The sequence below is a fragment of the Canis lupus genome, chromosome 3 (genome assembly GCF_011100685.1).
Source record: "Canis lupus familiaris isolate Mischka breed German Shepherd chromosome 3, alternate assembly UU_Cfam_GSD_1.0, whole genome shotgun sequence".
NCBI classification, from domain to species: Eukaryota; Metazoa; Chordata; class Mammalia; order Carnivora; family Canidae; genus Canis; species Canis lupus.
Genome location: NC_049224.1, coordinates 85,450,675 through 85,739,032, shown reverse-complemented (window position 1 = coordinate 85,739,032; position 288,358 = coordinate 85,450,675). Strand labels below are relative to the sequence as shown.

General features: G+C 43.1%; 5 protein-coding genes and 2 long non-coding RNA genes across 9 annotated transcripts; 4 read left to right on the top strand and 3 right to left on the bottom strand.

Annotated features, from left to right (window-relative positions):
• Positions 1–36,200: 36,200 nt before the first annotated feature.
• Positions 36,201–72,797, bottom strand: SEPSECS (Sep (O-phosphoserine) tRNA:Sec (selenocysteine) tRNA synthase). Of its 2 annotated transcripts, none has more exons than XM_038533559.1 (11): positions 72,634–72,797; positions 71,305–71,459; positions 68,866–68,984; positions 68,501–68,545; positions 65,713–65,866; positions 62,305–62,407; positions 55,128–55,257; positions 54,907–54,998; positions 43,502–43,595; positions 41,553–41,643; positions 36,201–40,435 (listed from the first exon to the last, which is right to left on the bottom strand). In XM_038533559.1, the coding sequence occupies exons 1-11, from the start codon at positions 72,745–72,747 to the stop codon at positions 40,132–40,134; spliced, it is 1,401 nt and encodes a 466-aa protein (XP_038389487.1). In that variant the 5' UTR covers positions 72,748–72,797; the 3' UTR covers positions 36,201–40,131. The 2 variants fall into 2 exon arrangements, with proteins under 2 accessions (XP_038389487.1, XP_038389486.1); XM_038533558.1 differs by having other exon boundaries at positions 68,387–68,545; positions 72,634–72,794.
• A 60,969-nt stretch (positions 72,798–133,766) lies between these two features.
• PI4K2B (phosphatidylinositol 4-kinase type 2 beta) lies at positions 133,767–159,630 on the top strand. 2 transcript variants are annotated; one of them, XM_038533556.1, is made up of 10 exons: positions 133,767–134,061; positions 142,423–142,559; positions 144,676–144,876; positions 145,514–145,645; positions 146,260–146,413; positions 147,723–147,784; positions 149,778–149,877; positions 152,803–152,936; positions 153,502–153,561; positions 157,456–159,630. In XM_038533556.1, exons 1-10 carry the CDS (start codon positions 133,782–133,784, stop codon positions 157,627–157,629), a joined length of 1,434 nt encoding a protein of 477 aa, XP_038389484.1. In that variant the 5' UTR covers positions 133,767–133,781; the 3' UTR covers positions 157,630–159,630. The 2 variants fall into 2 exon arrangements, with proteins under 2 accessions (XP_038389484.1, XP_038389485.1); XM_038533557.1 differs by lacking the exon at positions 157,456–159,630 and having other exon boundaries at positions 153,381–153,518.
• Positions 159,631–162,152: 2,522 nt separating this feature from the next.
• LOC119871268 lies at positions 162,153–172,797 on the top strand. Its single transcript, XR_005357372.1, has 3 exons — positions 162,153–162,408; positions 168,223–168,831; positions 171,703–172,797. It is a non-coding gene; the product is annotated as an uncharacterized LOC119871268 (long non-coding RNA).
• Positions 172,798–174,801: 2,004 nt separating this feature from the next.
• ZCCHC4 (zinc finger CCHC-type containing 4) lies at positions 174,802–219,881 on the top strand. Its single transcript, XM_038533710.1, is given in 14 exon segments — positions 174,802–174,922; positions 176,445–176,563; positions 177,318–177,400; positions 188,923–189,198; positions 189,638–189,718; positions 198,929–199,001; positions 202,728–202,878; positions 204,403–204,503; positions 212,092–212,213; positions 212,442–212,517; positions 214,191–214,242; positions 214,763–214,809; positions 214,811–214,908; positions 218,894–219,881. Coding segments are annotated over 14 exon segments (1,536 nt in total). The 3' UTR covers positions 219,030–219,881.
• Positions 219,882–222,812: 2,931 nt separating this feature from the next.
• LOC111095316 lies at positions 222,813–225,517 on the bottom strand. The gene is made up of 3 exons (XR_005356452.1): positions 225,443–225,517; positions 224,637–224,893; positions 222,813–223,601 (listed from the first exon to the last, which is right to left on the bottom strand). It is a non-coding gene; the product is annotated as an uncharacterized LOC111095316 (long non-coding RNA).
• Positions 225,518–225,853: 336 nt separating this feature from the next.
• Positions 225,854–262,129, top strand: ANAPC4 (anaphase promoting complex subunit 4). Its single transcript, XM_038533555.1, has 28 exons — positions 225,854–226,165; positions 229,265–229,370; positions 231,282–231,414; positions 232,832–232,906; positions 233,045–233,071; positions 233,163–233,207; positions 233,898–233,982; positions 234,846–234,950; positions 236,614–236,697; positions 238,257–238,343; positions 238,766–238,830; positions 239,574–239,616; positions 239,748–239,824; positions 241,243–241,343; positions 241,424–241,475; positions 247,368–247,423; positions 249,682–249,728; positions 250,950–251,006; positions 251,542–251,598; positions 253,476–253,569; positions 257,409–257,506; positions 258,077–258,138; positions 258,224–258,262; positions 258,363–258,464; positions 259,250–259,324; positions 260,181–260,354; positions 261,027–261,150; positions 261,770–262,129. The coding sequence occupies exons 1-28, from the start codon at positions 226,037–226,039 to the stop codon at positions 261,995–261,997; spliced, it is 2,427 nt and encodes an 808-aa protein (XP_038389483.1). The 5' UTR covers positions 225,854–226,036; the 3' UTR covers positions 261,998–262,129.
• A 12,753-nt stretch (positions 262,130–274,882) lies between these two features.
• Positions 274,883–275,407, bottom strand: LOC611750 (60S ribosomal protein L17-like). The gene has a single exon (XM_038532117.1). The coding sequence runs from the start codon at positions 275,405–275,407 to the stop codon at positions 274,883–274,885; it is 525 nt and encodes a 174-aa protein (XP_038388045.1).
• Between the last annotated feature and the right edge of the window lie 12,951 nt (positions 275,408–288,358).

Below are 288,358 nucleotides of genomic sequence, written 5' to 3'. Positions count from 1 at the left end.
TTGACTCATCCCTTCCCTCATCCCTGGGTCTGAGGAAGTCCAAGTCCTAGTAGGTCTCTGTGGTGAAGAGAGTTCAGATACGGCCCCAGGAAGTCTTCTTCCCCTTGTGCTTTTGTGCCACCCTTCACATTAAGAGGTAGGGCCTGTATTCCCTCCCCTGGGATCTGGACTGGCCTGTGATTTGTTTTGATCGATAGAAGGTTGTAGAATTAACAACTGCCACGCCCAGGCCTGAAGAGAGTTGGCAGGGGCTATATTGTCTCTCCAGAGTCTAGACACCATGCTAGTAGGAGATGGAGGTTGGCCGACTGCAGGATCAGAGGTTGTGCGTGAAGAGAGGCCTTGGAGAATGCTCTGGACTGAATTGCATCCCCCCAAAATTCATGTTGAAGCTCTAATCCCCAGTGTGACTCTATTTGGAGATAGGCCATTTCCGGAAGTAACTAACATCAAGTGAGATCATTAGGGTAGAGCCCTGCTGAGATAATATTAGTGTCCTTCAAAGAAGGAGAAGGAGGAGGAGGAGGAGGAGGAGGAGGAGGAGGAGGAGGAGGAGGAGGGAGACCAAGGCTCTCTCTCCACCCACATACACCAAGAGACCATGCGAGCGCCCAGCAAGAAGGTCTCTGTCTACACACCAGGAAGAGAGCCTTCACAAGAAATCAAACCCCGCCAGAAACCTCTTGAATTGCCGGACTGGGAGGAAGGAAATTTCTGTTGTTTAAGCCACTCAGTCTGCGGTGTTTTGTTACGGCAACCTGAGCAGAAATACATAAGATGTGAGGCCAGCTTGGAAGTTCCAGGTCTAGCCAAGCTCCCAAGTGAATGGAAACACATGAGAAAACCCAACTGAGACCAGCAGAAAATTGCCCACCTGAGCTCTGGCCAACTACGTGACCCACACAATCATGAGGAGATTAATAAATCATTGTTCTAAGCCACTAAGTTTCAGAGCCTTTTGTTATACAGTAATAGTAACTGAAAAATAAAATCCCCCTGTGGCATCTTTTCTTTCCATTGCGTGTAGCACAGTGATCTAACCAAGCTCGTTTCGTTGCGCCCAGTTATTAGTTGGGCAGCTGTTAGCAGCCTCCCTGTGAAGGTTTTTAAACTGTGGGTCATGGAATTCAAGGAAGTCCCCAAATTTGGATAAGGAAAAATGGAACCTTTTGGAACCATGATCCTGCAATGGTATCATAGGCTTCACGACTGCTAAAGGGGTCCAGGCCCTACAGAGGAATAAGAACCCCTGAACCAGATGTGGGTATGGGCCAAAATCCCCTACAAATTTCCCATGACCCATGAGATTTCACTGAAGGCAAGTCTCAGACTAAGCCCTGCCACCTCCAAGACATTTATCCATAAGTTGGCACGAAAGCAGTTCCCACAATGTATTCTGGAAGCAAGATCAAGTTCTGGCTCCCTCTGTCTTTTTAGGAGTTCCTGTAGCATCTCATCCGAAAGGTTCATTCAAGGCAAATATTCTAGTTGCTTGTGTCAGCCGGCTCGCAGCTGGACACTATAATCACGCCTTAGAAACTTGTCCAAAAATCACAATGAAAATAGTGTGAATGAGAAGAATAATCCAATAATAATAATAATCTAGTAACAGCTAACACTTAATTGAGAACTACTCCTTATGCTGTTTTAAGTACTCAACATAAATTAACTCAGTTAAGTCCTCACTACCACCAGATGAGGGAGGCATATTATTAGACCCATGTTACAGGTGAGTAAACCGAGCTCACAGAGGTGGTTAGTATTGTGCTCAAGGTCACACAGCTCATAAAGTAAGGGAGCTAAATGAGAAGCACACCAAGGGAGTCAAGCTCCGCAGGTAGAACTCAGGTATCAGATTATTTTTATTTATTTTTATGTTTTTATTTTTTTAAAGATTTATTTATTTATTTATCATAGACATGGAGGGGAGGGCAGAGACACAGGAGGAGGGAGAAGCAGGCTCCGTGCAGGGAGCCCAATGTGGGACTCGATTCCGGGTCTCCAGGATCGCGCTCTGGGCCAAAGGCAGGCTCCAAACTGCTGAGCCATCCAAGGATCCCCCTCAGATTATTTTTAAAGCATCCTGCCCGGCGATCACAATGTGCAGCCAGGTTTGAGAACTCATGCGTTGTGGATCTCCCTGCTCGTGGAAGAGTCGGAGTCCCCATATGACATTCAAGCCCATCCACGCGTCTTGAATACTACATAGTTCACCAATGAGAAATAATTTCTAGCATCCATTATGTTAATTAACAAAGCCTCTGACATTGACCGGAGATGAAGGTAGCTGAAAACGTGTGGCGGCCACCTCAAGGGGTTAGACTGATTTGCAAAGCTAACCAACCACCCCTGGAGCACTCTGATTAGAATGTTCTAAAGGCTGTCTATAGACCCTGAATCGAAACCCACTCATATATGCTTACACATCATGCTATCTCTGTCAAAATTATTTATTTATTCATTCATTCGCTCATTTATTTTGAGAGAGAGAGAGAGCGCGCACACATGGAGAAGGAGGCAGAGGGAGAGGGAGAGGAAGAGAATCCCAAGCAGACTCTGCGGCTGAGCACAAGCCTGATGCATGACCTCAGGTTGATCTCACAACCCTGAGATCATGACCCGAGCCAAAATCAAGAGTCCAACACTTAACCAACTGGGCCACCCAGGTGACCCTCCATTAAAATATTTTAGCTTAATTTATAGACAACATAATATATCGCCATTACCTCCATTCCCCTCTCGTGTTGAAAAACCTAACAAATCTTCCCACCTGCCCTGGAGTTTTCTAGACCACCTAATCAATAACATTAGTAGGTCTTCTGAACCACCAAACCTTCAACATGGAACTTCAAGATCAGTTGGTATCTCTCCATCCCTTGAGATCAAAATGCCTCAAGCTACCCCATCCCCCCCACCTTTATATTTTTTAACACCACTAATCAGTCAGGATCTGAGATATTATCCTCCTCGCCGACTATTATTAAGTCAGCCTGACACAGTTTCATGGATGTTGGCAGAAGACATGAGACTCCTGGGTCCGAGACAAAGGGATTTATTACTCACAGCCTGGCAAGCAGTAGAACACGATGCTGGCACTGGTTTTCCTGTCTCCCAAGTCCTGGCGGGATGACACAGAGGGGGGCGAGCTAGATGCCACACACCCAGTGCATTTGCATCCCAGCAGAAGAGCATCACGCTTGGGGAATTTATAGCTTTCACAGTGAGCGGTAAGCAAACCTGCTCTATGTGTGATGGCAAACAGGATTGCTCACCACAAACACAACCATGAGGGAGGCCCAGTAGAGAGGAGCGAGGGCCATGCATTCCGGACGTACTCAGCAGCGATGAGCTGGGACACTCAGCACCCATGTTGGGTTGCCTCTCCCAAGACCCTTTGCTTGGTTTTATTTTCATCTCAGCACCTAACTTCCTGACATTTTCTCATTAGGGTTCCTATTCATGTCCTCTAATGCCGTGGCAGCTCCGGGAGGGCAAGGACCTGTCTGTCTGTCCTGATTTCCCAACACCAAGGACGACGCCTGGCCCACAGAAGATGCTCAGTGAACGTCTGTTAAACGAATGAGTAAGACTGGCTCCAACTTCCAACCTGGGCCACAAATTCTCCATGCCAGTCAGAGTTTTTAGTTGTCGCCATACATGTCTGCCTAAGGAAACCTGTGCTGCTTGGCTTACCTCCACCCGCCCCCATACACACGCTCACTCACCCCCAAGCCCAGTTCGGTTTCCCTCTCTCAAATTCCTTCCACCTATACATCCTCCTCGATTTTCCCAAAAACCTCCCTTTTGGCCTCAGGCATGATTATTATTGCTATCATCATCCCCTTCCTCCCTACCGCTATTATTTAGTTGCAATGGCTTAAGGGTCTTGTTAACATGTAAACATCCCGAGTGGGAAGCGGAAGGAGAGGTGAGGCCAGGGAAGTAGTAACAGACCCCAGACATCTGCCTTGCTGCTTGGCAGCTGCATGCCCTTAGGCAAGCAGTTTAACCTCTCTGTACCTCAGTCGTACCATCTGCAAAATGGGAATATGACCATACCTACCCCGGAGGGTTATTCCGAGGATCCAGTGGGCTATTTTACAGCAGGCACGCAGAAGAGTGCTTTTTGGGTCATTTGCGTCACACCTCCCACAAGCCCTCCTGAGGTTTCCGAGGAATTCGTGGAGGCCCCCCGTGGGAATGCCTCCCTTGAAAGGGCAGGGGCAGGGACTTCGGTTGGCCTGCTTGCCAAGCAGTTCCCCACGCTGGCCCAGAGCTCCTGACTCCTGGGGGAGGGAGGGCGCAAAAAGCATGTTGAGCAGATACTCCCAGACGAAGTCCGATCTTTCACAGAATCGGGGGTGGGTGTTCACGCATGACTTTAATGGTCAAAAAGAAGAGGCTTGTTGAGCCAGATGGCTGAGGACCGGTTACCCCAGATTTCAAGTCTGGTCATAGTAGCAAAAGTTACAGTGGGTACCCCTATGTGGAGCTGGTTTTCTGAGCTGAGGGAGGCCCTGGACTGGCCTGCACCAGTTTTTCTCTCCAGGTGCAATTTAATTGATCGCAAGAAGCTACCTGTTTGTAGAACTTCACAAAGCACCTTACCATATACCATCGCCTTTAGCCTTTCCAGGCCGAGGAGGGAGGTATTTCCACCAGCCTCATCATTACCCCGCTTTATGGGAGAGGAACCTGAGGCCCAGAAGGCTGCAATTTAAGGGCTGGGATTTAAGCCCTGCTCCACCCCTTATGGTAAATAGAATAACAGGTTCCCAGAGATGTCCTTGCCCCAATCCCTGCGACCTGTTGATATGTTTCCTTGTGCAACCAAAGGAACCTTGAAGCTGTGAATAAATTAAGGATCCCGAGATGGGAAGATCAAGCTGGATGACCTGGGTGGGCCCTGTCACGCGGGCCCTTACAAAGAAGAGAGTAGAGTCACAGATGGGAAGACGCCGCTGCCTTTGAGGGTGAAGGGGCCACAAGCTAAGGAACGCAGAACCCTCTAGAAGCTGGAAATGGCAAAGAAGGGCATTGGCCCCTGGAGTCTCCAGAAGGAAGGCAGCTCCATCAGCATCTCGATTTGAGCCTAGTTAGACCCACTGAGGACTTAGGGCCATCAGAACTATAAAATAGTAAGTCGGTGTTGTTTTAAGCCACTTTAGATTGGGATAATGTGTTACAGCAGCAACAGGAAGCTCATACAGCCCCCACGGGGCTGCCAGGGCATCATGATGTTGTCAGCATGTGATTTTCCCAACGAATCTGTGCTCGATGGGAATAGCGCGGAGGCACGTGGGACCCAGAGAGGGCCCCCACCTACCCTGTCCCGTCAGCTCCTCGAATTCCCTGCGAGGAATTGGGAGAGGCAGGACATGTGGTGGGAGGACTGCGCTCCTGGGCTGCAGCCTGGAAGGCTGCAAACAAAGGACTCCGCCTCCTTGTGCCTATTTCCTCATCCGAGGACACACATGAAGGCAGCGCGGACTCCAGGACCCGGGGAACTTGCCACTTGGCAATCACTTGTCAGCGATCACTCTTAATGACCTTCAGTCCTTCAAAAGCTGGTTAAAATTTAAACATGGTAGGAGGGCAGGTGAGGGGAGAGATCGCTTCCTGAGCCTCCTGGGGCGGGGGGCGGGGGGGGTTCCAGACACTGTCTGGGGAACCCCGGGCCCACATCTGATGTATCCTCCTGATGGCCAAGCGGGGAAGCTCAGAGGAGTCAACGCCCAAAGTCACCCAGCAAAGGAGGGGCTGAATTCAAACCCAGATCTCTCCGATTCCAAAGCCCTGTCCGAATCGCCTCTCCCACCTCAGCAAGGGCAGAGCGAAATTGGGAAGAAACAGACAAGCCCATGTTTCTGAATCTCCATTTTCTCACCCACATAATGAAGAATAACCAGAAGCATGGGAGCAATCAGAAGAGATGAGACCCACGAGCTTCCTTTACTCGCCAAAAATGCACCATTCACGTGGAAGGGGCTCGGAGGATTGCCCCTCAGCTGGGGCAGCCGGGGTGAGACTGAGGTGAGGGAGGGCAGGGGGGCCAAATGTGCACAGGGCGGCTGGGGATGGAGAGCCAAGATCGGCCCGAGGCCCTTTACTCAAGAGCCACTATTTCGAAAGGTGGCTCTGGGCCGGGCACTGTGCCAAGTGCTGGCCACTCCGTCCTCGCCAGCCCCACCTCCACTCGAGTGGCAGATTCTTCTTCCTTCCAGATAGAAGGAGAGGTTGGGGGCGGGGGGGGGGAGTGTGCAAGTCACCGATTCATTTTCAGCAACCACAACCCAGGTGCTGAGTGGAGAATGTTCCAGCCCGGAGTGTACTGGCCGATGGATTCTCCAGCAGGCAGTGGCCAGGCCATTTGGGGTCAGTCAGCAACCAAGTCTAAAAGCAGATGTTTTGGGGTGGAAGAGAGGTGTCTGTGCCCCATGATTTCAAGCCCTCAAGTCTGGGTTTCTTGGCCTGGAACAGACATTGCCAGTGTCTCCAAGCCAACAGCAAACAGTGTCCGTTTGTGGGGTGCTTTACAGTTTGCAAAGTGCTTTCACGTATGTGTTTCGTCTTTAACATGATTTCAAGGCTGAGGAAAATAAAGGATGGCCGTGTGAGGAATGCTTTAGGCCATAAGGGGCAGCAAACATAACTAGAGTGGTTTAAGCAAATAGATTGGGCTGTTTCTCAACACAGGAAGTCCCGGGGTCGGCAGCTGCTGGCTTTGATTCAGTAGCACAGTGATGTCAAGACGGTTGCCTCCAAGTCTCCTGGTCTCCCCTCATGGCTGCAAGTCGGCTGCCACTGCTCCGGGCATCTAGTTGCATTCTAGGCAGGAAGGAAAAGAGAGAAGGAACAATGCCAGCAGATTCTGGTTCTGTTCCTTTGCCAGAACAGCGTCACACAGCCCTCTTAGCTGCACTGGCTGTTAGGGAAATCGAGTACTTAGCTTTCTAACGTCCACAGTGGAGGAAGGAAACAGATAAAAGGCTTGGGAATGGGGCTGAACGAGTCACCCACAGGGTCTGCTGTAGTAGGAGTAGAGGCTACAGGCTAGAAGAGACTAGAATGACTTAGGATATTATGGGGCCCAGGGGCTCTCAACACGTGGCTGTACATGAGAATCGCCCGAAGATCTTTTAAAATAGTGATGCCAGGCCCTACGCCAGGCCACCTAAACAGAATCTCGGGGAATACATCCTGGCATTGTTGCCTTTAAAAGCTCCCCGATGGATTAAAACCTGTGGGGCCGGTTTTCCAGAGCTGTTCTGTCCAATATGGGCAGCCCCGAACCCCTCCTGTGGCTATTGACACTGAGTTGAAATTAATTAAGATTAAATAAAATTTAAAATTTAGTTGCTCCATCTCAACGGCCACATTTCGGAGTCAGCAGCCCCACGGGGCCAGTGGCTATGGTACAGCGCGGCCCATATAGAACAGTCCCATCCTGTGGACGGCTCCTGTGGGCGGATGGCGCTGTTCCAGAGGAACCCAAGAGCAAGAGCCTGTTGGGAATATCAAGGCTCCTTAAGTCTGGCCTGATTTGGGCAGACGGGCTTGACCTGGATGGAGGCAGTGCAGGAGAGCGGTTAAGGGCAGGAACCAGGGGGGCCATACAGCCCGGGTTTTGAATCCCAGATCCCCGACTTCCTAAAGAGGTGACCAGACAAGTTATTTCCCTTCTCTTTCTCCGTCTGCAAAATGGGAATGCCACCTCCCGGGGTTGCAGTGAGAACTCCAAGCCGATTCGTGGCACATGCTACCTGCAGCCCTGCTGTCTAGGAGGGTTGACAGCTGGCCCCATCCCCGAGGCGCCCCCGCTGGACAGCCTTGTCATGGTCCTCCTCAACTCCATCTGGGACTGCGTCTAGGCTGCGGTGCTGTCCCCGATGGGCTCTGACGCTGGCACTTCCCTGCCATGCCCTGCTTTGAGTCTGACCTCCTGGTGCTCAGTTGGACGGCCCACCTGGCCCGTGTCTATAGGGCGGCGGAGAGTGAACGAATGGCTGGATAAACACTGGCCCCATCCCCGTTTTCATCCACAGAGCTTAAGCAGGGGTTTTTGACCTGTAACGAGGTCCTGGGTCGGTGGCTGCAGAGGGTGTGGGGGCAGGAGAGGCAGGCTGTGTGATCCTGAGCAGGTCACCTGCCTCCCCGAGCCGGTAGCCGCTGATGTAGAGAGCCAAGGGTTGGAGAGAGTACGGAGGACAGGCTCTGAAGGGCATGACGCCTCCGCAACACGGGTTTTTCCCTTCTTGGGGACAATCACAGCTTCTAACCAGGGTGGCTGTACATTGGTCCTCGTCCAGGGTTTCTGATCTCCGCAAGGTGACCCGCGGCTCCGATCTCGGCTCCCAGGGCTGCGCCCCCAGCCTTCCCCGCCCCTTCCCTGTCTCCAGGCAGGCTCAGCAGTGTCGGGGAGTAGGGCCCCGGGTTCGGAGGGTGTCATTCACGCCACCAGGAATGAGCAAGATGCCCCCTCCCTGCCACAGGAGGGTTCTCGGGAGGTGGGGGGGGGGGCTCCTCCACCAGCCCGCCTCCCAGGGAAGGAAGGGCATTTTCAGATGCAACAACCTTGAGCCTCAGCACATCTGCTCCTGGCGGGCGCTCCACAGCGCGGCAGACACACCACGATGGGTCCCAGTCATTAACTGGCTGTCAGGTTCTTCAGATGATGGAGCTAAAAATAGCGCGCTATAGATAGAAGCTTCTCCCATGCAGGCGGCACCGGCTGCAAATGCAAGTGGGGAGAAGGAGCCCCCGCTCCCTCTCCCCTCCAGGAGGCCCATGCGCATCCACAGCCCCCCTGCCCTCGGGGGGGGGGGGGGGGCCCTGCTTACTTCAGCCGCACCCCCCTGGCCCCCCAGCTGTGCCCCAGCTTCCCGGGGCGCGGGGTTCAGCTGTGTGTTACACCCTGGGTACCAGCCATAAGGCCCCAAACCCCAAGGAGACGGCGCAGATGAACCCCCATGCAGCCGCTCCGGAGGCGAGCTATTTATAGAATCCAAATATCAGCATTTTCCACCCATTTACACAAAGCAATTTCAGCCTTTTCAGATGAGAAAAGAGTGGCCCGGGCCGTCATTCATTCCGGTGCCGGAATCACATTTGGGGCCAGGAAGCCCTGATTTTATAGGAAACCTCGAGGCCGGCTCGGATTAAAGATCAATGGCCACATAAAATGTAGGCTGTCATATTCTCGCTGCGAACTTGTCCCGGTAATAAAAAATGTTGTTTTAGTAAATAAACTCGGGGAGATGCATTGCCGGGGGCTGTTTATTCCCCGCCCCCCACCCAGGCCCCCCACCCCGGGCTTCGTCCTGAGTGCTCCCAGCAAAGGACCTGGAGACGGAGAGCAAAGGAGCCCAGGGTGGGGGCCCCCGTGGAGCCCGCCGGCCATGGACCGGCCACCCAGGCACCCGGCCACCAGACCCTGGCCTCCCCAGGCACCTGCCCACCCGGCCCCCCCAGGCACCTGCCCACCCAGCCCCCCAGCCCCCCGGCCACCAGACCCTGGCCTCCCCAGGCACCTGCCCACCCGGCCCCCCCAGGCACCCGGCCACCTGCCCACCCGGCCCCCCAGCTACCTGGCCACCTGCCCACCCAGCCCCCGGCCACCGGACCCACCCGGCCCTCCAGCCACCTGGTCCCCCAGTCACACAGCCACCTGCTCACCCAGTCACCCAGCCACCCAGTCACCCAGCCACCCGGGGACCCTGACACGCTCGCCACCCACAAAGCCCATGCCACCCTGGCTGAGTCTCCGCACACACGCTTACCCTGCGGCTGCTTTAAAAAAAAGGTGAAATATGTTTGTAAATAATGATGAGGCCGCAGTGGAGCAGGGCTAGCAGGACAGACAGACCTGGGGCCAAGGCCGGCCCTGCACATCCTAGCCGCCCGAGTCTGGGAAGAGCCTGATGGCCCTGAAGTTCAGTTTCTCATCTGTTGTTAGGTGGGGGCCTGTGACCCCTCCCTCCTTCTCTCTCTCTCTCTCATTGGGCAGAGTCCTGTGCAGGCCATCCGCTCCGAACATCCCCCTCCCCAACACCACACCCTGATTTGGCAAACCCACCAGAGAAGGGAGCCGGCCAGGGGCTGGCTCTTTGCCAGGCGCCATCTGATCATTGCTTGCTTCCTCCCAGCTCACCTGTCTGCCCACTGTCTGGACCAGCGGTGCTCCCACCTCAGCGTGTCCTCAAAACCATCAGGACAGCTGGCCGACCAACACCCCTGCCCCGCCACCCCGCCACCCTCACCGAGTGCCGAGCTCCGGCCCCAGGCGCTGATGGGGTGAGTGGGGTAGAGTCTGAGGATTTACATTCCTAGTAAGTTCCCAGGAGGTGCCCGATGACACCGATCCCACCATGCAGGGAGGCCCACGCTTGGAGAACGGATCTCCTGGAGAAACCAATAGGAAAGCTGAGGCTCCAGAAAGTTCTGCTACTCCTAACCGCGGCTCGTGGCGTTGCAGTGATTAAGCGCTTCAGGTTTTGCTGAGTCTGGGCCGTTGAAACACCGAGATAGGTGTTTGCACACTGAGAGGAACACTGAGAGGAACGCCATGTAGGAAGACTCGGCGTGCCTGGGGAGCCTACGGGGCCCTGGGTTAGGATCGGGCCTGCTCCGAGGCTCCCCTGAGCCACGAGCACCCGTGCAAAAGCTCCAGCCCCCAGGTGCCCTAGCGCACCCCTGCCCATCTGGGTCTTTCTAACGCTACTTGCCCCGCCAGCGGCCAGCAGGGGACAGAGAAGCAAAGCCCCAGGTAGGCGAGCTTTCCAGTCTCCTGTGGTTCCACTGTTCACCATGACCTCTAGGGATCCGAAGGGTAAGAAAGGGGTCTCCACCTCCCTGGTGTTATACCCTCCTTCTTCCTAACCCCAGCTCAGCTTTTGTGACCCACAGTGTCGCTGCTCTCTCCCCAGGGCCTAGCACAGAGCTTGGCCCACCGGGGGCGCTCACTCAGTGTCCCCGGGATGGGTGAGTGCCTGCGGTCCCCTCTCTGGCCTGTTCCTGGGACGGCCACAGCCCAAGCACCCCCCGCCAAACCCACCCCCCCGCCCCAGGCCCCCGGCCCTGGCTCTTCCTGGCGAATCCGGCTTATCCTTCAGTGTCCAGCACACACTCGAATTTTCCAGGGACCCCTCCCATCCTCCGCAGCTGCTACAATGACCCGGAGCGTTTCTTCTTTCTTCCCTCGGCCTCTCCCTCCTCGAGCCTCAGTCCCACCCCCTCTGCTTGGAAAGGATCCTTTTCTTTTCTGTGACTCTGTGTTAGATCAAGTTGCAGGCTGCTTGTTCCTTTGCTGAGGAGAACAAGAGACATTTTATTTTGCTTTGTATTTGTTTCTCCTGCCTTTCACTCCCATTTCCAGTAGTGGTCACCACGCTTGGTACGCAGCGGTGAATATTTGTTGAACTACCCCTAATTACTATTATATGGTAAATATGTGTATCATATTGTATACAACATGATGTCCCATGATACCACCAGTTAGATGCATGTGGTTTTGCATGTACCACCTCCTGTGTGCTACATACACTAGCTCTACTGAGGGCTCCTCTACATTCCTAGGGCGTTACGGACTCATGCCGTCCTCCCAGCAGCCCCGAAGGTTGCCCAAGCCCACACACTCAGTAGTGGGGAGACCTGGGAATCTAGTCCTCGGGGGGGTGCCTGGTTTTAAAAGTGGCGTTCTTCGAGGGCGCCTGGGTGCCTCAGTCGGTGAAGCGTCTGCCTTCGGCTCAGGTCATGATCTCGGGGTCCTGGGATCGAGCCCCACATCGGGCTCCCTGCTCAGCGAGGAGCCTGCTTCTCCTCCTCCCTCTGCCTGGCTCCACCTGCTTGTGCGCTCTCTCTGTCAGATAAATAAATAACATCTTAAAAAGTTAAATTATAAAAGCGCATTCCTTTTTATTAGGATGTTATTTATTTTAGGGTGAGCATGCTCGTAAGTGGGAGAGGGAGGAGCAGAGGGGCGGGAAGAGGGAGGGGGGCTGAGTGCAGGGCCCGACGTGGGGCTCGGGCTCAGGACCCTGGGATCACGACCGGGGCCGAAACCGAGAGTCAGATGCCCAACCGACTGAGCCACCCAGGCGCCCCTGAAAGTGCCTTTTAAGCAAAGGGCCTTGGCCTTGGGGCTCGGCAAACCCCGGGAGGCTTCTCGAAGGCAGGGGTAGAGTCCATGGTCATTTAGAGAAGAGCAGGCGTGGCTCCGGGCAGGAGGAGGCCAGAGAAAGCGGGCAGGGTGGAGGCCCGGGGGAGGCTGCTGGCCTCTCTGCGCCTCGCTCATCCCCCTGAGGTCAGTGAACTTGGAAGAGCCGCTGCCTCCTTTGGTTGCAGGGGGAGACGATCCAAGAGGCATGATGCAGGTGTGCGGGCGTCATCGCCGCTGCAAGAGGCCTGTCGGGCCTTTGCTGGGAGCTCACGCCAGGGGTCGAGGTGCATCACCCCGGGGCAGCCCGCGGGAGGCAGACGTGCCACCCGCCACGGCCCGAGGGCTCCGTGTCCCCCGCATGATTCCCGGGGTGGCAGGCGGGGTGACACGGGTCGCCCGGCCACCTGGTGGCCTCCCTGAGGTCACGGCGCATCAGGGCCGGGGTGCCCAGCCCAGCCCATGGGTGCAGCAAGGTCAGGACGGATGGACGCCTGGGCGATGACAGCCACCCTTCCACTGCGTCCCTTGCCTTCTGACACGCCCATTGCTCTTGGCGGCCACAAGCTCGGGAGGCAACAGCAGAAACTGCATTTCCCGCGGGTGCTCATCTGGGAGGCTCATTCCCCAGTGCCTGTGGGCAGCTACCTGGGAAGGTTCCAGCAGCTGCTCTGTCCCGCTCTGTCCTCAGCAAGTCCCCTGAGGGGACCTGCCCCCCACCCAGGAAGGGAAACTGAGGACAGGGCCGGAGGTAGGAGTGTGCCCTTCTCTGGGGCCACTGAACAGGGGTAGGGGGGCCCTCCGCGGAGTCTCCCGAGAAAAGCCCAGAGCCTTCCCCACTACACAAAGGCTCCCAAGGGTGTCACCGTGAGTGTGCTTCGGGGGGGTGGGGGACGTCAGCACCCACCTCGCCAGCATCAGCAGCCACACTTGGCTCGGTCTCTAAACCCCTCAGACGAAAGAATGTTCGCCCGCAGCGAGGTTGCACAAGAATCAGCGAGAGGGATTTTCTTTGCGGTCGGCTTGACACCAGGACAATGGGCTGATGCGAGGGTGTGCGAGCCGAGTGAGGGTGCCAGACAAGCTGGTTATTTGCTTTTGTCTGAACCCTAAATCCTCTTTCTCTGGCTGAGCATGTCTGTCACTCGCGCACCTATTAGGTGGGTGTCGCCCTAAGTGGTGGCTCCTCAGTTCTGGCGTGTAGAGGAATTTCCCGGTGGGTGTGTCAGGACCGGTCCAATCCCCGGGGGTTCTGACTCCGTGAACCCAGGAAAATCCATGTTATTACACCAGAGCAACGCAGGCTTCTCTTGGAGGGGCCTCTCAGCTGGAGTTTAAGAAACGTGGTTGCCCCACGGTCCCTTCCTTCTGCATTGACTCTCTCCTCGAGGGCTAGGCCGAGGGTGCCAACCTGGGCGATGTCCTGCGCTTCCTCTTTTCCACCCCCCAGACATTGTGTCCACTCCCAGGACACATCCTCTACCTTTCATGGCTTGGGATGACCCTCACGTTCCTGTGCTCTCCCTCCTGTTTCTGTCCAAAGGTCACGCGCTGGGTCTCCACGTGGACAGCAGCAGAAGCCGTGCCTAGTGTGGTGATGAACTTTATAAATATTTTTGAGCTACTGCATTTCATATATATTAAGTATTAAACTCGCTTCAGGCCCAAAGCAGCTGCTAATGAGAAGAAAGAAAATAGATGAATTCTAACCAAAATTGATACACAGTGCTGAGGGTCAAGTATAAAGCCTCAAACCTATTGGATTGACTAAAGTTGCAAAAAAAGGAAAACACCCAGCTTTGGCAGAGGCGAGGAGACGCTCTGGCGGTGTGTGTAGGATTGTGAATTGCTAGGACCATTCTGGACAGCAATCTGGCAATATAGGACTCAAATTTAAATGTCTATTCCCTTTGACCCTAAAATTCTAGTTCTAGGAACTTTTTCTAAGGCGATAACAGAACAGGGACGCCTGGGTGGCTCAGTGGTTGAGCGTCTTCCTTCGGCTCAGGTTGTGATCTTGAGGTCCTGGGATCGAGTCCCGCATTGGGCTCCCTGCAGGGAGCTGCTTCTCCCTCTGCCTGTGTCTCTCATGAATAAATAAGTAAAATCTTTTTTTTTAAAGGGCGTAACAGAACAAGGACACAAAGCTGTTCACTTGAGTCGTTACCCAAACATTTACTGAGCACCTACTATACACTGGGCAGAGTGTGATCAAGCAGGCAGGAGGATATGAGAGTGTAGATGGCGTATGTGTGCGTTTGGGGTGGGGGTGGTGGTTATCAGAGCAAGAGCCTGACAGCAACCTGAAAGTCCATCCGCAGATGGCCCACACCACATTTTGACAGAATACAAAGCAGCCATTTAAAATGTTGCTGTGTAGTCATTGTTGGAGGAAGCTCCCTGTGACACTGTTGAATAAAAAAAAATGCAAATTGGGAAGCAGGAAATGTCTCATTATGTCAAGTGACACATAAATGTCTACATGAGTATATACATAGAGGAAGGTGTCGAAAACTTCACTGTCAAATGTCAGAATGTTCAAAGGATTTGTTTCTGGTTCGTCGGGTGTTTTGTATTCGTCTTTCTACCTTTCTGTATTTAATTTTTTTTCAAGAGGAGGTACACAGAATGCGAATAACATCTTTGTAAACAATGAATGGGTGGATGAATGAATGAAAGAACAAACAAGGGAAAAAGCAAGATAACATCCGAGCTCAACCAACCTGGGAAGGCAAAACAGCCTTCGTGGAAGCCCTGGTGCTCCCTCACAGGCCGCCCTGGGAGGAGCTGAGCTCCTAGAGGGTACGGACTAGGCTGGCAAGTGGTAAGTGTGCATCTGTGTGGCTGCTGCCCTTCTGCGGTGTCCTAAGGTGACACACTCTCACCCCAGAAAGCCTCACAAGTCTTCTCTCATCCAACAACTGTTGGACCCCGTGATTTTCCTGGGCCTCTTCCACCTGGGAGGCTCAGAGAGGCTGAGACTCAGACAGCAAGTGAAATCAATCCGGGCCCCACTGGGCTGGAGTTGGCTGGCTGGCCCTGGGTTGTTGTTTCTTATCTGCCGAGGCTCCGTTGAACTGGCTGAGTGACGAGGCACAGCTGGGGTTGTTAAATCTTCCCCCGCAACGCATGTGCTGCTAGGATTATTCACAGTGGCTTCGGTCCCCTGCCCAAAACCCCTTTTCCCCAAAGATACCCTTCCAAGCCCGATGCACGGCTAATAAACCCAAACCCAAATTGATCTCCCAGCTGTTCTTCAGATGTGCTGCCAGCCCCCTTATCTGAGCCAAGCTGTTTGGACTTACAATAAATAGGGGCAATTTTTCATCCGGGGATTTTCATTGGTTTCAGAAACTGTTCTCATTCAGCAAAGGCTTTGTTTTTTGTTTTTAAGATAGTATTTTTTAGAGCAGTTCTAGGCTTACAATAAAATTGAGAGGAAGATGTAGAGACTTCCCATATATCCCCCTTTCCCTCCTCCATTATCAACAACACTTATCAGAATGGCACATTTTTTTTTATTATTATTAAGGATGAACCGACATTGACACATCATAATCACCAAAGTGCATAGTTTATCTAAGGGTTCACTCCTGGTGTTAAACATTCAGTGGTTTTGGACAAATGTATAAGGACACGTATCCATCATTATAATATAATACAGGGCATTCTCACTGCCCTAAAAATCCTCTGTGCTCTGCCTCTTTATCCCCTCTGCCCCCACCTCCACCCCTGGCAACCATTGATCTTTTTCTTGTCTCCATAGTTTCAGCAAAGGCATTTCAGTGGAGGCAGTAACACATCTTGGCAATGTCATAGGTTTGGAAAACTGGCTTTCTCTTACTACCAGATATACTGGCAAAAAAAAAAGAAAAAAGAAAAAAGAAAAGAAAAGAAAACCTCTGTTAACATAGCTTGGTTCCTCCATGGCTGCAAGGTTTGCTCATGAGAAAGAAAAAGGCACAGTGAATGCCCCGTCCCCACAGCTTCCTTCCATCCAATTGGGACAGAACTTCAAACAACTGGCCCAGGTGTAAAAGGAAGGCTGGGAATTCAACACTATTGATCAGCTCAGTACTAGGCAGTTGGGGAAAGAGGAGAGGTGTGGTTCTTTGGAACGACGTGTCTGGAGGTTCACGAGGACAAGAGCTGCAGACCGCTCTAAGCCTTGGACTCTGTAGCCACGGCGGTGGGAGAAATAACAATTTCAACAACAAATATTTAGGGTGGAGCTTGGCCTTTCATAGAGTGTGTGCCCATGTATAATCCCATTAGCTTCAGTTGCAAACCAGATTCTCCCTCAGATGCATAGCACCCAGGGGCCATGCAGGATCCATTTATTCATTCGTTCATTCCTTTATGGGCAAACACTTACCAGGCACTCTGCTAGGTAATTGTACTACCCAGGGTATGCCAGAGAAGCAAAGCTGATATGATATTTATATACAAAGGAAGAAGTTTAAGGAATCTATGTATGATTATGGAGGCTGACAAGTCCAAAATCTGCAGGGTGGACCAGCAGGCTGGACAGCCAGGAGGAGCTGATGTTGCAGTTCAAGTCCCAAGACCATGTGCTGATAGAATTCCCTCTGGCTCAGCGGAAGTGGGGCTTTTGTTCTAGTCAACTGGTTGGATGAGGCCTTCAACTGATGGGGCAAGGCTCACCCATATTATGGAGGGCAATCTGCTTTACTCACTGTCAAGTGACTTAAACGTTAATCTTATCCAAAAACACCTGGCAGAAACATCCAAAATAACATTTGGACCACATATCCAGGCACCATGGCCCACCCGAGTGGACACAAAATTAAGTATCACACGAATGAAGGCACCGAGATGAGTCAACTCAGCCCCCAAGAAGATTGAAGACTAGCAGTAGGAGCAATAGCATGTCCTAGAAGGGCAGTGCCACAGGAAGTGATACATGCTGTACGAGAGACACACATAGTGCAGGAAATCTGAACGGCATTTCGTTTGGCCACGGGTAAGAGGTGAAGGAGCACGGGGTCCACAGAAGGCTTTGTGAAGCAGGAGAATTTGAGTGGGCTCCTGAAGGATGGGTGGACTTGAGGTGGGGGCACACAGAGGGAGGAACATGGCACTAGGCAGGTGGAAGAGCCTGAGCAAAGAAAGATTTGAACCTGTTCACGGAGCCGCCAGGAATGGATTACAGGTGTGTAGAGAAGTAACACGCAATATTGCAATCCACAGAGCAGACCAAGGCGTTGCACCCTGGCTTGAAAGTGCTCCTGCTTGTCCCTTTCCAGCTCCCTGCTCCCTGTGCTTTAACCTCTCTCTCTGCCCCATTACAGTTAACAGCCCAGGTTCCAGGGAGGCTGAGCCTGAAGGCCGCGCCCTGCTGGGCAGCGCAGGGAAGGGCGGGAAGATGGGTCCTGGGGCCTCGGAACACGGCCTCGGGGCACGGAGGAGGCTTCCGTGGGACAGATGCTGGAGGTCCACAAGCCTCTGGCGATGCCTGAAAACCCTGATGGGAATATGAGCAATGGGGACGCCTGGGGGGCTCAGTGGTTGAGCATCTGCCTTAGGCTCAGGGCGTGACCCCAGGGTCCTGAGATCCAGTCCCTCATCAGGCTCCCTGCATGGAGCCTGCTTCTCCCTCTGCCTGTGTCTCTGCCTCTCTCTCTCTCTCTCTCTCCTCTCTCTCTGTCTCTCATGGATAAGTTTAAAAAAAAAAAAAAGAAGAAGAAGTACGAGCAACAACTGTGTATTGAACACTTGGTGCCCGCCAAACATGGACAGATTCCACCGTATGGTCGTTGCTGTCACCCCCCATTTTATCCCTGAGGAAACAGCCTCCAGAATTTAAGGAACCTCCTCAAGGATCCCCCCATCAAAACAGAACAGGAACATCCAGTCTCAAACCCAGATCTCCCTGGTGTAAACCCCAAGCTCTTGCCACCTCAGTGGTTCAGAAACACCTGGGGAGAGTCTGAGAAAGTGGGGGAATCCAGGCCCCCGACCCCCTAGACATATGCATCACTTGGCCTGGGGGGGCCACTTGGGGGGGCGGTCCTGGCATCCTTCACTGGCAGCCACTGCCCCAGATCATGGGGGAAGGAGCGACTCCTGCTGGCTGCTCTCACAGAAGCATGTGACCCCCTTGGCCCCCCAAACTCCCAGCAGCCCAGGGCGACCCTAACTTGGACAAAACACCGCCCTTTGGATTATGTGACTCCTGCACTCCCCACCCCCCCGGCCCCGACTCAGAGAAGTGCCCTGTCATCTAGAGAGTGCAAGTGAGGGGACGGGGGGTAGCCTAGGCCAAAACAGGAGACTGCTCCTTCTCTTTTTACATTTGTCCTGTCAGTAGAAAACACGCTGTACAGTCAAAAGCAGCTGCAGCGGGAAACTCAGGGATGTGGGCTCCTGGCTTGTCACAGCTACGATCCACGTTCTGTTCCACTCCACTTACGAGCACAAATGTCCCTGCAATATTCCGGGAACGGTGTACACAGCTGGTCCCACCACACACACACCTCCTCCAGAGCCAGGAAAGGGGCTGTTCGAGGCAAGGCATGGGCCTGACTCCACGTCTGGGGTCGATTTGGATTTTTAATTGTTGGGCTGTAGGGATGGGGTGGGGGGCGGTCATATGCGGGAAAGGTTGGGTTATTTGTTTGTTTCCTGGAGTTGGCCAAATGTAATCATTCAGGATTTCTTTTCTGAACATTCTTCTTGCTTTAAAAAAAAAAAAAATGCCTGGGCTGCATTTTTGCTTTTATGGCCTCTCCCACGAGATCAGCTTTTATTTCAAAAGTAAAACCCCAGCACAAAGGGTAAGGAAGCTTGCAAACCTTTTGAGGATGGCTGTATAGCATGAGCTCTCATTAAAATGCTTCCATAACTTCTGTGTTATCAGGAAAAGACCTTTGTACTTAGTCTAGAAACTCAGGTTCCTTCTGATTTTTTTACCCTGTGATTCTCTTGTGCCCAGCACAGTGCCTGTCACATGGTACTAAGCAATTTTTTTTTTTTTCAAAGAACAACAGCAGAAAAGAAGGCTTATTGACCAACTAGCTTTGGTCTTCATCAGCAAGTTGCCTCAGGGACTTCAGTATTACATGAAATGCGAAATTATTACCAAACTGAATTTTAATGAAACATTTCACCATTGGGGGAAATTTTAAGAAAAAAAAAAAAGCAAAATTTATCCTATGTTTGTGGTTACCATTTTAACATGATTCTATGAACAAACAAACAAAACTTTAAAACGATGTTCAGGGGCCATGGAGCCTGCCGCTCCCTCTGCCTGTGTCTCTGCCTCTCTTTCTCTCTAGGTCTCTCATGAATAAACAAATAAAAAAATAAAATCTTAAAAAAATAATAATAAATAAATAAATAAATAAATAAAATAATGTTCAGAGGGGGGAAAAAGAAACAGAAAAATAGGAGTGGAGCTGGAGAGCATGGTATCTATTTCTAAAATGCAATAGAAAGATGTTTGGATCTAAGACTTAAGACCTTCCTCTCAAACTGGTCATTATTCAACATTCTTTGTCTACAACCGAAGATGAATCAACCTATCTGGGCTATACAGTCAGACCACATTTCTCCTTCGTGCCCAAAAGGCTGTTGTTAGGGTCTCTGATAAACATCTGACAAGATCAAGGCTTACCAAGTCTTCAGCATTTCCCAGATCCACATTAACCCCATCCCCAAAAGACATATAGTGGGTTTGGCATGACTTGTTTATAGTGAACCCACAAGAGTACCAGGTGATCACTTCTTTCTTCCAACCCACGTATGCTCAAGCTATCTAATATTTTTACAGGGGATTGTTATCACCCCAGTCTGGAGTCTCTACAATTTATCCTTTTCTCCTTAAAAAAAAAACAAAACAAGACAAAAACAACAACAACAACAAAACCTAGGAGAACCCTTTCCATCCCTGGCTCTCTCCCACCAATCCCCTATCTCTTGACTCCTCACTGGACGCAGGCAGCAAGCTGTATGGCCACTTCAGCAAGTTTTCCAGTGTTCCTGGGGTACAGCTGAGCTGAGCCTTGGGAATGGCCCTAAAGTAGCTCCATATGCTTTCACTCTCTTCCTGGTCTTAAGAATCTGTTCACTCGTTCCCTGAACGGTCATTTAAAGGTCAGCCTCTCTGAGGAAGCTAGGAGCAAACTAAGTGCCGTCATGGTCTGTTCTGGGCTTCCACACACGCTCACATTCTGTGTCATGACACCGACATCTGCCGAGGAACATACAGTGTGTTGGACAGTGTCCCCGGGGCTTTATTTACAGGCTCACAAGTGATTCTTCCAACAACTCAGGGAAGAAGGAACAGCTATTAACCTGGTCATGCAGATGAAGGAACTGAAGCCCAGAGCCGGTGAGTAATTTCGCCAAGGTCACACAGCTCAGTGGCAGAGCTGGTGTCCAAACCCATGTCCTGACCACTGCGCTACACTGATCTGTCCCTTCTCTGTCATCTTTTCTGAACTTAGCTTTATGGTAGGATGGGATCGTGGGAGATGATTCTCTTTTCTGTTAATTTTTTTTTTTTAATCTGGTGAGTAGTTTACAAAGCCCGTTCAGGTGGCCCTAGGAGCACTGAATGGGAAGCCTTGCCAATGAGGCTCCTCTTCTGCCTCCTGCCTCATTCCCCATCAGTCTCTTCAGGAGCCACAGCCCCAGACGAAGATGGTGGCAGGGACCGAAGTGTCCTCTCTGGAAACATCGGCCACAAGGAAAGACTTGATGTTACGGGTTAAATTGCGTCCCTCTACAATGCATACGTTGAAGTCCCAACCCCAGTATTTCACAAGGTGACCCACCTTGTTTGGAAACAGGGTCATTGCAGAGGTGATTAGTTAAGACAAGGCCATGCTGGAGGGGGGCAGACACTCATCCAACATGACCTGTGTGCTTCTAAGGAGAGGAAGTTTGGACACAGACGTACACAGGGCAAACACCATGAGGAGGCATAAAGGTGAAGACAGGGGTCAGGGTGACGTGTCAGAGGCCAAGGAGTGTGAACGGTTGCCAGCAAAGCACCGGAAGCTGGGAGTGGGGCACGGAACAGGTTCTCCCTCACGGCCTCAGAAGGAACCAACCCAGCCGACACCTTGGTCTTGGACTTCCAGCCTCCAGTCGGGAGACGGCACATTTCTGTTGTGTAAAGGGCCCCCTTTGTGGCACCTGGTTACAGGAGCCCTAGCAAACTACTACACTGAATGTCAAACAGTAAAGAGGGACAAAGGCCATCCCAGCCAACAGGATCCTCTGACCCCCCACCTAGGTGCCCCCTTTCTCAGGAAGCCTTCCCCAAGGCCCCGACGATGGTCTACAGAAGAGTCAGGCTGGCGGGGGGGGCGGGGGGGGCTGGAGCTTCCTGGCAGAAGAGGAGGCCAGGGGCTGGTGCGGAGTCGGGGCTGCAAAGAGTATCACGCTATCGTGCGTATTCATGGTGAGCTCGGGTGCAAGGTGGGGGTGAGGTGGGTAGTGGTAGCTGAATAAAGAGCCAGTCCTCTTATTGCACGGATACTTTCTCTCTTTTATTTAAATTATTTTTTTTAGGGCTGCCAAGTGATTTTTTTTGTCTGAGAATTTGTTTTTTCTGTGAAGATAGGGGTGGGGAATGAAGCACCTACGAGCCTCCCACGTGGGCTCCATCCCCCGCCCCCCAGACTGGGGGAGGTACTCCTCCCCCACACTCCCATGCACCCCCTGCATGACCATGCCTGACCCAGTGCGGGCCTCTTGGGTGGGTGGGTGGGTGCTGGTGTGCATGGGAGGGGAGGAGAGGGCCAAAGAACCAGGAAGATGGAAAAGTAGAAAGGGGAGGGAAAGAAGCAGCAGGATATTTTGTAAAGGTGGCGGGGAGGGTGGTAAAAAGGAAGGACAAAGAGGGAAGGAGAGAAGGGTCAGAAGAGCGGTGGTCAGCCACTTTCCTGGTGGGGATCCACAATTCCATTTCTGATCCTCTTGGGACCAGATGTTTTCCATACTCAGATTTTCGGGGTTTTGAGGAAGATACAATGGCCCTCTCTGCCTTTGGGCCATCTTCTCGGAAACCATGCGAGCCCAGGGGAGGAAGGAGTGGATGCCCAGGCTTGGCGGGGAAGAAGCAAGGGGACGCAGAGTTCCAAGTAAACCGCTGGCCTGTGTGGCCGTGGAAGCCACAGGTGCGGAAATAAGGAAGGCCAGAGGCCAGGGGCTGCGCGCCTACTTTCTAGAACGTTGATGCAATGGATTGAGGACATCCATCACCATCCGACCGCAATGACCACCTTGGAGCAACCCGCCTTGCACGTACCAGAGCAGTAGGTCCCTTTGGGTCCTTTTCCCTGGACCTGTGACTTTCAGGAGTAGTTCTGTTTTCATCTGCGGCGACCTGCCACACCTGTATAATAAATCATGGATTCTGCTGTGTTAGCTGAAGAAAAAAAATATATAAAACAAGATACCAGGGGGCATAGTTCATATGGGGTAGCAGCATCCTGTATGCAAACACATGGATTTCTCCGGAACGAAAATGGATGAATATTCACATAAAGTGGAATAAATGAAGGCTAAAAAGAGCCCTGCATTCAAGTCAGATTTAAAATATATATAATTTTTTATTTGAGAGAAAGAGAGAGCACAAACAAGGGGAGGGGCCAAAGGAGAGGGAGAAGCAGGCTCCCCGCTGAGCAGGGAACCCGACGTGGGGCCAATCCCAAGACCCAGGGATCATGACCTGAGCCAAAGGCACACGCGTAACCCACCGAGCCACCCAGGCGCCCCAAGTCAGATTTTCTTAAACTTCAGATTTTCTTTTTTTTTTTTTCTCAGATTTTCTTAAACTTCAGATTTTCTTAAATTTCAGATTTTCACAGGATTCGGCCCTGGGATGATGTTCACGGAGTGCGGCTCTGTAAAGGAACAAAAGCCAAGCCGAGATACAAATCTCCGCTCACGCTTCTCATTTCCAAGAAGCGGGGAGTCCTCGGGCAGAGAGAGCCCTCCAAGGTCACGGGCTACGTGTGCTTGGGGCGGGCTTTCCGAGGAACCTATCGAACAAACCATTTGTTCAAAGTATATAAAAAGACAGAGCTTTGTTCTCAATCCAAGGAAAAGAGGCAGGGACAGAAGTCTTCTCAATGAAACTCAAATCTTTCCTTTAGTTCCAGATCCTCCCCCGTCCTCCCCTCCCTAATAAACCATATTTCCCTGGGAAAACATCCTACAGACGTCTTCCCAGGGCCCAGCTGTCCCAAGCTGGATGGTCTACAGCGTCTGAGCCCCCAGGGCAACTCCGAGGACCTACTAAGCGTTGAGAAGGCCCCCTTCCTATAGGATTTGCCCTTGAGCCTGGCTGGGCTCATTCTCGCCTGGTTGAGGCAGCTGCCCACATGCCTCTGCTGTCGCTCAAGGCTCGCAAAGCCGATCCAGGCTCATCCCTCCACCTCCTCAAGGGGTGAGGGTTAGGATGGGGCAAGAGGGAGGAGAATAAAGTTCAGGGCCAGGCAGGTTTGGCTTTCAGTCTTGTCCTTGCCACCTGCTTTGCGACCTTAGGCTTTGTGACTTAATCTTTCTGGATTTCAGTATCCCCCTGCGTAGAAAAGGGAATAAGGATTTCTCTTGTAGGATTGCGGCAGAGATGAAGCCAGATGGCGTATGATCATACATGAAAAGCCGAGGTCCTCAGTATATAGCAACCACTCCTGCGTCTGCTGCTCCGTGAACCACCCAGTGATATTCTTGGAGCCGGGGGCCCACTGTTGCCTAGGCGGTACGTCGGAGGTGGGGTGATGGGGGGTGGCGGGCTTGGAAGACGTCTGGAGCAAGGCCCCAAGCTTCTCCCGCACGGGTCCACACTCCCCACATCTCGGGCGATTCCGCAGTTTGGGGGGGACCCTCCAGGGACTGTCCTTAGAAGGTTATCCTGGGTCTAGGGCTGGTCCCTGTAGAGGTAGGTTGATCTCAGAACCACTTCCTCCAAGATGTCAGTGTTTGGGAGCATCCTCGGCCTTCCCACCAGCCCATCCGTGAGTGATCTCGCCTCCCTGGGGCTGGTAGACCGCGACAGCTGGCCCTGCCTGGGGCGGACACCCCACGACCGGGGCACATCTGTGCAGGCCGCAGCCCATCCGTTCTTATCAAGCTAGCCGGTGTGATGATTGGCAGTTCCCAGGTCCATCAGGGAGGGGACCCAGCCAACACAGGGTGCGGGGATTGATGCCCAGCGTGGCACCAAGGCCTCCTCAGCTTCTAGTCCACGTCAGGTCAGGTTCTGGAAAGACTGGCTACACACATCCCTATAGTCTGTGCTGTGATCTTCGCTCCTGGTGTCTCCCTGTGGAGCCCTCACGGTCCAAGTTGGTTGCGTGAGCTCCAGCCATCACATCTGCGCTCTGCTTGCTTCCCAGGGCTCCACCTCCCCCCCGCCCCCCGCCCACACCAGCCGGTGTGACCATTCCTGGTGTTCACCTTACTGACCCGTGGGGTGGTTTCAAGCACGTCTACATGTTCCCTGACACTCCCACGGAGAAAGGCGGAGGTCCGTGCCCCCTCCCTGCATCTGGGCCAGCATCTGTGACTCACTTGCCACCCCTAGAGTGCAATGGGAGACAGACAGGTAGTGCAGATTAGAAAGGACGTGCCGACTCCACCTGGGGCTCTGGGGGTGCTGGCCCGGGGTTCGGGGAGCCTCCCCTTCAGAAGTCTCGTGCCCCAGAACCAGCAGGCTGAAAAGGCCGCACCTGACGAGGGACAACACTGGTATCAGGACCAGCTGAGCGGCAGTTCCCAAGCCACACGTTCTCCCAAGAGCCTGTTAGGGGACAGCAGGGTGCAGCGTTGGGGTGCAGCCTCGGGAGGCCGAGCGCCAGGGTCCGCGTGCCACTTTATCCACTCGCTGGCCGTGTGTCTTATGCAGGCAATTTTATCTTATCGTGCCTCTGTTTCCCCCACTCTTAGATGGGGATTATAATGGTCCCTTCTTCACAGAATTGACATGAAAATTAAATCGGTGACCACATGGGACTGGCTGAGAACCGGGTCACACTCAATATTACCTTGTCCTCTTTGCTTCGTGGCACCCGTTATTTCCTGGGATTACTGTGTTTCCTCATTTACAGGCCTCTCTGCGCTAGGATGTGAGGGCACAGGGCGTGTGCCACGTGTACGATCCTTGCTGCTGGGTCACCCCCACCCACCGGAAAAGGGTCTGGCATTGGGGGAGCACTCGTGTCCGTTTAGATCGGGTTTGGCTAGGTAGCAAGTGAATCATGACCGTAGTCGTTTCCGAAGGGAGCCGTTTATCCGCCTCTTACAAAAAATGCCTGGAAGGGTGTGGCCCAGGGAGAGTTTTGTGACGCTGTTGTCGCTGTCAGAGGCCCAGACTCCTACCCAGCTACTCCACCAGGCTTGTCCACTTCGTGGCTCAGGATGGTTGCTTGAGCTCCAGCCATCACATCTGAATTCTGTGTTAGGAATAAGGAAGCACAAAAATGGGAATTGCTTCCCTTTTAAGGAAACCTGCCAGCAGTCCCACGCGATAACTCCGCTGACCGCTCACTGGCCTGACCTTTCTGTGTGTGGTTGCACCTCCTGACACCAAAGCAGGCTGGGAACTCAATTCATTGGAAGGGTGCCACTCTTCCCAGGTAAAGCTGGGGTTCTAAGGGAGAGGGGGAAAGAAGCTAGCAGCCCCCAGCCAGTGCTCAATCTTAGACAGATAGATACGGGGGTGGGGGCTCTTGCATCCATGCCCGGCGGAACCCCTGGGGTTGGAGGCCAGTGGACCCATAATTTGTGAAGACCGGGCTATGAGCAGTGACTAAGTCAGAGTCAGAAGGGAGGACGCAGGCTCGAGGAGAGGGCTGAGCAGGGCAGAGGCAGCCAGCATTCGGGCTGTGGCATCCCCCCTCCTTCCCATAAGTGAGGTCCCCCCAAATCACCGCCAGGGCAATCCCTGGGCACAGGAGAGGTGACACTGAGGCTGTGGGGTGGTGTGGGCATGGCCGCGAACCAACCTTCCCCACTGGCCCTTCAGCCCAGCCCTCATCTACTTGGTGACCGAGGGCTCTCCCCGACCGCTGGCACGGAGGCAAAGCTGGCACCTGCAGCATGGTTGGCGGGAGTGCCAGGGGGCCTGTGGGCACGGGCGGGTGGACATCCTGCTGACGAACGGGGAGCCCCGGGGCCAGGAGTGCACACACTCCACTTGGTCTCCTGGGTCCCCAGAGCTCTGCTCTCACCCCTGGGCCTGCATCATCCCTGGGTCACCTGACAAGGCTGGTCTCTAGAGGATTCCAGAAACAGGTGCTGAGCCACAAGCATCTGCTTCCAAAAGGGGAAGGCGGGGAGCCACACTAGGGCCATCCCAGGCCATCTTGGGCCATCCTGGACCATCCTGGACCATCCCAGACTTATCCCGGGCCATCCCAGGCCATCCTGAGCCATCCTAGGCCATCCCAGACTCATCCTGGGCCATCCCAGCTCATCCCGAGCCATCCCAGACTCATCCCGGGCTGTCTCTGGCCATCCTTTGGCAACCCAGACAACCTCAGACTCATCTCAGTCCATCCCTGGCCATCCTGGGCCATCCCAGGCTCATCCCAGCCCACTCTGGGCCATCCCAGGCTCATCCCAGGCCATCCCAGTCTCATTCCAGGCCATCCCAGACTCATCCTGGGCAGCCTGGGCCATTCCAGGCCATTCTGGGCTCATCCCGGCTCATTCCAGGCTATCCTGGGCCATCTCAGGCTCATATAGGACCATCCCGGGCCATCACAGGCTCATCCTAGCCCCCGGGCCATCCTGGGCTCATCCTGGCTCATCCTGGGCCATCCCAGGCCATCTCGGGCCATCCCAGGCTCATCTTGGGCTATCCTGGGGGTATCCTGGGCCATCCTAGACTCATTCCGGGCCATCCCCAGCCATCCTGGGCCATCCCGGGCCATCTCAGACTCATCTCGGGCCATCCCCAGCCATCCCAGGCTCATCCTAGGCCATCCCAAGCCATCCCAGACTCATCCCAGGCCATCCCGGGCCATTCTAGGCTGAGCACACAGGCCCAGGGCCTTTTCCCGGACTCAGCCTCTCAGTAGCTCACTGAGCTCCCAGGCGCCTTCTGGCCTCCACCCCAGTCTCATCGGTGACACCAGAGCCCTGGGGACGTGCCCCCTGGCCTGGGTCTGAATTCTCCGGGTGACAGGCTCAGAGGGCTGTTTCCAAAGTTCTGGCCATCTCTGTCCTCAGGGACCAGGGGTGCATATTTGGCTAACAGACGACCCCCCCCCCCCACCTCCACCACCCAACCACCGTCCACACCAACACTGGCCTCTTCAGAGCCTGGCTTGGAGGTGGGCACTGACGAGGGACGGGGCAGGGAGTTCATCTGCTCTGGAAGAGCGCTCACCCCAAGCAGAGCACCAGCCTGTGCCCCGCACACCTATTATCCTATTTGATCTCCATCCTACGAGGTGGAGACTATTGCTATTACCCCCATTTTACAGATGAGGAAATTAAGGCCAGAACACAGAAACTGCTTATCCTGATTTCGGGGCGGGACACCCAATGGGCAGCCTGTACTCATTTCATTTGAGCCTTTTTTTTTTTTTCATCAGTGATGAGATTATTTTTAAGGGCATATCTGTGGTTTAAAAAAAAAAAGTATTTCTGCCCTGTGGGCATGTCTGGATTTGTCTTCGATGCACAATTTTTCATCAGCACCAGGTGCAGAAAAGGCTGAGGTGGTTTGAAAGAGCCCAGAACATTCGGGCAGGATGAACTACTCCCCGGAACGTAGCAGCACCGTGGAGAGCACCCGCCTCCCGTCTACCAGGGGCGGACTCCTAGGAAGTCTTACGCCGAATGCTTCACGGTCCTTAGATCTCGTCGCTCCGTCCCTGCGGGGAGGTGTCGTCACCTTCCCCACCTTGTAGTTGATGCTGAGGCTTGTCGAGATCGCCTGCCCCAAATGACACACGTCACGCGAACCGGCTCTCGACGCGCATTGGCCCACCACGGCCCAGAGCGAGATCCGAGCGGCCCCCTTGGGTTTTGTACAGCTCACAAGCTAAGAATAGGTCTTACACTTTTAAGTGATTGGGGGGGGGGGGGGACATCCAAGAAGACCGATATTTCACAACTCGTGAAAATTATCTGAAATTCAAATTTCAGTGTCCATAAATAAAGTGTTATTGGAACACAGCCAGGCCCGTCATTTACATATTGTCTGTGGCTGCTTTCGAGTAATTACGGCAGGGGCCGTATGGCCTGCAAAGCCTAAAATATTTACTACCCGGTTCTCGACAGGAGAAGAGCGCCGGCCCCTGTCGCGTGATTCTGTCTGAAACCCTTATTGCCAAGTTTCCAGGAAAGCTCTGAGGCCGGGCCCACAGCCCTGAGTTTCGAAGGCCCTACCCTCGGAATGAGGCCAGACGAGACACCTGAGTCGTCAAACTTCTCTTGGGCTTCACGGAAAAATAAGGGTCATCCCGGTGCCCCGGGGTGGGTGGCTCAGTCGGTTAGGCGTCCACCTCTCGATTTCGGCTCAGGTCATGATCTCAGGGTGGTGAGATCGAATCCTGGTCGGGCTCTGAGCTGGGCGAGGAGTCTGCTCGATTCTTTTCCCTCTCCCCCTGCCCCTCTTCTCACCCTCTCTCTCTCAAAAAATAAAAATAAAAAATAACTAAGGATCATCACCACGCCCTGCCTGGCTCTGAAGACCGTCAGAAGATGAAAATACAATAACGGATGTGAAAGCATCCCTGTAGTCTGGAAAGCACTCTGTAGAAATGAGAGGGATCACTGCAGTATTTGATTCAGAGGAAGGAGGTTGGTAGGAGGGAAATAAGCCGGTGGGGCGGAGGGGCAGGGGCTGGAGGGAAATTCGACTTTGCTTCTGCACACGATTCATCAATAATTAAATCCAAGCCTGCACGAAATGGCCTTTGTCATCAACCCCGTGCCCCTGGCTCACGTCCTGGTTTGTGTGGCCTGGCACTCGAATCCACCGGGCAGCGTTCACGTCGGAGGCCGGTGCCCCTGCCCCGAAGCGGCCGAGGGGGCCTGCCCCGGCCTGGCCGTCGTCCCAAGGCGTGGGCTTCCTGCCCAGGGCAGCTCCACCCCAAACTCGCCCTGTTCTTTCTGCTCCCTGGCTCGCCATGTGGCGCAGGAATCCACGTGGGTCTTTATTCCAAACTCGTTAAAGCGAGTATCCCTAGAGGAGCCCAACAGTAAACCGTGTTCCCGAATTCTACAGCGCGAGCAAGTTCGTGGGTCATTGGTTCACCCCGTACCGGCCGAGGCCCCCCCACGTGCCGAGGGCACGGAGGGAAGTTTGATGCATCAAGGCCCCCCCACCTCCGGCAGAAAGGAGGCGATCCGAGGGGCCGGCAGGGAGAAATGGGATCTGATGCCACCAGCCCTGGGGTATTCGGAGCCGCTGCCGGCTAACTCCGGGGTGGGGTCCGGGGCAGCCCCGGGGTGGGGTCCGCGGCTGCCGTGAGCCCCCCCTTTACAGGAACAAAGGCCAGGCTGGAGCCCAACAGCAGCCCTGCTCGGCCGGCCTCCCCCGCGCCCCCCGGCCCCATGCCCAGCCCCCAGGTCCCCCCAACCGCTGGCACTGTGCACGCCTGACACTCGGCTGATCTTTTAAAACCGAGAGGCAAACAAAACCGTGCGCAGAATTGGATGTTTATTTCCACCATCTGCGCGGCAATCCAAGTTCAAGTTATAATGGCATCCGCTCTCCATCGGTATTAGGGGCCGTTCAAACAGCCACAGCCATTTACTGATTATAAACACACGCTGGGGGAAAAAAAAAAGGGCGGCAAGTGGCATGTGGCCCCGCACCTGCTGCCTTTCCGTGCGTCAGTCAATTTCACGCCTAGGAAGCGCGGGCTCCTTGGGGACGGCTATAGAAGCAGTCTGGTGGGTTGTCAGTTTTCCTTTTTTTTTCCCCCCTCCTTTTTTTTTTCCTGGGGAACAGCGTAAACCAAGTATTGGCCCCGATATACTCTTATGGCAAATAGATGGGAATAAATGGGAAATAGCAATCATAAATGCAACCTCCACCACCCCCCCCAAAAAAACCCCACCAAAACCCAAAATGCTGAATTTCCTAATGTTAAAAGGTCCGTGTGCTTGTAAGTGGTAGATTGAAATCAGAGAGTATTTTTACTGGTCTTCAGAAAGTTCCGGGGTTGCTGTGCCAAAGGCTCCTGCCCCCCCTACCCTCCTGTCCCCCCTACCCGGGAAGGTTGGAGTCACTGGCGAACGGGACATACATTGGACACGGTGGGAGCAGCCAGGGAAGCTGAAGAAACAGACCTCCATGCATTTTACAAGGAAATGAAAGTTTACCCGAAAGCTGCGAAAATGTTCTCCGAATCCACTTTTTACCTTGCAAAGGGTTTGCTCTCCCCGTGCTTCAGCCCTGGCCCTGCCCCGGGGGCGGCTGTCCGCCGGCGATCCGCGGGCCAGTGCGACTGTCTGCTCAGTGGGGGTGCGGCGGGGCTCGGGGGGCTCCATCACGTTTCCAGGTTAACAGGGGCTCGGGGGGCTTGGTTCCGTTGTTTGGGGCTCCCCGCCCGGCTTCCTAGCTGAAAGTCCTCTCTGCCTGTGTGGTGTGAGGGACCCGTTTGGGGTCGGGGAGAGCAGAAGTGCCCCTCTCAGCGTCTCGTCCACTCCAGCCCTCCAAGGCCCCCCCAGGCCCGTGTGTGTCTCTCAGGAATGAATAAATAAAATCTTTTTAAGAAAAGAAAAGCTGTTAGAAAACACCGTCTCGAGCGTTTCGCATCTCCTCTCTGCACTGACTGCACTTTCACTGGCATCTCGAGCTGCTTCTCACCTCTTCGCCTTTTTCCACTAAAATCTATCCTTAGGAAATCTTTTTTTTTAAGATTTTTATTTATTCATAGAGAGAGAGGCAGAGACAGAAGCAGAAGGAGGAGCAGGCTCCCTGCAGGGAGCCCAATGTGGGACTCGATCCCAGGACCCCGGGATCACGCCCTGAGCCAAAGGCAGACATCCAAATGCTGAGCCACCCAGGCGCCCCTACCCCTAGGAAACCTTATTTGGATCCTGACTCAAGTGTAAAAAGAAAGGTAATTAGAAAAATGGACACCGACAGCATATTTGATGATATCAAGATATTACAAGTTTTTAAAAACTGTGATAATGGTGTATCGTGACTTTTTTTTTTTTAAGAGTCCTTTACTTTGGAGATACATATTGAAAGGAGATGTCCATGAAGTGATGCCTGAGATTTGATTAAAATAAGGTGGTGTTGGGGACACAAAATGAGATGCAAGTTGTTAAGCGTCAAAGCTCAGTGATGGATACAGGCTTCATTTTGTGGTTCTCTCTGCTTTTATACATGCTTGAAATTTTCTATAAAACTTTTTTTCTTTTTTTTTTTTTTTTTTTGTCTTTGTTTTAAATAATCTGCTCCTGGGGTTTCTGGGTGGCTCAGTCTGTCAAGAGTCTGTCTTTGGCTCAGGCATGATCTCAGGGTCCTGAGATCGAGCCCCACATGGGCCTCCCTGCTCAGCGGGGAGCCTGCTTCTCCCTTTCCCTCTGCCTGCCGCTCCCTCTGCTTGTGCTCTCTCTCTTTCCCAAGTAAATAAATAAAATCTTTAAAAAATAAATTAACTAACCCACTCCTAGGGAAACAAGTGATAAACTCATCTACACCAAGATGCTGCTGACAAGGATACATAGCAGCTCTCAACTTCTTAATGTACCTGTATTTTACTTTAAGATTTTATTTATTTTGAGAGCCCGCACGCACATGCAGCGGGAGGAGCAGAGGGAGAGGGGGAGAGAATCTCAAGCAGGCTCCATGCTTAGTGCAGAGCTGATGCGGGGCTCCCCCCCCAAGATCATGACCTAAGCGGAATCAAGAGTCAGATGCCTAACTGACGGAGCCACCCAGGCACCCTGATGTATCTGCATTTTATTTTAAGATTTTTATTTATTCATGAGAGAGAGGCAGAGACACAGGCAGAGGGAGAAGCAGGCTCCATGCAGGGATCCCGGTGTGGGACTCGATCCCGGGTCCCCAGGATCAGGCCCTGGGCTGAAGGCGGCGCTAAACCGCTGAGACCCCCGCCCCGGGCTGCCCTGTATCTGCATTTTAACAGGAGAAAACAGACGTAAGAGCCACGACTCCAACAGCAGCAAGTCGGGCGGAAGCAAAAAGCAAGGAAGGAAGTGGGCAAAGCACAACAAAGAGGCCGCTTGAACCAAGACTCTGAGTGCAGTTCTGGTCTCAGTGTTCTTTTTCTTCATCTGACCTAATAGGGTTTAATAAACATTGGGCCGATAAACACAGCTGTATTTTACGATGACTGGTTTTGGTGCTACTTTATGGGAGATACTTAGCATTTTTTTTGAGAACCACCATGTAAAAATAGCTACTATCAGAGCACTTGCTGTTCGTCAGACTCTTGGCTAGGTGATTTATATCCATGATTTAATGCAATCTTTATTAACCCCTTTCGATATTTTTGTCCCCATTTCACAGATGGGTCAAAAGTGACTTGTGCGAGGCTGCGAGGCCCAGGTGAAGTCTGCCTTTTACTTACTCCAGAGCCACAACACGCCTCGAATGAAACTCTTCCTGAAAGTTGGCTGGTGGGTGATTTAGGTCTCTCGCAGAATATGGACCACTCATCAAAGCTCTGCCAAATCTGATGTCTTGCCACACACTCAAAAACATTAAATCAGTATTTTAAGTTATGACACAGCTAACAGATGATGCCAGACTAAGACAACGTAAGAATCTGTGATGGCCAACAAATGAAAGAGCAATTAGCCTAACGAGGAACTATACTATGCATCGGTATTATTTAAATAGTAGTAAGTAGATGCCTTTGGGATTTGGCCGGTGTCTTTCGAGCAAGGGAGAAGGCGCACGGAAGAGGCAGCAGGTGGGAAAGGTTGGGAAGCAGACACGTGCCTCCCTTTGTGCCTAAGAGTACCGGAGGCTTACGGGAGGAACGCCTGTAAAGACGAGCGGGGAGGCAGGCTGGGGCAGGGGGAGCCGTCGGACTGCGGTGCCGACCCCACCAAGTTGAGCCAGCCCCGTGAGGGGCTCTGAAGCAGAGACAGCCCGTTCGAGGGATCCTTCAGGCCCTGGTACCAGGCCTGGCACCACGCTGCCTTGCTCGGAAATTGACCAAGGGGGTGACTTTGGCTCAAAAACTGAGGTTTGAGCTAAACTTGAGGCAGGGAGGCGGTCAGCAAAGCACATGCTCCCTGCAGCTGGGTAGCAAGTCCTCTCTGGAAGGGGGGTCCGAGCAGTACCTCTGTGTCTGCCATAACTAATAGGAATTTGGGAGCTCCGTTCCAAAACCGGTGGAAAACTGCAGAATAGCTCCAATCAGACATGATGGGATTTCATATATATATATATAAATATTTAGCAGTGCCCACGGAATCATTCCTACAACAAATATTTGAGCGTCTGTCACGTGCCAGGGGCTCTCGAGGTGCTTGGGATACATGAGTGGACAAAACAAAGATCCTGCTCTAGTGGAGCCCACGCTCTAGCCAGAGGGAGAGACAAACAGGAGGACACAATAATGTGAACTTCGTAGTGTGCCGGACCTCTGCTCCTTGTGTGTGGCCCGAGGGATCAGTATCACGTCAGGGTTTGCTAGAAATGCTGGCTTCACCCCAGACCTACTGATTTCAAATCTGCATTTTAACAAGAACCTCAGGAGATTCTTAAGTACGGTAAAACTGAGGCTTTGTTCTTGGTTTTAAGATGATATTTAGATGCCGTTACAGTGGCAGAGATAACCAGGGTCTTAAAAAGGAATAGTGTGGGGACATCTGCCTTTGGCTTAGGTCATGATCTCGGGGTCCTGGGATCGAGCCCCAGGTTGGGCTCCCTGCTCAGGGAGGAGTCTGCTTCTCCCTCTCCCTCCGCCCCACCCCCTGCTGCTCATGTGTGTGCTCTCTACTCAAAGTCTTTTTAAAAAATAAATAAAAATTTTAAAAAATTAAAAGGATAATCTAAGTAGACATCACTGAAAAGGAAAATTTTGATTAAAAACACGAAGCCGGGGAGGCATTTAGCCAAGGATCTGGGCTGGGGTGTTCCCGGGCGGGTGGACGGGGCATAGATGTCTGGAACCAAGGCTCTGAGGCAACGCGCACCCATAGCGTTTGAGGAACAGCAAGATGGCCAGTTAGGCCGGAGCAGAGGGAGGAGACAAAGGTAAAGAGTAGGAAGAAGGGCCAGAAAAGTAAGGGAGGCAGGGGTCGGATGGCCACATGCTGTTGAACTTTGGGCACAGCAAGGACTTTGGCTTATGCCCAGTAGCATGAGTATACTGGGTGTACTCACACCGCAAGAGTCTGAGCAGACAGCTGATAGGATCCATGCCTTAAAAAGATCCCCCTGGATATTATATTCCCAATAGATTACAAAGGGGCATGGATGGAAGACAGGCGGCATACTGCCTCCCTCTTTGATGGCAGGAGGACAGAGAGGGGGGCGTACTGCAATAATCCAGACGGGAAACACTGACAGTTCAGGTGGGGCTGCTAGCAGAGGAGAAGGTGAGTAGTGGTTTGATTCTGGATAATTTTTTAAAGGTAGATTCGATATGATTTTTTGATGGGTAAGACACAGAATGTTAGAAAGAGAGGAACAGAAGATAACTCCACAGTTTTTGGACTAAGTAATTGAAAGAACAGAAACATATTCGACTGAGAAGGGGAAGGCTGCGGGTAGCCTCAGACCTGTACATATTCACGTTTTCTGGGGAAAAGACATATTCACAGGTTTTCTGGGGAAAAGATCAAGGGATCGCCCTCGGCATGAGGAAGATGATGGTTCAACAGACGGACACCCAAGAAGTGATTGACAGTTTCTTACAATTGCAGAGTTGAGGAAAGAGGTCTACTAAAAGATGTAAATTTGGGAGTCATTAGTCATTCTACTGAATGTGTAGAGTCATCTAAGAATAGGGCTGAATATGATGAACTGCTCTGCTCACTGGTCTGCTGGCTACACCAAAAACTTTGGTCCGATAATACAACCGATATGAAGTCACTGTGCCAGGAACTATTTCTGTACGACTCTCCTGAGCTGCGATCTGAGTTCGGGTGCATAAAATAGCAAATGCATCTTTACTGTTTCTTAAAAACAATTCTCAAGTGTAAAACAAAAAGGAACTCATAGAAACCAAAATAGAAAAATTCTGAAAGTAAAAAAAAAGATCTAAAATCAACTACACACTTGACGGGATGAGCACTGGGTGTTATTCTGTATGTTGGCAAATTGAACACCAATAAAAAATAAATTTATTATTAAAAAAAGATTAAAAACCAAAAAAATAAATAAATAAAAAATAAATAAATAAAATTATATCAACTACATACTTTTTAATTTCCACTGGAGAATGGACAAAATTCATTGATGATTCTCCTTCAAAAAAGTTCTACTAAACTAACTAGAAAATGAGTATCTTTCCATTTAAATCTAGTACAAATGAGCTTTATGTACAGCATCATAGCAGTTATTAACAGGAAGTTCTATACCAGGCACTGATTAAATCTTTACATATATTATCATCTCATTCAATCCTCAATCCTGTAAGATTGTACCCATTTCACATATGACGGGGCCGATAGAGGTTAAATATGTGAGCTCACATGGTTATTAATAAGTTCCCGTGCAGAGATCCAGTTCCAAATCAAATGAGAACTACCTGCAAAATTCAAACAGCACAATTTAAAAATAAAATCTGAAGAAGGCAGTAATACTATTTTATTTTCAAATAAAGTGTTTTAGAAAAGATTAAATAATTCTATGCATCCAACTTTCTATAGTCAATAGATGCCTTGCAAAAGGTTGTTGGAATGTCATCTCCTTCCTTTTTTAAAAAAAAAAAAACAGCAACAAACTAGCCCCCAACCCCATGACTCATGATTCCCATTGTAAATAGGACTTCTCTTGCTGATTGGTACTGATGACTGAATCAAAAAATGAGCAATAATTTGACGTTCATTATCTGTACTTTCAGATTTTTATCTGCAGCAATGATTAGGTAAAATAATGTAATGCACTGTCAATGATTTATTGAAAATTTATTTCATGTAATAAATTATATAATTCACTTTTATTTTTAAACAGTCTACACCAAAAAATATTTTTTTGAAACATCTTTTTCTTTTGGTAAACGTACAGGGTAGCAGGCTGACATGAGCTTCAATTCTAGTAGGTAAAGTCCCCTCACAATTGTTACGGTGAAACATAGCTTGTCTTCACGTTTCTCTAAAAGTTCCAAGTTGACATCACTTGATGAAAATAAGACGGTATAAACACTTTGAGATTTTGCCTCAGGCCTTAGATTGAACTGAGTATTAGGTGGGATGTTATAAAGATCTATTCATTAGCCCTGAACTCATCACCTGACATGTGTACACACCATATGGCTGAAAGGAGAAGGAAAGCAAGAAGAAAGGCACAAGACTCAGTGGGGAGGTCTCAGACCTGTACATTAAGAGTGGCCATAAGGAACATATCATCAACATGATGTGACAGACAAGGCAAAGCTGCTTACAGGAATTTCTTTCTTAAGTGCTAATAGCATATTCACAGTTTTTACCAAATTATTCAGAGGGCACCACACTTCTGAAATGACCAAGTTTCTATGTACACAAGCTGGATTTTTTCCTAGTTCCAAAATAAAGTCAACCTCATGAATGCAAGACATAACACAACCATCTAAGGGCTTGGGAGAAATTAGCACATCTTAGGAAATGGGAAGAAAAAACTCAAGTTTTAGGTGTACCAAACGTACATGCGTGCAAAATCTTTCTCTGAGTGCTACACGAATGAGACTCACCAGTTTGCTGCTATTACTGTCAACTGTCGGCTGTTCTCCTCTTTGAAGGGACACAAGAATTTTACTCTCGCGATGAGCTACTTCAAGATTTTTTTTTTTGAGCTATTTCAAGATTGAAGTAATCTCACCGGTTTAAAAAAAAAAAAAAACTGTCTTTATTTCATTTAAATTTTCCTAAAGCCTCTCTAAGCACATAGTCTACAAATGAAAACACAGCCTATAGCTTCGGCCTCGACAGAGTCATGATGGCATGATGGGGTGCTTACAGAAACAGAACCACAGGACAGTTATGTGCTGGGGAGAAATATCAGTAGAAACTTAATTTATATTTAAATTTACCATCCTGTGTATCAAGTGCCTATTGGATGAACAGAACTGTATTCAACAATTCATATTCTATAACTTCAACTAATACTTAAAGCTAAATAGAAGGATTTATAGTTGAACACTGGGCTCTTAAGGCTGGTATCACATATCATTCCCTGATAGAGAATTCATCAGCAGAGGGACATAAGAGCCAAATTGAGAGCTGGATTTTAAAACACCTTTCCCTGCTGAGCGAATAAGTAACACATTGTGTAGTGACCTAAAGAATATTTTGTGTTATTCAATTTTCTTTTCTGGGAAGACTACCACAGTCCAATGACTTTAAAAACCAAACTCCCAAACTCTGCCTGAGAACCTTAATAAGGGCAGTCAGATCATAAAGACAGGTCATCTTAGTCCTGATCAGAAAAGGCATCAGGCCGTTGCTCCCCAGCCACTGTCGAAGGTAACGAAGGCCAATTATGAGGTTTACTGGTTGGTACTAACAATTTAAAATAAATAATTGTACATACTTATTTATAGTTACATGTGGAAATGGACAAGAGTGAGCAAAAATGAGACTGGGGTAGGAGCGAAGGCAAGCCTGAGTATACAGGACCTATGGCACCTCTTCAAAAGCTCTTGTGAATTCTAGGACCTCAAGGTCAAATATAAACCAGCAGGAATAGAGCTGTTATTCCAAAACCTCTGAAAAGAAAGAACTAATAATAAAAACTGCAGCTGATTTTATGCACCAGGAATGAAATGTTACAACACATCTATCATTCACATGTGGGTTCATGTAATTTATCTTCAATTAGAATTATTATCTATTCAGCAGCTGAAGCCCAAGAACTGCTGATACACTGCAGATGAGAAAACATTTGCTGGTCTCTCGGCTCCGGCCTTCTCAAGCTAAATGATGATCACACAGTATAGATCACTTGTTCTAGAAAACCATCTTGGCTCATGTGTACAGTAAGCTGTGCCACCAGCACTTAACATTTCCAACATCGCTTCATTTCCTCTCGTAGACTCCAGAGGTATGGCTGGGACTCTTCGGCTTTATTGGTTCTACAACTCAGTCCCAAATTCATATAAAAAAACCTCACACAACCTTTTTATCCAGGATTTACACCTCTGAAATGTGTTACTATAGCTATTAAAAAAAAAGATATCTAAAATATCGGAGCCCCAAAGATATAATAATTTCAGAGTAACCTTTACAATATTTATAATTAAGTACTTTATCTGAACAGTCTTGACTTCCAAGGTTGTCAGGTTAGTGTCAGTATTTTAACTTACACACTGATAGGAGTGGTATCTGTCGGAGCTCATGTTTAAGATGGTTTACATTACTAAATCAACAAAGAAAAACACAACCCAGAAACTGAGGTGGCATTCTCAACTGCAACGTTTTCAAAAGCATGTTCAGCGGGATGTCAGTAAGTATTTAATTGGAAAAAAAGGGTTCCACCTTTGGTTAAGGCCATATTTAAGCTGGCTTCCAAGGTATCTCAGAGCCTTTAACATGCTGATAGGCAGGTTTACAAAGGCCCAAAATTATCTGCCTATGAAACACTTTATCCCCGTGAGCATCTCATAGGAATACTGCTCCACCAAGGAGGTATAGAGAAATAGGACTTTGGCATTTTGGTGTACTCAAAAGCTTCACTAATTCCTCAAGCTTTGAGACATTAGTCTATTTCTCAAAAATAAACAATAAAAATTGTTATAGCCAGTAAGTCTGGAATATCAGACTAAGAAGAATGTGAGCATGGGGATGGGGGAAGGGGTGGGCAGAGGGAAATACATCTGTTTATCCTACTACATCATTTTCATCTCCCTAGCAAAAATATGTTCAAAAATACCCAGGTTAACCACTCTTGATAATGGCTATGTACAACAGCTGAACAAAATGTCCAATATGCAAAGCCTGCTTCAGGCAAAAACAGTGGAATAAAGCTTTCACCTGCCCAAAGGGAAAAACGCACAAATGCCCTAAGATCTCATGTTTAGAACTGGTAATCCTGGTTATCACTTAAGAATCTAACGCTATATAATTTGATAACATTTGTAGAGCTTTCTTCTTTGAAGCGCTACTGAACAACTAAAGTTGCCGTGGAAAACTTTACTTGGGAAGTTTGTTTAGAGTAGTATTCCTCGACCTCAGTATTACTGAGATTTGGGGCTCTGCTCTGGGAAGTTTTCTGGTCCACTGCAGGATGTTGAGCAGTAGTACCCCTGGCCTCCACCCCTAGATGTCAACAGCATTCCACAGGTTGTGACAACTAAAAATGTCCCTCCACGTTGCTTAGATATAAGCAAATCATCCCCAGTTGAGAACCACTGCTACTGAGTGAAAACTGAAGCTTACGCCTGGACTCTGCTTCCCCGGGGAAGTGTCCATTTCACAGGCAGACCATGACTTACACATATCAACATCTTGTAAATAGTAGCATTGGATCATTCTAAATTCTCTGTGACCAGAAACATAAGTAATTTGTGAATGGTATTGTTAGGAGAAAGCATTTCAAAAAGAATTAGAAGTAATTTGACTGTCACATTAGTAAGAATTATCTGAATCATGTTTAATTGACAAATATTCTAACAATTAGAAAAAATCTTAATTGTATTTTATCTGTTAAGGGTCATAATGATTGAGGCAGTCTAAGAGTAAAAGAACCTAACAGTCCTCAATGGCTCGCTCAGCCACATTCTATCCCTTGACCAAATATTCTCCGTGAAATTCTCAATTCCGAAACCTCAAGTCTTATCTTTAAACTGCTTATTTGCACTGCAGCCTCATCGCTTTTTTCAAATGATAAAAAAGAAACCTTTCAAATGTCAGGAAGAATTCTGGTACGTGTCAAAAAGCACATTATCTAGTTTTAAAGCCATTTCTTCAATATCCACATCTTCAGTTTTGTCATAATTGTCAACTCCAGATACATTACTCTCCTTATTTTGTTCTTTTCTTACTGTCTTTAAACACTTGTCAAGTCTCTTGATGAACAAGTCCACATCCTGCATCTTCATTCCAATGGCTGATGCAGCATTGAGGTAAGCGCAAGGGTAATTATTTGTATGTGACATAAAGCCTCGGAAAGTGTGGCCACTCACGGTTTGCACAGACCCAAGAGGCACAACCCTGAAAGGGAAAAGATTATTTCTGTTTTTGTACTAAGTATGGAATCTGACCTTCACATATACATACTTTAATGGAATACTGAAATTTCTAAGTCAAACCACCACCTTGACTAATTGCCGTGTATCACCTCAAATAACCAACAAACTGGAATTACACTTATCTGATCAGTGTGGTACAATGGAGGGTGTTAGAGCAAGGACCCAGGAAAAAATCCCGTAACTGCTTACAGCAGGGTGGTGGTTAGCAATCAGTGATATTCGGCAGTGGTACATGCATTTTTTAAGTTTGATTTCATTGGCATACTTGATCATAAGCAGATTTCTAACAGTACTTTAAAAAAAAAAGTCAATTAAGATCAACCTTAACAAAAAGACAAATAGTAGCAACGCTACAAGCAAGGCCAAGAAAACCATTTTTGGAGCATCAAAACTATGCTGTATATGGATACAGTTCATCAAGGTAAAAGCTGAACTAATCTAAGCTTTTTTCTTTTAAAAAGTTGTCCTTTGATGTAAAATCTCTAATCTCTGGTAGTCAGAGAGAAAGTCTTTAATAAAGGCATGTAAAGAAGAGTACTTAGAGCAGGATATTTCTTTTCAAGTCATTTTTCTCTGACCTCATCAAATATAAAATGAAAAATGAAATTCATTTTTAAGCCATGTACATATAGGAGCAAAGAGTACATTTTTCAAAGGCAGTACTTAGACAATAATTGCATAACCTTTTTGGTTCAGGAAATGGGCTTTTCCTTAGAAATGTTTTCATCCAAATTTAGTAATGAAGATGACTTATTTCCAACACCACAATGTGACACCACTAAAGATTATCTAACAAAGGAAAATAAGGATAAGAATGCATATGGAGGTGCTGAAACTCTGTCTGCAGGTCCTGTAACAACAGACAGGAGTCCCACCCTCCTGAGATGGTTTCCAGTGCAGGCCTTGCACAGGTGGGCCAGCACGGCCTTACAAACTCTCCACCTCACCCCTTCTTCACCCGTGACCGATTTTCACATGGAGCTCAGCAGATATTTGGGGGACAACTGTTTGGGAAAAGTACTTTATTACAGTTACCTTGGAAAAGCCCCGTAAATCCAACCTCTTTTAGACAGACTTACCTGGCTCCAGAAACCTGTCTGGTAAAAAGCATCGAGCCGAGCTGAGTGATAGCTTTGTCTTGGTGTTCACCTTGTGTCTTAAGTGTCATAGCTGAAAAAGAAAAAAAGGATCCCACTGTACCTTGGTTCACCAGCACAAAATCACTCAAAAAACAAACAAACAAACAAACAAACAAAAAAAACCACCAAACACTTACTGATGGAGACTCTACTTTTGTGTGTGTTAAAATACACATGACATAAAATTTTACCATCTTAACCACTTTTAGGTGTACAGTCCATGATTAAACACATTCACACTGTTGTGCAACCATCGCCACTGTCCATCCCCATAACTCTTTCCATCTCACAAGATAAAAAGACTGTACCTATTCAACAATACCTCTCCATTCTTGCCCCTGTGCCCGGGCTCCTCACAGTCACCATTCTCTGTCTCTGTGGTTCTCACTACACTAAGTACCCCACACAAAAGGAATCATATATTTTTTGTAACTGGCTGGGGAAGTTACTTTTTATTCATTGTCAAATGGCATGATTTCATTTTAATGCACTTAATAAATTATAGTAAGCATCTGTTTGCATATCAGACAAAAATAAGTTAATACAAACGAACATACTAAGAGTCAGAACAGACTTTCCATTTCACCCTTATGGAGAGTGAACTTTCCAATAAAATAGAACAATGACACGATCAATACGGTAGTTTATTCAAATTCAGTATTTGAATATTGCAAATACTCAATATTTCAAATATTCAGGAATATTTTCAGTATATATGTAAGACTAAGTAAGATCACCTTCTGCATATGCAAACAAAAATCTTACTGAGGTTATGTTGGTAAGCCATGTTCTCCTCACCACTATTAGCTACCATTTCCTGAGGACTGATTTACCATACTAGATACTTTATAATCTTAACCATTCTTTTTTTTTTTTAAGATTTTATTTATTGAGAGGGGAGCAGGAACAGAGGGAGAGAGGGACAAGCAGACTCTCTGTGTGGAGAGGAGCTCAGAGTCCAATGTGGGGCTTGAACCTGAGATCATGACCTGAGCCAAAATCAAGAGTCAAATGCTTAACCGACTGAGCCACTCAGGTGCCCCTCAACCATTCTTTAACAATTGTGTATGAGGAATCATTCTATTTTACAGATAGGGGAATGGGGGTCAGAGGTTAGTACATTGCAGAATTGGGATTTAAATCATACCATATCATTTTCTACAACATCTACATAGTTTATATACCAGCAAAGGACTAAGTGGGATGGGTTTTATTATACATCGGTGGCAAATGGTTTTCCATGGAAGCCTATTCCTGAAAAAGGCTTCAGTTACAAATGATTGATTCTTTAGTTTCCTCAGATATACATAACAAATGAAACATGTTATTCTATGACTAGTCACAAAAGGGATAATTATGAAACCTAAAAGTTAAATGTATAAAAGTCAACATTCGTATTATCTTGTTTAGTAGTCCTTATACTACATGACAAAAATATATAGTCCTTATACAAAGGAAATTATCATAAATACAGATTTCTCTAGTATAAAGACGCTCAGGAAAATAATCATAGCATTAAAAATAATAGAGATTTAATTTCTAACCTTATGATGTTGTGTTAACTGGTAGAAATTTTAAAAAATTTTTATAGAGCTCTTCCTAGTGACTAAATGATTTTGGTTAGAAAGAATTAAAGTATCATTTTCTGTATATGCATTATAAAAACTTAAGAGTGATTTAGATTCTTTTCGGTGTATACTTTTTATCTCAGAAATACACTAAAGCATTTCTAAAAGCTAGGCTTTTTCAATTTTCAAATTAATACTGTATTCAACTTAGAAATATCATTTTAACCAGAAAGAATTCATACTCTTTCTAGAAATACCAAGTCCCTGCTGGGAAAGGTTAAGCAGCACTGATTTTTATTTTTCTTAAGAAAAATATATTACCTAAAGATATGGGATTGTGAGGTGTATGCAACAGTCTTTCATTGTAGCTTTCTGACAGCTTCTTCAGTTGGCTGGACAAATATGAAAACATTTCCTGCAACAACAAAATGTTACATTTAAAGAAAATCAAATAAATGCTTATTGCAACTTACCAGATTAAATGAGACAAAATCTGTTTAGTGCGATGTCTATGCTATAAATTAACTCATCTATGTGCCCTAGGAGCAGTTCTTTCCTTTGACACAATATAGTGAGATTCAAAGCCACCACAATTATTAGAAACCACAGGCTTTAGGTAAAGAAGGCAAAGGACCAGCATATTTCCTTCTTTGGGACTATTATGTATCTATCACAAATCTATCCTCTTTTTAGAACCTCCAGGGCCTCCACTCTAATCCAAGTGGCCATCAATCTGTTCCCTGGACCACAGCAATAGAAACTAAATGACTTCTCTGCCAACTTTCCTTGCCCCTCTATAGTCTGTTCTACATGCAGAGGCCATGAGTAGTCTTTGAAAAGCATAAATCAGATCATGTCCCTCCCAACGACGAACTCTTCTGTAAGTATTACAAAACCAAACTCTTACCTATAAGGCCCAAATGAACTAGCCCAGCCAAAGCCAACTGCGCAATAGTCATTCCCCCCACTTAGTATAGTGCCGGCCACATCAGCCTCCTTTCCAACCACTGAACATGTCAAGCTCCTTCCAGTGTCAGAACCTTCATGCCTGCTTCCCCAAACTCAGTTCTCCCAGAATATTCCATGGGACCTACCATTATGACTTCCCTATTAATGAACTCCTAATCTCCCTCCTACAACCACTCCCTAATTTTGGTTTCTTCACTATATGTATCAGAATCTGAAATTATCTCATTTACTTGCTTAAATGAATACTCCCTATAACTATCTACTCAAATGGGAAAACCTGAAAGCACGGACTTTGTGTTCTTCATTACTGTTTTCCAAACACCAAGAAAAATATGCCAGACTTTTAGCATGTAAGTGACTTACGAAAAAGTAGTTTAAAATGCATTTCCTTTAAATTGCATAAATTCAAAATTAACAATTCCATCTCAAAAGAATATAAGCAACTAAAAATGAAAAATTGTATTCTTGGTCTTACTCTGAAAAATAATATAAATCTAATAATAGAAAATAAAAAATATTTTAGAAGTACAAAATTTCACATGTACATGTAAGTAGTTTAACAAAGTTTTAACAAAATACTGTAAATAAGTATTAAATTGGAAACCGTTAGATAAAGTTCTACTTTCTAGTAAGCCCTTTATAAAGTGTTAAAATAAAAATCTGCCCAAATAAGTCTTTCTGAAGAAGTGCATGTGTACTGACCTCATCCAGTCATAGTCAAAACACACAAACTCTAAGGATACACCATAGAGCCAAGGGCCAACAGAGTACCCAAGTAGAGACAGCAGGAAACAATACTTCTACTTCAAAGGCCACAAACACTGCTTCAGTTTCTCTAAGGTAAAGGCTGGATAGTCTGATCCCACTAAATCTGTCTTTTATTAAATAAAGAAGAGGAAAGTCCTACCAAGTTTGTTCATTATTAATGAGTCTACTCTTAAGATCCCAAGTATTTTTGCCCTTGTCAATATGGTATATTTTATACTCTGCCCTAAAAAATTTTAAATTTTTTTTTTTAATTTTTATTTATTTTTGATTGTCACACAGAGAGAGAGAGAGGCAGAGACATAGGCAGAGGGAGAAGCAGGCTCCACGCACCAGGAGCCCGACATGGGATTCGATCCCGGGTCTCCAGGATCGAGCCCTGGGCCAAAGGCAGGCGCCAAACCGCTGCGCCACCCAGGGATCCCGGCTAAAAAATTTTAAACTAATAGTCATTCTTAAATTTTTAGGCTATTTTATAAGATCAATTCTCTCAGGAAGTCAGAATCACGAAGTCTTAGATCACTAAAATAAACCAATTTTTTTTTTATATTAGAAAAGTTAACATCCACATTTGCCACATCTAATGAAGCCACGAGGAAATGTTACTATTAGATGTAATAAGCCTTTCTCTTTCATTTAAAAAAAAATATATAGAGAAATATTTAAGGAGGCAAATGTTACCACCATTTGCAAATTGTAAAAAGCTATGTAGGCAAAAAAAAAAAAAAAAAAAAAAGCTATGTAGGCATCTGTTCTTAGACAAGTAGATTTCTTGGCCCCCCTCTCTTCAACTAATATTCTGATATTCACAGTATATCAGAAACAGTAAGATAATCAAATGGAATGTAGAAATGAAGAGTTTTTTTCTGGCAACTAGAACAATCTGTTATCTTTTAGTACTATATACCAGTGTTAATGAACAGTAAAATTTCTGGGTTTCATTTATATATTTTCAACTACTATAAAGTAACTAGATCATTAATTTAAATGCTCTTTATTGATTAAAAAAAAGAAAAAGGCAGTAGCATGTTTTAACTTAGAGATTAACTGCCGATTTTTCATCATCTGTTACACACCAAAGTCTTAATCTGCATCTGTCTGTCTAGTTCTTAGTCTCAAATTCAACGTCTCATAAGCAGAAACAAATCTGATAGACAGAAAAAAATGCCTTTTATGGATTCCTCCGTTTTCCACCGTAACAGTTACAGCAAAATACTTCTTTAAGCAGCAAGGACAAATTTAAAATATTATTCTATCTAATATGGCTGCCACGGTCATCACTGATGTGGTCACACCTGGAAACTAAGAAAAGCCTGATGAGTAATTAATATGTACTTAATTTGTAGTTAGCTATTTCCCAAAAAAAGAGGAAATATTTCCTTAGTAACACCCCTAGAGGGTGCTTTTAAACTTATCGATGCACACATGGCTATTAAAAAACTCAGATTTTCCTAATACTCCATTTCTAATACTTTAACGAATCAGTTTTAACTGGTTCTACCAATCACTTCCTAATGCCACTAGAATTCAGCTTTAACTGCAGTCAAAATCTTTAGACTACAAACATTATACTAATATCACTAGCATGGGAGTAGTAAGACAAAAAAGAAAACATTTGTGAGTCAAGTTCACAGCCATCCGCAAATACTCAGTGTAAAGGGCTATGATACGTAATCCAATCAGCAAAGAAGCTGAAATGTCTTAATGCACAATATATGAATCCCACAATATCTGACAGCATAAGGTCCTAAATGCTCTCCCGTTAATATCACTACATTTAAAATATATCGTTTAGGAGACTGAACCACTATTTCCCACATACTACTTAGCTAAGCAGTTTTTTTCCTGATATATTAAAGGTACTACAAAACCTGCACTATTTTTTTGCCACAGTTAAATCTATAACTGACATTTATTATAAAATACTTCTGTAAAGGGAGAAATTTATAAGCACCCAAAGCAAATGTATATAGAAAGATCTTACTTAAAAGAAATGAAATATTATTGATTTTTCATGTCTTTTGTGCTGTATTTAACTTAATTTTAAAAGACTCTTCACTAGAGATAAACTGAACTGCATACCTGAATGCTAATGTCAGCTATATTTCTAGAATAAAAATACAAAACTTTACACCATAGTTCAAGATGTTAATGGAAGGGAAGTTAAATTATATTAAGCATTATCTTTCACATGGCCTTTCACAAATTGATTTGCAGTTGTAAAGCCCAACATTTAGCCTATCCCTCCCCATAACCCCCAAATGTGCATAATTCACTACATTTTAAGGGACAATGTCTTCTGTAATCATGCTTTTTGAAACATACTGTTTCACGTTACAAGAGAAGATGAAAATAGAACTTCACAAATTATTATGTCTTACAGAGTTGGTAATAAATCAAAAGGGAAACATAACAAGTGCTCTAACGCCTCCATAATACCATGAAAGGGCAGATGGACAACAGACTGTAGGTACAGATCCATGCACAGAGGTCCATATGTGCAGATACCAGTACTAACTGCAATATGCTGCTCTGACTGTGGCCAGCTGAAAGGACCCGGGCATACTCAGCAGGCCATGCATCTCAGGCTAAAGCACTGCTTTCAACAACTCTTCTGTCGAGGCCATTGCCAGGTCTAAAATGCAACACTTTTGAGATTCAACAACTCCTCTTTTAGGGCTGCAAATCTAGTCATGTTTCCAAACCTAGCTTTGTTATAGGACAGTGTTTGAAGTCGTATGTCTGATGTTCTTCTAGAACTTAGCTGATCTTCCAAAGCCTCAGCTAACAAACGCTAGCCATTGAAGCAACCACCCACTGCCCTTGCTCTTCCACACTTGTCCAATTCAGGAGATATCTGCAACAATGAGTGATTATCTGCTTGCTCGGTTCAGCAAAGCACTCTTCTAAAAGGAAAGCTAAGCAGAATGATGGCCTTCTCTGGAAGCAAACAGAAGTGGGGAGAAACTTCTAAGACTGATCTTTCTTTTTTGCAGAGAGAAACTCACAGAAATAATGTCTTAAATGTTAACCCCTTTTCTTAAAGGCCTCTTCAGTTAAATTCCTGGTCATCTGTCCCATCAGTGAAGCACATGCGTGGATCGTGGATCGGGAAGGGGCCGAGGGCAGGGGTTCAATGCACACACACAGTCCCACTCTCTCTGATCCTTTCACCCTTCAAAAAAGAAGACTTGAGAAGGAATGGCTTCAAGCTGAGTTCTTGTCTGCCTCTACTGTGAAAAGATAAAGCCCTTTCTGAAGAGATATACTAGATGAAATAACCTCTAAAAATATCATTGTGGTGAATAAGGGCACGGAATAAAAAAAAAATCCTAAGTTTTCTTTTAACACTCCTTTTTTAGTACGCAATAACACCGATAATATAAAAAGGAGCTCTCAGTGATGGTATATAAATAGCTCTGGCTGAAGCAAAATAGCTTTACCTCAGCTTCTCCAGAACTGAACCGATAAACTATCACGATTAAATTTTCACAGTTCAAAAGCAAGTCCATTTAAACAAAAGAGGCCCTTATTTCTGCAACAAATCCAATAAAAAAACAGTATTTATGCTACATATATGCAATTATGGCTTATGGCAGACATCCACATTTTTCAATGAAAAGATTTGCCTGTTGAATGAAGTTGTTAAAGAGCAAACTTTTATTCACTTAAAATGACAGAGTTCTCAAAGGAGCATTTTAATACTTTGAAGATTACTACTTCAGGTAGTCTCTGTTCTAAGTACATTCTATACAAAGAATTTTAAATAAAACCTATTAATATATTAGAGCCTTTGGGGTTTTACATACCTCCAGTAGCTAAGAATAAAGGGTCATAAGATCATCATTTTTATGGGTCCAATGCCTGGTACAGAGCGGGAAACCACTCCCTCAATGCTGGATGAGTGACTGGAAGCAGTAAGAGAGTGGTTAAGACATAAAGCACGGAGGCTTTAGAATCACACAGATCTGGGTTTCAGTAGCAGTTCTGGCACTTTTTTGTGCTCTTTGAATAAGTACTTAACTTCTCTGAGCCTCAATTTCATCTATAAAATGGGGATGATATCTTCCTCACAAACTTGCTTTAAGTAGTACATGAAATAATGAATAAGTAAACCTAACAGAGTTCTTGGCACACAGTAAACATTCATAAAAATGCTAAAACTTTCCACCCATCTACTTTTCCCTCCTAAAATAATTTTCAGGTTAAAATAGCTAACATTAGTGGGACACCTGTGTGGCACATTCAGTTGAGCATCCAACTCTTGGTTTTGGCTCAGGTCATGATCTTGGGGTCATGAGAGCAAGCTCCATGTAGGTCTCTGCACTCAGTGTTGAAGTCTGTCAAGATTCTCCTTCCTACTTCCTCTGCCCTTCCACCCCACATTCGTGTTTTCTCTCTCTTAAATAAATATTTACCAAAAAAATAACTAAAAAATAATAATATAAGTAACATTAGCTGACAGGACTCTTTACAGACACATGCTAATACCCTGTAGCTATATCCCATTCTTGTCCTGTCCCTGTGTATTCCACTCTACTCCATCTAGATAAAAGGAAATGAACAAAGTTCTGAATGTTACAAAGAGAAGTAACCTCCTGACATCTGAGATAGAGTCATTCAATTCATAGATACCACTAGAACTTAAAATGCCCTATAAGATATTTATATAATGACTAACAAAGAACAAAGTCCCAATGAGAAGTAGAGCTGGGCTACCTGCTGGATCTATTTACCAGTTAAGCTATATATTCCTATGGTCATTCTCAAAGCTGGTAGATTTTCTTTTTCATGCAAAATGTACACATGTATGAGTATTTGGAATTATCTTGAAGTAGCTGAAAATTTTAAAGTCAAACCATAAATGTCAAAAGTCAGAAGAACCATGGCATTGCAGAAATTCTTAGATTCCAAAAAGACGACAGAGTACCCCTACAATCAACAATTCCAAAATCCTAAGATTAAGAAATTAATTTGAAAGTGGAGTACCTGCTAAAGAGGAAGACCTATTCCCAGAAATACAGGACCTGTTACACATAACAGGTCATCACCATTTTAACTCACTCCTTTTCACAAATTTGCAACTATATCCATATAGAGAAATACTTCCATGAGAACACCTAATTATAATGTCAAAAAGTTAATTTGCAGGACACCTGCGTGGCTCAGTGGTTGAGCGTCTGATTTTGGCTCAGGTGGTGACCCTGGGGTCCTGGGATCGAGTCCCTCATCAGGCTCCACACAGCGAGCCTGCTTCTCCTTCTGCCTATGCCTCTCTCTGTCTCTCTCACAAATAAATAAATACAATCTTTTAAAAAATTAATTTACTTTCTAATTTTCCAGAAAGATACTTATTCTGTGTAAAACATGAGATGATTAAACAAAACTAAACCTAAGTGTTCCCAAATCCCTTCCATTGATTCATTCAACAAACATCTGATGAGCACCTAATATATCAAGCAAAGGATACGAAGAACAGAGAGGGATGAATGTAAACTCCGAGGGAGACAGGAGTCTCCCAAACTACCTGTAATCAAAGACCAAGTTTCAATTTAGACACTTGATGGGGATTTGGGGCAGAGGCGGGGGGAATGCACTCAGATCAGTTTAATTATTAGTTAGTTATCATATACAGTTTCAATTCAAGAACAGAAACAGGAAATATGAAATAGTACATTTACTTGATATAATAACAACAGCATTAAAACGTTTTAAAGTTTCTATCTACATTATAAAGAGTAATCTTTAAATGTCTAACTTAAAACTTTATGTAATAATTTTATCAGAGCTATTATAAATTCCAAAAATGAATTTTTAGCCAAATCTGCAGAGGAATCATTATAAGGTAAAGAGCAACAATATAAGAAAAGACTATAACTAGGATAACTGAAAAGATCAGAAATAAAGAGATAACTAACAAGTTATATCATTAAGCTTTGATATTTGGGATGCTCATGCAGTCCATCCCAAACTCCATAAGATTTTATCTACCTATGAATTAAAATGCTAGGACATTGTTGTGTTTCTTCTCCAAATTTCTATTATAGATACAAGTGACCTGTGTGCCCCCCAAACAATGGGTTTCAAACTAGGATGTACATCAGATTCATCAGGGAAGTTTGTTAAAAATGCAGTTGTTTGAGCCCCATTCCAGACTTACTGAATCTGAATTTATCCTAAAGGAAAGCCAATTTTATGAAGTGATTCAGAACAAACTCTCCAATAACTGGCACAATACTTTGCTTTCCAGACTCAGTCTAAGGTACCCTTTAAGAGTTTTTACAGTTATTTTAGTCATCCACTCTATTTTATGATGACACCATAGATGTCTAATAAATGTACGAGTTGTACTTTTGTAGAACAGATGTCTCTTCCTCAGGGAGGCCTTCCCCAACCCTGCCAGAACTGGGTTAGGTGCCCCAGCTGGGTTAGGTGACACATGCTCTCATACCTTCTGCTTGTCCTTTCATAATGCCAGACAGATTTATAATAGTGTATTTAATATCTAGATTTCCCCCGACTATAATTTCCATGATGGTAAAGACTATATAAGTCTCATTTGTGAATGAGGGCCTATGCATAAATATCTCTTTGCCCGAATAAATGAATGAGCAGGGTCCAATACAGACTATAAAGAATCGTGATGGCAGGCTAAGGAATATGGACTTTGTCTTGCAGGCAACCAGAACCCAAAGCAGAATAACCTGAAGAACTTTAAAATATTAGTCTGGTACTAGTCTAGAACATAGCAAATTAGAGAAGAGTAAAATTGGGGATCAGGAGAAGACCTGGTAAATGACTGTAACGATCCAGGTATGATGTGGTAAGAGCTTGAGCTAAGGGGTTGTAGTAGTGGAAGTAGAAAGGAGCAATTGAATGCTGGTAAACATTATGAAGGACTCAAGGATATAAGAGGAATCAAAAAGCATCAGTGTTAGAAATCTAATTTAAAACAGAAAAGGGGGCAGCCCGGGTGGCTCAGTGGTTTAGCGCCACCTTCAGCCCAGGGCCTGATCCTGGGGACCCGGGATGGAGTCCCACGTCAGGCTCCCTGCATGGAGCCTGGTTCTCCCTCTAGCTGTGTCTCTGCCTCTCTGCCTCTCTCTCTCTCTCTCTCTCTGTCTCTCATGAATAAATAAAATCTTTAAAAACATAAATAAATAAATAAAACAGAAAAGGGAATTTGTTGGTTCATCTCACAGCCAAGTCTACAAGCAGGCACGGCTGGATCCAGAGACACAAATGACTCTTAGTTTCATTTTCCCTCTCATATTCTCAATTCCCAAGAAGACTCTTGGCATGGCTAGAAACATGGTAGCTGAGTATTAAAATTATCTCCTTACAGTTTACTATCTGCAAAACAGCAAACCCTCTCTCTCTCTCTAAAGGATCTACCACACCTGCTGGAAGAGATCTACTGTCGCATGCCCACCTGTGAACCACGTAAGCCAGATCATATGCCCATCACTCTGAAAAGACAGTAAGAAGGGATGCTGTGATTGACAGTCTCAGTAGGATTGCCTGGTGTCAGGAAGGGGGAGTTCTCAACCAACAGATTCCACACAAGTAAACACCTTATATCCTTTCTAAAATATAACTGAGTTTTGGTCAGAATCACCAAATTCATTCATTGTTTTTGCCTCCTCTGGACATTAGTAGACCTAAGTCTTCATATTGATAGCTATATAAGACAACTACATAGCTACCAGGCTAGACTATTCATCCATGTAAGAAAAAAGCAGTAGAGTTTAAGGTTAAGATAGAGGATCAAAGGCCCAATTGCCTAGCTTTAAACCCATGTCCCACAATTTACCTCACACGTGTTACTCTTCTGTCCTTCCATTTCCTGTAAAAATGAGGATAATGGGAACACCTCACAAAAATATCTGTGAGTTCAAATATCTTTTCCATAGTGAAACAACCAGTTACAGGAGAGTTAAGGCCCACGGCCATCCAACACAACTAAACTCTCATATAAACAATATAAACATAAGAGTTTTGCTCATCTACAAACAGGCTTCCTCTGTCATATGGAAAGGGTTCCTTGGAGGCCTTCTCTTAGCTAAAACAATCTATGACCATGATGATTACTTCTGGGAGTTTATGAAACTGGAGTTTTATTCTAGTCATTTGAAAATCTTGGTTAGGTTTATTGAGGTATAATTTCAGAGGCCTAGTTTTTAGGAGTCCACTTCTATGAGTTTGGACAAACATACACAGCTACAAAACCACCCCCACTATCAGGATACAAACCATTTCCTATCCCATGAGCCCCCTTCCTCAACTCATAACTCTGACAACTTCTCTCTGTCCTATGTTTTGCCTTTTCCAGAATAGCATATATATGAAACCATATAATATGTAGCCCTTAGAGTCTGGCTTATTTCATTTAGTATAATGCATTTGAGAGCCATTATTTTGTTGCTTATATCAGTCATTTGTTCCTTTTTATTGCTGAGTATGTATGTACCACAGTTTGTTTATACACCAGATGATGGACATTTGAGTTGTTTCCAGGGTTTGGCAATTATGAATAAAATCTCTATAAACATTCATGTATAGGTTTTTGTAGAGACATAAATTTTCATTTCCCTTGAGTAAATAGCTAGGAGCAGGATGGCTAGTTTATACGGTGAGCATATGCTTAACTTTCTAAAAAACTGCAAAAGTGTTTTTCCAAAGTTACTGTACCATTTGTGTTCTTGCCAGCCATGTCTGAGAGTTCTCTACTTGCTTGAGATCTTTGCCAGCATTTAGTCTGGTCAGTTTTCTTTATATTAGCCCTTCTACTAGGTGTGAAGTGGTATCTCGCTGGTTTTCACATGCATTTCCTAAAGACTGATGATGGGTCTCTTTTCCTACATCATGTAAATCTTAAGAGATGTCCCCATAATACTAAGTAAACAATTATCTTCCTATGGACTAAACTGGTGAGGGGAGAGAGGTGGCTAGAGGAAAATAGGGAACAAAATTTTTCAACTTCTACTGCATATGCATAAGGCTATTGAGAGGCTCTATCAGATAATACATATAACATATCTTAAAATATGGAAAGTACTATTATAAATCTAAAGGACTGGGATCCCTGGGTGGCGCAGCGGTTTGGCGCCTGCCTTTGGGCCCAGGGTGCGATCCTGGAGACCCGTGATCGAATCCCACGTCAGGCTCCCGGAGCATGGAGCCTGTTTCTCCCTCTGCCTGTGTCTCTGCCTCTCTCTCTCTCACTGTGTAACTATCATAAATAAATAAAAAATTAAAAAAAAAAAATCTAAAGGACTATAATTGCTACTGAATGTTAGAAACCTACATAGATGCAAAAACTGTAACAGCAGCCTCTGGCTCTCCCAGATGAGAGATGAATAAAACATTTTAGTTTGACCCAGACCTACCCTGCCAACACTGTCTCTGTCTACAGTTTTGGAGTTGTCCCGAATTAATTAAACCACTTTCAGTGTTGCAGATGAAGTCCAGTTTTCAAGCAAAAATGTCACTTTTCTTTCACAGCCAACATAACCAATGCATTCAGCATTCCAGTAATGGCAAGGGATGAGTTATCTTAGAATGAGAAGCTGGCCAGATTCTGACCTGGTTCTTCTCCTCTGACTGACATCTCACACCTATACAAGTCTTCAGACATCCAAGAACTAAAAAGGAAAAACTTGTTCATTTGTCTTTCAAAACCCTCTATCTTGAATATCTTGAAGTGATAAATAAACTGAATTTAAGTAAACTAATAGGAATCTCTGATGTAGAAATTTCGCAATAAAAAACAAAGGCGAACTCACCTGTCCAAGGTCCCTCACAACATCTGAACACACAGGAAACAACGATCACCTGAAAACCACCTGGCACAGGATTCCATTCAAAGTAGATCCCCTAGGACCACACTAGCTAGCTATATTCTCAAAGTGACAAGCCAAAAAGCAAAAACACCAATAATTTGGAATAAGTTTAGTCAAGGGTATCATTTAACACCTAAAAGGAAAGCTTACCTTTCTTTCTTTCAATAGCTTCTTATAGCCATTTGATCCAAGTGATAACAAAGTAATAAGGACATCTAAAGAAGGTGAAGCTGAAGCTCTTCCTGAAATAAGATAAACAAGTTACATTCAGGAAGGGGGAAAACCCTTTAGAAATTAAGATTTATTATAGTAGCCTGGGTACAAATGGATTTTTGTTGTTACTTTTTCTGAAGAGCAACTGATTTATTTACCTGGATACATCTTGCTGATTTCCTGAATGAAGGAATCATTAAAGCCAGCAATTATAGCACCACCTACTGGAACCATAAAATTTTTGTCCAAGCTCTGAACGAAAGCATCTATTCGGCCAACCCGAGCCCCCTGGAATGAAATACACGGAGTATTACATACTGGCTTGTAGGAAAAGAAACGACAACTGCTATTAAGAAATAAATACCATTAGACAATGCATGAAAAGTCAGAAATAGAGCAACTATTCTTATTTTCTTTGTAACAGTGCCAACAAAGGATTTTTAAGCATGAAAATGAGTTTTTAATGTTGCTCCTATTAGGTGAAAAAGCACTTTATAGTCTCCAACCTGCTTTCATACAAAAAAAAATCATTACATCCTCACAACCACCTTGGGAGGAAGGCAGAGTTTCAGTATTATTCCACGTGGGAACTCAGCTTTTCATCTTAAAGTTGGCTAAGAGTAGAATCCTCCCATACCTCTCATCCTGTCTCATCTGTGATCTTCTATTTACAACAAAGGCCAACAGTGGGTCCTGCAACTATTAAGTAATTTTAAACACCCTCTGAGCTCAAGAGTGGCCACCATAATCTAATGTAGCTTACCCGTGTTGCCAATGAATTAACACCTTTAGGTACTTCTCTTTGATGCTTAATCTGACTACTTTAAGCAACAGCTCTGCTCCTACCACCACTCAGATAACAAAAGAGAAAAAAAATTATTTTTAACAGCAACTAATGGAATTTTTTTTTGTATACTCTTGGCAATGTTTCTACATAACTCATGTTTCCTAATGTTATAATCTTAGATGATCTCATTCCACTGCAAATGAACTTCAAGTGAAAATCTAATATTCTGGTGAAAAATTGAATACTTACTTCCTAGAAACGTAAAAACTAAGTTCTAGTCCCCATCCAATGTAGTCTGTGACCTTCTATCTAATGTGCTTCAATTTTCTCCTCTTAAAAATAGAGATACTATCTAAGTTTCAACTAAGATAGTTTTTTTCTTTATCTGTAGCGACAGATTTTTCAATCTGTATTCACAATCTACATTCCTATTAATATTATAACCACATATGACCTTCATCTTCACACTTTCCCTCCACATCCATATCTCAGGGAGAATAGAAGGAGCAAATAGATAGCCAGCCTAATCTAAGAGACCAGATCCAGGCAATAGGTAGAAACACAAAAGCAGGAAAGGGAAGCAGACTACTTTGGAAGCTACTGCATGATTATTTAAATCTTAACCTTTCCCTGTTACTCTTCTAATTTCCTCATAAACTATGATCAAAGAAAATCTCACCATATCACAGGAAAACAGAAAGAAGCATATAGAGACTAAGAGAACCATATAAGACTAATAGAATAAATAACTGAACAGCACACAAAGTAGTAGCACATAAAAATAAAGAAGAATACTCAGAGTTGTCTTTTATTAACATTTAAGTACTGTCCAGAGCTTCCTAAGAGAAATGTGAGCCTAAATCAGGAGCAGGAGTATTAAGAGAACAATCACTGCCAGACTTTGCTAGAACCCCTTCATCATTAACACACAGAAAGTGGGGTGCCTGGGTGGCTCACTCAATTAAGCATCTGCCTTCGGCTCAGGTCATGATCCTGGGGGCCTGGGACTGAGCCCCATGTTGGGCTCCCTGCTCAGCGAAGTCTGGTTCTCCCTCTCCCCACCCCCTGCTTATGTTATCTCTCATGCTCTCTCTCTCTCAAATAAATAAAATCTTTAAAAAATAAAAAAAATAAAACACAGAAAGCATAAAGAGCAGGACACTACGGCAAGAAAGCAAACAGCCTCACAAAAAACAAACGGTTTTATCAAAGAAACAGAATGAATGAGCCCCAAAGTAGGTCTAAATATTTTTTAGGGATCCCTGGGTGGCGCAGCGGTTTGGCGCCTGCCTTTGGCCCAGGGCGCGATCCTGGAGACCCGGGATCGAATCCCACATCAGGCTCCCGGTGCATGGAGCCTGCTTCTCCCTCTGCCTATGTCTCTGCCTCTCTCTCTCTCTCTCTCTCTCTCTCTCTGTGACTATCATAAATAAATAAAAAAAAAATTTAAAAAAAAAAAATAAATAAATATTTTTTAAAAGATAATTGAAGCTTTGCAAATAAATGTGAAAGTATGAGTTTTTTTCTTTTTTTTAATGAAAAAATACTTTTTTGTCATTTTTATTGAGATATAATTGACATAGTATGTATAAGTTCGAGGTGTATGACACGATGATTTGACATATGTATATATTATGAAATGATTACCATAGGAAGTTTAGCTAATATCTATCACGTATGGCTTAATAAATTACCCGCTTAGCAAAAAAGAAAAAAAAAACAGCAAGCTGGACCCACTCTCAATGAAGTCAGAGGATATCAATGAGAAGGAAAAAAACCCACCAGAATAAGGCTGAAAGGGCTTAAACATAACAGGGAACACACGAGCATCTGCTATGAAGGAAAGGGCTGCCATCTATCAGTTCATTTGTTTCCTTGTTTATTCACAAAAGAGTATCCGGGCACCTATCAGCTGCCAAACACTGCTCAAGGTTCTAGGGACAGTGGTAATAAATAAAAGATAATTGTTCATGTAAAAATTTCTGCTGGAATTCACTGTGAACTTACTATGCATCAGGCACTATTCTAAGCACTTTACATTCGACCCTCATAATAACCATATGAGGTAGACGCGAATATAATAGCTATTTCACAGATGAGAAAATTAAGGCACGATAGAATTAAAGCAGCCTGCCCAAGGTCAGAAATGTACTTAATAGCACAGCTGGGATTCAAATCCAGGCAGTTAAAGCACCTTACTGAGAGTCACCCAGGTAATCAAAGACACAGCAGGGACTAAACCCTAGCCAGGTAATCTGGAGGAAGAGCCCATGTTTATGAAATAAAATATTATTCCCATGGCATTTCCATTCTTCCAGCTACCCAAGCCAAAGCCCTGGAGTCGCTGAATTCTCATTTCCTCATACCTCACATCTGACTCATCAGCACACCCTGTAAGATCCACTCTCAAAATACATCTGAATCCAACCACATCTTAACACCTTAACGGCTACCTGCTTGGCCCGAGCCACCAACATATATTTCATGTGGGCTCCACAACAGCCTTCCATTCTTGCCTCCCTATCGTCTATTAACCCCACAGTAGCCAGAATGAGGCTGAAAAATGTAAATTACACGTCACTCTCCTGCTCAAAACCTTCCCATGGTTGACAACCATACCAAGGATAAAATCCCAAGTCCTTAGCACACCTCAATCTCTTTACTACTGTCGTTGTCCTCATTTGTCCAGATCCAGCCACCCTGGCATCCTTGCTGCTCCTCACATACTCCAAGCACACTCCTGCCTCAGTCTTAGCACTTGCTAGTTACCTTCTGTCTGGACTCTAGAGCGCGGCAGGGCTCATGCCTTCCTATCACTAAGGGCTCTGCTCAAATGTTACTTCTTGGAGAGGACCTCCTGGATCACTCCATCTAATCTGACACCCCCTCCCCAATCCAGAGCATTTATCAAGACCCGTCATACTTATTGTTTACTGTCTGCTTCTGCTTCATGAAGATAAGGATTTTGTTGTATTCACTACTGTATCCCCACGGCCTAACCTGATGCCCAGCACCTGTAAATATTTGTTGAATGAATGGACAACTAGGTCTGTGAATAAGCAGTAGGACACCTACTTTTCCCAAATTCTTTTTTTTTTAATTGTTTATTTATTTATGATAGTCACCGAGAGAGAGAGAGAGAGAGAGAGAGAGAGAGAAAGGCAGACATAGGCAGAGGGAGAAGCAGGCTCCATGCACCGGGAGCCCGACGTGGGATTCGATCCCGGGTCTCCAGGATTGTGCCCTGGGCCAAAGGCAGGCGCTAAACCATTGCGCCACCAGGGATCCCTTCCCAAATTCTTAATAAGCGAAGCTGCTGCTTCTCACACTCTGGGCATTTTATAATCCATGCTGACTCTAAAATCATTTATCCTATGTATTTCTGTGACTCTATAACATTGCTTTCCATTAATCTGTCCTCCCATCCACATTCCATCAGTCTCCTAAATTAGTCAGTATAGTATATAAACAGAAGTATAGGTTCCTCAAAGCCACCTTCCTGGGGATGACATGCGTGTGCCAGAATGTTTCATATGCTCTTCATAAATCATTCTGGGGCATCATCTCTAAAATAAAAAAAAATTAAAACAGAGCGGAAACATTTTAGTTATAGCCCTTTGATTGATTGATTAGTGCAACACTATCTTCTCAAGGAAGTATTTGCAATTTTAGCACTTTGTTTTTTAGATGAAAATAGGAGGCTCTGAAGTCACACTGAACTAAATGGGCCATTTTGTAGCTATGGAACCTTGGGCTAGTCACTTAATCCTTCTGAGTCTGTTTCTTCATTTGTAGAAAGGAAATAATAAGTATACCTTAAACTGTTAGGATTAAGCTAATAAACTTTAAAAGTCTAGCAGGATGCCAGACACATGGTGGGTACTCAGTAAATGGCATATATTACTAAGAATTATTGCAATGAATTAAAGCTAACTATAATTTTTTAAATGTCATGAATAGCAACTAGCACTCAATAACACCCAATTTTAGCAAAATCACCTCACAAATGAAGAGAGGTGTTGACAAAGTAGGGCATTTGTGATGTACAACTCCAACAGCACCTTTTACATCATATCCTGGAGCTCACTGTCTCTGTCTTAAGCTCTCCAGTAATGCTGCCAAATTTTCTGGTATTCAAAATTATACTGTGAGCACCACAACACTAAGGACTTCTAGGTTAAATATATAATATTTGAGTAAATGTTTTGGAGCCATTGAAATGATCAATATGAAGATTTTATAGGGATGTGGAGAATATCAAAATATAACCTGCAAAAATTAAATATATTTTTTGCCCTAAGTTTAAAAAAGGTAACATTTAGTGCACACAATCATTGCCACGATGTAAAAAGCAATCCACATATAAAAAAAGAGAAAAAGTGGACAAATAAATTATTAAGGGTATTTGTTGGGGTATAGGATTATGAGTGACCTTCTATTCCTTCCTCACTTTTCTGACCTTTTAGTAATACTGATGTACTAAACTTTCAAAGTAATTGAGGCTGCTAAAAATTAAAAAGGAAAAGAAGAGAGGGGGGAAAGGAAGAGGAGAAGTAAAAACAAATCACTGAAAGAAAATGTTTTTTAGGATTTCCAGTGTAGAGAATTATGTGACTTTTCTTGGCTATCATTCACACTGGAAATAACCTACTCTAGAATTATGATAAAGTTCCTCAAAAAGTTAAGGAATAATAAAGGATATGAAAGAAATGATAGTCTTCCTCTGGCATAACAAGCCTACCACCCACTCTACCTCTGGACTTCTTATGCTATGTAAATGCATCTAGTTCCCACTGGTTAGGTTATTTTGAGTTGGTTTTCTTTTATTTGTAGCCAACTGCATCCTAACTGGTACAACCTTTGAGAAAAGAAGCAAATCGGCTAATAGCTATCATATAAACCACATTTATATGAGTTGATATTAACACTCCAATTTTTTTTTTTTTTTTTAACCAGCAAAGACCTACTGGGCTAAGGAGTATTCACCACTGCACTGAAGAAGGTCACAGATAATCTGTGAATAAGTCCCCACATAACATAAACCACATGTGTGTCAAAACCAAGTATGTGATCAACATCATTATGCACACAAATTATACACTTCATACCATACATGAATAGTATCTATCCACATCTTCATAGAGTATAAATATTCATTGTAAGTAGATAATGCTTTCAGTAACCAGTTACTGAGTATCAATTATGTACACCAGATTCTGTCCTAAGTACTGAAGACATAATAGTGAACAAAACAAAGTCCTTTTCTTAACAGAACCTCAATTTTCATTAGTAACAATAACTAGACAATAAAAAAGTAAATAAATCATATTAAATGGTGAGATGTGCTTTGTAGAAAAACAGCAAGGGACCATCAATTTTAAGAAGCACCCAAATTTTCCACACCACTAGGTAAGAAAGAACATTGTCAACTAACATTATGAGACACCACTAATTCTAAGATGCTCCCATTTTAGAGATGTTACAATGTGGGAAAATATCCCTTAAAACAAATGAGTATGGCATAAAATAGGAAAAGGGACACAGAAAACGCAGGCAAGGAAAAGGAACCAGTAATTTCAGATCGGGTGTCTGACAAAGGTAAGAAGCCATTCAAGTCTCTGGAAGAGGAATCTAGTGAGGGGAAGGGACGAACACAAAACCAGGGCAGTGGGCACACCTGTGGCACACTGGAGGAACAGAAGGAAGGCAGGTGTGCAGGAGACAGCAGGTGAGACAGAGCACAGCAGGAAACAAAACTGAGAAGCTACAGAGGCCTGAATATACGAAGCCTTGCAGGCCATGGCTCTAATTCTTAACCTGAGCAGGATGGGATGCCCAGGCATATTTTCAAAAAAGATCTAAACCAGGGGTGCCTGGGTAGCATCATCAGTTAAGCGTCTGACTCTTGGTTTCGGGTCATGATCTCAGGGTGGTGGGACAGAGCCCTGAATCGCGCTCAGCACAGAGTCTGCTGGAGATGTTCTCTCCATCTCCCTCTGCCCCCTCTTTCCCACACGTGCGTGCGCTCACTCTCTCTAAAATAAATAAATAAATCTTTAAAAAAAATGTAAAACAGATGACCAGGATCTCATCCTATTTGATATTTATAAGAACAAAATCATAACATTATTTTAAAACCTGTAACTACATAGCTTATACGCTAAAATGTTATAAAGTGAAGCTATTTTCCAGCATAGGATAATAAGTGATTCCTCAAATATGAAATAAATCATCAATATAGTTTTTAAATTATAATAACCCAGTATGTAAGAAAAGTGAGAATGCTGGTAATGAAACAACCTCAGAAAGTTAAAAAAATGAGCTATTGAAGTATTTCTCTGTTGGTCCTGACCAAAACTATTAGTCCAACCACCAGCAAAGAAAAGTGACTTTTACTGTATGGATATCAAATGCCAATTTCTAATGCTGCATGAAGTTGAGGATGCCAAATGGTTGATTTTACTATATTAAGTAGTAAGAAAAACAAAGGAAGAATCTTGTAATATGTTAAAATAGTTTTTTCTTGACACATCTTTTTAAACTCTTACCTGCTGGATGAGGTGCATACACTTTGAAGACTGCACTCCATAAGCATTGTTGACTATATGTGGAATGCCAGAATTAGCACAAATCACAGCCAGTTCTTCTAATCTACAAACATAAATATTCAACAGAAAGACATATTCCTACTGTGCTTTTATAAATTACAGTGTGAGAACTTTTTTTAATTCAATAGTTATTCTTAATGTACACTATGAAAAAAACGGGAAAACTGAAATTTCTACAGCAGTATTTTAGCATAAAATTCAGCAGCAGGCACTTTAGGATAAACCTAAAAAAGCTTTTAAATTAATGTTACCAATAAATGAGAAAACGGGTATTTATAAAAATCCGTATACATGGGAGCTTTTAAATCACTTTAAAATTTCCTATATAAAAAAGCGAGAAGATTATAATGATCTCTTAACAGGGTGGTATGCTCATTTTTAAATGCTTTTGGTTGCTTATCATACTAAAGCTAATAGTTGCAAAATAATTAGCATGTCTTAAAATCTTAAGAAATCTTACATTTAACATCTCATAAAGTAAAAAATACATTTTCAAGTAGACTTTAATGTATTAAAAAATACAGAACATTAAAATGTTTCAGTACCAAAATAACATTTTCCAACAACTTGCAAACTAAAGAATCTTTTAAATAGCTGCTGGTTTTAAATTCACTCTTACTTTTTCATTTGACACTCCTTATATTAAAACAAGTTGAGAGTCAAGCTCTATGCAAAATAAGGTAATAAATTTCAATTAGTGTGTAATGAATGGTGTTCCTCTGCAAATCCAAATACTACTTGTGACTGAGGCCATCTCTAACAAATATCTTCACATGCTATGAAACTAAGACTAAATCCTATGTTTTAATAAAGTTTTAAATTTCTTAAAAATGTTCTTTCTATAATATAAAGGATTTGGAAGCAAAGCATTTTTATTCAATAAAAGTTCTTTCCCATAAGGATGTATTTCAAATATATATTACATAGTTATTTATTTTTGCAAAATACATTTTTTGGATGTACATTGTTTTTTAAGATTTTATTTATTTATTCATGAGAGACACAGAGAGAGAGAGGGAGGCAGAGACACAGGTAGAGGGAGAAGCAGGCTCCATGCAGGGAGCCCGACATGGGACTCGATCCCGGGTGTCCATGATCATGTTCTGGGCTGAAGGCGGTACTAAACTGCTGAGCCACCTGAGCTGCCCGCATTGTTTTTAAAGTACAGACAGAAAAAAAAAAAAAAAAAAGTACAGACAGGAATGCCATTTTTCTGTCAGAAGTTTTCAATTTACTTCCTTAAGGTATTATGAGTTAAAAAGTCATTTTATCATTCATTTTCATAAACCTCACAAATTGAGAGGAACCTTTCATTACTCAAATTAATCAGATACTTGTTTTTAACAAAATAGATCTTCTGGGATGCACACAAGTATTTTCTTCATAAAAGGCACTTCGACATGTTTGTGTTCTAATGAAAGCATTCCTTATTAACAAAGTTCCTTGAGAGTAAGACGCTATAATAACATAAAGTACTATTTTAAAATGGAAAAAAATATCATTTGAGTTGTTTTAAATATTCAGAATTGATCAAATCTGCTAATATTATATAAAGATATTTAATGAAAGGCAAGGACAGATAAAAAATACTTTCCATGTAGATCAAATTGTATTGCAACTTAGCAGCCAATTGAGATGTTATTCAGATAGAAGAAATGATACCCTTATTTTTTTATATTTCCTTTGACTGATTTTGCCCTACAATACTCTGTCCAATTAATTAACTAATAAAGATAACATACATATGCTTATTTAAGTTAAGACGATAAAGGAATAATCTCAATGCAAAGAAATCAAAATACATCTTAAATTTAATAAAATTAGAAATTCGAACATATTACTAATAACTGTGCTTCACCATTTTCCTAAAGTTCACTCTTATCAGGAACATTCATTATATAACAGAACTAAAAAGTGTCATTTGAGAATTCTGATAAAAAATATTTGTAATTTTTTTCCCAAAAGAGATAATACATGTAAAATACTTAACCCTACACCAAGCATACTGTAAACATCTTAAAAAAAAAAAAAAAATCAAAAGGAAACAAAACTATCCTAAAGTATAAACAATCTAACACATACCCATGTGCTGTTTTTGGGAAATGTGATTTATTTCTATCACATTAAAATATTTCCAGGTAGCAAAATCATCAATGAATAAAGTACAGAGATCTTTATTTATATTTCAATATAAATTTAAAAACTGGTAAGTAATGAATAAACAAGGAAATGATATGTAATATTATCTTAAAATAGGATTCAGAGTCACAAATAAAACAAGGTAAATTTTCAAGAGCATGGTCTTAAAACTGTCTCTTAAAACATGCCTAATAAAAAAGTAACGTACATTCATTACTGCCAAATTGTGTGATTCCATGAATAAAACTAAAGTTTAACTTTATCTTAAAAAATAGTCCAAAGTCAATATAGTTCTGACAAATTATTAGCACTTCTGTTCAACATGATAGAATGAAACAGAGAGTGCCATCAAAACTAGAAATTTGTATTACTCTACCCAAGCCTGTTATATTTTCAGAATAAAATTTGTGGACCTCCTTTAGAAAAAAAATTTTTCTGCTTTTTTTTCTTTTTGCTTTTCTCTTAAATATATGCAGTTTTCTCTAAATGCAAAGACAATCACCGTGTACACTCAAGTGTACACGAGTTCATCTTCCAATTAAGAAATTCAGAAGGGGGGGATCCCTGGGTGGCTCAGCGATTTAGCACCTGCCTTCGGCCCAGGATGTGGTCCTGGAGACCTGGGATCGAGTCCCATGTTGGGCTCCCTGCATGGAGGCTGCTTTTGCCTCTGCCTGTGTCTCTGCCCCTCTCTCTCTCTCTCTGTCTCTCATGAATAAATAAAATCTTTAAAAAAAGAAAAAAAGAAAAGAAATTCAGAAGGTAATAAATAATCCTAAATTTTCTACTTAAAAATCTGTTGATACTGGTAGTTCTGATATAAGAAAACTAACTGTAAGATCAAAGAAGTGGAGCAATTAAAACAACTAAATCCAACATTATGCTTAGAAACTTCTATTAAATAATGAGGCAAAGATGCAAAGAGATCAGAAACAGACAAAAACAGGAAGACAGTTGCTCTGTGTCTACTCAGGTGATAAAGGGATCTCCATTTGGTTTTAGTTGTTTTTCTTATTCTGTATCAAATTTTTATTTCCCCAAACCACTGTGTTGTTTCTCCACTAGTCCATTCACCTATTTCCTGCCAAATGTTACTTTTTTTTTTTTTTCCAAATGTTACTTAATAAGCATCTTTGAGAGTCCCTCTATCTGCATTTCATTTAAAAGACCAATGGACGCCTAAGGGACAATTATTTGGGAATGATTTACCTATCAGGCACCCTTGGAGCGAAACAGGATGTAGTAGAATGAACACACAGAATGTTATCAGGCCCAAGTTCCTGGACTTTAGCCTCCACTGCTTTCAGGTCTGTGCGCAGCTCATCACCTTCTAACACGTTCTCTATCACCACAGGCTCAAAACCTAACCAAGCCAACCAGAAATCAAAATGTTAGATAAACTAAAATAAGGGAAGATCCTGGAACTCTAGGAAGCAGTGCTATTCTACATAGGAACTCTAAATTTGGTCAGTGAGCCCTTGCCTCGTAATAAAGACCTGGCTCAATCTTGGCATGAATCAAAAGCAGGTCAAAACAACGTGAAGGACTAGTAGACCACAATTAGGACCACAAAATCTATTTAATGCTTAGATATGACTAGGAAGACTTGTTCTGGGAAGGAAAACAAAGGTCAAATAGATACCTATAAAAGTAAGACTCCTTCACTATGATTCCATTTAGACTGAGGAAAAGTAAATCCATTCTCTGGCAGCATTTCATTTTTAAGTTGGCTTTATTTCAGAGATGGACAAGAATAATAATATAATTCAAGTACTAAAACAAATCACAATCGTCAACTTTATATTTTAGTCCTAAAGTAAAAGTAATGAATTTTATCAGCCTAATGATCACTGACCCATCCCATAGTTTACAAGGACCTTCTATACTTTAAATATAAAAACTATTTCTCAATTTTCAATTGAATTAGTACACTTAACTAGCACATGATCAAATGTCTGATCAAATAATGTGTAATCTTATATGGTGAATATTAAGGTATCCATAAACTTTAAGAGTTGTATGTGCAATATATACAGTAAGCAATGTACAAAGCACTTAGATAACTAAATATGTTGTAACACTAGTAAGTACTTAGGGTAAAAGTAAAATCAAAGTGCTTAAGTCTTACAAACTGGATAGAAAATAAACTAGGGAAATTTTACACATAAAGTCATTACATAGTCACATTTTCAGTCTTCCCAAATAGCAAATCTACAGCAGGCTGGACTCATGTATTTAGAGGCTATAAGAGATTTAGAAACCATTTAGCTCAACTCGCTCATTTCATAGACAAGGGAGCCAAAACACAGAAAATTAAAGCAGTTAAGAGGAAGTAGTTTTCTTCTGTGTTTTATAATCCATATTAAGTTGTCTGCATTCTACCTACAGAAATATAAAAACCTGGCCACCCTAAAATCATCAATCCGATTATGTTGGTTCAGAGATGTCCATGTTTTATATCTATACTTTCACAGCTATTAAAACAAAACCTAAATAGTGCTTCCTAATGACACCTAATTTTCTATTCTTTCTCAAATTTTTGAGACCTAACCCTACTTTCGCTTTCAACATTAAAAATGTTTTTTTTTTTTTTTGAGAATACAACTATCTTGTCTCCTAAGAATATAGACTATCCTAAGAAAGGATAAACCATAAATTGTAGTACAAATCCTAACATCTTTTGGAAAAGTTTCCAATTCTTCAATATGGCCATCTTTCCTGTAAGTTTGGTTATTAGTTCTTTGGTTAATAGGATATAAATAAACAGACTTCTTGACAACTTCATACCACTTAAAATAAATCAGTATATCTCTTAAAAGTCTATCAGTTTCTGCTCTATGTCCATATTATGAATCCCTTTTCATGAGTTTCTTTAGGATTATTTATATGGTTTAGTTATAGGCCAATACAGTTCATTTCATACAACAGACTGAGATTATTCAAAATTAACCTTAAATTCTCAGATTTGCCTTGATTTAAGCAAGCCAAATACTAAAATACCAACGTGAAGTTTTTATCTCGTCTATACATAACGATGCCTGTATCCTTACACTTTGATTTATGACAACAATTTATGTGTTTTCCACATATGTATATACAACAACAACCATTCCTGAAGCCCTTAGCACCCTTCGTGCTCAGGGATTACTGTTGGGCATTTCATATGTTATCCTGCTTAATACTCAAACAATCTTGTGAGATAAGTATTTGTAACTCCATTTTAAAGAATGGACATACGATACAGCCATTCCACTTCATGGCATATACCCCAAAGAATTCAAAGGAGGACTCAAATGGGTATTTGTGCACCCATATTCACAGCAGCATTATTCACCAGAGCCAAAAAGTGAAAACAACCCAGGTGTCCATCAACAAATGAATGAATGAGTAAACAACGTTGAGAAAGATAAATACAGTGATGTATTAGCCTTAAAAGAGGAAAGAAATTCTAATACATGCTGCAACATGAACTTTAAAGATATTGTGCTATGCGAAATAAGCCAGTCTCAAAAGGACAAATACTCTGTAACTCCACTTATATAAAGGACCCAGAGCAGTCAATTTCAGAGACAGAAAGAATAGTGATTGTGAGGAACTGGGGGTCGTGGGGAGGGAGGAGTTATTATTTTAGTGGGTACAGAGTCAGTTGAGATGAAAAAGTTCTGGAGATTATATGTTACACAATGGCTGTACGACAATGTGAATGTATATAATGTTACAGAACCATACATTTAAAAATGATTAAAATGGTAAATCTTGTTATGTATACTTTCTTACAATAAGAAGGGAGAACAAGAACACATTTAGTTTCTTCTTCATTCATCTTTCTCTATACAAAAAGTTTGAATTTCCTACATTATATATGCCACTTCTCTTCTTTTACCTGCAGTGATCATGGATTTAAAGCAAGACTTCTGGTCTATTCTTGGCCATATAATATACTTTGCCTTTGGTCTTTTGTGTCGTAACGTTAAGAAACACAAGGTTAGACTCATACCAGTCGCCATGGGAACTACAAAGCAGCTGGTCACTGCAGGGACACCTAAAAATAAAAAGTAAGAAAAATTAATTATTCCGCTAAAAACTAGCATCCTTCTTGAAGAAATTCTGTAGTTCTTCAATCAAACAGTAGGAGTTATAGACTTAGTGCTTCCTCTCTACTTGGTCTCAGGAAGCTCACTGCCAAATTCAACCTCCAGGCTTATGGCTCTGGTTTTCTATCTTTTTCTAAAGGGTTTTTAAAAATATATATCTTTCAAAAGCCATTTATAACCTGTTTGGAAAGAGGCGTTCATAAAAGATAGGAGGCAAAGGTGTATGTGGCTGGCCAGCCGAAAGTATTATGATTAACACAGTACATACCAGCCAACTTTATGATGTCCAGGACCAAAGAATTGGTAATTTTGTTCAAAAGGCTAGAACCTGCAGCTTTTGGTTGCACAGCAGAAATATCACCCGATCGTCCAATTCCATGAATGAACCTAAGCAAAAAATGGGCCAACAACTGGACAAAAATATTCAGTGTTCTAAGTAATCCACTGTATAAGTATACAGATACAGTAACAAAAAAAAAAAAAAAAAACCCACACCAGAAACAACACTTGACTATCGCAGACAAGTTTATTTCATAAACTATTAATAATGTAAAAATATCCTGGTTAAATTGAAACAAATTTATCAATTACATTGTAGGGCTAGTCTCCAAAGATGGCCACCATCAATTCCTCTTCTCCCAATGCCCATACACTATTGCCAACACCAAGAAATGGAATCAAATTCCTCTCCACTTGAATATGTGCTGGCCTTAGTGACTTGCTTGGCCAGGAAGAATCTAATGGAGGTGATGTTCTGGAATTTCTGATCTCGATCCAAGAAGCCTTACAGCTTCACCTGACCTCTTGAAGAACTGCTCTTGCAGGAGCTCCCTCCTATTATCCAGATGCCATGCTGGGAGAGGCCCAAACCACCTGGGGAGGCCATCTGAGCTCCCGGCCACCTAAGTGAGTCAACTTGGATAAATTGCCCAGTTGAACCTAGTAACTAAAACTCTCAGCCAACATCTGACTACAACTGCATGACACGCTGGAAGCAATAATCAACTTGCTGAGCCCTGTTAACCCACAAAACTGTGAGAGGTAATAATAAGCTATCGTTTTAAGCTACTAAGTTTTGAGGTGGTTTGCTAGCAGCAAAAGAAAACCAGAATATATGCAACATTAGATTTTCTTATTTCTTTCCACTTCCTTAACGAGAGCAGTGGACTAAGTTCCCATGGGGATGAGCTGCAAGTTCAAATATTGCCTTAATTTAAAAAATACTACACTTAACCTTTGAATCGGGGGGGCGGGGGGGGGGCATTAGGAGAGGCCTGCATAGTCAAAAATTTATGTATAACTACTTTGATTCCCCCAAAAACTTCATTACTATTTGCCTATTGTTGACCGGAAGCCATACCAATATCATAAACAGTCAATTAACACATATTTTATATGCTATATTATATACTGTTTTCTTACAATAAGCAAGTTAGAGAAAAGAAAATCTTACTAAGGAAATCATAAGGAAGAACGAAAGTACGGTTTTCATCGAAAAAAGTCCACGTGTAGGTGGACCTGTACAGTTCAAATCCATATTGTTTCAAGGGTCATCTGTATACATTCCTTGAAAATTAGTGTCCAAATCCACTCATGTTAAATTAGATGACATTATACACATGAATGATACCTCTGAATATTCTTCAAATTTATATCTGTTTGCACTTTATAGTTAGATTAGAAATCTGTCACACTGGGATTATCACAGAACACCAGTGTCATACATCATCACCACCGAAACTTAATGTACAAAGCATTTTTTTTACAAATATCATAAATCATGTTATTAGCCTATGTTAACCATGAATTTTTCATCCAAGTTATAGATTCATTATCATTAGTTCTCACTGCAATGATTTTGAGTGAAATAAATTCTACTATCCCCAGGAAAACTTCACCACTGAACATTTCAAGACAGGAGTTTTTAAAAGTTTATCTATATTTCACAGAAAAGTGGAAGAGCAGAGAAATGATCATATTTGGAAACACTACCAATTACATGGTTAAAAGAATTGATGAAAAAGCTTTCTAAAATACCACAAAAGGAAAAAGTGACTTAATTTAAAATCAAGTGTAGCGTACCTTTCCTGCACCTATTTCAGCAAAGCAAGGGATTTATAAAATAGGATTCGGTTCAGATCCAGATGAACGTTTTAAAGTTCTACCTACTAATCATTCTCTTAAAAAACCCGCAACGTTAGGAAAGAAATATAGCAAACTATAAACAACTTCTACATATTTTAAATTCTAACAACCGAATAGGTTCATTCACATTAAATGTACAGGCAGTAGAGTTAAAGCCCCAGAACCCCACAGGATAACTAGAACTTTCACCCTACTCTCCTGAAAAGCAACTAGTCAGGCAAATTGTTTCCATCTCCCTGTTGCATCTGGTTCATGCGCCCATTTGAATAGGGAAGAAGTAGGTTACCAATAGATGTTTTATTGGTATTACCACCATCGTTTTAAACAACAAAAATCTTAAAAAATAAAAAAAAGGGGGTGGGGGTACGCCTGGGTGGCTCAGCAGTTTAGTGCCTGCCTTCGGCTCAGGGCCTGGTCCCGGGTCAGGGGATGGAGTCCCACATGGGGCTCCCTGCAGGGAGCCTGCTTCTCCCCTGCCTGTGTCTCTGACTTGCTCTGTCTCTCATAAATAAATAAACAAAATATTTTTTTAAAAAAATATGTTTCTATTTTAAAAATATACCTGTAATGACGTCGAGCAACTAATGCAGATGCGACTCTCCCTTCCCTTTCTCCCACACCACAATTGCCCAGGAAATTGTTGCTATCCATGATGGCAAGCTCATGCAAAAAAAGTTCAAGTGTACTTTCATCCCAACCATCCTCTGGACACTTCCCCTAAAAAAAAAGATAAAAATGAAAATAAAAGTAAATTCTTTAAAAAGCTTATATTTCAGCCCTAGAATCTTCCTTCAATGATTTTTTTTGAAACTTCGCCATGTGTATTTTGCCATCCTCCTTGCTTTCTAAACTTTAGACATAAATTGGGCCCAAGGCAAGAAAAACCTTGAGGAGGCCAAACATTTGTTACACGGCGTCGCCATCAGCTCTGGATTGCGGGGGGAGGTGGGGGGGGGGGTAATAAATGACCAGGAGGAGATCCGCTCGGGTCTCAAGCTGCAGGAAGCACAGGTTAACGGAAAACCAATAAATGTCATCATCTTCAAATGACGATTCTCCAACCGAGGCCGTGAAAACGAGGACTTGTCAAAGTGGGGTGCAATTAAAATTCGGGTGAGAGGGATTAGAGGGAAAGGAGAAGAACTGAGTGGGAAGCATCAGAGAGGGAGGGAGACAGAGCAGGAGAGACTCCGGACTCTGGGAAAGGGACGAGGGGCGGTGGCAGGCGGGGGGCGGGCACGGAGCCGGGCGCTCGGTGGGAGGAGCACCGGGCGATATGCTATAGGTCGGCGAGTCGACCTCCAATAAAAAAAAATATACATACATACATAAAATAAAATAAAAGCGCACACACAAAAAAATCCTGGAGCCTGGCGGGAACCAGACTCGTGAGGCTCCGGCAGCTCCCCCCGAGCCGGGCATAGGGCCCTCGGGGTCCCTGGCAATGGTCAAAGCGGAAGGGATGCGAACTTTGCCTTCCCGCACACACAACAGTAAGGCAACTACTGGCCCGGAGTTGGGCAAAAAAGCAAACCAAACAGGACTCCACCTGCTGACCCCGCGAGCTCCGCAACACCACGCTCGGCGCCGGCTGGAGAGGGAGACGGAGGGCGGAGGGCGGAGGGCGGGCGTGCACCGCGGGCTGCAGCGGGGGGGCCGCGAGGGGGGCCGCGAGGGCCGCGGGGGGGCGGGGGGTCCACCAGGGAGGGGGGGGGTCCGCGAGGGCCGCGAGGGGGGCCGCGAGGAGGCGGGGGGCGGGGGTCCGCCAGGGAGGGGGGGCCGCGAGGGGGGCCGCGAGGGCCGCGGGGGGGCGGGGGCCGCGAGGGGGGCCGCGAGGGGGGCCGCGAGGGCCGCGGGGCGCGGAGCCGAGGCCGGCCCGACAGCCCCGTACCTTCTCCAGCAGCAGCCGTATGAGGTGCTCGTGCGAGCGGCGGGCCTCACAGCCCTGCCGCACGTAAGCCGGCGACACCAGCCGCTCGCCCGCCGCGAAGCTGTCGCGGTTCATCTCGGCGGCGGCCCCGGCGGCGGGGGTCCCACGCCGGCCGCGCGGGGCACGGCCGCTGAAGCAGGAAGCCGCCCGCCGCCCGCCGCCCGCCGCCCGGACGGTACGGCAAGGCCTCGGGACAAACATCCTGAGTCGTTTGTGCACATGCGCACAACTGGCCGAGCGGCGCTCCCGGCCTGCGGGCTTGGGCATGCGCAGGGGCGCCGGCGCCGAGCCCGACCTGGAGGCGGAGCGCTGCACCTGTGCGCAGCGGCTGCGGCGGGAGGGAGGCGGCGCGGCCTTCTCGGCGCTCCAGCCCGGTCGAATGGCGAGATTTGCGCAGTCTGTGCTTCAGGCTTCCGACCCCGTGTCTCTCTAGTCCCAGAACCTCTCCTCCGCAGTTTCCTGAGCCTCAGCATGTGCTAGGGCCTGGCAGCCCGCTAGGACACAGCAGCGCCCCATTCCCTTCGTCCTCGGCACTACAGAATTTTGGGCCTCAACACTTACCACCCATCACCTGATTTTACTTTTTTTTTTTTTTGGTACACCCCGCACCCACACATCTATGGATGTAAACTGCCTAAAGATACGCACCTGGTTCCCGCTGCTGTACCCCCCCCCCCAAGCGCCTAGAACAGTGCCCGGAATATAGCAAGGGCATGCATGCATGCATGAATAAAAATAAAAATGAATAAAATTAAATAAATAAAACTAAATAAAATAAAAAATAAAAATAGATAAAAAAAATAAAATAAAAAATCCCTGTTGAATTAACGAATTGCTTTGACCATTCAACAACCTAGCACTAGGGATGGGAGGCACAGAAATGAAAAGGTAGGATCCCTGCCTTGGGTTTCCTTGCACTCTCCTCCTTAGGTGAGCCCACAGCCATTCCTGACGTTGCATTGCTCTCCTTCCGCGCTGTGCTGGAGTCCACTTGAACGGGTCCAAACTCGCTTTGCAAGAGCTGATTGTTAGATGTTCAGGATCCTTGCGAGCTGGTTTGTAAGTGCAGTTGCTTTTTAATAATGAATTGTGTGGCTTTGCAGTAAAGTTAACTCTCTGAAAAGCAAAAGTAGATACACAAACTTAACCACTTCCTACTTACTTTTGCATTTTGCTGTTATCTGTGCTTTTGAGATTATTTACATCTATTGTATCTGTAGGGTGGAAATCCAGCATAGCAGTGTACTGCTACTGTATTATCTCTTTCTGGCTCCCTCTTTAGTGGCATCATGTTAGGAGTTTGAAAATGGCCATGAGTGGGAGTATTTGCTCCATGAAAATCAACAAATGCTGCAAATCGGGCTCTGGCCTCCCAGCCACTCCCCAGGAATAAGTTGTCCAGCGTGTACCAAGTCACCATTGCTTCCACTATACCTTCCTAGGGAGGCGCAGCGGTTTGGCGCCTGCCTTTGGCCCAGGGCGCGATCCTGGAGACCCGGGATCGAATCCCACGTCAGGCTCCCAGTGCATGGAGCCTGCTTCTCCCTCTGCCTGTGTCTCTGCCTCTCTGTGTGTGTGTGTGTGTGACTATCATAAATAAATAAAAATTTAAAAAAAAAAACTATACTTTCCTAGGGTATCCTATCATTTATCAGCTTCATACTTGTCAAACTGCATTTCAGTTGTTAATTTTCTGTTTTCCTCAACTAGACTGTGAGCTCCTGTTTGACAAAGGCGATATTTGATATGTGTTCAAAGCACAGAACTAAACACATAATAGATGTTTGACAAATATTTATTAAATGATAGACCATTTGAGAACTTTGTAAAACTACACAGAAAGATGAGCGACAAAAATAATGAGAATTTAGCTTATTTTTTTAAGTGAGCATCAACTTTAAACCTTTGAAGAGTTGAGTTCTTATTCCCCAAATATAACTATGCTTCCAACTTCTCTGAGAAAGCCTTCAAAGCCATTTTGTCAATCATAGGCAAATGTGCAAATATCACAAGATCCATCTCATTACTGAGCAGACACACTAGGTTTCTGAACTAGCAGTTTCTCTCACCTTATTTCCTGGTCTTAATTTGGAAAAATTTTTGTTTCTAGAAACTAAGTCCATCATCAAGCTATGCCTTCTTAGAAGTTACTCAAAACAAATACAGGTTCTGGAGGCAGTTGCAAAAGAAGTGTTCTCTCACCCAAGGAATACTTATTGAGCATCTAATATTTTTAATAGGGCAACATCAGAATAATTTCATTGTCCTTACAAGATACAACATAGTTAAAAAGTATATATCCAAGTTCATAGGTCTGAAGTTTGCTTGTGTCACTGGTTGTATGACTTTGGATACATTACTCATATTCTCTGAGCTTTGCTTCCCTCACTTGTAAAATAGAGACATGGAGGAGCCGGTTACGATGATTAGATGAGATGTAATTGCTTAACGCTGTCTTCACTCTGATAAACTGGACAAGGACTAGACCATGTCTGATAGGATAAGAACCTCAATCCATTATCTCTGCAGCAAGTAGCCCAGGGACTCAAACCAAAACCCCGGCAGCAATCTTGCCAGAACCCTTAGGACTCAGCCAATGACTGCCAGCTTCCCAATTTTTTCACTTGCTTCCAACTCAGGACTAACCAGAGAAAGACAAATATGCTCCCTAAACCAATGACATAAGATGTTCTTATCTAGCTAGCCTTCCTCCATCTTCCTCTTACCAACAATCAGAGTACACATGAACCCTTCCTATTTTTTTCACTATAAAGCTTTTCCGCTTCCCTGGCTGCACCTTGAGTCTGCCAAATGCAAGTGATGGAGACTAATTCCCTTCCTCTAGCCAGCTCTGAGTGACTAGTCTCTGCCCATTATTCGAGTGGTCTTTGTTTCTTGCCACAGCTTTCCTAGAGACCCCACTGAGGCACGATCTGCAGTGTCCATCACCATGGACCCTAACCTTTGACCAGATGTGGTCCCCACAAAGGACTCTTGCGCCTTGCTGCGTGTGACTTGTCAAGTCTGTGCCAGCATTGTCAGCGCTGGGTCTGAACCCTGCTATCTTTGCATTGAGTTCCTCAGCTATTTATTCTACTTATGCTATCTTTGATGGAATCAGGCTATTCCTTTTCCTCTTTTTTTTTTTTTTTTTTTGGCTCTCTTTTGTACTTTTATTTTGTATTGTGTTATCTGAAAGTACTATTTGTCATAAGAAGGAGAGTCATAGGGTAAGACACAGCCGCAGGCCCTATAAGCCTGTTGTTCAGGCCAGCCTCATAGACCAATGAGTTTGCAGTTCTCACCAGATGGGCATCCGTTTGGACAAACTTTACTGCGGGTCACCAATAAAATTGGATAAGGCACTCCTTCCACCTTGACTTTTTGTCCTGAGAATTTACCTTTAATTTAGAGAGAGGGCTCACTCTACCTGCCAGCGGGCACAGACTGTCAGGTCAGTGATTGGAGGGGGCCAACCCGCAGGTTGGGAATCTGACACACAAAGAGTGCAAACATCACTTTCAACCAACCTTTGCCAGCTCTCCTGGGGTTGTCTAAGCCTAAATCCGCTCCTCCTCCAGGAAAAGCTGCTGCTGCTTATGTGTGTTCTCATTACAATCCCAATTCTGGTGGCCATCTCTCTAAATAGCATCACATCAGCTCTGAGGATTTGCGCCTTCAGTGGCCACTCTGTGGAACATTTGACTTGAATAAACTTTGCATTTAATAGGTACCCTAGAAAAAGAGGGGAATTAAGATTTCTTAGGTCAATGGGCTCCAGTTTTTAATTGATATACAGAAGCCTCCAAAAGAAATTCCAGTTCAAAAATTATTTCATTAAAAGATTCTTTGGCCAAAGCTGGTGAGCAATTTGACAAACCTAAGCAACAAGAAACTAGACTCATTTCTGAGTAAATCCTCCCTCTCCTGGTCCTCCACTTGCTACCCTATATCCAATATCCCTCTTCCTCTTTATCCTTCTCATCTCTGTCTTTCCTCACTTCCGTCAACTACGTCTGTCTCTTCCTCTTGAGCAGACCTTCTATGTTTTCCCAACAACCTCCTGCCACCATAAAATGTCAGTTGCTTCTAAACATCCATCTGTCTTATGAACCAGGTATGCAGGCAACCCAAGATGAATTAAGAGCTATAGGTAAGGACCTCCCTACAAGGCCCCCAAGAAGACCAGCAACTATTCCTGGAAGAATTTACAATTCTTTTGGGTGCATATGATTCAGGGTTGCCTAACCTACATCATTGTGTGCACATCATAGTCAGGACCTCAGATGCTAAATCTTGAATAGCAAAGGCTGATTGGATTAACCCAGAAAGGGTTACAGGACCTCTTTTTCCATAATAAAACTAGGGTCCAGGGATCCCTGGGTGGCGCAGCAGTTTGGCGCCTGCCTTTGGCCCAGGGCGCGATCCTGGAGACCCGGGATTGAGTCCCACGTCGGGCTCCCGGTCATGGAGCCTGCTTCTCCCTCTGCCTGTGTCTCTGCCTCTCTCTCTCTCTCTCTCTCTCCCTCTCTCTGTGTGTGTGTGTGTGACTATAATAAATAAAAAAATAAAATAAAAAAATAAAAAATAAATAAAACTAGGGTCCAAAAAAAAAAAAAAAAGGCCTCAAGTGTAGGGCAAATCTCTTACCAGTAGTATCCCCTAAATATTTCCAGTAAAAATTGATTGGACTGTAATTTAATCACGAAAACAGAAAAAAGGTAAAAATATAAGAGATTTTTGTGCTGGATGAGAAAATACTTCTAACAACATTTGGGAGTTTACAAAGATGTCAGTGTAAAAACACCCCTTTCATCTCAATCTCTCAATGGAGCTGAACTTGAAGCTGAAGCCTGATTCAAAAATAGAAATTAGGATAGGAAATAGCCTCTTTGCCTGAACACTTGTTGGAACATTTTAAGAAGGATTTAAAATAAATGAGTGATGGGTATTAAGGAGGGCACTCATTGTGAGGAGCACTGGGTGTTTTATGTAAGTGGTGAATCACAAAATTCTACTCCAGAAACCAATATTATACTATACGTTAACTAACTAGGATTTAAATAAAGATTTAGGGGGAAAAAAAGAAGGGTTTAGAATAAAAATGTGACAATCTAAAATAAACTATGATCTTGTAGATCAAACAGCTAGGTGGCACACCTCCCAAGCAACCATTTTTGACAAGGACATTGTAGATGTTGTAAACAGAAGGGACACTGGCAAAAAGAATGTCCCATCTTATAAAAGAAAAACAGACACGGAGAAAAACCCTCATTTGTGATCAAAGAGGGCACTCTGAAGAAAGAAACAGTTCCCAATACCCTGACTTAACCCTTGATGTGGGCGACCACGAACTAGCTGGAGTAACTGAACCAAACCAGGCCCGGACTTGCGTCCCTCGTTCACTCAAAAGGCTCGAGAGCCTAAAGGGTGAATAGTTGGTAGACGCTTGAGAAAGGGCTTGAGCAATGGTTCTCAGGGCTCGCTTGTACGTGATTGCCCACATAACGCAATAGATAAAACTTATTCTGGCCTGGTCTTCAATGTAAATAAGGGTCTGTCTGTCCTTGCTGGTCTGTTTACCATACGTAATATTCCTTCGAAGTATGCACATCTGGAGCAACAAGCTTATCGATTTACCAAGGTCTTCTGGCACCCATGAGTCTGTCTTGCATGCTGAGAAAGGGGAACTTTGGAGTGTTTCACAAACCTGCTAAAAATAAACACCTTCTTGGCTTTGTTTTGCTCATGCTATAAAATGTTGTAAAACCTTGAATAAAGCTGGCACTGCTTGGACATCATCCACTGTGTCCCTCCTGTCCCCATCTCTTTACTTTTCTTTTATTTTCCTCATCCCCTTATCCTCAGGACCCTGATCGTGTTGCTGCAGCGCGCGCAACACCTTAAACACTCAAGTTGAGTATAGATTGTCAACCTAATCAATTCCCGGTAGAAAGGGGTGCTCCTCTTACTACATTAAATCCCTCATCTTGCTCAACCTCTTCCTCAGACTAAACATATACACAAGTGATATGTCTTTCAAACAACCCACAAATTTTTTTCCTACCTGCCAGCCCTTAACTGTAGCACTTGCACTCTTGAGTGAAAAGCATTCTTTTTTGCTCTGTGACAGCACCCCTGCAAATTTAATAAGCAGAGACTTACTCTGCAAATGGAATCATAATATTAAATGCTCAATGGAAAGAAGTATCAAAGTTCCAGAGGACTCTTCTATTAATAATCAGGTTGTGTCTGTTATATAACTATATATATATATATATAAAGATATATCTTTGCCCTCCCAGATAAAGATCTTGCCTTATTTCTGACATTCTATGACCTTCAACATCTCCTGACAGAGAAAAAATAATTTGAGCAGAACCCAAAAAATAGATCCTACAAAACTGCGACTCAACATCTCCAATATCCCTTGAAACCAGAAGCAAAGGAAGAGTTCAAAGCAATAGTTGAAGGTCTTAAATCCAAAGTCTCCTGGGTAGCTCAGCTGGTTAAGCATCTGATTCTTGATTTCAGCTGAGGTCATGATCTCAGGATCATGATCCCAGAATTGTGAGATCGAGCCCTGTGTCTGGCTCCACACTGAGTACAGAGTCTACTTGAGATTCTCTCTCTCTCTCTCTCTCTCTCTGCCTCACCTCTAAATAAAATCTTTGAAGGTCTTATATCCAAAGGTCTTCTCACACCCTACACTAGCCCTTTTAACACTCTACTCTTGCCAGTGAAAAAAAACAAACAGGTAAGGATTATCAATTTTTTCAAGACTTCAGGATCAATAAAATTTTTGTCCCTTCTTTCCCATTAGTATCTAACCCAAATATCATCTTGGCATAATTCTACCTTAAGTAGTTGCTTTTCTGAGGTCAATTTTTGCTTTGCCTTTTTCAATGTGCCAATCCAGGAAAGCACATTGCATTCAGTTATCACGTCTCCTTTGTTTCCTTCAAGCTATTATAATTTCTCAGTTTCTTCTTATTCTCCATGACTGTGAAAACTTTGAGGAATACTGACCAGGTGTTTTCTAGAATGTTCCACAATTGAAGTTGGATATTTTCTCATGATTAGACCAGAGCTATTGGTTTGGAGAATACCACAGAAGTTCAATGCACTTCTCATATCAGGTGTACATGATATTCAAATGACTTAATCACTTATGGTATGCTAGAGTGGATCCTGAAGCAGAAGGAAGACACTAATGAAAAAACTAGAGAAATCCAAATAAAGTCTGAGGTATGGTCAAGAGTATGTGTCAAGTTGCTTCTTAGTTTCAGTAAATGTATTATGGTAAGATAAAATTAACATTGGGGAAAAAAATAAAAAAATAAAAAAAAATTAACATTGGGGGAAACTGAGAGAAGAATATGTGAGAACCTTCTGTTTTATCTCTGTAATTTTAAAAGTATTCCAAAATAAAAAGTTTATTTAAAAAAAAAAAGTTAAGGGTACATTTTCAGATAAAAACAGAATTTTCACCAACAGAACACCATGAAAAGAAACCCTAAAGAGTGTCTTTAAGTAAGGCAAAAAGAAAATGGTTTCAGTAATGTGTTGAGGGGTTTATATATGTATAGAATCAAAGCACTTGACTAACATTTAATTAAATAGAGGTGAAGTGTTCGAAGGGCTTTTTACTCCTAGACTGGCACATAGAGGTTATTAGAAGGGAGAATCTTGAGCCTTTCTCCAGACTTGCTAAATCAGAATTCCCATTTTAACAGGGTCCTCTGTGATTTATATACACATTAGAATTTGGGAAATTCTGTTCCAAAGAGACTTGTATTGTCTCAGAAGAGTAAAAGTACCAATCAACTTAAGATTTTTGCAAATATAGAATTTTTTTGTCATTTCTAGGGTAACCCTTAAAGAAATAGTAAAATATAATTTCCAATATAATACAGAAAAAAATAATAAAAAATAATCACTTCAGATAAGGCAGGAAAGAGAGAAAAAGAAATGGATAGGACACGTAGAAACCAGTATTAAATGTAAGTGAGCTAAATATTCCTTTTAGAAGATGATGATTATCAGTCTAGATTTTTTTTTAAAGATTTTATTTATTTATTCATGAAAGACACGGAGAGAGAAAGGCAGAGATGTAGGCAGAGGGAGAAGCAGACTCTAGGCGGGATCCTGATGTGGGACTCGATCCTGAGACTGCGGATCACACCCTGAGCCAGGGGCAGGTGTTCAACCGCTGAGCCACCCAGGTGTCCCCAGACTAGATTTTTAACAACAGAAGCAATTACATGCTACTGAGAACACATCTAAAACCAAAAGCTATGAAAAAAGGGCAGCCCTGGTGGCTCAGCGGTTTAATGCTGCCTTTGGTCCAGGGCCTGATCCTGGAGACATGGGATCGAGTCCCAAGCCTCCATGCACGGAGCCTGCTTCTCCCTCTGCCTGTGTCTCTGACTCTCTCTCTGTGTCTCTCACGAATAAATAACTGAATAAAATCTTAAAAAAAAAAAAAGCTATGGGAAAAGATACAACTTGCAAATATTAACAAAACAGAAAGCCAGCAAAGATTACTAATAATAGATTTTAAAAGTAGACTTTAAGACACATGGCAACTGGGTGACGGGCACTGAGGGGGGCACTTGATGGGATGAACACTGGGTGTTACACTATATGTTGGCAAGTCGAACTCCAATAAAAAATATACATATAAAAAACGACGCATGGCATTATTAAACATAAAGAGGAATAGTTCATAATGATAAAAGATTCAATTCACCGGGAAGATAGAATATTTTTAAATTTGTGTATACATAATAACAGTTTCAAAATACATAAAGTCGGGGATCCCTGGATGGCTCAGCGGTTTGGCGCCTGCCTTTGGCCCAGGGCGTGATCCTGGAGACCTGAGATCGAGTCCCACGTCAGGCTACCTGCATGAAGCCTGCTTCTCCCTCTGCCTGTGTCTCTGCATCCCTCTCTCTCTCTCTCTCTCTCTCTCTCTCTGTCTCATGAATAAATAAAATCTTTAAAAAAATACATAAAGTCAAAACTAACAAAAGGAAAAATAGACAAATTTACAGTCATACTGGGACTTTGAATTGGTGATACTTAACCCCAAAATTGGTAAAGATATAGAAACACCATGCTTAGTAACTTGATCTTGTTGGGGAGCAAGACCTCTGGGGATAAAAGAAACAACAAGTAAAGGGACAAGCATAAATGACAACAGGTGTATGGCAAAAGCCAGTTCTTCCTGCCATTGGTCCGTACTGAATTCAGTACATGCTGAAGACAGCAATGATGGTGGATAGATAGTCGGGCCTGTTGCGGTCAGTTGTCCCATCTCCTGCAGCCCCTAGTTAATGCTCCTCTGAGAACCATGCACATAGTCATGGATGCAGTTCCTGGCTGCCCCTCATGTGATTGATTTCTTTTTTTTTTTTTAAGATTTTATTTATTCATGAGAGACACAGAGAGGTAGACACACAGGCAGAGGGAGAAGCAGGTTCCTCACTGGGAGCCCGATGTGGGACTCGATCCCAGGACTCCGGGATTACCACCTGAGCCAAAAGCAGATGCTCAACTGCTGAGCCACCCAGGGGTCTCACGTGATTGCTTTCTTAAGCCCCCAGACTGGGAGCTTCACCTTAGCACCTGCCCTCCTTGGTGGTGCCTGATGGTGTAGCCTCTTTGGGCCTCTCTTTGATCCAAGATATTGGACTCTGAGTAATCGTTTCATCTCTCATCAGAACGGGCCACACAGCATCACCTAATGTACGTTCATAGAATACTATTCCAAATTGGGAAGCACAGTTCTTTTCAAGCTCACATGGAACATTTACCAGAATTGACTATATCCTGTGTCATACAAGTCACAACACATTTCAAAGCTGTGAAATCATACAGACCACTCTCTGCCACATTGCGACTAAGAAGCAATAATAGAAACAAGGCTTATTTGGAAATTAAGCATAATCTATATATCATAGAAAATATTATATCAGAAACTAAAAAGAATTTTGAACTGAATGGTAATAAAACCACTGCATATTAAGACTTAAAGGAAATAGCTAAAACCATACTTAGGAGGAAACTTTAAAAGTATAGAGTAGGGGAATGGAGGATGTAGGAGGGAAAGCATATAGTCAAAAAAAAAAAAGGCTTAAGACTTTCTGAGCTAGGAGCACGTGGGTGGCTCAGTGGTTGAGCCTCTGCCTTTGGCTCAGGTTGTGATCCCAAGGTCCTGGGATCGAGTCCCACATCGGGCTCCCTGCAAGGAGCCTGCTTCTCCCTCTAGCTATGTCTCTGCCTCTCTCTCTGTGTCTCTCAGGAATAAATAAATAGAATTTTAAAAAGAAAAGATTTTCTGAGCTAAATTTAGTAAAAGAACAGAAAATATACCCAAAGAATATGGAAGGAAAGAAATAAGAAAGACCAGAAATTAGGGAAATAGAAAACAAAGAGGAGATTAGCAAAACCAACAGGGGTTTCTGTGAAAAAAAGCTGCGGGTGAAGTGAGGAGAGTCCAGGTCCAAGAGCCAGGGACACCGCAAGAAGGCAGTGTGGCGGGAGGTTGATGTGCAGCAAGTGGCCAGGGAGAAAGAGAAAGGGCCAGGTTTTCAACAGAGGATTGGAAGTGAAATGCTGTACGTTCTAGAGGAAATCCCTACCCTCCATCTCCCTATGAAACACTTAGTCTTTTCTGGTTAATCCACCGTGGGGGTGGGTCTACTTAGGGGATGCCTTGAAGCACTAAGTCCTGAGGTGACGGTGGTCACAGGGTGAAATAAAGGCAGCTCAACAGCACCTGGTCATCTGCTTTATACTAATACACCCTCACATGGAGCCTGTGCGCCAGGCCCTGCTCAAACTTTACCTGCAGTCACTCATTCAATCCTCCCAGCAATACCACGGTGCTGGCATGGGTAACCTCAGTGCATTTCACAACTGAAGAAGCTAAGTGTCAGGAAAGCCGGGTAGGATGGCACCATCAGTCAAGGGAAATAGCCAGGATTGTGACCAGGCTTCAGACTCCAGAGACTGTGCTCTCTCTCTCCCACTCCCCCACACTGTCAGTATGTAGTGTCAGGGTTCTGTCCACTGGGATGTGGATGGATTAACAAGATTAGAGCCAGAAGGAGAGAGAGGACAAGTTACCAAGAAGTATGCTAAGTCACAAAACCCATTAACAACCCCATGCAGAGAAGGAGGCCCCCCGCCCCCCACCATAGTGGTGCTGGGATTCCTTGATGCTGAAAGTGTGGAAGGCATCATAGGCCTCTGCTCCAGCACCGCCCACACCTCATTCATCAGCAACCTTATCACGCCTCACCCCACCCCTTTCTCTCCACTTCCCACACCACCACCTAGACCTGTCCTCTTGTCGTCTCCCCTTGAACAGATGCAGTGGCCTCTCTGCTTCCACGTTGGCTTACCTTATCTCCCTCCAGTCTGCATCCAGCAGTGAGCATTATCTTTTAATTCTGTATCAAATCACATGCTTCCCTTTTAACGTTTTCCCGTTACACTGAGCATACAATCCAGACTCCTTATCTTGACCTGTAAGGTCCTACAAGGTCTGGCCCCTCACTGACACCGAGCACTATCCTCCCTCACCGGTGGGCTCCCATCTCGCTGACCTCTTTACAGACCCTGAAACACATCTTTTTCTTTTCTCACCTGAGGATTTATCCACATGCTCTGCTTGCTGCCCTAACCCATCTTGCCCTCTTCATTTGCATGGCTGGCTTTCAGTTTAAATGTCAAGTCATCCAAACGTCTTATCTAAACAGGAACTTAATTTGAAGTAAATGCTCTACATGTTCAGTTAAAATTCTTTTATGGATTGATTGCTTATGTAACATCTGGAATGGAAGCTTCTGGTAAACAAGAACTCTGACTACTGATTCACCTACTCTTCCTAGCACTTAGCACAGTGCCTGGCACATGGTAAGCATTCACAATCATTTCTGAGTGGAGAAAATAAGAATGGGTCCAAAAGATTGCTTATCATTTGATGGTTGCTGAATGAACCCAGGCGAGGAGAGAGGACAGAGAGCAGGGATCAGGGACAAATCGGTGACCTCTCAGACTAAGAGGGCATTTCCAATCATGGAGGAGCTATTTTCCATTAGCAGATGCAAATAGCAAATACTGACCATGCTCTTTTGTCATTCCATTCACATGTGTTCCAAAATGTTTGGGGTAGGGGAAATGACAAGTGTCTTAAGAAGCATGGCAGGATCTGGCTGTCATCAACCTCATTAACAAGGCCTCTTAAGCAATTTGAAGCAAAATAACTTCCACGCCAACGCCAAGCTTCAAAGAGCAGTTGGAAGGAGCAAGTGGGGAAAGAGCAGAATCAGTAACTAGGTTGCTCAGAAAAGTCTCCTGTGATTAGGGGCAAAAAAAAAAAAAGGTAGTAATTACATTTTGCTGAGCCTCAGAATTCCGAGAGCTTGGTCTCGCCTTCATCTTCTCTATTTCAGATGGAGGGAGATGAAATAAAAGTCGATGTGGATGTAGCAGGAGGTAATTTAAGACCTGCCCTGGGATGCGTAAAGCGGTTCTCTCTCCAGAGGGTGAGGAGGTAGGTAGAGAAGGCTGCCTCTGAGCACTAAGCCCGCCGAGACGGGATAATCCCCTGTAAAAGCAGGAGCAAGAGAAAAGCTGCAGGAGACTTGTCAGGAGTGTGTGAACCGGCCCAGAGCCTGGGGCTTGCTGACACTTGAAAGAGAGCGAGGAAGAGCTTCCCAGGCCTTTGACACAGAGGGAGGGCGGGTGGCAGAGCGGTGATCAAGGCGAGTGGCCAAGCCGCTGGGGAAGTTGGCTCCAGAATCAGGCAGATGGAGTCCACAACTGGCTCTTCTTCCTCCCCGCAAGTCTGTGCAAATTACCCAACCTCTGTAGGCCCCAGCTTGCGTGCCTGGGGAAGGGGCATAAGGACAGTGAGGGAAGGCAATGACGGGTGCAGGGGGGCTCGGCCCGCACATGGCACAGGGGGGTCCACCGCCTGGTAGAGCCAGTCGCCGCTGGCCCCCCGGTGTGGGCTGGCTCGCTCAGCTTCCTTCTCGTGCACCTTACCCGGGGCTGGATAACCTCAAACTACATTCTCCAAACTTCCTCCTAACTGGCATTCTAGAAGCAAATTAAGTGTAACCCTTTAGATGTACTTGTGTGAGACTTGGAAGGTGGAGGACACTTTCTTGCTTCTTTGAAACGTGTTGTCATCAGCCAGCAAGGCAGTGAAAATGTGAGGTTTTGTTTTGTTTTGTTTTGTTTTTTTGGCCTTTTAAAGTCCATTCTCTGGGTGTCCAGAGGCAGTGTGGCTTCTTGATACAAGAACAGTCTCAGTAAGGGGTTCCCGACGTCATAGCCCTCATGGTGGTCTTGGAGGAGGTAGCTTCCCTGGTGGGTCAATTTTAACAGTATTCTGAGAGTCTGTTCTAGAAGCCCAGTCTAGAGCCCACATCTCTAGACCTCCTAATGATTTTGTAAACATCTTATTCCCTACATTAAGTTCCTTCATAGTTAAAATATCTAGAATCATGTCCGTTTCCCACGTTCGATACTAACTGCTTCTCTAGGCATTTATATTTCTTTCCTTCGAAATCTCACTTATGTACCACATTTTTTACAGGTGAAAAAAAAAATTAAAGCATCACTCACTTCCCCCAAAATAAACAACTATTTTTCCTGCATTATTCACACCTACAGAAAGACTGATGAAATGCCCTATCCCTAAGTAACTAAGCCTAAGACATTGTCATCCCCTATGACAGCTGCCCAAACTGCAATTATAATTCTGGGAAGGGAATATTATTAGAGTCGGAGTTAGAAGACCACCACTTTCACAGTCCCAAACCAAGAAAGTGAAGCTCCAATCAATACTGACTTTCATGTTGAAAATGGAGACGTTGAGAGAAAAGAATTTGTCCAGTATTGCCCAGGAAAGATGGAGCATTGATGATTCAGTATGAGTCTTCCCATTAGCTTGGCAGATTCAGCGTTTTCATCAAGAATGACTCATCATGCCTCACTGGTGACTGTATTCCTTAAAAATTGCCACTCCCTTTGCAATGGGCTCAAACTGTTTTTGGAAGAAGTCAAGAAATACATTCTGCATCTTAGTTTCCCTATTGATAAAAGATCATGCTGACCATCTGACACCTACGCTGATGTGGTTGTCACTTCTCCATCTTCCAAAACACTAATAAGTTAGCATTCTAGACTTTTTTCAGGCCTCTGAAGTCATCTTACCAACGGTTCGGTTCTATAGAGCCGAGAATCATTTCTACAGAGAGCTGAAAACCATTTGTGAACCTACAGACCTGAGTCAGAATCTGAGCTTGACTCTGAAAGCCTGTTACCTCTGAGACCGTCCTCTGTCCTCAAAGGCTGACTTGCATTCCCAAGAAGACAAACATACACTCTTTGGTCAATTCTTAATTATCTACATGTGGCTTGTTCAAAACCATGTATTTTCACTCAATTAGGAGACTAGTTGTAAAGACCAAGCTCTTGGATTTAAGAGAGATGGGTTCACATCCTGACCCTAGGGCTTCCTGACTCTGTACTCTTGGACAAATTATTTTACTTCTTTGTTTCACTTTCCTAATCTGCAAAAAGGAGCCAATATGAATACGTTTTTGTGTGTGAGATAAAAGATATACAAAGTAACTACAGTCAGTAAACAGTTGCATTCAATAAACTGTAGCAATTGTTATTATTTGCTGGATATTGCAGGAATACAAGCATGACCAAGCCACAATATTGAAAGAAAAGAAAAAAACCTTTTAGAAATATCTGATTTAGTAGAGGAGGATGCCATCTGTATATAGGTAACTATCATAGACTAAATGAGATGTGCTATATAATTGAAGACCCCAATTAATTTAGACATCAAGCTTAAGCTGCAGGTAGCATTTGAAAGTGGATTAAGGCTCTGTCTGAAAATAGAGAGTGCTCCAGAAGGGAAGAGAAAAGCAATACTGTAGAGATAAAAAGAAGCCTGGTAGACCTTTCTGGAGAAGGCCCTAAAGGCAAGTTTGAACTTGAATAGTTGGATTACAAAAGCCACCACATATGCTTCTGCCTCCCACCTCCACCCCCTTAGGTAACTCTGATGTTGAATTTGGTCATGCAACTGGCTTTGATCAATGAGATGGATGGTACCAAATGTGATTCAGGTAGAGGTATGAAAAGGGCTTGCACTTTGGGACTCACCCTGATGCTGCAAGTGGAATCTTTCTGCCACCATGTGAACAGGCCTGCCGGCTCCAATTGGATGATGAGAAACTCGTGGTCCAGTTCCTCTGCGTTGCCCCCGTCAACGGTCAGCACTGCCAGGGGACCAGGGACCTAGTGCCCTGCAGCTGGCCCTATACAAGCACAAGCCCAGCAAAGACCAGCAAAAGAATCCTCAGCTGGGGGATCCCTGGGTGGCGCAGCGGTTTAGCGCCTGCCTTTGGCCCAGGGCGCGATCCTGGAGACCCAGGATCGAATCCCACGTCGGGCTCCCGGTGCATGGAGCCTGCTTCTCCCTCTGCCTGTGTCTCTGCCCCCCCCCCCTCTCTGTGTGACTATCATAAAAAAAAAAAAAAAAGAATCCTCAGCTGGGCCCAACCCAAATTATAACCAACAGGACAGTGAGCAAAATAAATGGTGGTTGTTTTAAGTCACTGCGTTTCGGAGTGGCCTGTAATGCGACAAAAGCTTGCTACTAATCTAGAGCCATTAAAAGGTGGGGGCAGGTGAGAGATATGATATGCTATCCAGATGGACATGCACTCAGGAAATTGGGGGCCCATCATAAATACGAGATTAGGCAGGATAATTATTAATGTAAACAGGCTTCAAAATAAGTAAGTTGATAAGTGATTACTGAGTGTGGAAGGTGGCAATTCATAATATCCTGCACACTTGCTACTCAAGTGTTGTCTATGGGCCAGAGGCATAGCCTCACCTGGAGCTTACTGGAAATATGGACTTTGGGCTCCACCCCAGACTTGTTGAATCAGAATATGAATTTCAGGGGCACCTGGGGGGTCAGCCAGTTGGGCGTTGGCCTTCAGCTTCAGTTGTGATCCTAAGGTCCTGGGATGGAGCCCTGCATCCAACTTCCTGCTCAGGGGGAGTCAGCCTCTCCCTTTCCACCCACCTCTCCCCCAGCTCATACTCTCTGTCTCACTCTCTCTCTCTCACTCTCTCAAATAAATAAATAAATAAATTCTTAAAAAAAAGAATATGAATTTCAACGACATCCCTAAGTGATTTGTTGGCTCTATTAAAATCTGAGAAGCGACTATCCTATCCTAAAAATGCAAACTGAATCCACATTGAGCACTCACCTAGTCTTTCCTATTCTAGTCAGGTTTTTTTTACTTCTTTAAATATTTCAACACGCTCTCTTCCTTACCTACTTCCTGCCATAGCTTTAGTAGAAACAAAGAAAAACAAACAAAATCACCTTTATTATTATTATTAAGTGTATTATCAAGAAACTCTGCGTGTGTGTATGTTTTTCTCGGGAACTTTGAGTATGGCCCAGTAAATAAAACTGCTTTCCCCATCCAGGTTTTGAACCAATTAAGAAATAAGACAAATGATTAGGCAGACAGAGGCCAAAATATCATTTTTATCACTGTTAAAGTCTATGTTAGAGACATTACCAAATGGGCTTCCTTTACGGCATCCAGAATTAGCCAGATTTATCCACAACCAGCGCCAGCGGTGTACCAGAGAGAAGGACAAAGAAAGGCCTGGTTGAGGGGAGGGAGAGAGTTGAGGGAGGGACTGCAGAAAACCAGGAGAGTTACCCCCACATAAAAGGAAACACTGGGAATGGTGATATGTACGTGCCTGCTGGTGTTGAGAGAGATGTGTCTGTAAAATGTGGTCAGTAGGGACGCCTGGGTGGTTCAGTGGTTGAGCATCTGCCTTTGGCTCAGGTCATGACCCTGGGGTCTTGGGATCGAGTCCACATGGGGCTCCCTACAGGGAGTCTGCTTCTCCCTCTGCCTCTCTCTGTGTGTCTCTTATGAATAAATAAATAAAAATCTTTTTAAAAAAAAACGTACTCAATGCAACTACTTAAAACCCCAATTCTTTAGAAGTGATCTTTAATGATGACTGACTGATGGTATGATCTTCTATTAAGATGAAATAATGAAGATTGTAATTTGTGATTTTATTTAGCAGGGTCAGGTCAGATTTTATTTAGCAGGATGGTAATAACCTCCTTGAAAGTTTACGAACAAGAATAACACTAAAACTGAGATGAAACTAGAGTAATGTTGACATGAGAGAAGTAGGGCCTTCTTTCTGAAGATTGATAGTTGGCTCTGGAGTGGAGAGAACATTCGAACACCACCATGTTACCTCATGACCTCAAGGTGCCCAAGACACTATACTATTGCTACTAATAATGGTCACAACAGCGGTAAAGGTTTGGAAGCACTTGCTGTGTGCCAGGTACTGAACTACAAGAACAATATGTTATTTAAGCATCCCAGGAAGCCGGGAGGGCAGTATTTTTCATCACCAGTGTTCTCATCTTATGGATGAAATCAAGACTTAGAAAGGTCGATAATTCATCCACGGTCACAGACTGGTAAGGCGTAGAACAAAGATTCAAACCCAGGTCACCAGTTCATGCCTGTGACCTTGTCCCTTTGGTCCTTGTTTTATGGTCACCTCTATTAATTCCCCCTTTTTTTAAAAAAATAACTTCTTATTATTATCTTGAGTAATGACACATTTTCGTTACATCTCAAAAACTTTAGAGAATATAGATTAAAAAAAAGAGATGAAAACAAAAATCTCCTGTAATTTCCCACAGAGGGATAACCACTTACTAAAAATCATGGTGTGTGTTCATCCAGCCTCTCTTCTGTGCACGTATTTACTGGTTTGGTGGTTGTTGTTTTACAAAGAAAGGGAGGATGTCGTATATTTGTTTTGTTCCCTGCTTTTGACACTTAACAATGCATTCAATGTACTTCTAAGCCATGTATTCTCCTAAAATACCATTTTCAATATCACATTTTTTTCTGTTGTATGAATCCATTACAATTTATTTAACTGGTCTTCTCTTATGGCTTATTTACAATGGTAAAATATTTTCTTTGTTTTTTAACTTTTTATTTACTTTTTAAATTATTTTTTTAATTTAAATTCAACTTGCCGACATATAGTAAAATATTTTCATTCTCATAAATGACTCTACAATGAAAATTTGTAGCCTCATCTAGGTACTCATCCTTATTCCAGCCACTATGTTTTGCCTACCCCAGAGCCATTCCCTCTCCCCTCCCTTCCCCTTAAGAAAACCTCCCTTTTTTGGGAGACAGAACGTGAAAGACTCCTAACTCTGGGAAACGAACTAGGGGTCATGAAAGGGGAGGTGGGCGGGGGGTGGGGATGACTGGGTGATGGGCACTGAGGTGGGCACTTGATGGGATGAGCACTGGGTGTTATTCTATATGTTGGCAAATTGAACACCAATAAAAAATAAATTTATAAAAATAAAAAATAAAAAAAATAAAGGAAACCTCCCTTTTTGGAAGTTGAAGGGAGACCACCTTTCATCTAGACACCTTTTCTCAGCTCCTGTTGCAGTTGGCCGTGGACTTATGACTGAGTTCTAGCCAATGGAACATGAAGTGAAGGTGAAATGTGCCATTTCCAAGTCCAAACTGGGAGAAGCAGCTGTGTCTTCCATTCCCTCTGTCCCCAGCTACTAGGGAATTGGAACTGCAACTACATCCTGGCCCTGGAGAGTGACTGTGTTAGTTGGGGTTCTCCAGAGAAACAGAACTAATAGGATATAGTTTTTGTACAATTTCCTACAAATCTACAACCTCAAAAAAAAAGTTAAAAAACATATGCAGAAATGTTGCCTGTGCTTATAGAAACAATTTAGATGGAAATGGAGTTCTGAGCCAGGGGGACTGCATCTAAACAGCCAGAGGGAGGAGAGTAACCTGCCCCGAGGGTGTACCTGTCTGGGAAGGTGGTGCATTTTCAATTTTCTTAGCAAATAACCCAAAAGGGCTCTCGCCTGTGTATCAGCCAAGAGGGCTTTTCCCCTCCCTGTGAAAGTTGTAATTCTACTCCCACTATTCAAGCTCCTCCTCTCTCAGAATATGTTAATGTTTTGAACTTGATTTGTTAGCTGTCTAGTCATTTAGGAAGGTATACTTGATTGCACGTGGGATATTTTCAAAATATAAGCCACAAAAACAAACAAACAAACAAACAAAAAAATATAAGCCACAATATATTTAAAGAACAGAGAGTTTTCTGGGAAGATTTGAATCATATGAACAGACTTGCCCTTTGTGATGTTCAGGAATATTTCTGGGAATAGGCTTCTGCAGAGTGTTGATGTCTGTGTGTGTGTAAGGAAATACACCACTGGGTGTTATGCTATATGTTGGCAAATTGAATTCCAATAATTAATAAATAAATAAATAAATAAATAAATAAATAAATAAAAAATAAAAGAAATACATGAGCCTCAACCAAAACAGAGTTGGTGACTATAAAAGCCCCCAACTCATATATCTTAACCATCAGGGCATCACCAGGGGAAAATTTGTTTAAAACACAGGTAACCTGATCTCCCATTCAGAATTTCGGAAGGCGTAGGTCTGGGGATGAGGTCCAGGAATGTGGAATGTCCCTAGCGCGCCAGGCAATGTGGCTGCTGCCTGCCTGTCTGAGGATCACTGTGTGAAGCACACAGGCTTAAATCCTCAACAAGGAGGAGGCTTGCCCACTGGCTTTTAAGTATTTAGTTGAGTTCCTGCTGAAATGGTGCAATTTGGCTGAACAGTCAGCTGTGGAAGAGACGAATAGAGGCAATGCTTCAAAGACATGCTGAGCAAACTGAAAAGCAAGTTAAAGCACCGTGACATTGCTTCCAGAAGCCCAGGATTGACAGCCCCTGACAGTCGTGCTGGTACCAGTGTCACCTCTGAATACAAAGAACATTGGGTATTTTGACTTATTTCAGCAGGGATAAATGTTAGGGAGGAAGATATTCCCCTAACTAGTTCCCTCCTCTGAAGCATCAGTGTGGAATAATAATGCCTTATATTCGTGCATCAGCTTTCCAATCACTAACTTATTTGAACCCATCACAAGAGAGATCTTTTAAATCATCTGCCCTGAGGCAAATGGTACATTTCTTGAAATTCCTTGAATGTTGAAAAATGTACTTTTGAAAAACACATTCCAAGTTCTTTATAGCTTAGAAACATTTCCTTCTCGGGATGTTAGGAGATGTCCAGCTGAAATAAAAGTGAAGGCAGAAGGAGGCAGAAAGTTGGCTGGCAGACAGTTAAGACATCAAGGAAAATTCTATCCCCAAGCGACACCAAGCTGCATTTGAATTTATAAAAGTTATGAGACCTAGGTTTTTCCAAACACTACCCCGAATGTTAATTGAAGAACACTCTCCTTACTATGTTCTAGGATACTCTGAGTTCTGATCCATTTTTAGAATTTGGGTCTGGAATATTCTTGGTTTCTCAAGGACAAAGGCCACAGTCTGCTTGTTTTGCTTATCCTGCACTTAATTCATTATCCAATGTACAAAAGATACTGAATAATTTTGAGAGAATGAAAGACCTCTCCTAGAATGCACTAACCAAGGGGAACACAGAATGGGTGGGGAGGGTCCCTGTGGCCCCTTCCTTCTTTCTGCCAATAATTTGCTCAGATACACAGAGTTAAAGGAGCTAAACGAGGTGGTGGTGGGACCTCTGTAGGCCAGAAGGAACAGTGGAGAGTAAAAACCCAACAAGTACTCCTCATAGGGCTGAACATCTTAAGAAATAAAACCGAATCCCTAGATCCAATTAGGTATTTGAATCACATACAATTTAAGATTAATAGTAACAATAGCAGATTGTTCTGCACTAGACCTTTTGTTTGAATTATCCCATTTAATTCATACAACAATACTACGAAATAGGAATTATTATCTGTAAGGGACTGTGTCTGTGCTTGCTCATCATTGCATCCCCAGCTACTACTACATACTTGGATGCCCAAATCATAGTGCTTCAATAAAGGAAGCAATGAGCGAGTGAAACTCCACTTTTGCAAGTAAAGAAAGCAAGCTCAAAGAGGGAAAGGGCACAGCCCTTTCAAGGGCAAAGCTGCAATGTGAACCCAAGTCTGCTTTCTGGAGAAGCCCACCTGGCCTCATTCCCTCACTTTATCTCTGAAGACAGTATGTGGTTCTCTTTTACAACAAGCGGACTTACATGATAAACTAATATCTGGTACTCTGCTTACCAGACTATTTGTACCTTCTGTAGAAGACTTGTTTCCTCAAACTTCCCAAGGTCATGACTTGGAGGACACACTGAATCTCTCAGAAATGACAGTTTATACATTTGCCTCGACAGGTCCTAGTGGTACAGATGTGACCGAGCTTGCAGAAGTTAAGAAAGTAGAAGAAATGAGGAACATAAAATATGTAATAAGTCTAAAATGGGGTGGAAGGAACATGATCAAGCAAGATACCATAATGAAGGAAATGGTGCAGACCCGGTTTAAGATGGAAGCACCAGTAGGAGATAACAGACTCAAACACATCATGTGTGCTCTGCCGGGAATCTCAAGTTTTCACTGACAACCCACGAGTAACTGAGAATTCATTTCCTACCTACCTTCTACTCTTATATTTAAGGCATATTTACAAAAATTGGTCATACAGTTGATGAGAAAGACAACCTCGATAAATTCTGAAATATATTGTCTCTAGAGAAAACACACACACACACACAAAACCAAAAAACCCAACCCTTAAGCAATTTGGGAGTGTTAAAACTGAATTTTTTTTAAAACTTAATTTTAAAAACAAAGCAAAAACAAACAAGGAAACAATAAGTGATTTCATACCCAAGCCTTTGCATACAGGAAGCATGATACTCAAATGGCAAGTTGAATTTGAGTTAATGCTTAAATGCTATCATTATTTGAAAAAATCTGAAAATAAATAAAATAAGTGGCCAATTTAAGAAAGGTGGTCTGTCGGTTAAGTGTCCAACTCTTGATTTTGGCTCAGATCTCAGATCTCAGAGTTGTGAGGCTCCATGCTCAGCAAGGAGTCTGCTTGGGATTCTCTCCCTCTGCCCTTCCCTCTGCCCTTCCCTCTGCTCTCTTCCTCTCTCTCTCTCTCTCTCTTCCTCTCTCGTGTACGCTTTCTCTCTCTTAAATAAATAAATATTTTAAAAGAAACAAAGAGAACAAAATAAAACAAAGGAAATAGGAGAAGGCTATTAATAAAGATAAAAGTTAAAATTAATAAAATAGAAAAGCAAAGACAAATATAATAGCCTTATTTTTGGAAAAAGATTGAATATTAATAAGCAAGTTAGCTGAATAATTAATTATTAGCAAATCAAACCTGGTAGTATATTGAAAGGATTGTATACCATTTCCATGTAGATTTTATTTCAGCACTGCTAGAATGGTTCAACATTATGAAATAGATCAGTAAAATTTACTACATCAAGTTAAAGAAGACAATTGTAGTTAAATGAATAGACACCAAAAGAACTGACCAGAGAGACCAAATTGCATTTAGCACTGCTCTGGTTTTTATTTATCATCCCTACATCTGCTCTATACCCCAGTGACAACTCTCCTAGTAAGAATAAAAGCTGAATGCCCCCCCTGTAACCTCCTCATTCCTCCCTTCTCCCCCAGGAATATTTCTTATAAAACAGTAAGTGCATGTCTATATTAACTAAAATACTATCTCCCCCACTTTCTTTGTCATAAGTCTTCTCAGGCACACAGTAAAGGATTCCCTCATGGATGAACATTACTATACAGGCCCTGTGACTTGTACACAATAAATTCTAGAAGTCTAGGGGCAACTGGATGGTTCAGTTGCTCGAGCAGCCAATTCTTGATTCCAACTCAGGTAATGATCTCAAGTCGTGAGATTGAGCCATGTGTCAGGCTCCATGCTCAGCATGGAGTCTGCTTCAGATTCTCTCTCTCCTTCCCCCTCTTCTCCTCCAGCCTCAACTTGTGTGTGCTCTCTCTCTTGCTCTCTCTTAAATAATAAATCAATCTTAAAAAAAAAAAAAAGAAAGAAAAGAAACTCTAAGAGTCTATAGATGGAGATTATGTCCATCTTGGTAAATGGCACCACCATTGGTCCATGTGCTCAGACCAAGAAACCAATGAGCCACCTTGATTCTGTCCCCATCCCTAGTCTCTCATCTAATGCATCAGGGTCTTAGTCACCTCAGGATGCCATAACAATATACTGGGTGGCTCGAACATCAGAAATCTATTTCTCACAGTCTCACAGTCACGGAAATCCAAGATTGGGTACCAGCAGAGTCAGTTAGGATAAAGATCCTCTTCCTGACTTATAGATAGCTATATTCCAATAAAACTTTATTTATAAATCAGACAGTGGACGAGACTTGGCCTGCGACATAGCTTGCCATCTCCTGGACTGGATGAAAGGATTGATTTTGTGGCACCATAGTACTATAAATGTAGTACTTCCCCATCCTTTTATTGTCAACTCTAGGGTTGATGCTCAGTGATTCCAAGGGAGTTTATCTGTCTCTCCTTGCTTCTTAATGAGCATGAAATATCATCAACTCTAAGGGGAAAAAGTGGATTCTCTTCAAGCTCACAGCTTCAAAACCCAAGAGAAAACTAAATTTGACAAGTATCCTTACTGGACTCAACATATCCAATGTGTTTGAAAAGCCATTTTACGTTTTCAAATGTGCTAACGGGTATCATATAATTAGGTTTATTATCTATGCAGCCACATGTCACTCTGCATTTAGTGTTAGATCCAAGTTCTGCCAGTTGTGAATCCTAGCAGCCAGTAGGTGGCATTCCCATTTGATATTAATACTCAATGCTCAAAACACTCACACACACACACACACACACACACACACCTGAATTCTCACTCAGTTGCAGTTCCCCCTGCAACTTGAGGAAGTAAGACTCTCCCCTCCCCCAACACTTCAAAATAGTTACTTAAAATTAGGGTAAAATAATCACATTACCTAGAATTTAATTCAAATGGCTTTTATAAAGGTATTTAAAACTACTCCTTCCAGTCTGTAGTAGATTGAATTGTGCCTCTTCAAAAAAAAAAAAAAAAAGATATGTCTATGCCCTAATCTCTGGAACTTGTGAATAGGACCTTACTTGGAAAAGAGTCTTTGCAGACTTAATCATGTTAAGTATAACAAGACAAATTCATCATGGATTACTGGGGTAATTACCTAAATCCAATGACAAGTGTCCTCAGAAGAGACAGAAGAAAGAGAGAAATGGGGGAAAGAGAAGACCGTGTGAAGATGAAGGCACGATGCATGGGTGCAGCACAGGCCACGGAACAGCTGCAGCCTCCAGGGCCTGGAAGGGGCAAGGAAGGATTGTCCCCTAGAGCCTTCGCGGGGAGAGCTACTTGCCAACAGATGGTTTTAGACTTCTGGCTTCCAGAATGGGGAGAGCATAAGTATTTGTTGTTTCAAACCACCAGGTTTGTAGAAATTTGTTATGGTAGACCTAAGAAACCAATACACAGTCCCAATAAAATAAAACCGAGTCAAAGGCAAGGCAGATTGTTTGATAAAATCATGAAGTTTCAGGGGCCCCTGGGTGGCTCACTCCATTAAGCATCTGCCTTGGCTCAGGTCATGATCCCAGGGTCCCAGGTCCCAGGTTCATTGTGATCCCTGGGAAGAGAGCCTGCTCCTCCCTCTCCCACCCCCGCTTCTTGCACATGCTCTGTCTCTGTCAAATAAATAAAATCTTCCCCCAAAATTCTTTAAATCATGAAGTTTCAAACTCAGCTACTTAACCGAAATGTTCGACCTACCGAACTATGAATCTATGCATATATCACTGTGAATGTGAATGTTCATATCATTTGTAAGACTGAATTCTTTTGGAAACATGTGTTTTGGTTTCTCCAAAGATAACAAATCTAAGACCTAACCACGCCCATCATCATCCAGGAGCCATGAGGCATTGCATTGCCCACAGCTTTTCCAAGTGTGGTGTTAGAAACAAAGCAGGGGCCACGTGGACATAAACATGCATTCCCGCATCTCTGGATTAGCTATTCTTGTCTCCTATATTATGACCTTGCACGGGCCCTCATTCAGACATAGTCAGCATTTACTGTGCCCCCGGCAGGGTGCTGAGCAGTCAAAGACTGATCAGATAGAGTTCTTGTGGTTTAGTGCAGAGAATCAAAGTGGTGGGACGCCTGCGAGGCTCAGTGGTTGAGCATCTGCCTTCCACTCAGGGCGTGACCCCCGGGTCCTGGGATCCAGTCCCACATCGGGCTCCCTGGAGGGAGCTGCTTCTCCCTCGGCCTGGTCTCATCCTCTCTCTCTGTGTCTCTCATGAATGGATAAATAAAATATAAAAAAAAAAAAAAAAAGAAAGAAAAGAAAAGAAAACATAGTGGACTTGGAGAGACATAAGGAGTCCGATGCAGTGAACGTGATGAGTGAGGAAGTTCAGGAGCACACAGAAGGACCCCCCTCCCACCCCCCAGGGGGCAGGAGGAGGAGGACAGGGAACCTGGACTGAATCTTGCAAACCCGATTAACCAGACTGGGGCTGAGACACGTGGTGTAAGGGAGCAAGAGTAAGAGCATAGAATTCTGGGATACTGCCAGAGGGTCAGCCTGTCCGGCTTGGGGAACGATTCACAGAAAGGCCAGGTGTGCAAACAGAGCTGCAGTGGGTAAAGGCCTAGGCGACGGGTTCGAATTTCATCCTTAAAATAAGAGAGCATGTGATGCTTGGGTGCTTAGTGGTTGAATGTCTGCCTTTGGCTCAGGGCATGATCCCAGGGTCATGGATCAAGTCCCACAACCGGCTCCTTTTGGGGAGCCTGCTTCTGCCTATGTCTCTGCCTCTCTCTGTCTCTCATGCATAAATAAATAAAATCTTAAAAAACAAAAAACAAGAGAGCACCATGAACGGGTATTGCACTGGGTTTGCCCCCTTTACTGAGTGTCCGGATCAGATTGCTTTTTGGAAACGCTCGTGTGCTGGTGTGTGGACGCTGGGACGTGGGGCAGGGGACGCCAGGGAACCCAGGTGAAGAGGCCACGGCTGCCATCCATCTCGACTTTCAGAAAACCTAGCAACAGCAGGTGGGGTGGAAAGGTGGAGAAGGTCTAGAGAGGGTGTGAAGGGGCTCCCTCTTAGATCAAGAGACAGGGGCAAGGGAAGGGAAAAGTAGTGTTGAGAGTCACTTTGTGGAGTTTCTGAACTCCTGAGAGGTTAAGTGCTGTCGCTTTATTCATCTCTGTGCCAGTCCAGCCACTTGTACAAAATAAGTCTTCAGTGTGTTACGGGTTGAATCAGACTTCCTAGGTTTTTATTAGAAACTGAGGTTCCATGTACCTTCCACCACGCTCCTGGAATACCCTTCACTTTCAAGTATATAAAGCTGTTATGAGAAATAATTTACAGCTCTCAGAAGGGCCTCCTGTTTTTGTTCGTCTGCCCATTTAGCGGCTTCTTACTGGATTAATGGCCTGGTGCATGAATCACAGTGACTGCCTGTGCAGAATTAAGTGCTAACCGGAGGTTTTGGGAGAACCATCGCTGATGCTGCCCAGGGAAAGGCCAGACACGGCTGATGTCCCCCATTCCGACCAGCCTCCGCCACCCCTGGGGATACATACATATTTTATTCCTTCTATATAGGAAGGCCCCCTGTTCTTGTCTCTCTCGCTAGAAGTCCCTAAAGAAATTCCTACATCACTGCCAATTGAAGCCTTTTAAATCATTTCGTGATTGAGTGAGTGAGCAAGCAAAGCACTGTAGCCACGGAGTGCTGGACGCAACTGGATAGCAGACTGGCTTCCTGAAGCCAGAGCGCCTCCAATGTGCTTTGACAGACAGGCTTTTACAGCAAAAAGGGGGGGGGGAGGGGGACAGAAAATGTAGGACTGTATGTTATGCAGAAGAACAGAGGTAACCGCAGCATAGAGTCTTTCAAGCGGGAAAGTTTGGGACCAGGTTGGGCACAGAAAGCCTTGCAGAGATGACTTGGATTAGGTCTCTAGAGACAAGATTTAGCCAAAGTTTTTTGGGGGAGAGCTATTGGCAATTTGGGCTGGATGATCCATTCATGAGCCACACATGGTGTAACACTTACCATTCCCAAATTTTGCCTCCTAAGTACCAGTAGGTCCGAAAGCTCGCTGATGCATGTTTTTGAATAACCCCCAGAGGACTGGACTTCCCTGAGTGTGAGCCACTGACGGGTAGGAAAGGGATGTGAGAGATTGATTGACATGAAGGAGATACAGGGGCACCTGAGTGGCTCGGTCAGTTAAGCATCTGCCTTCAGCTCTGATCATGATCCAGGGGTCCTAGGATCAAGCCCCACATCAGGCTCCCTGCTCAGCGGGGAGTCTGCTTCTCCCTCTCTCTCTGTGTGTTGCTCTCTCTCTCTCTCGCAGTCTCAGATAAATAAATAAAAAATCTTTTTTAACAAATGAAATGAAGGAGACCCAGAGGTGAAGAAGGGACCCCTGAGACTCATCCTGGGACCACTCGTGGAGCAGAAGGCTGTGATAGAGGACTTGACCCGAAAACAAGATTTAAAACGAGCTAAAGATGAGGTTTCTCATGAAATACTGTTCAGAGCATGTTCAAGTGGCCTCCAAAGATCATGTTAAACACTAACGTCAGGTGCAATTAAGAAGTCAAAGGCAAGCAGCAAATGGAAGTGAGCTCTGAACTCAGATCTAATTGCATCCCAGCCTCACCACGCAGCAGCTATTTCCTTGGGCAAGTTACTCGTGTTCATTCACTCTGCTTTACCACCTTCTAAAGGAAGATTGTGCTTTCTCAAAGGGTTGGTGGAAAGTCTTCATGCTAGATGAGGTCACCAAGAGGATGTGACCTGGCTGACACGGGCCGAGGGAGGCTTCTCACTCCTTCCCCTGTTCTTAGAATGTACATTCCACCCACTAGTCCCACAGTGGGAGCCACTTCAAGAATGTAGCCTCGAGAGAGCAAGGTATTGTGGAGACCATCTGGCCTCTACATGAGACCATCTTCACTGAACCCCGTGAAGCCTTCATATAAGCTCCTATGATTCTGGTGACCAGGTGCAGAGATCTGCTCATCCTACTGTCGCCCAAGGCAAGTTTCGTCTGTTAACTTCCGTGGTTTATTAAAACTACCACCCTCCTATCTGGAAGCGCACACCTTTCTTCAGTCTCTGCTCACCCTTTGCAAGGGGAGGTCAGTTTTGAATTTCACCCTGGGGAACGCTTGAGGCTGCAAACCAACAACCATGCGATCTGATACTAAATCTGATATCAAATCTGCTTGCCCCGATACCAGTGTATCAAAGTTTTATTGGGAAACAAGTCCTCTGAATTTTGATTGTATGTTGTTTCTAATTGGAAATTTTCCCCTCTTTTTTGTTAATCAAGGTAATGTCTATAGTTATTTTAAGTGTCCGGTTTGATGAATGTCTGTAATTTTTTACAACCATTTAACCGCTACCACAGTTAAGAAAGTAGAACAATTCTCCCGCCCTAAAAAGTTTCTTCAGACCCTTTTGTATTCATTTATCTCCCCTTACCCTGGCCCCAAGGAACCACGATGTCTCTGTTATTACAGTTTTGCATATTATAGAATTTCATATAAATATATTCGTACAGTTTGGAATCTTTGGGCTTTACTTAGTGTAATATTTGAGATGTATCCATTTTGTTGTCTGAATTAATATTTCCTTCCAGAGCGCCTGAGTGGCTCAATCAGTTGAGCATCTACCTCTTGATTTTGGCTCAGGTCACGATCTCAGGGTCATGAGTTCGAGCTCCAAGCTGAGCCAGGAGCCTGCTTGAGATTCTCTCTCTCTCTCTCTCTCTAGGCCCTCCCTCTGCTCTCTCTCTCTTTCTCTCTCTCAAGAAAAAAAGAAAAAAAGAAACTTCCTTCCTTTTTATTGCTGTGTGGTTTTCCATACTATCAATACCCCACACTTCATTTATCCATTCAACAGTGATGGGCCATTGGCTTGATACCAGTTTGGGGCTATTGTGAATAATGTTGCCACAACCATTCGTGTACCTGTTTTGTTAGGACATATGTTTTCACCTCTTCCGGGTAAATAGCCAGAAGTACAATTTCTGTTCATATGTATGCTTGTACGATAACGAATTTTTGACTTTGTAATGTCATGCCATACTGTTGGCCAAAGTGACTATAGTCCCACCAGCAGCACATGAGAGTTCCAATTGCACCATATCCTTGACAACACTTGATAGTGTCTGTCTTTTTTATTAAATCCATCCTAATATATAGTGGAAACTCACTGTGATTTTAATGGACTCTTCTCTGATGACTAATAAAACTATCATGTGCTTATGAATATTTCTAATCAAGTATTTATCAAATGAAGTTTCAAAATTGTTATTGGAAGCATGATTCGCAAACAGGGAGACTGGAAATTTATCCTTTCCTAGCACAGGAGGTTCTGAACAAGTTAAACAATGAGCCTTCAACTAGTGTACAATATTAATATTGAAATTCTGTAATTGCATTTTGAAATATCTCAACTTGTAAGATGAATCATTTGCTAATGCACCTATTTTTAATTGGACCAATTTATGTTCTGAACTGGAATGATATGAAATGTAGGCGGCCTATAATTATGCAGCATCATAAATAGAGACAACTTCTTTGATGAGGTTCTTCTTATGAAATATTTGTTGAAGAAAGGTACTCTCAGTGAAAGCAAAAAAGGCAGCATTTGCGAATATATTGGGGCTGAAAAATTTACCCATTGCCACATGCAAAAACTTAAAATTGTGAATATCCTTGCGTTCATTTACTAGGGCTACTATAACAAAACAGCAGACCCAGGTGACTTAAACACTTTCTCACAGTGCTGGAAGCTAGATCAAAGTGTCGACAAGTTTGGTTTCTTCTGAGACCTCTCTCCTTGTCTGCCTTCTGGCTTTGTCCTTACATGGTCTGTTCTCTCTGTGCTGACACATCCGTGGTGTCTCTCCATGTCTCTAATTTCCTCTTCTTACAAGAATGCCAACCAGATTGGATTAAAGCCCACCTAATGGCCTCATCTTCACCTAGTCACCTCTTTGAAGACCCCTTCTCATGTAGTCGCATTCGTGTGAATTTTAGGGTGAAATAATTCAGCCCGTAATACTCTTCCTTTAGCAGAACCAGTTTTTGACATCCTTTTTACTTCCACGTGACCCACAAGGAAACATGACCGCTAGCATCTGGAGAAGGGTAGGTATTAAGTGGACCAGAAAGTAAATACCCTCTGCCCTACAATCTGCAGTCACTCTTGTGTCGTGAGCTTTTCCACGTGTCACCATTGACCTGCCAGGCTCCAAAGTCCACCTATTCAGACCCATAATATCTACCTAACCCTTTCACATTGGGATACTTAAAAAAAAAAAAGTTGTGTTTCTTCTTTTATAAAGTACTGTATATGCTCACAGAAAAAAAAAAAGACCAAGCTCAAACACCAGTGAAGTATAAGAAGACAAGGAAGTATATAATAAGAGGATAAGGATCACCTCCAGAAACACACCACTCAGTGGATGCCCATCAAAATATTTTGTCTAGGGGCACCTGGGGGGCTTAGTCGGTTAAGCGTCTTAACTTCGGCTCAGGTCATGATCTCAGGGTCATGAGATTGAGCCCTGCTTTGGGCTCCCCACTCAGCAGGGAGTCTGTTCGAGATTCTCTCTCTCTCTCTCCCTCTGCCCCACTCCCTGCACGTGCACATTCTGTCTCTCTTTCAAATTAAGTAAATAAATAAATCTTTAAAAAATATTTTTTCTATACAGATACTTGTATGCTTTTTCATATAAAAATAGAAATCACAACATACATAATTTCTCAGCTTTGTTTTTTCTACTTAATATATTACTGACATTTTTCCCTTCCAATAAATAGATATTATAGGACCTGTTAAAATTCAGGCTGGACAACCCTGCCTCCACCCAGAGTTAAGTTTTACTTAGACTCGTTGCAATGAAATGGAAGTTTCAGGGCCAAAACGGGCACAGCCACTCAATGTGAAGCAAAGTCTAGGCCTTACCCCATACAGTTCCAACAACCCGCCTAAAGGTGAGAAGCATAGATTGCTAAAGGATGGGATGCTGGGCCCCGAGTCAGGGAGGCTGCGAGGTGGTTTGTGAGCAGACAGCAAGCAGCCTCTGGAATCCTGCAGGCTTGTGAGGAGTGCCTCTCCCAGACAGGAGCTGTTCTCACCTCTTTTATTGAACTTCCTCCATTCCTCCAGGCTGAAATTGTGAGCCTTGTCCACTCCTGATCACAGTTCTCTTCTCTCATTTAGGACACCAAGGGGCATCTTTCTTCCACCCAGCTCTCAAACACACACATAAAAAGCAACTCAGCATCACACACCCTGCACATACAACCTAGAGGAACTGTCAAAAAAGAATTGGCAAACATCACACATTCCCCTCCTCTGTTTCAAATACACAGTCCATCTTCTGTGAATGGGGCCCAGAGGTGCATAAGAAAAATGGATGTTTGCCCTGGTCTGTTCATTTCATCTCCTCAGGACAGGAAAAACTGCAAGGAAAAAAGCCCAGCAACACAATATCCTTAAAGAAGTGCTAAGTGTTCCACTGACTAATAGAAATTATGTTCTAAATGATTTCCTATCGCTAGATATTATACCTTATTACCTTATATCACTAGATATTATACCTTATTTCCAAATCTACTAAATGACACTTCAGGCAATATTTTAGACATATATTTTGCACTCTTGCCTTAATATATTTCATTAGAATATATTCTGAGAAGTGAAATTTATGGGCTGAAGGGTATACACATTTAAAGTAATAAGAACTATTTCTGGGGCTCCTGGGTGGCTCAGTTGGTTAAGGGTCTGACTCTTGATCTCAGCTCAGGAGAGATTCTTGATCTCAGGGACATGAGATCAAGCCCCACACTGGGAGCCTACTTAAAAAAATAAAATAAAATAAAATTTAAAAAGTCATGATGACTATAATCTGCTCTGTAGAAATGTAATGGCAGTTTATATCATTTCAGTTATCTTGGGTATGTATCTTGGAATGAGATGGAGAGTCATTTGGTAAACCTATGTTTACTTTCAGAGCAACTATCCAATGGTTTTCCAGAGCAGCTTTGCCATCTTATATCCCATCAACAATGTATGAGGGCTCCAATTTCTCTAGATCCTCATCAATACTTGTTATCTGTCTTTTACTATAGCTATACTAGTAGGTATGATGTGCTATCTTATTGTGGTTTTGATTTGCTTTTCCCTAATGATGAATGATGTCCTCATGTGCTCATTGGCCATTTGTATATCTTCTTAAAAAAAAAATCTATTCAAATCCTGTGCCTATTTATCAAATGGGTAATCTGTCTTTTTAATGTAGAGTTACGAATTCCTTATATATTCTGAATACTAATTCCTTGCTAGATATATGCCTTGAAAAAATTTCTCCCATTTCATGTGTCTTTTTCCTTTCTCGATAGTGTCCTTTAATGCACAAAAGTTTTAAATTTTAATGAAACCCAACCAATCTATGTTTTCTTTGGTTGCTATGCTTCAGGTTTCACATCTAAGAAACCATTGCCCAATCCAAAGACAAAAGCATTTGAGTTGTTTTTTTGTACATAATAGTAGGAGGTTAGGATCCAACTTCATTCTTTTGCATGTGGTTATCCAGTCATTTCAGTATTATTTGTTGAAAAGACTAATCCTTTCCCACTGAATTGTTCTTGGCACCCTTGTCAAAAATTAATTGACCATAAATTGATTTATTTCTGAATTCTCAATTCTATTCTACTGATCTATATTATATCCTATGCCAGTACCACACAGTCTTAATTACAATAGTTTTGTGGTAATTTTTGAAATCAGAAAGAGTACGTCCATCATATTTGTTCTTTTTGTATTTTAGGGTTGTTTTGTATATTCTGGGTCCTTTGATTTCCATATGTATTTCTACTATTAATTTGTAAAGTTATTTCTATGTCAATAGCAATCCTTTGTTAAACATATTATTTTTCCTTATATATTTTTTCTCTTCAGCAATTTTAATATCTAATTAATTTATTAATTAGATTAGCCAATCTAATTAATTAATCCCATTGTTTTGGGATTTGGTTATAGCTAACTTTATGGAACATCAGTCTTCGCTTTATCTAACTTAAGCTAGTTCTTTAATCCTCCCATTTTTTTAAAAAGATTTTATTTATTTATTCATGAGACAAACAGAGAGAGAGGCAGAGACACAGGCAGAGTGAGAGGCAGGCTTCCCACGGGGAGCCCGATGCAGGACTTGATCCCAGGACCCTGGGATCACACCCAGAGCCAAAGGCAGATACTCAACCACTGAGCCACCCATGTGTCCCTAATCCTCTCATTCTTGATCACTATGAAGCTCAGACTCTACCTGAGTCACAGTCTTGTTAGGTTCTTCTTATGTAAATAGTGCAAAGATAAAAATGACCAAAAGTTATTTGCCACTCCTCCCATCAAGAGATAAGGCCCATGTGCCCTCCCCTTCAATCTGAGTGGGCTCTGTAACTGTTTTCATCAATAAAATATGGCAAAAGCTCACTCTGTGCCTGGGTTTAGGCATTAAAAGACTGGAAGCACTCACTTCTTGGTCCTTGGAACATTCTCTGAGAGCCCTAAGCTGCCATGTTAGAAGTCTGATCACTCAGATCACCCACCATGCTCTGTGTGGAAGCCCCCAATAGCAGGGTCCTAACCTTTCAGTCATCTTCCAAGAAACCAGACAAGTGAGTAAATCCTTTCAAAATAGTCATCCACAAGCTAAAACCACCAGGTGACCCCAGTTGACAATCATGATGTAGAAGAATCATCTAACCAAGCTCGACTGAATTCATAACCTACACATTCATGAGATATAATTAAATGGTTGTTGTTTTGAGTTTGGCAGTAATTTGTTACATAGCGATAAATAACCAGCAATTAGCCTGGGCTATTAGCCACCCATGTACTGGTAAGACAGATGGAGAAAAAAAAGAAGCATGTAATCCTTTAAAGAAACATTTCCCCTTTTGGAAAGAGGAGAAAAAGTAATGGTTGCAAATCAAGTATGGAAGTTCTGTCAAGCTCTTGTCCTCTTCACAGATTCTAGATAAGAAATTAAGACTATATGGGAGGAGAGGTATAAAAAAAGGTGACACTTTGAGGAAGTCAAATTAAGGTGGTGACTTACTCCACCCTAAATACTCCCTAAATCTCCCTAAATACTCCTCCCTCATATATAATCTAGGAAGAAGATTTTTTGCAGTCCCCATATTTCTAGGATGGAAGAAATATCAGGAAGAGTAGACTTGGACTAAATTTTCAAGTGCACCTTGCGTACTTTAAAACTGCTTGGCCATTGGTGGAAATATAAAGATGCAGCTATTATGGAAAACAGTATGGTGGTTCCTCAAAAAATTAAGCATGGACTTACCATTTGTTTCAGCAATTCTACTTCTGGGTATATATACAAAAGAACCAAAAGTAGGGTCCACCCTACTTTGTACACCCACCTTCGTAGCAACATTCTTTACTACAGTCAAAAGGTGGACGCAACCCAGGCATCCACTGATGGCTCAATGGATAAACAAAATGTGTTATATGCATATAGTGGGAAATTACTTAGCCTTAAAAGAGAAGATTCTGACACATGCTACAACATGGATGAGCCTTAGGGCATTATGCTCAGTGAAAGAAGTCAGTCACAAAAAGACAAAGACCACTGAACTCACCTATATGAGGTATCTGGAGTATCAAATTAATAGGAACAGAGAGTAAAATGGTTGCCAGGCACCAGGGTGAGGGGTATACTGGGAATTGTTTAGTGGGCACAAAGATTCAGTTTTTTGCATGAAGAAAAAGTTCTGGAGATTGGTTACACAACAATGTGGATATGTCTAACACTACTGAACTAAACACTTAAAAGTAGTTAAAATAGTGAAAGGGAACAAAGGGGAAAGGAGAAAAAATGAGTGGGAAATATCAGAAAGGGAGACAGAAGATGAGAGACTCCTAACTCTGGGAAACAAACAAGGGGTGGTGGAAAGGGAGGTGGGTGGGGGGTGGTGACTGGGTGACAGGCACTGGGTGGGGGGGGGCACTTGATGGGATGAGCACTGGGTGTTATGCCATATGTTGGCAAATTGAATTCCAATAAAAAAAAAAAAAAAAGCAGTTAAAATGGGGCAGCCTGGGTGGCCCAGTGGTTTAGTGCTGCCTTCAGCCCGGGGTGTGATCCTGGAGGCCTGGGATTGAGTCCCATGTCAGGCTCCCTGCATGGAGCCTGCTTCTCTCTCTCTCTCTCTCTCTCTCTCTCTGTCTCATGAATAAATAAATAAGATCTTTAAAAAAAAAAGTAGTTAAAATGGCAAATTTTATGGGATGCCTGGGTAGCTCAGTCAGTTAAGCACCCAACTCTTGATTTTGGCCCAGGTCATGGTCTCGGGGTTGTGAGATCAAGCCCTGCATTGAGCTCCATGCTGAGCATGGAGCCTGCTTGGTATTCTTTCTCTCCCTTCCCCTCCCCACGTCCCTGCTCTAAAAAATAAGGCAAATTTTATGATATGTGTATTTTCCCACAATTACAAAAAAAAAAAAAAAACCCTCTCCAGATTTTTTTTCTGGGTGGAGGTTGAGGGCTGTGGATTTTGGAAAAATAGCTACTCTGCTGGGAATGCTAAATCGTCAGCAACTCCAAGGATCAATTGTCTTCATTATGCAAAGAACTTAGAAGGACTTGTTATTTATGGAACATCATTTAGAAATTACACAATTTTCAGCTCCCAAGATTTAAAGAACAGACACTATTAGTAAGTTTTCTTGTAATTTAAAGCTAATCTGTCTAGATGCTTACATTTCAAAATAATGTTTATGTTATAGTACTAATTTGTAGTAGCTAATATTGAGTGTTTACTCTGTGCCAGGACCTGGCCCACGCTATATCAGTTAGGATGGGTTAGGTTACACCATGGCTACAGCAAACCCCAAAATAAATGGAATTTTATTTAAAATTAACTAGAGTTTATTTCTCACTCATACTACACAGGTTGGCTAGGGACTGTGTTCCAGCATATCACCATCTTTATCCTAAGAGCCAGGCTGACAAAGCTGGCAATATCTGGAACATTGCCAGGGCCCTATCAAAAGAAAAAAACAAAAGTATATACCCAGAGTTAACCAAACTAAAAAATTTGAGGACACAGTCCCTAAGATTGTCCTCACTTCTAACACCAATTGCAAGTTCAGAGGTTCCCCAAGATACCTTCAGATTCAATAATTCACTACAAGGACTCAGAGAACTCTCTGAAAACTTTTATGCTCACAGTTGCAGTTTGTTACAGGGAGAGGATACCGATCAAAATCAGCTAAAGAAAGAGACACATAGGGCAGAACCTGGGAAGTTTCCAGACACAAAGCTATGCAGTCCTCAGGATACAATACTCTCCCAGCAGCCATGTGTGATAATACGCACGGAATACTGCTGACTAAGGCAGCTCACCTGAGCTTCTATGTCCAGAGCTGTTATTGCGGTTAGAGACGTGTGATTAATTGGATGATTTAATGATTGATTGAACTAATGACTGATAACTTGTGCCCCAAAGTTCTCACCCTAGATCGCATAGTTGGTCTTTCTGTTATGGCCAACCTCTACCCTCACCAGAGAAACTCCTATCAAGCATGACATTGAGAACCTCCTCAAAGCTGAGGGCAAAGGCTAGTTAGTCCTTTCTTTGCGCAAGGCCAAATTCTCTACTACACGGCATATGTCAAATACACACTGGCCCGTAAAGCTTCCACTCAGAAGGAACACGCACATTCTTTTGGCTAAATCAAGTCACAAGGCCAAGCTCAACAACTTCAAAGGGGGTGGGGAGATACATTCTTCCCATAGATGATTAGAGAGAGGTGATTAGAGATCCAGTCTATCATGTAAGTATTTTTATGTGTATTATTCACTTAATTCTCTCAACAATTCCTACTATTATCTCCATTTTTCAAATAAAGAAACTGAGCCATAGTTAAGTGACATGCCCCAAGTCACACAGCCAGGAAGGCCAGGGCTAGGAATGCTCGGTTTTAAGCCCATTAGAGACATGTGGCACTTGCCTCAATGAAGCTGAAGTTTTTTTCACTTTCTTCTTGGACAGAGGAATTTGTAATAAAAATCAGGGGCTGGAATAACCAGGTCCCTTTCCCCATACCCACAATCAGCATTATGACACTATATCACACTCTTTATCCCCCTCTAGGATCAAATCTTGCTCACCCACTTCTTGAGATTGGAGGGGCAAAGAAAGAGGTAAGGGTAGGGATGCCTGGGTGGCTCAGCAATTGAGCATCTGCCTTTGGCTCGGTGTGATCCTGGGGTCCTGGGATTGAGCCCCACATTGGGTTCTCCGCAGGAAGCCTGCTTCTCTCTCTGCCTATGTCTCAGCCTCTCTGTGTGTGTGTCTCTTGTGAATAAATAAATACAACCTTTAAAAAGAGAGAAAGATAAGGGGGAAATTAAAATGAAGATGAATGAAATGAAAGTATAAAAAGCAAAATAGAATAACTCTTGGCTACTTCTTCTTGCTTCAAAATACATAAAGTACATAATGGTCACAGCGTAGGCACTGCCCCATCTGATGGCAATTACAAACTATTTTCCCACCTGAACTGGTGCTCTGTGGCTCAGCATCAGCCCTATCCTTACCCTTCATCCTCCAGAGTGGGATACCTTTTCCTGGAACTACTGAGGGAAAAAATGTTTTTTTTTTATACTGGATTTGCTGAGAAGACAAAATGTTGGCAGCTGTCCTGCCACCATAAGAGATCAATCTGTCTGAGAACACAACCACAAGAGAGGAAAGCAGACGAGAGGCAAGACATGCAAACCAATGCTTTGACAATGTTTGGGTTCCTGGATCTGGCCATGCCTGAGGTCAGTTTGGCCTTGACGTTCAGTTATGTGAGCCAATAAATTTTCTTTAGGGCTAAGTTGAGTTTCCTGATATTGAAATCAAAGTCTTGGGATGCCTTGGTGGCTCAGCGGCTGAGCGTCTGCTTTTGGCTCAGGGTATGATCCTGAGGTCCTGGGATCGAGTCCACACTGGGCTCTCTGCATGGAGCCTGCTCCTCCCTCTGCCTACATCTCTGCCTCTCTCTGTGTCTCTCATGAATAAATAAATAAAATTTAAAAAAATAAAATCAAAGAGTCTTAATACATCCAAATATCTCCCCCCCTTTTAAAGTTCCAATGCCAAAAAGCCATCGAACATCCTACAGAAGAAGGGAGAAAGGTTCGTATTTAAGAAATGAGAATAAACCTGAGGAAGGCAAATGAGGTTCACAGAGAATGATACCAATTTCCTCGGCACCAACCACCAAAATTATCATCACGTCCACCCATACTCACAGCCTGCAATTTTTAGAAAAGCACGAATAGCAACAGAAGGAGGAATTGGCTACCAGAAGCATGGAGAGATACCAGCATACTGAGCATCTTATCTCTCTACCAAAAAAATCTAGTACTCGAAAGCTGAAGTGAAGTCTCATATCCTTAAAATTCATTGCAGCCATAAAAAGCACCAACACATTTTCATGAGCTATTAACACAAACAGTTAAAAATAAAGCCCAAAAAGAAAAAAAAAAGTCAATTTGGTATCCAATATCCTTCACTTGATCACATTTTTTTCATGTATTTGTGAAGCCACAAAATTTGGCTAACTGCAGTACATCTCCTTGTAACTGATTCAGCTTTCCACACTCTCTTTTGTATCCTAAAATAAGAAGCTACAATTTCTCTAGCCATATAATTTATAATTACATAGACTTATATCACCATGTGAAATGCAATCTCTCCATTTCTTGTCTTTACCTTGTACAACTGATCTTTCATTTTAACAATTCTTAGTGAAATTCCCACAAACATCAAGTGACATGGACATGGGCATAAGAACAGTTAAAGGGGAGAGTAGTAACATGTATTTGGGGGCACCTGGGGGGCTCAGTTGGCTAAGTGTCTGCCTTGGGGTGGGGCATGATCCCAGGATCCTGGGATGGAGCCCCGCGTTGGGCTCCCTGCTCAGCAAGGAGCCTGCTTCTCCCTCTATTCCCTGCTTGTGTTCTCTCTATCTCTGTCTCTCTCTGAAGTAAATTTAAAAAAAAAAATGTATTTGGCACCTACTGATTGCCCATCACATGACACGTTCTTTTATTTCACTTAATACTGGCCTTAACTCTTACCACAGGTGTTATTGCCCTCATTTTTCTGATGGGGAAGTCATTGACCCAAATTTGAACAGCTGTACAATAGCTAGAGCAGACATTGCTGATTGCTCATCAACAACTGTTTTCTTTTTTTCTTTGCTTGTTGAGCATGCTTCTCATTTAAAAAGTTGAAAATGCTGAATATACTTTATTTCAGACTTCTTTGCCGCTAGGGCATGAGTATATGACAACCTAGCCAAAAAGGCCTGGAGGAGAGTCTGCTCCTCTCCTCCAAAAGGCTTTGGGGGTAAGTTTTTTCTCTGATTAAAAAATAAAATTCACAAAGATAAAAATATAATAGATAAAATAAAATTCACATACACAAGAAGGATCCTCCTTCTCCCTACTTGTTATAGATGAGATCTTGTAATGATGTGATATCTGGTGCTGCAGCAGCCTTCTTGAGCCTGAGGGTATAAACCTGAGGCTGAATACTCTATGACACCCTAAAGATGGTGGAAAGGAAGAGTGGTTTTTCATGACATCTTTGAACCTCTTACTTAACTAACCCTGGCACCTCTCTACCTTAACACTTAGAACAGGGCCTGGTGCATATTAGGCACTTAACAAACATCTATAATATGAATAAATGAATGGTTTTGACTTTTCAAGATTTGTCTTCAAAGAAGATAAAAGAAATATGCACCCAAACTAAATCTTCATCTACCCTATTACTTAGCAATTCCAGGTATATATCCAAAAGAAATGTGTTAGGTGTCTATAATAGACATGGGGAAAAGTGTTCATAACACCTTCAAGCTGGAAACAATCCAAACGTCTGTCCACAGGAGAATGGATAAGTACATGTTGGAATATCCATGCTTTGGGATACTATACAACAATCTAAGAGAACAGACTACTAATACTCACAAGAGCATGGATGAGTCTCACAGACATAATATTGAGCAAAAGACGCCGTACACATGAGAATACATCCTACATAGTGCCATAAAATTAAGTTCAAGAACAGGAAAAACTAATCCATGGTGATAGCCAGAGATTGCCTCTGGGAAGTGGGGATGGTTATTGAGGGGTGCAGGGCATGAGATAATCTCCTATGGTGATAGAAATGTTCTACAGCTTGATCCGAATCACAGGTGAAACATGTAAAACATCATCAAGCTGTACACTTAACAGGTGTGCACCTTACGGTATATGTTATGCCTCAATTTTTCCTAAGGCCAAAAAAAAGTTTTATTTTTCTTTTAAAGGAGGTATAGGAAACATTTTTCACTCAGTGTTTCTTTAGGGAAGGTATTACTTTAAGTGCCCCACAAAATAACCTTCATAGTAACACTATCGAGTAGGCATTGCTATCTATACACCACAGATGCAGATATGAGACTCGGAGAGATTAAGTTACTTTCAAGGTCACACAGCTAATCAATGTCAAAGCTGGTATTTGTCTACAAGTTTATCTGATTCCAAAGCCCATGATCCTTTCTCTGTGTTACTATAAAATGTGCAGGCACCTGCAGAGCCCACTTTCCAAGGTCATAGAAAGAATCATCGCTGTGACCCAGGAATACTCTTCCGGAATGTGGATTTTTCTAAATAAATCGCCTAAATAGAACAGAAAAGGCTTTATATACAAAGATAGTCATTGCAGAATTATAATAGTGAAAAACTGGAAACAACCTAATTATTCAACAGCATATAATTAAGCAAATGATAATACATATATTCGATAAAATATTATGTAACCATTAGATATTATGCTCAAGGAAGCTTATGATGTAATTTTCAATATGGTGAAATGGAATAGAAATTGAATTTGCTTTAAGAATACAACCATGAAAAGGAAAAATTTTTTAACTTACACCTATAGAAAGAAAAAACCCTGAAAGTATTTGCATTTAAAGAACATTTACAATGTCTGCCTCTGAAGAATGTGATTTGGCAAGGTGCTTTTAGAAGTTGAGGTGGGTGGGGGTTAGGGAGAAGACAGGGACTTTTTTTTTTTTTTTTTTTTTTGCTTTATAAGCTCTGCATCTGATTTTTCACAGTGAATATGCATAATTTTATGATAAAATTGTAACTCATTAAAAACAGCTGGAAGGGAATTTGTAAAATATTAACAATGGTTGTCTTTGGATAATGGGATTTGAGAGCTCTTTTAATGCCTTTTTTCACTCTCCTATACTTTGTAAAATTCCGATGATGAGCATGTTTCCTTGTATCTGAAAAAAAAGATAAATTCATTTCAGTGAGATGATGCATTTGGAAGCACTCTGTAATCTGTGAAGCAATTCAATTATAGGTGATTTTATAACTACTGTAAAACATATTAACTGCTGGCATGCCATTTGTAAGAGCAGAGGGCAGGTCCTCTATCCTACTGCCAAGCACTCAAGTTTTGCCAACAGCTGCCACCTTCGGAAAGTGGAGGAAGGCTGAGCAAACCACCGCCCACCCACTCAGGACAATTGCAATGCTCGAGAGTCATTCTGGCAAAGCGCAGGCGTTAGTTTAGAAGAACATTTCTTGGGGCTGTGCTTCTCTGCCTAGGCTGCACATTAGAATTACCTAGAGGTGATTTTTAATTTTTTTAAATGTCCTGACCCCAGGGATTGCAATTCAATTGCTTGAGGTGAGAGACTCAGCTATGGGTATTTTAAAGATGTAATCCAGTTAATACAAATAAACAGAATGGAGAGTGATGCCTTCTAGAAATGCTATGGATAAATTCTCTATCCAAGTGCAGGAAAGAGTTCTAAAACTCCTCTGGGAATGTTTAAACTTTCTAACCAGAAAAACATTGCTTTCTACACACCAACCCGAGTTTCATTTTTTAAAAAGTGCGAATTTTAATCCCTACAACTATATTTGCAGTTTATAAAGAACACTCAAAGAGTTAATCTCATTTGATGAATTCATTGAATTATGATAACATGTATACTGCTAACAGGTGCAAGTAACTGCCTAGACAATTCTGGGAGGTAAGAGAGGCAGAAACCATTATTTACATTTTGCCCAGGACGCAATAGAGAGGAAAGAGTTCAGAAGTTTCACAAGATCTAGCAACGGATTTGAACCCAAGTACTCCTTCCTCCAACTACAATATACTGGCTTTGAGGTTTGGTTTTTATCTTTGAACTGCCAATGATATTACACTGGAACAAAAGATTGGACAAAACCCTTGCCTGCCTCCTTTCTCACTGCGTCCCTAGAATATAGAAAGCAAAGTGAATTTATTGTGTGACCATGTTGCTCATGGAATTGTGACACCCATTAGCACTGCTGAGAACAGGGCCTGGACACATGAGAAAAATGCATATTGAATGAAAGAATAAATGACTCTATTTTCCAAGATAACACTACCTTCATTTGTCTTAGTCCTTTCAGAATGCTTTCGTAAAACACCGTGGCCTGAGTGACTTGTAAACAGCAAGCATCTATTTCTCACAGTTCTGAAGGCTGGGAAGTCCAAGATCAAGGCTCTGGCATATTCTGTGTCTGATGAAGGCTCACTTCCTTGTTCACAGATGTCCATCTTCTCCATGGAACTTTACATGTCAGAAGGGGTGAGGGAGCTCTCTGGGGTCTCATTTATGAGGGCACTAATCCCATTATGAGGGCTCTACCCTCATGACCTAATCACCTCCCAAAGGCCCCACCTCCTAGTACTATCACATTGGTAGCTAGGAAAGCATACATATTTTGGAGGCACACACTCAGTCTACAGTACCATTTTACAGGGGAGGTAACTGAGACTCTGAGGAAAAAGGTAACATGCCTGAGGTAGCAAAAGAGATGGACATGGAAGTAAAGAGAACTAAGGACAGTCAACCTTGTACTCTTACCCACTATACTCCATTACCATTGGTTGTAGTGTTTAAATACCAAGCCCTAAGGACCACAGCCTAGAGATAATTTATATGGCAACTATACTCTAGATATTATACACAGATATTATAAAGGAGGAATATTAAATAGGAGTTGGCAGCAGTGATTTGCTATTATAGTGTTTTATTGAAAACTATTCATTTTACTTAAGATTTACTTCCAGAATCCTTAGTCTGACTAATGACAATCTTCTGAGATGATTTTTTTTAAAAAAAGATTTTGCTTCCTGAAGAATTCACATAATATAGTATGTGACAGATCACCAAGGTCATATATTTATATCTACAATTACTAGACACAAATAAAAGAGAGCTGGAGAAAGGATTTCATATATGCTTTTCATCAGGGAAGAAAAGACCGCTCTAATCAATGTCTTGCAAGACCATTAGCCAAAATCCTGAACTGAAGCTCAAATAATTGAAAAATGAAATGATCCATCTATTCATGACAAGGAGATTGAAGTCTTATTTTTAAAAAGTTGAATACATATATGGATGAAAAGGACTGACACTGCCCTTTGGTAATTGGCTAAATAACAGTCATAAACAAATGGAAGAAGTAACTAAGTTGAGAGCAGAAGTCAGAGTTTTTCCCCATCATTGTCAAGAGGCCACAATTCACTCATCCCAAATTTTGATGCAGAATAGAATGGACAATGGTAAAAGCCATTATAGTTCATCGATCCATTGTCTATCTGTCCACCCATCCAATCATCCATCCAATAGGTTTAACCACATCGAATTGCCATCATTTGATCATTTCTTTACTTCCAAAAGAGACAACTTCATGTGGTTCAATATAAAATATTCAGTTAATATTTATTGAATATACTACTATGTTCAATATACTATGCAAGGTTTGGGAAGAATGGTTGGATGAGAAATACACTCCATCTCTGCAAACCCCCGTGGGAGAAATACACACCAACTCCTGTTTATAAGAGAGCTATGAATGTACTCATCTATATGCATAGGAAGAACATATAACAAACTGTCAGTAGGGACATGGTTGGTAGAAGTTCATAAAATTATTTTTCCATTTCCCTATTTCTATTGTAAAACATTTTATTCAATGGACACACATGATTTTGTAATTAAAAGTGCTTGAAAATATACCGTGAAGGTTGCAGAATTGATGGCTGTTAATAAATAAATATAAAATAGAGGCTTTAAAAGTGAAAATACATGAAGCAGCCTAAGTAAAACGAATGACTGAGAGACTTAATATACAAACAGACAATGGCCAGACCATATATAAAAACAAAACTCTGACCCACAACCTGCAGCAACTAGCCTGGGAAACCGACCTATTATCTATAGTAACTAGCCCAGGATGCCAATCTCCTATCTATAAGTCAGACCACTATCTCTATCAACCAGCCATTAAGCCAGACAATAATCTCTGTAGCAATTGATTCAAACTAGCCAGGACTTGATTAGTAAGTGAATTTCCCTAATTTTTAAACTTTGGACCAGCCAAAGACAGCCCGATATGTGCCCCTAACCAATGATGTAGGATTCCCCCTTCTAGTTAGCCCACCTCCAGCTTTCCCATGGCAACAGCCTCCAATCAGGACACACTTGAAGCCTTCCTTTTGTTTCACTATAAAACTTCCTCTGCCTGCCTTTCAGTCTCTGCCAAAACACAAGTGATGGTGGCTGACTCTTTTGCTGTAGCAAACTCTAAATAAAGATACCTTGCCTGTGCTCATTTGGTTTGTCTTCATTTATTTCTGCAGAAGACAAAGAAAAAATAAATTCAGGAGTGAGCTTAGCACAGAATGCAAATAACAAAGGCATATGCATTTATGAGAAACGAAGCATTGTAGTAACTCTCCATACCCCACTAACAACAGAGACTAGCTAGGTTCTGATTAAGACCCAAGAAGATGAAGTTATTTTACTGTTTTGTATGTCCTTCCTCACACCCTCTTCCAGCATGGTTTGCTCCCAACCCCTTAGCATGGAAAGGAAAATCCAAGCCATGAAATGCCTCTGCTGATATTTGATTTTTGAAGGCTGAATCAGCATCAGAAAGACCTAGGAACCAAATTTAGTCACTAAAATATCAACTCCATGAGGGAAGGGAGCATGTCTGCTCAACTCAGTTGAAATGATTGAAATAAACACATGGATGTATCCAGAGCATAAGCACCACATGCAACCTACAAGTAGAAAACTCAAATGACTAGGTCATATCAAAAACCTATCTTACTTCCTTAAAGTCCCTGAACCAAGGCATAGTCAGAGAAAACCGATGATCCAACACACCAAATGTGGCCCAAACAGACTAGCCACACAGGAGCCAAAGATTGGGGTCATAACTCCCTAGTAATTTGTCCTATGATGCTCAGTGCTTAGTTGGATACAGCTGCATTTCTAAACTCCATCTTTCTCTCACGCTCACTGGATAGTAAACATGAATCGCTATTAATAATAATTTTCCACTGCACGTCCAGAATAATCCATCCAGAGAAAATTGGAACTTCTTCTTTGCTGAGGTCCAGTCCCATCAATTTGATGCTCATTTTATAGAAAGGCCATTGAGCAAAATTAATGTACCCAAACAAATAGAGTTTGTCCTTGTAACTGATTCAGAGTATGACAGGAAACAAAAGGGCTGCCTTAATGGCCTCCTCTGGGAAATTTATTTTCAGAACATTGAGTTATTTTCTTCTACTCTACCAGATTACATTAAAATATTTATTAAAAAAAAAGAAAGGAAGAAAAATAAAATGTAGTTGTCTGTTTTCATAGAAATCACTTTGAGATCTAGCTTCATTTAAATTCACTTGTTATTGTCCAAGTCAAATAATGCTATGATCTCAGGATTATTTTAATTCTCTCCATTTTCCATTTCTTCCCATTTTCTTCACACTGCCCTCAGCATGATTTACTCCCAGACTCTTAAGCAAAAGAAAAAACTAAAGCCATCATGTGCCAGAAATGAGGGTACCTGAACCTCTCTCAAATATTACCATACCTTGCAATGAGATAATATTTTAGACCATTATCCAAAAACTCTGATCTTCTTTTTTCTGTTGTATTGGAAAGGCCAGTGAAGTCACCTTCCTCATTCTGGGTCACTGGAAAAGAAAAAAAAATGCCCCCTTTCAGTCTCTAGAATGTTCTATGCTACATGATCTGCCTGCCTCCAGAACTCCTCCATTACAACTGACTGGATCCAAAAGCAGCCCATTCATGGGCTAACCTTTGAAGTGATGAGGCACAAGAAAACTCTATCCAAACAGGAAAGATAGTAACAAAAGAAGCCAATCAGAGTGCCTTGTTGGAAATTAGATTTAGAAAATATGAAGAGAGAGTCAGTTGGGTGGCAGGAAGAGACTCTGAAAACTTGCAAAGAGAAGGCATGAGGGAGCCCAGAGTAGTTATAAGCAGTGGCCATGAGGTCAGGAAAGCATGACCAGATGAAGAGTCAGGGGGTAGCAGGAGAAGAACAGGTAAGATGGAACAGAGCTGAATGAGCAGGATGACAGGTGACCCCTTGCTGCTAGGGGAGGCACAGAGAGAAGCTAGTTCCTGGCCAGGTTTCCCTCAAGTTCATCTGGACAGTAGTTTCTGTCACATGAGCTTCCTATTATCATGTGTAAAAAAAACCCCACAAAATCCTATTGCAGGAATCTGAGTGTGTACCTCTTTTTTAATACAAAAGAGCTGGACACACACACACACACACACACACACACACACACACACTCCTCTAAAAACTAAACCTTGTCATATCTGGTGGAACTGCGCCTCCTTGCACAAAGCGGAGAAGAACCTGAAGTTATAGGCATGAGGTCTAATCAAGTTCTGCTATTCATTTGTGGGGTAATCATACATAGGGTGTTTTGCATCTCTAAATCTATTATTTCAACCATAAAATGGAATAGGACCAGATGCATTCCCTTGAATTGAGTTCAGGCCATGTGGCAAGTTCTGTGCTGGCTCCAGTGAAGAGGGGCACCTAATCCAGTTGGGGAAGGAGGTCCACAAAGAAGCCTTCTTGGGGAGATTGAGAAGAGGTAGTGGGCATGTTCTGGCTAGACGGGAAGAAAAGCATCATCCATGTGACAGTTTTATGTGTCAACCTGGTTAGACTGTAGTGCCCAGGTATTTAATTAAGCCCTAGTCTAGGTGTCACTGTGGAGGTATTTTGGAGATATGATTCACAACTATAATCAGTTCATTTTAAGTGAGAGATGATTCACCATAACATGGTGGGTCTCATCCAATCAGTTGAAAATCCTAAGAGCGAACACTAAAGTTTCCCTGAAAGGAAATTCAAGATTACTGCATCAACTCCTATCTGAGCCTCCAGCTTGCTGGCCTGCCCTACAAATTTTGAATTTGCCACTCCCCACAATCACATGAGCCAGTTCTTCAAAATAAATCTTTTATATCCCATTGGTTCTGTTTCTTTGGAGAACCCTGACACAGTCCACATGAAGGCAGAGGCACAAGCCCTGAGGGAGGAAGCCAGAAGGATTGGCCCAAAAAGTGAGGAGGGAAGTATCCAGAGTTTGCAAAGCTTTGTAAACCCAACTAAGGTTTTTGGATTACATTCTAAGTATCAGGTGAAGCCCCTGAAACTTTACGCAGAGGAGGAACATAATTACAAATGCAAGTTGAGAAGATAACTCAGAGAAGACAACACAGAGAAGAGATTTGAGGTGGGAGGCCTGGCTGATACCTCTTGCAGCTGGTCCAGTATCTTTTCCTCCCTTACCTCTTGCCAACAGAATTATAATTTGATCTGCTGTCCATCTCTTCAAGGTGACTCAGGAAAGTGGGATCATATTCCGAACTCCAAGGATAAATTATGATTATCCAAGACAGTACAATGGTCCCATTCTCTTTGTCAGTGATTGTTTCCACAGTAGGCATGTGAAGCAGTGCTCGGCAATGAGCTTTGAGGGGAGATCTATCATGGGAGACTTGTGGGAAAGGTACTTTCCCTTGTAGGAATGCACTAGGGAATAGTCTTTTCCTGCTTCTGGATATGGCCATGTCTGGGTATGAAGCTGGTTTCAACAGCTGCATAGTCACGTTCACCCACAAGGGTGGCAGCCTGAGAGTAAAGCCAACAAACTAAGCATGAGCTAAAATGGTAAAGAACCCAGCGACAGTGGAAAGCCCTGCATCAACCAGCTCCCAAACCTGCCCACTTGCTGGCCTTCCTCCTTTGCAAAATAATGAATTTCTTTTAAACCAGTTTGCTTTGGGATTTCTGTTTTTGCTTTCCATAACATCTTAACTATGTGGGGGGCTAGGGTAGAAATAAGAGTCTAGTTAAGAGACTATTGGAATGGTCAAGACAGAGATGATGATGGTTTGGACTGGGCTGGTAGGAATGAAGAGAAAGAGAAGTTAATGATTTAGGAGATATTTCAGAAGAAGAATCAGTAGGATGAAGGGTGGATGGCTAGAGGGATGGCTAGATTAAACCATGAGGAAATCGCTGTCCATGTTGACCATGACTGTCCTAGTCCATTTGGGCTGTTGTAACAGAAATATCATATGCTGAGTGGCTTATAAACAATAGAAATTTATTTCTCACACTTCAGGAAGCTGGAAAGTCCAATTAGTGGCACCAGAAGGTTTGGCATATGTGGTGAAAGCCCACTTCCTGAGTTCTAGGCAGTCATCTCTTCACCGTGTCCTCACATGATGGAAGGGGGCACCGGAGCTCTGGGGGATCATTTTGGTAAGGATACTAAATCCCTTAATGAGAGCTCCACCCTCACGACCTAATTATCTCTCAAGGCTGCACCTCCAAATACCATCCCACCAGGATTAGATACCCCCATATGAATTCTGGAAGAACACATTTAGCCTATGCTAATTTCTTAATAGCTTAATATGTCATTTGAAAATTTCTTGCGGACCAGAAATGATTGCAGTTGTACTTCTGAGCTTCTTTAGCATCGAGTTCATTGGCCAACAATGCTAACTCCCGAGATACAAGTTAAAAATAGTATCAGCATGTAAGGTTCTTTGTTAATCTATCTCAGCATCCCAGAGTCTAACTGGGAGCAGGAATGACTGTGCAGCTACTCTCAAGTGTTTCCTCAGAGCCAAGAGCGACCATCTCCAAACAGCCAGAGCTTTCTCGAACAAAGAAACTTGTCCTTTATTCTGAGGCCAGCTTAAACGAGAAAGCAGAGGAGCAGCCTCTAGAAGGGAGAGGCTGGAGGTCACTTAGCATAGCTGGGCATCTTCATGGATGGCTTGGCCAGGTTTGGATATGTTTCTAAGTGTGGGCATCCCATCCCCTCCCTAGCCTTTGCACCTGGATACTGGCAGGTGGACCTGTCGCACATTCAGTGAGGAGGGGACTGTGTGAGGAAGCTCAGAGCGCATTTGAGGTGTCTCGAAAAATGAACGGAACCACATGTGGCTTGTGGTGTTTCATAGGCAGATTTTCTGGCAGGTTTCCTTCAACACAGAGCTTTCATTGTGAAGTTTAGAATCATGGCCTTTTCATCGAGGAAAACAGCATAAATCTGGTCACTGGCAGGAAGCAGTTTTGCTTTTGCTCACCCTGTTTTGTGATTATTTTTTAGGTTTGGTTTATGTTTTCCCTTATTGTAAAGCTGTGCTAATACACATACCAAGCCTTTGATGGGGGAAGCTTCCATCTGATAATAATAGGTAGGTGCAAGTTACTGTGATGGCATTTTAGAGTGGATTGAAGAGCTCCCCTTGACACTCTCCCCCCACCCAAAATAATTCATATTCGCTCAAAACCTCAGAATGTGGCCTTATTTGGAATAGGGTCTCTGCAGATATAATTAGTTAAAATAAGGTCATATTGGATTAGGTTAGGCCCTAAATCTAATGACTGGTGTTCTTAGAGGAGAAAACACACAAAGAAATACAGAGAGAAGGCTGTGTGACTTTGGAGCAGAGATTAGAGTGATGTAGATTACATTAGATTAGAGTGATTTATAAACATAAAACAAGGATGCTGGGAGCTACTGGAAGCCAGAAGTGTCTTTGGAGGGAGCATGGCCCTGCCAACATAGTGATTTCCAATTTCTGGCCCCGACTCTTGGAGAATAAATTTCTGTTGTGTAAATACTTTGTGGTGATTTGTTAGGACAGCCTCAGGAAGTGGATACAGGCTTTAAAGGCTGAGCCCCAGACTCTCCACAGGCCCGCACCTGTCACCTGTTTCTTTTTCTCTGTTCAGGACTTACGGATTTGACCTATTTTCCTTTTCTTTCAGCACCTGTTTTCACCCGCTCACCTGCTCTCCCCCAAGCCCAGCAGCAACGTGGTACCCAGTTTCTCCAGCTCCCCATTCTGCTGACAAGTTCATAGCGCTCTCCTAGTTTTTCTATTCTTTTTATTTTTTATTTATTCATGAGAGACACACAGAGAGAGGCAGAGACATAGGCAGAGGGAGAAGCAGGCTCCCCACAGGGATCCCAATGTGGGACTCGATCCCAGGACCCCAGGATCACATCCTGAGCTGAAGGCAGACGCTCAACCACAGAGCCACCCAGGCATCCCTGTTTATTTTTTATTCTTTACTACAAACAAGCAACCACAGAAATAAGATTCCTGGGGAAATGACAAAGTCTTATAAACCTTGTTAAACCACAGTCCTGCTCTCTGGGTCCTGGATTTATCTAGCATCTACAATTAAATTGGCACTTGTGGCTTTCAGCTTTCTACCTGTTAAAATGAAAAACAAAACTTGAGTTGTGTACATCTATTCAGTTATAAAATATTTTGAAGTTTTCTTAATATAAGCTGCACAAACTGGAAGTAGCAATGCATTTTAATTAAGGACACGTATTTTTAACCACCGCCACAGCTGTGCACCTTGTGAACCCATCCCCATTCCTATCCCAAACCAGGATTTTGGAAAAGCAAATCTAACAATTCTTTTCTTGCCTGTCTTCTGAGTTAGCCGCTGGGGAACTAGGCTCGTGTCTTTTTTGTTCATTCTAGAACATGTAGCTGAGCAACCCTTTCCCTCTTCTCTTGCTGAGATGTATCCTTCCCTTCAGAAGCTCCTCGTCTCATTTGGCAATTGTGATCATCACTGAAACGGTCATGATGGTCCTTAGCTGACATCTGGCTAACTTGGATTTTGGGAGAGTTCCCATCATTCCTGGTAAGAGTGATTCACTATAGCTAAACTACTTGTGGCAACAATATGGTTTGTGCTCAACATTTGTTTTGCTTCTAGGGATCTGGGGTTTTGGTAGATGCTAGGCAGAGGGTGCCTACATGACCAGACCCAATAAAAGCCCTGGGCACTGAGTCTCTAGTGAGGTTGCCATACAGACAAGATTTCACAAATGTTGTCATGACTTACAGTTTGGAGGAAGTGTGAGTGTCCTGTGTGATTCCACTTGGAGAGAGCTCTGGGAAATGAGTGCCTGGTTTCCTCTGTACTTTGTCCCATGTGCCTTATCTCTTTGCTAATTCTGCTTTACATTTTTTCACTATAATAAGTCAAACACATGGGGCGCCTGGGAAGCTCAGTCGGTTGGGCATCTGCCTTCGGCTCAGACCATGATCTCAAGGTCCTAGGATCAAGCCTCACATCGGGCTCTCTGCTCAGTGGGGAGTCTGCTTTTTCCTGTCCCTCTGCTCCTCCCCACTGCTCATGCTTTCTCAAATAAATAAAACTTTAAAATTAAAAAAAATAAGTCATAGACGTGAATATGATTACATACTGAGCCCTGTGAGTCCTCCTAGTGAATTGTCAAATATGGGGTGTGCTTTTGGGAACCTCCAACACACATTATCTTGGTGGTATTTGGAGAGCAGATATCAATGCTACTAGAGAAGTTGGGAGTGATGACTTCGACTACAAAATTCATTTTCAGAATTATTTTGAATATAATTTCACTCATTCATGCATTTGTTCAGTAATGTATAAAAAACTTTCATCAAGTACAGACTGTGTAGTCATTCTCCTATTGGGAACTAGAGGAAGAGAGAGGACTACAAAGAAGAAAAGAACATATTTCCCTTTACAAGGGGCTCATATTTTCATGGCACCTTCTATCTAACAGGGAAATAATTAAACTTCAGTGGGAGAGGGCTCCATCAGAGGTCAGAGCAAGGATTTGGGGAGAATATAAGGCAGACACAGGATGATCTCTGTTTAAGAAACTGAGGACTAGTTTTTCTAAGAGTAATAATAAGAACCCTGCCTCAATAAGTTGCTGTGAGGGTGAATATACTAATAAACTCAGAGTACATGAAATAGTGGCTGACTATCAGTAAACTGTAGCCTTCATTAATACTGCAGTAAAGCAGCATTTTATTTGTACATAAGTTTTTGAGAACAAATTCTGCTTAAAGCAAGATTCAATATTAGTTTAAGATAAATTTTGGAAATGACAGGAAACTGGGAGTTAATTTTTTCTTAAATATATCAGTATAAATACATCTGTATTCAAATCACGACATACACCTGTAAATATTGAAGTGGAGCAGAATACAGATGGGAGGGCTCATCTAGAGGATCTCTGTGTTTTCTCAAGGTAATAATAGATTCCCCATGAAGCAAAATTCCACTGCAGCTGGATAAACAAACCCAAAACAGATTACCAACCTAGTGGCTATTATCAGATTTACTCAAAGACCAGTGTTCTCTGTTTTCTGTGTTTACTGATTGCATAGCAGTTGAACCACAACCTTTAAACTCACATCCAATTAAAACTTTCACCTTAGACAAATAGTTCCTGTTTTTTTTTCCATTGCTATAAAAACTTTGTAATGCACTAAAGTCAGTTTGAATGTAATTTTTTGGTTAAAAAATTTCAAATAGTGTGAAAAGGTATACAGAAGTAGAAGCTCCAGAATTTCTTTTTTTTCCTCCCAATGTCCATATAGAAAGAATTTAGTGGTAATGATATATTTGGAACATTCTCCCAGCTAGCCTAATAGCCTAATAGTTATCACTATTACACTCAATTCCATCAAGATTCTCCTGGAGTGTTTAACTATTATATTTCTTTCTTGTGGCTGTTGGCATTCCGTGGCTTACCTGGCTTGTGGCCACATCACTCCAATCTGTGCCTCATCTTCACATCTGTCCCCATTTGTCTTCTCTCTCAAACCACCCTCTGCCTTTCTTTTATAATACACTTGTCATTGGATTTAGAGCCAACCATGATCATCTGGGATGATCACATCCCAAGATTCTTAATCACATTTGCAAAGACCCTTTTTCCAAATAAAATATTAACAGGTTCCAGGGATTTGATGTGGATATATCTTTGGGGGGAACCATGACTCAATCCACTGCAACCACATTATTCAAAATAGCACCTACTCATTCACACCACCGTTGTTCTGTATTCCTCACCTGGCATTGCCCTTTTTCATAACATTTGTTATCATTGTACATGCTAATCTTCTCTTCATTACTTGTTATTGCTTGTTTCCCCCATGAGAATGGAAGCTTCTTGAGAACAAAGATGAGTTCCCTCTTTTCACTCTAGCATTAGACTAACATCTGTCACACAGAAGGGGAATAAGTTTTTGTTGAATGAGTGAATGGAAGAACTAAGACATTTTGAATCTGTGTTTGTTTAGTAAGTATGGTTTTGTACTTAGATTAGGGTGCCTTGGAGGAAAGAGGGTTGCCAATGGAGCCTCACCAGTACCAACGAGCACCCATGGTCCTGTCACTTTATAGAGGGAAAGCAGATCTCCTGCCCACCCTAATCTCTAATCTCACATTCCTTTCCAGAGGCAACTATACACTTCTCTGTTATATTTCCAAAAGCATTCAATGCATGTATATGTACCTAAGATTAATCTTCAACAGTATTATAGAGTTATGTGTTGAGTTCACTTATTAGAAGAATCAAACTTTTGCTTTAAATCCCTTAAGCTGAGGCACCTGGATGGTTCAGTGGTTGAGCACCTGCCTTTGGCTCAGGTCATGATCCTGGAATCCTGGGATCAAGTCTCACCTCAGGCTCCCAGGAGGGAGCCTGCTTTTCCCTCTGCCTATGTCTCTGCCTCTCTCTCGCTTTAAAAATCTTTAAAAAAATAAAAATAAAAATAAAATAAAATCCTTTAAGCTATCTTAAATTACATTTAAGCAAAAGTTCTTATCTTTTGAAGAGGGCTATGGACTCACTGAATTTCCAATTCAGTCCAAACTCTACTCAGACTCACAAAGCCCAGCTTCAGAAATGCCCTAAATTCTAATCTCATTCCCCACTCTGTGGGTTCTAGCCAGAGAGCAGAGGAGTGGTCAGGATCTTCAGCAAGATCTCAGCATGAGATTTGTATTGAAAGCAACACAATGAAGCCCTAGACAACCTTTTAAACCTAATGTCTTTCTTCTCTCTCTCTCCTCCACTCTGCTCATTCTTTGGTGCCTGATCTTTGCCCTTCTTACATGCCCTCATAATACCCTGTTCTCCTTCCACATAGCATTTAGCATACCATATCATAATTGCCTGTTTGTCTGTAAATTCCATGTCCTCATAATCTCCACGAGGGCAAGACCTTGAGCTCTTTTGCAGAGCTCAGTGTGTTGTTCTACAAATTACAGAACCTGAGGGAGTTGTGGGATCCACCTCCCCCCTCTGGAATTTGTAGACAGTAGGTCATAATTCCAAGTGGCCTAGGGGCCCTGAAATGTGGCTGGCATCTGAAGTGAAGGTTGTTTTATGGAGGACCGACCCCCTTAATTCATGAATCTGTGCTAACCCTGATAGTTAGTGCCAGAATTGAACTGTGGTATACCAGTTGGTTTAGGAATATCTATGTTGAATCATCCGAGGCTCTTTGCTTCAGGGAGTAAAAAACCTGAGGCTCCCAACAAAGATTGGATTTGAAATACACATTTTGGAAAAGCCTCCTTAAACAAAGGGCCCATAAAATGGCAGCAGTGTTTCCTATATTTTATTAAAGGAGCATTATTTCAAAGGTGATGATGACATTAGACATGGTGCATTTAGGTCTGTTAGGATGTTCTGAGTGCATAGATATGGTAAAATGGGATTGTGGGAGTGGAGACAGGTTTCATTTACGGATCTTGTCTCTTCTAAACCCTGACTATTAAAAAATGCACTCCTAAGGGAATATTCCATGGGAAAAAGGAACTATCTGTGAGAAACACTGGGAGAAGGTAGCAGAGCCTTCAAAACTGAGATGTTGACACAAGGACATATTCTACATTGTTTATGTGAATTTTTAAAAGTCTGCTTTGACTGATCGATTTGATAATAAAGCCTGGCTTTACCAATGACCTTTTAAGTTAGATGTTTTACATACATTGAATGAGTCAAACCTATAGTTTCAAGGTTTTGATAAGACAAAAGCATCTCAGCAAACAATATCATATTGGGAAAAGTCTATAAAAATGATAATATTCTTATTTTCTCAATTCTGAGTTAAAAAATAAAGTGTCTTGAAATGAAGGAGTTATAGTACAATTATAAATAATTGGATAAGTCTTTAAAAACCTTTTCAATATGCTTCCTAGAAATAGAGAAAGTGGAAAACTCAAAGGAGGACCTAAACGAGGTACCGATGGCTGATCATAAAAATAATTTTTGGTAATAAGATAAAATACTCTGTGATTTTTAGCACGTCTTGAAAGAAGATCAAAGATTTGAGTGACATTGCTACTATAAAATATTTCCCATGTTCATCTATTTATTTGAACAGGTTTTCTCAATGTTTATGTCTATGAAAACTAAAACTACAAATAGAACTGATGCTGAATCCTGCCTTAACAAGCAATAAATAATAGTCTTGTACTAACATGTAAACCACTGACAAAAATACAGTACCATTTATCTCATTAAAGGATACATTTCCTTTTTTTTTTTTGTATATTTTTATTGGAGTTCGATTTGCCAACATATAGTATAACACCCAGTGCTCATCCCATCTAGTGCCCCCCTCAGTGCCCATCACCCAGTCACCCCAACCCCCTGCCCACCTCCCCTTCTACTACCCCTTGTTCGTGTCCCAGAGTTAGGAGTCTCTCATGTTCTGTCTCCCTTTCAGATATTTCCCACTCATTTTCTCTCCTTTCCCCTTTATTCCCTTTCACTATATTTTATATTCCCCAAGTGAATGAGACCATATAATGTTTGTCCTTCTTCGATTGACTTTCTTCACTCAGCATAATACCCTCCAGTTCCATCCATGTTGAAGCAAATGGTGGGTATTTGTCACTTCTAATGGCTGAGTAATATTTCATTGTATATATAGACCACATCTTCTTTATCCATTCATCTTTCAGTGGACACCGAGACTCCTTCCACAGTTTGGCTATTGTGGACATTGCTGCTATAAACTTTGGGGTGCAGGTGTCTCAGTTTTTCACTGCATCTGTATCTTTGGGGTAAATCCCCAGTAGTGCAATTGCTGGGTCATAGGGTAGGTCTATTTTTAACTCTTTGAGGAATCTCCACACAGTTTTCCAGAGTGGCTGCACCAGTTCACATTCCCACCAACAGCGCAAGAGGATTCCCCTTTCTCCACATCCTCTCCAAAATTTGTTGTTTCCTGTCTTGTTAATTTTCACCATTCTCACTGGTGTGAGGTAGTATCTCATTGTGATTTTGATTTGTAAAGGATACATTTCCAATAAAATATGCCATAGGAGGTTATATCGGACTAACCCTTTTATGGACACAAATGATAAACTTTGGGGAAAATATGAAAAAAAAATTATTTGAAGGTACTGGAAAGCAACCAAAAAGCAGGCAGTAGCAATTGAAGGGATGGTCAATCTTCAAAGAACTGAAATATAACAAGTGTGATTTATGCTTATACATCTTTTCATGTGAGGGCACTACTCCGTCTGTACTGTGAAAAGCACCTGGAAGTCAATCAGAAAGCCACAGTCTTAGTGGCTTAAGGATGGAATCTGGGGCTGCCAGAACAGCTGGAAATTGAGGAGGGAAATTCTGAAAAGGAAGGAGTAACAGAGGGAGAGAGCTCTAAAATCTATACATACACTACCCAAATCCTTGGTTGGCTAATGAACTCAGTGCACGAGGGAGACTCCAATGAGCCCAGCAAAAAAAGCAACATCAGGATTGCTGAAAGAAATGATCAAAAATTCCAGGTAGAACTTGACTCTAGCTGACTTAACTACTTAGGAGAACATATTAACACTCATCAGAGGAGGATAATTGAATCTAGAGACTCTACAATATATCATCCACAAAATCCAATATGTAATTTTAAAAATACTAAATATGTAAAGAAATGGAAAAATTGGACTCACAGTCAAGAAAAAAGTAATCAATAGAAAATGACTCTAAGATAACTCAGATGTAAGAATTAGCAAAAACTTTTAAACACTTATTATGCATATATTCAAGGTCTTAAAATATATATCATAATGAATTAACAGATGGAAGATGTTAACAGATATATAGAAACTCTTTTAAAAAAAGAGCCACATGGAAATTCCAGAATTGAAAAGTACAAAATTTGAAATGCACCTACTGGGTGGGTTTAACAGTTAATTAGAAATGGCTGAAGTGTTGGAGAATTTAAAAACAGATTAAGAAGGGAACCTGGGTGGCTCAGTAGGTTAAGCTTCTGCCTTCAGCTCAGGTCATGATCCCAGCGTCCTGGGATTGGGCCCCACATGCTCAGATGGAAATCTGCTTCTCCCTCTCCCACTGCCCCTCCATCCTGCTCAGGTGCTCTCTCTCTCTCTCTCCTTCTCTCTCTTAAATAAATAAATAAAATCTTTTTTTTTAATAAATAAAATTAAAAAAACAGATTAAGAGAAATTATATAATTTGAAAAACAGAGGTAAAAACTATTGAAAAAATTAATAGAGCCCTACTGACCTTTAGGACAATATCAAAGAGTTTTACACATATATATATAGTAGGAATCTCAGCATAGGACAGAAAGAAAGGTTTGAAAAAATAATGGCTGAAATTTTTCTAAACGCTGGAATACATAAACTTACAGATCCAAGAAACACGGCAAAGCTCAAGTAGGATATATATAAAGAAATGTATATCAAGAGCATCATGGTCAAGCTATTGAAAAAGCAAGGATAAAGAAAAAAATCTTAAAGGCAGCTAGAGAAAATGACAGTGCTAACTGGGCAGGTGGGTGGATGGACATAACTCAGAAACAATGAAAGGTAGAGGACAATGAAATTACATTTTTTTGACTTGAACTTGGAGGGGGAGCAGAGGGACAAGATAATTCAGAATTCTACTTCTAGAGAAAATAGCATTTTTTAAAATTATGGTGAAATAAAGATAATTTCAGATAAATAAAAACTCAGAATTTCTCACCAGCAGATCTCTATTACAAGAAATGCTTTAAAAAATTCTTCAGAGGGAAAGGAAATTATCCAAGTTGGAAACGTGGATCTTCAGAAAGGAATGAAGGGCACTGGAAATGGTTAATATGTGGGTAAACATAAGAAACTATACATTGTTTTCTTAATTTTCTTATAAAACATGTAATTGTTTAAGACAAAAATTCACTATGTTTAAACATATGTGGCTCTAATATATATATGACAATAATAACATAAAGGATGAGGGGATAAGTCGAACAATACTTTTGCGAGGTTCTTACACTTTACATCAGGTACTACAATATAAACTCTATGTACACTGAGATAATTTAAGGATATATACAGTAAGTGCTAGAATAAGCACTCAGAATTAATGTAAAGAGGTTTAGTAGGTCAATAGAATATTTAAGATGAAATATTAAGAAATATTGAGTAACCCAAAAGAAAGGAGGAACAAAAGAACAAAAAAGGATGAAAAAATAGAATATGAATTTCAAATGACAGTAAATCTACATCCAACCAAATTAATATTACATTAAATATAAGTAGACTAAAAACTCCAATTAAAAGGCAGAAATTATCAGACTAAATGTAAATAATAAAATCAAGAACTAACTATAAGCTATTTACAGGAGATACATATTTACAAACATGCATACATAAAGACAAAAATAGATTCAAAAGAAAAGGATGGAGAAAGATTTATCAGGCAAACAGTAAGCCTAAGAAAAGTGGAGTGGTTATATTACTATCAGACAGTATAGACTTCAAGGCAGGAGTAGAAAAGGAGGAACAGTTCAGGAAAATGAAAGAGAAAGAAAGAAAGAAAGAAAGAAAGAAAGAAAGAAAGAAAGAAAGAAAGAAAGAAAGAAAGGAAGGAAGGAAGGAAGGAAGGAAGGAAGGAAGGAAGGAAGGAAGGAAGGAAGGAAGGAAGGAAGAAAGAAAGGAAGGAAGGAGGGAAGGAAGATCGGTCAAATCAAATCATCAGGAGGAAATAAAAACCCATCCGAAGACATAAAAATCCTGTGCATGCACCTAATAACACAACCTCAAAAACATATAAAGCAAAACCTCACCAAACTAAAAGAAGAAATAGACCAATCTACAATCATAGAGTGTAACCCTCATCTCTAGTGAGTGATAGAATAATTAAATGTAAAAGTCCGTAAAGACAGGGGCACCTGGGTGGCTCAATGAAGCACCTGACTTTTGATTTTGGCTCAGGTCATGATCTCAGAGTCCTAGAATTGAGCACCAAGTGGGGTTCTGGTTTGGCATAGAGTCTGATTGTCCCTCTTCCTCTGTTCCTTCTCCTGCTCTTTTCTCTCTCAAATAAATAATTTCTAAAAAATCCATAAGAATAATACTGATGGGAATAACAGTATCAATACTGAATTGATAGTTATAGAACAATTGATAGTTATAGAACCACTCGACTGCAGAATACACATTCTTTTTCAAGAGGACATAGACCATTCACTGCGGTAGGTGATATGCTGGGTTATGAAGTAAGTCTCAATAAATTTCACAAAAGGTTGAAATCTTAGTGTATCTTCTCTGGCCACAACAGAATTAAATTAGAAATTAATACTAATTTCTAGAAAAGCCTCTAAACATTTGGAAATTGGGACGTTTGGGTGGTTCAGTGGTTTAGCGCCTGCCTTTGGCCCAGGGCATGATCCTGGAGACCCGGGATCGAGTCCGCATTGGGCTCCCTGCAGGGACCTGCTTCTCCCTCTGCCTGTGTCTCTGCGTCTCTCTCTCTCATGAATAAATAAAATCTTTAAAAAAAAACTTTCATTTAAAAAAATTGGAAATTACACACACACTTCAAAGAAGGGAGTCAAAGAAGGGAAATAAAAAACTATTGTGAAATGATGAAAATGAAAGCAGAAACAGCAAAAACTGTGAATGCAGATAAAGCAGCGCATAGAGGGAAAGGCATAGCTTTAAATACATATTTTTTTTAAAAAAATAGAAGGGTCCAGAATCAATAATACGGTCATCTACTCTAAGCAGCTAGAAAAAGGAGAGAAAAATCAAACCCAAATTCAGTAGCAAGAAGGAAATGAACAAAGCGCAAAATCAATGAAGTAGGAAACAAAATCAATGGAACCAAAAGACGGCTTTTTGGAAATATTTTTTAAAATGATGAACTTCTCGCTCTGTTAGTTGGAAAAAATAGAGACAAAATGCAAACAACCAAAGTCCTGAATGTCTGAACGAAAGACAAGGCCCCTTACTGCGGCGGGCCTGTAGGGGGGTAAATAGACGTACAGGTTGAGGATGCTGCGGTGAAGGGAGGCTGATCCAGGTGGGATGGGGGCTCCCCCCGCGCGCCTCGACGGCATCCAGCCCACCCCGCAGCTTCCCGCGTCCGGAGCTGCAGGTGGCGGCCCCGCCCCTCGGCCCTCGCCCCGCCCACCGCCGCCCTCGCCCCGCCCACCGCCGCCCCGCCCTTCCGCGCAGGCGCAGAGCAGGCGCGCGGCGGGGCGCGGCTTGGCGGCTGCGCGGGGCCAACCGGCCGGCGGGCGAGTCCGTGCGGTGTGCCCGGCCGGCCCCCGCCGCTCCGGTGCCCCGCGATGCCGAGGCCAGAGCCGAGCAGCTCGCCTGTGTGAGCCGGTCTGGACGCGGAGGGCGCCGAGGGAGGCCATGGCGGAGTCCCCCGAGCCCGGCCGGCCGGCGTCCGCGGGCGGCGGCGGGAGCCTGCCGGAGGAGGACGACGAGGAGCGGGAGCCGCTGCTGCCGCGGCTCGCCTGGGCCCAGCCACCCAAGGGTGCCCCGGGGAGCGCCGTCAGGCTCGCGGAGGCGGCGGGCGAGGAGGGCGCGGCCTCCCCTGCCGCGGCCGGAGACGACGAGCAGCTGCTCGCGGCCGGCGGCGCCCCCGGGAGCTCGCCCGCCCGCCCGGGCCGGAGACGCCCCCGCGCTGCAGGTGCGACCCGCGGCCCTCCCTGCGCGTGCGCGTCGGCGGCCCTCGCGGGGGTCGCGCCCCGGCCCCAGCAGCCCTCGCGGCGGGGACGGCGGGGGGGGGCGGGGACCGCGGCCCTCGCGCCTCCCCTACGGGGAAGCCTAAACTTTTGGAACCGGGCGGCGTCGTGACGTCGTAGGCTGCGTGCTCCGGCGGGGGCTTGCAGCGTCGGGCCGCGAACCCGGAGCCGCCGGGACAGCTGTCGGAGCCGCGGGGGGCGAGGCAGGTGCGGGGCGGCGGGGAGATGCTCCGCGTGCGGGTGCGGGTGCCGGTGCCCCTGGGCGCGTTTCTAGCCCTTCTGGTTCCTGTGGTTATTGTGACGTCGGCCCGTCGGGTTTCTCCAGCTGCTGCCTCTTGTTTCTTGGGTCATTTCTGCGCTCGGGGTGGGGGTGGGGGTGGGGGGCACTTTTCCCCCACCAAGTGGAGCGGTGGCCTCAGGTGGGAAAGAGGGTGGTCGATATCGAGGTTGAAAACTAGTAAAAGCAAAGGCGTGGTCCTGCAGGCGTGGGTGTTTGTTGATAAAGTAAGGTTCTGGGGGCAAGTGGAGTGGAGGCGGCCACCCTGATGGTAAGTAAGGTAGGCTGGTGTGGATCGCAGCTAGAGGCGAGGGGGCTGCTTTGTGCAATTAGGATAACCTCTCCCTGTGGGTGGTTGGGACGGTTTCCTGGCCTGTGGTGGGACCCCCTACGGGATGGCTTAAAGAAAGGCCACAGGAAATGCAGTTTTGATGGATACTGCTTTGTTTTTCTGGAGTTTTTAGAGTTTAGGTGTCCTGCTGCCGGGGACTCTAACGGGGGCCTCCTGCAACGTAAGGAACTTTGGGTAGAATCGGTGCCGGAATTGGTGCCGCAGCTGAACTCAATCCAGACGTCCTCTCAGGCAGGTAGATTGGAGAGGCCCAGGAGAACCCGACTTTGCCATTCAGGCGTTTCACGAATAAAGCTTTGGCACACTGGTGTGACATGCAGGCCAGCTGCCATGGTGTTAGCTAACGGGTGCTTTGCAGTACAACATTGAGCAGAGCAAACATGGTGATCGCACGTGGGCCCGCATTCACCTACCTACACAGTTTGTTTCCGTATTACCTGGAATCCTCTCTGTAAAGTCACTAAGATCTGTGTGGCTAGCTTGTTGTTGTTGTTGTTGTTTTCTGCCCTAAAGTTACCTTGGTAGCTAGATTTTAAAAAGAGCCTAAAACCTGGAGTGTGTTTATTCTTTGAAAGTGAGGTTTTGTTTAAAAAAAAAAAAAAAAGTAATTAAGGCTAGAAAAAGTAACAGTGGGGGCAGCCCCGGGTGGCTCAGCGGTTTAGCGTCCTGTTTGGCCGGGGGGGGGGGGCGTGATCCTGGAGACCCGGGATCGAGTTCTGTGTCGGGCGCTCTGCATGGAGCCTGCTTCTCCCTCTGCCTGTGTCTCTGCCTCTCTCTCTCATGAATGAATAAATAAAATCTTAAAAAAAAAAAAGTAACAGTGGGATAGACTATAGTAGTCAAATACGAATGGATTACAAAAGAGAATTCCTCCCTTTTTAAATGGCAATGATTTATTTATATCACAGTTTATAGTTTGCTAAGATCCTTTTTTGTATAGTTCATTAATTTTCACAACAGCAGGACAAGTTGTTACCCTCGTCTTTGTTGTGAGATTGAAAATGAATAAAACTGTAATGACTAGTAGTTCATAGAACTTAAGCGGTAAGCCAAAGTCAAGTATACAGGAAGTGGTAAAGCCACAACTGAGCCTCGTTCTTCTCTTTATATCCTGCACTTTTTCCATTTTGCCATAGATCCCAAATATTATAACTGTTACCTGTGGTTATTAATGGAGGTCTTATTTTTAATGGATTTAAAAATAGTTTTAAGTTGTAAAAAGTATTTTAATATTTCAAACCAGTATCCTAAAAAGTTTGTCAGAGTAATATAACTACATTTTTAAGTTATTTTTTAATAAGTCCATTAACTTCCTTTGTCCTTTACCACTCAATTTCCATGAAGCTACCTCTCTAGTTCTAAGAAATTCCTACCTTTAGATTGATATTAACATCTTTATCTTATGCTTAATGCATAAACATTTGTGCTTCACTATCTTATTTATGTAAATAGGAGCTTTATGTACTTTAGCCAGTGGAAGAATGTCTGTAGCCTTTACTTGATTGAGCAAGATGATGAGAGCCTAGAACTAGCATAAATATAGTGTTGTCAGGTCAGTGTCAAAGTAGAAAGATTAGTGGCATTCCTTGTTCTCGTTGTCATTTTAATCAGTGAGTTGGAGAGTAATAAAGATGATAATAGTCCATACCTAGGTAACAGTACGTGTAGGGCATAGTTCTGTGCACTTCACTAACCCCATGAAGTGACTACTATTTGTTATTCTCATTTTAAGGAGGCACAGAGAGATGAAGTGACTTCTCCATGGTGCCAGTTAATACAAACCGGGAGCACTTACCGGTTTTGTTGGAGAGCTTACAATTAGAGGCTGGTGTTAGAACACACAAAGAACTACCAAAGTGAAAGGAAGTGTGTATGTATAAGCCTTGTAATGATTCATGGTGGCTTATAAATATATGAACAAGATAACATCATTTAAGTGTAAAGAAGAAAGATTCGGATGGGACAAGGTGATGAAATAAGTAAGAGGGAGGCTAGAATAGGAGTACGCAGAATGCACGTTAAAAGCTTGGTGGAGGCTGCCCACAAATCTGATCTTTAAAGTTACTGAGAAGTCAACTTGAGAGGAGCGCAATCAATGTGCCCATGAAGTTAAACTAGTTTTTTTAAATCAAAACGGAACTGACAAAGGAAAACCTGTCATGTATCTTTTGGAGAAGAGACTGTATGATGAATAGTATCTTTGTAAAGAAGTGATGAGTTTCATAGGAGTAGTTCCTATAACTTCGCTGAAGCCCATTTTAATAGAAGAAATTGTAATGGGTGATGCTATCATCCAGCATCCAGCATTGCTGGATCGATCCTCTAGACACTGATAATCTGGCTGAATGTAGAGGAAGATACTAGAAGAGTAGGTGCCCTACGTGTCTTGACAATCCTCCATAACTGAGCTTTTGAAAGGTGGTGAGGAGATTATTCCTGAACCAGTGATTAGAAGAAGCCTATTCTTTGTTTTCCATTTATTGCCGAGATACATCATTCTCAAATGCTTGAGTACCTGCTGGGTGCCAGTGGATATTGAGGTTTTGGGGAGCCAGTGGTGACCAGATATCAAAAAGCATGTTCAGTCACCAGCCTTCTCCCCATATAGCTTTGTAGCCTAATGATGGAAATGGTCAATTAAGACAGTTCCAACGGCCCGTATATTTGGATAGGGAAAACTGGACCCTGGATTTAGGGGCCGGGAACATTCAGCAGAGGAAATAGTATCCAATTTGAGACCTGAAAAATGGCCAGCCCTGGAATCCCCCCAGGCAGGGTTCAGATCACCAAACTAGTGAGCTAACTACTATTCTTTTTAGAAAATATGGCAGTTGTGGTTTTGTAAAACAGAATCTCAATCCCTCAAGTGAGGAGCGATTCATTTTGGTTTAGTTATTTAAGATGAGAAATTGGGGCAGCCCCGGTGGCGCAGCGGTTTAGCGCCGCCTGCAGCCCGGGGTGTGATCCTGGAGACCGGTGATCGAGTCCCACGTTGGGCTTCCTGCATGGAGCCTGCTTCTCTCTCTGCCTCTCTGTGTCTCTGCCTCTCTCTCACTCTCTCTGAATGAATAAATAAATAAATCTTTAAAAAGAATAAAATGAGAAGTTGATCATTACCATGCGTACTTACATAAAAGGTTTATTAAATGGGTTCTCTTAACTCTTTTCATTTCTGGTTACTAAAGGACCAGTGATAACTCTTAAGTGTGGTCAAGGGGATCGTTTCTTAATAAATAATTGTCAGATTTATCGAGGGCCTGCTATGTACCAGGCACTGTTTTTAAGCACTGGAATATATCAGAGTAAAACGAAGATGTCTGCTGTTCTGGAACTTAGATCATTTTGATAAAGGGTTACAAGTAATCAGATGGAATTGAAGGATCATTTAGAATTAGCCCTAGGAAGGAAGCTTGGAATATACATGAGAAATAGCATGGGCAAATGTTGAGAGGGTGTGCTGGATATCTTGTGAAAAGTGAGGAGCTCAGATAGGACTGGAACTTGACTAGAAGGTCCCCACTTCTTAGAGAAGACCCAAAGGAAGTACACAGAGGTAGAATTGAGATTTTCCTCAGAAAAGTCTTTGATACACAAGCAAATCAAAACCTATAGTTTATTCCTTGAAAGGGATAGCCGTAATTTTACCTGGAAAAAAAGTTCTTTTAAAGAAAATGTAGTGTGACCAAATTCCTAAACAACAAATGCAATACTAGAGTGCTTCTTATTTTGGTGTACAGCCAGACACTGACAGGTGTTTGTGTTCTCTGCAATGGGCTGCTGGCTCGATTCTGGAGACAATATTTTAATGGGGCACCTTGAAAACCTGAGGCATGAAACAAGAAAACAACTTGCATGCTGAAACGACCGAAAACACTTCCATATGGAAGGAGGTAGAGAGTAGATGAGACTTAAGGGAACATGAAGTGATCTTCAGCTATGTGAAGGATTATCCCTGAGAACAAAGGAGTAAGTGGACTTCTGTTTTGCTCCAGATAGCAGGTCTAGGATATTGGGCAAAACTACAGGAGACTTATTTCCAGAAAAGGAAGGAGTTTATATTTGTTTCCAAATAAATGGAGCATGAAAAAAAGCAATGGTGTCTCATTGAAAGTGTTGAGATATTTGCCCAAAGGCCCCCTCCAGTGATTATATTATAAAAAGTATACTAGTGCTAGATTCTTGTTGAGAGTCTTGGCCTAGAAGAAATACCACTTGACTATTGATAATTATTACTAGCATATTCTAGCACATAATACTTCATTTATTCAATTAAACATTTATTAAGTACCCGCTAAATATTGATCCCTCATCCAGGTACCAGGGATATACAGTGAATAAAGAAAAAAGTTCCTCCATTCTTAACTACTTTCATGGGGTAAATGAGAATGATGAGGAATTAGCATGTCAATTGTATTGACATGACTAAAATACTTGCATTATTTATTCTTCTTTTAAGTAAGTTAAATATGCCTAATAGCTCTTTTTGTAGTATTTTTCTTAGTACATACTTTTAAAAATTAATAAATAACAGTTTTGTTTCTGTCTGAATTAAGGCAAATTTTAAATTAAGGTAAATTTATGTTTTGAATGTTCATGATGTTGAATGCATGTAATAGCATTTAAATACCTTCCAAAGTAAAGTATGAATAATTTTCTCCTTGTCTATCACTTTAAATGATTAATTGTTCATTCATTCTGCAAGTGTTTATTGAGTGCCTGTTATGTTCCAGGAACTATCAAAGTTCTGGGCATACAGCAGTAAAAGAAATCCTTGTCTTCTTATAGCTCACGAAATAAATAAATTTTATATTAGGTGATAAGTACTATAAACACAAAAATAAAGTGGAGGATAGGGAGGATTGTATAGGGCCTTGGGGCCATTATAAGGACTTGGATTTTTTCTTTTAGTGAGATGGGAAACAGTTGGGTTATTTTATTCAAGAGTGCCATGATCTGACATCATTTTTTATTTTTTGTTTTGTAAGATTTTATTTATTTGAGAGGGAGAGCAAGCATGAGCAATGGAACAGGAAGGAGGGCAGAGGGAAAGGGAGAAGCAGATTCCCCGCTGAACAGGAATCCCCATGTGGGGCTCGATCCCAGGATCCTGAGATCATAACCTGAGCCGAAGGGAGGTGCTTAACCAACTGAGCCACCCAGGCACCCCAGATCTGACACATTTTAAAAGAATTACTGCTATAGCTTCTGTGTTTAGTATAGAGAAGGCATGGGTGAAAGATGGAGAGCAGTTAGGAGACCCTTATAATAATCTAGGTGAGAGTTGATAGTCCCTTGAATCACATTGAGGGAATGGAGATGGTGAGAGGTGGTGGGACTCTGGGTGTTTATGTAAGGTAGAGCCATGCAACCTGCTGATGGCTTGGCTCTTGGGGTGAGAGTATAAGGTCATGGATGATTCCAAGGTTGTTGGCCTGAGCAACTGAAAGATTGGAATTGCCAGCAACAAATAGAGAAATCTGGAAGGGAAGCAGTCAAGAGGGTTGGCAAAGATATGAATTGAGTTTGGGGAAGTAAAGTTTGAGCTGTCCGTTAAACATCCAAGTAGAGATGTTGAGTATGGTAGTTTAGAGTTTAGGGCAGAAGTCAGGACTTGAAATAGAAATTTGAGAGTCATCAATGTTGATGAAGAAGAAAAGAGGATCATAAACTGAATCTGAGGCATCCCAAAGAAAACCTGTGAGGGAAATATAAAGGGGAGCCAATGAAGTAGGAAAACCTAGAGAAGAGGGATCCTGGAAACCAAATGAAGGAGAAGGGAGTGGACAACAAGGTCATATGGTGGGGTTGGCCAAGAAGATGAGTTCTGACGTCAGATTTAGCAACTACGTACCCCCAACAAAAGTTGTATCAATGGAGTGGTTGAAACAGAAGCCTAATTTAAGTGAGTTCAAAGAACATGAGAGATGCCTAACTCTGGGAAACGAACAGGGGTGGTGGAAAGAGAGGTGGGCGAGGGGTAGGGGTGACTGGGTGACGGGCACTGAGGGGGGCACTTGATGGGATGAGCACTGGGTGTTATGCTATATGTTGGCAAATTGAACTCCAGTAAAAAAATAAAAATAAAAATAATAAATAAAATGAGTTCAAAGAGAAAATCGAAGGAAAATTGGAGATGGTAAATATAAATAACTGTAGAGGCCTGCTATACTGGGCGTCAGAGAAATGAGGGGGCATCCGGGAGTATCATGGGTTAGATTTAGGATGAGAAAAACTATAGCATGCTTCATTTGGCGATGGAAATGATCTAATAAAGAGGGAAATATTGATGCAGGAAAAAATTGCTGAAGAAATGCCCTAGAATCATAAGAGATAGAGTCTGGTACACCAAGTGGTTGAGTTGATCTTTGAGCTTAGTTGGTTCATCTATAGTAATAGGTGGAAGGCAGAGGATGTCGTAGGCAGATGTGGTGCAGAGGGCTGATGATTGGTTTTTCTGATTGCATCTCTTTTCTTTAGGATCATCTGAGAGAGAGGAGGCATTGGAAATTTGAGAAGAGAATAGGGTATGAGAGAGTTGCCCAGAATAGTGGGACAGACTATGCACTGGGAGTTGTGCTAGTTCAAGCTGTTAGAACAAAATACCATAGACCGAGTGGTTTAAACAACACATTTATTTCTAAAGGTTCTGGAGAGTGGGAAGTCCAAGATGAAAGTGCTGGTATGATCAGGGCTGTCTGTCTGGCTTACAGATGGCCACCTTCTCACTGTGTCCTGGTGTGATACAGGGAGAGAGAGAGCATGCTCTCAGCACTGATCCTATTGTGGAGCCCTATCCTCATGACTTCATCTAAATGTAATTGTGTCCCAAAGACTCCATCTCTCAGTACAATTCCTTTTGGAGTAAAGGCTTCAACATATTTTGGGAGGACACAGTCCATAACAGGAAGGTAGTAGCTTCCCAGGCATCATGAAGGGCTCACCTGAGGTTTCTGGTGATGAATTTAAATTAAAGTGAGATATCAGGCACTGTGTTTGTGTATGTTTGTCCAGTCATGTTTAGCTGTCCCAGCCTAGGCATACTCAGCAGTTGCGTTTAACCAGGACTGGGATTTTTCTAGGTGACTAATGAGGGAAAGGAGGAAAGGAAGAGTGATTATATGATGATTGACCATAATTTAAGCTGGCCGAGGAGGGACATAAGGACACAAAGATCAGTGACAACGTGATAGATCAGTGCTTTGTAGGCCCTAGCAGGATGGAAGAATTGTTGGACTCAGGGTGCCAGAAGGAATGAACTAGAAGAATAGAAGGTGCTTGAAATTGAAAGATAGGGAGAGGTTGCAGGTATTGGTAATGACAGATCTGAAGTATGACTGTGCAATTGGAAGTTGAGATAGGATGAAGAACAAAATCACTGCAAGAGAGGAATTCAGAGTAATGTGTGGTAATAGTGTGATTATATCAACAAATAGGGATTTTGTTTTTCATGTGTCATTATTTGAAGTTTAAGGAGAAGAGGGGTTAGGGGGAAAAAAGGAAGGATCCAAGCAGCCCAATGCTTGATTACGCTTATTTTTCTGTACCTTAATGTCCTAATGCTAATAACCTAACCCAGTATTACAGGTCCCTGTCATAAGCATTCTTTTAGCTGGGCTTTTTCTTCATGTTCTATATTAATATTGTTTTTTTTTAATACAATAATTGTTGGTTCTTCAGCCTTGAATACATTCTTGGATGATCCTGCATTTGCTGATGTTGTGTTGAAAGCCGAGCAAGCAATAGAATTTGGAGTTTTTCCAGAAAGAATCTCTCAAGGTTCAAGTGGAAGTTATTTTGTGAAGGATCCTAAAAGGGTGAGAATTTCACAGATCTAGTATACATAGTAGAAATTTTGGAAAACACTAAATGTGAAGTCATTGTGAGGTTCTGAAGGTATTTTCCTAATAAATGTGATTGCACCCTTTTAAAAAATAAAGGTCAGGGGGTTTTGTGGTTTTTAACGAAAGTGCTCTATATTTAGATATAGACCTATTCATTTTAAGGCATAGTTTACTGTCCTACTATTTTAATACTTGGTTTCAAGTATTTATGGAATACTCGTATTCAGCAATAAGTTTGTTCAGTTTGTTATTCGTAAGTTCTTACTTTACAGTAACTATATTAGCCAAGCAAAGTAGAAATTTAAACTTTCAAGATGTATTTAATGTCATTTTCAGATCTTTTTCATAGGCTTATTTTGCCTAGGAGTATTTTTTCCAGCAGAGGAGCCTGAGCAATCTGAAGATTGAAGGCATTGGAATGTGACATAGTGAAATGACCCAAAGTATAATTCTAGGGTACAAAAGAGAAGTTGATATGGGACTTTGTTTCACTTAATCTAGAATTTTTCAGAAATCTCTATTACTATCTCTAAAAGCTTTCTGAATGATACATAGCCAGCAGTTCTTTTTTTAGGAGTAAAAAAGATTATTATTTTATCCAAATATTTTTGCAAAGATTAAAATTGTATTTTAAGACATAGTCTTTTTTGAGTTTTAAATATATATGTAGGTAATGTCCATGTATTTATTCTAAGTTTGATTTTGTAATTTGTTCGTGTTGACTTTTTTTACTGCTGACTTAGACTTTATTGCACTATAAAGCAATTATATACTTAAAATTATAGTAAGATTTTTATTTCTTGTCTAAGGATAATTCACTCTCTAAATTTAATATGAATATATTTTATCAGACTAGTAATAAAGATTATAAACTATAGACATCCATGAGCAATTTTAAGAGGAGAGGATTTATTTAAAATTGATTCATTTGGGGAATATAAAAAATGGTGAAAGGGAATAAAGGGGAAAGGAGAAAAAATGAGTGGGAAATATCAGAAAGGGAGACAGAACATTAGAGACTCCTAACTCTGGGAAATGAACTAGGGGTGGTAGAAAGGGAGGTGGGTGGGGGGTGGGGGTGACTGGGTGACGGGCACTGAGGGGGGCACTTGATGGGATGAGCACTGGGTATTATTCTATATGTTGGCAAATTGAACACCAATAAAAAATTTATTAAAAAGATAGATAGATAGATAGATAGATAGATAGATAGATAGATAGATGTATGTTAGCGCCACCTTTGGCCCAGGGTGTGATCCTGGAGACCGGGGATCTAGTCCTACGTCAGGCTCCCTGCATGGAGCCTGCTTCTCCCTCTGCCTGTGTCTCTGTCTGTCTCTCTCTCTCTCTCTCTCTCTCTCTCTGTCTCTCATGAATAAATAAATAAAATCTTTTTAAAAAAATAAATAAAATTGATTTGTTAAAAAAAAAAACAACTGGAAAAAGATTTGGGTAGGAGAATCTGACAACACAGATGTCACTGTACCTATCAATACCTTTGTATTGGAGACTACTTTTTGTCATTGTACTTATTAGTGTATTTAAGAAATGCTTGAATGCCTACTGTGTACCAAGCACTGTTCTGAGTACTTGGGATACAGCCCTAACAAGCAGAGTCTCTGCCCTTTAGAATGTACATCTAATGAGAAAGTAGATGATAAACAAACATATCATATTGATATTTAATAGATACTGAATAATAATATCGTTTGACCTAGAACAGTAGCTTTCAGGCATTGTAAAATCAGTGGAATCCTTTCATAACTTGGAAGTACGGTAATAAAACAGGTGAAGTCAGGGTTGATCTAGATAAGTGGCATGGAGTCTTAGAGCCCTACCTTCATCTCCATTCTCACCTTCCCTAGTGTTTCTTAGAGCACAGTTTGAAAACTACTAGCCCAAAGGATTACTGATTTTTGTTGTTGTTGTTGAATGAGGATGAATATAAAAATATAACTGGAACTTAACCTCTTAATATGTAAGGGTAATGTCCAAATCTGGTGGGAAGAAATACAAAATGATTTCTCAAAATGCATTTTATGGATTGTCTCTATCAAAATCTAACAACATTTCTACTTCTTTTATATAGAAAATTATTGGTGTGTTTAAACCCAGAACAGAAGAGCCTTATGGTCAACTGAATCCAAAATGGACCAAATATGTTCATAAGGTCTGCTGCCCTTGCTGCTTTGGTAGAGGCTGTCTGCTTCCTAATCAGGGATACCTTTCTGAAGCTGGTGCCTCCCTTGTGGATGAAAAGCTTCATCTGGGCATTGTACCTAAAACAAAGGTAAGGGAGAAATTGTTTTTAATTATGTACTTGTAATTGATAGCTTACTTCCCTGTGAACACTTTTTTTTTTTTTTTCCCCTGTGAACACTTTAGTAATATTTCACATGAAAGAACCTAAAGTCGAGCCCTTGTTTTGGTAATTCAGAGTCATGAGTGACTAATAAATTGATTTTAGTGGAGATCCACAAAGCTTCCCAAAGGAATATCCCTTGCTCAGATGGTGCTGACAAGAAGAAAAAGAACTAATGTTTAAAAAGCAGAAAAATATCTAGGTTCTAGAAATTCTCTTGAAGGTAGAGATAACTAATGTGTTCAAAAAGACTACTGTTTTCTTTCTTTTTATTAGCCTTTTTAAATTTTTACTTGAAGACTTCCTCAGAATATTCATTCCTAATTCTACATTTCCAGACAATTCTTTCTTGCTTCCACTGGCCAGTTTTAGGCTGTCCCTCCCAGAAACATTTGCCATTTAACTGAGTTTGTAAAATCTCTGTGCCTTTCTATTTTGGATTCTGAGGCATTTCATATAGGGTTAAACTCTGCTAATTTACATTTTTAGAGTACATGAAGTATATGAGTAGAAATACTATAATGCAAATTCTAATAACCATTTTTCTAAAACTGTATGTTTCTAGGTGGTTTGGCTTGTCAGTGAGACATTTAACTACAGTGCAATTGACCGTGCAAAATCTAGAGGCAAAAAGTATGCTTTAGAGAAAGTGCCAAAAGTAGGTAGAAAATTCCACCGGATAGGACTCCCTCCTAAGGTAAATTACTGTAATAAGCTTTATTTGGGGGGGGAGATGGGGGCAATTCAACATATATGACCTGAGCACCGTGTGCTGTAGGCTGTGGATATAGTGGTAAAGAAAACGGGTTTTTCATCCTCAAAGAGCTTATAGTAGTGAACAGGCCATCTGAGTGCACTATGATAAAGCTGTTAGGATGGTTAAATGTAGGAAGGTTGGAGAAGATTGGGGAGGAGTGTTCGTCCCAGTGGGATGACTAGGGAGTGTTTCCAAGAGGAGTTTGCATCTATGGCTTTATAAATGAAGGGTTAAACGCACAGGTCAAGAACCAGACCTGGTTTCCCTCGTAGCCTCTCCACCAGTTAGCTCAAACCTTGGGCAAGTCCTCTGCTTTCTAAGCCCTAGTCTCTAAAATGGGGGTGAGAAAAACCATCTCCTGGTGCTGTGAGATTAAATGAAGAAATACATAGTATTTCTTAAAAATAGTTTTGATAAATGTGGTTTATTTAAATTAGTATTAACTCTTGTTTTTCTTATGTTTATATAACATTTTATGATACTGCTGAGAAATTGAAGAAGTAATCCCTTTGTTCTTGTACTTTCTTTTCTAACTGTAGTTCTTAAAATTATAGATTGGTTCCTTTCAGTTATTTGTTGAAGGTTACAAGGAGGCTGAATACTGGCTTAGGAAATTTGAAGCTGACCCATTGCCTGAGAATATTAGAAAACAATTTCAGTCACAATTTGAAAAATTAGTTATTTTGGATTACATCATCAGAAATACAGGTATTGAAGTTCTCTTATTTGTTCTCTCAAATCTTGTTAGCTTGCAAATTGTATACACTATTTTTTTTAAGATTTTATTTATTTGAGAGAGACAGAAACAAACCACAAGCAGAGGGAGGGGCAGAGGGAGGAGAGAAACAGACTTCCCACTGAGCAGGGAGCCCAGTTCCTGGCTGGATCCCAGGACACTTGATATTATGACCTGAGCTGAAGGTAGCTGCCTGGCCGACTGAGCCACCCAGTTGCCCCTGTATTCAATTCTTGATGCAGTAGTCTCGATGCCACTTTTTCTCTACCTGCCTTGGAAAACAGAGATGCAGTATTGACTTCCCTGGCAAAGGTAATCCTGTACTGGAGGTCCTAACTCCTAGTGGGCTCCTGTCCAGGTGATAGAGGTCAGTTCCTGTCCCATCTGGGGGAGGTTCTGGACAGTAGGACAGAGCCAGAAGCGTTACCTGCATAATATGAATAATTAAAACTTGATTATGTAAATTGTTTTAGTTGCTTATTTTGACATTTGTAACTGCTAGTATAGTCTATAAATACATTAAACTATTAATTTTTTCTGGTCTAGAAGGGAGCAATGATGTAGATAATCTAAAAGAGTGCTTCCCAAATGCGGTTTCCTGGACCAGCTGGATCAGTATTACATGGGGACTTGTTACACGTGCATCTTCTCAGAGGAGTGTACCCCAGCCCTATAAAGCAGAAACTCTGCCTCTGGGGGCCATCAGTCTATTTTAACATGTCCTCCAGGTAATTCTGGTGCACTCTGAAGTTTGAGAACCACTGGTTCAAAATGCTCATTTATATTCGTTTCTGAAGAAGCATTGTTGTACTTTTCTAGAGTTTTCCTTCTTAATTAATATGGTCCTGGATTAATGTTAAAATTGATATAGAGACTAGAGTACTTCTATATGAACATGAGGTGAGAATCTACCCAGAAATTTGCCTGGTAATAGTAGTAGATGTTTTTTCTTCCTAAGGTGAAGATAAGTTACCTTTGATTTTAATAACCTTGATTTAATAGTTCTTGATAATAATTATACATACCTTACAGAGTGGTTATAAGGATTAAATGAATTAGTACTTACAACAATGCCAGAAACAGAGCAAACTCTAAAAAAGTACTAACATTTGTAAGTATTTTTTAGTTTTTATGTGTTAAGTTGGAACTCTTAATATGTAAACATATGCCACAGATAACAATCAAGGTCTTGAAAATCAAAAGGTGACTAGATTTTTCCCTTTGATATTAAACTATGATACCCATAAAAAATGAAGTAACACGTTTGTTTTGTTTTGAAAGACAGGGGAAATGATAATTGGTTAATCAAATATGAAAAGCAGAAACAGGGAAAGGAAATTAAGGTAAGGAAATTTCAAAATTATCCACATACACAATTTCTATAAAAGGTCCCTTAAATTTATGTTATTCTTCATCTTTTTCCTTTACTTCTTCTATTTACATTGCATTTTTTAATTCTATTTTTCTAAATCTCTTTGTAGCTTTTTTTTTTTTTTAATGTTGTATTAGAATAGAAGAATGATACCAGCTTGGTACTTTTTTTTTTTTTTATTTTTATAGAACTTATGAAATTTGTTGTGGAACCACTAGATTTATTTTGCTTTTATGTAATAAAAATAAAGGCTTCTGGTATCTTGGGTCAACATGTTTATACTTTAGTAATTCACTTCTATCTGAGTCTTATGACTCAATAATGTGGATGAATCTCAAACTCCTGCTGAGTGAGGACCAAAGGGACCACACTGTCTGATTGTACTATATGAAAATCTAGAAAAGTACAAATAATCCCTGGTGACAGAAAGCAGACCATGATTGTCTGCAGGTGGGGCAGAGGGAGGGAGGCCTGCAAAGGATACCAGGAAATTTGGTGAAAATTTCATATCTGCAAATGCTTATCATATTTGTAAACTTTAATATGTAAAGTTTATTGTATTTAAATTATACCTCAGTAAAGTTGTGAATAGAAAAAAAGAAATAAAAATAAATGGTAGTTATAGCAGAAATAGGTTTAAAATACACACATAAATATACATATTCATAATAGTTTCTAAATACGTTTTATTGGTATACATTAAGCAATTAGATTTTACTGAAAACTTTATTCTTGGGGTGCCTGGGTGGCTCAGTCGGTTAAGCATCTGCCTTCAGGTCATGACCCCAGTCCTGGGATCGAGTTCCGAATCGGGCTCTATGCTCAATGAAGAGCCTGCTTCTCCCTCTCCCTCTGCCTGCCACTCTGCCTACTTGTGCACTCATTCTCTCTGTCAAGTAAATAAATAAAATGTTTTTTTTCCCTTTCCTTTTAAAGATTTTATTTATTTATTCATGGGAGACAGAGAGAGAGAGAGAGGCAGAGACCAGGCAGAGGGAGAAGCAGGCTCCACACAGGGAGCCCAATATGGGACTCGATCCCGGGTCTCCAGGATCAGGCCCTGGGCTGAAGGCAGGCACTAAACCGCTGAGCCACCAAGGCTGCCCCAATAAATAAATTCTTAAAAAAAAAAATTTCATTCTTTTAAGTATTTTGTGCATTTTCATTGAGGTAAGATATTTGATATAAACCAAAAGAAACAAATCAGATATGTATCAAACAGCCCTTCATGTTAACACTTTTAATTTTACAATTATCTTTTTCACCTTTTGTTTTTATATAGGCCACTTAATAATGGCAGCTGTCTATCTTTGCATAATAAGTACTCTTTTAACATGAGAACTCTCTTGCTGGCAAGGTCTTTGTTTCAGCTATGCAAGAATGGAGAAGTTAGGAATGGCCTGCACTCTGTAATTAATAGTATCTTGAGATTCCTTCTACTGAAGCTTATTATATTTGTTCTTTGAGGAGTTTTATTTAGAAAATAAACTTTGGGAAGTTTTATTTAGAAAATCGTATTTTAGTCTAGGGGACCCTGGGAAAGACTAAATTTTTCATAAGGTAGTTTTGTTACATTCTCTTTAAAATATTCATATTTTGCATATGTCATATATTTAAGCAGTGCAACTAGCAATAAATTATCTGGAACAACATATTTTTAAGTTTAAAAATTCCAGGTGCTCTTCCCCAAAGAGAAAAAAAATGAAACTATTACTATCTAAATTTATAACAACAAATTTTAAAAACGATGATTATGAAATTCTTACTGATTTATAATTATAAGACAGTTTCTTCCTTTCATGGGTAAAAACTTGTATTTTCTGGCAACTTTTTATTTTTATAGGCTCTTCAAATAAAATGTCTTTAAACCTCAGTAGTTTTTTAAAATTTATTTAATACTTGATCTTTTGGAAATATTCATATAAATTTTTTTATCAGCAGACCATTTTTTTTTTCTTCTTTAGGAAACAAAATGGATTGATGATAAAGAATCACTTATTAAAATAGCTGCAATTGATAATGGTCTGGCATTTCCCTTTAAGCATCCTGATGAGTGGAGAACATGTGAGTATTTAGAACCACCAATCAATTCCATAATTACCCTTTTCCAGAATAGGAAGGGAACAAAACTTACAGATATCAGAAAAGGAGAAGAAAAACTGGGCAAAGGAGAACCATTGATTACGGCTCTCACCTAGATGTTGGGAATGCAGAGATGTGTACTGCATGGGCCTTGCCATGTATTGTTTGCTTAGCTTTGAATGACTGCATCTGGTTTGTTTTTGTTTTTTTCGGCTTGTGTTAGTCTTGTAGAGTAAGTTTTTAAATATTTACAATATGGAAATCATATCTATTTTAATATTGGGCTAGAATTTAACTTTTATGTTTTGGGTAGTATTCACTTACAAAACATTTTGGGCCTACCTCCTTCCTTCTAAGTGAGTAGTCTTTTAATTGCCTTACCAGTCTCTCTGGTTAATAGTCTGGCTTGCTGCATCTTCTGGAGCTAGTTTTAGATATTTTTATTTTGCTTAAAATTGTTCATGACATCTTGAGTTCTATATTTATGGGTGTATAATTTTTTATAGAATTCTCTTATAATTAAAAAAAGTCTTGGGATCCCTGGGTGGCGCAGCGGTTTGGCGCCTGCCTTTGGCCCAGGGCGCGATCCTGGAGATCCGGGATCGAATCCCACATCGGGCTCCTGGTGCATGGAGCCTGCTTCTCCCTCTGCCTGTGTCTCTGCCTCTCTCTCTCTCTCTCTCTCTCTCTCTGTGACTATCATAAATAAATAAAAAAAAAAATTAAAAAAAAAAAGTCTCTATGCATATTAAGTATGTAGGGGTGAAAGGAAATGATATCATCTAATTTGCCTTAAAATATTTAGGGGGAGGAAAAGTAGAGATAGGTGACACGTTTTGCAACAATTTGGGAATTAGATTATTCAAAATATAGGAGTTCATTGTACTAGTTCTTAATTGTTTTTATATGGTTGAAATATATGTCAATATAAATAAATATAAATAATTATTTATATGTTAAATAATCTCTGTATCGGGATGCCTGGATGGCTCAGTCAATTAAGTGTCCAGCTCTTGCTCTCAGCTCAGGTCTTAATCTCAGGGTCATGAGTTTGAGTGGAGCTTACTTTAAAAATACATAAATAAATAATGTCTGTATCTATGACTATGCCTTTCTATTTTTATTTTTTAAGATTTTATTTATTTATTCATGAGAGACACAGAGGCAGAGAGAGAAGCGGGCTCCCATGGGGAGCCTGATGTGGGACTCGATCCCAGGACCCCAGGATCTCAATCTGAGCCAAAGGCAGCCGCTCAACCACTGAGCACCCTGGTGTCCCATGACTATGACTTTTTAAATTTCTACTGTTTTTAGTGGGCTTTTTTTTTTTTTTAATTATTAAGCTTGCCACAGACTTGTTGATTACAAAGCATTGACCTTTTTATATTTATTTATTTTCTGCTTTTTTAAAAAAATATAATTGACCTTTTATTGATCAGGTTTTCATCTTGTTTATTTGCTTTTTCCCTTTCACTGATTTGTGTTTTCCATCGTTATTCTTTTCCTCTGATTGTGTTCATACTGTTTTGCTCTCCTATATGTTTTTCTGTAGGTATCCTTTTGGCTAAACCATAGATTAGATAGGGGCTGCTCTGTTCTGCTCTGCATGTTCATGCTATCAGATTTTTCCCTTTGATGGGAGTAACTTAGGAAGATTTTGTTTGGTTTTAAAATTTCTCTCAGTTGATTTTTTTTTTTTAATGCCCATTGTCATTTTGAATTTTACTGCGTTGTGATCTGTGAATGTGGCTGGGTGAATTCTGTTTGAAATTTGTTAGTAATTCCTTTATAATCTGTTAGATGGCCAGTTTGAAAGTACTTGAAAAGAATGTGAACACAAAGTTTTGCATCTGTCTGTTGATTAAAGTTTGTTGTTAGTCAAATCATATTATTTTTTTGGTCTGATAATTTTTGAGTTGAAGTTCATTGTAATTGTGATTTTGGCAATTTCTTTCTCCATTTCTATACCTTTTTTTGCTGTGTGTTTCACGTAAAGGCTCGGCATTTTATTTTGCTGGTGGCTTATTCTTTTATTAGTGTGAAATATATCCCATTTTATTCTTCTTGATGGTTTTTACTTATTTTATCTATTGTAACATTGCTACACCTCATTTCTTTTTATTAGCATTTACCTGGTATTATTCTATACTTTTATTTTTGACTTCCATCATTTTGTTTTAAGTATATGACTTATAAACAACACTTAACTGGATTTTTTTTTTCACCCAATTTGAGATTCTTTTAATAGGTACACTTAGCTGTCCTATAATTTCCAAACTGAGGAACCAGAGATTCAGATATATTTTTTGATGTAGGGCTGTTTGAGATAGACTCATTATCAAGATTCTTACTCTTTGCTATCTAAAACTCAGGAACTGGGGATCCCTGGGTGGCTCAGCAGTTTAGTGCCTGCCTTCGGCCCAGGGCATGATCCTGGAGTCCCGGGATCGAGTCCCACAGTCCCACGTCAGGCTCCCTGCGTGGAGCCTGCTTCTCCCTCTGCCGGTGTCTCTGTCTCTGTCTGTGTGTGTGTGTGTGTCTCTCTCTCTCTGTGTGTCTCTCATGAATAAATAAATATTAAAAAAAAAAAACAAAACTCAGGAACCTAATTAGTTTTAGTAGTATCTTACTATGCTTTACCATCTAAATTGACCATCCAGGGGATGCCTGAGTGGCTCAGCGGTTGAGCGTCTGCCTTTGGCTCAGGGCATGATCCCGGATCGCGTCCCACACTGGGCTTCCCCGCGAGGAGCCTGCTGCTCCCGCTGCCTGTGTCTCTGCCTCTCTCTGTGTGTCTCATGAATAAATAAATGAATATTTTTAAAAAAATAAATTGACCATCCAAACTTGGAATCAGGATGATCATCCTCTGATAACTTCTTCCTCTCTTTCTCTCTCTTTTGTTAGATCCATTTCACTGGGCTTGGCTTCCTCAAGCAAAAGTTCCTTTTTCTGAAGAAATAAGAAATTTAATTCTACCATATATTTCTGACATGAATTTTGTGCAAGATTTATGTGAAGATCTTCATGAACTTTTTAAGGTAAATAAAATTTTAGTTAATTATTGCAGAAAATGAAATAAATCTTAGAGGAGATTTTCTTAATAGAGCTAATTTACAATTTACTGCTTCTGGTATCACTACTTACAGTAGAACCTAACCTAAAAAGGAATTAACAGTTTTACTTTACAGGAGCATAAATTTGTGAACTGATTATGAGTGCTCTCTGAAGTGAGACTATATTAAAACTTCACAAGTTGTTTTCTTCAAAAGTTGAATTTTTACAAAAGTACTCTATGAATTATAATAAATGCTAGGTGAGCTGCTCTGATTTAATCCTCTTTAAAAAGCCTGAACCGTTGGCTAGAAGTTCATTTTAAATCCTTTTGGAACCAGTTGTAGTATAGCTAAACTATTCTTGTATTCTAGAGGCATCCAAAAATAAATCAAGTAAAAATGCTCTTTAAACGTTATTTTATCTATTAGGAAGGCTTTGACATGGCCTTACGTGCTAAGTTGAAGAGTTCATTTATTCTCAAGTATTTGCTTCAAAGATCTTGATTTTTGGAATTAAAATAATGTGAGGTTTTTTTCCATTCCATGAAAGACCGACAGAAGATTTAACAAAGCCACTTTTGAAAGTCAGATGTCTGTGATGAGAGGTCAGGTAAGTTAACCTTCTTATGATCTTATTCATTAAGAAAAAAGATCTCTCTTTGAAACAGTTGTTAACTTTTTTTCTCCATAGTGACCCAAAAATGCAATTCTATCTTTTATGCCGAACCAGGGCTCATATGATTAAAAATGAAGTGGATTTCAATATCATCTTTCCTCTTGTTCTAAATTAGATATTTTTGGCCTTTTTGTATATTGTTTGTTAGCCTGTTCCACACACCACCCCACCCCCATGAATTCTTTGTCCTCATTTTGATAACTGTTTTCCTGAGTGTTACTATATTTTTCATCCTCAAACATCTACTTGGATGTTTCAGTACCAAATTCTGTTTCCTGTTGATGGTTTTTCTCATAGAATGTGTTTGGTCTTTGCTGGAGCAGTGAGTCACCATGCCACCCAGGTTGAGCACTGATTGGGGCATAAAAGTACTAACTGTAACTCAGTGGCCTTCTATTCAGTGATTTATAAACCAGAAGCTCATTTGCAGAATCAGTAATAATTGATGTTGAAGAAAATAAAACTAATGCTTTAGTACCTCCTGAATACTCTACCCTTGACTAGATATTGTGATGTTTGGTATCACTTGTCTTCACAGCAGCTCTCCATAGTTACCTGCATTTCATATGGAGGCAATTTGGCTCAAAGGGGTTAAGTAACACTTAATCTGTACATTTCTATTATCTATTTATATTAATCTATACACTTCTATGCACTATTAACATTTAATCTATAAAAGTAGGGGCTCTTCGTCTGGCCCATCAGCTACATTTAGACGTTGCCTCTGCCTGAGACCCCTCTCATCTCTTCTCTGCACTTAATCATTTATAAGTGGTGTCCTGACCTCTTTTCCTATCTCTTTGACATTAAACCAGAACCATCTCTCTAATAGCAAATCTGATCATGTCTCCTGCAGCTTACCATGTTCATGACCCCTGGGTGTGCATAGGCTCCAGTGCCGACTTAGAGCACGGTCCACAGGACCTTTTGCACTCTTCTTTCGTTCCTCCTATGCACCTGCCTTATCGCTTGTCAGTGGTGGCTTCCCCTCAGCCTGGCCACTCCTAAGTCCTTCCCTCCTGTTTCCCATTTCCCAGGGACGCCCTTATGTGCATTGCTGCCACTCTTCAGTGCCTTTTCCTCCTCCTCTGGGGGACGGTTTTCCTTCAAACTCCAGTCTTGTCTTCCCAGGCTCCTCCTGGCACTCAGAGTTCTGTTGTCTGCAGCATCCCTGGAAATACACTGATGTTGCAGCCAACTCAAAAATTAGATGTTAAAACAGTATGTTGGGCATGTTACTGTTGCTTGCTACAGCTTAAAGTCAAGCATGAAGTGAGTGTGTGTGGTTTTAGATAGTGCAGTAATTTCTTAAACCCACTAAAATTTGAGGACCAGGGAACTAGTCTAAAGGAAAGCAAAGTCTGTATGTGGAAGTGTGGAAGTCTGTGAGTTTATACCACCTGCCTTTGGCTTAACCATCACATCCCTACCCAGGTCTCAGATGTGGCATCGATGGAGACTAAATGTTTCTCCTTGTCTGCAGTGCTTAGTCTGTTTCTAAAGGTAGCCTTCTCTGAATTAAACATATAATAATAGATTCGTTTGTTCTTTCAGGAAGGAAAAAATGGGTGATCTCTGGGGAGGGGCTGGTTAAGATTATGAGTCAGGGCACAGATCCACTGTTGTTCAAATATTTATCACTTTTTATTCCAGTTGTTTGTTCACATGGCTCTTTGTTTCTGGGATGTGTGTACTTTAAGGGCTCACATGGCTTTTTTTCCCCTCACTCAGTCTTCTCTCCTCCCCAACACAGTGCATGTTCCATAGATGTTTCTTTAATAAATAAATGCAAGATCATCAAGTGTTTACTCAGCTTTCAAAGAAACATTAATATTTAGGATAGTTTTAGGATTGAGTAATTTTTGCTTATACATATATATGTATAAGCAAATTATATATAAATAAAAATTCTTAAACATGTAGAATGAGTTTAATTTTCTTTGTACTATTCTGTTTTCCAGATTCTCTACAACAATCACATCTTTAGAGTCAGGAAAACATTAGATATTACTTAAATTAGTGTGTTTAGACTTACATTTTTAGAGTAGAATTCTTTAAACCAGAAGAAAAAACTAACCAGAACATTTCTTTCCTTAACCATGCTGGTGCCCACATGGATTTTCATGATAAAAACAATACTTATAAATGTGAATTTCAGGAATTCTTTGTGTAATTATCCAGATATAGCCAGCCTAGAAGATTTTAAGGGAAGAACTTAAAAGGGATCCTAAAATGTAAATTCAATGAGTTACTACTGTAGCTGGTAAAGATTTATTTCCCTGAGGTGTTAAATACTTAGCATTTGCTAGGACCTAAGCCATCCAGTTTATACTATTCGAAGTATTATGAATTTTATTTATTAGTATGGCTTTATGTTGAAACCTTTATGCTATGACTATTAAATAGTCTTTACAAGAACCACTAAAATGTGTACTATTTCTATATCAGATATCTTCAAATACCTGAAGGAGACATCTTTATTTCTAAAGTACATAACAAAGGAAGTTTTTTACCTGATGTGCAGGAAAAAAAGAAAATGAATTATTAAAATTTTATTTTATCTGAAACTATGCATTGTTTCATAACCTTATTTATGCACTCAAAGTAGCAATTCTGAGAGGGTGTTTAAACATGGAATGTACTATATTTATGTACTCTTCCTAGTTTTATTTTTTCTATTTAAGAGTAAACTCTTAAATGGAACTTTATTTTAAATGGCAACTTCCCCAAATCTCTAACCTCCTTGCCTTGCATCATGCTTTCCCATGGCACTTTTACCCTAAAATACATGGTATAATTTACTGAATCATACTTATTGACTCCTCCCCCTGCTAAAATGCAAGCTGTGTGGAAGCAGGGCTTTTTGTTATTTTTGTTGCTCCAGCACTTAGAGCCTACCACTACCAGGTAGTAGGCATGCAAAAAAAATTTTTTTGTAGAATGAGTGGATAAGGCAAGTATGTGGTTAAAAGCACACTATTTTAAGTTTTCATTAAATTCCAGTTAACATACAGTGTATATTAGTTTTGGATGTACAATTTAGTGATTCAGCACTTCCATACAACACCTGGTGCCCATCACAGCAGGTGCCCTCCTGTTTCCTTCATCCCTGTTTCCCTCATCCCCTCACCCACCTCCCCTCTGGTAACTGTCAATTTGTTCTCTATAGTTAAAAGTCTGTTTCTTGGTTTACTTCTCTTTTTTTCCCCTATGATCATTTGTTTTGTTTCTTAAATTCCACATAATGAATGCAATCATGGTATTCATCTTTCTCTGACCGATTTATTTCACTTAGCATAATACCCTCTAGCTCCATCCATGTCATTACAAATGGCAAGGTTTCATTTTTTCTTACGGCTGAGTAACAATTCCATTGTATCTATGTTCCATGTCTTCTTTACCCATTCATCAGTTGATGGCTATTTGGTCTCCTTCCAGACACTGTTGGTGGGAATGCAAGCTGGTTGCAGTCACTCTGGAAAACAGTATGGAGGTTCCTCAAGAAGTTCAAAATAGAGCTACCCTATGACCCAGCAATTTACACAAAGAACACAAAAATTCTGATTCAGAGGGATACATGCACATTGATGTTTATAGCAGCACTATCAACAATAGCCAAATTATGGAAAAAGCAGACTGTTTAGACCAGTCTTTGTTTAGCTTCTATGTCAAATGGAGAATATGAAACCATTCACTTTATTCAGTCTAATGGGCATAAATGAATGAAATAAAAATTATAATCATGAATAAATGGTTAAAATTAGGTCGGTGAACTGAACAAAGGTTTTATCTTATTTGAACTGGTGAAGATATCTCTTCTTTCCACAGATCTTAAATCTTACTCAGGCACTGAAAGACGGGAAGAGTCCTGTGCAGCTGGTACAAATGCCTTGTGTGATTGTGGAGCGCAGTCAAGGTGGAAATCAGGGGCGAATTGTCCATCTGAGCAATTCATTCACCCAGACTGTCCACTGCAGGAAGCCATTCTTTTCCTCCTGGTAGCAGATGTACTTTTACAACCCTTTTGGCATTATTATGTTATTAAAACAATACAGTAATGCAAATCTGTTAAGCGCTCCAGTTACAAAACCTCAAATAATGTAAGTCTTTAAAAGGTTATCTCTTGAATGTAATCAGAAGTTTACAGTTTTTTTTGTCCAAATATTAAATTTCTATTTCAGGGAAGAAGCAATATATCTCCTATATTGTATTTTTGTAGAAAAATTGTATTTTATGTTGTCAATGTTAGTATAAGAGGTAATTTCGTGGTTTACATATTCTGAAATGACTGTAATTACTTTAGAATTCCCAATAGAAAAATAAGTGTTGACTTTGAATAACTTTTTATATTCTTTTTAAACATTGAGAAGGATGTTCATATTCACTGTTCTTGCATCATAAAAGGCCTTAGAGGATGAAACTGCTCTTGTGAGCTTTAATAAGTGGTTAATAGAAAAACAGGTAAGAATAGAGCAATGTTGCCTTAATTGAAAAAGCTGCTATTTTAGAACTTGAAGAAGTGCCCCCAAAGTGACTGTGGTTAGGGACCAGAAAGTTATATTTTGGTTGAGTAAAAGGTGACCATTTTATTTTCTGTACTTCAGAATATTTTCTGTCAATTATTTTGTTACAGTAAAGAAATACGATGAAGATATTCCCCCTTTTTTAAAAAATGGAAACACTGAACTGAGATGGAGGGGACTAACATGAAATTAAGGCAGATCCCCAATATTTTGAAATTCCAAAGTCACAGTAAAAGTCCCTTTTATTTCTTGCATGGGATCAGTTACTTAATCAATTAGTACTTTAGTATTGATCATACTCAGTTTAGTGCTTCAGTTAGTATTAACTTCACTGAAAAATAAACCATACCTCAGAGTGTATGTTGGATTGCATTTTGGGGTCCTAGGGCAATAAGCCCTTAAAAATAACAGATTATAGGGGACTTGAAATTACCGGTGTTACTATAATTAACAATCAACTTTAGAATATCAGCCCTAACTAAAGGGGAACGTGACAGAGATAACCATAAAGTCATTTATATTTGATTTTGAAAATCCGTATGCCTTGCACCCTAGGACTTCATAGCACTTGTAACTCACCAAATGATTTAAGTTGAGATGAGCCCAGTATGAATATGTGATTACAAGGAACCAGAAGCTTCGTTCTCTTCTTCAGGCCCCAAACAAGTAATAACATCACCACTCAAACTAAACTGGCAGTTTGTGGTCTGGGCCTTTCGGTTTTTTAGCTTTCTTTCTTGTGATTCTTTTTTTAATTAGATATTTTTGTGTAAAAAATGTTCACGAAGGTTAAATTAGGATGGGAGACAGATCTGCAGATCCCCCTTCCTTCACCTCTTTCTCATGGTCTCCGTGGATGTGGCAAGTGAGAACACTGCTGCCTTAGTACCAGCTCCCTGGATACGTGTGTTCTCCTGCCTTCCCTGACCTTCCGTGATCTTCCTGCTGAGATCATGGGAAATTGACTGGAAGTTCAAAACTCAACTACTATCTTTAGATAAATACTAGTAATTAAAATGTGCCTTTTGAAGATGGGTTCTTAAAGAAAATAAGTTGTTTTGATATGGGTACTGCTTTCATAAAACAGTTTTTTCAGTATTTTGAGAAATTGCTAAATTAATTTTTATAATGGAAAACTTAGTAAATTCCTACTGTTTTATATCCTGAAGTTAAAATAGTGTGGAAATATTTTTAAATGGCCTGACCAGGCTAGAAGAGTAAAGTTGAAATATTTAAAATATGATCATAAGTCAGAATACATTGGTTATATTTTGTAAATTTTCATGAACTTGTTTCTTATTTAAATATAGTGTTAATTTTTTCAGTGAGTATATTTATAGTGTCAAACTTGGTAGAGTAAAGGTAATAAAAATCATTGTCTTAAGGTCACAGTTCTCCTGAAGTATGTATATTGAATATTTAGAATGTTTGTGAACACATTTATGTTTATAAATGATGCCAAACCACCGTTTCCCTCCTATGTTAGTGGTATAGTTTAATTCTTTAAAATTCCAAAAGCCACTGAGGGGGCCACTTTATGGGATGAGTACTGGGTGTTATGCTATATGTTGGCAAATCGAACTCCAATAAAAAAATATACAAAAATAAAAAAATAAAATTCCAAAAGCCATATTTAACTGGAACCTTTGTAATTGGAGACTTTTTTTTTAATTTTAATTAGAGACATTTTAATTTTGTTTAATCATATGCTTTCTAATTCTCCCCCGAATTTATCAGGAATTGGAGGCTGTGGAAAACCTGTGGAAGGTTTTTTGCAGACTTGAAAACAGTTTGAGTCACCAGTTTTTTTTTGTTTTTTTTTTTTTAATTTAAAGTCTTGTACTGATGGAATTAAAGCCTTGTTAAAGCCAGATAGTGAGTGTTATCTAATCACATTACATCTGAAATCCTCTTACAGGTACAAGGACAGGCAGGCAGCCCTATGCTTTAGAGTAGGTCTTTTCTCCCAAATTGCTTGGCCAACAGCACGGAGCTTCTCGGTGTCGCCCTGCCTTTGCCAGCCTCTGTCGTGGTTACTAGTGCCGGCCAGTCATAGACGTGGCTCCCGGGCCTGGCGAGGAAACTTCACAAGCAGTGGTCATGATTGACCACTTTTCTCTTCCTGTTTGGACATAAGCAAAGAGTTTGCAAGATGGAAAAGCCAGGACATGTCGGCCAGCGCTTGCGGGACTACCCGGAGAGCCCGCTGCCTGAGCTGAACTGTGACATGAGCAAGAAGTAAATCCCACCTGCGCCTGGGATTTATATGTGACTGTACCACAGTCTGCCCTATCCTGGGCATTATAATATAAATAGAAACATACAAATCATTTAAAAATAATCAGTCGTATAGGAGGCACAATGGTAGCAGCAGCGGGTGTTTTTTAGTCTCCCCGAGCCCCCAGGTGCTATCCTATTGCAGGAGAAAAAACTGCAGTGACACCATCTACGCTAAAATTCGGTGGTAAGAGTAACCCTGAAATCCCAGAAGCTAAGCAGTTGGGGCTAAAACCATCGATAGCAGAACAGCAGCTTTGGAGGAGCAAACAAGCAAAGCTAGGGGACCCGTGGAGTGGCACCTTCGGCGGGGGGCCCCCAAACCACAGTTGAAGTGGACAGGACTGTTGAGCATTCAGGGGCAGCTAGGAAGGGGAGCCCACAGGAAGGTCCCAGGGTGCGAGGGCAGCCCAGAAGCACCCTGGAGAGCACGGGGCCTGCCCAGAGGGAGACGATTGGGTGCGGGGCCCAGGCTGACAAGGAAAGGCCTCAAGACAATGTTGAAGGAAAAATACTGCCAAAGTATGTACCTGTCTCGTTTGTGTAAACACAGAGCCGCACCTTATGTTGTGTGCAGCCTTCCGAGGCGTAAGTACACACCAGGGTGCGTGGGAGTGCCCTTCCCCGCCCTCAGAGGAGTCCCGGCGGGGCCGGGGGGCCGAGGCTACGGCAGCAGACCTACAGGGCACCGAGCAGCCCACTTGAAGTATAAGGTTCATTTCTTGCTGACCTGGAGCAAATACACACTGTCCACATTTGTTAGATTCTGAGTGGTGAGTCCAGGTGTTTTCTTCTAATATTATTCTGTTACTTCCTGTATGTTTCAATTCTTTCATTTTTCTAAAGAAGCGTTTACATGGGAGCATATTTAAGTGAATGCTCTGTTGGCCGGCCTTTATTAGGGTGCAACGGCCACTACCACAGAACACCACTGACTGGGTGGCTTAGCCAAGCCAGCGGGAGTTTATTTTCCCACAGTTCTGGAGGCTGGGAGGCCAGGATAAAAAGGTGCTGGCAGGATCGGTTTCCGGGAGGCATGCCTCTGGTTGACAGAAAGTCACCTCTCTGTCCTCCCGGGCCTTTTTCCCTGTGCCCTCCCCCTGGGTGTTTCTTCTTCTAAGGACGACAGCCCAGTTGGATTAGGGCCCCACCCACATGGCCTCCTGTAACCTTAATTACCTCTTGAAAGACTGTCTCCAAATATAGTCACGTTTGGGGGTTCAGACTTCTGAATACGAATTTGGGAGAGGACACAATCCTGTACATAACACCACCCAAGGTAAAAAAAAAAAGAAAAAAAAAATTTCTAAGCACTTGCATTTGTTTTTCTTAACGTGGCTGGGATCAGCCTCCACCCCACTCACTCCAGCCGCCTTCTCAATCATACACCTGATAGAAGACTAAGATCATCGGGCGGGGAGGCCCAGTGGGTTACGCGTCTGCCTTCAGCTCAGGTCATGATCCATGGGTCCTGGGACTGAGTCCCAAGTCCTGCATCGGGCCCCCTGCTCAGCGCGGAACCCCTTCCTCTGCCTCTGCCCTCCCCCTCCCCCCTGCTTGTGCTCTCGCTCGCTCTCAAATAAACTTAAAAAAAAAAAAAGACTAAGATGATCATAAATACCTTCTGAAAGGCTTTCTTAGTACCGTAGAGACCTTCTCGACTTTTATAACTTCTAATAATAATTATTTTGACTACTGAGATAAAGTTCTTGCTTACTGCCAGACTCTGGGCTCTGTTCTGCAGAGTCGTGGACCACAACAGCTCATTGCTCAATCGGGGCAGTCACGTGAATTTACTTTGGCTCTTTCTCACTTCCTAAAACCCCAACTCCTGGGTGGGTGACAGTGTGCGTGGTAAGTATAAATCACTCATCAACTTCAACAAACATTTGTTGAGTACGCCGTATGTCGAATTCTCTAAAAGACAGTAGGAATGCGAAAATCCGTAAACTACATTTTCAACTCTTGGATTCAGCTTCAGGTAATGCTCAAAGGGAGAAGAAAAACCTGAAAACGGTAATAGGACTAAAATCAAATATTTTCTGGGGAATAATGTTCTAATCTTTGTGTATCTTGCACCCACCCTTTTCTACCTTTGCCTCTTAGCCTGTAAGTTCCTTACATACAAGGGAGAGAAAGTAAATGCTTTGTAGACTGAATGCTTGACTGCATTTGGCTGGAGCTCTCAACCGATTATTTCTAATAGCATGTTTGCAACGTCTAGATTTCACTTGGACTGTGGAGGGAGTGGCTTTTGTCCTACAGCTTGATATATTTGTGTTTTGCAAGTGGGGAGTAGATGGTCTCCAAGGATGGCTGTCCTTGGTTCCTTCCCGCTGTAAACATGAGCCACTCCCCCCATCAGGAAGCGCAGCCTGCCTCTCCTCCTCTTCAGTCTGCACTGGCCTTGCAACTTGCTTCGAACGTCAAAATGGTAGTGAAAGTGAAGCTATGCCAGTTTGGGGGTTTTGCCTCTGTCCCCCACCCCCGGAAGTCACCCCTGTAAGACGTCCAACTCCCCCGAGTCCATTACGCCATGAGGAAGGCCATGCCAGTTATGCCGAGAGACCACATTGAAGGAGAAAGACAACAATGTAGGCGCCTGGGTGGCTCAGTCAGTTGGGCATCTGCCTTCGGTTTGGGCGGTGGTCTCCGGGTCCTGGGGTCGAGCCCCGAGTTGGGTTCCCCGCGCAGGCAGGAGTCTGCTTCTCCCTCTCCCTCTGCCCCTCCCTGCTCCTGCTCTTTCTCTCTCGTTCATGTGTTCTCTTCCTAATCCTTAAAAGAAAGAATATGGTCATCCTATTTACCACAACATCATCTGTCTGAAAAATATCAACAAGTGTCTATATTATATCAAGAATATTCAAGTATCTTCAATGATTTGCCAACTACATAATTTTACAGCTAGATTTCCTTGGCTGGGGATACTCAGATTTTATTCACTGCATGTGTTTGTTCCGTCTTCTAACTTAGAACGATTCCTTCCCTCTCCCCATGACAGCAACTGCTGGGACATCCCCCACATCTGAATCTGCTTCCTCTTACTGTTCAGCTTGATCTTCTATCCCCTGTATTTTCTATAAACTGGAAGTGAGATCTGAAAGCTGGACTAGGTTCAGGTTAAACATTTTTGACAAGAATATTTCCAGGATGATTCTGCATACTTCATACTGCATGTACATCAAGAATTAGATAAAAGGTATTTCATTTTTGTTGAAGAATTCAACATGGTAGGGGAGGAAGTCCCACAGGAACCAGAGAGCTATGGCAGTAGGAGCCCTGCTCACAAATCAAAAATTATTCTTGTCTAGGGACGCCTAGGGGGCTCAGTGGTTGAGCTGCTGCCTTTGGCTCAGACCATGATCCCGGGGTCCTGGGATGGAGTCCCACATCCGCCTATCCGCAGGGAGCCTGCTTCTCCCTCTGCCTGTGTCTCTGCCTCTCTCTGTGTGTCTCTCATGAATAAACAAAATCTTTAAAAAAAAATTCTTGTCTGTGTAGAGGACGGTTCGATCCCCTCCATTTCTTTGAAAATTTAATTTTTGTCCCATCTTCATCAATGACTTTTTCTAAGTGAGCTGTCTTTTTTGATGATGATGATGCTGATGAATGATGGATGATAAAGAGTTGGTTTTAATCAAGCAAATGTACTAATGACATTACCAAAAGAATATTGCCATGAATGATATTAATTAAGCCTAAAATCTCAAGAATGAAATTCATAACTTAGAACAAAGGTGTATTTCACTTCCGTGAGCTTTCATTCTTCGCTGTGAGCTCTTTTGCTATTACTCGTGGCATTTGCTTTTCATAGGAAGATCCCCAAATATTAAGTGGGCTCATGGATTGAACGGTGAAAGTATATAACAAAAGTGAATTTATCTAAGCAAACTGCATTATTAATCAGCATCATTCTTATTCAGTAAGTTTTAGCCTGTTTCAAAATCCATGTAAAGAGCTCTTTGAGAAAGTAAATCCTTAAGCTTTAACATTTTTATTCTAACACCAAGTAATGCAATAGACTTGACTTTCCTCATTTCAAAACATGATAAACTTACTTAGGCGCTAATATCACTTATCTTCAATAACTGGCTCGTGCGCCACAGTTCTCCTCTATGAATTTTAAATTGGAATAGACCTGTTTTCAAGCCCTGGTTCTGCCCCTTATTCGCTCTGTGTCCTGGACGGATATTGCAATCTCCCAAACCAGCTTTCTCTCTGTGTATAAAGCACACAGCGGATGGTCACCTCAGAGGTTTGTAACAAGGACACGTAAGGTACAATTTGTGAAAAGCCTGGTACAAATTCTGGTAGCTGGGGGCTCCCGGGTGGCTCAGCTGGTTAAGCGTCCGCCTTTAGCCCGGGTCATGATCCTGGGGTCCTGGGGTCAAGCCCCTTGCCGGAGCCCTGCTCAGTGGGGAGCCTCTCTCCCTCTGCCCCAACCCCTCTCTGTGCTCTTCTGCTCCCTCCCTCTCTTTCTCTGTCAAAATCTTAAAAAAAAAAAAAAAAAAAAAACAACAACCACAAATTCTGGTAGTCCTAGGTTGGGTCTCTCTGTCCAAGCACCTGTCTGCACATGGTGCAAATTAATGGCAAATTAATGGCATTTGAGGATTTGGGGCTTTAGATGATGGAATAAGGCCATGTATCCGTGTCTGTGGCTTTGGATTGCTGCAGAGAGACCATGTGTGCAGGGCACTTGCCTGGAATACATCGAAAACGTGTTTCCTGGAGCCTGGCAGCAGGTCTGGAACCAAAAGGCCACCCTGACCTCCTCTGCGGTGCGGGTGCGGGTTGACCTGGGCTGGGGAGCGAAAGTCACCCGAGCGCACTGGACACAAGTCGGAGATGAATCCAAACCCCATCCTGGGAAGGGATCCGACATCTCAAAAGTGGTTTGTTAGGAATCCTGATCCCCCCAACCCCCCCCCCCAGTCCCCGCCAGCGCAGCGCTCTGGGGCTCCCCGGCTGCCTGCGGGGCCCCCGCTGGGCCCTGAGAACTCAAAGCTTGGGAAAGCAAAGAGCAGCGCGAGCCCCGAGCCCCGTCTGTGCCCCAGACGCGCGCCTTGGGCCTGGGCGGCTCCGCGGGTGCACCTGCGGGCGGTGGGGCCGAGCCGGTCACCCCGATGCGGAGAGGCTGTGCGCTGAACCCCTGTGGCTTGGGACGCCTCCTGAAAGCTAGTCCACCCTGCAGGTGCTGGCTTTACATCGCGCCACTTAAAGTGGTCGGGAACTGCGTTTGAACCAAGGGGCTGGTTTAAAGCAAGGTCCCCCCTGCCCTAGCACAGCTGCTTTTTCTTTTTTAAAGATTTTATTTATTTATTCATGAGAGACACAGAGAGAGGCAGAGACCCAGGCAGAGGGAGAAGCAGGCTCCCTGCAAGGAGCCCGATGGGGGACTCGATCCCGTGACCCCGGGGTCACGCCCTGGGCCGGAGGCAGACGCTCCCCGCTGAGCCCCCCAGGCGTCCCCTTAGCATAGTTTCTAACTTGCCATCGTGCTGTGCCTCAGGACTTGCACAAGAGCCGGAATCTCTGGCTAGAATGCTGCTCATTTTTCTGGATAGGATCCCCCTTAATGTTTCGAGGGCAACCATCGTTATCTTTCCACCGTCTGCGGCTCCGAGAGGGGGAAGTTATCACGCTGCTGGCACAGCAATCTGGCATGAGCCGCAGGAGAATGCAGTAAAAAGAAGAGGCTTGGACTCCGGCTTGAAAAGGTTGAAAAGTAGCAGAATTTTGTGTTGCTCCCAAATACGGCACTTGGGCCCGAGGAAGATTCTGAGCCGAAGCGGATAGTTGAGCCCTCTGCCTTCCCCTATACCTGCCTAAAGGCAGGACAGAGTTTGTCAAGATGCCCCCCTTCCCCCCCCCCCACCGCCACCTGCGACAGTTCTAGACTCTACCATCAGTCTCCCCATATCCTTGCCTTCCCACGGCCCGGTGCCCCTGGAAGCTCAAAGTCCGTTGCCTTTATCTGGTCACGTCTCTAAAAATACACTGTTCTCTTGTTAGGATGCCCTGTAGACCTGCGCACTAACCAGCCCGTGGCACCTGTTCCTGAACTTCCTGCTTGTTCTTTTCTCTTGTTAATCTGCCTCTTGTTAGTCTAATTTACGGACCGAGGGCCAAGGCCGGAGAACCCAAGGTGGGTAGAAGGAAAAGGGTTTTTTCTCCTTCCTCACCAAGGTCAACCAGATTCTAGTGGAGCTTCTAGTCATCACCTGGGCAGGTATCCGAGTTTCCCCTGTGTGGATGCCTGTGTTTACCTATTTATAAAGTCCTCGCTTTGCCTTGCGCTGAGTGTTTTCCACGCTGGACCCCTCCCAGTTGCCCATCGGGATCTGCTTCCCGTGTTTCTCCTCCTGCTTATGCCCGGGCGGCAGGTGCACGGACGTCACCGACAGGCACCTCCACATGTCACCTCTGGCTTTGCCAATAGGAGCCCCTGACGGATGAGCGCTCCGAGGCCCAAGGGAGGAGAGCGAGGTTGGAGAATTCATCCCCCGGCTCCTGCCCTGGGGGCTTGTGATGGTGACCGAGGCCCTGTGCCCTGCAGGGCTGCCCCTGCCCTGTCTCCCCTTGGCCTGTAGGCCTAAGAGTGGGAATGGCTCCCTGCTGTTCATAGGCCCCAGAGAAGGCACAGTCCCTGGGGAGCCGGACGGAACTCTGCCCCCAAGCTGGTGGACAGTCCCCTTATAACACTGCCCTCAACGTCCCCACTCGGGCGTGCACCTGTTCCTGCCAGGACCCTGACTGTCCCGCACGTGATCTCACCTGCCAAGCCGGACCATGGATATGATCCCCGTAGTACACCTGAGAAAGGCCCGGAGATATTAAACAGTTTGTCTCAACTTACACCACTCATTTTCCTTGTTTTGTTTTTTAAAGATTTTATTTATTTATTCCTCAGAGACACAGAGAGAGAGAGAGAGAGAGAGAGACGCAGAGACACAGGCAGAAGGAAAAGCAGGCTCCCTGCAGGGGGGTCCAATGCAGGACTCGATCCCGGGACCCCAGGGATCAGGCCCTGAGCCGAAGGCAGATGCTCAACCACTGAGCCCCAGGCGTCCCTCCAAAGGAATTTTTATATGTTAAAGCAGACTTCAGGCTCCTGGGGGTCGGCCTAAGAGTACCCGTTGCCCTCAGCAATGTAGGACCGAGCAGGCGGTTGAGGCCCTAGAGGAAGGTCCCTCTGCCTGTTTCAAGGACTTGCAGTGGGCTGTAGGCAGTAAGGAAATTTAATAATTTTTCTTCTGCCTTTGTTCCCCACATCAGGAAAGGCGTTGTGACTCGATCGTCCCGCCCGCCCCTCACCAGCCTGGACAACGTTGCATTACCTCTGTGGTCCCACCCTTTACCTTTTGTCCTCTTTCCGTAAAAAAGGCTTTGTAGACCCTCTTGACTGCCTTAAAATGAAATTCATAGATAATATAATCTACCTAAAGACCTGGTTTTAAATAAAATGTGTAACATGTCTTTTCTTTTTTCTTTTTTTTAAAGTAGGCTCCAAGCCCAGGGCAGAGCCCAACGTGGGGCTTGAACTCACAACCCTGAGATCAAGACCCGAGCTGAGGTCAAGAGTCGGACGCCTGGCCGACTAAGCTACCCAGCTCCCCTGTAAAATATTTTAAAATAAGAGGACAGTCACTTAAAATAAAACATGTGTTTCGTATGTAAACACTTAGCATGACCTCATTGTTATAACAAAGTAGTGAGATGCACATACTTTCTTATAATGAGTATGCTTGGATTTAAGAGAAGTAACACAAAATTCAATTTTTTATTTATGCAGGAGATTTTATAATCGGAGCTAAATTAGGAGAGTCCCGTGGGGTCACTACTAAAGTGGATTCCTTTTTGTTTTGTTTTTGTTGTTGTTTTTTTTTTTTTTTTTTTTTTGCTAAAAATTATTCACTACCCCTCCACCTCCAGGGGAGAATACTTTCATTTTTCCATTTTTCCACCTGTTGATTTTTGGGCTTGCCAACGTGGTCTGCTTTGGCCAAGAGGAACAATGGCAGACAACTGACCTGAGGCTTGAAACATGCTGCGCAGTGGGAATCGCCCTCTGGTACCCCCACCATTATCACGAGGAGAGTTTCTCCCCGGGGTGAGATGCCTGGAGCAGACCTGAGCCCAACCCAAGTGTGAAGCCCAGCCCAGCTGACCCAAGTTTGAGGCAGAACCGCCCAGCTGAGCCCAGCCAGGACCAGCCAACTTCCCGCTGACCCAAGATGCATGGGGGCGAATGACTGCTGCTTTAAGCCTCTTTCTTTTGGACTGGCGTGTTACCCAGAACTTGCTGACCAATACAGTTTGGTGACTGCAAAAGCTATAAAGGCAGATACAGAGGGGCTGTTTGGGGGACTCAGATGACACGAGCCATGTTGCTATCACTCATGTGAGTTTTCCACAATGGGGCATGCTTTTTTTTTTCTTTCTGGGCAAAGCAAAGTATAATTTCCCCCTTAATACACAGCAGGTGCATTCCCAGCGTATTCAGATATTTTACAATTATAGAAAATTATTTTGTGTTTGTGTAAATCAAAGTTGGATTCTAGGTTCAAATGAGTAGGAAAAGGTTATTCACCTCCCAAAATGTCTTTCCAGATTTTCATTGCACGGGACTGTGCCAACTGTTACAGATCATTCGGCACCTAACCCCTACCCTTCAAATTCCCTCCAAACCCAATGACAACAAAAACAGCCCCACCTGTTTCCAGAATGTTCCCTGGGAGGTGGCATGGTTCTTGTTGGAATCACTAGATGAAGTGACTCAGTGGTCCCTTCTGGGTCTGATTCTAATTGTCACTTACCCAGTAAATATGTATTAAGTGTCTGTCCTGTGTTAGTTATGGGGATGCAATAATAATGCACAACCATTGCTGTCCAAGGGGTTACAGTGTAGAGGGAAACACCAGCCAGCAATTAGGCAATTTTGGTGTGGAGCGATGATGCAAACCACTGAGGCACATTCGGGCTGCTGCAGGAGCATCTCAGGGGAGCATCTGACCCGATTTTGGGGGCTCGGGCTCTCCCGGAGGAGGTGATGTCTAAGCCACTCTGAGGGAGGACTAGGTGTTCACTGGGTAAAAGGGTAAGAGGGGGTTGGGGGGGGCAGGCGGGAGGCTCCATCCCAGAAGCTGAGCCTGCGGGACCCTGAGCGCTGGGCTCCCAGAGATCTTAGTTCAAACCCTGTCTCAGCTCTAATCCTGAGCCACTAGAATAACTGAGCTTCTTAAATTGCTCATTACATTCCAGGCATTTTGGGGAGTGCTCTTCATGGATTCTTTCTTCTATTTGTTCTATTTGTAATTTCTTATAAAGATTTATTTATTTTAAAGAGAGAGAGAAGGGGGAAGGGGCAGAGGGAGAGGAAGAGAGAATCTCAAGCAGACTCCCTGCTGAGCGCAGATATTCCCCCCTCCACTGTCCCCCAGCCCCTGCCACACGGAGCTGGATCCTGCAACCCTGGGATGCAGGATCCAGCTCCTGAGCCAAAATCAAAAGTCAGATGCTTAACCGACTGAGCCACCCAGGCGCTGCCTGGGTTCTTCCTTTTAATCCTCCCAACGGTCTTTATAACCATCCCTCTGCTACGGAAAGAGAAACTGAGGCACAGAAAGGTTAAGGTTGCCCCAACTAAGGAGCGGGAGCCAGATTGGAACCCAGACAGCGTGACTCCAGGGCCAACGATCCTTGCTCACTCCTACCTGCATAACCTCAGACCCTGTTCCCTCATGTGCAAAATGAGTCTGACAACAGCTCCTGGGAATTGATAGATGGGTGAAATGTTTACAGATTTAGGGCACTGGACACATGGGTGGCATTTTTTTTCCAGTCATTTATCCAAGTTCAATCTTTCCCTTTTTAAGGGAGAAGCATCATAATCTGGAGAGTATATTAGTGTATTTAATTTGAGTTGCGAATCACATTTTTGAAACCCAAAGTGCCATTTTTAAAAAAGCCTATGCTAAGGTTACGTTGGATTGCAAAAAAGGAAAAAAAAAAACAAAAACAAAATGCAAGTTGCCTAAGTAGATGGGGGTTTATTCTCACCTTAAAAGAAGTACAGTTAGACCAGTTCCTCCTACCGTTTCGCCTTCTGCCTCGCACTTACCGCAAGGTCCAAGAGGGCTGCTGAAGCTCTGCTCGTCACACCTGCATTCCACCGGAAGGGGGGACAAGGAGCAAAGAATAAGACAAATCTCCCAATGGAGTCAGTTCCTTTAAGGATCTTCTCTGAAGCCCCACAGAGGGCTTGTGCTTAGTCTGGGATTGGGATTGAGTGATGGTGGGGTACAGGAGGCCCCCCGCCCCCCGCAACGTAGGCAAGGCCGACAGGCTGGTCACACACCAGAGCTGCATCAGGCTGAGGATCGACTCCGACCGTGACTTCTCTGCCTCGGCTCGGCCCTTGCCCTTTCCTGCTCCTCTCACTTCTGCATATTTTTCCGTCCAAAGACCACTCGCAAAAGCACCTGCACCCCAGGCTGTCTGTGCAGGAACCCCATGTTCTTTTTTTTAATATTTTATTTATTTATTCATGAGAGACACAGAGAGAGAGAGAGAGAGAGAGAGAGACAGAGGCACAGGCAGAGGGAGAAGCAGGCTCCCTGCAGGGAGCCTGACGTGGGACTTGATCCCAGGACTCCAGGTACTGGCTTTGGGGCAGCAAGGAAGACGGGTCCCGGGACGGGGCAGGGGGTGGCGGAAGAAAGAGGGGAGGAGGACAGTGGGCACAAGGACAGGGCCTGTGGCAAGGAGAAAGTAGAGCAGGGCTGGCGGGTCTTGCCTGACAAAGGGTTTCAACACCTCTTAGCCCACGGAGAGACCCGTCCCCTATTAGGGCCGCAGCCGTAGAGCCATAGAGCCGGCAATCTTGGCTGGAGTTTATAGAACCGACCCCAACTCAGACTGGCTCAAGGAGACAGAGGAATTTTTGACCCATAGGAGTGAAAACTTCAGGCATGGCTGGATCTAGGTGCTCATATACTGTCCTCACACATTCCTGTTTCCTAGTTCTGCTTTCCTTTTTCTTTTTTTTAAAAGATTTTATTTATTTATTCATGAGAGACACAGAAAGAGAGAGGCAGACACACAGGCAGAGGTGGAAGCAGGCTCCATGCAGGGAGCCCGACGTGGGACTCGATCCCGGGTCCCCAGGATCAGGCCCTGGGCTGAAGGCAGCGCTCAACTGCTGAGCGAGCTGGGCTGCCCCTCTGCTTTCCTTTAATTGCCTTTTCTTCTTCTTTTTTTATTGCCAAGGCAGGTGCTCCTTTAGTGGTGGGAAACCGCGACACCCACAACCACCACAAATGCCAACATCCGCGTGGTTGCCGCAGTGAAGGTGCTTCGGGCCGGATCCTACTCCCGGCTCCACTTCTTCACCCCCGCCCCACGCCCTTGGCCGTGTTCAGAATGCTTGGCCCCCTGACTTGCCCGAGCTGAAAGCACACGGTGGAAGGGACAGCGGGGCCCCGAGCCCGGGCCTCGACGCCTCCAGACGCCTGTCCCTTTCTTCTGATTCCTGTGCTCCTGCCATTCCCACGAGGAAGGCACGTCCAGGCGGGCGCACCGGTTCCAGGAGGAGGATGAGAGACACGTGGGGCTGAGCCGGATGATCCTGCCAAGGGGACCCTGGACAAGCCAGTCCCCCAGGCCCGCCAGGATGGGAAGGCCCAGCCCGTGTGCCACCTGAAAGAGCAGCATGACAGGTGCCACTACGATGACAACATCTGCCTCTTGCGGTCTCTTCCCTGCCCCCCGACGTCCGCGCAAACCCAAGCCGGTCCCTCTGGCCCTGTGGACGCTCCCACCACATGGGCTTAAAGTGGAGAGGGTTGGCCTCCCAAGGGAATCGGGGTCTGGTGCACAGGCAGGCTGCTCAGGCCTCACAGCGACATGCTCCTCGGGCTCCCAGCCTGTCTCCGCAGTAGGTCTGGAGGCTGGGGTGCTTGTACCCCACTACCAAAGCAGGGGGCAAGCCCTCCGGGTCCCTGTGGGAAGCTCCATGATTTGTCCACATCCTCGGGGAAGGGGGTCACCGAATCGGGCCCGTCTTAGTGGCATCAGAGATTTCCCTCTGCGGGATGGAGAGGCCTGAGCCCGGCTCTGCGCGTAGGCCTCGGGGACCTGCGTCCAGCTCCGCCGCTGGTTTCCCTTGAGCATCCTGCTATGTCCCCCGACGTCCCTCCGCTCAAGGATTTTCCTGTGCAGACACACAATAAAAAGAAATATTCTCAGCTTCTTGTTATGAGCCCCTATCTGGGCCCCTCTCAGCAAATATTCAACACGCATGACTTTTACTGTGTCTAACTGAATATTGGGTGAGTGGTTTGTTTGTTTGTTTTTTCTTCCCCAAATTATCTCCCAGAAAAGAGGGAACCGCCTTATTTCTGAAACCTTCAAATCCTCTGCCACTAAGGAGTACTCTCTCATTTGCCTTATTTGGGTCAACCGTTGTTGTACTTTTACTGTTTGGGGAAGGTTACCTGTGAAGGCCGCAAATCCATACTGGTTTGGCCTGCTCCTACAGGGTACCCCACAGACTAATCAGAGTTATTGAAGAGAGAACCACAAGATGCAGATTCAGTGACTGTTTTCGGTGGTGTGATTTCACGAACTCAATTGCAAACTTTGTGACGAAGTCTTTCAAAGGTCACCAATCTGTACCTATAAGACATTTTTAAAAAAAGAGACTGTATTTATTTGAGAGAGAGCAGGAGCGAGCGAGAGCACAGAGGGAGAGGGAAGCCGACTTCCCGCCGAGTGCAGCGCCCAACGTGGGGCTGCGTCCCAGGACCCAGGGGGCAGGGGCTGCGCAGAAGCAGACGCCTAACCGACTGAGCCACCCGGGAGCCGCTGAAATTGTGTTAAACTTGTACGTGCAGTAAACCCGGGGAGGCCTGACAGCTTCACTGTGTCGTCTTCTTAACGTAGTAACACAGTTCCTATGTTTATCCAGATCTTTGATTATTTTTTTTCATTTAGCATTTTGTAGCGTTCTGCGCACGAGTCCTGTACTTGTTCTGTTAGATTTACACCCAAGGATTGCATTTCTCTGAGCGGTGCTAAGTGGCGCTTTATTTCTAGTTTGGGCGTTTGTGGGATCATTCCCGGAACATAGCATGATTGGTTCCCAGATGTTTGTTCACCTGCCCTCTTGCAGCCCTGCCGAACTCAGTTTCGGCGGGAACTATTTTTGCAGATTCCTTGGCATTTTCTATGTAGACGATCATGTCATATGCAAAGGGGGGGGCAGTTGTATTTTTTTTCTCTGTCTCTGATGCATAAATGTCGATAGATATGTGACTCTATCGTGCAACTGGAAGCGCTGCCCAAGTGGTAGAAGAGGACAGTGTGACTCTGACTTTGGGAAAAGAAGAGCATGTTTTTTCTCAAATGCGGTTGCTGCAGGTGTTTCTATGGTCATGGGCCGGTGGTGGTGACGCTGCCCCTTCGGCCTTAAAACCCCACCAAATCTCTGCTCCCAAGAGTCATCTCATCTGGCTGTATTCCTACGAGAGGAGACGAGGAAGCTGAAGAAAAGGCTCCAGTAAAGAAATCTATGCGGAGATACTCCAGCCAAAAATGCACAAAAATCAAACCCGGAATGGAAAAGACTCAAAACCATCAACACCAAGGTCAAAAGGTCAAGAATCTTGCAAAACAAAAAACAAAACAAAAAAAAAACAGGAAAAGACTCCCAAAGCACCAAACGGCCCTAGCTCTGTAGAAGACATTAAAGCAAAAATGCAAGCAAGTATAGAAAAAGGTGGTTCTCTTCCCAAAGTGGAAGCCAAGGTCATCAATTATGGGAAAAATTGCTTCCGGATGACTCAGCAAGAGGCTATTCAAGATCTCTCTCTCTCTCTCTCTCTCTCTTTTTTAAGGGAAAACATTAATTTTATCAGAATTTGAACAAATGTCGCACAAAGAAAACATGTCGACAAAATCATATGGTGGCACAAGAAACCAACAAAAAAGCAACCAAAGATGTGAAAAAAGAAATACAAGGTGGAAAACCGTTAAATATCTCAGGATCCAGTGTAGAAACAAGAGATCTCGGCTTAAACACCAAACGAGCACAACCATAAAAGAAAGCGCTGCTGTCCGCGCTGCTGTGCGGGAGGGGCTGAGGGTAGCGCAGAGCCTAGGTGAGCCCATTGCACAGGTCCGGTAAGTCGCCCGCGCGCCGCCCACGCCCTGAGCTCCTCGGCTGGGGCCGCGGGGCGGGGCGCTGCCCGACGGCGGCGGCCTCCGCTCCTCCTGGGCGCGAGGGGGCGCTGTGCGTCGCCGGGCGGCGCGGCGGCGCTCTGTCTCGGCCTCCTCGGCTTGCACTGGAGGCTTTCGGGACGGTGGCGGGAAGATGGCGGCGCCCAGGGCCGGGCTGGGAGCGGGAGCGGGGGTCCCGGGCAGGCAGGGGAGCTCGGGGGTGGAGGTGGTGTTTCCCTCCGAGCCCGCCCCGCCCGCCCCGCTGTGCCCCCACGGTGGGTGCGCGTCCGGGCGGCTCGGGGCTGGCGGCTGTTTAGCTTCCTCCGCCGCACGGCGTGGGGGGGGCGGGCTCGCGGGTCCCTTAGGCGGCGGCCCGCGGGGGGCAGGGGGCGGGCGGGGGGGGGGGTTGGGGGGAGGGGCGGGCCGGGGGCGGGGGTCTGGGGGAGGGGCGGGCCGGAGGCCGCCGCCGTCTTTTCACCCTAAAACCTGAGGGACGAGGGTGGCGCGAGGGGCTGCCTGGGCCCAGCCCCGGTGCCCCCGGTGTGGGGGAGGCGGCCCCAACCCCGACAGCTCAGGTTTTCCCCAGAAAGGCGGCCGGGGAGGAGGGAGGGGGCGGCCCGGGGGGAGGGGGGGAGGGAGGAGGGAGGGGGCGGCCCGGGGGGAGGGAGGAGGGAGGAGGGAGGGGGCGGCCCGGGGCCCCGAGACGGCCTTGCCGTCTGCGCAGCACAGTTCTCTCTCTCTCTCTCTTTTTTTTTTTAAGATTTTATTTATTTATTCATTAAATAAATAGACCAGTTTTCTTTTCTTTTTTTTTTAAGATTTTTTTAAAGATTTTATTTATTTCATGAGACACCAGTTTCTTTTTTTAAGATGCTTTTTTTAAGATTTATTCATGAGAGACCACTTTTTAAAAGATTTTTAAAAAGATTTTATTTTCTCATGAGAGACCATTTTCCCTTTTTTAAAAAAGATTATTTTTTAAGTTTTTTCTGTTTATTTATGAGACCAGTTTTTTTAAAGATTCTTTTTTTTAAATTTATTTATTCGTGAGAGACCAGTTTTCTTTTTTTTTAAAGATTATTTTTTTTAAGATTTTGTTTATTCATGAGAGACCAGTTTTCTATTTTTTAAAGGTTCTTTTTTTTAAGATTTTATTTATTTCATGAGAGACCAGTTTTTTTTAAGATTCTTTTAATATTTATTCATGAGAGACCACTTTTTTAAAGATTTTAAAAAAGATTTTATTTATTTATTCATGACAGACCAGTTTCCCTTTTTTTAAAGATTCTTTTTTTTTTAATTTATTTATTCGTGAGAAACCAGTTCTCTTTTTTTAAAGATTCTTTTTTTTTAAGATTTTATTTCATGAGAGACCAGTTTTCTTTTTTTTAAGATTCTTTTAATAAAAAAAATTCTTTTAATATTTTATTTATTCATGAGCGACACACAGAGAGAGGCAGAGACACAGGCAGAGGGAGAAGCAGGCTCCATGCAGGGAGCTCCACGCGGGACTCGATCCCAGGTCTCCAGGATCCCACCCTGGGCTGAAGGCGGTTGCACAACCGCTGGGCCACCCAGGCTGCCCAAGACCAGTTTCCAAGAGTAATGTCTTGGGTCATCAGTGCCTGAATGGGACAGGAAAGAAAAAAAAGTATTTAAACAGAGTGATGGGTTTAATCACGACAAGTTGTGCATAACACCAAATCAAGTTTTATGTAAAAGCATCGAAAACTAGGAACCTGATGTACACGACTGCTCTTTGACATGCTTTTTCCCCCACTCCTGTTCCAAAACTAGGGCCCACACTTCTGTTCGTAAAGGTGAACCAAGGGAAAGAAGAAACGCGGAGATTCTATGCCTGCTCAGCCTGTAGAGATAGAAAAGACTGTAATTTCTTTCAGTGGGAAGACGAAAAGGTATCTCAGCTTCGTGGACGCGCATTTCCCAATTTTTTGATGTACGTGACAATTTGCAAATGCCCAAACCGGTAAAAACACGCGCAGCCTGAGCATTAAACGAGGTGAATGTCTTCAGACAGATGAAGATAGGCTGGGGTTTGTGTTCGAAAGACTGGAGTTGATACACCTCTGAGTACTGACGTGAACAGCTGTCTCCAAGACCATTCCCTTTAAAGACACTGAGGTGTCAGTACTGGGTGGCCGGTCCTTTATTGGCAAATACAGATTTATCCCTAAACAGTTTAGGTTGTGATCAGTCCAGGCAGTGTTTTAGAAAAAAAAAAAAACACTTTTTTTTTTTAAATGTGTATTGAGCATCCTTTATAGAGCTACCGTATGATCGATGAAGGTGCTTAGAGATACAGTTATGAGCTTGGTATCCTCTCCAGGTAAAGTTTCAGAAGGTTCTGTCTACAAAAATTTCAGCTTTGTTAGTCTTGTTGGGACACAGTCGTGTGTATGACTCTTCCGCACACCTGTTAAAATCACTGTGTGTGGGATAATCCCTCAGTGCTTGAGGATGTTAGGTTCGGCATCCTACTGCTCTAGAACTTTGGCAGCTTAGTGTGTTTTGTTTTTGTTTTTCCCTGAAACAGATAGACGCCCGTTTACAACATTAAGCTGCGGTAATTGGCTTCTTAATGTCAGGGTGTGATACCACTGGGACGGTAGTAAGGTTGGTCTATTAAATGGCATTCTTATTCCTTTCCAGTTGTCAGGAGCTAGACTTGCTGCCCGAGAAGCTCATAACCGAAAATGTCAGCCTCCTCTCTCCCGAACGCAGTGTGCAGAAAGGTGCTGATGTGGTGTCATTTTTATGTATTATTTTTGTTTTGTTTTTCTGTATGCCTTTGCATTTACTTTTTTTTTTTTGATTATTATGGTAAAATATATATTGCATAAAATTTGCCATTTTAGTAATTTTAAGTATATAGTTCAGTGGTGTTGATTATATGCACAGTGTTGTGCAGTTTTCACGATTACACTTCTCCAAAACCTTTTCATCACCCCAAACAGAAACTCTGATATTATTAAGCAGGGACTCGCCATTCCAATTCCTCCCAAACCCTGAAAAGCTCTATATACTCTATGTCTCTATGGTCTCGATTACTTTAGCTGCCTCATATAAGTAGAATCTTATATTTGTCCTTTTATGCCTGGATTATTTTATTTAGTGTGTTTTCAGGATTCATCAGTGTTACATAGTACATATCAGAACCCTGTCTTTTTTATGGCTGAATAATGTTCCATGATACGTGCACATACCACATTTTGTTGACCTGTTCATCCATCCATCAGTGAACACGTGGGTTGTTGTCACCTTTTGGCTCTCATGAATAATGCAGTGAACATTGGCATACAACTATCTGTTGGAGTTCTGTTTTCAGTTCTTTTGCATATGTATCTACAAGTGGAATTATTGTATTATATAGTAGTTCTGTGTATAGTTTTTTAAAAAAATATTTTATTTATTCATGAGAAACACAGAGAGAGGCAGAGACACAGGCAGAGGGAGAACCAGGTTCCCTGTGGGGAGCCAGATGTGGGACTGGATCCAGGATCCCAGGATCACGCCCTGAGCCAAAGGCACACACTCAACCACTGAGCCACCCAGGTGCCCCTCTGTAGTTCTTCTGGGAACCACCAAACTCTTTTCCACAGTGGCTGCACTGTTTTACATTTCCACCACCAATGTACAGGGGTTCACTCTCTCCACATCCTTATCAACACTTATTATTTTCTTTTTTTTGAAATTATCTTAATAGTTGTGAAGTGATGTGTCATTGTGGTGTTGAATTTTGGTCCCCTAATGAGTATTATCTTTTCATGTACGTATTGGCTATTTATGTATCTTTGGAGAAATGTCTGTTCAAGACCTTTGTTCATTTTTAATAGGATTGTAATTTTTGTTGTTGAGTTGCTGGAGTTCTTCATATGTTAAGGGATCTTACGTATCTTAACAGATAGACAGTTTGTATGAACTTTCTTCTACTCTGTAGATTGCCTTTTCACTTTCTTGATGATGTCCTTTGATACACAAGAGTTTTTACTTTTTTTATTTTTTTATTTTTTAAAGATTTTATTTATTTATTCATAGAGACAGAGAGAGAGGTAGAGACTCAGGCAGAGGGAGAAGCAGGCATCATACAGAGAGCCCAACGCGGGACTCCATCCAGGGTCTCCAGGATCACGCCCTGGGCTGCAGGCGGCGCTAAACCGCTGCGCCACCGGGGCTGCCCCACAAGAGTTTTTAAATTTGATGGAGTCCAACTTTTAAATTTTTGCTTTTGTTTTCTTTGCTTTGGATGATACAGCTAGTAATCCATTGTCATATCCACTATTATGGAGATTTACCATATTTCTTTTCTGAAATACTAAGAACTAAAACATTTTTTGAAAGCTGTGAACATATCTTTTTGAGAGTCTGCATTGTTGAAAAATGTTTTTTTGGGTGACTGGGAATTGAATCCTAGATTTAATTTTTTGGAGACTTGTGAAAAGCCACCTCCTCCTGTGTCATAGGGCCTTGTTCGTATGTGCTGGTAGAAGCCCTTTAAGAAGCCCCTCGTCTGGGATGCTGGTGACAAATAGGTTTTTACTCTAAAGTCAACTCCTTTGGTTACCTGGACTGCTGTGTTTGAAGGATTCTGGGGTCTTGTCTATGTTAAGTGGAAAGGAGGAACTGGACTCTATTAAAAATATCTTTCTTGAACTTTTTACATTTTGAAGTCTTTTGATAGAGGAGGCTGTTTCTTAAGATAACTTGAACACTCCTTTTTTTTTTTTTAAGATTTTATTTATTTATTCATGAGAGACACACACACAGAGAGAGACACAGGCAGAGGGAGAAGCAGGCACATTGTGGGGAGCCCGATGTAGGACTCGATCCCAGGACCCCAGGGTCACACCCTGAGCTGAAGGCAGATGCTCAACCGCTGAGCCACCCAGGTGCCCAACTTGACCACTCCTAACCAAAGTACTTTGTCAGTGATGACTACTTAATATATGGAAATGCAATAAAAAACAAAAAATATTTACAAGGGAATTAATGTAAATTGAGCACTGCCGTGAGCCGGCTCATGCTCTGTGTTAGACATGAGAATTATTTAATCTTGCTAAGGTGGTTTACTTAGATGAGAAAATTGAGGCCTGGAGGAAATTGAGTGTCTTCATTAAGCTCTTACTACTAGAGTGACTTAGCAGTGACTCACACTTACACCTCTATTCTAAAATGTTATTTTTAAACATAAAAGTAGATAAGTGATTAACATATGATGGGTAATGATTTAAGGAGATTTAAGAAGGTAGATAAAATGTGAGTAATATAGGGATATGTCATAATGAGATTATCATAATGATACAAAATAGAATATCAAAGATGCAGAAAGTAGAAAAATCATCCACGGTTTCTCCCTTTGAACTGATCATCACCTTGTTCATTTTGTAGTGTTTTCTCCTAGCTTCTTTTTACCTGTGCCAAAGTTTGTTTTACAAGGGTATAGCCTAATGTATATATATAATCTCTTGTCCTTTGGCTTACAGATTTTATCTGATAAGCCTGTTTTTTATGTTATGACATAAGGATATTGGTGATTCAATTAAACTCTGTAGGAAAATCTAGATGATCTTGTTTCCTTGTGTAATAAAATTTTAGTCTGGAGCTAAATCATTGTTCTGTCTTTGTACTGCCAGAGTATGGTTTTTTGATGATAATTTTTGAGATTCATTTTTCATGTTAATTAGAAAATAAAAACACTGGCTAAAATGTGGAGTATTAAAGAATTTTCAAGAGGCCATTTCTTGGAGGTCATACTTTCATCTGTAATCTAGTGCTGATTCTTGAGAGCGTGTCTTAATAAAATAATTTTCAACATTTTAAATCATCTGTAACCCATAACCTTGGATTTTGTTGGCCAAGCTCCCTCCCTCCCTCCCTCCCTCCCTCCCTCCCTCCCTCCCTCCCTCCCTACCTCCTTCCTTCCTTCCTTCCTTCCTTCCTTCCTTCCTTCCTTCCTTCCTTCCATCCATCCATCCATCTATCCATCCATCCATAATCATTCTTTGTTGAGGGCTCAAAAAAACCTTGAAATGTTAGTAGTGGAGTTGAAATATGCAAAGATAATGCACTGCTAAGAAGGATGTGCTAAACGTAGAAAATATTTATAGAAAAAACTGAGTGTTCTGGAAAGTCAGCCGTGATACAGATACCTCATGCCTTCACTGATCGGTACAGTTTAAGGGCATGAGACTTGAACAGATTTTGGAGGATGGGGAGAAGTTGAAGCTTTCTGAAAGTTGAAGTGAGGCTTTCATGGCCTCATTTTGTGATGGATGCTGTTATGCTTTCTTATAGACTTTCTGTGGAGTAAAACATTTGAAATCTGTCATTCCTCTAAAAATTTATAATTTTGGCTTTTTAAAATCAGAGGCTTACTAACTTATTATATGTTAGTAAGTTACCTATTCTCTGAGGTGAGAAAATTGAGACTGGCAGTTCATCCTCATGTGAAAATGAACCTAAGGATGATGTATTATTACTCGAGACTAATTGTTTTCTAAGTTAACTTTCTACAACTCATTTATAAATTATCTTATGAAATAACTACTCCATTTGAAAGTATTAAAATGCATTTCAGTATAATTCCTATTCTGCAATGCAAACCTTCATCTGTCACTGTGGAGTAACAATAGGTTTTCATTGATAATTTCTTTTCCAAATTGTTAGAAAGGAATTATGGTAGCTAGCAAAATAAATTAGCCTATGTTACTTGATTTTTATTATGGAACTGGTAGTGCTGCACAGATGTCTAGGTGCTACAGAATAGGATTTGATAATCGTTTTTTTAATCTCACTCTTTGAACCATGCTTTATATTTCATGTGTTCAGTTGACAGATTTACATTTTGTGTCTGAGATTTGACTTTCTTATAGTTTTTAGCTGCCTGTTAACGCCCTCAAATGTTATTTTATTATGTAGTATGTTGGCACCTTATTGTGACCTATGAAGTCTTAGAGAAGATATATTTTAATGCTAAAATAAGCATTAATTTATGTGCATCCATATAGTTTTGCTCAGTTGATATTTCATTTCGTTATGTTTTTTTCTGAGCTCATTTAAACTCAGATTTTCAAGGTCTGCTATTAGGGGAATGCCATAAACATAATTCGTCTACTCCAGGAAAGGCAAATGGAACATCAAATGGAGATCAATAAAAATGACATTTCAAAATGCTAGCCTGCAGTTTGTGAATCATGCTGAGCCATGCGGCAGAATGAATTTCTTCTGCCCCGGGGTATGTGTAGAAAGTACGAATGGGAAGGAGCGCTGAGTAATCCTCAGCCTTTCATGTGCCTCCTACCGAACTTCTAAAATACCTTGTTTCCGAAAGTTAAATTTAAAGCAATATACTTGAATGATTATGATATGATTTTGAATAGAAAGAAAAGGTTAACAAACTAGCAGGGAAGCTCTCTGAGGAACAATCCCCACAAGACACAGAGATGTGCAAGTGGAGGTTCGTTTAATGATACTTCTCTTTTCCTTTGTTTAAAAGTAATTAAACTTGGTGCCCTCAGTGCCGGTAGAGAGTCCTGTGTATGAGCGAATTGCGCACCAGTCCGTCATGGTTTTGAACCTTCTTCTCTTCCTGGTGATTTGGCAGCTTCTCCCCCTCAGCTGGCATCGCCTGGTGAGTGATAGGCAGTCCTTCTGATTGTGTTTAAGGAACAGAACTTGACACAGCTTTATCCGTGGGGATCTTGCTTCTCCTTTTTCCTGCAAAGCCCTTGATCGTTGCCATTCTTTCAACGTTAGTATTTATTTTCCCGATATCAATCATAGGCTCTATTGCTCCGTTTTAGCTCCTGACTGCACATGTAATACCTTTGCATTTTGGGACTGAAATCGTAGGTGGTGGCAGGGACACTGGAGTGTGGTGGTAGCAGTGGCTGTGCCGAGCCGAAGAGGTGACAGCATGAAGGGCCAGGGGAGGTTTGCACGTGGGGGGACCATCCTGGCTACGCCATGACCCCCGTCTGGCAGATGGCATTATGTATCATATCTCAGTGTCATAGATGCTAAAGTGTGAAAACATATGCGTCTTACAAGTGATGAAATGGGATGGTGGGGATTTGCTTTGTGATCCGTCTGACGGGTAGACTTCTTTTAATGGGTAGACTTAGTTCAGTTGCATGGTGGACATAATAGATGTGCTTGGTCTTGATTTTGCTGTATTATTTTATGCTTTCTGGTTTTCTTGCTTCTCTGCTCCCTTTCACTGTGTGGTGTATATTTCCTTTTTTTAAACATGTATTTCTTCTATTTTTTTGTTCTTACAATTGCCTTTGTAGCTTTTTATGCTATATTTAATCTTTTTTTTTTTTTTTTTAGATTGCCTTCTTACATCTAAAAATGAAAAATGATGGACTAGTATATTTCATCTTCCAATCTCTCTACAATCACTATCCAGTTCTGGTTGATTATTTTTTTTTAGGGATAACCTTTAATGCCTTTGAGTATTGCTTAGAACTCTTACTTGGTTTTTCAGTTTTAAATGATATCTTTTGCCCTTTGACTCTATCACATGAGAAAATCAGTATACTTCTACTATTTCCCACTTTTTCTAGGACTTCCCCCCACATTTTATATTTGGATTTATATTATTTTTATTTATTTATTATTTTTAAAAATATTTTCTTTATTCATGAGACACACAAGAGAGAGGCAGAGACACAGGACAGAGGGAGAAGCAGGCTCCCTGTGTGAGCCCAACATGGGACTCGATCCCAGGACCCTAGGATCATGCCCTGAGCTGAAGGCAGATGCTCAACCACTGAGCCCCCCAGGTGCCCCATATTATTTTCATTTTTACTGTAACTGTAATATCCATATTGTTCTGTTTTTATTCTGTGGTTAAATGATTTCAGTGCTTACTGACAGCCCTTTTGCTGTAATTCCTTCATTTATTTCCTATTTGGCTAAAATTCATCCTCTAGTGGTTTTTTGCTTTTTAAATAAAAGTCTCCTATTAATCAGAAATTTTATTTATTTAATTTTTTAATATTTTATTTATTTATTCATGAGAGACACAGAGACACAGGCAGAGGGAAAAGCAGGCTCCCTACAGGGAGCCTGATGTGGGATTTGATCTCAGGACCCCAGGATCACGACCTGAGCCGAAGGCAGATGCTCAACCACTGAGCCACCCAGATGCCCCTTAATAAGAGATATTAAATCAAAATCCCTATGTGGCTATTGTATGGTTCCATTTATGTGAAATATCGCAAGCAGGCAAATCTGTTGAGACAGGAAATAGATCAGTGGTTGCTAGAGGTTGGGGATTGGGGTTGGGGAATGAGGTGTGACTGTAGATAGATACAGGGTTTCTTTTTGAGGTGATGGAATTGTTCTGGAATGAGCTTATGGTGATGGTTTCCTCACTTCATGAACATTCTAAAAACCACTGAATTGTATGCTTGAGAAGGGTGATTGTATGGTATGTGGACTAAATTTTAGTAAACAAATAAAATCTGTATGTGGCAATGGAATCAAATAGTTCAAAAAACCAAGTAGAGGTTTTACAAAGAACAACACCCCTGTCTCCACCTGTGTATTTCTCCCTCTCCAGAAGCAACGATAGTCAACCCTTTTGGCTAATTATTTTAGAATTTACCTTCCTGTCTGTGAAATACAAAACATGCTTGTGTTGCTTGTTCTTCATTTATCAAGTTTTGAAGTTATCTATTTTCTGTGGAAGATGAGAGTTTTTCTTTTTCTCCTCTCCTACCCTCTCCCCTCCACCTCTAATCCCCCACTATAATCCATACCACTTTCCTACCCTATTTGTTATATGGTTATGTCATAACTTGATTAAATTCATATTTTAGTATTTGCATTATTATAACCATGTAAGTGCTGCTCATAACTAAACCACGTAATAAAACACGTTTTTTTTTTTTTTTTCTTTCCTACACAGCTTTTTGTTTTCTTTGGAGTTAATAATCTTGGATTTTTTTATTATTATAGCTGCTATTTGCTTATTTATGTGCTTATCACTGCTTCAACTGCAAACTCCCTGCCAGTTGTCTGAATCTTTTAAGAACATTCAGATGTACCATAATCCATTAGTTTCATCTTCTTAGAGAAATCTGTCCTAGGGCTTTCAGAAATGCCCCAGTCTGGCATGGTTGCCCTTTCTGCCTGGCATTCAGTTCTCCTGCAGTTTCTTTACTAAGGACCTAGATTATATCACTAGATAACCTGAGTTCTTCCAAGTCCTCAAATATTTGTTTACCTCCTTTATTCTTGAGTGGCACTGATCCAGCTATAAGATTATTTAGATTATATATTTTCTTTGGGACAGTTGCAAGATTGCTTCATGTCCCCCAGAGCAGTACTTCTTAAATGATCTCTTTTAAAGAATCAGTCGTTTGTTTGTTTGCTTGTTTTATATTCTTGTTTTTATTCTCTACCCATTGGGATTAGATAACTCTGTAAATAGAATGAAAATAAATTACTAGGAAATAAAATGAAAAAAAGAAAAGACATACAGACTACAAGCCCACATTTTTTATTAATTCGAACAGACAGAAAAGTACTCTGTTTAAGTGGTATAAAAATTTCTAAACACATACTCTTAATATCTATCTTTGTCTCATCGGGAACTGGTAATAGGTGACTGCCAGCACCGGTGCATGGCCACTCTGTGAGGAACACTGTTCTAGAGTTAAATTTGGTATTGAAGTCTGAGGCCAACCTGATTTTTACTATCCAACAATTCTGAAATCTGTGTTTCTGAAAATACTTTTATCTGTGCTGATGCTTGGTGGATACCTATGCAGATGATGGAATTCTAGGTTAGAAATCTTTTTCTCTCAGAATTTGGAAGGCAGTGTTCCATTTACTTTTGTCTTCATTATAGGTGTTGAAAAGTTCAAGTTCAGGAAGTTCATTCTCAAGCACATAAATAATCCGTGACCTGTTTGATCCCTCTGTCATTTTTTTTTAGAATCTTATTATTCCTACAAGTATGACATTTCATGATTACCTGTCTTGCTGTGAGTCTGTTATATTCTGTTTTGCTGGGTAGTAGGTTAATCTTTTCAAACTGGAAACTCATGTTCTTCAGTTCTGAGAAGTTTCCCAGATTATATATTCCCACTGCAAAAGAATGAAAAACCAAATCGCACACAACTTTGGACTGAGTACAGCCTGTTTCTTGCTTAGTATTTTTCTGAGGTCATCTTTGCTTATTTTTGTTGTGTTTAATTACTGCCTTTTATTTAAAGCACTTTTTAAAGTCTTTTATTATGGAAAATTTCAGACATGCACCAATGCAGAGAGAAAAGTATAAAGAATCACCTACACCCACACCCGGCTTTATCACTCATCAATGTGTGGCTAATTTTATTTCACCTGTACCTTCTACCCTGACCTCCAGGGTTGATATTATATAATTTTATCCATAAATACTTTACGTATCTCAAGAAGTAAGGCCTCAATTCAGCCACAATTTTTTCAAAATTATTTCTGCCATTTTCATGTATTTTGGTTCCTTGGTATTTCATTTTGGATAATTTCTGAGGCTGTGCCTTCATATACGCTAATCTTTTTTCTGTAATGTCTAAATTGCTGTTAATCCTATCCAAGGTATTTTTCAGCTCAGACAATTAAAAAAATCTTTAAAATTCAATTTGAGTCTTTTTAACATTTTCTATGTTTTTACTTAATAGGCTCATGCTTTTTTCTACCATTTGAACATATGGGGTATAGTCCTAGTAAATGACGCTCATGTCTCTGTCTACTGATTATAGCATCTCTGTCTTTTTTTTTTTTTAGATTTTATTTATTCGTGAGAGAGGCAGAGACATAGGCAGAGGCAGAAGCAGGCCCCCTGAGGAGCCCGATGCAGGACTCGATCCCAGGACTCCGGGATCACATCCTGAGCCAAAGGCAGATGGTCAACCACTGAGCCACCCAGGTGCCCTCTGTCATTTCTACTCAATTTGAACTGATCTTTTTCTCTCCGCTAGTCATGGGTCATGTTTCCTGTTTCTTTACATGCCTGGTGGTATTTGATTCATTGCTGAGAGTGTCCATTTTACCTCATTGTATCCTGGGTATTTTTTATTCCTTTATGTATTTTTGAGCTTTGTTCTGGAACACCGTTGTTGCTTGGCTATAGTTTGATACTCTTGAGCAGGATTTGGCAAACTACAGGTTGCAGGCCGACTTTAGTCATGCCTGTTCATTTACATTGAATCTGCAGTTCCTTTTGTGCTACAATCACAGAATAGGATGTGACAGAGAAACCAGATGGCCTGCTAAGCTCAATATTTATTACCCAGTCCTGTACAGAAAAGGTTCATTGTCCCTTGCTTTTGAAGACTTATCTTTAAGCTTTCTGGCAAGACTAGAGCACCTTTGGGGGTAAGGCTAATTGCTCTCCCGTCCTGAGGTGGTTACCCTTCTCAGCGCTGTACCTGATGCTTGTGTTTCGTGAGGTTTCTCACTTGGACCCGCTGGTAGACAACCATTGTGTACCCTGTTGGCTATCTGGTGATTATTCCATCTGTTCCTTTCCAGTGATTTCTCTCCCTCACTCTGGGTACTTTCTTCACATGCATGGGCTGCTCAGTCCTCAGCTACAGACTTGAGGGGAGTCATGGCAAACCATGGAACGCTCTCTCTTGCTTTCTGATTCTCAAGTGCTCTGCCCTGGGAATTATAGCTGCCCTGGCCTCTGGCACTTCTCTGCTCTGCCTCATGAGTTCATTGAGCTGTGTTTGGGCTCTCTGTCCCCGTGTTGCCAGCCCTCCACAAGCAGTAAACCAGGTAGGTGTACCCACCTACTGGGCAGGTGTACCCACCCCCTCATCTCTTCCCTTCTCTTGTTCACCGTTCGGGCTGCCAGTTGTCCCATTATGTTACAGCTGTACTTTCATATCTTTTGTCTGTTTAGAAAAGGTTTTAAGGGGCAGGATGGTGAATCTGGTCTCTGTTACCCTATCAGGGATGGATGTGGAAGTCTTTAGCCCTTAACATTTAATAACAAAAGGTAATAGTAGCAAATTCAGTGTTTCTGTTGTCAGAGAACGTACTGGTTCTTTTTACCACATTTTGTGTCTTAGGAGCCCTTTTCTCTCCTTGACATTCTTACTTTGAATTACTATAAAAGTTTCCTCTAATATCTCTTCCCTTTTTCTTTCCAGCCGTAGATAAAGCTGTCAGAAGCACAGTTATCATGGAAATAGAAACATTTAAATTACTGGCACGATAAGCTTATTTCTTGCTGTAGCCATTCAGAATATCGATTTGTCACTGCCTTGGGTGCTTTGAAGTGAAGCTGTGCTTAGATATAAAAAGTTTTAAAACCCACTTTGATTCTATGTGAAGTTCACAGTTTTTACAGTGCAGTTCTAGAGGTTAGTTCAGTTGAAACCATGTGACTCTCTTCTCAAACTCAGAATCCTTTAGTGTGGTATTTGACATGCTTAGATTTTTAGACATTGCCGACCTGCTACAGGCCTCAATAATGTCATTTGTTTTTCTTTAGTTTTCTTACCCTCATTTCATAGCTGGTACTGCTATGCAAAATCAGCAGTTTTAAAATAATGTACTGTGATTATTTTCTCCCTCTAATTATCTCTAATAAAATGAAAGAAAAAAAAAACCCAAAGTGGTAACTTTGATATCAGATAGGATGTCTTGGAAGAGATCAGATGGGCTATCAGTATTTTTTTTTTTTTTTTTAATGCTTTGGATATTGTCTTGCTGTTTGGGGGTTGAGCTTTTTCAGAACTGCTTCCCTTAGTGCTGCTAAGAATAGAGGAACTTTGTAGGAACATTTTTTCTTTTAAGAGGTAATTTTTCTTGCTAAGTATGCCATAAAAAATTGAAGAATGATCTTAATTTCTCATTTTAAAATGACTGTCATACTGAGCCAGACTATTTAACACTTCAGAGTTAGGACACATGGATTTGTCAATAAATTTAAACATGATAGTAGACTCCATTACTACTAAGTTGTTTGAGTAATATATTATATTCACATTTTAAATAGATATTGATCCTCATTCAGTGACTGAATTGGAGCATCTCAATTCTTATAGAATTGCTGATTCTTTTCTACTTTGTAGGTATGCAGCCAGACATAAATTCTAGTCAACATTCCACAGATTTTCCTTAACCTTTGTTTCTTTACACAGTACTCTTAGGAAGTAATAATATTTTTTGCATACTAAAAACAACAAAAAGAAATAGTCTTTAAAACAACAAACTTGTAATATATTACCTTGTGTTTAATTATGTCTTGAAGGTACTTGAAGTTTATTGAGTTGCCCTTGTCTCAGAGAAAGTTTTGTCAAAGATGTCAGCAGTTGCTGTTGCCAGACGATTGGGAGAAGCATCATGAGCATCGGGTAGTAGGTGATATTTCTATCACCCAGTTAAGAAGGCCCAGTCAGCTTCTTTATCCATTGGAAAACAAGAAGACAAATGCCCAGTATTTGTTTGCTGATCGGAGCTGTCAGTTCTTGGTAGACCTACTTCCTACCCTTGGATTCACAAGAGTGCTCTGTGTTGGAACACCAAGGTATGCTATATATTTTTTAAAAACTTCTACTATTCCCACTATCTAAGCTGTAAGAAAAAATAATCAAGTAGTTGTTTGCTATGTTCTGGAACATGGCATACAGTTTTAAATATACAAAAGAAGTATAAAGCATGATCCCTCTCTTGAGTTTGTAATCTATATTACATTTGAGAAAAAATCCTTACAGATTTCTGATAAATGATAGGAGATTGCTTCTGATTTGATTCTTAAATTGTTTATAACTTTAGAGTTCTCGTTTTCAAATAAGTTCTACATTGGAAAAGCTGAAATCTTGGTTATATCTGCCAAATTCTTTTCAGTGTTTCATTGAAATACTAGAAATACCAGGAGAACATCAGTGGGATTTTTTTGGTTTATTTGCTTATTATCTATGGCGTTTCTAATTCCTTATTAAGTTTGCTTTCATTAATTGTTTTAGGTTACATGAGCTGATCAGATTGAAAGCATCAGATGACAAGAAATCTAACATTAAAAGCCTTTTATTGGATATTGATTTTCGGTAGGTTTATAGAGTATGATACTTATTGTCATTCATTGTCATCTGTTTCTGTTTAATGTTTTTCTCTTATTAATTATTACTTATTACAATCCTCTAACATTCAGAGTAGTAATTGGTTAGAAGCCACCTTTTTAGTCATATAAACCCCCCTTGTAATCTTCTGTATTTCCAACAAGATGGCAGTGGATTTCTTTTTTTTTTTCTGGATATGCTTCCTAAATTTTTTCAATGAATGTGTCTCATTGACTTGGGCTTGTAATTTAGAGATAAATTCTTACTGAATGAAATTTCTCTTCATACACTTATTTTTCAAAGATAATTCTGAACTTCTTCAAGGATTTTATTTCATCATGATGTTTTAATATGTTTATTTTAATACTTATTTAATATGTATTTGTTTTTAATTTATTTGTTTTAATTCTTTCAATATATTTTATTTTAATGCATTTTATTTATCCTAATTTATTTTAATATATTTTACAAGATGATGTGCATATTGTCTTTCATTGGATGTAGCCTAAAATCAAGGGAGTGCCACCAGGGAATAGACAGGTCTTAAAGCAGAGGATTAATGAATAGATCCGAGTCTGTGGGACAGGGTTAGAATTAAATGGCATCTGAAGTGTTGGGACAAACGGAGATGAAACTGGCAGAGGAGCACACCTGGTAGCTAGCTCCCTGCAGGTGGTAATTTAGAAAAGCTCATGTGTCCATTCACAGTCTCTGGGATCCTATAAACTTGGATTACTCTTCCTACTTTCTGTAACTGTTTGAATTCCATGAGATCATGGTGAGTCTACAAAACACTGTGTTCTTAGTATCTTTTACCTGTTCTTGAATACATTGAAGGAGGCAAGCACTGCATTTCTTTTTACTTGATCTGATAGTCTGTTTGGCCAGTATCCCAATATTTGTTAGAGAGAACCTAGGAAATTACATGTGCTTTTCTCTCCCCAAAAACAAGGTGGACAGAATTCTGAAGTGTAAAAAGTCACAAGATGAAGTACAGCTTTTTAATTAATTAATTTTTTTTTTAGATTTCCAGGTCAACTTTAGATTGTCTAATAAAAGTAACTGTGTTTCTCAGAAATAAGCCACACTTTCTGTAGCCTCTCATTCCTTATTAACAGGACTAGTACAGTTTACTAATCTCCACTTAACATGAGTAATGCTTAGTACAGTGGAATTCCATAGGTGATAAAACAATTTTTTTTAAGATTTTATTTATTTATTCATGAGGGTCACACAGAGAGGCAGAGACACAGGCAGAGGGAGAAGCAGGCTTCCTGCAAGGAGCCTGATGTGGGGCTCAATCCCAGGACCCCGGAGTCATGCCCTGAGCTGAAGGCAGACGCTCAACACTGAGCCACCCAGGCATCCCTAAAACAGACTTTTTAAAGAAAAACTCAATTTCCTTTTCTTAAGTTGGGATATAATGCACTGAAAACCCACCAAGTTAAGGTATATATGCCAGTGGTTTGGGGTATATTCATTACATTTTGCACCAGTCACCCTTATCCAATTCCAGAATGTTCCCATCACACTGAAAAGAAACCCTCTCCCCACTTCCTCCGATGATCTGTCTCTGTGGTCTGTGTGTTCTCTGTGTGTTCTAGAAATGGAATCCTGCCGTACGTCCTAAGTGTGTGGCCTCTTTCACATGCTGCTGTGTTCATCCAGCGCATACTATCTAACAGGGCTGTATTAACACTCCACTGTATAGATGTATCGGATTCATGTTGTAAATACCACATCTCTTTCCTTAAGAATGACTGTCAAATTACCGTAAAGGTATTATTTTAAGGGTAGAGGTTTAACTTTGGCGTTCTTATCAAAACAATATGGACAATAACTGGGGTTGGCGCTGAATGCTTGTCCTGTGTCAAACCCTGCTCTGCCTTAGTGCTCACAAGAGCCTCCCCTGTAAGGGAGGTGCTGGCATCCTCCTCATTTGCTGACGAGAAACCCTGGGCTGTGGAGACGTGAAATAACTTGACCTCACAGTTCTGAGTGGCCACGTCAGGGTTCAGACTCGGTCAGTCTGGCCCCAAACATTAAGATGCCCTCCGGAAGTAACCTGTACATAAGCGTTTTTCATACAGCCCATTTCTCGGTTGTCGTCCTTCTGTGTCTCCCCTTCTCCACCTACCCCCGTGCCTGTTCCACGGAGGTGCATGTGAGTCAATAGTGGCTTTGCAGGTTACTCACATATTTAGAATAAGGCACTCTGTAGTCAGGCCCCTTACACTGGAGCCCTGGAAATCTGTGTCTGTCAGAGAGCCTAAGATACAGCAGGCCTTTGGCGCAGGCGAGCTCCTGGGCCTTGCCCACTGTTGTTCGCGCTCCATCCTTCTCTCTCTACCTCTTGTTCTGTCTTTCCCTGGATTAGCTCCAGTTTACTTCACGCTCACTGCCAGGGATTTTGGCAGCTGCAGCTTTCAGCTTATGTAGTCCCAGCTCAACTGTCCAGGAGACAGAGGCACTCTTTCCTGAGCCCCAGCAGCATAGCTTCAGGGAGGGATGGCTCACCTGGAGTCATATGCCTGTTCCAGAGCCTTCTCTGTGGCCTCGCAGGTAGGATGCCCTGGCAGCCCTGACCAACTACATAGAGTGGGTTCACCACAGGAAACCCTCACTTACATAGTTGCATGAGAAACAGCAAACAAAAATAATAATCACATGTCCACAACCAAATTATTTAACATAATGTATGTCAGTTGTCAGCAGCACCCACTTCCTACCGTTGGGACTTTTACCTCAGTGAAAATGGTACAGTGTTGTCTTTCTAATAGTATGGTTCTTTGAAGTTATCATACAATTTGTATTCTGATTTTGTTTAAGTCCAGTTTTTTTCAAGGTTTAGTTGCAGTGGGCTGGTTTATACACAAACTAGAAAAAAACTGACTCGACTTGTTCAAATTTGAAGGATCCTCTGGTTTACTTTTTTTTTTTTAGCTTTCTAAAGAGACATGATCTTTAATACTGTCACCCAAAACATTCTAGATTTTGGCTTTTTAGACCTTTTTAATGCATACAAACATTTTAAAAAGTAAGAATCATATAGTCTTTTTTTCCCCACCATATATCAGGCATATATATATTTTTTTAAATTGAGGCATATTTCACATAGAAAAAAGAGGTGTTTAGTGTTATTCAAAAGGTTGCACAACTGTCACCACTATGTAATTCCAAAACATTTCCTTTAATAAGTGATCTCTTGGGATGCTTGGGTGGGTCAGTGATTGATTGTCTGCCTTTGACTCAGGGCGTGATCCTGGAGTCCGGGGATCGAGTCCCACATCCGGCTTCCTGTGTGGAGCCTGCTTCTCCCTCTGCCTATGTGTCTGCCTCTCTCTCTTTCTCTCTCTCTCTCGTGAATAAATAAATAAAATCTTAAAAAAAAAAAAAAAAGTGATCTCTTTTCCTCTTTCCCCAGCCCTTGGCGGCCACTAATCTACTTTCTATCTCTATAGGTTTGCTTATTCTGGATATTTCATAAAAACGGAATCATACAATATGTGGCTTTTATTATCTAGCTTCTTTCATTTAGCATGATATTTTCAAAGTTTATCCATGTTACAGCATGTATGAGTACTTAATTCCTTTTTATAGCTGAATAAATACTCCATTATAATGATATAACAGATTTTGTTTATATGCTCATCAATTTATGGACATTTGTGTTTCTTCCATGTTTTTGCTATTTTGAATAATGCAGCTATGAACATTTGTGTACAAGTTTTATATGAATATAGGTTTTATTATCTCTTGGGTATCGGGTTAATTTGCGAGGGCTGCAATAACAAAATAATCATATTGAGTAGCTTATACAACAATAATTTATTGTCGCCATTCGGGCGGCTAGAAGGAGAGAGAGAATCTTAGGCTCAATGCCCAACACGGACCCCAACGTGGAAGCCAACACTGGGCTTGATCTTATAACCCAGAGATCATGACCTGAGCTGAAATTAAGAGTGGATGCTCAATCAGCTGAACCATTCAGGCACCCCTATTGTCTGTCTTTCTAATGTGGTATCTCATTGTGATTTTGTTTTGCATTTTATCAATGGCTAATGATGCTGAACATCTTTTCATATGCTTATGGGCCATTTGTTTATCTTTTTGGAGTAAGGTCTATTTAATCTTTTGCCTATTTTTTAATTGGTTGTCTTGTCTTTTTGTTGTTGTTGTTAAATTGAAAGAGTAGTTAATATATTCTGGATACTAGACCCTTACTAGGTTTATGATATATAAATATTTTCTCCCTTCCCATGGGCTATCTTTTCACTTTTGTGTCCAATTTTTCTCCTCTTTCTTTGGTTACTTGTGTTTTAGGTGTCATATCTAAGAAATGATTGCTAGATTGAAGGTCATGAATATTTCACAATGTTTTCTTTTAAGAATTTAATGATTTTAGCTCTCACATTTAGGTCTTTGATCTATGTTGAGTTGTTTTTCATTTACGGTGTGAGGTAAGGGTCCAACTTCATTCTTTTGCACGTGAATGCCCAGTTGCCTCAGCACCATTTGTTGAAACAATTATTTTTCTCTCATTGAGTTGTCTTGGTACCTTACTGAAAATGAATTGACCATAAATGTATGCAGGTTTTTTTGGACTTTTAATTCTGTTCATTTGACCTATGCTTGTCCTTATGTCAGTTCCACACTGTCTTGATTACACTTGCTTTGTAGTAAGTTTTGATACTGGAAAGTGTGAGTCTTCCAGCTGTATTTTTTTTCAAGATTGTTTTGGATATTGTGGGTTCCTTGCCTTTCTATATAAATTTTAGGATCAGCTTGTCAACTTCTATAAAAAAGCCAGCTTGGATTTTTATAGGGATCTCATTGCATTTTTTAACTTGGAGGCTAGTTCTATCTTAATATTAAGTCTTCCAGTTCTTGAACATAAGAGGTCTTTCCATTTATTTAGGTCATTTTTATTTTTATTTTTTTTTAAAGATTTTATTTATTTATTCATGACAGACACAGAGAGAGAGGCAGAGACACAGGCAGAGGGAGAAGCAGGCTCCCCACAGGGAACCCGATGCGGGACTCGATTCCGGGTCCCCAAGATCACACCCCAGGCCAAAGGCGGCCCTAAACCGCTGGGCCACCGGGGCTGCACTATTTAGGTCATTTTTACTTTCTTTAAATGATATTTTGTAGTTTTCAGCATACAAGTCTTAGCGTGTCTTATTCCTAAATATTTTATTGTTTTTGCTGCTATTATAAATTAAATTGTTTTTCAGATTTCATTTTGTACCGTTCATTGCTAGTGTCCTGATTTTTTAAAAAAAAACTGTAGTAAAATACACATAGGTTAAAATTTACCATGTTATTAAGTGTACAGTTCAGTAATGTTAAGTAAGTTAAATACCTTCACACTGTTGTACAACCACTTACTGGAACTCTTTTCATCATAGCTGAATTCAAATTTTAATTTGAAAGATTTATTTGAACCCTTAATTTTTCATTTAAGCTATTTGTCTTATAGTTTTACATTTCTTGGGACTGTATATTTAAATCTCTTGGACAGAGTAGAGGATGTGCATAAAGTTATTTTGTAACTTATTGAACGTACTGATACTTTTTTCTTTCATATCTATAAATGTGTGTTTTGGAAACAAAAAACTGAAGGTGTTGTATTAATCAGCTTAGCTGCTTTTATACTGAGTCAGTTCTGTAAATGGTTGACATTGGGTATTAAGAGAGAGCTCTTTGGGGCACCTGGGTGGCTCATTCCATTAAGTGTCCCAATCTTGATTTTGTCCCACATGAGTGTCCCACTCATGGCTCAGGTCATGATCTCAGGGTGGTGAGATTGAACCCCATGTTGGGCTCTGAGCTGGGTAAGGAGCCTGCTTGGGATTCTCTGTCCCTCCCCCTTCCCACAATAAATTAAAAAAGAGAGAGAGAGCTCATTTATTAAAACACAGTAGTGATCAGAATGAACTGTATCTGTTGCCTGTACTCATGATATTACAGGGTATGGAGTTGATTTGTATTTCTCGCTAGGACCACAGTTAAATCAGGAATAAGTTCCTATGTGATACAGAGTGAGAGTGAGTAGTTACTTTTCACACTTTTTTGGTTTGTTGCCCTACCAAAGGTCTGTCCAAGGCTTCAGAGAACTGCCTCGACTCCAGTGTTACATATGCTATAAATATTCTCTTTGTTGGGGGGGGGGGGTGGTCTAAGATATGAAGTTAACATTTGCTAAGATGGATTTTTAAATGCTCCAATTTTAGCATGAAGGATGTGAAGCTCTATTTGGCAAACTATCATCCAAATAAAGTTATATCAAAAAAATGAATTTCTTAGGTTCATTTCATGGACTAATTTTATTCAGCTCTTGATTACATTTCCTGTGTATAGAGCATGTTTCACACTTGGTAACTGACTCTCATTTAAAGAGAATGAATGGCCAAATTAAATGAATGTCCTTTTGCAGTTTTCAAGTGCATGCATTTCTGATTGGTTTTGTTTGCCTTATTCAATAGAGAGAATAATTCTTTGAGGCCAATTTCATTTTAAGAGGGTAATGTTCAGTGATTTTTCATAATTTAAAATATGAAAAATTATGCTCCCTTGTTTGTATCTGATGGAAACTCAGAGCTGAAATCTTGGCTTTATTCTCTCTCTGACTCTGCCCACTGCTGCCCTGAATGATTTGGACAAGTGTGCTAGGCTGAATTTTATGTAAATAAAATTTTCGTTTTTAATTTTTAAAAAATGACTATTGTGTCTTTGAGAAGCAATACAAAAAGGTGAAAAGGGAGTAGGAATATATTTTAAAAGGGATTGTATTTTCTTTTGTTACAAAGCAATGCAAGAAAGAAGAAAATCCTCAAATGATAGTTGATCCACAGTGGTACTAATATTGAGATATACCTATACATAAAATAACTGATATTATGTATTATCAGTTATTTGGAATTTAGTTTATTAGGAAGACATTTGTTTATTAATAATTGACATTGTCCACAGTTTTTGGAATGTTCATCAGGTTAAAATATATAGTTTGAATGTTTTTCAGTTACCCAAACCTCTTATTTTTTCAGTGCAAATTTATGTTTTATGGAATCAGCAGATGTACTGTCTCAAATGATATTAAGGGACATTGTACTTAGAATGAACAGCTGTTCTTCTGTCTCTACAGAACAAGAAGAAATGGGTTTAGACTACAGGAGGAGAAATTTTGGTTGGACATAAGCATAATTCCCTAATATGAGGGGCATTAAGACATAAATCATTATAGCTGATATTTATTAAAATAGCAATGCCTAACATTTCAGTATATGCTATGTAGCTCCTTTATATTAAGCAGTTTACATACATCGTTTCACTTACACTTAAGTTCTATGCAGTAGACACTATTATTTATTCCATTTTGTGGATGAAAAACAGGCTCAGATAAGTTAAATAACTCACCAAGTTTACTTAGGTAATAAGTGACACAACTAGTGTTTTCTTTTAAAGATTTTATTTTGAGAGAGAGTGAGCGAGCAAGAGTGATCACAGGGAGGAGCAGAGAGGGACGGCAGAGAGACAAGCAGGGAACCTGCTTGGAGTCCTATGTCTCGCTCGATCCCACCACCCTGATTTCAGGACCTGAGCCAAAATCAAGAGTGGGATGCCTAACCGACCAAGCCACCCAGGAGCCCTGAGACCCAGTGTTTGAAACCAGACTGACTGTAGAGCCTGTATTTTTTTTAAGATTTTATTTATTTATTTGAGAGAGAGAGCAAGAGAGAACACGAGTGAGGATGGGGGGAAGAGGCAGAGGGAGAGGGAGAAACAGGCTCCCCTCTGAGCAGGGTGCCTGACATGGGACTGGATCTTGACCTGAGCAGAAGGAAGGCAGACACTTCACTGGCTGAGCCACCCAGGCGCCCCCTGGAGCCCATTTTAACCACGGTGTAATAGGGAGAGGATAAAGCAGGGCTTTCCACTGGGGGGTGAGTCAGTTATGAACAGTAAGGGAGGACAGAGCAGAAGTAGAAGCAAAGTACCACTCTCATGATTTGGTTAAAAAAGTGGTATAACTCAGCATGGGTCCCTGATTTTTTCCACTAGGTTATGAATTCTGTAGAAGGGTGGTGTGGTTCTTACGTGAATTGTTTATAGCAAAATTTTAGAAGTTCAGAATTCTATCATAATAAAGAAGTTTCTATATTATACAAAAAACTCAGAATTCAGCAAGAACTAACAAGACCCATATACATAAATATGGGAAAGATGTAAAGACAGATAATACAAATACAATTAAAGAGTATAGAAAATTCAGTCTTGTAAGAAATCAAATAAATGCCAATTTAAACCATAATGTGCTATGAATTTTTAGTAAATTAGCAAAAATTTATAAAATGTTAATGCACAAAGCTGGTACTCTCATTACTTTTTTTTTTTTAATATATCATTTATTTATTCATGAGAGACACAGAGAGAGGCAGAGACACAGGCAGAAGGAGGAGAGGCAGGCTCTATGCAGAGAGCCCGATGTGGGACTCGATCCTGAGACTCCGAGATCACACCCTGAGCCAAAGGCAGATGCTCAACCAGTGAGCCACCCAAGCATCCCTCATTCATTAGTGATGCATTTTAAAGTAGGATGTTAGAAGAATAAAATGGTTCAGTCAGTAAATAAATATCTCTCTTTCCTGGCACTAATTCAGTAAATATGAAATGTACATACTTATTTTTCTTATATATTGAGAAGCATATTTTATAGAATCAATCTGCAATAGACAAGAAATGCTTTGTATTAAACATTTTTTTTGTTAACCACAGAAGATAATTAACAGCTGTTGAGCAGAAATGTTGATTCAGTATTTTTCTTAAAATTATTAAGTATGAGAGATGTATTTTAATTGCCAACCCATCTCGAACTTAAATTGCATAACAATCTATCAGTAATCTCATTGTTTCTGTATAATTCTATGGTCTGAAGGTACGTTGTACATTTTATATTTGCGTCTTCTGTAGTTTTTTTCACTGGCTTATTGGGAACATAATTTAAGTTTGATACCCATTCATTATCACTGACTCCCTGGGATTTGGGGAAAGTATCCTTTATTTCAAAAAACTAAGGAATGATGAAGTTGCTTAATTTATTAAAGGTGTGATTTCATAGTTTAAAATTTTAATTTGTATTTACTTACTGTATAGCCATAACTGGACAGATAACTACAGTAATAAATTATTTTACAGGTATTCACAGTTTTATATGGAAGATAGCTTTTGCCATTATAACATGTTTAACCATCACTTCTTTGATGGAAAGGTAAGAATTATGACCGTTATCCTTTTTATTGTGGAAGAGCAAATTTAAGAGTACCTCCTTTCTTATTTGCTTAGAGTTCTTCAAGATCAAATCATGGCTGTTCCACCATTTATTGGTATTTATTTTTCTTCATCCACTGTGTGTGTGTTGAGCATCTAGAAGTGATTGTGTTATTCTTCTTCTGTGACTTTTTACCGCTTTTTGGATACAGACCCACTTTCCTACCGAGGCCCCAATGGCTTGGCCCTATCTGATCTCTGTCACCATCCATCTTATTGTTCCATGCTCTGGTGTTATGTTCACGTTCAGGATGTAGGACTTTCACCTGGAACTGGCTTTTCCATCATGAAGGCTTTTGCCCATGCTGTTCCCTCTGCCTTCTAGTCTCATTTTGCCTTGTTAACTTCACCTCATCTTTTAGAGCTCTCCTCCACGTCACTTTCTCCAGCCTCCTCTGAGCCCCAAAGTCACGTTCTCCTTTGTTGCTATATGATGCCGTAATTAAATAATTCTGTGGTTAGTTGTTTGATGTCTGCCTCCCTTGTAAATTTCATGTTGCAGTTAAGGGGATTTATAGTTTTATTAAACTAATTCTTAAAAATTAGACAGGGTCGAAAGTGAACCCTAATCTGTGAACTCTGGGTGATAATGATGTGTCAGTGCAGGTTCATTAGTTGTGGAAAATGTACCACCTGGTGGGGAATGTTGATAATGGAGGAGACCATCCATGTATAGCAGGGGTAGCTTCTTTCAATAATACGTTGTTAGTAATGTCACTATAAATAAACAACATAGCAGAGCTGATACTTCTAGTTTGAGCTCTTCGCCAGTCCTATTATAAAATAAAAACTATATCCAACCAAGTAATCATACCTGACAGGAAGTTGGCTGCAACTGTTTGAGATGATCAAGACTACCAGAAGCACATATCCTTCTATGCATGTATATCAATTTTTTAAAAAACTGTGAGCCATGTAGAAGTATATGTTGTTTTAGGTTATTAACTAATAATAGGACAAAAACCAAGCAAAACTAAAAACCTGTGTATCCAGACAAGGAAAACAAATTCTGAATTGTTGGTTGGGATTGGAAAAGAGTCTCCTGATCCAGTCTAGCCAATGGTGTACTCCTTCCATGAGCCTCAGTCAGCATTGGGATATATATTTTTTAGCTGCGATAGCCGTGGAAAGCAAATATGAAATAAGCAGCAGTTAGAATTAGACATACTTCACAGTTTCCCAAAGGGCTTATGTGGTCGATAATCTCTAGGATTTGAGAACCGATTAGATGAGTGTGAAGGAGAGAGAGAGGAATTGCAGACTCACTTGACAACAGACCACAGTGGACTTCTCAGCTAGGCCAGTAGCTGTGGGGAAGAGAGAGGTGGATTCTATAGTCATTTCACAGATGGAAACGAGATTTGGTGGTACGTGTACTGGATGAGAAGTCAGAGATGACCTTGTGGTCCGGCCTGGCTTTGTATTTCATTCTTCTATGTTTTTCATGCCATACCATGATTTTGCTTTCTATCTTGAACAATAATGGTGAGATAAGAGTAAAATGACATTTGAATACCTAACAGCTGACTGTTGCTTCTATTTTAAGAATGTAACATGTAATCAGCCTTTTCCTAGGAAATTCTTTTTAACTTTTATTGAAAGCTTGTGGAATTACCTTATAAGTTTCTAGAATAATGGTTGGAATATGCTGCCAAGACTGAGCTCCACTTTATTTTTCCCAGAAGAAAATAATCGTCTAGCCCAGGTTTTCCTTTGTCTATATTTTAGGAGCAGCCTTAAATAGCACTGCAACTGTAGAGATTGATCTACAGAAAACTGTTGTCTTGGATGATTTTACTATCTGCCCTTTTTCTGCCTACTTCCTGAGTCAAGGTTTTCAGTGGAGCCTTACCATACACTGATCAATCACTTGAGTATTTAAGCGTCTACCAGGGGCCTGTGAAGGTGTGCAGGGCACTTTGGGGGACATAAGCCTCCATTGATGCCTATAAGCAAGCACTTCACAGCCCACTGAATTAAAAAGCAGGAGCTCCCTGCACAGGATTTTCTCATAGAAAATCATACAGTCTTTAAGGTAATAGAAAATGTCATACGCCTTAATGGTCAAGGTAGTTGAAGTATGTATAGGGGATGGTTATTTAAAGTACCAAGCATTTTGGGGCTCCTGGGTGGCTTAGTTGGTTAAGTGTCTGCTTTTGGCTCAGATCATGGTCCCAGGGTCCTGGCTTCCAGCCCTGCATCAGGTTTCCCTGCTCAGCGGAGAGTCTGCTTCTCTCTCTCCCTCGCCTCCTACACCTCCCTTCTACTCGCGGGCTCTCTAAAATAAATAGATAAATAAATAAATCTTTTAAAAAGAAAAATAAAGTACCAAGCACTTTTTAAAATGATGATTGAAATGAAGGGAAGAGTTAAAGTACTGTCAACACTGGTGGCATAAGCAAGCCTCCGTTTCTATAGGTGGTCAACATTAGGACCCTCAGCAGGTCATGACAGGACCTCACACCATTGATTCTTACCTGCAAACAGACATACTCTATTGGTTTTTTAATTTGGCCAAGAGTCTAGGTTTAGTTTACTTGTTTATTTTTCTTTTCCTACTTTTAAGTCTAAGGAATTGGAAGTTTTTCAATAACAATGTCTGTACTTTAAGTCCTTGTTTGTGAAGGCAGGTTAAGGAAGTGCCAGGCAGCACTTGAAAAATGATTAACCTTCTTGACACGCCATCCCTTGCTCTAGGACTTCCAGTAGGAAGTTAATAAAGACTCTCCTAGGGAAAGGGGATTAGAGTGTTGTGTTTTTTTTTTTCTCTCATCAATTGAGTCTTCTAAATTGATTTAGTGGAAGAACAATATATATTTTATTATAAAGTACATATGGGTTTATTAAAATTTAAAATGCCATTAAGCTTTAAAGTCTCGGGCTATTTTGTATACTGTGTTGATTTGCTTTTTATAGATGAGTACTCGAAAACGACTACAAAGTCAGTAGACTGGAGTTAGTATTATAGGTATATCTCTTATTAACTTCTCCCAAAGCAGAAAATAATAAATATCCTAGACAGTGCGTAATGTTAATTTTACAATTACTAAAAACACTTCAGTTAGTCTGTTGGGAAAATGTGTTAATTGCATGGTTTCATGGCCTGGATAAGCTTTGTTATTTGTGGACTTTCATTCATTTCCTCACCGTGCATGTCCGAATATGTCTGTCCTGTACCTGGTGCTCAAAAACATGTGTGAGGTAACTGGTAACGTGTAGCTCTTATTAACCTGAACTTGTGGTGGTGGACAAACCAGACAGGAAAAAAATAGGTCGTATTTGTCTTTGTGTCTCCAGTGTTTGGCTCAGTCCCTGCTTCTGTTTGTGGGATTGAATTTAGCGTTTTAGATAGTCTTCATGGGTAATGAGTTTTTCTCTCCTAGGTTACTAAATTTAGTTTTTTAATTTAACCATTTGAAATGTGTAGTCCTCTGATAGTGATGGTGTTTGAATTTGCAATTTTAAAAACCCCTTATCAAGGAACCCAAAGATAAAATCTCATGGGGGCCGAATGAGAGAGGCTTCTGGATGTCACTGAGGGACTCTGGGGTGGCAGGATGGATGAAGTTTCAGTAGAAACAGTGGGACCGAGCCTCATGTCTTCTCCAAATAGGATGAAGTGCCTCCCTCTAGTCCTCATTTAAAAATGAATTTTTATTTGTTCCAGGCTGCCCTTGAAGTATGCAGAACATTTTTACAGGAAGATAAAGGTGAGGGAGTCATTATGGTGACAGATCCTCCTTTTGGTGGCTTGGTTGAACCTCTGGCTGTTACATTCAAGAAGTTAATTGCTATGTGGAAAGAAGGTCAAAGCGAAGGTGTGTAATTTATTACTTACTGCAAAATAAACATGTATCTGTGTATCTACTTCCTGTCAAATATTAGCAGAGCTCAGTGAATCAGAGCACTGATAAAATATACATGTCTTGGGTTCTTGTGTTTTTAGAAACAGGCTTGTTTGAGGAGGTAGCAGACTTCATTAGCATGATACACTTTGCACTATTCTAATCATGTGTTTTCAAAATGACTCATAGGTGAACGTAAGGGAACATTATGAGGAATAGCAGTACACTGTTGTCATTTATTCAGTAAATATTTACTGCGTGGCCCCTGTGTTCAGATACTGTTTAGGTCCTGGAAATAGAGTACTGAACTAGATGGACACATGTTCCTGCCCTCATGGATCTTACGTTCCATGTTCCTAAAGTCTCGTCCAGAGCTCCAAGAGGGCCCCCAGCCTCTGGCTCAGAGCTCTAAACTGTGCCATGGTTTGGGTAGGATGACTGGGTATGCGCTAGCCATGAGTCATTATCTGTGACAAATAGATACCACAGAGATAGAGGTGGGTTAGTGGCTGGGGGTTATTATTCAGCTCAAAAGTGCCTTAGGCCTTCAGAGTATTTAATTAATTGTCTAATTAGCTGGCACAGTCATTTTTTTAGTTTCTCGCTTGCAAATTGAAAAACTGTAGGAGTGTCAGGAGTTTGTCATCAAGCTTCTCCTTTAATTGTGCTATGTGAATAGTGTGCTTTGGAGAGAGAATGCAAAAGAAATCTGAAACATGACTCATAGTGTTAAGTGTTCCACTTATTTTCAGTTCTTAAGTCCACTTATTAGAACAGGTAAGGTCAGTGTTAATTGAGGAAGCAATGAAGTGCTCAGTGGGCTTGAATTTGAGTTGTGGCACTTAATAGATGCCTGAACTTGAACAAATTCCTTAAATCTTATGGCATCAGTTGCCCTGTCTGTAAAATGGGATTATTAATGCCTAACTCTAGGGGTTATTGTAAGGAGGTAATATATAGAAAGTACCTGGCATTGGGCTACATAATAGCTACATCTTGTATCTGTCATAAAGGTTATTTTTGACTAAGATTGTTTTTTAAGAATCTCCCATGCTTCAGGAAAGATTGACTCATCCCTGAAAATGGATATAACGAGTCGTAGCAGAGCTGAGATCCTGACCTAAGGCCTTCTGCCTTCTAGCCCATACTTCTTGCCACCGCATGACAGTGACCTTGGGGCTTCCAAGCAAGGCTCCTTGTCATTTCCCACTTTATTGGTTATATCTTTGCCTTTACTTAGACTATAGTGATATGCATGTAAGGATTGCTTTTATATACCCCTTATAACTGTGTTTAGTTGTAAAAGCACATTTCCATTGACTTTTGGGAAAGGTCAAGTTGTAAATGACACTCTGGTAAACATTCTCTTCTTTTGTATGATTTAAGTGCATTGAAAACACTTGCAGTTTCTCCTAATATTAGAGGGTTTGCAGTTACAGCTGTTTTATTTTTTTTAGATAACAATTTATTTTCTTCTCCTTTTTTGTGATCCATTAGATAGCAGTCACAAAGAACTACCCATATTCTGGATTTTCCCCTATTTTTTTGAATCCCGAATTCGTCAGTTTTTTCCAAGCTTCTGCATGCTGGATTACCAGGTATAGTAAAAATTCTGTTTTCTGACGTGGTTGACGAATGGATATTCCGCTTACATAAATATTCTGATCAGACTATCCATCAATTTTAGTAAATGAAAATATTACTGGCTATATTAAGCACTAAAATTGTACCATATGTAAATTAATCCCGAGGTTCCTAAAGGTAATTCTTAAGGTGTTTACTAAAAATATAGATTCTTAGGTACCAAAATAAACCTACTAAATTAAAATAAGAGAGTAAAGCCCCAAGAAGCCACATTTTACCAAGCTTCCCAGGTGATCCTGCAGCGCAGCTAGGTTTTAGACAGACTGACCTGACCTTTACTATCACCAGAAGATGCCATGGTACCCCAGGGTTATTGTTATGAACAGGGGTTTTGTTCAGAGGTTGTAGAGAAGTCAGTCGCTTCTTCTGGTCAGTGGAATGTCATGTACACTCTACTGTGCCACTCAGAGGATGCCAGGAGCTCTGAAGGGAGGTGTGTCCGTGGTGGCAGGGTGTCAGAGAAGCAGAGATGCTGAGGTCTGTGTGGGTGAGTGTGCTGATTTCAAGGTAAAATTGACCGGCTCTCCTTCCCGTCTCTGCCCTCAACTCCTTCTGCTTTAATGTCCACTTTCCTGTATTCATTTCCTTGGGTTCTGAAGTTAACCTCATTGTCACCATCACCATGTGTGGTCACCGAGTGGCCACTGCTTCCTCTATTGTAATAACACTTTGCTACTTGAGCTTTCTGAGCAATGGACTGCCTTTATGAAGGCTTTCAGCCCTGGCACGGAAAATATCTCCACTCCTTGTTCCAAGCTAGCACTTGGATCTAATCTTTCTAATCTTGAAGGCATTTACCATTATGAAAATTATTTAGAGACTCTGAAAGAAACAGTGTTACTTCCACCCCAACTAGCAAATATCATAATTTGACACGTAGGTTTTTAATCATAGCAGATGAATCCGAATTCTACTTTCCTCACTATGTCTTATGCAGGTGTACAGTTTTAAATGTAGCTCCATAGTCTTTATGCTTTTAAACACTTTATTTTTTTTTAAAGATTTTATTTATTCATTTGACAGAGAGAGAGCACAAGCAGGGGGAGTGGCAGGCAGAGGGAGAGGGAGAAGCAGGCTCTCTACTGAGCAGGGAGCCCAATGTGGGACTTGATCCCAGAACCCTGGAATCATGACCCCAGCCAAAGGCAGACAGTAATCTGACTGAGCCACCCAAGTGCCCACTGTTAATCACATTATATTATTTGATTAGCAGGTTATATTTTTTTTTCTTAGATACACAGGTTGCTTTACCTTAAAGTAGTATAAATAACACTACCATAAACATCTTTTATTCATATAATTTTTCCATATTTTATATAACTTCCTTAAGATAAATTTCCAAAACTGAAATAGAATTCCAAAAATTTCATTATCAAATTTAATGGACATTTTTATGGCTACTGAAGTATATAACAGGTTCCTTTCCAAAGTATATAGCACAAGTCATTTTAACCTGACTTCTTGAGTTCTGCATTAGGCAAAGTCTAGATCATAATTCTTCCCAAATCTGGTTTACTTTCATTATTAGAGCACATGGTTTTCTGTTTCTTGTCTGAGGGGTACTTCTCGTATTGAGGTTTGCAGTGCTGAAATAGCAGACATATCCTAAAGATGTTAACTGAATAAACTACAGTTGGCAGGAGCGCCTGCTGTCTTTGACAGTGAATAATCTTCTAGTACAATGTCTGGCACAGAGGAGGTGCTTAAAACATTTTGAATGAAAAACAGCATGAACTCTGGAGTTGAAAAGGAACTGGGTTTTAATCCTGGTTCTGCCACTTACTCGTTAGGCCTACACATTTTATCTAATTCTCTGCAGGTCATGTGACCTGCTAAATGAGCAGAATAATAATATATCTGCCTCATGTGGTTTTAGGAATTATGTGAGACAATACAGGAAAAGGCATAGCCTAGTCCCAGACACACAACAAAATAGACTAAAGATAAGTGCTCCCAGCATTGTTGAGACCATTGGCATAATGTCACCGTTCAGATAGTCTCTGAGTGGGGGGTAAAACTCTTCTTTGGGGCTTTTTTGTTTCTTTGTGTTTTGGTACAGTATATGAAACATTAAAATTGCAAAACATAAGATCCCTCAGAAGACTGTCCTATGTACATTTAGAAATGAGTTTTCACTGCAGGCAAGAGCTTGAAATGGCGAGGAGGCAAAGGCAGATCCAGGGCAGCCTCGGTGGCGCAGCAGTTTGGTGCTGCCTGCAGCCTTGGGTGTGATCCTGGAGACCCGGGATCGAGTCCCACATCGGGCTCCCTGCTCAGTAGAGAGCCTGCTTCTCCCTCTCCCTCTGCCTGCCACTCCCCCTGCTTGTGCTCTCTCTGTCAAATGAATAAATAAAATCTTTAAAAAAAAATAAAGTGTTTAAAAGCATAAAGACTATGGAGCTACATTTAAAACTGTACACCTGCATAAGACATAGTGAGGAAAGTAGAATTCGGATTCATCTGCTATGATTAAAAACCTACGTGTCAAATTATGATATTTGCTAGTTGGGGTGGAAGTAACACTGTTTCTTTCAGAGTCTCTAAATAATTTTCATAATGGTAAATGCCTTCAAGATTAGAAAGATTAGATCCAAGTGCTAGCTTGGAACAAGGAGTGGAGATATTTTCCGTGCCGTGCCACATGGAGCCTGCTTCTCCCTCTGTCTGTGTCTCTGCCCCTCTCTCTCTGTGTCTATGAATAAATAAATAAAATCTTAAAAAAAAAAAAAAAAAAAGGCAGATCCAGAGTAGAGTGGATGAGAGGTTAATATGGAGAAACCAGCCATGGCTTGTTTTGATGGCCTGAGTTACTAGAACGGAACTTGGGGAAGTACTGGTCTCAGTTTTGAGAAATAGTCCCAAGGTCCAAGCTTATTAAAAATAATTATACAATTCAGTGTATTGGTGAAAAAAGTTTCAAACTAGGCCATATCAGATAGGCCATATCAAATAGGGTGAAAAGCAGTCTTTTTTTTTTAGTAAAGAGAAAGCCAAACTCTGAAAAGAAAAACTAGAATAAAAGCTGTGAAACAAATCTTCATTTTTCCTAAAAATCTTATCTTTCTACTAAAGATAAGAACACTTACTGCCCATTGCATGCGCAGTTGGAGAAACTGATTGTACCATATCTCCTATTGTGTTTATAAACCTTATTTGTTGTACCTCACCTTGCTAATCTATTTTTCTTTCTCTTTTCTTCTTTCTTTCTTCCTTGAAAATGTCTCTGGATGTATTATTATCCTTTCTGAAACTTATTTTCTTCCTTTTCCTTCTTGTTATTTTAACCTGGTTTTGTAGCAGTTCTTTGTTTTGAATATTAGCTGTCTTCATCAAATGAAAAATTTGAAAGTCTCTTGTCCTCCTTCACAGGTTTTTGCCATAGACTGTGATTAGACCTTCTTTCTCACATTGCCTAAGATTATTATAAGCCCCCTAAACCACAATGCAGAAACAAACAACAAACCCAAATCACTAAATCTCTTTTTTCAAAATACTTTTCAGGTGAAAGGAAGGTAGAAATGCTGCAGATCTTCATAAAATATAAATTACGTAGACTTCTTCAGTGATAAAGCACTTGATGAGTACAGAATAAAACAATCATCAAAGACCTAGAAAAGCAAGAGTTTTATTAAGGGCAGAGTAGGAAGGAAGAATGTGATAATATAAGAAATTCTGACTCAGAGTCAGAAGTATGCGTCCTAGCCCACTGACTTTTAGAGGCTCTTTAATCTTGGGAGAAGTCAGTGTATCTCCTGGTCTCTGTTTCCTTACCTATAAAATAAAGTGATTGAATCAGGAAAGAGATGGCAGGTACGTTCCACTTTTAGTGCTTTAGTGGTAAGCCTGATAAATTGGTAGCGACTTTCCAGAGAATTTGTTGAGAGTATCAGGCCTGGTGGCAGGGAGTGGTGTGTGATGGATTAGTGGTGTCCACCACAGGGGCCGGGTGGGGGTGTGGTGGCATTCAGGTCCTGTACTTACCGTATCTGAACTAGGTGGCCTCACTTCCCTTCCACTGTGAACGTGCTGTGATCTCTTGTTTCTCCCTAATGTTGGACGTTTGTCTAGATTGTTGAAAGTAGAGCTTTGGGTTTTATTTTTTTACAGCTATCTTTTAGAAAATCCTCCTGTGTAGAAAACTGTCTTTCGAGGTTAGTTTCACGTTCAGAAATGAAGATATTTTGACAGGGCTCTGGTGGAAGTTGGCTGATGGCGATATTTTGATACACTGAAACTAAGGAGAACACAATCCCGAAGGAGTTAGCGAACTACAAGTACTCTTGTCTTATTTCATCTTTGTTTCCCAGCAGGATGCCTAGAACATAGTAGGTGCAAAATAAATGTCTGTTGACTTGAAAGTCTTGGTGGTTTCCTTATAACTAGTTTCAGTCTCATGTCACAGAAGAAATTTGCGTATAGATAAAATTAAAAGTTAAGAATCGCAGAGATTTTGTGCTTTCCCTCATTTCTATACAGTACTTCATCACATTAATCAGTTCCATGGGAGAAATTTTCTATTTGAAAATGCCTCTCATCATCATTGTGAGTGAAATGTCAGAGATAATGATGGGAAAATGGTGTATCAGCTCTACCACTAGTGATATGCAATTTGCAAAATTGTGTTTGCTTTACAGCGCTTCCATAGGACGTTTATTTGTGTGGATGAAGCTATGAAATATGGATGTATGTTAGAGGTACATTAATTTACCCTAGCAGCATGCGTTTTACATACCATATGTTTATAGTTAATTAGCACAACAAACCCACATTTAAAAATAATAATAATCTCAATTAGGTTATGCAAAATCAAGCAATCAACTACCTTCCTGACACATACATTTTCGACTCCTTGGGTAACCATAAAGAAATTGTTCTCTCTTTCCCTCTCTTCCATCTGCTGTCTATTGTATTACATGGGATATTCCATTTACTAGAAATCTTTCTAAGGCCCTCTCTTCCAACATTTGAAGATCTTCGAAAGGTTCTCTTGGGAAGATTTTTTTTTTTCCTATGACATCCATAAATGTTCAAAATATCTTTGTTGAATTTAATAAGGTGTCATATATTTATTAAATACATAGAGGAATGCATTAGGGAATAATTGGGAATTTAAATCATTTTTAAAGAAAACTACTTACATTAATATTTTAAGGTAGTTTTGAAGTAAAATCTGCTTTTGTATTTTAGCCTCTAATAGATAACATATATTCATAGAATTTTAAAGTTGGAAAGAACCATTAGGGGTGTAACGTAGGCTAACTTCCCACCATAATAATCCTCTCCACTAAATTCATGACAAGCAGTCGTCCGGCCTCACTTGAATGCTTTCAGTGAGCCAAGTCCTGCAGACTTACAAGGCAACTCAATTTATTTAATAGCTCTAATCGTTAGAAAATTTTCTCATATTGAGATAAAATATGCTCCCTATTAACTTCTAACCATTGGTCCTACTTCTCTTCTCCAAAGCAATAAAGGCTTAGTCTAATTTCGAATCCACTGACACCCCTTCAGTTATAAAATAGTTATCAGATCCTTCCAGTTTGTGCTTTTCTGAAAAAATACCCGCAAAATGTTAAACAACAAATCCTATTTATTCCCATTACTTTCAGTAGAAATGAACTGGTTTTATCAGTGAATGCAGGACTTCAAATGTGATCTAACCTCATGCTTTCCTTGTTAGGATGTTACACTTCTGTGCAGGGCAGCTCTGGGCCAGCGCCAGATTTCATACGGTACGCTAGACTGTGGATTCACCATGTCCACAGGAACCAGAACTCCCAGGGTTTTGCTTTTGGTTTTGGGTTGGTTTTTCCACACTGTCCCTTGTCTAGCTGGGTCTCCCCGTCTAGCACTTACCATGTTTATAAAGTGCTGTCCCACACTGTCCCTTGTTTCTCTGGGTCTCTAGCACTTACACCCCCACCTGCCCCTGCTAAAGCTTGTTGATCAGTCTTCCTGAACTTGTTCACCTATTAATGTGGTAGGGCATAAGGAGAGCTTCAGAATTTCTCACTAAAGCCCTCTCTTTCCATTATCATTAAGTCCTTACATGTTTATGATTTGCTTATTAAATAGAGCTAGTGTGCAAGCCAGTTCTTCTGAAAAATTCTTAAGCGTATTCTTGTCTGGAATCTAAACAACTCATTATAACTTATTTGAACATTGGGCTCCTGCCTGTACCGACTTCATAAAAATCTCATGGTATTCTTGTGGATAATCTAGAACAGTGGTTCTCAACGTTCAGTGCGCCAGGAGGGCTTGTGAAAAATACAGATTGTGAGGCCTGACTCCCAAGAACTTCTGTTTTGTTAGGTCCTTGACAGGGCGAGAGGCTCTTTCCTAACAAGATCTCAGGGGTGATGCTGATGTTGCTGATCCAGACCCAACACTTGGAGAATTATTGATCTAAAGAAAGACGGACTTAGTGACCAAGTGGGTTCAGAGCAGGTTTCAAAGCAAAGTGAGAACATGTATGGGTAACCAGAGAGGTTGGAGAAGGAGACGAGAGTGAGAAGCTAATAGAAATTGAGCCTGTTAGCTTCAGCTTCCTTTCAAGATGATCAGCCAAGCCTGAAGGCTGAGGTTGGGGTCTTGAGGAGAGGTAGATGTTTGAAACAGTCACAACTCATCTGCATCTTTCTGCTGCTACCGTATGCCAGGCCCTGAACTCGGCATTTTACACACATTATCTCACATCACCTTCACAGCATCTCTGGGGCAGGGCTCACTAACCTCCTTTTCTGGGTGAGAATTACATAAATTTGCCTCACATCACAACAAGTGAGCGGCACAGCCACGCCCTGGTCCCCAACCTGTGCCCTGCCAGGATGTAGAGGTCAAATAGCGAATGGTAGGGGGTCAGAGTAAGGCTGTACCAAGACTCGTTGACCTGAGAACTGACATGTAGCGGATTTCACACACAGTGGTGAAAAGCCCCAGCCAAGCTGGCACACATCTCCAAGGGTAAAATTCTTAATTGTGTAATAGGCCTTCTTGTGAAGTCTTTTGTATTGGTTAAAAGATTATAGTTGTTTTCTTAATACCAGGCAATGTGAATTTATCATAACCAGGTTACCTTTTATAGAAAAATTTACCTTTTCTATAACCAGTTTACCTTTTATAGAAAAGTTTACCGGGATCCCTCGGTGGCTCAGCGGTTTAGCACCTGCCTTCGGTCCAGGGCGTGATCCTGGAGTCACGGGATCGAGTCCCACATCGGGTTCCTTGCATGGAGCCTGCTTCTCCCTCTGCCTGTATCTCCACCTCTCTCTCTCTGAGTGTCTATCATGAATAAATAAATAAATCTTTAAAAAAAAAAAAAAAAAAGAAAAGTTTACCTTTTCTGTAATGAAATTTCACTCCACAGAGGCTGTTCTGAGTCTGTTGATGAATAAGCAAACTCTTGCTTTTAAGAATTTCTTCTTAAATACTTTGGTTTAACTCTATCTTAGCATCAGCTTGTTCTTTATTGGTTAAGAAATCTTCATCAATGTTGACTCATTTGAATAAATTTTCTTTTTCAAATTTTTTTAAACTTTCTAGGTAGATTATGATAATCATGCACTTTATAAACATGGGAAGACAGGTCGAAAACAGTCTCCTGTGCGTATTTTCACCAATATTCCGCCCAACAAAATAATCCTTCCTAGTGAAGAAGGGTACAGGTAAGATCCTAGTGAGGCCTTGAAATACATGAGTCACTGAAAATAAAGTTCTATATATCTAATATCAAAATGCTGTTAATACTGGCTCATATAGCTCTTCTGTTACTTTTAAATTTGGTCTATAATTTTATATTGAATTTGGATTACACTCAATCTTTATAATAATTGTCTACTCTGTGAGTCTTCCTGAGAATATGCAGCTGATTTATCTGTTTCTTTCCTCCCTAGATTTTGCCCTTTGTGTCAACGATACATCTCCCTAGAGAATCAACATTGTGAGCACTGTAATTCTTGCACCTCCAAGGTATAGGTTTCTATAGAATGCATTTTTATTAAAACATATTCAGTTTATTTTAGCTTACTAGTTTCATTACATTTGCTTACTGTTATTTTGATGATATAATTTGTATTACCATATTATCATTTACTAATTATACTTCAATACAATATTTTATTTCTAATTATAAAGTACAACAGGCTTTAAAAAATAGGTACCTCCATCATCATTAACAGTTGTTTGAATTCACTTTTTTTAAAAAAAGATTTTCTTTATTTGATCAAGAGAGAACACATGGGGAGGTTGGGAGGCAAAGGTAGATTGAGAAGGGAGCCTGACGCCATGGACATGGGATCATGACCTGAGCTGAAGGCAGACGCTAGACCAACTGAGCTACCCAGGCACCCCTGAATTCACTTTTATGTGAGGCATCTATGACTGCTAAAGTAGGAGTATTTCAGATAAGGCACGAGAGGAATGCTAAACTTTGTTGAGGGTAAAATTAAGATGCTTCAAATACGGTACTGAACCATAAGATACTCTCCCTATTCTGATGAAATAATAACAACATATTCTACGTACTTTTTATGTGCCAGGATCTTTCCTACCATACATGGATTACTCAGTCACTCTGCACAAAGCCCGAGTAGATAAGTATTTCCCAGTTTTTATAGATCAGGAAGGACTACGGGGACATACCTCCTATTTATTGTTTTAAGGAGGTGGGATGGCCCTTAAGGGGACCTGTTTATTTTAGCTAAATCCAGTCAGGAAGAACATGTGAGGTTTAGTTTGGCTCATATGCACAAATAATTCTCCAAAGGAAACGCTGTATTTTTATAACTATCATAAAGTATATTTTTCATAACCTCACAATTTTATGACTGGTTATACTTGTTTTTAACTGTGGTAGTGCATCTGATTACATGTAATTTCAATCAGTTTAGAAACTCTCTGTGTTCTTTATTTAAAAAAAAAAATATGCCCAGGTCTTATAAATCTCAAAATGAGGAAAACAAAGCTTCTTTATTTAGAGGTGCACACACAAATGGTAAAAATAAACAAAAGCAAGGAAGTGTCCATCACAGAAACCAGACTAAGTGTTACTTGGTGGGGAAGGAGGAGTGCTGGATTTTGAAGGAGCATGTGGGAGAGTGATGGGGGAACAGTATTCCTTAACCTGTTGGGATTCATCAGTGTGTGCTATATAATAGTCATTAAACTGGACATGTAAGTGTCTTGTATAGTTTTCTAGGTAGTTTCATTTCACAGGTTTAACATTACCCAAACAGTAGCCTATAATCTCTATCTTTTAAAATTATCTAAAGTTCTCAAATATGAATTTCACAAAGGATTATGCTGCATAGACACGTAAAAGTTATGAATCATTAATTCTCTTGAAATTTTCATCAAGTTCTTCTTTGTGTAGATTGGGTTGCTTGAACTGGAGTGGACTTTCAAGATCATGTAGATAAATCCCCTAGTTTTCCAGTTAAGAAAATTGGGGCCCATCAAGGAGACGTTTGAGTTGAGTGGAGAAATGCATAGATTAAAATCAAAGTATTTAATTGTGAAGCCCAGGAAAGTGAGAAATAAGGAATGAATAATTTACACAGATTTTAATAAGACATTTTAATTTTTAATTGTGGAACTTGATTTTTAATGATGGATTAAACATAATTTAAAAATTATTTTTGTAGGATGGCAGGAAATGGAACCATTGCTTTTTCTGCAAAAAGTGTGTAAAACCTTGTAAGTATTTAAACTCAGTGTTTGAGAGCCTATGAAAACATTTCAGAGTTTTTCTTCACCTAAATAGGATTTTTATTTAATTGTATTTATAAGAGGAAAAAAAATAATATAGAGACCGGCATTGATTTACTTGCTTTCTAATTTTTGCAGTTACCAAAGTGCACACTCTCTCCTTCATAGGGAGACATGACTTTGTAACCTGTTTCAGTGTGGCATTTGGTTTGGCTTATTTTAATAGGGCTTTGTGTCACTCAGCCAGCCCCCATTGTGTCAGTGGCTCTCAGCTTATGACTCATTGAAGAAGGGCTGCATTTGTTGCCACATATCAGAAAGAAGTTAGCTGGGTTATGTGGGATTCCGACCTCTTAACCTTGGCCTCTTTAGCCAAATTATAACCAGCAATGCCAACTGGTCACATTATCTGAACTAAACACTATTCATGCTTCCCTGTCATAAGGGCTGATCAAATGAAAAATTATATTAAATGAACTTCTTCTAAGACTTAATTTTTATTTTGTAGCCTGGATCCACTGTAGCATTTGTGGTCACTGTGCGCTTCCAGATCATTACTTGCGGGGGCCCTAAAGATGGCTGCTTTATTTGTGGTGAATTAGACCATAAACGTAGTACTTGTCCTAAAATTACTACATCTAAGAAAGTGAACAGGTGAGTTGACTTCTTTTATTGCCTAGAAAAAAATTTTCCTTCTGTGATTTGTATAAAGCAGTCTATAAAAGTATGCATTAAGGATTCAGAAGTGCTGAATTATTTGCTGTCTTACTGTTATTTATTGTTTGCATAGATGGGGGGAGTGTGAATAAAAGAGCTTAACATTTTTATAGGTAAGACATGAAAATCACCGAAGTATAAGGTAGAAACTGATTAACTTTATATGTCCTGTGGGTCATGTGAAATTACAATTTGTGGGGAGAGAGCCCAAGCTTTATTGATGGACATGATATTCAAGTCAGGATAGATCGGGTGCAGACACATGACAGCAGGCGAGGCTAGAGAAGGCATTTCAGATGGAATGTAGTGTGTAATCCCATGGTGAACACATTGGAAAACGAAGATATCTCTAAATTATATCAGACTTCAAAAAAAAAACATTTACTATTTAAATATGAAAATTTTAATTTTTACCACTTTTTTTCTATGATTATTTTTACTTCTTTCGACCAATATTTGGTATTGGTTATCACTCAGAGCAAAGTTATACCGATGACAACAGCATATTTAGAAAAATCATTGCTATTTCAACTGGGCTCATTTGAATGATTACACTTAGAAAAAAACCTAAAAGGGATGATAGTTATTGAGTCTTCTTGTTTTATTGTTATGAAAAGCACACATTAACATTATGTGATAATTGGGCAGCCCGGGTGGCTCAGTGGTTTGGCGCAGCCTTCGGCCCAGGACGTGATCCTGGGGACCCAGGATCCAGTCTCACGTCGGGCTCCCTGCATGGAGCCTGCTTCTCCCTCTGCCTCTGTCTCTACCTCTGCCTCTGTCTCTACCTCTCTCTCTCTCTCTCTCTCTCTGTCTCTCATGAATAAATAAATCTTAAAAAAAAAAAAAAAACTTGTGAGAATTGAGGTCAGCATAACATTTTTGAGCTATCTCACGACTTCTGATAAAAAAAATTCTTAGTATTAGAAATATCTAATGTTATTTATGATTGTATTAGAATTCTTTTCCCTTTGTTAATTTGTTTTTAGTCAGTGGCAATTAGTTTTTGCCAGTAAGGTCCAGCTATTTAAATTCTGCCTACTGTTTTATTTTTCCATCACTTTTCATCAAATTTACTTTAAACAGTTATTTCCAGTATGTAATCCAGGGTAGAAATTAAAGTTTCTAAATTAAGTAGTGTATAAAAGATTTTTTCTTAGAAACCTTCTTAGTTTTTGCCAGTAAGGTCCAGCTATTTAAATTCTGCCTACTGTTTTATTTTTCCATCACTTTTCATCAAATTTACTTTAAACAATTATTTCCAGTATGTAATCCAGGGTAGAAATTAAAGTTTCTAAATTAAGTAGTGTATAAAAGATTTTTTCTTAGAAACCTTTTTTCTTAGAAACCTTAAAGGACCACCTAATAAGCTAGTGGCATGGGATTGTTGCCCCATGCACGAGGTAATTGTGGTCGCAAACAGAGTTAGTAATATGCTCAGACTTTCAGTGTGTGATCTTATGATACATGGAAACTTAATTTGCGTTTTGCTAATGTCTTATAAGCTCCTTGTTGGCTCCTCTGTAGCTTGGGCTAGTTTGCTGAGTAGTATGCTATTGTTTTCATTGAAGGAAACCATTTAGTATCTTTCAGTACTAGATTTTATCAAGTTTAATTCAGGGAGCAAATCCATTAGGATGTGGTATACCTGATAAGTCTTAAATAGCATTACTTTTTTTCTCTCAGAAGAGACTCCTAAACTCCTGCAAACAGTTCTCTTCAGGGATGGCTTTCAAAAAATTTTCCTAATGAAATTGGCAAGGCAAATTTTTTTCTTTACAATGATAAAAAATAATTTAAATCACCTTTTTTAGCATATATGGCATAAAAGATCTCATAGCTGTCATATTAATTTGTTTTTCTTGAGTTTAATTTGCCTTTGCTCATGAAGTGGAATGGTGCTGGCTCCCTCTTGTGGTTAATCATTTTTATCATTACATAAATACCTATAATTTAGAGGACAAACACTAGGTCAATTCAATTTTAAGGCAAAACAAAATAATGATTTATACTCAAGGAATGCAGTTTATACTCAGTTGAAAGACTTTATCTCTGGAAAGTTTGTTTATTCATATTACAAATGAATATTTTCTTCTGCTTTTGTTTACTGTGTCCTTTAGTGGGGTCTGCTGGTTCATGTTTAGTTCTTTTTATAAGTAGATAAGCCGAAGAAAATTTGTTTAAATTTTCTTTACAGGCACATACAGCTTCATTGTGCCATCAAGAGATTATACTTAATAAATTTGCTAAATCATCCCTTGTCAGGACATTAGCCTACTTAAAATAATGGCTGGAGGGAAAGGAGATTTATATAGCATACAAAAGAGTATAAAGATAGCTGTGGTATTTGTTTTATTTTTGAACTGATAGGTTACCCACTGTATAATCCAAAATCTAAATAAGAAAAAATGGAAAGTTGTCAAGCAAAATTCTGAAGAATAGTCATGTGGAGCTACTAATAATAGCTAATGTTTGTTTAGTGATTACTCTATGCTTAGCACTTCACATATCTGAATAATTTAGGAGAGTATATAGTATCAAGGTAGTTAAGAACACAGGTTCTAGCATCAAGCTGGTTCTGCTGGTTCCTCACAGAGGATTTCATAGCCTCAGTTTCTTTCCCCCCAAAAAATTAGGGGAGGGAAATGATAAGTGACATCTACCTTGTCTCAGTCTCCCAGATCCTTGGAGTCAAAGACTATGCCTCTCATTTTTGTATTTCCAGCCCTTACTATATATGTTGTGTGAACAAAAAGCGAGGCCTGCATTTGCTCCACTGAGGGATCATATACTATACATGAAGGCCCTTTGCCGGATTTTGGTCTTGGGAAGATGAAGAATAAGCTTCTCTCTAGGACTTGGGGTTTAGGAGGAGTGAGTCTAATGACAGATATTGCTGGGTACCCGTGGGGATCTTCCAGGTTTGCCCGTGGTGGCAGCCCCAGCCCTTTCCTTGGTTTGTGATATGATAAATGGCATGATTCTGCTAGCTTAGAGAAAATGAATGAACCGACCGGTAATCTTTCTCAGCTATAGATTGTCTGGAACCTGGTTCAGAGAGCACCAGAAGCTTAAGGATCTGTTTTGTTCTGGTGTAGTGTTCTTAGAGCGTGAGTTCCAAGTCGATCATTGTGAAGCTTGTCACTCAAGAAGGCAAAGACCACAACATGTGGACATCCTATGTGGCACTTGTCTGGACTTTTAGACCCATCGAGGAAAGGAAAATTAGCTGTAGAGCTTACAAGATGGGCCTCTGTAAGTGCTGCCCATTTTTCCATTGTGCCATTTCATTTCTCTGCCTCTGCTAACTGGCACATGTATCGGTCCTTTTCCTGAAAAATGTAATTCAAGGATTTGAAAATTGAAATGCTGAGTTGAGCAGTACAGATGTACCAATACCAAAATAGCAGCAAAACACCCTCGGACCTCATTGGCCTTACTGTTTTTAAATTTTAAATAATATATGTCCCAAATATTATTTGAACACACAATCGATATAAAAGTTATTGACAAAATATTTTGTGTTCTTTCTTCAATATCCGGTGTGCATTTTATGTGTTAGAGCACATATTCTCACTACATTCCAAGTGCTTGGTGGCCACATGCTGACCAGAGTCTACCATATGGTTAAGCACAGTGGGTGGCTTTTCCTGGCTTGACTTTCTACCTCTAGTGGGCTTGTCCCAAATAAATCTGTAGTAACCGTCTTTCAGAGAAATTTCTTTACTTAAGCATTTTGCTTAGTCAGGCCTCTGATTGTCTCCTTGTTATTATGGTGAGGATTCTGAGGATTTATGCTTATGATACAGTAAATTCTTCTCCTTCTGTTTTCTTATTTGGTCAGCTGGTTAATTAAATTCCAACATAATTACATAATTCACTATGCTTATTCTACAAAATAATTTAGCACCTTGTTTTTCAGAGCTGTCAGAAAGCAGAAGCAAAGAAAAAGTAATAAGATGAAAATGGGGATCACTAAAGGACAATCCATGAATCATACATCTGTTACAAGGAAGAAGAACAGGAGAGAAAGAGCCCATCAATATCTTTGCTCTTAAATGTCCAGTGACTCGAGAATAAGAAAGATTTATTGTCCAACCTTTGATGCCATTTTCTGAAAGGGCCACATTGGACTTAAATTCTGTTGCTTTCAAAGGTATGCACCTTTCTAAGCCAGATAATAGGCAGGTAGTATTTGCTGGTTTATGGACACCTCAGCAGCCTCTCTGGGGACATGGGGAGGTGTTCCATCCTGAGATGGTTGACCAGATCTTTCTGTGTGCCTTTTTTCTCACTTTAAATCTCTCCCAATCACATGATTTGGGCCTCTTTTGAACAACGGGCATGCAGCATTCTTTTGCAGAAAGTGTCAGAAGAAAAATGAAAGTGAGAATGTGAAGTCTGGTTTATGTTAAACACAAGAATGTTAATTTAGATACAGAAATGTTCTAAGTATCAAAATATTGTATGATGACTTAAACCCCTCTTGCAAAGAAAAGTACAATGAACAATTAGTTTTAGACAAAAATCTGAAGATGATGGAGAGAATTTCCAAAAAGTAGTCTTAAGATACAAAGATTATAATTATGGTTTTATTATTAAATACTTGTCAAGTCCTTTTTACAGTGTCCTTTGATGGTGTAGAAGCACTTAAATGTTGTAGAATGAATGAGATGTCTAGAATTATGACTCGCTCCATCAACTCCATGTCTTTTAACTGAGGCAGTAAATTTATTTCTTTGTAAAAGTAGTAGCAGAAGGCAGGATAGTTTGGAGACTAAAACCTCTCGTCCCTATTCTGATGAACCCTTCCTGACTGTATGTCCTTGGCCAGGTCATTCACTCACAGCCCATTTCTTTGTTATTATGTAATTATCTTATTACAGGCTTATTTTTATGGTTATGTTAAATGAGGCACATGTGCCTGGCTCTCATTTCCGTGAGTGAGAAATGTTAACAAGGGCAGATGGATGGGTACGGGGCCCTAATGGTAATCATATGGTTGTCCAGTATCACTGTAGTGAAGGGGCTGGGTTTGAACTCTGAGAACACACAGGCCCTCTCCCCTTTCTCTGCTGGGTATCTGACGTGTGATCTCCTTAGGATTGCATACTTTTGGTTGCTTTCATTTGCATAATGACTTTTCTCTTACTCCCAAACAGCTGCTTTAGAGCAGGTTTGGAAGCATGCTTGCTTGGGCTTAGCTACAGTCCTGTGAGTGAAGGTGCAAGAACTGCACCCCATCTGGCAATGAAATTCCATCTGGTCTTTAAGTTAGGACTGTTTGATGCCTGGTGTGGAAGGCATTAAGCGTGGCCCTGATCAGTGGATGGGGCTGTATATCCAGCGATATCAAAAGATGAGCTAAGCCCCCTGGACTAAACAAGAATCAGAAAACACTTCCCTTGGTATGCCGGGGGTGGGGGGGTGGGGGGGGGGGGGGGGGGGGGGGGGGTGGGGGGGGGTGGGGATGCTCAGCAGTTGAGCGGCTGGCTTTGACCCAGGGTGTGATCCTGGAATCCCTGGATCGAGTCTCATATCGGGCTCCCTGCAGGGAGCCTGCTTCTCCCTCTGCCCGCCTGCTTCTCCCTCTGCCCGTGTCTGCCTCTCTCTCTGTGTCTCTCATGAATAAGTAAATAAAGCATTAAAAAAAAAAAAAAAAGCACTTCCCTTACCCCCTTTTGCACATGGGCTGCTATGGTGATCGGAACGGTAGATTTAGAGGTGACTGAGTGAGATAGGAACCTTTTGCAGACCATTGTGAGTGTTCCCCTCCCTGATTCGATTTCAGCTCAGGTCATGATGTCAAGGATGTGAGATTGAGCTCCTCCTCCTCCACCCACCGTGTCAGGCTCTGCTCTCAGCAAGGAATCTGCTTGAGATTCTCTCTCTCTCTCTCTGCTACCCCCCCAATAAATAAATCTTTAAAAAATTTTGGTGATTTTGCTTTTGTGTTCAATTAATACTAATTTTAAGAACTAACTGCTTCTTTCTTTTCTCAGGTAGTAAAGAATAGGATGTAAAAATGTCTCTGGGATGTAAAGTGTGATGGGAGATGAGTTTATTTGTTCTAATTAGAAATATGCATTTCTGAATATTAAGATAGCTACCTACTCAAAACAGCAATTGAGGAAAGTCCCTAAATTAGACACCTAAAATTTTCTAAGCTTTTTAAAAGGATGTTTTTCTTAAATTATTACAGCTAAATTTCATTAAACTTCTTGCTTATATTACAAAATTCAAGGAAATCCAGAGTCACTTTGTAGGCCCTGAGTGATCATATTTCAAGTTTTTTCTTATATTTAGTTTGATAGACTAATTCACTTCTGATTTATTTCTCCAATATGCCCACTGTTTTCACCTCTTCCTCTTCTTTATGTTTCCAGGAGTATTTCCTTCCATCTGGCCACCTATTAAACCCTTATGGAGCCTTCAGGCCCTGGCCGGAGTCTCACTGTCTTCTGGGAAGTCCAGGCTGTGTCCCTGCTACCATCCCATACCTTCCTCTCTGGAGGTGTTCTGCAACCACATTTCAGGCACTTTTCGTGTATTGTTCTGTGATTAGGCTTACAGATTGTGTTTCCCCACAAGATTTCAGTTTCTTAATGTCCGTACCCATTTTATACCATCTTATATCTCTCATGCATTATGTAGGTGCTCAAAAAAATTTGATGAAAGCATGGAATCTTCTAGAAGTCTTCATATGGTAGGTGTATTCGTGTGCTAGGGCTACCATAACAAACTATCAGAGACTGGCGGCTTAAATCACAATAATTTATCTTCTCACAGTTCTGGAGGCCGGAAGCCCAAGAATGAGGTGTTGGCAAATTTGGATCTGCTGCCTCTCCTTAGCCTTCCGTGGTGTTTCCTTTGTGCATATGATTCCCCGCTATCTCTCTGCATCCAGGTTTCCTTTTTAAGGATACTAATCAGATTGGGTTAAGGTCCACTCACATGGCCTCATTTTACCTTAATTTCCTTTTTAAAGTCCCATCTCCAAATACAGTCCCATTCTGAAGTACTGGAGGCTGGGCTTCAACATCTGGATTTAGAGGGTACCGTTCAGTTCTTAACAGGTGTGCCTAAGACACGGAGAGGTGTCTTTCCTCTTTGTTTCATTTATTTATTTTAATCGTTATTTATTTTTGTAAAGTGGGCTCCACGCCCGGGGTTGAACTTAACGACCCCGAGATCAAGACCGGATTGCTGAGATCAAGAGCTGGATGTTCAACTGACTGAACCACCCAGGCTCCCCTCGGTCTTTTCTCTTTCCTAGAAGGACTGAAAAAAGGACAACAGGCTGAAACAATATTGGAGGACTTAGAGTCAGTAGGAAGACGGTCTTGCTACTGAGGGTTTAGGTGTGTGTTAATGATTGGGATGTACTAGGTGAGCAAGACTGAGAACCTTTAAACTTCGAATAATTCAGCTTTCGAGGTAATTTTAAGAAAAACACGTAGGTTGATATCTGACCCCCTCAAAGTCATCTACAAAATACTAGGACATCTAGGAGAAGTCTAATTTTTAAATAAAATCACAGCCCACAAAGGGTCCTGGTGTGATGCTGCCTCCCTCAAGATGTCCCCATTGGTGTCTCTCCTGGAATAGTATGTTTCTTGCCAGTGAAATAAAAACGTGCATGTCGGGATCCCTGGGTGGCGCAGCGGTTCAGCGCCTGCTTTGGCCCAGGGCGTGATCCTGGAGACCCAGGATCGAATCCCACGTCAGGCTCCCGGTGCATGGAGTCTGCTTCTCCCTCTGCCTATGTCTCTGCCCTCTCTCTCTCTCTCTCTGTGACTATCATAAGTAAATTTAAAAAAAAAAAAAAAAAAAGTGCATGTTTGTATGTCTTTCATTCCCATTCCTACTTTCTTTTTTTTCCCCCTACTTCTTTTAAGGTACTTAAACTATGCCCTGTATTAGATCGACTTTTTTGTACTTACTTCCCCTGTCCAGATAAGCTCGTTGGTAGCAGTGGCCTGTGGACACCGTGGTGTGTGTTCACTAGCTCCTGGAGCTGTGCTTTGCACACTAATGTCAGAGACAACAGCTGCTGCACGTGTGACTTCACTAATTCTCCCCATGACCCCAGGAAGTGGGTGGCTGACTAACACCCTGGCTCACCCACCAAGTGGTAGCTGCTCATAAATCAGGACTGAGTGAGTGGAGATGCCATGTAATATACTGTGTGAGGTCTCAAAACCCTAACTGGGCGACCTGAGTAAGAACCTAAGACACTTAGAGCTGCCGAGGTAAGGAGAGCTTGCACAAAATGCAAAGGAAAATCTAATTTCACCTATTTGATGCGATTTTAATTGGAGCATGAGGACAGGGGTTAAATTAGTCAAGGGTCAGCTAAGAAGGTCATTGCAATCAGGTGAAGATGTGATCTCGACAGTTTGATTTCAGGCGAGTTAGTATAAATGTTAACTCAGCAAGACTTAGGGGGGGAAAAACACCCAAAGTGAGCAAGCAGATCTCGGAGCTCTGAGAGGTGAGTATTATCCTGTTAGCTGGACAGGCACAAGATTCTCACACTATTTGGTTACTTAATACCACTGCAGATTAGAGGCCTAACATCTGCTGGTCTCTGAGAGACTAGGCCTGAGTAGATGGGCCAGTTTCTTTACCTGTGAATGTAGGGGCGAGGAGTAGGAGAAATCAGAGAAATCAGACAATATTTTACGTGCTTAATGAGGACAGAAAGACAAAGGGCTTACCTGTTGACTTTACAATTAATGCACGAGCCAGGTAAATCAAAACGAAAAGCCTCTCCAGTCCCCTACCTCCCAGAGATAACCACTGCCACAACTTCTGTGTATGTTCTTCAAAAATAAATTTTTGCATAAATAGCTATATAAACACACTCTAAAATATCCCCCACAAAAAATGGAATGGGGACTACCTACCATTTTGTAATCCTTTTTTTCATAAACATCTGAACATCAGTTTATATTTACAATAGTATTATTCTTCAGTATGGGCATAATGTACTTTTTTAAAGTCAGCCTCTTATGGTTGGACATCTAAGTTGTTGGCATTTTTTCACTCTTGTAAACAACTTGTAAAAGTGCTAACCACACTGATGACTTTCCTTTGTTTCCTTAGGAGAGCTTTCGATACCTGTGAATACTGGTTCTGTAGCTCTTATTAGAACTATTCTTCAGATTGGAATCACATGAGTTGGTCTCTGAATTTCTTTCGCAGAGACAGACAAAACACCCCGGATTTAGACTCACTCTGGCAGGATGGACCATCTCCCAAATACCTTTATACTTAAAACTACCCTTTGGCTAGTTGTGATTGAGTGTCCTGTTGAAGTGTTGACTGGCTGTGTCGGCAGGATCTTTCCCACCCTCTCCAACGTGTGCCTGTCGTGGGGTTTGGGAGAGAGATGACCGACATCCTCACCAGCTCTTGGGGAGGACTTTTTTTTTTAATTTTTTTTTTAATTTTTATTTATTTACGATAGTCACACAGAGAGAGAGAGAGAGAGAGAGGCAGAGACACAGGCAGAGGGAGAAGCAGGCACCGGGAGCCCGATGTGGGATTCGATCCCGGGTCTCCAGGATCGCGCCCTGGGCCAAAGGCAGGCGCCAAACCGCTGCGCCACCCAGGGATCCCTGGGGAGGACTTTTTATGGGGCATTGTTCCATACTCCGTACCTGTGACTGATTGCAGGTTAGGCTCATGATAGGGCTTGGTCTAATCACGGCAAAGCTCAGGGCTTTGGTCTTGTGATTGGTGAAGAGGCCTTCGTTCTCTCTCTGAATGCAGAAGCGCGTAGATCCAGTTGCTGATGGCAGCTTTCCTCCGACCCCGGGGGGAGCCAGCCTCATGATGGTGTCCGCCCTGAGCTTGGTCCTCGATGTCTCCTGAGTCCCTGGATCTAGCCTGCCCTGAGGTCGGCTCTGCTTCTGGACTTGTACATGAACCAATACATTCTAGTTATTACTTCTGCCACTTTGAGTTGGGTTTTTTTTTTTTTTTTTGTCATTTAATAAATGCAACCCTCGTAGGATGAGAGATTCCAACACCGATCTACGTCCATCTCTTTCCAGCCAATTTTTTACTTTGTATGTTTCACCGATTTTATGACTTGGACCCCTCCAGATGACAGCCTCTCGCATGGCCTAGAGGAGTCACAGCCCACATGGTTCCCGCTTCCATTCCTGAAGGTGCGCGGGCCCGGCCTTCTCCCCGTCACACCTGACCTCGCAGGGTCCTGTGGGTCGTCACGGACTCGCACTCCGCCCCGGACACCCGCCTCGCTCCCGCCGCCGCCCTGCCCGCCTTCCCTCGGCCCTTGACACGTGGCCGCGTCAACCCGCATCTCCGCCCCGGCCGAGCGCAGCCTAAGCCTTTCAGGGCGCGGCCCCCGCCCCGGCCTCGGGCCTCCTGTAGGTCCTCTGCCCCGGGAGGTCCTCCGCGGGAGGAGGCCTGGGTGAGCGCGCAGCCCTCGCACTACCACCTGCTACCGCCTGTCAACCGCCGGCCTTACTGGGACAGTCGAGCTAGTTGCCCGCTCAGGGGGTTTGGAGCTGGGGGGCCCCGCCGCGCGCCCCCGCCTCCGCCCCCCGCGCGCTCCCGCTCCCCTCCGCGCGCCCCCGTGTCCCCGCCCCCCTCCGCGCGCTCCCGCCCCCGCCCCGTGCGCGCCCCCGTCCGCGTGTCCTCGCCCCCGATTCCCGCGCGCCCCCGTGTCCCCGCCCCCCTCCGCGTGCCCCCCGCGCGCTCCCGCCTCCCGCCCCCTCCGCGTGTCCCCGCCTCCCGCTCCCCTCCGCGCGCCCCCGCCCGCGTTCCTCGCCCCCGCGCGCCCCCGCCCCGCGCGCCGCCGGGTCTTCTCGCGAGGAAGTCCGGGCCCGGAAGTGCCGGCAGCGCGCGGCGGCGGCGGGCGGCGGGCGGCGGCGCGGGGGCTCGGGCGCGCGGCGGGTGGAGGAGCGGGGAGGCGGGGGGAGGTGGTCCGGGCGGCGCGGGCCGCGGAGAGGGACCCCCGGTACCGCCTGGCCGGGAGCCCCCCCCCCCCCTCGGCGGCGTCCGACCGGGGAGTCCCCGCAGGGCCGCCCCCATGTTGCGTTTCCCGACCTGCTTCCCGTCCTTCCGGGTGGTGGGAGAGAAGCAGCTGCCGCAGGAGATCATTTTCCTGGTCTGGTCGCCCAAGCGCGATCTCATCGCTTTGGCCAACACGGCCGGCGAGGTGAGTGAGCCCGAGCCCGCCACGGCGAGCGCGTGCCGCCGGCCCGGCCTCAGTTTCCCCGCGGCCGCCCTCGCTGGGCCGCGGCCGCCCCCCCCCCTCCCCCCCCTTCGCAGAGCGCGTCGGGAGCGGCCGCGGGAGGCCCCCAGGATGGGCCCATTTCCCGTATTGCGAGGCGAGAGCGGCGGTCCTCGCGCAGCGGAGTCGCTCGCCCGGCGGCCCGGCATCCCCGAGTCTGAGTCCCGTCGAGTCCTTCATTTGTCAAATGGGCGTTTGGGAAGCCCGTGGCGTGTGGCGCGTCCCCTGGGCATGCTCGGGCCTCAGACGGCGCGTCTCACGGCAGGTTCGAAGATCTAGACTCTCTTGGCCAAGTGTTCATTCTTATTTATTATTTTTTTTTTAAAAAAGATTTTATGTATTCATGACGGACACAGGGCGAGAGGCAGAGACGCAGGCAGAGGGAGAAGCAGGCCCGGTGCAGGGAGCCCGATGCGGGACTCGATCCCGGGACCCGGGGTCACCACGCGCCCCTGAGCGCTGAGCGCCCGGGCGCCCCTTGTCCAAGCTTCCTCCTGCGGATCGCGGGGCCGACTCCTACTAAGAACACCTGTAAAGCAAGGGAATGATGCTTGCCTGGGCCCACGGGGCGCACCTGAGTGTTGTCACCTGGCGTTTCTAGTTCCCAATCACGTTCGGCCTCATCACGGGTAACCGCTGCATCTACCTTTGTCCTGAGGGCCCCGGTCACCCGGCAGCCATTTTGTAAGGAAACCCTCAGCCCCGCAGGTCTCCTCCTTCCCCGGCAGGTAGGAGTTGTGTGCAGACCAGCTGGGACCCAGGGGTAAGGAATACTTAGCAGCCTGCAGAGCCGCGGCGCATGCCGGCTGCTGCTACCTCCTCACCCGGCGTTGCTGCCTCCTTCCTCAAGGCTCTCCATGTTACCTCCTGGCCGCTGCCCTCTGCCACCGTGCCCTGGAACCCTTCCTGCTCCGGAGGGGGGTGCAGATAGTACAGCCGCGGCAGTAGGACGGAAGGGAGAGCAGGGATCGGTGGGACTAGATGTGTAGATGTCATAGCGGGCCTTTGTGCCCCTTTCCTCAGTGAAGGAGGAGCACCGTCTAGGAGTGAGGGCGGAGAAAATACTGGTAGTTGGAGAAGTGCGGGGTATGAAAAGCTCATGAGGCAAGTGGACTAGGGAAACTTAGTAAGGTTGCTGGTCAGGGGACACCTGGGGTGCTCAGCGGTTGAGCATCTCCCTTCAGTTCAGGTCGTGAGTGACCCCAGGGTCTCGGGATGGAATCCCGCATGGGGCCCCCTGCAGGGAGCCTGCTTCTCCCTCTGCCTGTGTCTCTGCCCCTCTCTGTGTCTCTCTCATGAATAAATAAATAAAATCTTCAAAACAACCAAAAAAAAAAAAAAAACAAACACACAGATTGCTGGTCAGAATTAAGAGCCACAGGAGGTTGGTTGTCTTGTAGTTTGGCGGAATCTAGTGAGCATGGTTGTGTCTCTGCTGTTCTGTTTGACTCCGTGGGTGTAGGCATGGTTGGGTCTCACCAGGGTGTTGTTTTGCAAGTGTGACATAGCGACAGAGATGCAAGGGAGTTAAAGTTACATGTAAGAGGAGCGATGGTATTGGTGGTCCTTGGATTCTAACACAATTAAGTATGGAAGTGGGGGGGGGGTTGTGAGTGAGGGACAATGAGTAGGTGCAATCGTGTGTTACATGGCTTGGTGAGGTTGAAGAACTGAAGTTGAGTGTTAGTAGGAATGAGCTAGAAGGGTAGAGGCAGTGATGGAAAGTGGAAGGTTTGAAACTTTATGGCAGCACTTGTAACTGTAAGGACAAGGTCAAGGGCATGACCCTGGGAGTGACAGGTGAGTAGAAGACATGATCACGGGAAGAAAGGTAGTTGGGAACTGGAAAGCCAGGACACCGTAGCTCTTGAAATCACCAAGAATGGTGATGAATGGTGTTGGAAAGCATGACACGAGTCCCGATGTTCCAGGCAGGAGGGAAATGGCCAAGGGGCTTTAAATGATTAAGAGGGGTAGTGGGTGGTCTTGTGTGATTGCATATGATTCAGAGTTGGAGGATTTTAGAGAAGAAAAGTCATCCAGAGATGTCATCGGACGTCAAGGAGGAAGCCTACTTCATCTCCTGGCCCAGTAGAGTGGGGAGCATGGGATAGGGAACAGCTCTCACCTGAGAATCCTGCTGGAAAGCAGTGTCTCTGGGTGACAAGCACTTTTTGGAGAAGAGAAGGAAGATATGGGGATCTTGGTGCTACCTGACCATGAGGCAGCACTGTATCCAGAAGATACAGAAGGAGGGTTTCAGAAGTAAGGGATGGCAGAGATGGGCTCAGACAAGAGCGCTGAGTCTAGGGAATGAAGGATTCCTTGGGAGTCCTGGCTTCCCTGTGGGGCCCAGTGTGCCCGGAGTGAAGGAGGCTGCGAGCTGAGGCCGGGAGAGGAGCCGCTGTAGAGTGGCGCCCTGAGAAGGTGTGGGAGGGTCTTCAGGGCCACGTGCAGTTCTGAGGCTTTGTCTTCCATATTTTCATTGGTTGTGTAGAGCGTGGAGTAGGGACAGCCTTATTTTTAAATCACAAGGCACTGTGGGGCACATCTTGACCCTCCACGGTGGGGATTTTCCGTGTGGAAGTGGAAATTTAGAATGGCTAAGTCACTTGTCCCAAGATCTACCGCCAGTAAGTAACAGCTGAAATTCGATCCCAAGGTGTCTGATTCCAAGTTTGGTGTTACTTGGGTGTTACTTGGCTATTACAGCTACCTTTCTAGCGCTACTTACGTTCCTTATTTTTTTGTCACCATCTTCTTGGACAACTGTATTTCTTTCTAAAAGATAAGTCTCTTGTTGACATAGGAAAGTGTGTAGAGTACAGGGTTAAATTAGGTCTTGTTTCACCCATCTCCTTGAATATACCTTTAGTTCATTCAGACCCTGTTGTCTTCTAATTTCTTCTGATAGCTAAATATGCTTGAGATTAGTTTTGAAGATTTTTATAGTGGGGATCTAGGTTTATTTCATTTTTGGAAATGGATTTTTAAATTTTTGCCACCCTATGTGTTTTGTCTTAGGTTTTACTTCATCGACTTGCAAGTTTTCATCGAGTTTGGAGTTTTCCACCAAATGAAAATACAGGAAAGGAAGTGACCTGTCTCGCTTGGAGGCCAGATGGCAAACGTAATGATAGGATTTTCTAAAAAATACTATATTACTGTTTTTATTATTATTTTTATTCACAAAAAGTATTTTGTAGAGAAAGCTTATTTCCAGAAAGAATTTATTGTTCTTATTATATTCTTATTGTATACTAAATATCCAGTTTGGGAACTTTCTTTTTGGAAGGTTTAAAGTGTTTTCATTGAGCTGAGATTAATTTTATTATTTTATTTCTTGGCTGAGATCGCTCTACAGTGAAATTGGACTTCTTGGCAAAGATAATGCTAGAATGAAATCTGATAGAATATACAAAATACTTAGGCTTTGCTTCTTTGCACTGTCTTGTCCTGCACTGATGGCTCAAGTCCTATCTGCTGTTTACTAGTCTGTTCAACACCACTGTGGTCTTTTCTCCCAGAAATGTATGTTAGCACTAAACTTGTAGCTCATACTCTCTCAGCACAAATGCATGCTTCACCTGAAGGACTGTCAGTTCTGACCACATTCTTTCTGTTTCTCCTCATGCCCTTTATTTTGTAGCTTCTTATGGCTTTGACGACTGAACTCTATCGTCCCCCTTGTTATTTTTATAATGAGAGTCTTTATTTGAGCTCTTGTACACATACAGTCAATAAAATAAAATGCTGTAAATTATACAGCTTAAAATTAATCTGTTATCATTGGTGCTTTTACGCAAAAACTGAATTGTTTTTGTAAAATGGTATGTACTCCTCATTGCTTAATTTTTTTCCTAGTGAACATAAATGAGTTTGTAAAAACGCCCTGAAAGCCTCAACTGTCTGTCTGTACTCAATTTGTTCAGCTCTCGTTTTATCTTTTATATAAAAAAAAAAGATATGTGTAAAATTAGAGAGCTTTTTAAGTAACATCATGAGATCTTGCACTCTTCATCCAAAAATACCAGAATCTCAAAAAAAAAAAAAAAAAAAAATCATGGAAGTCCATGAGTATTGAAATGTATATGAGTAGATGAATTTTTTATCATTAAAAAAATATGCTGGGGATCCCTGGGTGGCTCAGTGGTTTAGCGCCTGCCTTCAGCCTGGGGCATGATCCTGGAGTCCCGGGATCGAGTCCCACATCAGGCTTCCTGCATGGAGCCTGCTTCTCCCTCTGCCTGTGTCTCTGCTTCTCTCTTTCTCTCTTTCTGTGTCTTTCATGAATGAATAAATAAAATCTTAAAAAAAAATGCCTTGTGTTTTTGGACAGTGAAATAAGGTTTTTTAGGTAATGAGTATTCAAGACTGCTTTAAATTGTTTTGAAGAAGAGGAGATGTGAGTTGCCTCACATCTCACAAAATTGTGTGTCTTGATACACAGTGAAATGCATAGCTCTCTACTTAGAAATTCTTAAATTTGATGTATTAGGAAGATATTAATAATGTATGTATCTGGAGAAACTACTAGATAATTCGGCCACAGTGAAAGGAAGAAGACTGATCAGCATTTGATGGCCTCGTTTCCCATTAAGGGTTAGGAACAAAAGGGAATACTGAACCTTCTAAGAACCAAGTAGATAGAATTGCTTCTTACCTTGTAGACATGTTTGCTAGACCAGCATATCTTGGTGATAGGATATTACTGTTTGTCTGTTGAGACCTGTTCTGTATCTTCTGCTTGGAAGCAGGGCTCTAGTCCAGAGGCTCTGATGTGTCAAATGTGAAGTGCAATACATGAGAAAGTAGCAGGTCGCTCATGAGATTATGAGCCTTTGGAAATAAGCTTAGATAACGGCATAACTACATGTAAATATATCTTCCCATTTTTAAAAATAATATTTAAAGGAAGGATTTTTAGGTTAAATAATTTCTATGATTATGATGCATTTAAAATAGTAAAACTGGGCAAGAAATGAAATAACCATCTCCTTTTCTCAAATGAATTAGTCCTGATTGTTTCTTCTTGTTTCAGTTTTGGCCTTTGCTCTTGCTGACACCAAGAAAATTGTTCTGTGTGATGTAGAAAAACCTGAAAGCCTGCACTCCTTCTCTGTGGAGGCCCCAGTTTCCTGTATGCATTGGATGGAAGTGACTGCAGAAAGCAGGTAGAGGAGTGGAAAGAGAGCTCCCAGTAGCCACAGTGGGATAGTCATGCAGTTTCCGTGTTTTACAATGGACGCTGGGGAGTATCTGAGTGTTGAGCATGGGCATGTTGCATTTAACTTCGGGTTTTCAGATTATTGAGATGAAATTTTGTAATGCTTTGTTAGATTTTTTTTTTTCCTTCTGAAAAAAAAATCTGTTTTCTTTATTGGAGCAATGATGCCTGAAGGGCTAAGATGTTTCTTAGTGGTTAATGTCACTGATTTGTACTTAGTTTCTTATTTATTTATTTATTTACTTAAACTTTAGGGAGTTAGTGCAATATTGGTTTCTGGAGTAGAATTCACTGATCATCACTTAAATATAACACCCAGTGTTCATCACAAGTGACCTTCTTCATGCCCGTCACCCATCTAGCCCACCCCCCCGTCCACCTGTCCACCTCCCTCCAGCAGCCTTCTGTTCTCTGTCCATATCTCCTCTCTGATGGCTTGTTTCCCTCTCTCCTTTTTTTCTTTCCCCCTTCCCATGTGTTCATCTGTCTTAAATTCCATGTATGAGTGAGATCATATGATAGTGATTTGTACTTTTAAGTAATAGAAACTAAAGTTACTTATTAGCAAGTTGAGATTCTTCTTTTTTTTTTTTTGCCGTCTATTTCCTTTGGAGTTTTGGGGGTTTTTGGCATCTTATTAGTAAACATCCTCAGTACAAAAAGTGTTGAGTACTCTGGGTTTTTGTTGTTATTGTTTTTGGTTTGTTTAAAGATTTTATTTATTAAAGCTAGAGCACAGAGGGAGGGGCACAGGAAGAGGGAGAAACAGGCTCCCTGCTCAGCAGGGAGCCTGATGCAGGGCTTAGGCGCAGGACCCTGAGATCATGACCTAAGCCAAAGGCAGCCACTTAACTCAGGTGCCCCTGAGTACTCTGTTTTGATGCTGAATGAGTTCTTTCTGTGTCTGTGGTCCTGACACCTTCCTGGTTTCATGAAAATAAGTTTCCCTTACTCTGCATTCAAGTCATATACCAGGTTTGCACTCAAGATGGCCTAAAGGATGAGTGGCTTTAGCTAATACTGAAAATAAATGTGGAAATGTGATAATTTTCTTAACAGTAATTTTTCTTTTCTAATTAAGTTTTAAGTTAATTTCAAATTAACTAAGGGGGTTGATAAAAAATTGAATAATAAGGATCTAGCTCAGTGTTTGAAATTCATAGATACAACAGTTGCAAATAGTCATGTGAATGTATCAATGCTTAGAAGAGCTTTACCATTTTAAAATACGTGTGATATTTGTTTACTTGGTAATATATATAATGTCTAAAACTGGGCAATTTTTTATAAAAGTATTTTTTAATGGGAAAACAAGTAAAATCTTTGGTACTTTTGTAATGGCTCTTCTTTGCTTTTCTTCTCAGTGTTCTAACATCTTTTTATAATGCTGAGGATGAATCAAATCTTCTCTTACCTAAATTACCCACACTGCCAAAAAAGTAAGTATCAGAGTTTAATTTCATTAGAATCTGTCTTGTAGATTTCTCTTTCCTTTACCTTGAACACTGATAATTTTCTCATGTGTTTTAAAAAATATATTTCTATTGCTTTTTACACTAGTCTCTGTTTTTCTCCAGTTACAGCAACACCTCAAAAATTTTTAGGCAAGTATACCTTTTCTGTTTTCAAGTAAAATAATCTTTTATTAATTGAAAGATGTAGTTGAAAGGTAACACAATTCTTTTTATATTTTAGTGAAGAAAATTCTGATGAAATTATTAAGCTTTTGGGAGACGTCAGGTAAATCTTGCAAATATCTTAAATAACAAGTCTAACTTCTTTAAGGTGATGTTTGATACTTGTGACAGAGTTTCAAGGGCAGTTTGGAGTTTCAAGGGCAGTTACTTTATGTGCATCCTTTTATTTTTCTGCTTACAAACACCTCAGAATAATATACAGACATTAGCCTCTGTTACATACTTGCTTTTATCGTATGGTCTTTGTGTCAAGTTCAATAATACTATACTGCACCTTTGTTTATTTTAATAAAAAGTAAAAGAGGATAGAAGTTATTAGAGTTTCTAAAATTTAAATTTAAATATTCTAAGTTTTTTTAAGCCCTTGTAGAACATTTAGTATCAGAGCCATGATACAACTGACGGCACTTTGTATTAACTGGGAAAAGGATCGTGTTATCGAGAGTGTATAAATACAGTCGTTGTTAAAAAAAAATACACTCATTAAAATACTGTGGCCTTGTTTTACTATAAACTGATGTTTTTTAAGCTAGAGCAAATTTATGTCCCTTTGAGAAAAAGAATAAGCCCTCTATGATTGGATATTGAGAACTGGTGAATTTGTGTGGTGTTTCAATTTCCCCACAGGGGAGCCTTAGCATGCAGATTATCTGAGAGCAAGAACAGTTTATATCTTGGTTTAAGAACTCAATCTTCTCTGTTGTCCTCAGCTTGTTACATTACTTTTAATTAGGCTTAATATTCTTGTCCTTGGAGGAAGTTCTGGATTTATCGAGCTTTATGCATATGGAATGTTCAAAATTGCTCGAGTCACAGGGGTAAGTTTTCCTTTAAAATTTTCCATATCATTTCTCTTAGAATGTACTACCTGATTTATGAAAAAAGAATACAACATTGGGTTTTTTTTTTTCTTGTTTCAGTTATTAGAATTATTCATTTATAAATGTTAAGAGGCTAATTTTCTTATGAAGATAAAATAGCCGTCATACGGTATCTGTGCTATTAGTGGAATTAGTCAAGTTTTTCTATTCTTTTTTGTTGTTGTTGTTAAGATTTTATTTATTCATGAAAGACACACAGAGAAAGGCAAAGACACAGGCAGAGGGAGAAACAGGCCCCATGCAGGGAGCCTGATGTGGGACTCGATCCCGGGACCCCAGGATCACGCCTTGGGCCGAAGGGCCGAAGGCAGATGCTCAACTGCTGAGCCAAGTTTTTCTTAACAAAAAGATTGATACAATACACTTGATTATGATGTAATGTTTTTCTAGCCTGTAGTCAGGGTGAGAGCTACAGTTTTGATGGGAATGTGATGAACATCATGAGAAGCGATCTTATACTTAGTACCAGGTCTGTCACTGTTCCTAAGTCTTGGTCTTCTCCTCATCTTTTCCATCCTACTCTTGCCATTCCTGAGGGGGACGAAATATACTGTAGGCTCTCCAGCATCTGATTTGGGACCCTTGATGGAGGGGTCTGTGTGTGTGTGTTTATGTCTGTGTCTGTCTTTCTCCATGTGGACTGGGTGGATACACACCTTGCATCTCCTACATACACATGGAAGGCGTCAGGCATGAGTGTTTCTGCTTTGTAGGATTCTGTGAATTTTTGTTTCTGTATGGTAAGCAGCTGCAGTCTAGCAATAATATTAAGTAGACTGGGGAATTTGACTCTTTTACAGATTGTTGGTACTTGTCTTGCATTATGTTTATCCAGTGATTTGAAATCATTATCAGTGGTCACAGAAGTTTCCGCTGGTGGTGCTTCAGAGGTCTCATACTTTCAGGTGAGTGTGGAAATCTTGTAGTAGCAGAGAGTAAATATATTTTTTTTTAAGGTTTTATAGGTTTTTATTATCCTTATCTTTGGGTTCTAATGGTCACTAAAGCAAAAAAAGAAGAAGAACTAACTTGGAGCTTCTAAATCTCAAATATAGAATCTTACTCTAGTGAACACTTTATTATTCCCAGGGCCCAGTGTATTTTTATAAAAACAGTATTTTAATAGTTTATTAATGACCATGTTAATTGGTTGCTGTACAGTTTACCTTTTACCAAATGTGTGTGTGTGTGTGTGTGTGTGTGTGTGTGCTTTTAAGGTTTATTTGAGAGAGAGTGTGAGCAGGAGGAGGAGCAAAGGGAGAGGGAGAGTGTCACAAGCAGACTCTGTGCTGACAACAGAGCCCATCACAGGGCTGGATCTCACCACCCATAAGATTGTGACCTGAGCTGAAACCAAGTTGGATGCTTAACTGACCGAGCCACCCAGGCATCCCTATACCAGATATATTCTTAGGAGTCTGATCCAAATAATAATAAAAGCTAAGATTTCTTAATTATTTAATATGTACCAAGTACTGAATGATTCAGTAATAATTCATTTGAATCTTCACAGCAACCTAATAGGTCCTATTATTATCCCCATTTTATAGATAAGTAGATACTGCACAACTTGCTCGGTATCACTCATTTGGTAAGTGATACTGGGCAGTATGGCTCCAGAGTCAGTTCTCTTAACCAACACATTGCCTCTTGTGTAAGATGATCACTTAATTTTGGGAAAAATCTTTTGTACTGTATGCTGTTTGTATTGTAGATTGTGGAGACCATGTGATCTCCTGTAGAGTATTTAGATTATAGCCTTGCCTTTAAGAAAATATTCCTTAGATTTCTTTCTTTCTTTTTTTAAGATTTTATTTTTAAGTAATCTCTACACCCAACACAGGGCTCAAACTCACAATCCTAAGATTAAGAGTCACACACTCCACCGACTGAGTCAGCTAGTCACCCCTTCCCTAATTTTGATGCCAAATAACCACATAGCCTAAAGATGCATGAATTCTCAAACAAGTAGACCAAAAAGATGCAAGATGCACTGTGTATGATGCTTTCAATATTCATTGTTATATTCAGAGCATCAGGTACTCTTGACTTCCTGATTCCCCATAATAGTTGCTCTTCATCTTAAAGTTCTGTGAAAACACAATATCTAGGATTGCATTTGGTGCTATAATAAAGTGATTCACTATTTCTTTGAAGTTTGTAATGTATATTTTTTTAAATAACCACTTTACTGAGATATAATTCTATGGCATTGTAATAGATATTAACTTGTGTTTATCAGTAGCCTATAGTTCTTTAAAAAGTTTTTAAGTATATTTTTGCAATCATTTTTAAATTTCTCATAATAGTGTTACAAAGTAGATTATTATATTTATTTAGCTAGGGAGATAGGATTGCTAACCGGGGCGGGGGGGGATCTGTGCACAGGTAAACATGACAGATTAGAAGATTTCTAAGATTCTATTCTGTATTCTAAGATTCTATTCTGTAATCTCCAAAGTATTAATCTCAAAGGGAGCAGTTTTTTGTTTTTTGTTTTTAGCTCAGAGGGACTGATTTATCCTTAAAAGAAGTGTGTCTGATTATAACTCTATTTTGATCTCACAGCTTGAAACCAATCTATTGTACTCTTTCTTACCTGAAGTAACTCGGATGGCTAGAAAGTTTACTCACATTTCAGCACTTTTACAGGTATTATTTATAGCTTGTTTTATGTGAATATATACTCTTAAGTTTCTAACAGTCTATAAATAAAACACTTGCAAATTTTGTCTGTGAAGCTATCTGGTATAACGTGTCTCTTCTGGTAATCTTATGATGTCCATTAATCAGAAAAGGGAAATTTTTTTTTTTAAGATTTTATTTATTCATGAGAGACACAGAGAGAGAGAGAGAGAGAGAGAGAGACAGAGACCTACGCAAAGGGAGAAGCAGGTTCCCTGAGGGGAGCCCAATGTGGGACTCGATCCCAGGCCCCTGAAATCATGACCATAAAGGCAGATGCTTAACCACTGAGCAACCCAGGCGCCCCAGAGAAAAAGGAACTTAATTGAAAATCTCTTCCCACCCATCTGTTTCTCTGGAAGAAAAGAAAAAAGTAGTTTGAATCTTTTTAAAATATTCCCCTAAGTAAACTTACATTTTGGAATTTTAAAAGTCTTATTGCAGATAAAGTGTTATTAAAAACAGGCCTCGGGGATCCCTGGGTGGCGCAGCGGTTTGGCGCCTGCCTTTGGCCCAGGGCACGATCCTGGAGACCCGGGATCGAATCCCACATCGGGCTCCCGGTGCATGGAGCCTGCTTCTCTGCCTGTGTCTCTGCCTCTCTCTCTCTCTCTCTCTCTCTCTCTCTCTCTCTCTCTCTCTGTGACTATCATAAATAAATAAAAAAAAATTAAAAAAAAAAAAAGATTTAAAAAAAAAAAAAAAAAACAGGCCTCATATCCGTTCACTCTTAGGCATAATAAATCCAATCCAAATTAGCCCATGATTCTGCAGGTCAGTGTCTTACTCCACAGTTTGGGCTGGGCTCAGCTAGAAGGTTCTGCTGATCCAGGCCAGGTTCAGCCCATCTCAGCTGGGCCTGGTCATGCATCAGTGGCCAGCGGGCTGGTTTGAGTGTCCCTTAACCATGGTGGCTCCATGTTTGCCATCTCCTAGCAGGCTAGTCCAGGCTCGTTCGTGAAGTGGTGGCCGCAGCAGGGGTGTCAAGAGTGCAGGTGGGAATGTGCAAAGCCTTTTGAGGCCTTGGACTCCGTGTCACTTCTGCTGTGTGTTGGTCACAGTAAGACACAAGGCCAGCCCAGATTGAGGGACTGGAGAGGATGGACTCTGTGTCTGGATAGAGGAGCTACAAAGGACTGTGGCCTTTCTTTTTCAGTCTGCCACAATCCCAGACTTTACTTGATGTCAAAGATTTCTGGAGATCGGTGTCTTTTTAAGGATTCTGTTTGAAAATGGAATAGCTGACTAAACCAGCATTTTGACAATGTACATGAAAAAAAAATATATATATATATAAAGCTGGAGGATGTCTGTTTTACCAGATAAAAGCTGAATTTTGGAACGTTTGATAGTTAAGTGGTTATCAAGCATTAGCTGTGGTCTCTTTCGCAGGCTGAGTTAAAAATGATTGGAAATAAATTCTGGATTTCTTTGAGATAGTTGGCAAGAAGTATGTATTACTTAGCACATTAATTTACGTAGTTTTTATTTTTAGTATTTTAATATTTTTTCCTTCTTGTTAATAGTATATAAATTTGTCACTCACGTGTATGTGTGAAGCATGGGAAGAAATACTGATGCAGATGGATTCTCGTCTCACCAAGTTTGTGCAGGTAAAGTTTGTGACATTTTCCCCTGGAAGGAGTAAGAGGAGACGCGGTATCCTCATTGACTTGATGAGCTGCCTGAGGGATGGGGTACTGGTCGGGTTTGTAAAAGGCAAAGGTCAAGATTTCTTTCAAATGGCTCAGTCTAAGCTCACACCATTTCCCCAGGGAGGAAGGGCCCTCATGTTGGGACAGCCCAGGCCAGGCCAGGATTGTGGGGTGAGCCGGTGGGGCTTGGAGAGGAAGAACAGGTGTTGGAAGAGCCCACTGGCTATTTTCCATTAACTGACATGCACAGAATCAATTTGAATAAGGATTTGAAGGAAGGTTAGGGGAAAGGGAGTCATGCTCCTCTAGTTTTAATTTTGAATTATACATATGGTTATGATTTTTAAAATACATGTCATGGTTTTATCCATTTTATCTAGGAGAAGAGCACAACCACTTCAGTACAAGATGAATTCATGCACTTGCTGTTGTGGGGGAAAGCAAGGTAGTAAAACTCCTATTAGGTGCTCTTGCTTTTTCTTCTTTTTGTACAGTAGTTTTTTATTTTGAAAGTAATTCGTATTCATTTAAAAAAAAATTCTAGTGCACAAAAATAAAAAATAGGTATTTTTCTAGACTTTTCTATGCATTTTTGTAAATGTAATCATTTTCTGTGTCTGTAATATATGTATGTATTTCTAAATGTGTAAAAAAAATTCTAATATTTTATGACCCCATCAATCTTTTCCTTTATGGTATCTGCCTTAGTAGATTCTTAAATCTTAGTGTTATTCTTAAAAAGACCTTTCCTATCTTAAGAGTATTCAGAGATTGTTCTGTATTTTCTTCTAGAGTTTTTTTTTTTTTATGGTTCATGTTTTATTCCATTTACATGTTCCAGATTTGATTTATTTGGTTGTATGCTATGGAAGACTAACCTGTTTTTCCCTGAAGGTTTAGATAATTGCCCAGCATAATTTATTGAGTAGTACACTTTCTCCTTATGGATTTGAAATGCCCTTTTAGCATCCAGTACATCTTGAATATATTTCAGTCTGTTTCCGGACTTTATTGTTTCCTGTTTTCTCTCTCTTCCTTTGTGAGTACAACAAAGTCTTAATTTTTGTTAGACTGTTTCTTTCTGTTTATTTGGTTTAAAAATGTTTTTATTTTGAAATTTGCAAGTTTTAAGTGATGCATTCACATTTTGGATAGAGAAAACTAAAAATACTTTCTTTTTCATTGTAGTGCTGAACTTCAGACCCTCTTAATGAATCAGTTAACAGTAAAGGTACAGTTAAAATACCTTTCTATTTAAATGGCTATGTGCACTTTCTTGATTTTTTTTTTTTTTTTTTTTTTTTTTAGAGCAGCACACAATATCTTACTTATATGCTAAATGTATTTTTTCCTCTCACTTAGGGCTTAAAGAAGCTTGGCCAGTCGATAGAATCATCATATTCCAGTATCCAGAAATTGGTTATAAGCCACTTACAGAGGTATGAAGGTGATGTCGAATTTTTGGTATTATGTCTACATGTACTTGCTGTTGGTGTTCTTCATCAGCTGGCATTCTCTTTTTGAGCTTTTTCTAGCTAAAATTGTTGCATTGGTACTTGAGGGGAATCTTGGGGTGCCCAAGGTTTAAAGAATCAATAACGGTAATTCTGCTTTATGAAATAATTTTCAAACATCTTTTCACCGGGCTGAGCTCTCTGTCTGGGATTTCTTTTCTCAGACAAGCAGGAGGTGTATTTTGAAAAGGCATATACCCCTTTTTGAGCACAAAAATTCAGTATTTTATCATTGTACAGTTTACAAGGCATGTTACGTGTTTTTGCATTTAGCACTTTGGCAAGGTGTTGATTGTGATTATCCTCCTTTTACACAAGAAGAAACAAATTCAAACCTGCCTGAAGTTACTGAGCATCAGTCACAGCCAGACTCTCTCCGATCTTCAGGTCTCCTCCTATGTCTATCCACAGCTCCCTCACCACAAGCAGTGTGCTTGTGGCTGCTCAATGTTTGACTTAAATTTTGATAAATCCCTTTATGCTGAATTCCCTAGCCCTCACTACATCACCTCAGCCTCGGATCACTACAGTGCCCTTCAGCCTGGTTTCCAGTCCACAAATACATTTGTGCCCCTCGAATGTATTCCCCACAGCAGGTCTCATCAGGTTATTCTTACTGCTCACAGGACCAAGACTCTTGCATGGCCTTTAACATACCTTCCTCTCTGCTTCATGCACACTCGTGGCTTTATCGGACTTGACCTATTTTCATCCTACCTAGGGCTTTTGTGCATCCATCTTGCCTTGTGGATCACTCCACCCTGCTCTTACTCGAACCCCTTAGCTCGGATATCACCTGTTCTGAGAGGCCTTCCCTAATTCCCCAGATTTGGTCAGGTATTATTCCATTACACTCACAATTGTGAGCATTTCCTTTGAGTCATTTATGATTGTTGGAATGATATACTATCTGACTGTGGTTATGAGTGTCCTCCCCACGTGAGACTGTCCATGCCATGAGGATCCTTTCATTTTGTCCCCAGTATCTAGTGCCTGGTTTAAAGTCAAAACTTAATGTTTGTTGGATGTTATATACACAGCTCGGGTGAATAAGATGACCATCTGACTATCTTTATTTAGAGTGCCAGGGCTAACTGTAAAACACAATGTGATCTTGTAAAATTTAATTTCATGCTCATGTATTCATCTGAGTCAGTCAGTCGTAACGATTCTGTTACAGTTTTTAGAGAAAATTTCGAAAAATGATCACTTCCCATAGAAAAAAATTAAAGTTACTTTCAGTTTTTATTTCTGAAAATTTGGAAATGTTTAGGTCAGGTAGTAGCTGCCTGCCACCTTGAGGATAGTAATGATGAGAATTTTTTTCTGTTCTGTTTTGATAGTGGCTCCGAGTCTTTATTATACCACTTGAGTGAACTGAAAGGAATGGCTTCATGGAAGCAAAAATACGAACCTCTTGGACTAGATGCTGCAGGAATTGAAGGTAGTAATTTATTTTTTCAATAGAATACATTAAACACACTTGAGTTACTTGACAAATGATATTTATTTACTTCTCTTTAGATGCTATTACTGCTGTGGGTTCTTTCATACTCAAGGCAAATGAGCTGCTTCAGTAAGTATTGGGATACCTAGAATCACTGGATTGAAAATATTTTATTCTCATAAGCAAGAACCTAGCAGACTGTGATTTTCTTAAAATGGGTCTTTAAATTTTTATCAAAATTATTGCCTTCACATGATTAAAACAAGCCAATAACCCAGCAGTTTCATCAATCAGAGTGGTGTTTTACTCTCCCTACCCCCATCCTCACTCCAATCCCCTCTCAGAGGGAATCCTTTTAATTCCTTTGACTGTGTCTGTTTTTAGTTCTTCTGAAGGTGACTTCCCCACTTCTAAGTTGTATAATAACTATACCGCATTTCTTTTATTTACTCAGTTTTAGAAATTCTTATCTGTGTTTGTTTTTCCTAGACTTTGTTTTCTTTCTTTTTGCGTTGTCTGCCTTTGTCACATCCTCAGATTCTTCCCCTGTCTCAAGGGCAGTATCACCCCCTGGACTCACCCTCAGTCCCTGACATCTCCTCTGACCTACCCTCCCCCACCTTGACACCCATCTGGATGTGCTGCTCCAGCTCTCCTGGCAGCTGTCACATAGGTACTACAGTGCTTTCACGAGTTAGGTCCAGACTTAGGATCTCCTTTATTGCTTGCTTTCTTTAATCATTTTGTTGGAAAACATCCTCCAGTAACTTACTCAGAAAATAGCTACAAAACAACAAACTCTGGATCTTTTCTCCTTTACACATAATTGATGGTTTCCAGTGGGTATAGGGTGATGAAGGGGAAAATTCGTTTGCTCAAAGAATTTTGTAAGTATTGCTCCTTTGTGTGCCAGCCTTTTTGTGGCTAATGGAAAGTCCGGTGCTTCTGATTCTCATCCCTCTCTAGAGTTTTTTTTTTTCTGTTTGTTTCTCATCTCTAAAGTTTCATTTTTTATCCTCGATATATTGAAATTTCACAGTAGTGTTTTTAAATGTGGGTCCTTTCATTGTGCTGAGAATAAGAAAATACCATTAGAACCTGAATTCTATTGTGTTACTATTTTGGTAATCTCTTTTTCTCTCTCTTTTTTTAAATTAGATTTTTGTTCTAGAAACTTGGGTCAGGTATTAAGCCATTAGCTAATCCTTGTCTTCTGTTTTTCCTCACATATTTCTCATATCTATGTCTTTTCCGTTTCATGAGAAATTTTATTACCCAACATTGTCGTTCATCATAGACATTTATTAAGTACTTAACCTATATTTTAAACATAATTCTAGATGCTGAGAATATAGCAGTGAACAAAACTGATAAAATCTTTATGGATCTTACATTCTAATGCGGTGGGATAGACAATACAGAAATGAATCATTAAACTATATAGCAAGTCAGATAGTATAAGTAGTGGTGAGAAAAACCAAGGATGGAAGAGGGACCTAGGGGATGTGATTTTATATAGGGAAGGCTTCACTGAGAAGATGATATTGAAAGGAGTGAGTCGTTGGTATTTGGTAAAAGAGACAACAAATGTGAAGATGCTGAGTTTGGAGCATGCTAAGTTGGGAGCCACTATAGCTAAAGTGAATTGAATAACAGAGCGTGAGAGATAGAGGATGAGTTAAGAGAGGTCTTGGAGGATAGGCCAGATTGTGTAGAGCCTATAGACAATTGGAAGGACTTTGGGTTTTACTCTGGATTTGAGACGAAGCAATCAGGGTCATGGAGCAGTATATGACTTAGGTTTTTAAAAGATTCTCTTGTTATTTACTTAATTCTGAGAATAGATTATAAGAGGGCAAGGATAGAAGCCAAAAGAGAAATGGTGGCTGGAATCTAGAGAGGTCAAAATCTGGGTATATTTTCAAAGTAGAAATAATAGGATTTGCTGAATGATTCTATGTGCATGGTAAAATAAGAGTCATGGATAATTATGAGTTTAGGTTCTGAGCACCTGGAAGAGTAGGATTGACATTTACTGAAATAGAGAAGACTTGGAAGAGAATATATAAAATATATATGTGTGTTTTATGTTTCTCAATTTGGGTTTATCTGGTATTTTTATGATTAGATTCAGGTTATACATCCCTGGCCAGAATACTATATAACGGTGGAGTGTCCTTCTCAAGGTGTCCTATCCAAACGATGCCTGTCTGGCCCCTCCTTAATGATGTTAATTTTGATGACATGGTCAGTGTGTTAGCCATATTAAATTTGAAATGTCTGTTAAATACCCTCATGGAACCGTCCAAGACATTGTTGATGAGATAAGATGAATATTCAAGGGAGGAGTCCAGGCTGGAGATGTTAGTTTGGGAGCCATCAACATGTTGGTGTTATTTCAAGCCATGAGGCCAGATGAGGTAGTGAGTGTGCTTAGAGAAGAGGACAGATAAGAAGACTGAGTGATGGGCCTTCCAACATTGAGGAATGGGGTTGATAGAGGGCTCGCAAAGGAAATTGGAGAGGCAGAAGGACCAGGAGAGTAGGTCTCCTGTAGGCAGAATAAAGGCAGCATTGTAAGGAAGAATGCTAAGTCAAGATTAAGATCAAGAATAGAACAGATAATCAGAGTATTACTAGGATTGGTTATTGGTGACCTTGATCAGAGCCATGTCACAGAGTCATGGGTGCTGTTGGGATACAGAATGATAGCAGGTGCAAAGAAAACAGCAAATGTAGTCTCTTGAGTTTTGTTATAAAGGGAAATGGCCAGTCGTGGGAAATAGTTGTTGGGTTTTTGTTTTTTGTTTTTTGCCTTACAATGGGAGAAATTAGAGCATATTTATATATAAGGGGTGTTCTCCAGAAGGGGAACAACTGATGATGGCAGAGAGAGGAGAGGAGTGTTGGAGTTAAGAGTATGGGAGGGGACGGCCATGTGCATTGGGGAATTGGGCTGGAAAGATAGTTTATCCATGATTACGGGGGAGAAGCCTACAGGAAGAGTCACAGACACTAGTCTGTGAGCACACAGGGGCTGGGGGAGGTTCACTTCCAACTGTTCATTGTCTTCATGAAACAGGAAATGTGCCAGCAGTTGGAAGGTAAGAGTGGGGAGGTGGCTTACGAATGAAGGAGAGGCCGCGACCCGGTTGTGTAGTGCAGTGGGAGAGCGAGGGGCGGGTGCTGGTTAGTGCTTACGTGAGTGTAGAAGTCAGACACAACTCTGTCTTCCCCTGCTGGGGTCAGCTGGCTGCTAGGGCCCAGGACCCGTGAGCGGTTGGATTTGCTGGGCTTGGTGACCAAGGTGAAGCAAACGTGGGACGAGGGAATTCAAGCCAGGGCATGATTAAAATGAACCTGGAATTGGAGCTGGTTCAGGAGGGAAGGGAGGACGCGGAGTGAGTGAGGCAAGAGGAGAGGTGGCAGAGGCCGTGGGCAGCAGTCTTGGTGACACGAGAGCTGGGGTGCTGGAGAGCAGTCGCTGGGAAGACTGGGGTTGTTGGTGAGTGGCCTGCTGGACGTTGAGATTTAGAGGGTTCCAGTTGCCAGTGCCGGGGTCTAGGCTGTAAGCTCTGGAATAGGCGGTCGAGCTGAGGTGGAGGGCGTGATGTGACCTGAACCGTCGCGTCAGATTCTTTGTCATGGCAGTCCTTGTCTTTCAGTTTCCCAGAGTGTCTTCCAATTTCTTTAATCATTTTTCAAAGCTGTGCTCCTGCTTTGTAGGTGACGTTTTCGCAAATCTCGGAGGACATTAATTAGATATTTTTAAAAGTCTGCCGTTGCCTGAATCATCTCTACTTCCTGGGTCACTTTTCTGTTTGTCCTGGTCTCTTGTTGCAGGCTTTCTTCTCATATCTGATGCTCCCTCCTTTACTGATCTTTATTCAGGAGGCAATTGCAGGTTGGCTTGGAATCTCTGAGACAGGGCCACAGAAAGCCGGCTTGAGTCCTGGAGCGCCAGAGCTTGGCTGTGGGCCACCAGTGCCCACACCGACCACCTCAGCTCTTCCCAGCTTGTTCGGTTTCCTGAAAGAACCCCGTTCGTTTGCTTTTGTTTGGAAGGTAGACCCCTAGGCATTCGTGTTGTGGGGGAGAGAACATACTGACTGCTCTGTATTTCACTTTGCGCCGGGTCCAGCCCAACGTCATCCCGGGGCTGCTATGGAACTTGACATTTCCAAGTCTGGGTGTCCCTGGGATTCTACAGGGCAGGTGGCTCCTTCCTGACTCTTCTGCGTGTCCTGCATGTGGCCGCCTCTGTTGTGCAGCCTTCCTGACATTTCTGAAATTTCTTTCCTACTGTCCTTTTTGTTTTAGGGAGTTTATAACACACCCCTCCCGCCACTCCATTATCATTTTAATGGGGTTTTAGATGGTAGAGGTTGCGCTCAGAAGACAAAACGAGAGGAGAGATGACTGCTTTTCCTGTATGTTGAATTATCTTTTGGTTCACCATGTTTGTAGAGAGTAAGCATAAAATATTAAGCTTTCTGTGATCACTTTCCAACATGAACAAAAGTAGTTTATTTAAATTCTTGCTCCTTTGAGGTAAGTTGAATATAGCATTATTTCAGGTTGTAGACAGAAATTGAGGCAGTGAGAATTTTGATGTTAGCCTGTAGCAGAGTAGGGATGGCCCAAGGCAGGGGAGGGGAGGTCCAAGTATTGATTAGGAAAGACAGAAAGGAACTTTCCTTCTCTTTTTTCATTTTTGCCACAAGAGAATTTTTTTTTTTTTTTTTTTTTTTTAAGATTTTATGTATTTATTTATGAGAGACAGAGAGAGAGAGGCAGAGACACAGGGAGAGGGAGAAGCAGGCTCCATGCAGGGAGCCCGACATGGGACTCGATCCCAGGTCTCCAGGATCAGGCCCTGGGCTGAAGGCGACGCTAAACTGCTGAGCCACCCAGGCTGCCCCAAGAATTTTTGATCATATTGCTTGGTAACATAAGAGACGTCAGTCTTTTTTTGTCAAGTGTTTTACTCTAAGAGCCAGGTTAACAAGACCTACCTCCCCAATAGTATGAAACTTCTTGCTTGGAAGGGGCTTTGAGGGATCCCTGGGTGGCTCAGCGGTTTAGCACCTGCCTTCAGCTCAGGGTGTGATCCTGGAGACCCGGTATCGAGTCCCACATCGGGCTCCCTGCATGGAGCCTGCTTCTCCTTCTGCCTCTCTCTCTCTCTCTCTCTCTCTCTCGTGAATTAAAAAAAAAAAAATTGCAACATCCTTTGGAAAAAAAAAAAAAAGGAAGGGGCTTTGAGATTTATGAAAGAAAAGTACAGGTGTTCTTAGTTGCTTAATTATCTTGTAGATGTGAGCTTAAAGAGATTTTTAAAAAGTGATACCCCTGTCCATATTTAGAGATTTTTTTTTTTCATCAAAATGAACAGGACTTCCACTTAGAACACTTAAATTTGGGTTGTGCATTTCTGTAAAGCCCAAGAAAATTCAGTTTTTGAGGTCAGTTACTGAAAGCATCAAAAATTGATTTCCAAAAATCATGTCCACTGATACCAGAGGTAGCAGCATAGTACAAATTTATGATGATTTTCTGTTGGTGTTGATGTTTTTTCTTCTTACTGACCAGTGAATATTTTTTTAATCTGAGAATAATGCTGAAAACGTTTTTTCTGACTTCTTTTATTTGCAAAGTTGGAAAAGAATTTCATACTTTACTGAATGCTGGAAAGACTATTACACAGTTTGTGGCAAGGCTGTTATAACTAGTTGGAATCTGACTTGCTTTGTTTTTGAAAAGAACCAGGATTTGCTCTTCTGAAGCTTTATTTTTAGGTATGTGTTTGATTTGTAAAATCAAAGGTTTAAATGTCCTCCAGATAGGATAAAATAGAATGGTAAGGATTATTATATCCCACAACAGTTGAACGATGATACATGAACCGCACATAATTTTTTTTCTGATTTCTTTTATTTTTATCTTTTCAGAGCTATAGATAGCATGAAAAACTTCAAAGCGTGTTTTTTTTTCTGATTTCTTTTATTTTTATCTTTTCAGAGTTATAGATAGTAGTATGAAAAACTTCAAAGCGTTTTTTCGCTGGCTTTATGTGGGTAAGTTAATTGAATGAAGCATTCTTATTACTTTAACACTTCTTTTAAAATTGTGGGAGTACCAATTTAGAATATTTCAGTTACTCTGGTAAAATTTCAAGTAAGAGGAAGAGAGAATGGCCTAAGTGACCCCTCTTCTGTATCACCAGCCCCAGCTCCCCACGGAGATAACTTGTAGCATCAGCTGTCCCTATCACTCATTGATGGTTAACCTTTTTTTTTTTTTTTTTAACCTTGTAGTGTCTCCTTGGGTGAAAGTAACATTTTTGAATCTCTGCTACGTACTAGGCACTGGTAGATGTTAGGTTTTTTCAAAAGAGAGGGGGAAAAATAAGATAGAGCCTCTGCCCTTCAGTACTGTATTTTCTGAGCTGTTCCTTGATCTTCTGTTTCTATATCTATGCCTTCCATTATGGTGTCCCATAGCCACCTATGACTCTTTAAATTAGTTGACATTATGTAAATTATACATTCAGTTCTTTAATCATGCTACACACATTTGAAGTACTGAGAAGCCACACACTGTTGGTGCCTACCACGTTGGACAGCACTGAACGAGGTTTGCAATATCCTTTCTGTCAGACACTAATGCCCTAGCTAACTAGAATGCGGACCATTTAGTGTTTCTTTGGATCTCCACAGTGTCTTTTCATTCATTGTAGGTAGTTAACTGGTATTTATTAACTTGATAGTAAGTGTTTTATTGCTTACTCTACAGTGTGTGCATATTTTATGGAGGTCCCATTTGTACTATTTTTGTAAACCACCCCACCTTAATATCCTTGAAATGATCCAACATATGCTCCCTTTCAACACAGGAAAATTTAGTTACAAACAGGATTTATCCCATGTTAAAATTCTAAAGAGTAAAATAGAAGGTAAATTATTTGTAATATGCTCACAGCTTTTAAACAAATGCCTAAATCTTCAATTCTGATATCTTATAAACAGACTTTGTATTTGTCAGCCTAATGTAATTGCTTGTGATAAAAAAAAAAAAAAGAATGGGATCCGCAGATGTTGGCATTTGAAATTCTTCATTTTTTTCTCAAAACCGTACCGAGGCTAGCCAGAATGGGGAGCCAGAGTGTTTATCAGGCCAGCCTGTTTAATATCAGGGACGCTGATTAGAATAAATTACAATATTAAAACTGAATGAGATCTTTGAAATAATTTTCTTTTACAGAAGAGGTTTGGTTTTACTTGTAATTACTGGTGTAGTTGAGGCAGTTTATAGTCTTATTGCATGTCCTAACTCTAATGAGAAGCCTGATTAGAAGAGAAATGAATTACTGCTCAGTCCTTATCATTAGAGCGGAACATTGCAGAAAGCACACTGGATGGGAGAACGAGAGGTCTAATTATAATCCTGGCTCTGCCATTCGTTGACTGTACTGCCTCGGTTTGCTCCTTTTTGAAAGGTAGCCTCCATGAAGGCAGGAACTTCTTTTATACTGCTGTGTCCCCAGCACCCCTGCTATGCTCAGTGAGTAATTTTTGGGCGGATAAATGAATGAATGAGTGGACTAGATTCTGGCTTGTTTTTCAGATAATTTAGAAGTTTAAACTAATTGAGAACAGTTTCTAAAATTATCTGTGCAGAATCACATCCAGCATGCTCACTCCTGACCGAACGCAATTAAGGGAGATATGCAAACACTATGCAAAAGTACATGCAGCATTCTCCTTGACTCTGGTGGACATAATACAAAAACACAGCCCTCTGAAAGGACAAAATGAATCAGCCGCAGAAACTAAAGAAAGTCTATAAATATACATGTATGTAAGTGTAAGTATATACACATAAGTCTAAGTACAAATATCTTTGTGTAGCCAAAACCCAGGAGAAAGAAACATGTTTGTTTGGTATTCTAAGGCTTTTGGAGGAATGAGTTGCTTGCAGATTTTAAGAGAAGAAACATCATATGTTAGGAGAGGAATGAATCCCTGCATACATAGTCTTCACACAAGGCGGCAGTCACATCGAACTGTCTGGAGTGGCAGTGGGTTGAGTTGAAGGAGAAAATAAAAAATACTAGTTTAGAATTGTTAGACCAGCCATTCTGAACCTGAGAATAAAAGTCAAATTTAAAGTCTTCACGCTTTGGTTTTTAGAAGGAAAATCTGTTTTCCTTGGTGAAAAGATTTCCTTGACTCTTGAAGACTTAGGCCAGTGAAACACATTTAGTCTTTGAAATGTATCTGTAATAACGTCTGTAGCTTTCCTTTAAAGATTGTTTTTTAATTTATATTTCCAGCAATGTTGAGAATGACGGAAGACCACGTGCTTCCAGAGCTGAATAAGGTAGTAATGTTTCCCAGTGTGCTGAATATTGCTCTGGCTGAGCTCAGCTTTGCTGCTCCTCTTGGTATTCTTACACCATTGCTAGTTTCCAAGATATCAGGCTGTAGACGCTAAAATACATCTTAGTGAGCCTTTGATATTTTCTTTAAAAAATTTGTTTTACTTACTTTTCATCTTGCAAAATACCTTTACCATGGTTATCTAATTTTATAATTTTCATGTTTATAGAAGATTTTGTATTCTGTATCATGTAGGGTGCTTCTGTTCCATATTTATAACTTCCTTAAGTTTTGAATGCACTTTTATTTCCTTGGAAATCTGGTACTTTAGATATTAGTCCCAATGCTGATATCTGGTAAACAGTAGTTTCTCCGACGGTAAGGATTGTGACAATTGGCAGTGGAATTTGCTTTAAATGAGGCCTTTCAGACTAGGGCAAAATTCCCACCTGAATTCTGTGGCTCACTCATCCTCACCTCTGCCCGCACTCTGATTCAGATAGGTGAGATAATATGGGGCCTGAGAAAATGGAGAGCATTAAAATTAGCCTCAGTGGACTGCATGAATAAGGGCTTGCCATTCTGGGACTCTTACAAGGAGCAGGTCTTTTATGCTAGGATGACTGGCCTGGCAAAACAGGGTTCACGGTAGCTGTTTCTCTGATATCACGGTTACTTTTGTTTGGGGAAATAAAATGTGTTAATTGTTGGGGAGAGGAGTAACCTCCTTGTATAATTTTGTGAGGCCTGAAGAACTGGAGTGGGGTGGGGGCAGGGTCACTGCAGGAAGCAGACATCGACCCCGAGGCAAGCATCACTGTTGAGTTGTAGGTCTTCACTCAGGTCAAGACTCCTTCTCTGGACATATAGTCTCCTCTTCCAAAGCAAGGACCCTGCACACACAGTCTTACCACGAGGCCTAAAATAATAAACCAAATTTAGACCATCAGGAATTCTGTAGCTGTTGGATTAGCTGATTGGAAAATGGGTTTAAAATGTTCGATTACATGCTTGTCAGAGCCTTGAGATTTCATATTTTCACAGTTGCATAATCTTTTGGATTTCTATTGATATTTCTTTGAAGGAACTTTGCCTCCTTGTACCATGGCTTTTAGAAGATAGTAAAAAAGGTCACATTTATTATTACATAATGTAGGTTATATCGAGAAGCTTTCTTTTGTCTTGATTTGTTTTTCTTTTTGTTCCTTTTTGGTTTTGATAGATGACTCAAAAAGATATCACATTTGTTGCTGAATTTCTTACGGAACATTTCAATGAGGTAGGAAATTGGTATTTCTGTAATGCTGTTTTTTTAAAAAGAATTGAAATAAACCTGGGTAATGGTGAGAAGTAATCACATTTAATCCAACTTAGTTGACATTTTTAGCAGTTGTGCTTTTTAAACTATTGAACTAATTAATGGAAATAGTTACTTTAGAGGCTTTATAAACTCAGCTTTTGTTTGGATGTGTGTTATACAATCCCTAAAAAAAAAATAGGATAACTGCTACTAACAGCTCCCTTAAAAAATTAAGCTTTTCGGGCAGCCCTAGTGGCTCAGTGGTTTAGCGCCATCTTCAGCCCAGGGTGTGATCCTGGGAACCCGGGATCGAGTCCCACATTGGGCTCCCTGCATGGAGCCTGCTTCTCCCTCTGCCTGTGTCTCTGCCTCTCTCTATCTCTGTGTCTCTCATGAATAAATAAATAAAATCTAAAAAAAAAAAGTTAAGCTTTTCATTAAGTTTAAGAATTTTTTCTTTATCTTTTGTGAGTTGACTTAAGAGTTAAACTATGCTTATGCTTATTCTTTCTAGGCTCCAGACCTTTATAATCGAAAAGGAAAATACTTTAATGTTGAAAAAGTTGGTCAGGTATGGGCTTTTGGAACTTAGTTATTACTGTTTTTAGAAATTATTAAAAACTAATGTTAAAACTTTAGCAGTGTTAGTCTTTATTATCCAAAATTTCTAGAAAATAATACAATGCCGGCTTACACATCAACTCTTGTACTTTTAGTAAAGGACCAAAAAGAGGAGCCATTTTTATGCTTCTGGTCTCAGAACTCTTAATAATGATTGAAGACCCCGGAGAGTTTTTGTTAATGTGGGTTATATTTATCAATGGTAGATATTAGTAGGCATTGAAAATTATGGTATTAAGTACAAAATTATTTAAAAGTAGCAATAATTCTACTTAAACATTACATGTTAACGTAAATATTTTTAATGAAAAATAAATGTTTTACAGAACAATTTAGTGAAGAGTGGCATTGTTTTGTAGTTTTGCAAATCTCTTCGATGTCTGGCTTAATAGAAAACAGGTTCTCAGAGATGCTTTTTCAGTCTGTTGTGATGGGTTTTTTTGGTTTATGTCTGCAAAGAAAATCTGGCCTCACAGGGGTGTTAGAAAGGGAGAAGTATTGTAATGGCTTTTTCAGGTAATTGTGGATGTTTTTTGTTATTATACCAAGTCTTGATAAGAGATAGTGTCTTAAAGATTGGCTTTAATGTGGAATCTAAAATTACATCAGTGAACTTTTCATACTCTGATACATTAAAATCCATTCATCTGTCTTGGGCTTTGAATGGATCTTTTACCCCTGCGTGATTTTGTAATATTATGTATTGATCATTTGGAAAATACTGGTTACTGAGTTATGCAGATCTTCCAAATGCTGACACCTTTCTTCATGCAGTATCCAGAAATCTGATATTATGAATATCCGTACCAATATCATCAGAAAATCTTTAAGTGCTATGGCTGTCAAGCACACAGTGGCAGATACAGATTTTCAGAAATTTTAATTTTTGCTTAAATGTTTAAATTTTATCGTTGGCAACAAATACTGTCAGTTGTTTTGCTTAAAGTGACAGGCTTGCTTTATTTTCAAGAAAGCGTCTACCACATGCCCACATACGAATAATCACAGCTTATCTGCCAGTCATTCTTTCAAATAAAAATGGAATTCCGTTAACACCAACAAAGGGCCTGGCTTAACTCACAACTAAAACAATTTCTTAAATGTTTTTCCTCAGGGTAGCCATCGTATTTAGGTATCAGCAGACGTGCTTTGTGTATACTTCCAGTTCTGTCACACAGAATTTTTAGAAGATTTGTACTTCAGGATTGAGATTTAATAAAATTGATCATTTTAGTAGCTCCATTAACTAAGAAGTGAAATTATCAGTTTGCTGCAAACAGGAATACGCTGCCCATAGTATGGCCTGAGGCTTTGCCACCTGGCCCCAGCAGTTATCCCCACTTGTGCTTTTGACCATCAGTGCCAAGGTCCACACAGTTGAAAGGGCAAATCACATTTTGAAATTCTCAAAATAGTATTGACTTCATGGATCCTAGCATCTTTGGAGCTCCTAGGGGTCTGTGGACCATACTCGGAGGACTCCTGCCCTAGAGTAGATTGATAGTTGATACTTTTAAAATTCATTTATAACACGTGCATACACACGCGCAAGATTAAAATGTACTTCGTGAACATGGAACACCAAATTTAAACTCAGTGTGTGGTCTCTGCATCTGTACCATTCTGACTTTCAGGGGTTTGCAGTTTGCTCAGTGGCTCAGCATTTAGTGAATTTCGGTCACTTTGCATGAAGTAATAGCAATATAGTTTCAGAGCCCTTGGCAGTAAAACAGAATCATTTAAATAGAATAGTGTTAAATATAAAGTCTTTGAAGCCTCCTTCTTTGGTTTACGACATTTAAAATTTTGATTCTCTATTAATTCTAGTACTTGAAAGATGAAGATGACGATCTTGTGTCACCCCCTAACACAGAAGGAAACCAGTGGTATGATTTTCTTCAAAATAGCAACCACCTTAAAGGTAGTTAATGAACCCAGTGGATTTTGGCTGTGTTTATACTTGATTTGAGAGCAGTATATTAGCTATGAGTATTGCCGGACAATTATTGGATATTTATCTCTGCTCTTTAGATCATTTGTGCTCTGTTGCATTTGATTAGAGAAGTAGCAAAATAACAAATAGTATATGACATTACTACAGTAGAAAACACTCTGAAATGAACTGTGATGTAGGAAGATTGCGTATTCTCAGGTATTCTCATACTGTCTGTTTTGTACCCTATAAAAAGTAGGATATTGGGAAGAAAATTATAGAGCCTGCTGGTGAGAGAAGTCTTTGGCCAGTTCCAATTTGTGAACTCCTAAAAGCCTAGTGATGCATAACACTTCTCCTGAGATTGTAGTTTTTCATGTATACTACTTGTGCCTCTCATTCTCTAGGATCTTGAAATGTTGATTGAGTAAAATGATCCAAAATTATTAGAGATGCAACACAAAATAGCAACCACTAAGTAAGTCCGAGCTTCACTATTTTAGATACAAGTATATTTGAAGCAATATTTCTTTGCTTTCTCAGAGTGATCTGATTAAAAAAAAAAAAAAGCGTGCTCTGATTACAGTCTATCAGTTTCTTAGATCCCTAGGGTAATGGCCCCATGCACATATTTCCTCCCTGAATGCTCTGAGAAACCCAGGGGGTAGGCACCCGTTACCATATTTTCTAACAAGGAAGTTGAAATTCAGAGAAGGTCCAAGATCACAGAAGCTAGTATATAATGGACCCACGGGTTCTGCTGACCTCAAAGCCTGAGTTTTTAACTCGACTCAGTGGTAAACTCTGCTACTTCTATCTGGTTGCTGTTTATCTGAATAAATGAATGACTGAAGATAGATCGGGGAGGATAGAATTCTCTGAGGCCCAGAACTTGGCTTATTCCTCTTTTGTTCTAACCCTAGAAGTCCAAATTCTTTTTTTTTTTTTTTCCCCAAAGGTTGTATTTATTTATTCATGACAAACAGAGACACAGAGAGAGGTAGGACACAGGCAGAGGGAGGAGCAGGCTCTGCTTCTCTGCAGGGAGTCCGGGTCTCCAGGATCATGCCCTGGGCCGAAGGCGGTGCTAGACCACTGAGCCACCCGGGCTGCCCCAAATTCTTTTTCAGAGAAGGACATTCTGTATTGCTTGAGATCTATTGGTGTCAGTTAGTTATTGAGTAGAGGGAGAATAAAGGTACAGCTGACTCAGCCCACAGCTGTGTTTCTTCAGGATGCCTCCGCAGCCTGAGGAGGGCTGACAGCAATGTGCCAGCAGCAGTGGCACCTGGACCCTGTCTGGGAGTGGGCTGATAATGGTCCTGAGAACTTCACTGAGCTAAAAATAGACCCTACCCCTTTATTCTTCACATCTCATTTCTGTGGATGAACAGGAAGGCCTAATCTTAGCTATGGGCCCCATGTTTGTTTGTTTTTAAGACTTTACTTATTTATCTATTTGAGAGTGAGAGAGTACAAGTGGAGGGGAGGGGCGGGAGGAGAGGTGAGAAGCAGACTTCCTACTGAGCAGGGAACCAGACACAGGGCTCGATCCTGGGACCCTGGGATCATGACCTGAGCCAAAGGCAGACACGTATCCTACTGAGCTACCCAGGCGCCCTATGGGGGTCCTGTTTAACCAAGGTAACACTTCATATTATTAACTCCATATCTTAAATCCTTGAGGTTTTATGTGAATGGGGAGAAACTCATTAATTCTCTAGTTTCTTAGTGTGGAGAAATATGGGCTCTCATTATGAACATTTTAAGATTTATTTATTAGAGAGAGTGTGTGTGCACAGGTGCACTGGGAAGGGGCAGAGGGAGAGAGAATCCCAAGCTGACTGCACTGAGCCCGACACAGGGCTCCATGCCATGACCCTGAGCCATACCAAGAGTTGGACTCCCAGCCAATTGCACCACCTAGACCCCCCATCATTATGGAACTATTAAGAAAACCTTCATGAAACGTCTGTCTAGCACTTTGCAAAAATCACATGCTAAGTATTTTGTACATTCTCAGGATAAGTGAAGGAGAGCCAGTGTTGCATGATGGGTAAAAGTTGGTGCTCTGGGCAGCAGGGTTTGGAATCTGCTCATTTTACTGATGAGAAATGAGCTCATTTTACTGGGGTTCAGAGATGTGAGGCAATCTGCCCTCAGCCACATTGTGAGGCAGTTGTAGAGCAGAAAAGCAGTTGTGACGATGAAATAAATGTGGATAAAGCACTTAATGCCTGACGCTCAGCTCCCGAGCAGTCAGCATGCTAGCGTGTGACACTGACACTCCCGACAACAATTCTGACACCCACTGGGTGTCCTGCAATTCAGTCGTGATGCTAACTACCACAGGTTAGTGTGTGCTAAACCCCACAGGTTCCCTGGCTCGGTCCCCGAGACTGCCCGCGTGTCAGACTTCAGTCTTAAGTATCAAGTCCCTGGGTGGCCCACACTTCTGTCCCCACAGCCACCCCCTCTTTGCAGGTTGATAATTTGCTAAAATGGCTTACAAAACCAACACTTCATTTAGGTTTCCTGCTTTATTATAGAGAGACAAGTCAGAACAGCCAAGTGGAAGAGATGCTAAGGGCAGGGTTTGGATGGGCTCAGAGCTTCCATGCCTGCCCTGGGCCTGCCACCCTTCCACGGCCTGGACCCTCTGAAACCCGCTTGTCAGGGCTTCTTTGTGGGGTTTTCATTATGCCAGTTGATTGAGGAAACCATTGAATATCGGTGATTGGACTCAACTATAGCTCCTCTCCCCTCCCTGGAAGTTGGTGTACAAGGGCCGAAAAGTCCAGGCTTCTCATCGGGACTTAGTCCTTTCTGGTGACCACTTGTCATCCTGAAGCCATCTAGGGATCTACCCAGCCTCACCTCATTACAACGAAAGATGTTCCTGTCACCCTTATCAGTCAGGAAATTCTGAGGATTTTTGAAGTTCTGTGCCAGGAGCCAGGGACAAAGACCAAAAATATCTTTCTCTGCTCCCAAAGCATCTGTCACCTGTGGGGAGGTTAAAATGTTAACGTGATTAAAACTCATTTTGTCCAGCATAGCTGTGCCATGAGATGCCTCGAGTCAAGGAAGCCTACAGAGCTGAGTAGAAGAGGTGGGCTTTGGGAGTCTGAGGGTTGGATTCACGGGTATAGATTGTTTTGTCGTTTTCACGCTGGGCATTTGCCAAACCTCCTGGGTAAACCTCATTTTTTTAATCTATAAATTGGAGCTTGCGATGTTTACTTCGTACAGCTGTTGTGAGCAATAGAAATAACATATAAAGGAATCTAGCATAGTTGCTCTCAGCGAACAATTATTTATCACTTTCTACTGGTAGGGTAGCCTTTTGAAAAGTAAAAAAAAAAACACAGCTTTAGTTTTTGCCTCCTGTTTCTGTTTTTATTATTAACCTCTCCCAAAACAATACTGGACTGCTTTTGTCACCCCATTGTGGCAAAGAGTAGAGAAGAAAGAACTCTGTTTTACCCTGTGTCTTGTGGTTCCCAAATCATCCCTTCTTACACCCAGCGGAAGCACAGCGTTAGAGTTTGGTGGGGAAAATAGACTAGAGTACCAAGCTGCGGGACTCGGCTTGTAGTAAGCGTGGTGGGTTTTAGTGGGCTGGCAGCAGGGGATGATGGAAGAGAGGCGGAAGGCCACAGTCATTGTCATGAGGTCGTGCAAAGGGATAGTGAAGCGGTCAGGGGACTCTCCACGGCCACAGAAGCTGTGCGGACTGGCTCTGACAAGAGATTATTTTCTCCTAATCATTTGGTTTACTATAGCTTCGTGGTTTTGTTTCTGTTTCTCTTTTTGGTTGAAACCAGAAAGTCCTTTGCTGTTTCCGTATTATCCTCGAAAATCACTGCATTTTGTGAAAAGGCGGATGGAGAACATTATTGATCTGTGCTTGCAAAAACCAGCAGTAAGTTTGAAAAACAAATGCATGTCTTTGTGTAGGAGGGAGGGTGTCTATAACATGTGACTCACGATCATAGTCATTAAGGTGAGCCATATGAAAATGCCGGGATCCAGCTTTTGGCTAACAAAATCGCCAGGTTCATTTGGTTCACCCTAACATTTCCTCTCTTATTGTTAGTTTCTTACATAAATTAAAAAGTAAACAAATAACAAGGCTATCAAAAGTGTTGGCAACCTTATTATTTTATGTGTTCCTAGAACAGACTTTTTACAAAGGGTCTTGGTTACAGAGCTGTTGTGTCTCATTCTCAGGAAGGAAAGTCGGTGCCGTGAGACTGGGGATGGGATGGGGGTTCTTAGTCTGGCATGCACGCTTCTCCCCAGCGTCCTTTTCAGCTCACAATTTCTTCTGCCTCTTTTCCTTGCTGTTACGACTGTCACTGAAGTCTCTTGTGTGAAAGCTTGGTGATCTAGATGGCTTTTTACTAGATTTGAACAGTGATGGTCAGGTACTTTCTGTAGAGTATCTGTGTGTATGTAAATATTTTCATTGTATTTTTAATGTTTTATTTAGGACGTAATTGGAAAATCGATGAATCAAGCAATCTGTATTCCATTATATAGGGATGCTAGAAGGTAATTCTGTTTACTTTTTGGGTGGTAAAATTCAGCAGCCAGTTTAATTTTTCTTAGCCTTTTTTTTTTTTTTCTTTTGTTCTAGTCAGGACTGTACACGCAGATTGTTCAAATTTCCTTTTCTGTAAGTATGTGTTTCTCCCCATCTCATGTGAGCAATACAGTCTTGTTCTCTGCAGTGATAACTAAAAATCAGGTTTTGACATTACATTTTTTTCCCTTAGGTGGAATAATAAAACCTCAAATCTACATTATCTTCTTTTTACTATTCTGGAAGATTCGCTTTATAAAATGTGCATCTTAAGGAGACATACTGATATTTCCCAGTAAGTATTAAAGTTTGAATTAGAGAATGAGATTGTATGATTTTTAATAATAAAACCTACAGCTTCCTTCCCCAGTGTTTTGGGGTTCAATGAAGCTGCCTTACGACTTTGACTTAGACTTGCTCTTAGGGTGTTTTCACGTCATTAGGATGGTAACGCCAAATCAAGAAGCTGAGTGATCCCCTCTGATGCTAGATGATCTTTTGTACAAGTGTAGCTGTGACATGCGGGATTTCTTTAGGGTTAAAAAAAATATGACAATGGAACCCTCAGGATGGTATCTCATGAACTTGGAGCAGTTCAGAACTTTGGTTTGGGTTCCTTATCGAAAGGATTTTTGCCTCAGGCTGAGTATGCCTTTCATTAAATGAGAGGCCTGCCTATAGAGACTTCTTTGAGAACCCGAAATAAAAGTTCTAAAACATAAGATCATGTACAGAAATACTGATAGTATTTTAATCTGAATTTGAAGGAAATGTTTTGACACCCAAGATGGGGCCAAAGAGAAATAATTTGGTTGTTCCAATCGTCCTTAATTCTGTAAGGTTTCTAGCTACTGTAGTGACTAAGATTTTAAGCCAAGTTGTAATTCTGATGTAGGGTTGTCTATCTAGGTGTTTAAATGAGTTGTCAGTGCTGCAGAGTGAGCATGACGTATTTTGGTCGGGGACGTGCTGTGTGGGTGAACATACTAACAGTGGCTCGTGTTCTTTCAGGCATTTAGATGATTGGCTATCCAGGTTGTCTCACACAGTCTCTTTCGTACCCCCTTTTTTTTTTTCAAGATCTGTAACTAATGGACTAATTGCTATTAAATTTGGGAGCTTCACATATGCCACAACGGAAAAAGTGAGAAGAAGGTAAATCTTGGATCTCGTTTGGATGAGATTGTGTACATGTGCATGCATATGATGGGTGTGTATGTTTAATTATAGAAATGTGGTTAGACTCTGGGACAGTGATGTTACGCTTAGCAGGCCATTGTAACTTGCAGCTCGGGACAGGATCGCTTACGTAGGTTATACTTTGATTGACTTACTGGTCAAATAGAACCATCCTGCCTTACAGGAATTTATGTAGCTGTGGTTTCCTGTGATTGATACTCTTGAGCTCCCCTGTCTGTTAAAAAAGCAAGGTGGTTCCAGGGGGCATGTGGGCCAACGATCATGTGAGGTGGCATCATTCTCACTGCTCTGGGATGTTCTTAGGAATAAAAGGCTAACAGTACCAGAGTCGTCCCTGAGGCTGTGGAATGGACGCTAATCACAGGCCAGTCCTTCTCTCACTCACTTTTCCTTACATAAAAGGAGTTTTTTATGATAATATCTCTGAAGTTGTTGTGACTCTTCATCTGTAAATCTTACTTTTCAGTCAAGTGAGCCTGCTTGTTTAGCCAGTATATCTACAAGGGGCCATTCATGGAATTTCCATAGGCTTAAGGCCTGACTTGGTGTCAGGAGTGTTCTGGAACCGTGAATCACCTCACCCTCACGGGTTTTTCTTTTTCCATGATGACGTATTTTTAGAGCCTAGTTCCGTTAGTGAATAATCACTATTGTTGGTAACTGATTTTAGTGCAAACCAAGGATATATTTTAAATGTAATTGTACAGAATGTCACGTGGGTTTTGTTTCATCCATTTTTTTGCGTGGTACCAGAGTGTTTTCTCAGTAGTCCCGATCACTTGTGATATAACAGAAAGTACTTCACTTCCAGCACCTACAGCTGCTTAGACGCACAGTTTTATGATGATGAAACTGTAACCGTGGTTCTTAAAGACACCGTGGGGCGCGAAGGAAGAGATAGACTCCTGGTCCAGCTGCCGTTGTCTTCAGTGTATGACAGCGAGGTTGCTGCAGAGTATCAGTTCACTGGGGCTTACTCCACAAGGTGACTCACTCATTCATAAGAGCATCTTTGGGACACAATAGTTAGGTGCTTTTTAATGCGTCTTGTACATTCTAATTCTAATTCCTTAGGCATGCTAGACCATGTTTACGAGGGATGGCAGTAAAGTCAGCTGAGCAGAAGTACCATTTTTTTCTTTAAAAAAATACTGGCTTCAACAGCTCTTCTGCCCTTTTGCTTTATTAAAAAAATCAAGAAGTACTTGGTGAAATCAAGCAGAGAATTATTTGGAATGGCAAATGGGACTTCTGTTGTGTTTTCAAGGGTAGCAGTTAACCCCAGTTAATAGTAGAACTGCTCTCAGTGGTTTCCTTTCAGAATTAGAATCTCAGTAGCCATATGGAGGGGACACAGCCAATTCCAGAAACGACTTTGGTTTTCTTAGATTTAAGTGAGTGGGTCTCTTCTCTAATTTAAAAATAGGTCTGTTTTCCTTGAAAAGGAATCAGAAACCTCAGTAAGATGCCATTCTGGCTATTTGGAATCGCAATATTTTCCTAGGATACAGGGTCGCAGCTTTTTACACAGTGGCTGAGAATTACACTGGAGAGGGGAATATTAGTAGAAGTCGAACCCATGGTGGACAATGATACAACCCTTCATAAACCAGGGAGATCGCTTTTTCATTCTGGGGTTGGTTTTTCCCTTCTCCAGGCTAGATGAACAGTGCAGTGCTATTCCCACACGTACCATGCATTTTGAGAAACATTGGCGATTATTGGAAAGTATGAAAGCACAATATGTTGCTGGGAATGGTTTTCGCAAAGTGTCCTGTGTGGTAAGTATTTACAGATTGTTTGCTGACCAAGAATAACAGGAGGACATGACTTTGGAGCTATCGGGTCCTTTTAGGAAATGTGAACATTTCTTGATGTACTGCTTTTTTTTTTTTTTTTTAAGATTTTATTTATTTATTCATGAGAGACACAGAGAGAGAGGCAGAGACACAGAGGGAGAAGCGGGCTCCTCACAGGGAGCCTGATGCAGGACTTGATCACTGGACCTGGGATCACGGCCTGAGCTGAAGGCAGATGCTTAACCACTGATCCACACAGGCGTCCCTGTGGTGTATTGCTTTTATTGATTATGAACATGTTGTAGTCTTGGCTGTGTAGCTTTCTCATTCTGAGAAAGCTTAATGAGTCGTACAATTCCAGATATTATTTGTTTATTTAAAATGATCTCTACTTGAAAAAAAAAAAAGTGATCTCTACTTGAGATCACTGTGGTATATGGAGATCCTTTTGCAGCAAATGAGGCTAAGTGAGGTGATTTTGTTGTGAATCCATGGGAAAATAACTTTCATCAAAAACCATTCTTCAGACTTCTGACTTCTTGTATATTATGTGTTAGTTAAGCTATTAATTTAAAAATTCTATGCTTGACCTTTTCTCCAGTTGAGCTCAAATCTCCGCCATGTGAGAGTATTTGAAATGGATATAGATGATGAATGGGAGCTCGATGAATCTTCAGATGAAGAGGAGGAAGCCGGTAATAAACCTGTGAAAATAAAGGAAGAAGTGTTGTCTGAGTCGGAGGCGGAGAATCAACAAGCTGGTGCTGCTGCCTTAGCTCCAGAGATCGTCATCAAAGTGGAAAAACTTGACCCTGAGCTAGACTCCTGATCTCACTTGCCATTATTTTGTATGTTCTCATCACGTCAGGGAGGACATGGGAGACGGACTGAGGTGTTTTGGACCACTTTTAATTTTCTTTGTATCACAAGGAAATAAACCATACGTTTTAGTTTTTCCTTAGTCCTCTTCGTCTTCTCTCGGTAGTATAGTCACTGTGATAGACTTTCTTTTTGCTAAGATTTCTTTTTAATACTGTGTGCACAACTCATGTTTAAAGAAAACATAAATCGAATGTGAAGAATATTTCAGTCTTTTCTGTTAAAAGATAGGTGTCAGGAATCATCCCTCTCTCCAGAAGAAATTACATTTAAACAGTCATTCATCATGGGAGGTTTTGATGCATTTAGTATTTTAAACGTGTAGATAACATTTATTCCTATTTTTCCGTCTTCCCCTTTTCCGTCTTCCCCTTTCTAGTTGATTCTTGGGTCTCCATAATGCTTTCAAAATTATGTTTTTCAAAATTATACGGCTTTACTGTAATGCTAAATAAGATGGATACTGTCTTTATTATCTAAATAGCAAAAACACCGCTTGACACCTACATAATTATCTTCTCATTTTGTTACTGGATTTGAGCTCTGAATTCTTCGAATTGGCAGCATTTAGATGTGTCATTTTACTGTTCAGAATTGATCAAAGACACACGGTGGCTTTCTATGTCACACCTTAGGAACATTAGAAACATGGATCAACGAAACCTAATTTAGCTTTTGTGCACATGTTGATTTCCTGGTGCTCGTTCCTAAAATGAGTCATATTCGATGAGTTTCTATTTTATATATGAATTCTAGTATCAGTTCACCATGGAATGAAAGCATCACTTTTTAAAGCTTTAAATATTTTCAGGCAGGAAAATATACTATATCCACAGGAGTGGGTAACTGCCTGGTCCCGTATCATTCACCTGTTTCTTCAGTAGTACCTGTTGGGCTAGGATTTGAGGCACATCATGCTTTAGGTGCCCCAGGTACCTCAGTGGGGCTGATCTGTGTCGGTGTTGAAGGGAAAACTGAAGAGAAGCCACTGTTGTGTGGATGAGCTCGGTGACTAGAGCCATCATCTTCAGGAGAGCGGCTGTGCGGCGGGCAGCCTTGTGCGTAGCAGGCCTGGAACACGATTCATCTGTAATTTGCATAAATGCTTCTTGGTGGTCGGTCAGTTTCATGGCATAGCACAGATGTCTTGAATTAGCTTTTGTGAGCAAGACAGGTAATCTCTCAGGCAGCATTACAGCTTATTAGAATGAATTACAATTTCACAATGAGCAACCAGTTCTTTATTAGACAGTAATCTGTCCCATGTGACTTCAGCATGAAATTTATAAAGATTTTCTGACCTGGGCACATTTGCTTTCTGCAGCTGCAGCCTAGGGATGAATTGAAGCCAAAACTCCCAAACTCTGCGTTCATCTCGAACCAGGCATCGGTACTAGTTCTGTTGCTGTACTAGCGACACCTTAACATTGAGTTAAATAATTGTGAATCATTCCTGATTTTAGGAGGATAGTTTTTTCATTAATGATTTTAATGCATATGATAGATAATTTAGGAACTGGGTTTATATTATGTCAAAGGAGAAGAGTTTGAACTGATAGCCGAATTCCATCTTAACTTTTATTTTTTAATTTTAATTTTTTAAAGATTTATTTATTCATAAGAGGCATAGAGAGAGAGGCAGAGACACAGGCAGAGGGAGAAGCAGGCTCCCTATGGGGAGCCCAATGCTGGACTCAATCCTGGATCCCGGGATCATGCCCTGAGCTGAAGGCAGATGCTCAATGGCTGAGCCACCCAAGTGTCCCTGGGTCTTAAGTTTTAATAAGTGTGGTGCAGATAATCTGTTTTTTTTTTTTTCAAATAATATGTTATCATTTTATTTTTAGATCTAGGCTCTGATTTCCACACCATGAGAAACTTTGCTTTTAATATTTAGAAATAATTTGAGCAATAGAGACTATCGTTTTATTTCTAGTTTATTTAGCAGCTGATGCTGAATGTGAGTTTTGAATTTAGTGAATGACCAGCAAAGTGGGGCTTGGAGGACCCTGGGCGGTGGGCTTCCCCCCACACAGCCTGTGTGGGGTTTCAGGCCCTGACCTTCACACAGCGGGGATAATCGAGTACCTGTCTCAGGGTTTGAGGACTAAATGGGTGTTGTAGAGCGATGTGGTTGGCACATATCAGACACCTGATAAAGATCAGCACTTATTAAAATTCTGTACTGCTCTCTTCAAGGATAAAATGTGTTGATATTTTAGGAATTTAAATAGCACTTTTTTTTTTTTTTTTTTTTTTGTGCCTTAATGGGCACTGTGATAATAGTCTTGCTAATTCTCTGGCTTTGTAGGTTTCTTTTTTCCTTCCGTTCTTGATTTTTTTCCAAAACAAAAATTTTACACTTAGCAAAATTCTAAAACATTTTATCTTCTTTATTCAGAGCATTTGAATATAAATGTGAAGAAAACTATGATGGTATGTAACCTTGGGTTTATGACCCCGTAACTAGGGAATCTCTCTTAGATACAGATATAGATATAGTTGTCTGAGTTAATCTAAATACTTGCAATTCTTGAGGAAATCTAGCAAGCAAGTGTGCTAAATACTTCTAAAGACTGCTGTAATTGAAATCATGGGTTGTATGAATTCGGGGCAAATCAGTTTCTTAGGCACCTCTTGCATTTGTAGCAATTATTATAGACTGATTGCATTCATTAGAATATATATTTGACTGTCCAACATATCATTTTTAGTTCTCACTGAACAAAGGGAGAGGGTACTTAGCATTATGTGAAGTCAAGGTCACAAAAACCTTATCGTATGAGAGTAAGGATTATTTTACAGCAGGAAATAGTATTTAAACTCTTAGGAATACTCTCTTTCTGTGTCTCTCATGAATAAATAAAATAAAATCTAAAAAGAGTTCTTACAAAAGAGTGAGACCATTAAGTAATCATTAAAAAAAATCAACCTCTAATTACTAAAAAACAGCTTCCATAGACTATAGAGAGAGACGCAGAGACACAGGCAGGGGGAGAAGCAGGCCCGACATAGGACTCTATCCCAGGTCTCCAGGATCACAACCCAGGCCAAAGGCGGCGCTAAACCGCTGAGCCACCCGGGCTGCCCAAGAACTTTTTTTTTTGTTTGTTTGTTTATTTATTCATGAGAGATTGAGAGATAGAGAGGGAGGTAGAGACACAGGCAGAGGGAGAAGCAGGCTCCATGCAGGAAGCCTGATGTGGGACTCGATCCCGAGACTCTAGGACCAAGTCCTGGGCCGAAGGCAGGCAGCAAACCACTGAGCCACCCGGGGATCCCCGAGGTCGATCATCTTTTAATTAAAAGCCGCTCCCTTAGATGCATTGAAAATGGATATATTTTTTTACTTACAAATGACCCCTGTGCGATTAATTTTACATGCAACACGCTCACCGTCCTGTAAATCTGTTTAAACGATGGTGGGCCTAATTATGCCGAATCTATGCACTGCAGCCTGTACCACTGAATCCCAGAGGGCCACGCTTCAACCTTCAGCTCACGTCCCACCGAGCAGTGGATGCCAAGGTGGGTCTGCATGGGCCAGGCAGCTTGGCTAACAGGTGATGACAACTCATAAATGTCCCCTTGGCTCTGGGGGGTACAGGGTGAACACACAGCACCCCCAGACGCTAAGTGTTCTGCGTGGTTATTGCTGTACAGATGATCAGTCCTCCGGCCACATGACCGCGTGACGCCGAGCCCACCCGCTTGATAGACATTTTCAGTGTCAAAGCAAGGAGACAAGTTTGTAATCTGTGCCTCAGGCCCTTCCAATTCCAATGTTCCCATATCTCCCCAGCCAGGCTGAGAACCTTAGGAACTGTTTTTATTCAGTTCTGATTCTCAATTCCTGCTACAGAGCGACCATTAATATTTTGATTTGTATTTTTTCCACTTTTCAGATAGTAGAACTGGGTGTTTAGGAGCCCAGCTAGATGCTATAAACTGGCATCCGTGACTGTCAACATGTCAAACGATGGTGAAAACCGTTCTAAAGTTGACAACATGTTACTTCCTGTTTTCCCTTCCACCACGTGCTTTGCACCACTTTGTCCTGCCTACCTTTCAGGAAGAGGTGTGGAGGATTAAAAAAATTTATATATACAATACACCTCTCTTAGGCTGTAAAGTCAGGATGTCTACATAACAGAGTGGGCGTGGAAGGGGCAAGGACCATTGCTGCGGGGTCCTCCGGGGTGCAGAGCCCGTTTTCTCCCTGCTGGAGGAGGAGCTATCAGAGGACACTTGGAAAGAGTGGCCGGGGAGGCAGGAGGACACCTGGGTGACATGCTTGACGGAAACCCCGTCAGGGGAGCTTTCTTCATGTCACATGCTGCCAACAAGTGGAGGAGGGAGGGATGAGGATTGGCTAGTATGTCTGAGAAAACTTGAGCCCTTGAGCACTTTTCCGTTTGTGAGCATGTTCCCCACGGCTCTGCTGGCCTTGCCCCTGAAGTCTTCCCTGCCATCGTCTTGGGGCTCCCCCCGACTCATACTGGCTTTCTTTCCTGTTCTTTCTGCCCCAGAGCTCTGAGACGTGCCATTTGCCAGGAACAAGCCCTTCCCCAACACCTCATGGGCTTAATCCTCACTCTCAATTCCTCAGCCTATGTCTTCCTCGGAAAAGGCGACAGAGATTTTAGGAATCTCTCCTCCCCCTCCCTTTCATGCCAGATGTCACGATTTGCTGTTATGTCCTCCTCTGGTGCCTATTTTATTGCCTAAATTAGGTTATAAGCCCCGTGGCCGAGATGGTGCCCAGGTTGTTTACTTCCTCACACCCGGTGCCTGGCACGTGCTGGGTGCTCCAGAGATCCTGCACGATCGGGGTCACCAAACATGCTGGCAACAGCAAAGTGGACACTGGTTTGAGATATGAAAGAGAAATTATCCTGAGATTTTAACAATATTACAATGAGTCAGATTCATTCACAAATGAGTCGTACCCCCAAATTTGCAAACTGATTGACAGATTACATTCCTCTCCTTAAGAAAAAAAAAAAACCCCCGTCGTGGTCGGTCCAGTCTGTGCCCACCGAGAGTAACAATCCCCGGTCATCCTTGAACCTCCCCCCCACCCAGACACCGCCGCCTTACACCTAGATTTCCAAATCAAGATCCCTTGTTTTCAGCCTCCGCGTAATTTTCAAGGCCTTTGTTTTTGTGACCCTAAGAAAGCATGTATGTAAAAGATGGCTTTTAGTTAAAAAAAGAAAATCAGTCACGACACCGACAGGATTGGGTTCCTCGGGTGGCAGTGGCCGGAGCCCCGTGGGAGCGGGGGAGGAACAGGAGGGAGGGGAGAAGCAGAGGCCACCAATGCGGGCAACGTGTGAAGAATTTTGCTGCAAGAGTGGGAGGGGGCATGGATGGCAATGGGGAGCTTAAAAAAGAAAAAGATCAGGGCGCCTGTGGTTAAGCATCTGCCTTTGGCTCAGGTTCCTAGGATCGAGTCCCACGTTGGGCTCTCTGCTCGGCGGGGAGCCTGCTTCCCCCTTTCCCTCTGCTGCTCCCCATGCTGTGCTCTCTCTCTCTCTCTCTCTGTCAAATAAATAAAACCTTTAAAAAAAACAAACATTGATGACACGAAGGCATATTTATATGTCCCCAGCAGTGATGTGCTGAAGGAGAAGGAACTGACTGTTTCCAGAGAAAAGGAGAAGCGTGAGAGTGAAATCCTTGAGAAGGCAGAAAGGTGGGGAGGGCTCAGCGTTGGCTGGAGCACCCTGCCCCTTGCACCCTAGCAGGCTAGCAGGGGTGCAGTTCCCCCCGTGCACGAGGCGTCGAGGCCTCCGCTGACACGAGGAGCAGCGACTTCCCCCCACTTGCTGGGGACCTGAGGTGTCAGCTGAGAGGGGGTGCGCTTCCTGGGATCATTTTCTCCTGCTGGCGTGTTGGGTGCAATCTGGATTGGGGGTTTGCCCACCCACTTCGGCCCAGGCAGCGAGGGCAAGGGGTTGGGAAGGTAGTCACGCGGTGACTGGGGCCGGAGGATTGGAAGGTGGAGAATTGTGGAATCTTGGAATTGGGGTGCGGGGGAAGACAGGGAAAGGCAATGGCCGGTCAGGGCCATTTGCAGGGACGGCGCCAGAGGTGCCCCAGAGGGCCTGGCCCTGAGGTCCCCCGGGAATGGGGAGAACGGGAAAGGCCTGGCGGGGGGCGCCGGGGTGGCTCAGTCGATGAAGCGGCTGCCTTCAGCTCAGGTCGGGGGGGCCCCGGGGTCCTGGGATCGAGCCCCACATCGGGCTCCCTGCTGGATGGGGAGCGGCTTCCCCCTCTGCCCCTGCTTGTGCGCTCGCCCTCCCTCCCTCCCTTCCTCCTTCTCCCTCCCTCCCTCCCTCTCTCTGTCAAATCAATACGTAGAATCTTTAAAAAAAGAATAAGAAAGGACTGACTTGGGGTCAGTAGGGAGGCAGCGAGGCTGGGATTGAAACTGGGCCGGGATCCCCGGGGTGCTCCGCGACAGCGCGGGGAGGACGGCGAGGTCCCCGCGATCCTCAAGGCCTCTGCGAGCAAGGGACTCGCTGACCTTGTACAGAAAAGGAAATGCGTGCAGGAGTTTCGCTGCGTGTCAGTCACACTCGTGGGGGGCAGAGCCGGGGTACAAGGAGGGTGATGGGGCCCCATGACAGCGACGGCTCACAGTGCGTGTGGGCCCGTGGGCGGCGGGCCCCTCGCCGCGATCCTGCACGGCAGGTGCTGTTACTGGCACCATCCCCACTTCACAGATGGAGAAACTGAGGCGCGGGCAAGTTTTCTAACCCGCTTGTGGGAATGACAGGAGCAGGGCGGGGGGAGAGGGCATGAGCCAGGCAGCGGGGGTGGGCACCGAGCGGCTCAGAGCATCGCGGGCCAGAGATCCGGTTCCCGGCCCCGGAAGGGGGCTTGTTGGGGGAGCCAGTCGGGCCCCGGGGGGTGCACAGTGCGGCCCTGAGAACGCAGCTTCCCTTTGAGAAGCAGGAGCGAAGGGACCCGATGTGCAGATTGGCTCAGCGTGGGTTCCCCCCTCCAAGGGCTGCGCCCCCCACCCTGCCGGGCCTGGGCTCCCCCGCGGCCTGGGCCTGTCTGGGAGGCTGCAGCGCCCCTCGGGCCGGGGAGTCAGCGTGCAGCTGAGCCATCCAAGGTGGGGGCCGCTCCCCACGGCCACGGCCACGGGGGTCTGAGGGTGCCCTGTGCCACCGCCTGCAGCCGGGGAGCCCGGGCCCGGCCTGCGCTGTCCCGCTAACGCCCGGCGGCCCGCCAGCCCGAGGTTGTGTGCCAGGGTCCCCAGCCCGAGGTGGGGTCCCCAAGTCCCCCGACAGGGGTCCTGTCGCTCAGGGGCTGGGTGGGACACCCCTGCAGCGGGCGCTGGCTCGCCTGTGCGTGCGGCTCAGGGAGGGTCGCGCGGCCACACGGGAGCAGCACGGGGCCTCGGCCCTCGGCCCGGGCCCGGAGTTCAAGGCTTCGTGGGGCGAAGCGAGGACAGAGCCAAGGGGCTTAAGCAGAGGCTGCTGGTTCCGAGCTCGCAGGGACGTCAGCGCTGCACCTCGCGGGCCGGCAGGGACCCGGGCGGGGAGGAGTGGGGGAGGGTGGGCCCGGGGTGCTGCCGGGGGAGCCAGGGCAGGCTCGGGAGACTGGGGGGCCCGGGGCGGGGGGCTCTTCCTGGGTGTCCCCGAGGCGGGACGGGAGCAGACAGCAGGGAGGCTGTCAGTCCCAGCAGGCCCTGGCCACGGGGGCGCTTGCCCGGGGGTCCCTGGGGGCCTCCCGCGTGGCCCTGGCACCAGCCCGGGTGACCTCCTGCGGGGCGCGCCTGTGGGCGCAGGGAGCCGCTCTGCGATCGCCGCCCGGGATTCGGGCCCCGCGTTTCTGCATCTTCCCGGGGCACCTGCAAGGGCCGAGGGCGCAGCTGCATTCACGCTTGCGCACCTGACCCGGCGGGCTTGCGGGCGGTCCTGGGCGGAGGCTGATCCAGCTGCCGTTTGCGCCGTTTGCACCTGCCACTTAGAATGAGGGACCGTGCTGTCACCAAGTGTACAGCAGGGGGGGGCAGTGGGGTCCGGGCCCAGGCTCCCAGGGGCGGGCCCTCGGGGCGAGGCTGAGGCTGGCACGGGCTTTTCCTTCTCCACTTTGCTTTTTCCCCTCCTGGTGGGGCCGGGGTCTTCCGGCCGGCCCGGGTGACACGATCATCCTGTGTTGGCTAAGGTCACTAAGAGGATGTGACCTCCGGTTGACCCGTGGGCCGGCCCCGGGGTCATCCAAGGCTCCCCACCCGCTGGAGCTGTTTCAAGGACGTAGCCTTGGGGTTGAGGCCTGGGTGGTAGAGTCACTGAACCACGTGAAAGCCTCGACGTCAAGTTTTCAGGTTCTGGCGGGCGGAGGTGGTGGGGGGATCTACTGGCTGCAGCTTGACTGCACCTGTCGCCCACCAGGCTGGAGTGGCCTGGCTCTCTCTTCTGTCCCTCCTTGCCCTCTGTGTATGGGGTCAGATGTCCCCTGGGGAGGGACGCCTGGGTGGCTCAGTGGTTGAGTGTCTGCCTTGGGCCCGGGGCGTGATCCTGGGGTCCCGGGATGGAGTCCCACATCGGGCTCCCTGCACGGAGCCTGCTCCTCCCTCTGCCTGTGTCTCTGCCTCTGTCTCTCTCTGTGTCTCTCATGAATAAATAAATAAATAAAATCTTAAAAAAAATCCATCTGAACCTTGTTTCCTAGTCTGTAACTCAGGTGCTCCTCAGGCTTCCCAGAGACTTTTGTGAAGGCGGCTTTGACTTTCGTGACTAGGATCAATGCCACCGAGTGGCACGCTTGAAAGAGGTTAAAAAGGCAACTTGTAGGTCACACTGATTATCGCAATTTAAAATACTTCTTTAAGGAAAAAACCAACGCTGCAAACCCAGAGCACACGGTTTCATGTGGGAGATGGCCAGAAGTCAGGGGCAAGCAGAGCGAGCCCGGGCGCGGAGCACCCCCGCAGTGCCGTTCGTGTACGAGGGGGGGTTGGCAGCGGCCCGAGGTCACCGGCCAAGTCATCTAAGGATTGCTCTTTAGATGGGTTGGGGCGCCGGGTGGCTCAGTCGGTTAGGCAGCTGACTTTTTTTTTTAATTTAAATTCAGGGGATCCCTGGGTGGCGCAGCGGTTTGGCGCCTGCCTTTGGCCCAGGGCACGGTCCTGGATATCCGGGATCGAATCCCACGTCAGGCTCCCGGTGCATGGAGCCTGCTTCTCCCTCTGCTTGTGTCTCTGCCTCTCTCTCTCTCACTGTGTGCTTATCATAAAATAAGTAAAAAGTTAAAAAAAAATTTAAATTCAGTTAATGCCCATATAGTGTATTATCAGGTTCAGAGGTAGAGGTCAGGGATTCATCAGTTGCACAGAACACCCTGGGCTCATGACATCACGCGGCCTCCTTCATGCCCGTCACCTGGTTACCTCGTAACCCACCCCGTCCCCTCCAGCGACTCTCAGTGTGTTCCCTAGAGTTAAGAGTCTCTCTTATGGTTTTCCCTCCGCTCTGATTTCATCTTATTTTATTTTTCCCTCCCTTCCCCTATATTCATCGGATTTGTTTCTTAAAACCCACATACGAGTGAGGTCATACAGTTGTCTTTCCTTGATTGACTTATTTCTAGGCATCCGTCTCAGTGATCTCAGCTCAGGTCTTGATCTCAGGGTGGTGAATCTGAGCCCTGTGTCGGGCTCCACCCAGGGCGTGGAGCCTATTTAAGAGGAAAAAAAAAAAAAAACCCAGTGTTCATGTTTGATGTATTCATTTTTGTCATTTCATTAACATGTGCCACAGTCCACGTTCCCGGATTGGAAACCTATGGCTTGTCTTTGAGACTCTCCATTCGCCAATCCACCGAACCCAGTCTGGATTGTGCTTTTGAAGTTCTTCGTGGTTAGTGCCCCGCCCTCCATCCGCAGTGCCACCATCCGGCTGCTGCAGGCCACACCTGCTGGCGGCCTCCTCGTGGGCCTCCTGCCCAGGTCTTCTCCAGACCATATTTCCTGTCCTACAATCCTGGGGTCATAGTGGACCTCTGTACTCAGACTCAAGTCTGATGACTCTCAGGTCCGGGAGGCACCACGGTGATTCCTGTAACCAATATGCTGGTCCTGCTCTTTTCAAAAAGCCTCCAACAGTTCCTTCTCTCAGGGAACAAGGCAAAGCCCTACATGACCAGCCCCAGAGTGATTCTGCACCCCGCCGCACCCCGACACTTTCAGACACACTTAACTCCTCTTCCTTCCCTCTATTCATTCTTTGCCAGCCCTACCCGCCTCCTGGTTGAATTTGGAACCTTCCAGGAACATCCCCACCCCCTCCCAGGCATGAGTCCTGTGCCTTCTGCCTGAAACCCTCTCCCTTAGACAGTTGGTGAGGTTCCCTCCTCCCCCCTACCTGCTGGCTCAACTCCACACCCTATCTGAAACCACAGGTACTGCCCTGGCCCCTGAGCTCCCTTACTCTTGCCCTCCAAGGCACCCATCACCTTTGCACAGGATATTTTGAATCCAAGTGTGACTCCCCTCTCCAGTGAGGACAGGGGTCTTCTGTCTGCTGGGACATAGTAGGAGCTCGAGAAGCATCTAGAAAGGATGAATGAATGAATGAATGAATGAATGACTCTTTTCCCAATCTCCCAATGAAAACCTGGGGCCCATCATTTCCTTCTTACCTCTGTGACCACTCGATGCTCAGCGGATCCTAAAGCAGACTCAAGTGGAGACAGAGTGTCCACCTGACCTTGGGTGGGGACGACGGCCAATGCTGCCTCCCCGAGCCTGGCTCTTCCGCCCGGTGCCCTCAGCCTCGCTCCGGTTCTGGCCGCGCCAACGGGCTGAGCAGAGGAGAGAGGGAGGCTACAGCAGAGTAGGGACGGGGTCCCCAAGAGGGGGTGCCCACGGAGGGGCTTGGAATTGGTAGGGATGGGGGCAGGAGGACCACGGCGAGGGCACTAGAGTGATGTTTAATTTAAAGAAAGATGCTGAAAAATACAAAAAATAAAAAATAAAAAAAAAATAAAGAAAGATGCTGGGTCCCCTGGGTGGCTGAGCAGTTGAGCATCTGCCTTCAGCTCAGGTCCTGGGATCGAGTCCCGCATTGGGTTCCCCGGGGGAGCCTGCTTCTCCCTCTGCCTGTGTCTCTGTATCTCTCATGAATAAATACATAAAATTAAAAAAAAATAAACAAAGACAGATGCTTTGGAATCTCTCCCACCTGAGCCTCGCAAGGGCACAATAGGAAGGGCAGAAATGAAACTTCTCATTTGGGGGCTTGGCCCGCCCGGCTGGGCTTTCCACTGCCTTCCCACCTGGGCACGTGGACTTCCCATCGCCCTTCCCCAGCGTGCAGATTACTACGTTTTGCTGCCGAAATATTAACATGCGTAATTGTGCTGGGCTGTGTTGTGAGGTCTCGTTGCGGCATGCTGTCCTGGATTCCCGGGGGCCTCACGGACCGGGCCATCCCTGTGCGCGGACTCTCTCAAATCGGTGCCTTCTGGACTTTGACCCTCGGCTGGTCCAGGTTTGCGGATAGAGGGTGTGGATCCGGGGGTACCCCCTGTGGCAGGGAGACGGGAGCCCTCATGGCCCTGGAGCCGCGCGGCCTGGCTTCAGCAAGCAGGTACTGGCTGCGTGGTCTTGGCAAACCCTGTAACCTCCTGGACCCTCTGTTTCTTCTTCGTCTGTAAAACCTCCAGAAGGTGTGGGTTGTGAGGTCGGAAACAAAGGACCTCTTTGGTTTTTCTTGTCAGGACCAAGGCCTGGCTGATCCCAGCTTCCCTTACATGCCTGTCTAGTGTGGATTTTGGGAAACAGCTCGGAGGGGCATCGCCTTCTGCCCCACAGGGAAATTCTCAAAACCCCGAGGGTTGGTCTTTGCTTTTGGCAACTGCAGGCAACGACCACCACCACCCCCGACCCGCCGAGGGTGTATAGGTCAGCGCAGGGCCCTGGACGGGAGCTGGGCCCTTCCGAGTGTGACAATAACTGGAACAGCCTTGCTTCTGCACCGGTGTCCTCAGGCTTCCTTGTCCCAGCGACGTCGAGGTACGCGGTGAGGAGGACGATGTTTTCCTGACCCCTTCTGCAGCGGGGGAAGCCTCTCCAGTGATGACATGGGAAGAAGCCAGGCCTCCCGGAGGCAGGCCACATATCACATGGGGCTTCAGACAAACTGAAGCCAACACTGGATTTTACCAGGGTGCATCTTCCAGGACTCGGAGGGCCCACCCGAGGGCCCCACAATGAGATTCATGAAATATTAGAGACCTTGAAATTTCCTGCAAGAGTCCCGCGAGCAGAAGAGCAAGTCATATGAGCACCCGAGCACCTCCCCAGGTTTATAAAATTTTATCATTTTGCCCGATTTTCTTCAAATTTTTTTTTTTAAAGAAACAAAGTGATACAGACCCAATCGGAGTCCCCTGTGTACCCCTTTCCTGATTTCCCCCTTTCCCCTTCTCTGTGAGTTTGGTTATTATTCCCAGGCATGTTTTTCTATTATTAATACAAATATTGCCTCCATAAATAATTATGCTATTGCATACGTTGTTGAAGTTTAGTATCATATAGCACAGTGTTTGATTCTATGATAATAAGTTATATGTGCGTGTAAATATATATGTATACACATTGGAGACAGAGCAGCACAGAGGGCCCGGCACAACTTACCTTCTTTCGTTGTTCAATATTATGCTCCGTTGGTTTGCCCGACGTTGCTATACAGAGCTAGACTTCAGTCACCTGGACTCTATAGAACATTCTCTGGTGTTAGCACATGGCAAGCAATTGATGCTTTCCTCTCTCTCTCTCTCTCTTTTTTTTTTTTTTTGGATTTTATTTTTATTTTTACTCCCGGGCCATAAGTTTTTGTTTCTTCAGTTTCTTCTGTGCAACCTCCTCTTCTGGTTCAGGAACAATCTGCTCTTTTTCAGTAAGAATCATCTCGATGTGGCAGGGAGGGCTCATGTATGGGTTAATCCGGCCGTGAGCCCTGTAAGTTCTGTGTCGCATCTCGGGGGCTTGGTTCACCTGGATGTGCTCAATGACCAGAGAATCTACACCTAAAAGTTCAGCATTACTCTTTGCGTCTTTAAGCACGTGCAGTAAAAACTCAGCCCTCTTCTTGGGCCACCGACCCCGTGTCCAGCCCCGCTGCTGGACCTGCGCACACCCACCAACTCCACCATTGTAGCGACGCAATCGCACACGCTGCTTCTGCAAAGTGCCACCTTTCAGAAGCTTGGTGGCCTTTTGGATATGCACACCCTCGATGGCCTGGGCACTTTCACACGTGTCCTCAAAGCAAACACGAAGATTTGAACCTTTGCACGATTTTGTAGGGTTTTCTGAGTCTAGTGAGTAGCGAACCATTTTCGGAGGTCACCTCAGGCCGCTCCGGGGAACAGCGATGCCTTCCTCTGTTGACGGGCATTTAGACTGTTGCGAGTTTCTGCCATTAGAAACAATACTTTTTTAAAAATGATTTTATTTATTTATTTGAGACAGAGAGAGAGAGAGAGAGAGCGTGCACAAGCAGGGGGAGGGAAAGGCAGAGGGAGCAGCAGGCCCCCCGCTGAGCAGGGAGCCCGACGCAGTCTCGATCCCAGGGCCCTGGGATCGTGAGCAGAGCTGAAGGCAGCTGCTCAACCGATTGGGCCCCCCCAGTGCCCCCAGACAATAGGTAAGGGTCGGTCTTCACGGTGTCCTCCCACCATTGCCAGAGCTTCCCAGTAGCTCCCTCGGCTCCGGCACCTCGGGGTGGCACTCGGCTCAGCGCCCCACCAACGTGCAGCCCAGGCTCAGGCCCAGGCTGTGGCCACCCTGTCGGCCGAGCAACAGTGGCCCTGGCTCCCACCCTTGCCACGGTCCCGGGGTCCTGTAGGGTACGGGGGACCCTCCCCGCCGCTGCCGGGCCCCTGGCCTTGAGCCCTCCAGTCCCCAGGGCCCAGCAGCAGCCGGAGGAGGTCGGGGAGCACGAGGGGACAGCAGGGCCTTGTTCCCTCTGCAGCCCTCCTGCCTTGCACACCCAGTTCCCGCAGGCCCAGCTCCCAGCTCAGCGGCAAGGACCGTCCTGGGGCCTCGGGGTGACGCCCTCCCGGCTCCCTCCTGTCTGTGGGGCTCCCCAATGCACCCCCTCATGCACCCAGCGCTCATCACCCCCTAGCGAACTGGGCCGCGCCACCCCTCTCCTTCCCTGAACCCTGCACTCCTTGAGGTCTTTGGAAACAACTAGAATCTGGGAATCCTACTATCCTGCAGAGAGCTGTGCCCACAAGAGGGGGACAACGGGGCCCAGCAGGGTGACATGGGCCCCCGGCTACAGGGGTCCCAGCCCCAGCCCCAGCCCTGCTGAGGGGCTCCCTGCACACGGCCCAGACCATTGGCTCCCAACGGCTGCCCCACCTCCCCTTCTTCCCTCTCCACTCCTCCACCCCTTCTAAGCCTCCTGGAGCCACACAGGCCCAGGGTTGGGCCCAGGGGTTAAAGGTGACCAGGCCGCCCCAGGGGTGCCAGCACTTGAGAACCTCAGTCCCCTGAGGCCCGGGCAGGGAGGCTGCAGGTCACCAGTGGGGCCAGGTGCCTACCCGAGGCTCTGCCAAGGGGTCTCCGTGTGAGGGGAGGCCCGGCCTTACCTGGGGAGGTCCGGGCTGCGGGGGAGGGGGGGAGAGGCCTGTCTTAGAGCGGCGCGCCCCCTCCACCTGCAGAGTCGGGGCTGACCCTGGGCTGGGTGGCCCCGGGCCCTTGGCTCTCCTGGCCAGCCTCTGCCCCAGCACAAGAGAGGAGGGGACGGTGGGGAGGTGGGGAAGGGTGGGGCAGTGTCTCCCCCAGAGAGCCCGGGGGGAGGAGGGGAGGGCAGGGAAGCAGCTGGGGCTGCAGGCCCGGGAGTGTGGGTGGCCCGGCCAGTGTCCCCAGGCCTCTGGTGCCCGGTCCCCTGGGATGCCTGCACCTGCTTTCTTATCCCCGGGGCTGGGGCCACCCGGGGCCTTGGCATTGGGTGCCCTTCCCACTCGGTGCCTGCGGAGTGGCCTCCTTTGGGCAGATGGGGACCCGCAGGCTCAGAGAGGCCAGAGAGGGAGGGCCCCTGCGTGCCCCCAGCTGCTGTCCCCTGCGGCCCTGTGCGCCCCCCCTGCTGGGTCCCCTCTCTGAGCCACTTCTCTGCCCCAGGCCCTTTGTGCGCCCCCTGAAGTCCCTCCCACTTCAGCCACCTGCCTCAGCCTCGGGAGGGTCTGTTCCTGACCTGCTCTCTCCTGTACAGCGCTGTCCGGGGACAATGGGAACCCCCCCCAGCCGGCTGCAGTGTTCGCAGGGCGCCAGGATGTTCTGGGGTGGGGGCCGGGCCGAGTCTGAACCTGCCCCGAGCCTCCTCCCTGGTTGTTGGCGCCAAGAGACCCAAGAAGTGCCGGTTGAACATTCAGATTCCTGGCCCCGGATATTGATATTGAGTCCGTTGGGCTGGGGCACTTCACTCCGTTGTCTGCATTGATTCTTTTTTTTTTTTTAATTTTTTTTGAGCAGGTGCGTACATGCATGTACACGTGACCAGGCACGGGGTGGGGGGGGGCGGCGGGGAGCAGAGGGAGGGGGAGAGAGAGAGGCAGAGAGGCCGACTCCCCACTGAGCACAGGGGTGGGGGGCTCGATCTCACCACCCGGAGATCCTGATCCGAGCCCAAATCAAGAGCAGGTTGCTTATCCCACTGAGCCCCCCGGGCGCCCCTGCAATGATTCTGATGGGGGGGGCACAGTTTGAGGAACAGCGCTGTGCGATTCTGATGTGGATTTGGGCACCTTGCTGGGCCTCTGGGGGATTATTCTGGGGTACCCCTCAAGTCAGAGCCCTGATGGTTGCTGCGTTGCTCAGAGCCGTGGTGGGACCCGGGGGCAGGGACAGAGGTGACAGAGGGAGCTTGTGGGTGTCCTGCGGCCTTGGCCGGAGTGGCCGGAAGGGCAGGCTGCTGCCGGCGGAGGCCTCTTGGGGGCCTAGGGCCACCATAACAAAACACCATGAACGAAGTGGCTCGAAACAACAGACATGTGTTGTCTCAGTTCTGGGGGCCACGAGTCCAAAATCTCGGTGTCAACAGGGCCAAGCTCCTCCCCAAGGTGCTGGGGAAGAACCTTCCCTTGCTGCCTGCAGCTTCTTGGTGTTCCTGTGCTTTCTTGAGGCATGACTCCAATCTCTGTCCCTGTCACCGCCCGGCTTCCCGCTCCCCATGTCACTCCACTTATAAAGACCCTGTCGCGTTGGATTTAATGCCCACCCTATTCTTCTGGGGTGACTTCATCTTCACCGTCAACTAATCACCTCTATTAGAGAGGACCCTATTTCCAGGTATGGTCACACTCCCAGGTCCTGACTAGAGGTAGGACTTCAGTAAATCTTTTTTTTTTTTTTTTTTTTTCGGTCGGGGGCAAGAGGGGTGGCACACAGTTCAACTCTCAGCCCAGGAGATCATTTTGATGCCTTTACTTGGGATGTGTACACATGGAGGAATTTTCCCTCTGCTCACAAATGGGGATCAGTCAGCACTAAATAGCCTAACGTGTCATCGTAGGCACATAGCACAAGCCTAGGTTTTCATAAAAAGGTTGGAGGAACCATTTCCAGATACAAGTCGCCTTCCCTCCTGACAAAGAACTTCCCCGTGACAGCAGGGGGATGAAAGCAGGAGCTGGGGTGGCAGGTGTCAGCCCCGTGGAGGCACACACCTGCCGGGGGAAGGAGGAAGAAGACATAAAGGAGGTGACGTAGAGGCGCCCGGGTGGCTCAGTCTGTTGGGCGTCTGCCTTCAGCTCGGGCCATGATCCTGGGGTCCTGGGACCGAGCCCCGAGTCGGGCTTCCTGCTCAGTGGGGAGTCTGTTTCTCCCTCTCCCCTGGCCTGCTGCTCCCCTTGCTTGTGTTCTCTCTCTGTGTCAAATAAATAAATAAAAACTTAAAAAAAAAAAAAAAGAAGAAGGTGATGTAAAACGTTCCTAGAGGCTGACTCAAACCCCCCTCATTTATTCTCGCCAACCCCCCGGGCACTGGGGGTTCAGATCACACAAACTGTGTGAACTTGGACAGGTCACTTGGACTCTGGGCTTCAGGTTGGCTTGGGGTTTTCATCCTAAGGGGGACCGATAACGCATGAGGCCTAGTGTGCAAGGTCTCCTGGGGCCGTGAGAGAAGCTCAGTGGGGGGGGAGGAGGTTACCAAGTAGGCATCCAGAACGAATTCTGATCCCATCCTCCACCCCTTTCTCTCTCTGGGTCCCTCCTTGCCTTCTCGGGGGAACCATAAGGCATCGGGGTAATGATCTTCAGGTGCTCCCCCGAGGGGAAGGCCATCTTCTGGGAAATCTGGCCGTGTTAGTGTGTGGGCAGTGGGCACCAGCTGGATATGTCATCCTAAGCTCGCGGTGGCAGCAAACACGGGCAAGGTCATGCTGTTGGCTTCCTTTTACAGTGGAAGAAACAGAAGCACGCTGTTCTCATCCCCATCTTGATCCAGTTCAACCTGGTATGTGCCGGCTTTTCGTGGTTGAACGACTATGGGAGCATCGGCCCGAGAGCATGACACCCAAGTGGCATCACAGCCAGTGGCTCACCCTGGTCTAAGCTCCCTGTCCTTACCCAGAGAGTGTGCAACTCAAGAGTGAGTGCAAGTTAGGGGCAGGAGTTGTCAGCCCCTGCTGGCTATCCCGGAGAAATACTAGGAAGTGCACCAATATTAATCGAAAGGTGATCCAATGCAAGACTTCATGTACGGGGCGCCTGGGTGGGCGGTCGGTTGAGCGTCCGACTCTCGATTTGGCTCAGGTCATGATCTCATGGGTCGGGGGATCGAGCCCCACATCGGGCTCCATGCTCAGCAGGAGATTGAGACTGTCATGAGATTGTCTCTCCTTCTCCCTCTGCCCCTCCCCCTATTCTCTCTCTCTCTAAAATAAATAAGATTTAAAAACAGAACAAACCAAACTTGATCTATAAGTAAAATCAGAAGGCCGGGGACGTGTTCAGGTCTCCTTCACCCTATCTCTTTGTTCTTTGCCATGTTTCCTCGGGATCATTGGCAGGCGGTGAATAGATCGCTACCTCCGTATAGATTGCTCTAGAATCCCATTGCTCTTTCTGGAACCCTATGGATGTGAAAATAAGTCCACTCATAAAGCCATTTGGGCGCTTTGGGATCTTCCAAATACGGTGCAGAACAGTTGATGGCGGCACAGCTCTGGAGCTGTCAAGGGGCAAGGCCCCTCCCTCTCCCTTCTGTCACCGGATCTTGTTGCCATGGTGATAGGAGACTGGGGAGGCGACTAAGAGCATCACCATGATATACAGGAACTTTAAAATCTTGGTGGAAGTGTGACAGCTTCTTTCATCTCTGGGCCTTCCTTGGCCCAGGACATGCCGAGATAAGGGGTGGCGGGCATGAGGACCTGGTGTTCCTTGGGACCAGAATTCCAGTTTGCAACATAAAGAGTTCTAGGGGCGTCTGGGTGGCTCAGTCAGTTAGGAGTGTGACTTGGGCTCAGGCCCAGATTGCAGGGTCCTGGGAGGGAGCCTCACATTGGGCTCCCTGGTCAGCGGGGAGTCTGCGTGTCCCCTTTCTCTTTCTCCGCCCCCTCCCGCTCGTGCTCTCTCTCTCTCTCTCTCTCAAATAAATAAATAAATAAATAAACAAACAAACAAACAAATAAATAAATAAATAAAATCTTGAAATAAAAAAGGTCTGGAGCCAGACCGCGGTGTGGTTGCCCAGCAATACGAATGCATTTTGTACAGTTCAGCTGTGCTCTTAAAAACGATTAAGATGGTAGATTTTCCGTTGTGCAGATTTTACCACAATTTTAAAAATAACTCTGATATCTGGCAGCTTGGGATGCTCTGCGGGCAAGGTCAGGCACCCCAGAGGAGCTTTGTTCCATCTGGGCGAAGGGGAGCCCTTCACTCATTCATTCAATCCCAATCCACTCGGTCAGCACATACTGAGCACCTGCTGTTTGCTAGACAGCGTGCTCGTGGTGGTCGGTCCAAGAGTGACCCACGCGGAGAAGCTCCCCGCCCTCACGGAGTCTCCACGAGGAAAGGAAGCAGGGGAGCAGACGAAAGAGAACTAACTGAACGAACAACGAAAGAGGCGGGTCCAGGCTGCTAGCGGCTGGAGGAAAGGTCGGGGTGAAGAGAGGAGACGGCAGGGTGCGGCCAGGAGGAGGGGGCCCGCCAGGCAGACGCAGGCCAGCCGTCCCAGGGGAGGACAGCTCGGGCAGGGGCACAGGGAGAAGATGCAGCCCAGGGCCAGGAACCACATGGCATGGGGGTGTAGCCCCTTCCCACTGCTAGGGGGAGCGGGTCTGGGACTCGGGCCAGACCGGCAAGGGGCGGCATTCCGGGGTGCTCACCTGCTGGCACATGCCCTTGGGATGGTGTCTTTCATGGGAGGGGACGGAGGGAGGAGGGAGAGAGGAGGGAGGGAGGAGGGAGGGGAGGAGGGAAGGGAGGAAGAAAGGTGAGAGGGGAGGAAGGAGGGAGGTAGGGAAGGAGGGAGGAAGGGGAGGGAGGGAGGGGAGGGAGGGTGGGAGGGAGGAGGAAAGGGAGGAAAGAGGGGGAGGGGAGGAGGGAGGGAGAGAGAGTGGGAAGGAGAAAAGGGAGGAGAGAGGGAGGGACGGGAGGAGGGAGGGAGGGAAGCGGAAGGGAGGGAGGGAAGGAAGGAGGGGAGGAGGGGAGGAAGGAAGGGACGAGGGGAGGAAAGAAGGAAGGGAAGAAGAGGAGAAGAAGGAGGGATGAAGGGAGGGAGGGAGGGAAGGAAGTGGGGAGGAAGGGGGGGGAAGGGGGGAGGAAGGGGGGAGGAAGGACACAATACCAGGAGAGCGGGGGAACCGGGCCTCCTTACCCGCGGTTGCTGGGAGCAGGGAAGGGCGCAGTCAGTAGGGGCCATAGTTCGGTAGCTTCTCCAAAAAGTAAAAATGGAATTACTCTGTGATCCAGCACAGTAATTCTACTCCCGGGTCTACACCCGAAAGACCTGGAAGCAGGGCCCTGAAGAGGGGTCTGTACCCCGAGCTCATAGCAGCGTTGTCCCGTAGCCAGGAGGTGGGAGCTGCCCAGTGTCCCCAGCGCCGCTGGAGGAGGTGGGGGGAGGCCTGGGGAGGGTTACTGCTCCCCGGGGAAGGGGCGCGTGCGTAAAATGGAACACTTATTATTCAGCCTTGGGAAGGAAGGGAATTCTGGCCCACGCTCCACCGTGAAGGAACCTCGAGACCCCGATGTTCGGTGACCCAGCGGCCAAGGGGCAAACAGGCAAGGGTCGGCTCCTGGGAGTGGGCCCCGGGCGGGGGAATGCGGAGCCAGGGAGTCCCTGGGGTGGCCAGGCCGCGGGGAGACGGGTCACGGCTCATGCACAGGACTCCAGCGCGGGGACATGGGACGTGGTCGCAGAGGGTGGTGACCTCCCCGCGACAACTTGACCGTGGTTAAGCCGCCAAATTGAATGTAGGCGCATTTTACCACAATTCACAGAGATGGGCCGCCTCGCCAGCTCTCGAAACAGGCAGAAACAGGCACCCGTTGCTGCTCCCATCTTACAGGAGAGCACACTGAGGCAGGAAGAAGTCAGGGACTTTCTTAAGAGCACACAGGCCAGCGGGACGAGCTGGCACTGAAATCCGGGCAGTCGGCTGGGCCGGTACCGCGGCCTATCCCGGCTCCATTCAGGCCTCCGCTCCAGGCCGCCCGCACCCACGCCTCCTCGGCACCTTCACGGAGCAGCCGCTGCCCCCGCCCAGCACACCCCCAGCCGTGCCACCCTACCCCGCTTTGGTTTTCCCTCCTCGCACTTGTTGGGACACTTGTTATACTTATTGGGTTACATTTTTAAAATTTATTTTATTTATTATTTATTTATTTACTTATTTATTTTAAGATTTTATTTATTTATTCATGAGAGACACACAGAGAGAGGTAGAGACACAGGCAGAGAGAGAGAAGCAGGCTCCATGCAGGGAGCCCGATGCAGGACTCGATCCCGGGACTCCAGGATCACGCCCTGGGCCAAAGGCAGGCGCTAAACCGCTGAGCCACCCAGAGATCACTATTTAATTTTAGAGGGAAAGAGAAGGAGAGGGTGGGGGCAGAGGGAGAGGGAGAGGGCCCCGGCTGGCCCCACACCCAGCACAGAGCCCGATGTGGGGCCTGATCTTGAGACCCTGAGGTCGTGACCGCAGCCAAAATCAAGGGTCAGATGCTCAGCCCCCCCTCTGGTTGCTCTTCAGCGTCTGTCCCCCGGCTCCGTGATGGCAGGGGGTTCACCTTCTTGTTACCTGCAGGTGCCAGGCCCGGAGCGGGTGCCCTGTGCATACTTGCGGAGTGAATGAACCAAACATGTATCATATGCACCGGATGCTGAAATGATAATATGTCCGTGAATTCTCATCCCCGGCTGCAGGGCTCGTGGTCCGGTGGGAGACGGGCAAGCACGCAGACACCCGCAGTCCTGTGTGCCCAGCGCCAGGACAGCATGGCCTGGGTGGGAGGCAGGAAGGCTTCCCGGAGGAGGGGCAGCCCCTGGGCTCAGTTCTGCAGAATGACTTGGGGATGTCCAGGTGACGAAGAGGAGGAAGGGCTTTCTAGGCAGAGGGAACGGCATGTACAAAGGCCCGGGGGCAGAAACCCACCTTTCGAGAGCCCGTGAGTCAGTGCATGGGAGGGGGGAGGGCGGAGGCTGGGGTCTTCGCAAGGACCCCCTGGTGGGTCTGGAGAGCTGTTCCTCGCTGTCACTTTTCTGTTTTCCTTATATGGACAGCTCAGCTTATATGGGACCCACTTCCAGCTGGGCAGGGCCTGGACTTCCGTCAGCGACGTTCAGAGCCCTCCGCATACGGACCTCGCCCCCGAGGCGCCCAGACATTTATCAAGCACCCCTACCCGGTGTCTGAGTCTTGGTTTGCCCCCGCAGTGGGGGCCCCACACCAGTGAGGACGGCTGGCGGGGGCCTCCGGGGGGCGGGACGGGCGCCCAAGGGCCAGCCCAGGCCAGCCGGTGGCTCTTCCTCCCAGCGCCTCTCGAACCGTTGCACGCGCCGTGGCTCATGCTCTCTGGGCTTCCATCACCTGGCCAGGCGGTGACGAGGGCACCTGGGTGTTCCTGATACAACCGGGGATCTGGGCCCATCCTGCAGCCGGTCCTCCTGGGACGATGTGCGCGGCTTTTCTGGCCCGGAGGTGCCGGGGACAGCTGCGTCGTGCATGCATGTGGCACACACAGCAGAGCCGTGGGGGTGTCGGGGGAGCGGAGGAAGAGACTTTTTTTTAAAAGATTTATTTATTTATCTTAGAGTGAGAGAGAGAGTGGGGGGAGGGCAAGGGGAGAGAAGCCCCAGAGAGCATAGCCACTGAGCGTGGGGCTCGATCCCGTGACCCGGGAGATCATGACCTGAGCCGAACCAAGAGTCGGATGCTCCACCCACAGAGCCCCCTGGGCGCCCCACAGGTGAGACTTGGACACTGAACATGCCTCTTCTCAAGCGGAGTTGGAGGGCAGGGGTTGGGGCCTTAGCATCAGAAGGGGATGGGAGAGTGAATCCCACCTCGCCGCCCAGGACAGTAAACACCACCACCCCCCCCCCCCCCCCCCCCCCCCCCCCCCCCCCCCCCCCCCCCCCCCCCCCCCGGCGTCTCAGCGACACAAGGGTGTTTCTGTGGCTGAAAACTCCCCACCCGCAGCCCAGGGAGGGACGAGGTCGGCGCCCCGGACTTCTGGGCCCCGATGCGTTATTTCTCTGCAGGGACTGTGGGTGCCTTGGGTGTGAGTGTGAGTGAGTGTGTGTGTGTGTGTGTGTGTGTGTGTGTGTGTGTGTGTGGCAGGCTGGGCCGCCGGGCGCGACAATGAGAGACAGTCTGACTTCCGGGGACACTGAAAGCCCCACACTGGGCCTTCCTGGGCCAGGAGCCATCAGAGCACTGTGGTTTATTCAGGGCACGAGCTCTTAGTCATGGTCAGCTCTGGGGGGGGGTTGGGTAACCCGGGGTGACCCAGGACCAGCCCCGGGGTAACTGTGTCATTTGTTCGCTCCTTCACTTAAACAGAAGTACAGTGGCTTTGCTTGCAGAGCTGTGAGCGGAAGGGTCCACTTGTATCTGCTGGAAAGTAACTTTTCAATGGCTTTTTTTTTATACCTACTGACTTCACTCCTAATGTTATCCAGGGGGCCCCTGGGGCCCCCAATTATTGACACACTCCATCCCTTCATCCAAACAGAAACCAGGCTCTCAGAACACCTGGGGGGCTCAGCGGTGGAGCATCTGCCTTGGGCCCAGGGCGTGACCCCAGGGTCCTGGGATCGAGTCCCACCTCGGGTTCCCTGCATGGAGCCTGCGTCTCCCTCGGCCCGTGTCTCTGCCTCCCTCTCTCTGTGTCTCATGAATAAATAAATAAAATCTTAAAAAAAATAGGAAGGGTACAGATGGGAGATTAAAAGTGCAGAATCGACAAGGTTTGGCGGCTGATTGCAGGTGGGGGGTAACCTAGACTCAGAAGTGAGACACGAGCCCTGGACTTGGCCGTGCTGAGGTCACGGGGGTGCCTGACAGGAGTAGCTTCTGGACAGTGGTGGGAACAAGGGTAGTTTGGGGTCAGTTCAGGGGAGAGGGAGAGAACAGGAAGTGCAGGGGTTGCTTCCAGGTTAGCAGGGTTCGGGATGGAGGCAGAGGACGGCCACTGGAGGCTGCTGGAGGTCAAAGGGGGGGTTTATGTGAAGTTGGGGTGTGTAAGAGCACACTCAGATGCCCATCTGGTGATGGGAAGAAACCCGAAGAGGGAGGGAACTGAAGGGCCCAGCAATGAGGAGACCCCTGCGGGGTGAGCCGGTAGGCCCGGCCCAGAAGGAACATAGGGGTCACCCAGTGGGAGGGAGAAGGGAGGCTGGTGCGCGGGCAGAGGCTGGGAAGAGCATCTTTTCTGTTGGTGCAGATCTCCTCAGTGCCATAGGTGGTGGCACGGGGGAGCTGAGGAGGAGGGCGGCCCTACAGACACCCAAGGCCCTGCCACAGCGACCATTGCAGGTCAGGGAGCACTGTGGTGGCTCTGACCCCGCAGAGCCCCTGCAGCCCCTGTTACCAGTCCGGGTGGTGACTATAGTGGACACATTTGTCCTCCACCCGGATGGGAAAAGGGGGGGGGGCCTGTAGGTCTGTCTCCCAGGACCTCACTGCATCGATGGTGTTCAGTGGATCCCCCCAGGAAGAGTTTGCTGGGTGAATGAATGATGAAGCACCAGCCACCTGTTACAGGTAACTTGATGGACCCCATGAGGGATGAGAAATGACTAGGAAACACTTCCTTCCCTCAAAGACCCTACAACCTGTTGGAAGAATAACTGTGTTGATTTGAGCTTAAAAACCCCATGTGAGCGATTCTGAACCCAACCAAGAGCAGAGGTGAGGTGCCCTTTGGAGGGCAGGTTGTCGTTCCTTCCTCCCCGAGCCAATGGAAGAGGGAGAGAGGGGCTGCCGCAGGCTCTCTGGCGGCTTCCTTCCTGCTAGGTTTGGGGGCTCCCGTGGGGCATCCTGGTCTGATGGGGGGCGGTGGGGGAAGGAGCATGGGACCCCTGCCTTGACTTTCCTCCGTAACTGGTGATATCTTTTCTTTGTTGAGATCTGCAAGTCAGGGGTAGGTCAAAAGGAAAAATGTGCCCCCTGTCTTACATTCAGGAACAAAGCACTGTTTATAGTTTGGGGTAGTTCTAATCTTTACCTTGTTCAGGACGAGACAAAATCTTTATTGTTGTTTTTGTTTTGTGCACGGGGTTATTCGTCGGCATCACAGGAGCCAGGGGTGGGCCTGGAGTAGAAAGCGGCAAAGATAGAGAAAGGAAGGAAGCGTTGCCGCGGGTCCCCGTGACCGGGCCCTGTGTTTGCTCTGTGTCTTCCTTGCTGCTTCCCTTCCCTCTTCAGTTTCTGACGTTAAAGAAAGAAAAAGAAAGAAAACTCCGAAGTTTTTTCTCCCTGTGCGGTGTCCAGACAATGGAGACACGAGTAGGTCAATACATGAATCCAGATAAAAAGAAGGAGGAGAAAAACGATCGCAATCCCCTGGGTCGGTTTCGGAGCCCATCTGCATCCATCTGTCTCATTCCTTCCCTTCCTTCTCTGGTTCTTTTTCTTTCTTCCTTCTTAGTTTTCTTTCTTTCTTTCTTTTTTTAAATAAAAATTTTATTTATTTATTCATGAGAGACAGAGAGAGAGAGAGGCAGAGACACAGCAGGCTCCCTGCAGGGAGCCGGATGTGGGGCTCGATCCCAGGAGCCCGGGATCACACCCTGAGCTGAAGGCAGACGCTCAACCGCTGAGCCACCCAGGCGCCCCCCGGCTTGACTGTTTCTTAATGTCTCTATCTTTATATATGATACATGATTAAAACCGAGTTCTTACCCCCTTCAGCTCACAGGCTAGTGTGGGAGGTGGACATGCAAATAGGCCATTCGGATTCTGTGCCATGAGGGCAGTGATAAGCGCAGGTGGTAAGGGGAGCTCGGACAGCCTGGTGCCCAAACTGGCCTGGCTTGTGCAACCAGGTCAGGGAGGGCCTCCTGGAAGAGGTGACATCATGGCCCCGCAGGAAGGTCTGTGGAGAGGTAATTTAGGTTTTGTAAAGAGGTTTAGTTCCAAGGTCAGGGGGCGAGGGGAGGTCAGCTTAGCCTCTAGGTTTACTCTGGAGGCCTGAGCCTTGAAAACTCTCCCGTTTCTTCATTTTCCCTTCTTCTTCTGGCACAGCATTAGAGCTCATCTGAGGGCCTGACCAGAGAGGTCCAGAGGGCAATGTGGACCAGTGGTTTCCCCCAGTAGAACCTCGATGCCTCAGGGCCCCTGGGGGGCTCAGCAGTTGAGTATCTGCCTTGGGCTCAGGGCACAATCCTGGGGTCCGGGAATCGAGTCCCGCATCGGGCTCCCTGCATGGAGCCTGCCTCTCCCTCTGCCTGTGTCTCTCCCTCTCTGTGTCTTTCGTGGAGAAATAAATAAAGCATTAAAAAAAGAAAAGAAAAGAAAAGAAAAGAAAAGAAAAGAAAAGAAAAGAAAAGAAAAGAAAAGAAAAGAAAAGAAAAGAACCTCAATGCTTTTACTGATATCTACCAAAATAACTCCCAAATGTCCCCAAATGTCTCAGATCCTTCACTGGTGCCCCAAGTTTCTGGGCTGAAGCGGGGAGAAGGGGGCAGAGTGGGATAAAATCAGCCCAAGCAGCATTGTTCAGAATGACCCCGAAAACATGGATTGCAGACTGATGGGTGTCCTTATCACTACTTGCCCTAGAGTTTGCCTCCGCGTCCCCACAGGCTATGACCACTGT

Bases quoted from the DNA above. Each gene is read 5' to 3' on its own strand.
- SEPSECS (XM_038533558.1), bottom strand. From the start codon at position 72,747: ATGAACCGCGACAGCTTCGCGGCGGGCGAGCGGCTGGTGTCGCCGGCT. The intron at 65,867-68,386 runs GTAAAAGAAGAG...TGGCTTGGTTAG, and splicing joins TAAATCCATGATCACTGCAG to GTTTTGAGCCTGTGGTGATA. The intron at 62,408-65,712 runs GTAAATCATTCC...TTATGTTTGTAG, and splicing joins GCTCCAAGGGTGCCTGATAG to ATTAGAAGAACTGGCTGTGA.
- PI4K2B (XM_038533556.1), top strand. From the start codon at position 133,782: ATGGCGGAGTCCCCCGAGCCCGGCCGGCCGGCGTCCGCGGGCGGCGGC. The intron at 134,062-142,422 runs GTGCGACCCGCG...TTGGTTCTTCAG, and splicing joins GAGACGCCCCCGCGCTGCAG to CCTTGAATACATTCTTGGAT. The intron at 147,785-149,777 runs GTAAGGAAATTT...TTTCTTCTTTAG, and splicing joins AACAGGGAAAGGAAATTAAG to GAAACAAAATGGATTGATGA.
- ANAPC4 (XM_038533555.1), top strand. From the start codon at position 226,037: ATGTTGCGTTTCCCGACCTGCTTCCCGTCCTTCCGGGTGGTGGGAGAG. The intron at 233,208-233,897 runs GTAAATCTTGCA...ACTTTTAATTAG, and splicing joins AAGCTTTTGGGAGACGTCAG to GCTTAATATTCTTGTCCTTG. The intron at 261,151-261,769 runs GTAAGTATTTAC...CCTTTTCTCCAG, and splicing joins TTCGCAAAGTGTCCTGTGTG to TTGAGCTCAAATCTCCGCCA.
- LOC611750 (XM_038532117.1), bottom strand. From the start codon at position 275,407: ATGGTTCGCTACTCACTAGACTCAGAAAACCCTACAAAATCGTGCAAA.